Here is a 279,403-nt window from a genome sequence, read left to right on the forward strand (position 1 = left end):
GTCCACCAATGCCCTCTCACTTGCACACACACACACACACACACACACACACAATCACTGCGGGGGTGTTGCAGGCGGTCAAACTTGATCATGAAAGCGCTCATCAAGCACACACAAACACACTTGTGCTAAATGCTCGCGCGTATGAGCACACAACGCTTGCACAAACTGAAAATGATTCACGTTTGTGGTCACCTATCTACACATCGACTTGCACACACGGGCACACATACACACACTAAACACACTGGGTAACCAGTGGTCAGTTTTCCTTTTTCTGATTCCAGTCACATGCACATGTATCCAGGACTGACTTCCCTAGAAACAACCTGAACCTATGTGATCTGTGTGTGTGTATGTGTGTGTGTTTGACTGCGCGTGAGCCTGTCATTTTCTCTCGCTCGTCCCTTCTCCATCCCCACCCGTCTCGTCGCTCCGTTACCATGTAAACAAAGCCAGGTTTAGTCCTTCAAAGGGCAACGCTCATCAGCTGCCCGCTGGAGGTGACCGCGCTGAAAGACAGAGAGGGAAGATAGAAAAAGAGATAAGCGAGAGTTGTGCGGAGGAGCAGAACAAGGGAGGGCTGAACGATTTTTGGGTCAAGGCTAGAAGACTGGAAGAGAGAGAAAGAGATATTCAAAGAAATAGGTCTGAAGGATTTGTCCTTTCACAGCCCACATGCTCATCTTTTGCTCATTGTTCAGTCAGAAACTGAAGTGATTCAGTGTTGTGCCCTAGAACGCCTTTAAAGTGATATATGTAGATGGAGCAGACTTGAATAAAAGCTCGTCCTTCAGAAGAGCGCACAATGCTGGTTTCATGCTGCTGAGTCCGTGTAGCGCTAAACACACTCCAGATTCTTTCTTTCTCTTTCCTGTGTGGGACAAAACGATCAATATGTGGTTCTAAAAGATGCAGCGAGGAAGAAGACAATTCTCCACAAAGACCTTGTCAAAACAATTCATATAGGCAGAGAGGAAATTCCAATGGGTGGCGTTCCCACAAACAGTGAGCTGCCTTCTACCCAGGATGCTAAATGATTGCGAGGAAACATGTAGAATCAATAAGTCACAGAGATAGCTGTTTTACAATGTTAAATACATTGCGATAGATGGAGCAACCATAATCCTAACCCTAATAAGTCTCTCTTATTGTCTTTAGGAACAAGGTGGGCGAAGAGCTGTCTTTGTCAGGTGCCAGTCGTGTTCGAGCTACATAAATAATTTTCAATACATTAAAAGGAATGTTAAATGAGCATTGGATGCTGAACTGTGGGAGACATTTTTGGTCCCAGGATGGCGACGGAACCATCCAATCCTTTCTATCCCAAACCCTAACCCTGAAGACCACCCCTGCCCCTGACCCCAACTTTCTTGGGTTTTGACGTCAAGAACAATTGTTTGCTATGATTTGACGAAGGAATCCGAGGGGGGGGGGGGTTTGCAAACTAGGTAGACGTGGAGACAGTGGGTGCAAATACATCATCAGCGGAGCGGGATATTGTCAGTACAGATTTCTTTGAATATGACCCCATGCAGGATATGTTCCTGAACAAGACAGCATGTGTGAAAGGAGAGTTTGCATGCACATAAATCTGTGTGACAATCCAGCATGCTTTCATACATACATACATACATACATAAATGAGCGTGTGTTTGTGTTGTGTGTCACCTTTACCTTTAAATATACACTCACACTCAGACCCCCCAGGTGTATTCCCCACGTTCACTTGTGTGATTTCTTCATGCTAGATGCATGCTCAAGGTTTCCACATGACTGCGTGGCTCTACCGTTGCCATGGTGACTATAGACCCTGTGGTTTTTTTTCATTGTTGTTGTTGCTTTTATGGCGTAACGGTGTGAAGTTGTCCTTCTCAGAAAGGTCAGTGGGCATCGGTGACCTGTCAGTCAAAGAGGGGCGATAGAAAGATACGTGTCCGCACAGCGTCCAGTCAGGCGCTTTTAATGAATCAAATTTCTCCTAGAGACAGAGAGAGAAGGAGAGAGGATGTCAGTTTTTACAGTATAGAGGGATACGATCGCCTCTGCGTCCTGCTTTCAGAACCGAATAGGAATTCTAAACCTAAACCGCAAAGTAGATAACTGTAGCGGCTGATGTATCCCTCTCTCACTCACAGACAGACATTTGCCTCGCTTTCTCTCTCTCTCTCTGACCTTTATTTATTCTTTCATGCTGAAGCTGCAGCAGTGTGTGTGTGTGTGTCTGTCTGTCTGTCTGTCTGTCTGTGTTTGTGCAATCAAGAGCTCCCTCTCCTCTCCTTCCAGGTTTATGCATTTGAGTAACGTCTGTATGGAGTGTGCGGTCGGTGTGCATGACTCGGTGTGCACACGCAGACATTTGTGTCTGGAGTGTCATCTTCATCAGCGGCGGAATAGACAGCCATGCCTGTGAATGTCGATGAGTCATCCTAAACCCCCGAGATGAGACAGTTGCACCTCGCACACACAGACACGCACACACACACACACACACGCACAGACTCTGCATTAACTGGCCTCGCTCACAGAACCAAAATGGTCTCCCAGATCGACCAAGGTGAGGCTCAGTTTCATCGCTAGAGCTAGAGCTGGATTAAATAGAGGGAAACAGAATAATTGGTAGGAAAATACAGAGACTGGTTAATTTCCATTCTAAGGCTTTTGGCAGTGTTGTTTGTTTTTTAAACTGTGATGCCAGTGTAACACATTGGGTTGGACTGAGGGAGGAAAATAAGCAAACAGATGGAGACGATGGATGGAGGAGAGACACAAGAGTCAAGATGAGGTCCCCATTTCTTACAAATTAATGTTTCTTTCTTGTTACTATTGGCCATTTTCCAATGTTACTTGATGGAAATCATTACATTTATGTCAGACACGAGCAACCTGAACATGCACAGTATGATCAAACTGCTTACATCACGTACACACACTGCTCCCTCACTGACAGCCCTCCAATCTGGTTTATTTGCTGCCCGTCCAGTAGACTCAAAGCGCCATCTGTCCGTCTGTGAGTGTCAACGGCGGGTCTCCGCCCCCTCTATGCCTCTTCCTCTAATCTATGTGACTGGCTGCCAGTGACCCCCCGTGACCTCCAGCTGTGTGTCATGACAACGGGACACTGACAAATGTCAGAGCAGATATTGGCTTCTTCCATCTAAGCCTCTCCCTTGGGTAGAAACCCACCCACCCACACAGCCTGGCCAGACACTGCACAGTAGAGGAGGAGAGAGACGTGTGTCTGTCTGCCTGCCTGCCTTTCCAGTGTGTTGAACCTGCCGCTATCAAGCGAAAGGGCACGCTGTCCACCGAGAGGGGAGGATACAGACAGACAATCAGAAGAGGCAGAGTGATAGTTGGAGGCATCTGAATGCTCTCTGTGTCTTGTTGAAGTGTGTGTAATTAGGAAGGAGGTAGCAGCGTGCTGATTGAGAGCAGCGGCAGGGCGGGTTGCTGTTATTTTGGAGCATGCTGTGTTAAGCAGGGTGTTAAAGGCAGATGTGTTAGACACGAGAGTGTGTGTGTGTGTGTGTGTGTGTGTGTGTGTGTTGAGATGGGGTGGGGGGGCAGGGAGAGTGGCATGTTTGGGTTATTTTTGAGAGCGTTGTCGGGTTGTCGAGGAGCATGTGAGCTGCGGTGTGTGTGTTGCTGTGGTGGTGGTGAAGCGCAAGTGTCTGTGAATATGTGTGATGGGGTGAGGTTGTGTGTGTGTGTGTGTGTGTGTGTGTGTGTGTGTGTGTGTGTGTGTGTGTGTGTGTGTGTGTGTGTGTGTGTGTGTGTGTGTGTGTTTCCTCCCAGGCCGCTCCACCTCCCCAGCAAACTGCCTCTGCATGCATAATTAACCAGGATGACTGGGGAGGTAAACACACAGGGAGACGCTCCATCCTTCCACTCTGTATGCCTCCATTTATGTGTGTGCGTCTGTGTGTGTGTGTGTGTGTGTGTGTGCGTGTGAGCATTTGCATGTGTGTGTTTGTTTGTGTCAGATAGACAGAGAGCAGGAAAAAGACTTGAAGCGAAAGTGCTTCAGAGCCAGAGTTGATGGAACGAGAGAGCTGTCTGTTTCCCTCTCTTTGTGTGTGTGTGCGCATGTGGCTTGTGTGCGAGTGTGTGCGTGCGCATGTGGCTTGTGTGTGTGTGGAGTGAGAGAAGATAAATCCCATCTCAAGCTGCCTCTGAAGATGATGCGATGAAAGAGAGGGAGAGAGGATAAAAAAAGAATGACGGGGGGACTGTAACCAGTCGCAGCTCTGCGCATTATGAACCATCCAGCGGAACAATCAGATTCACCCTCCTCTCTTCCTTCACCCTTCCCTCCCCCCCTTACACTCCCTACCTCCTCCTGTCCTTCCTTCCTGACAATATTTTATTTACAGGCACATTCTAATGCTCGAGGTCTGAAAATAAGGTCCTAAAAGCACACACAAACATTCAAGCTCTGATCATTTTAAGGTTTTCGAATCCACAATAACGATGAAGCTTGTTATGAGGGCAGCTGCCTTGATAAGATTTGAAGTGGGCAGAGCCTGAGATAATCAATCACTTGTCTAGCAGCTCATGTTTGTCTGTCAGGGTGAAGCATTTGGCTAATTATGGACCCCACCGCAGTGTAAGCTGGCGCGCAATCTACCATTTTGCATGCGTCTGTGTTTGTGCGTGTGTGTAAAGTGGGTGCGTGTGTGTGTGGCGATTGCTGCGGCTCATATTTCCCAGGAGCCCAGGTTGTAAAGCCCACTCAGTAAATCATCTATCCTCCTCTGTCCTCTGCAACCGCGTCTCCTCATCCTCCTCCTCTTCAAACTTATCATTCTATCACCCTCCACCCGCCATCTCTCCCCAAGCCTCGACTGGCTCTCTCTCTCTCTCTCTCTCTCTCTCTCTCACTCACACCAGACCCCCAACACCTTGTTGTCTTTCCCCCTCCCGTTGACGTTCTCCTCTCCAGACACATATCTAAGAGTGAAAACGAAAGAGAGAGGAGGTGAGATGAGAGAGTAAGGACGAGAAAGGGACCTTCTTGGCACAGCTGACCAGAGAGAATGAAAGAAAGTGAAAAAGAAAACATTAAAACACAATGTGGGTGTCTTGCTCTCTGTCTGTATATTTGTATGTGTGAAAACAAAAGACCGACAGTGAGCGATGTGTGTGTTTGCTTCTTCTTCATCCTTCCTTCTCTGTGCTCAAGCAGCAGCAAAATCAATCCAAGTGCTACCTAATAAACAGATAGATCAACAGAGAGGATTCGGCAATCTCAGCATGTACCCTTCATCCTCTGTCCTCTCTGACCCCTACCGAGGCAGGGAGCAACGTGACATGACGCTGTGCATCCACAAATACAGCAGTTGGCCCGGCTCCACAATGCCAGGGAGATAGAAGTGGAAGGAGGAGGTGCAGCATGGAGGTGGGGAGGAGACGTGATTGGAATGTAGACGCCACTCACGCGTTTGAGTGCGAGAGAAAAAAGACGAGAAGGAGGAGTGAAGTAAATTGATTGGGGAGAGGGTTTCTTTGGTTTGTTTGCTTTGTTTTTAGTGAGACACACAAACAGTGAAAAATCCAATTAATTATTCTTCATAATAGGCTATTGTGGAGCAGAGCGGATGTGACAGAAACACACACACACACACACACAAATGCAGAGAAACACACATCGCAACACTGGATCCCAAAATGTGTGCCTCAGTCCATCCTCTCTGCTGCGCTCGGCAAGCTTGGTCTGACAGAACCCCACCCCTTGTCCCCCATAAGTGTATTATTTAGGTCATTGTGCAAACAAGTATCCTCACATATATTCTCACACACACATACACACCGTGGGCAAAGCTCTGGTAGGCTGCAGGCAGAGGAGATAGGAAGGTAGGAGGGAGGACAGAGAATCTCCAGGGAAATCTATAGGTGTGCCTGTGTGCGTGTGTGTGTGTGTGTGTGTGTGTGTGTGTGTTTGTCTGTGAATGTGTGTGTTTGTGTTTGTGTGTATATTTAAGGGATTGCCAAAAGCTGTGGACCTGTATATATAAACACAAACAGACCTACACTCACTCACAAACTCACATTCAGGCTTGCACACGCAACAATAAATGCACGCAATATTCACACACTGCTTTGCCTCCACTGGCAGGCACACACAAACACACACAAACACACAAACTGTGTGTTTCAGAGATGAATAATGCTACTGTGCGTCTGGTGGGATGCACCACTGTCCCTGGGGCGGGTTGAATGCCGGGATATTGTGCTGGAACTGGCTGACACACACACACATATACACGCAAACACACACACACAAGCTCAGTGCTCTGTCTCCAGGTGACTCTGTTCCTTTTATAGAGCAGGAACACGCTCCACCCCTCCTCTCTTCTCTCTTTTGTATGAATGCATAAACACACACTCACATCCACAAACACACACACACACACACACACATGCATAGACAGGCAAAAGATCGCAGACAAACATTGCCACGTGCACGCACATACTGGAACAAACACACCAAACAAAGCACCAGCACACCCTGAGACACCCCGACTGGTGTACCAAAAGCATGCACGCCAACACACACAGTTACACTTCCCACTTCTCCTTGGAGGAAACTGGAGTTTGCATCTGTATAGGAAAAGACAGGGAAGAGAGAGGAGAAGAAAAGGAGGACTCCTCAGCTGAACCTTTTATGAAACACTGCATCAAAAGCAAACCGCAAAATATCTTTACTTTATTTGTTTAAGTAACAAATTGTAATATCTCAGAGTGGTTAGAAAAAAGGGGCTCACTCTGGGGATCACGTTTGATCCGAAGGAATTATGAATAATGCATCATACAAAATCAGCTGGAAAGCTAAATAGCCACTAGGGCTCTGTAAGTGAGTTCCAGTACAGACTCAGTCACTGATACTACCCAACATGGATGCTATTCAGATGTCATCATATCGCTGTGGCCTGCAGTCTTACAGCATCTACCTGACCTCAATCAGTCACCCCTACATGCACATTGGTGATGGCTATAATTATTTATTTATATACATATAAGTAATTAAGTTCCCACGCACGACTCTCTCTTTCTCAATTCTCTGCCAGACATGTCGATCACTGTACCAGGGTCTGCATCACATGTCTGCGCCTCCATCTTCAGTGGCAGAAAACAGATCCGGCACCATTGAGGGTCCATTTTATACATACACACACATACAATAATGCACATAAGCACACATATGTACAATGTCTTCAAATCTGAGCAAGAGAAAACAAGTATTAGTGCTGTGATAATATTATTGTTGCAAAATCAAATTATCCCAATATTATATTTGTGTTTGTGGATGAATAATATACATAATACTGTATCAAACTGGGATGTGCACACCTGTGTATGTTGTTTGTGTGGCTGAGTGTGACAAATATCATCTTCTCAGTGGTTCTCAAAGAGGATGAGACTTTTGCTTTGACTCCAGGTGAATGTTAAAACAGCATTAGACACTGAATATGAAGGGAGAAAATGCAGAATGGATAAACCAGGCTCAACTGCTCTAACCGTCATCATTTCTCTCTCTTTTCTCTCACTTCCCCCTCTCTCCCTGCCTTCAGAACCCCTAACCCCCCTTCCCCCCTTTCCCGCCTCACCTCACCTCCCCCTCCCTGCCTTGGCTACAGACGGAGAGAGTGATGCAGTCCTTCCGTGAGCGCAGCGGTGGTTACCACAGCAACCAACCCTGCTACCAGCAGGAGCCCCATGAATTATCCCGCCTGGAGACCTACCGGCAACACCCGCATCATCCCCACCCACAGCACCCGCACCCAGGTCCTGGTCCACATCCAGGTCCAGGCCCAGGCCCAGGGCACGCCAGGTCAGGCTATGAGGCTCATTCACTGGCGAACACCACGAGCATGCCTCCTGCTGGAGGACCAGGAACTGGAGGAGGACCCAAGGACTGTTACAGCCAGCAAGCCTACCCTGGTTACCCAGGCAACGGTGGAGGAAATGGGAGTGGAAACGGGGCCCCAGCACCCTCGCAAGCAAAGAAATCTTACAGAGGAAGCAAAGTTCCCCCATCAAACCCCAGTCAGCACCTACAAGGCTATGGTAACCACATGGGCCCTGGGAATTACTCGGCCCAGTATATGAGCGAAGGCCACCTCCAGCAGAAATGGGAGGACCCAGCCCAGTTAGCACAGTATGACCAGGAAATGGTGGGGCGTATGGAGGCTGGTGGCACCCCTGCACCGGGCTCCTCCCAGTACATGGACCAGAACATGCTGGGCCACTCCCAAACCCAGTGCCACCAGCCCTCAACCCCTGCCTATACCAGCCCCCACCACCAACCCCACCCTCCTAATCCTGCCCCCTCCCCTCTTATGTACCCTCAGAGTCACCTGCACTACCCCCAGCACTCACCCTCTCCTTCGCCATACATGGAAAAGTGCAGCCCCATGCCCCACTGTTATAAAGGTTACAATATGCCCCCCAATTCCCAGTATGGCAGACAAATGACCAGCCACAGCAATCTGAAGCAGGGGGGTTACAGATCAACCCAGAACAGTTACGGCTACCAGCAGCCTCCATCCAGAGGTTATGAGCAGCAGCCGCCATTACAGGCCATGACCAACCCCCAGGAGCCCCACCCTAAATACCAACACTACAGCCAACCCCAACAAAACTACTGTCTCTCAGAGCTGTCTGTCAGATCACCTGAACAGTATTACCAGACTTGTAGCCCCTCATCAAGCCACTCCCCTGCACGCTCTGTAGGGCGCTCCCCCTCATACAGCTCCACCCCTTCACCACTAATGACCAATCCAGAATCATTTCAGTATGGCCAGCCGCCAATGACCCCTGGGGCAGCCTCCTCTTCCTCATCCTCTTCAGCTGGTATGCAGGAGCAAGCCAGCACCAACACTATGTTGATGCCCCCACGCTCACACCCCTCACCCAATGTTCCACATGCAGCCTCTCACAGCTATACCACCACACCGCAGGTCCCCACAATGAAAGAACGTTTCTCAGAGAAGCTGTTGTCAAACCCCAGCTTGTGGAGCCTAAATGCCCTCACCTCTCAGGTAGAGAACATCTCTAATAATGTCCAGCAGCTGCTGCTTTCAGAGGCCCTGGTGGCCAATAAGAAAGGCAGTAAGCGTAACAGTGGAGGGAGCAACAGCAGTGCTGGAAGTGGGGCATCCTCCAAAAAGGGTGAGGAGTACAAAAGTCCTCCATATTTAGATGGTAGTGGTAGTAGTGTTGGTGCTGGCCCCATGCAGGACCCTTACTCTACACCACAGCACCAACCAATGCCCATGGAACTCCATGAGGGAGGCTACTCCAGCAGTAGTGATGAACAACTGGAGAGGGGCTACTATTACTGTGGCCAGGGCAGAAGTCCCGCACAGGCCCCCAATAACACACAACTCAGCCTGGATACAGCGTCTTCATGCTCCATGACATCTCCAGATGATATGTCCACCAGGTCTGGGGACTCAGGTCTGCACAACCTTACCCCTGACCCTACTAGATGCCAGTCAGGGCAGGGAGGAGATGGCATGAGTACTCCAGTGAAGAGCATCAGTGATGAGAGGTCTCCTACAAGCATTACAATCCCCAGTCCCATGAAACAAGAAAGGGACTCCCCTTCGGAAATACAACATATCAATGAGCCTGTCAAAGAAAACTTTGAAGAATCAGCCTGGACAGAGAAATCAGCTGACAAAGAGGAGGTGACAACAGAAATAAACCCTGACCATGAGAGAGATTCAGACACAACAAAATCGACAGAGAATCTGGAGAAATGGTCAGATGAAGAGAAATGCCCAGCTCTCTACAGCAAAGTAAACAAAGAGGTGACAGAAAAAAGCTATTGCTATAAGGAGACAGTGTACCAAGAGGTCCAGAGCAAATATGACCCTGATGCAAGAGACTCAGTTGAACAGTCCCCAGCAGCTCTCTCTGACTCTAGCCACAAGGAACACTTTGGCCAAGAGATGAAATCAGAGGCATTTAAATCAGAGTCTCCAACTGCTTCCGAGAGCTCAGTGAAAACATTGCCTTTCATTTCTAGAGTTGACCTTGAACAGGATCAATATTCTACAGAGAAGGAGGACAGCTCAGAGAACACCTCTCCAACCCCCCAAGTTGAGACCTTAGATGAGAGCAACTCAGAAAAGAGAGAGAGCAGAGATGAGGAAGATGAAGAGGAGGGGGAAGGAGAGGAGGAAGCAGATGAGGAGGAAGAAGATGAAATACAGAAACAAAAGCAACATTCTCTTTCTCCTCTGTCTGCAGATGTTAGGGAAGAACTGGGGGAGGGGGAGAAGGAGAGTCAGACATCGACTGAGGAGCACATGAATAATAGAGATGTGGCAGAGAAGCCTCCTGGAGATCTCTGCAGCAGGACAGAGTGTCAGAGCACTGAGCTCCATGCTGACAATGAGTCTGCAGGGGCGCCTGCCCATCCAAATGCAGCAGCAGCAACAGCAGCAGCAGAAGCTTCTGAGAGGGAATCAGCCATTGGTGACACTGTTCCTCAGCCTCAGTCTGCTATGCCAGTCTTCTCAGCTCTCAATGATAAGGCCACACCTCCAGCTCCGGCCAGGGATCATATTGATCACAGTGATGCTAAAGTGCTGGAGCCGGACTCTCCTCAGCTCCCAGGGAAGTCGATACTTCCCTCAGCCCCCTCCTGGGCAGACACTCCACCCTCTCCAAAGAAAGGTGATGAGGACATGGAGCCGGGCATCAGCTGCGCTAGTGCTGTGACCCCCTTGGCCAAGCCAGAGCCTGTGGCCCCATCTGCTCAGCCAAGGGCATTTGGACGTAAGCATGCCAGGGGCAGAAGGAGAATCATGCATTCAGGTGTGGGAATCAGGCGACAGCTATGCTTGGAGCAGGAGGGGGAAAAGGAGGAGGAAGGAGCGCCCTCGCCTACACAGAAACCATGCATGCCCCCTAGCAAAACTGTGCTATTCTCAGATCAAATGGACCTTGCTCATCAGGAGTCTATTGTGAGTCAGACACCCAAAATGCTAACTGATGGTTTTCGTTCAAGAATGTGCACTCGCTCATTCAATGCACCAGACTTACCACCTAAAGTTGAGCCTCATGTGAAGAGAAAACCAGGCCCAAAACCAGGTTCAAAGCCTGGGCTCAAACCAGGGCCGAAACCTGGACCTAAACCAGGGCCAAAACCAGGAGCAAAGCCAGGTCCAAAACCTGGGCCTAAACCTGGCCTAAAGCCTGGACCAAAGCCCGGGCCAAAACCTGGACCTAAACCAGGACCAAAACCTGTCCTAAATGAACCAGAGCTGCCACCGAAAATTGAGACTCCTCTGAAGCGTAAACCAGGGCCAAAACCAGGTTCAAAACCTGGACCAAAACCTGGGCCAAAACCTGGGTCAAAACCAGGCCCAAAACCAGGCCCAAAACCAGGTTTAAAACCAGGTCCAAAACCAGGACCTAAGCCTGGACCCAAGCCTGCAGATGTTTTGCCCCCCACTGACACAGCACCCATCAAGGCCCCAGTGGGTCGCCCCAAAGGCTCTGTTTCTAAAGCAAAGCTGGTGCAAGAAGAACCCATTCAGCCTTTGACAGGAATGCTGAGTAGGGGCAGGAAAAGCCTAAAAGCTACAATATCACAAGAAAACCAGGATGTAAAACCAGTTAACCAGGAAGAAAAACAAGCAAACCATGAGGCAAAGGCCCCAGAGAAGGAGAGTAAGAACATGGTCCTGAGATCCAGAAAGCCCTCACAAGAAAAACTGTCAAAAGAAAAAGAGAAAATCATTGAGGAAGCTATTCTACCCCAGACAATAACAGAACTCAAAGCCAATGATGTTTCTCCAAAAGTAGAGGAGTCTGTTACTGTGGAACAAACTGTAACTCCCGTTCCTAACGCAGTCAAAAACAAGGATGTTCCAGCAGACCCACCTGCACCACTGGCCTCACCAGTCCCAATTGAACAATCTGAAGAAAAGACATCTCTCCCACTCAAAAGGAAACCTAGCCCAGAACCCTCTACAATGCCAGTGAAGAAAAAGAGGGGTCCAAAGCCAAAACCAAAACCAATACCACCCGAACCTCCCCTGCTGGAACAGGTTGTGTCTACATCGAAAGAGAAGGCTGTCCGGGGGCCCAAAAGAAAGCGAGGGCCACCCAAGAAAGCCTCCGTGGTCACTTCCCCACCCAAAGACACACTACCCAGCATCAATGAAAGTGACATCACCAGTGATGTGCCTGTGGTGCCTCCTCAATGCCCCACTAAAACAAAGGTTCTCCCACCACGCAAAGGCAGAGGACAGAAATATGAAGCCATGGTGCAGAAAATTACATCTCCCAGCTCAAAGAAACACCCTCCAATTCCTCAGATAGAAAGTAATCTAACTGATGATGTGACAACAAAGACTTTGTCTCAACATGTCCTAAAGGAAGGTGAGACATCAACACTTGTTAATAGCACTGAGGTGTTTGAGGGAGAAGTAAAAAGCATAGAGTTGAGACAAGAAGTAGTGAAACAACCGAGGAAAGGGGAGATGACACAAGAGAAAGAAAAGCACAGGGTGAGTCGAGAGGTATCAACACCAGAGGAGGTGAGACAAGAGGTGGAAATGGAGGTTGTAAATAAGGAGGAAATAAGACAAGAGAACATCAAACAAGGTGCACAGCTGGATGTCGGAGCCTCCAAGATGTTGAGCTCAACGGCGGCCCCAGCAGAAGTCAGGCCTCCAGGAAAGTGGACACAACAGGCCTTAGACGATGTATCTTCTGTTGCCACTAAGTCCACCAGAACTAAAAGGAAGAGATGGGCCATGGTGGAGAGCACAGATGCTTCAGTAGTAGCCTTAGAAGCGGGAAGCCTAATAGTTACAACACCAAGGTTAGCCAAGCAGAGGGCCATTAAAAACAACCATGAGATGCACCTAAAGCAGAGGAGAAAGAAGAGAAAAGGCCAAGGCCCCCTCGAAGAAACAGACACAGTCGAAGAGACCAATATTGAAACAGTAGAACAACAGGAGAAGGAGAAGATAGAAGAGACAGAAACCAGCACAGAGTCCACAATACCTCTGCCAATCAGCCCAGATGAGATCACAGAAGCCCCCCAGGTAACCAGCACAGAACTCACCCAGAAACCTAGGAGAGGCAGGAAACCATCAGCAAATCCAGCCAAGAGGAAACATGGCAAAGTCTCCTCTGAGCAGATCCCTGGCAAACCAGTGAAAGTCCACAAAAAGCCTGGGCCAAAACCTGGGATGAAAGATGCCATTGAGGTTATTGAGGCAGTAGTAAGGGCTGCAGGATGTGAAGGGGCCGAAAAAGAGGAAAGAGAAAAAGAAGAAATAGAAAGAAGGGAAAGGGAAAAGACGGAAGAACAGGAGACATGCATTGTGGGTCCTGTCGTGACAGTAACAGAAAAACAGACTGAGACCATTTCTGTGAAAAGAATCAGGCGCAGACCAGTTCATCAAAACTCTAAACTGTCTTTCTGTCCTTATGTACGGATTAACAACTCCAGAGACTTTTCCTCTTGGTGTGCCGTAGTCAACAAGCCTGAGGATGCAGTAATATTTCAGAGACGTAGAAAAAAGGGCATACTCAGAATGAGGAATCCCTTCACAGTTGCAAAGGGAGTGCCACACACTGCTGCCATGCTACAGGGACCCCTGGTAAACAAAAATCTAACTGAGAGGTGTCTTTTGTGTAGCCTGTGTGGAAAGCAAGCGAATTACAGAGACCTTGGTGACCTGTGTGGACCCTACTACACAGAGGATGGCGTTCCACGGAAACTTTTGACGATCAGGCACGCAGAATCCCTCAGGGAAGAGTCCGAGAAGACTGAGGACAACAACGGTAGCAGCACGGATGAACCAGGCCTCTCAGCAAAGAAGGAGGATGAGGGCAGCACAGAAAAGGAGGGCAACGCAGAAGCAGCCGCTCAAGAGGGCAGTAGTAGCAGACACCATCATTGGCGCCACCGAAGGGCGGAAAGAACAGAAAGAATGGGTCAGGAGGGTGGTCCGCGACGGTTAACTCTCCGGGAGAGGTTCAGGAGGATGAAGCAGCTCCAAACCATCGGCTCAGGGGGGTCAAGTGACCAAGAGGGCAGCGACAACATGTTCCAAAGGCTACAAGTGGAGGCAGAGGCTAAGGAGCACTGGGCACATGAAAACTGTGCCATCTGGACCAAGGGGGTAATTATGGTAGCTGGGAGGCTATATGGACTGAAGGAGGCTGCCTGCAAGTCAGCCCAAACGGTACGATAGCAATTATCAACATTGATGCAACATTGAGATACCATGTACAGATAGTTTAAGAGTCTGTGCAGCTTCTTTGAGGAATTGCTGCTAACTTTCACCTATTTTCTTCCTTTTCTTCTCTCTATCCCTGTGTGCCTCTATGGGTCAATTTTGTTTGTTTCTTTATTGGTCTCGGTCCATATGTCCCTCTGTCTGACTAACCCCAGAGCTGCTACAAGTGCCAGATTGTGGGGGCGTCCCTCAGCTGCTGCTGGAGAGGCTGCTCTCATAAATACCACTATGTCTGCGCCAAAGAGATAGGTAAGAGACCACAGCGAGAGAGAGGAAGAGAGCAACAAGGGATGAAAAGGGAAGAAAAAGTCGGGAAAAGGGAGGAGAAATGTGAAGGGAAATTGGGAATGGGAGAATGAACGTGGCTTTAGAGGGCAATAGGGAGGGTAACAAATAAGGCAGGTAGCAAAAAGGAAGAAATATGAAAGGAGAGGGAAGAAAGGGAGTGGAGGGAAAAGTGGATGTGGGTAAAATGAGAGAAGGGAAATGCATCAAGAAGTAACATTATTGAGTGCGAGGAGAGATGTCTGAGAGTGCTAGGGGAGGGAGGGAAAGAGGGAGGGAGCTTTGAATAAAGGGGATGATGAGAGGAAAGTGGGACCCTGGAGTGTGCAAGAGGGAGAGGGGGAAGAGATAGAGGGAGGAGGGTGTGCATGTGTGCATTATTGACCACAACCCCTGTGGCTCCGTCCATCCATTCTCACATATGGGGACTGAATGTGCATGTGTTTTTGTTTGTTACATGCATTTATGTGTGTGTGCCTTCCTGCCTGAATGCTTGCTTAAATGCTTGCACGTCTCATTGCCTATATATGTTCTCTCTTCTGTGCTTGTGTGTGTGTGTGTGTGTGTGTGTGTGTGTGTGTGTGTGTGTTCCTGGTCGTTGTCAATAAAAGTGTGCGTCAGCACATGTGCTGTGTGGCGTTCCCCTTATATTACCTGATGCCAAGGCAGTACAGTGTGAGGATTAGAAGGCCTGCCACGTCTGCCTAGCCAGCACAGGGAGCAGAGCGGGGCCCTTTTTAATCCTGCTGAGTGCACCAGCCATATCTGACTGCCTGCCTGCCTGCCTGCCTGCCTGCACCACAACTCATCCACTCAGTCTCTCTCTTTCCTCTGTTGCTCCCTCTCTCTGCCTCTTTCTTGCTCATTTTTCATTTTAACCCTACCTCTTTGTCATTTATCTGGCTTTTTCGAGGGGGGTTGTTGCGTGTATTCGCCTCTTGCTATTTGTTTCATTTATTGTTACTGTCTACATGCGACTGTTGCTTATTCTCTCCTTTTCTTTGCTTTTCTTTCTCTCTTCTGCGCCCTAGGCTGCACATTCCACGAGGATGATTTCTCCATCAAATGTCCTAAACACGAGGTAAGAAAATTAAAGCCTACCAGTTAATCGCTGCGTATCAGTCCTTCAATGATCCATTTTGAGGGTTTAAAATCTTTTCAGCTGACTTCTACTGATTGACACCCAATTATTACTGCACGCTGCTTTAACAGTGAGTCATGCATAGACGAAGGGAGGGAGGGTTAGACGGAGACTGCCAACCTCTCAGCCATGCGCTTAGTTGTATGGAGTGGTGGAAATCAGTACATTTACCCAAGTACTGTACTTTTGAGGTACTTGTATTTTGAATATTTACTTCTTTATACCTTTTCTCCACTACATTTTGAAGGCAAATATTGTACTTCTTTCTCCACTACATTTTTTTTATAATTTAAGTAACTTGAGATTTAGCAGATTCAGATTATTAGAGATCATCATAGATTATTATAATATCTGAAATCAACTAACAAATGATGATGTGTTACTATAGATTAAAGGGGCACTACGTAGTTCTGGAGGAGAAATTCAAGATCAGAATTTTAATATTTACAATACTTCTGAATTCAGGACTTTTACCTGTAAGTGAGTGTTATGACACTGCGATACTGCTGCCTTTCATTAAGTAAAAGATGTAAGTACACTTAGAACAAGTTTCCTTCAGAACCCTTATAGTCTCTCTGCTCTGAGACCCACTCTTTCCATTTTTTTTCTCCCCGCCCCTCCTCTCCCTCCCTATCCTATTTTATTCTCCCCCATCCTCCCTCTGCTCCACCCTTCATCTCTCTCCCCAGCACAGAAAAAAATTGAGTTCACACTTTGCTGTCACAAGCAGCAGCACCATGGCTAGATAGATGATACAGTGCGGAGCAGAAAACACAATTGTCAGCTCTTGTAAAACAGAGAAAGAATCAAAGGGGAAAACACAAGGGTTCAGGTTGGTGTTCAGCGCACACTGGTATCAAGTACCACATCTACCCCGGCCATGCCAGTAACTCATGAAGGACAGGATCTCATCTTGGACTGACGGATATTTTGTTACCAAATCGATATGTTCCCAATGACCTTGGCAAGCTAAGCCCATATCAACCACCACTAGCTGTGTAAACACTTAGTTATGTGCCCTTTGTGTATTACTGTCACTCAACACCCGCTGTTATGACTGCAGACCACTGCAACTACATCAGGTCACCGTTTTTGTATTAATGTGAAGCGTCTCCACAGTTTCCTGTAAGACAGACGCCATCTGGTGGCGGCGTGTTTGCACTGCAGCACAAAGAGGAAGGTCAAATGCAGAGAGAGGGAAGGAGGGCTGGGGGGGGGGGAGAGAGGGAGAGATGCTGACATTCAGCAGGGAGCAGCGGTGCATTGAGGCAGCAGTGGCCTCCCTTCCTCCCTCCCCTCTCTGCATCTCCCTCCCTCCCTCCCTCCCCTCTCTCCCTTCCTGTTCTCCTCTGTGCAGACTGACGGGGATGAAAAGCTGGCTGTTGATCAAAACACCCCACCCAGCATCACTGCCTGCTATCCTCCCCACATGCTCTCTCCACCTCCACCCATTCTCCCTCTCACTCTCACTCTTTCTCTCGTTAATTCTCCTTCCCTCCGTTTTTTTCCTCCCCGTTCCCCTTATTCTGCCTCTGCGCCCCCCTGCTGCGCCAGCTCCCTCCGTCTCTCACTCTCTTCACCTCTCATCTCCTGCGAGCTCCCTTTTCCATTTTCATCCCTTCCTCCCTCTCTCTCTCTCTGTCTCTCTCTCTCTCTCTCTCCCTCTCTCATCTCCTCTCCTCACCTCAACTCCCACGTCTGAGCGGCAGAAATAGAGTATGAGAGAAACGGAGAGAAAAAGGAGAGCAAGACACAGAGAGATTGTTGTTAGCGGGCTGAGGCAGAGCTGTCATCAGCTGAGGGATCTGAAGGTCTGTGTGTGTGTGGGTCTGCGCTGTGCCAATTTGCGCTGAGCAGCCTAATCAAAGGGTGGAGCAGATACATACACACATGCACACACATGCACACACGGGCACGCAAACCACCCCACCCATGGGTCCCCCCCTCTCTGAATTTCTCCCACTAGCTGTGTTCGCTTGGTTCCAGGGTGATGGAACACACATATCGACGAAATTGTGCGCACACGGCGGACACTCTGGAGCTGAGGGGACACACACTGTGACACACACACGCTCATCAACAAGGTTACCTGTAAGCTCACGCACATACTCATATACGCGTCGTGGAGAGAAGACAGCCGGAGAGGCAGGGCGAAGAGAAACTGCTGTTGTGCTGCGGCTGAGTGGGAACAAAAGACGAATGGGGGCAGTTACATCAGAGAGCGACAGAACGAAAGAGACGGAAAGAGAAAAGAAGGGGCAGCAAAGGGAGAGACAGTCGGTGATGGAGAAACAAGTGAGATTGAAGGTGTGAAAGAATGAGAGGTACTCCGGGGAGAGAGGGAGGGCAACTTCAAAGAGAAAGAAAGAGGGAGATGGAGAGAGGGAGAGATAAGAGACAGAGAAGCTGCAAAGCTGCTGGTCTGAGTCCAGGCCATAAGGATGGGCAACTGGCAGTTCAGACAGAAAGACAGAGAGGGCGAATGGGAGATACTGGGGGGGCTGCAGAGGAGGATAAGGGGAAAGAAAGCGCTCCAGCAGCAGCAGCACCAACCACACCAGCGCAATTAGTGGGCGTTCCTGCTGTGTCTTTCACGGTGGAGCTGGTTCACTGGCCAGCTGCATCCGTCTCCCCACTCCTGCACACTGCAGACAGCTCGCTCTCATGTCTGCAGAAACACTCACAAAGACGCATGTACAGCACATACAGTACGTGCGAGCTCAGCTTATATAACAGTTTAGACACACAGAAAGGTTTATTAAAGGTGCACTGTGTAGTTTTGGGGAAGAAATTTTTATTGTTTTCATGAGTGAATCAACTGAATAAACAAACTGACCTTAAAGGACAACACAGTTTCATACTGATTGACTCATATTTGGTGGACCCTGTCACTTGTCTAGCTTCGAACAGTGTTCTGGGGACCTTATTTTCCTCTGAGAACAGCTTGTTTATTCAGTTATGGAAAAAAAATGTATAACCTCATTAATATTGTAAATGTTAAAATTCTCCCAAACTACATAGTGCCCCTTTAATGACATGAAATGCTTTGTGCGCAGAGAGGAAGACCTCAAAACTTCCGACTCAGCTCATGTGTTTCTTCTTCTCTGTGTTTGTATTTATGTCAGTCTCTCTTCCCGTTTCCTACAGGACCTGTAAGATATTCCAGTAAACCACCTCCACCACCAACACCACCTCTCAGCCAGTCAAGCATCACCTATCCAGCAAGGCAAACAAAAATGCCGTCCCAACAGCCACCTGTACCTAAAAAACACGGTGCTGACTGATGATGGACAGGCACATCAACCAGTGGGGCTGGGGGAGGGTGGGAGGCTGCGCCGCCGAGGTGGAGCTGGGAGCAATACAAACCCTGGAGAATGCCTCCGCTGAGAGTAGCTGCTCCCTGAACCCGGCCTGGAAATGTGTTTTCTCCACTGAGCCCCCTCACTGGAAGGCAGCGGCACTGTTTAACAGGAGGATAGACTGCGCTTTAGAGTCTGTGCGCCTAGGGCCCAGTGCACAGGGGGGGCTGTTTGAAATGCAGAGCGAGGAAGGTGTGTGTGTTCTGCCTTCGGATGGGTTGCTATCACATTCAGACACCTGGCGGACACTGATTGGACAGGAGCATCCCTCTGGCCACCTTGTCTGTGGGCCAAGAGGTGTGTATGCGCGTGCGTGAGCGAGTGAGCGAGTGAGTGTGTGTGATAATCATAGTCATTCTACAGCCACATCATCAGCGTGTTGGTGCATATGTGTCTGTGCGGGAAGAAAGTTCATCTCCGATTCAAGATGTCACGCATCGAAAAAAACAGCAGCCAACCACTGGATGTACTATCTCAATGTGTGCGTTTGTGTTTAAGAAACAAAAAAGGAAACTGTACATGATGATGTGCTTTACAGGTTCTAAATATTCCGATATTGAAGAGTTAAGAAAAAAATGGACGCAGTATTTTAATATAATGCTCTTATCTTCGGAGATGTATTTTGATGTGCATTATGACTATTCGACATCATTGCGTCACCCTTGGTATATGTCAGGCTTTGTGTTATTCCGAAAAAAAGAAAAAAAACAAAAAGAAAAAAAACTGTTACTCCATTTCAACTGTGTGCACATTCGATATGTACAGTAAACGCCGCCATTATCACTCGACAGGTTGCGAGATCAGCTCGGGCTCCAAGGGTCCAGCCGGGGGGTCAGGTCATCTCATGTCATATCTATGTACAGTTCAGAAGTATTACTGTTCAACATTACCATCATGTATGATTATTTCATCTCACACAGCGGTGCAGAAAGATATACATCCAACTCAGATTCCATTACACACCTGTCTGTTCGTGTAACTCAAATGTAGCCTCTCTCACTCTTTCATGCTATGTAACAACGCCCTGTAGCTGCGGGGCGTCAGTCAGAGTACTGGTCATATCAAAAGGAGACATATTTAAGTATTAGAGCATAAAAGAAAGTGCAAAAAAAGACGCCACACCAAACTTTCTCTTTTATGAAGCTCATTATTTAATGGTGTATATAAGTATTTGATGCTGTTTAAATGTAAGATGTGATGTACTAATATAATTGTGTATAGTATTTCCTAGAGATGTTTATTTTCTATAAAATGGAATATGTTATTGCTTATAAAATGTTATTAAAAGAATCCATTGATGAAAAAAAAATAACGACCTTTTTTGGGAATGTCACTTGTCTTGAGTTGGAGCATGCCGTTTTATTGATTTTCATGTCTCTTTGTTTGGAATCGATGACACAGCATCACTTTGTTTGAAATGTTTTTTGTAACGCCAATGTTAAATATACCAGCACCTTTCAATGCTGCTACGACCAACGCCTGCTCTTTTTGTCTTTACTGAACAAACATGCACTGACATCAACACAATGGAGACACCATTCGGATCAGTATTTTATCTCCCTCTCCCACCTAGCTCAGTCGTGCTGCTGTGCAAATTTAAATTTAAGTACGATTTTCAAATTTAAAAAAGGTGCAATATGTAAGAATTGGCATGTTACTGAAAAACAAATACAGGCAGGATTACCAGAATAACCGCTAACTGTAGCTACCATTCGCTAGTAAGCGCAGTTAGCCGTGCAGTCTGGTCTGGGAACTCAGGGCACTGGAGGCGTGTTGGTGGTGTTTACAGCGCTAGCCTTGTACTGGGCCGGGGCAAGTAGGTTAGCATGCCAACTGTATTATATATATCTGCAACACAAACACAGACATCATGATGTCAAAAATGTTATTTCTGTAATTTCAGTGAATGTTTGAATGTTTTCCACTAAAATTCTTACATATTGCCCCTTTAATTTTACAAACTCTGGGTTTACAGTTGTTAACATATATTATTGTTTATCAAATTCAAAAAATTGCATAGGTAACCGTTTCTATTGTCAACTTTTGGTCTTCGGTTACAAAAACAATGCTTCAGAAAATAAGACTTAGCTTCATTTATTTCAGCATTTCTCCCAAAATAGATATCTTCTGTGCATTTCACAAAAGTTTTGTCCCATTTTTATAAGTCAGCACATGACCCACTTGCATAATTTTAGCAGAGGGAGACTTTTAACTACTTTTATTGCCACCAGCATGTGGCATCAAACTCTGTTACCCTATTAAGCACCACAGGAAACATGTCACAGTCTTCTTTACAAAATGCTTTAATATTTACATAACAAAAAAGGTTGAAACCGAAGAACAAGGAAGAGATGAAAAGATGTCAGTTAAACGACACATGAAGAATACCTTTAGACATGGTTGCGTCTCATTCATCTCAATCCCCAACGTCTTTCAGTCTTTCACATTAGTGACACTATAAAAACATACTGGTCATGGGACAAGAAACACATGCCAAAGTTGTTTGCAGTCCTCTAAAAATCAACAAGCGATGGTTCTCTAGGAGCATGAAGCTATAATGACTCAAAAGAGCATTAAGATGATTCAACTACAGGCGCTCTTTGGAAAAATAATGATCAATTATGTTGAAACTGTCTGCATTTTATGTAACTTGTTGCAAAAGTGCCAAAGGTTCATGTTTGAGTTGTCGGTTGGTGGTGCCAGAATTGCATGCCGCCAGTTTCTTCAGATCCCACAGTTGCGTACTAGTGCAACAGGTCACTTGTTCAGTAACTACATTATTTGGGCCTGGTCAAAAGCTACCAAAACACAGCTTTAAGGGAAGAAAATAAGCATTTATCACTCTGCTTATGCAAAATACTGCTTAATCAATGTTCATACAGATTATAAATACATTTTAAAATATGTACACAGCAAAACAAAAAGAACAACCTCTATGAAAATAACCTCATAAAGCCATATTTTTACTCATCTCATTGAAATCAGCCACGCAGGGCTAGTGCAGATAGAAATGCAGAGCTTGTGCAGCAGCTCGCCTCGAATCATCGCCAGTGAAACATAATTCAAATCAACTTTAACACCGTTTGAACAACCTGCGGAGCGGCTTCCCACCGAACGAGCCCGTGATCGTTCTCGAGAGGCGCCTCGCTCCGCAGCCAATCAGAGCGCTCCAACCCGCTGAGCGCTCCTGCCCGAAGAAGTTGTCGGAAAAACAATTGAGGGGCGGGACAGTATTGAATGAATGCAGGGCAAATATCTGTCATGCTTCACACACACACACACACACACACACACACACACACACACACACTCACTCACTCACATGATTCACACTGAACCGTGATGGCGCCTCTCTGTGGACAAACTGTGGACCTGCAATGGATTCTCACGTAGGGGATTGGAAAATGCTTCTCGTATTCTGGTAATGATCCACAGCAACAAGAGCGTGAACTCTACAAGTGTCTCCTGATGTGGGGTTGGGGCGGTGGGAGGGGCAATCCATGAAGAAAATCCTGACAGTTTGATATGAATCTTAGTGTAGAAATCTGTTTCAGAAGTCTGTCAAGAGCTGCGCGCCAAAATGTACAAATTGTTTGGTTGTGTGTTTCTTTTCTGTCTGTGTGTGGTTGTTGTTGTATGTCAGAAATGTTTCTATATACAGTGTCTGTGCAAGTCTCCCCTCCAGTCCTGTCCCTTCTCTCTAGCTGTTGGTGACGGTGGTGCCGCTGCCCAGCTTGATGATCATTTGCTGGCAGTCGTGGAGGGTCCTCTTGTCTCCCAGCTTCTCCAGGGTGCGGGCCGCATCCGCCAGCATGCCCACCCTCTGGCCGGGAGCCGACAGGAAGGAGGGGGGAAGGTAGCGGCACGCCAGCATCACGGCCTCAGCCTGCTCCCGCTGGCCTGGCCTCGTCTCGCACTCCTCTGCACACACACAATAAAAACACACGAGACAGTCGTTAGCGGGGTATTTCAGGGTGAGCTTTCCGATGTCGTCAGCCACAAACAGCCAATCAGACTTCGGCAACTTCTTGTTTACTTATTTAGCGGAGTGAAGAACTGGGTAAAAAGAGGAGCAGCTGCAATTCAGTGTCTCTCAGCTAGTTACAACTTTTATTAAGTTGCAAGAAATCACATCTAGAAATTAAACCTTAAATCTTTTGATTTTAATTTAACTCAATGATCATGTTATCAGAGCCAACACTACTAAATAAAAAACACTAAAGATACTGAAAGCATCTGATCAGTCAGAAATGATGTTACAACATGACAACATTACTACATGATGACCTGGTAGTTCGCTCTGGTTCCCTTGACAAAAAGCCTGTGGGATTTTTCCACTGGATTTTGGATTATTGAATTAAAAAAAGCTGTGGTTTACGATGAACATTTTGTTCACCAACTAATCTTCATAAATTAAAACCACTTTTATATGATGAAATTGCCAGAAGTAAAAAAGCTAATGTTAGTCTATAAACAAACTACACCGCGGTCACCACCGCTAAGCTCCCTACTTAACTATATTATACATACTTTACTTTAACATGATGAATCTTTAATTTGCTAAATTTGACTTGAATAGTTTGTAAGTAAAGTGAGGAGATTAGTCTTCGTGTTCAGCTTTAGGACGTTTAATGTCCCGACAACCTCTGTAGTCTCATTAAGCCATTCTTTTTGCTTTTTAATGCAGCAGTACTCCTTAAGGCCCATGAATACACTTTAAGGTGTAAAATTGGTGAAGTTACCCTTTAAGACCCCAACAAACATTAAGATTGTTCTATGTGGACAAAGACACAATAAAACTGAATGGAATTAAAAATATCATGAACAGAGAAAAGCAAATTAAAAAAACATTTTGTCTGCAGAAGTGGATGAAAAACAAACAAACAAAACAAACAACAGTTCGTCCACACACACCTGTCTTGGCTCCAGGTGTTGCTCTGCGTCGCAGCGAGCGGTCCAGGAGCTGATGTGTGCGGGTGGGACTGGCCCCCGCCATCAACCTGGCTGTAGCTTCATGAAGGAACAACTGGAAAGAGACGGAGGGACGAGAGATGAGAGGGAGGAAGCGGAGGAGGAGGAGGGATGAGAGCAAGTGATGATGACTCATACAGGGTGTTCAGCTCTACCTCAGAGAGACTTTGAATCCTTGTGAACAACGCAGCTAAACACTTGCCTCAGGGGTGTGTGTGTGTGTGTGTGTGCGTGTGTGTGTGCATGTGTGTGCTGCAACACCTCCCTGTTAATTTCCACAGAGATTTGTACCGTCGACTGCCTGCAAATATGTGCACAGGAAGTATTTGCGCGTGTATATGCTATGTGCTTCTCTTCATGTGTTGCCTTTGTGTATTACAATTCTATGCTTGTCATTCCAGGTACGTGGAAGAGTGTTTTGATGCCTGTCAATCTTCTACTGTCTGTTTATAGAAGCTGCATAGGTGTGTTTGTCTTGTTTTAATAGTTCTCAGAGTGTCTGTCAGTCAACCAGTGTTCATGCTGCGTTTGGATGTTTGCTTGTATGGAAATAAGGTAAGAAAACAGTCGAGAAGTTTCACCGGATGTCGGCAAGACAAAGCTAAATGCAAAAAATGTGGTGACTGAAACTGTTATACGTACTCTTCGCATCGCAGGCCTGAAGCTGTGCGCCAACTTTCGAAGGGAGCTGAGGTCTTGCTGGAAGCCTTGGAGCTCAGGCGGGGAGGCCTGGTGGAGCCCCGCGGGGCCGCTTGTACCCGCCGACACCGACCCCGCAGGACCGGCCCCCTGCTGCTGCAGACGCCATGCATTGGTCCTCATCACCAGCAAGAGATCACACAAGAGCAACTGGACGACCTACAGAGAAAAAGGACAAGATAAGGACTGAGATGGGAGACAAGCTGCAGGACAGTATAACCACTGACTAATGACCTGGAGTTGAGTGTCAAACACAGTTTCTTTTCGTAAGTGTGGTCGTTGAAAAGACAGCATGTATCTCCATTTTAGACCAAACTGAGGGGTATACTTATGAAGAAAATGTGTTTCTACGTTTACATGCACAAAAGTTATTTTGCCCTTATTCCAAAAATACTTTATTCCTACTAAACTCTTTACATTAATATTCTGATTTACATGCAGCCGTGCATAGTCCTATTGACTTGCCCTCAACAGGTCGTTTATCACGTTTGTCTGAATAAATGAAAGAGGAGGCTGTGATTGCACAACCACCTTCTTGAAAAGGGTAAATGTTGCGATATTTGGTCAAATAACCTGTTGATATCCAAGTCTTCCATATTATTTAGAAGTAGGTGCTTTCCTCCTTCTGACCAGAAATGTGGGCTTTTATTTTGGGCGTGCATCTCTGCTCCGGTCTTGCAAACTGTCATAAAAACCCAAATTGAGACGCATAATGCCGAAAGCTCTGTTTACATGTCCGAAAAAAAAAAAGGCATATCCCTCATGTCTTAAGCGGAAAATTCTTCATTCAGAAAAAGGCCTTATTCTAAATATCCAAACAAAACATGTTATCTACATGACCCTTATCAGATTCTGACTCGTCTTATTCTGAATAATAGTGGAATATCAGAGTGCATGTATACATAAATTAAGTTACAACAAAGGACATTTTCCACCCTCTCTGTATGTGTGTGTGTTCTGCTGTTCGTGGCCCAGCTCTGTGTTGCACTGCAGGTACATTGCACTCCGCTGAGACACACATGCAATGCAACTACAATGCACCGCAGCTCTGGCCGTAGACGTGCGCATGCTGTGAGCTACCTATCCACCAGCATCACCATCTGCTGAACGCCAGAGGGTAGGACAGCGCCGTATCACAGAGAGGAGCTGCTGCAGGGGATTCTGTGGTAAAGCGTGTGGTTTTCTGTAGTGAAAAGTGTGTGTGTCCAATTTCCTGAGTTTATAATTATACACATACACACACACCCACGTGTGGGCACATCTGTCACTGTATGCATTCCTGTATGTGTATTTTTTAATATTTTAAAACGCGGATGCTGTTGCCCTCACACAATTTGCCTCAGGAATAATAAATATTAACATGACTTCAATGTGCACCCAAGTGCTCGTGCCTTTGTTTGTGTGAGTGTGTGTACCTTGTCTAAACTGGAGCTGTGGCAGTGTGGTCCCAGGTTGAGGCTGTCTCGGAGCAGGGCGCTGGCCTTGTCGCTGTAACTCAGACTCAGCTGGCAGTTTTCTGGCTTGGACAGCAGAGCCCGCACCGCCCTGAATGTGTTCAGACATGCCTTAGGCAGAAGACTCCTGACAGAGCGAGGGGGAGAGGAGACAGAGGACACAGGTTAAAGTAGTGGAAGTGTGTGTGTGTGTGTGTGTCCTCTCCTTGGCATCAGCAGATGAGTGCAACACACTCTTGAGTCTGACGTGGTGCGTGCATGTCTGACTTACTCTGCGTTCTGCAGGCTGCGGGGCAAGTGTTCGACAGTGGGATAAAGTCTCTCTGCTGCGCCATCATCTCCTTGGAGCCAGTTGATGATCACCACGGCAACCGAGGACCACCACTTGGAGTGGGGGTCGCAGCCTGGAAGTTGGGACAAAACAGTCAATGGCAAGACAGCCGTAGACAAACAGACATTCAAATATTTGATTCCCCCACTGCCCACTTTCATATTTAACATGCATGAGAGTGTGCGTGCACACACACGTATGCACACACACGCACAGACAGCTGCTGTCTGTGTTTTTTGACCTCTGAATCAATCTGTTTCTCCCTTCTGGCATAATCACAACATGCTGAGAGGAAGCAGCCATTTTGACGACTCCCTCATGAGGGAAAACTACTCCATTTAACACTGGCCAACACACACACACACACACACACACACACACACACACACACACTTCTAACACTGTGTGAGCAACCTGAGGCTCAGCCAAGAAAAGTCTCTCCATTAAAATCCCCGCACAACCTCCCAAGCCCTTCCTCCTCTCAAGGTGATCACCGACTTGACAGCGCTGAAGATAGATGATGCAATCTAGTGGATGCCTCCCTTTCACCTAGCACCCTTTCGCTCAGATCAGTGATCATTGAGGACAAAGGGAGGGTGGAAGGTGGCCACTCGATCTCAGTAGTGTAAAAACGAACTTCATCTTGCTGCTTCTTGTTTTGCAATCGCATTAAGGAAATGGAACTGTCACGAAAGGTAAGGAGGAAATGGGATTCTTTCAGAGAAGATAAGCAGTAATGTTAATAAGTGTGATGTTGACAGAACTTACCAGTGACGGTAGCCATGTTGGAACCGATAGCAAAGGACTGGGAGGTGGCACCGGCTGCATCCGACGCACTCATCAACAGCTGGAGGTACTCCAGGGCATCAGCATACTCCCTGAAAAGACACACAATGAAGGGTTATTTTGCTGCCAAATGAACATACATGTTGAACTCTATCATTTCCAAACTTTAGAGAATGGTAACAAATGACACTGTTATTTTGGAAGTATGTTTTGTTTCTCACCCTTCACCCTGGCTGGGTCTCGTCTCTCCGCTGGGTTGGGCCACACAGTACAGAGCCTTCTCCAGGAGGTGCTCCCTGAATGCCTGAGTCACCTGGGCCAGAGGATCCACTGTAAGAGAACCAACAAACTATTAACATGACAAGCAATGCGACCTGAATGTGCACGTACAAAACAGACATATTTTGAGGCCTTAAATTAGTTGTTTTTAGAACACAGCTACACAGGGAGTGTGAGATCTGCACTGACCGGTGTTGCCAGCCTGGCTGTAGATGCTTTCTTTGGGAGTGCTGCGGATAGCCCAGTCCCCGTCCACAAAGAAGCGGTGACCCAGCGGGTGACAGAGCCACTGCATAGCCGGAGGCACACTGCCACTGGATGACAAGCACGCCTGGCGGGCGCTGCTCAGGAACACGCGCTATCAGAAGAAAAATACAGTTTAGTCCTGATGTTTTGGTTCAGTGTAGTTTAGTGTTTATCAAGTGGGTGAGTGCGAGGGTCATTAACAACTCTAACAAATACACATGGAAGACAAATGAACCAAACGTCATGTATAAATATATGTGCATGTGCAAACTAATGGGACTTACAGAGGTAAAATGCAGGATCCTTGGCAGGCTTGCTTTGACCCGTAGAGCTGCAGAGACATAGACCTCAGCCAGAGAGGCTACAGGCAGGCAGGAGCCAGCACACTCTGCCAGGTTCACCGCACTCAGAGCCATGTGCACTGCTGACAGGTGGCTACCATTCAGCTTACCTGTATGCACGGACAAAAGACAAGAAATGACTTACATTTTAAAAAAAACATACGATTTCAAAGAGAAGAAAAGTGATGCAATATTCATAAAAACACAAAAAAGAGCCAGAGTGGTCAAATGCATCCAAAGTCTAAAGCTTTTCTGGCACTGAATCAACATAAACTCATTCACACAGCAGAAAAAGTGTTGCCTGACTTGCTCTTCGATCACCTGAGATTTTGTCACTTGCCACCTGACAGTGTTCAGTCTACCGCATTGATTCAAGTTAGAGACAGGGTTTTTTCTCCACCAACCGACCTGTCATGTGCAGCTGGTGCAGGCGGTGGTAAACCAGGGCGGCGTCACGGCTGCTCTTGCAGGCGTCCTCCTGCAGGGGGCGGTCTGATCGCAGCCCTCCGGCCCGAGCTGCCAGCCAGCGGCCCACCCAGAGACGCTGGAGGCAGAATCGTAGGAGAGACCAGAGGGCAGCGCAGGCCAGGTCCAACTGGGAGGTGGGTAAGGGACGGCCGAGAGCTTTCAGACAGGTCCACAGGTTCTGACTGGCCTGGGCAAAATCTCCCTGTGGGGGGTGAAAGAGATGTGATGATGAGGGAGAACAGTTGTTAAAAACAGGTAGACAGAGATCAAACACCTGAGGAAGAATATAAGGACATAGATATTTCTTTTGGAACGTACCCTCGCAAGGTCCAGGTCAGCTTGCTTGCGGTGCCTCCAGAACAAGACAGAGGATCCAGAGTGTGGTCGGGTTACAGGCTCTCCATACACCAACAGCCGGATCAGAACCCCTGACACCAGAACGCCGTTCAGAAGCCACACCAGTATAGTTGGAAGCATCCAGTCCATCCAGCCCCATGAGTCCGCTACAGAAAACACATTGTTTTAAATTTAACTGTAACCACTAAGAATACCTCACAGGAAATTTTCTACATTTCTAAACATTTCTGTACCTGCGATATCCACACCAAGGATGCCCCTCCCTGCATGGTGGGTGGCTGCAGCACCTCCAGCTGAGCTGCTGCCAGATGAGCAGAGCAGCGCTGCCAGAGGGTTGAGGGAGAGGAAGAGGAAGGTGAAGGCACACAACGCCATGCGGGAACGGTCCAACATGCCGCCAGCGCTACCTCCTGCTTCTTGTTTGTCCAACATGACCACACTCGGCTGCCAACAGAAGAGACATCTGAGTTAATTACTGTGACAAAAGTCTTGTATTTTGCTGATGAAGTGCAGTTTTATAGTTCAGTAGTTTAAATGGGGGCTGCGTACCTTGGTGTCCTCCCCCATCGGACTGTCAGGCTCTGAGTCACTCCCACAGTGTGAGAAAGAGGTGGGAGAGCCCACGTCAGAGGCTGGCGGGGTGGGCAGCTCGTTCTTCACATCAGCCGGTCCGTCCACCTCCATGGCAACCAGGTCCTTGAGAGACTCTGAGGAAAGACAAGGAGGGCTGTTAGAGGGCCATTTTCACTTTTCTCATTTCAGGATAACAGTAGCTATCCATAGACCTCATCACAGAAGGTCAACTGGATTACTTACTTTCAAGGAACTGGGAATAAATTGCAAAGAGGCTGTTATGGGTAAAGAAGAGAGAAGAGGTTTGAAGCACGTACTGTTTTTCTGGGCTGCCATTTTAAAAGCCAAGTTCTCCTGTTTCAGTTTCTGGTTGGTCTGCTGCAGGTAGCGGATGTAGTCGATGGCTTTCCTCAGCACTGCAGACTTGTTGAGCTAAACAAAAGTAGAAACATATAGATACAATAAGCTTCTTCTTCCTCCTTTTAATGTCACCAATTGCCTCACAAAAAAACCCACATGATCCACCCTCCTTCCTACCTTAGCCTCAGTACCAGCCACTAGATCTTTGAGCTCGATGATTTTGTCATTGATTGAGGAGCGGTAGCGCTTCTCGATGGCGTTGTGGGCTGTGCGCTTCTCTCCCTTGTGTGGCTGGCCGACCGGCTTCCCGCTGATGGCGATGCGATTGATTGGCAGCTTGTCAGTGTCCACCATGACGGGCACTGTGGTCAGGATGGTGCCGCCGCCCATAAAGGCCTAGAGAGGTCAACAAGGGGGCACGAGAGAGACAGAAAATAAAGGATGAGTCACATAAAGGATGCAGAGTAAAAACATTCCTGACCGCCAATTAACATTAGGTATTGTCCAATTTAAGACACAGGAGTATTTGATTAGGGGTCGTACAACCTTTTAAGAGTAAAATTCAAGCACTTTTCAAGAATTTTCAAGCAGGGCTGCAACTAATGATTGTTTCTATTCTAAATTAGTCTTTCAGGTTTAATTGTTTTGTCTGTAAAATGTCAAAAAATTATGTCTTCAAGTTGCTTATTTTTCAAGGACTATATTCAATTTCGAGCATAAACCTAACCTTAACAACCTAATGGTTAAAAATAAGCATATTCCAAACTTTTTAGACTCTGCTCATGATGTGTCTACCTGAAGTGAAGTGCTCTGCACCGGGGTGGTGGTGGCCAGGGATGAGGAAGAGGCCACAGTGGTGACCATGCAGGGGTCATGCTTCAGAGTGGTCAACAACAGAGATTCAGCCTTGATGAACTGGGGCTGCAGCAACACCTGAGAAGAAACACACAAGTACACACATATTAAGTGAAGATGTGATGTATTTCTTATCCACAAGTCAGGCTAATTCAGGTGCCAGCTGAACACACTTACAGGTACTTGCTGTACGTGGGATGTGATGGTTTGGGCCGGTTGGCTTGCAGTCGTGGTCAGGAGAGGAGACGTGGTGGTCAGCCCTTGGAGCTGAGCCTGAATGGTCACTGGCTGGACACTCGGAGGTGACGACGCCAAGCTGGTGGTGGGTGGGCTCACACTGATGGGACTGACAGCTAGAAAAGAGTCACGAAAAGATTTACTTAGCTTTAATCCAAGCAAGTATAAAATATATAAAATATCAATGGCAACAATCCATCTCATTAACTGAGAATTTTACCAAGCATGAAGTAATGGTCAAATTGCTTTCACCAAATTATTAAAGTAACTTAAAATTACTTTTTTTTTCATGCAAAAATCCTTCTGTATCCTTAATAAACTTCTAATCATTTAAACAGTTCAGATATTTGAGTGACACGAGATGCTAGACACAGAGCGAGTCATTATCTATGGGTTGTAGGTCAACAGGTGAACTGCATACTCATTAGACGTAAGTGAAAGCAACATTCAGTGTGTCACCTTATGTTTCTTATCAGCTTCAACCGGGCTAGCAATTATTATCACCTATCAGTATCAGGGCATGGGAGTTTTCTGTAGGAGTAATAAACATTTATTGCATCTGAGAGAATTCAGAAACAATGTTTTATTTTCTACATTTCTCCTAGTAAAAAACAAAAAAAACAACACCAAAAGCAACAATCAAGCGTCAACCAGAGTTTTCAGTGGACGTGTCACAGGACTGTTGCAGATATATATATGGGGGTTTCCCTGACAAGGCAATTTTTCATTTGGCTCACACAGTCTGTCACACTGCCGAGCAAAGTCTATTAGATTAGGATTTGGATATGAGATTAGCTAAGGTTGAATAACCCTAATGTCCTAACCTGGTGAATTAAATCTAACACACATGACAGCCACCTTTTGGGCACTAGAGTTTGATTTGTGAAAGTTTCCAAACTAGAATAGCATCTGCTTTTGATTACATAATCCAGTTTCACACCTGCCTCTTGCATGGTCGTGATGCTGTCGTGCTGACAAATTCTGACTGCGACCGACAGACACACACACACACACACACACACACACACATATAAACAAATAATTTAAAAAACAAAATTGTCATGTTATTTCTGGTTTAAACCTGCTTAAGGATAACTTCATCTACCGAAGCAGCCAGCATACATTATGGATATTGTATTGACTCGATAACATACATGCGAAGCCAACAAACCTGTCACTTCAAGAAGAAAATAACCATCACTTACAATAAACACTCATCACCATCAATGAGTGCTTACCTGTGTAGGTGGTCGGGCTGCTGAAGTTGGCCCGGGCCTGTTGGGGCTGTGCCGGTGCCTGAAGCTGTGTCTGCTGCTGAGGCGGAGTCTGGGGTGCAGGCGAGGTGAAGAGGGCCTGGGGCGTCGCGGTGAAAGTTGGACTCGGTCCCGGTGAGCCATGCGGTGAAGCAGCCTGGGCCGGGGCAGATGGGCTAAGAATGGATTGGGGCTGCTCCACCTTGGGCTGACTGAGGCTCTGAGCCTGCTGCGGAGAGGCTGGCTGCTGCCTTTGGGTGGTGCTGGGCACCTGAGCCAGGGGGGACTGCTGGAAGGTGGCAGGCTGGAAGGTCTTGTCTGGGGTGGAGGAGCTACGGGTGATGGGAGGGCCCAGGAGTGCATCCAGGTGGGGGCTGCTGCTCAAGATGGATGAGGAAGATGTAGATGGAGGTGTGGTGGTGGTGGTTGGAGGGGCGGCTGGGGTGATGGACTGGGTCAAACAAGGAAGCTCTTGGGTGGGAGGGGGCCCCGTGTATGGAGGGTTATCAAACAGTCCTCCAAACTCCATTTCCTGGTTGCTGATGAGCTGTAGCATGTCTGCAGAGGGAAGGAAACCAGAACCAACATCACTGTTATTGACTATGTAGAGAAATATACAAGAATTATCTATAGAAGTGATCAATGCACCCAACTGAAAACACCTGCTCAGCAGCAAACTGGATCTCCTACATTTCCATCAGTACTACTAGTTACCCAAACATCAACAAACATGTACGGTGTTTATGATGTAACAGATCAGTGAAAACCCTCAAAAGTAAGCTACAGAATACAATAGTAAAACTGTCAATTTCATCATGTTGAGTTTTTTATTTTTTATTTTACAATGTACATTGAACTACTCTTTCTAAGTACCTTTAGAGCATTAGTTAACCACGCCCGATTTCTCCCTAGGGTAGCAAGGTATACGGTGATATGAATGCTTTACCATATTATTGTTGTTAAAATATATACATATATTAAGTTTATGTCAAGTTTCATGTCTGTCGGGACATCATATTTTTTGAAATTACAATAAACCATTTGTTCAACCTAGAGAAACCCCTCTGTTTTAATTCCATTAAGGGTTATTGTAACTGATAATAATTATAATAATTGTGTAATACTGCAGCCCTAGTTGGGGCAACTTAAAACAGCTAAAAAATAAAGGCAGTTGTTGGTTTCAATCAGGATCAATAGCCTACATTTCATCTGAATGGATAAAGTAACAAAAATCATATTCACAGTGCATGCTGAAATTCACAGTATAAACACACAAAGTCTTGCGTACAAGCACGCACTATACTGTATTTTCTACATTTAATGTTTGTAAGCCCATGTGCAGTTAAACTATTTATACTTGCCAATCTACTAGTTTATAGTTTAACTGCCACTGTGTTTTCCTGCAACTGTGGGCCAACGTGCTAGAAAGGATGAGAAAACTGGTCCCATGTGCTGTGACAAATCATATATGAATGTCATGAAACTTGGAAAGAAATGGATTCCTTTAATGAGTTATGAGCAAAAGAAATCTATTTCTCTCATATAAACTGATTTGCTTTAATGGATGATGCTTGATGAAGTAAATATGTGAAAATATAATAATGAGAATAAAGTGTGACACTATTCTTTTGGTTTATTCAAGGCACTGTTATATCCCGCTGTATAAAAGATGCCAAATTATATGATAGTCACCAATTGTAACCTGATGCAGCTCACCAGGAACATACTGCAAAAACATTTTTAAAAATCCCACACTGACTTTGAGTGCATGTTGTGTCTGCAGTGAGACGCAGCAGCACCCTGGGTTTGTAATCCAGTGTTTTGTATGAGGTGATCGCTCCTGACCAATCACAGCGCGCCTCGGAGACTTGCTATGCCGATCAGCCCAAGACGAGAAAGAGAGGGCGCGCTGTCTGTGGCTTCGCGAGAGGTTACCATCGAGCAGCATCACAGAGGGTTACTGTCGGTCACACGGAGGAAGTGGGCGAGCACGATACGTTTTACACAATATATAATGGTGCCATTACACATATTAACTGTTACAGGTCAATCTCTGATGACACACCACATAGGCTTCCATTTATATATATATTATATATGCTGATATGTGAATAATGTGGATTTTTTTTAAAAACTAAACATCCCTAACAATACATCAAACGAGCACATGAGTGTGTCCATAACATGCATGTGAACTTGATTTACTACGCCCGTTTGAAATGTTAAAAGCAACGATTACAACCATACAGGCAGAAATATATACAAAAGATGTCAATGGAGCATATTATTATATTATAGTGTTTTAACTCCATATAAAAACAATAGATGCCAACATTGTGTCAATTCGGTCAACTGAGGCACGGTGAACCCGACAAGGAGGAATGAACGACAGTAACCTCCGTGTGGAGCAGGATGGGGGCGGGGCGCACTCACGACCATCTAACCAGCACGTTAGCTGTTAGCTTAGCTCTAATAATCACTCATTTCCACGTACAGTAACGACTATCGCTGTGGGCTTTGGTAGTGCAAGACATAAACACTGTAAACGCCAACACAAAACCACCTGTTATTACCTCGGCTAACCTCCAAGGAGCGCTAGCATGGCGGCTAGCTAGCTGAGCTAATGATGGCTGACGCTGTGAGCAACCGTTAGCTAAGCAGGTGCTTTAAGTTGTTAAAAATGAGGTTCTAGTCTAAACATTGAATGTAGGACAAAGAAGGCAAGTCACACAGAGGGGTGAAGCACACAGGGCATGCAGGAGGTAATGAGCTTTTAACTTACAGGCAGTGTTATTGGTTTAACGTTAGCTGGCAGTTTAACGCCACTGTTTGATTTCCTTACCATCAATGTCGCTTAAAAGGGCCGTGTCGATATCGCTCGGGTCGTGAAGCGTCAGTGTTGGATCCAGGTTATCCAACGAAGGATCGTCAAAAGACAGGTTGTTCATCTTTACTCTTGTGTCTGGCTTTTCCAATGTAGACTTGAGAGAGGAAAAACTGTGAACTCCTCACGTCCCTACATTTGCCAAAGCGTCGGATCCCAGGTGTAGCTGAAACACGCGCACTGTGAGCTGCAACTTTTTTTTTTATTGATGTGTCAACTAACTACTCACTCCTACCCCCATGATCGTCCGGGGAAACTTGTCAAACCGAGCCAAACACTGAAGCTCATTCAGCACGAACGTGCTTACGAGGGTTGCCGAACAAACCCACCTAGCCGATGGTGAGTGACAGGCGCGCCAGCCAATCACTGCCTTTGAAGCGGATTCCCACGTCCTCCTGTTTCTCAGGGTTGTTTTGATTATTTGACTGAAGCGGTGACAGCATGTGGAGCGTATGCCACACTTTTTAAAAAGACGACATTGTAAAACAAGACATAGTTTATAATGTACACGTCAAACTGATATAGTGGCTCCACAATACGCACACGGATCCATTTGTTAAGAATTATACAATTATCGTCTATTGAATAGCCATGATATATGCTCTATGTATGATAAATTATCGCGTGTAGTTCATTCTATTCATGTGAAGCCGTGTTAATATGAGGCATATATTCCTCCAAACTGTGTACGTTGAGGGATACAGCATGGATGTGTTTACTGTGGGCTTGCCCCCCACAGCCAATCAGAGCTGAGTGGGCGTGTGCTGCCGATAGCCAAGTTTGTTTGACTCGCAGCAGCGGCTCCTCCTGTAGAACCAGTGAAATCGTCCAATGGGAAGCTCAGGAACCGAGTGGGGTGATCTGACGTCACACCTCTTGGTCTAGTGATTACATCATGTGTATCTATCTCAGAATAGTGGAGGCAGCAGGGAGATAACCTGCAGGGATGGAAGAAGCCAAAAATAATTAGGAAAAAAAAATTAATAATAGGAAGATCTCTGAAAATACTTAACATTTCCCCTCACTACAGTTATACTCACTATAATTAGGCTTCTTCAGTGAACACTGAAATTAATGATGTAAACAAAGGCCGAGGCAAACTGTATTTTTAGATCAGCATCAACTATAATGTGAGCACAGTGTGACAGCAACACAAAAGGGGAGCCCCACAAAAGCACTGTGGGGAAATAGGTCAGTGACCTAGAGTGGCACTGCGAAGTTGTTGTTAGTACTCATGGAGCAGTGTACTTTTAAAAGCCTGTCAGCAAGCCTGTTATTGTTGGTGAGGATGGGGTGTGTTTGTCGAGTTTTGGAATCCTGCCAGCAATGCTCCACAGGCGACTGAAGGAAGTTAACTTTTTCAGAGTCTGCGTGAGACCAAGATTTGTTTACATTTTACGTGTGGAGCAGAACGGATGAGGTGTCCGTGAACCAACATGCGGGAGGGGGTGAGAGGGCTCATGTGACGATGAATGGCCAGTAAAGTGCAAGATTGAGGGTGGGTTGCATCAGCATGCGCATAAGGAGGAAGAAGTAGACTGTCACACACAACCCTTAATAGTAAAATAACCACAAACAGTTGTGAGGTAGAGGTCACACATTGCTAGTGTTTTATTGGGCAGTTACAAACGTGCATTAGGTCAAACAAAAAATCTGACCATTAGTAATGGGACACCCACTGACAGACAACAAGCCCCTCTTCCATGTCCACAAAACATCAGCGAAATGTTCTGCTTCATCAGTATTAAAAGACATTCAGTAACCGTTTTGAAATAGCCAGAATTTCCGAGGAATACATGTTGCATTAAGGACGTAAGCCTCATAAAAGCATTAACACAATGCACTCTGTTACGGACCCAGAGATATGTAACACACACAAACAGAAAAAATACTCAAGTTCCCTTTTAAAGGATCTCTGTTACATTTTTAGTTTTCCTCTTTGTGCAGCCTGCAAGGTAAAAGTTTTCAAAGTGAACATGATTGTAAATTGAACGCTATTATCTCAGTTACGTGGCAACCATACTATATAACCATACAGCATTAAAAAAAAACAAGTTAAAGCTCATTAATCATTAATTATCCTCAACTAAATTATATTTAAATATTAAGTCATAATGATTATGTAGACACAATTTTTTAGCATCAGCATTGCATTTACATTAAGAATAATTATATATTCCCCTCTAGCGGTAGGCCTATACTGTAACGGATAATTCAACAAGTAAATTTGATGCGAGATTAGGCTTGATTAGCTCGACTGACAAGGCTTTTGGTCTTAAATGGACTGAAAGGGGAAAAAAACTCTTTCAAGTGCAGAGCAACGTTAAAACAAACCAGAGCCTCAGCAAAAGAGCTGGAATGAAGACAGGATTGCTTTTTGCCTCAAAGTGCAACAACACCAAAGACAAATCGGAGCTGCTTTGCAGAAATCAGTCAATCACAGAAATGCTTGGCAGCGGCTCCATCGAGAGCAGATGAATCATAGCAGAATGAAAATACACCAAGTATGAAAGTACGTCTTTGACTGCACAGATCAAAGAAAGTACAGTTGTGTTTGTTTGCTGCATGCTTCGGTCTTAACCACAAAAAGATCTATGATGATGGGTACAAAGATGTTTTTTTTCTTTTTTACATGAACTATAAAAATACAATCAGGGGATCAAATAATACATAAACCTCTCTGTCGTCTTGATATTACTATGAGCCAATACATTTTTATCCAAATACAGAAACTAAAATCTCTGTATTTTGAGGTATATAGATTACATAGTAGAGAGTAAGTGAAGATCTACCTTCTATATGAATACATCCTTTACAACAGTGCATTACTGTAAGCTATACATTTTGTCTTTTAGTTAATTATGGTGCCAGCGCTAAGTCATGCTGATATTTTGAATGCCATGGTTTGTCTTGCATCTTTATGTAATTCTTTAAGGTTTTTACAATCCTAATTTTAACAGTCCACCAATCCGCTGCTATGTGAACGCGCACTGCAATCACACAGTTAGAGAACTTATGTGCAAAATGCTGTCATTTCCCATCCCCTAGAAAAATAGTATCCATCTTATGAACATAAAAGAAAAATACAGATTTGTTTTTGCTTCAAAGTCCACAGACATTAATATAGCCGGGGAAGGAAAACGTTCATGATCCCTTAACGTTCGTAACACATGAACGTGATTATTCTTAGACAGGTAAGATTCAGTGATAGTTGGTCATTAAAGCCTCAATATTCTTTGGAATGGCTAAAACTTTTCCTTAGCTAATTTGTTGTAGCTTGAATAGACGGATGTGAAATACTCCCTGGACAGGTTCCTTCCCCTTTGCCATTTGAAATACATCACAGAGAATTCTAACTAGTGCTTTTTAGATTTTTTTTGTTTTTTACTCCCTTTGGTTAAAGGAATGCTGGCATACACTCATCAAGATTAGCTATGATTTAGCTATTATATTCTTAGTTAGCAAAGTTAGCCTGCTAACACAAGTCTTAACACTGCTGCAGGCAAATTGGGTAATAAAACCTGTTGCCATTCCACACATATCTTGGTATTAGAAGCACGACTGGAGCTCTAAGTGGAGTATTTGTGAAAACGAAAAAATTGCACAGAGCGACCATAACCACAGCGCTAGTACATAGTACAGAACAAAACAATAAGTGCATAAATTAGCAATTAGCTGAATGTAGTTAAACAACACGATATAATCCTAATTTTATGCTTCCATTCTGACTCAATGCAGTGAAGTTTTTCCATAATCTCGCAGTAATATACCACATTTTGAAACCACGTCAGACAAGTTAAGTTGTCTTCCTTTGGTGATGCGGGGCTGCGAGTAATACATCCAACACTAACAGATTAATACATCCATATATAGTAAAACGCAACACAGGTGTGCGCAGTAAACATGTTGGACCTCTGCATGTTAGAGCAACACGGTGACGAGAGAATGACGACAACGTGGAGATCGCTTGCTACACCACTGCCAGTCAGCGATGAAATGGGACTGGAAGGACTATTTGAGAGGAATCATGTAGGGCGAGGACCTTTAGATGCCCTGGAGAAGAGAGCGAGGTCCTCTGAGAACAGTCTACAAGGCAAAGAGGGCATCCTCCGTCCGTTCAGCTTTCTTTTGGGAGCCACTGGGAGCACGGGCGGGGTGAGCAGGGATAGCTCCAGGGGGAGATGGCAGAGTGTCTGCTGCCTTCGCTCGCTCCTCCAGGAACTTATCAAACTCTGAAGGAAACAAATTGATTTGTCACAGACATGGAGAGCTGAGGGTTTACCGATGTTACAGTTTGAATCAGTACAAATGAACAAAACTTCACAGTGGAACAGAAATTAATTGTGATCCGTCTATACCTTCACTGGTCACCCCTTCCTCTGCGGCATCTCCTTTCTATAAAAGAGGAAAAAAGTCATCAGATAATATACACATTTTGCAGAAATGATCATTAATGGAGTTGTCTTTGTTTCAAAAGACAAAAATAAACCTTAGTGAACAGGTTAAAAAGCATCATAATGCCTGTAAAGTTCACCCCAAACAGAGAAAAACCCATATAAACTCGCTCATAAGTCATGCATCCTTCCACACTCTTCGCAGGTGAAGACAAAAGAGGAACCTTCTTGAGCACAACTCCACAACCTCTGCATGCATATGTTAAGGAAGCTCATATCATCCAACTCTTCATCATTAGCACTGTGTTAGCATTTGTAAGTTAAGCCTCACGAGAAACTCTTATAAGTCAGTCATTGGTGGAAAAATATTAAAGTGGATAAAAGGACGTGACGTGAAAGGAGACTAAAGTCAAATGTGCAGTTATATATGAGATGGATGGGGAAAATGTGCTATCAAAGAAAAACAAAACCGAGGGTAGAAGAGAGAGAGAGAGAAAGAAGAGAAAAAGATTTAAATCAAGGTAAAGAAGTCTCACCACGTCAGCACAGAGCCACTCCTCTATGTCATCCATGACAGAGGACTGCGATACGGGGATCTATGGAGCAAAGCCATGGACAAACCAAGGGGTAGCACCAAAGCCACACAACGAAAAGACACCCAACCCGGACAAAAAAAAAACAAAAATTGGAACACACATACACAAAAATAACAAGAATAGGAATCACCAAAGGCTCAGAGAGGAAGATAATCAAAATAAAACAAATCAAAATGGAACGAAAATTTGCTCAAAAGACACACTCAACCTCTCTCAAGTCTGTGCTCTTATTGTTTTGTCACGTGCGACTCAGCTGTCTCGTACTAGAACAGGAGTTCCCAGGTTGTGTTTTGTTCTCATTAGTTCTGTGGTGCTGACATGGCTTAACAGCTGCCGACTAATGTCACACAGCAGCGTTAATTATTCCACATCATTAGTTAATTAGCAAATCACTTGAACGTGATTAAGAGATTGATTGGATGGGAGAAGCTGAAAGCACGGGGACCGTCGAGAGGCAGGGCAATCCCACGGCACACACACACACTGCACACAAAAAATGCTCCATGGCGTGCAGCAACTGTGATGATGGAAGCCATGTCAGGGTGGACGGTGTGCGTTCGGTGAATTATGGACTGCAATGTGTCGCTCAAAAAGGAAACTTTCTTCTGTGGCTGAAGAAGCTGTGAGTCCATTCATGAGGAGTAACAATTGGGGGAAACTGGAAAAAAGCGTGTTTTTGTTTACAAAAGCAGAAAAGGCATCGAGTTCACACAAAATACTTGTCTTCCACATCTGTTCACTGCCTTTGCAATGAAGTCAAAGTCCACATTAGGTCTTGCTGACCTGATATCAAAGTTGAAAACAAAAACCTTTTCCAATGGCCCTGTTGTAGGCTACGAAAAAAACAGGTGGGGTTTCCTCGTGAGTGAAGGAGCATTTCAAAAATAAAAAAGGTCAAGGCAGTGGAAGTCATTCACAGGAAAAAAACATGCAGCTGTGTGAAGAGGGGGTCAAGTGGTAGAAAAGAAGTCTCTTCCTATCATGACTCACAGCTGATGTAAGTGTAATCCTTCATATTCACATATTCACAGTAATATCATCAACTTCATTGTCACACTGTTACAGATGTTACAACTACGGGTTCATCTGTTAGTTGATCTATTATTTCTGGTTAGTGTGAGACGTGAGGTTGTTACATCTAGTGACATATCTAAGATCCAAAGACAGTTATAGGACAGCTGACAAATACTGTCAACTACACAGCAAACTTATCAGTACTTTAACAATGTTCACCATTGTTGACGTTGCTGTGTAGCAGAAGTACCTGCTGCTTTAGTGTGTGACTGTTAAGAGATGAATTGAGCTGATGGAAGTATCCATAAAGGTGTGGTGTTAAAGCGAGAAGCTTGGCCATGTGGATAGAGTACAATAGAGGTGGGCAATATGGGTAAACTTTTATATCTCTATCTATCTCTAAGTTATTTTATATCACTGCAGCAACACATTGCTTTCTAGAAACTAAAACCTCAAAATAACAGCTTCAAAGTCATTTCGATGGAACGTCAAGTTACAAGTTTTCAACACACAACATCCTTATGATGTAATGAGTTTTGCACCTACATTGCATCTGACAAATTGTTACAGACTCAGAAAGTGTTGGGGGCGCCAAATCACACAAAATGCCAATTTCTACATAATGTTGCTTTAAATAACAAATGAAGATATTTGATCATGGAAAAATCATGTTAAGTTATTACAACAATAAAACAGTCCTGTTTATTGATGTAAGCTATTAAAGACATAACTCAAATGAAACTGTGTTTTTCAAAATAAATGTATATTTTGAAAAATATATAAATATATACTGAAATAAATTAACAAATAACTGTTAAATAAATGAAAATGATCATTATTATTATTATTTTTTTGTTTATTGTCTTTACATTTCCACATTTATTTATTATTTTATTTGTTTCTCTTTATATTTCCTTATTTATTTATGTCTTTTATGGACTTATTCTTTTTATGGCACTCGTATGACCCCATACCTCAGCAGAAACAGTACAGCAAAACGAGTCCTGGTTGACAAATTGTCATATTGCCCAACACTGGAGTACAACATCTGCACATGACATGAAGGTGGATGGTCTTCGGGGGGGGGACTGTATTGGTACTAGGCTTGTTTGATCATTTCTGGACAGAGCGGTGAGATGAGATGAGGCCAAAAAATGAGGATTATGGATGATGCCGCAGGAGTTTGAGAGCAGCGGGTGATGGCAGACATGAGGGAGGGGTAGGAGGACACACTGAGGATGGAGTCCTCACCATTCCTTGGGTAATAAGCCAGCTGTCTATGGGCAGCTCCTGATCTGCTGGGTTATCATCCCCTTTTACCCTCAGCTGAATCAACAACAGAACAACACCTTACACAAGAGAAGAAAGGTAGCAGGCCCCACCACAGCATAGCACACAGTGCAGAGAGAGAGACAGAGGAGAAGTCAAATATGCAAGAGACGACTGCCATTTACAGGGGGAGAGAAGAGGGGAGAACGGAAGAAAATGGTGAGAGGGTTCATTCCTTAAAGATGAAAATGAGGAAAATAAAAGAGGGAAAAGACTCCCTCAAGTAAAAGAACTGTACGAGGCATAGGGCACCTGAGGTAACTAAAAAGAAGAATGGTATGTGCACTCACTTGGAGTGTGCTTGTGTGTGTCTGCATGTGTGTTCAGGTTTCAGAATCATCTGTGTGCATAGTGATAACCATGCAAATATATTGCACTGAGTGCTCCGACTGGGAGAAAGACTGCAAAAATCTTTAAACTAGCATGTGTTTGACTTTCTGTGCAAACTGATTGTTCTGCGGCAGAAAGTCAGAGCAGCCAGAATTAATATTTACCCAGAACAAATGCAAGAAAATGACACATTTTGACTCATTACTTGTACTTATTTATAGGCACGCTTAACACTTGCAAAGTTACCGCACCGAAAGGTATTTATTTTAGCAACAGTCAATACGCAAACCTATGCCTTTCTGTTTGATCAAAGTTCGAGTATCATTCACACAGGACAAATGTCACTGCAGAACACACAGTATTACAGACCATCACATGCAGGGAGTGATCGAGGGCTGAGGACAGACTGGTACGGGAGGTCAGCCATGTAAATAACGCAGCACCCGTACACTCCATACATGGGTGAAAGCTGCATTAAACTACATGCATCAGTGTACTCACCCCTCCTGTGTTCTGTTGTCTCACATCCAGAGCTGAGGCCAGGCCGCCCAGGGCCTGAGGGTCCTCATACTTAACACTGTGTGTGAAAACATAAAGAATATTGTTAAGAAACAGTAGTGAAGCTGTAGAAAACAGTAAAACACGGGCATTTGTCACCCATTTTGATTGTACTGGTTTTTATTTCCACGAATACATGGGAAACGTCAACATTAAAGTAAACATATTTCAATTATTTTGGCCTTAGATGGCACAGAGGAAAAAGACAGATAGCTGAGGAGGCAACAAAAGTCTTGATTTGAACCAGGGATGTCGAGTATTGTGGACTCCCTGAGGCACCAGACTAGGAGGGGAAAAAGGTTCTTCTTTATCGCAGATCGTGTTAAAAAAAACAACCTCAAAATAATTAATTTTCATGGTAATCGCAAATCAAGATAATGGTGAATATCCTCACATGAATGAAGTGAAGAAGCTGTCTAGCTCGCTGACATACAGTCCTGCATTGATTTCCTGATTTATTTTGAATTGCCTTAGCCTGTCACCATGGCAGAGGGCCTGCACATTGTCTTCTCAACAAAAACAAGTTAAATAGGATGTGTGTAAATACTACAGCTTCCAAACTAAAGAATGAGAGGGAGATGAGGTAACCAACTTTATTTATCCTTTATTTGTATGTGATTTATGATGATGATATCATGAATAATGATGTGTGTCCTATCTGTGATGCAATACAAATATTTGTTTGTTCACAAAATGTAAGGTTAAAGTAATTCCAGTATGTTTTCGTGCAAATTTAGTTTTTATTTTGAAGTTTTAAGAATATTTTGATGATTATCAGGATAATATTGTGAATCACAATTATATTGGACATCGCAACATGAAATTTTTGTATTGTCCCATGTCTACACTGGGCACACCAACACATCCACCCTTTTGCAGCTTGCAACATTCATCAAGAACAGGAGACAAATCTATTGTCCTGGAGAAGGGAGAGAAAAGTGCCAATTTCTCTCGCAAAAGTAGCCTCAATAGACAATAACGTGGTGCAGTCAAGGAAAAGAAAAGCTCCTTTTACACATTTTTCTCAGCTAGAAAACTTGTCTCTCCTGCCCTTACTTTATCATTTTCATTCTCCCCACCAACATACAGCTGAAGGCAACAAGTTCTAGGTGGAGGAAATCAGATTAACATCTGTTCCCGGGAGGTATTCAAAAGCCATTTTAGGAAAACCCAGGAGGAAGGTTAAGGGACAGTAGACACATTAGAAGTAAAGTATGAAACTTTATCATAAAAAAAACTTTTATATGCAGTGAACAACACAGAACAAAACTATATAAAAGCGCCTGTGGGTGGGTGGGATTTTATTTAAATATTAAAGGTGGTTATGAATAGCTATTTGATTAAATATAAATGACACCCTGAATAAGAAAATCAGAGGACCCCCAGAAGCAAAAAATTTAGAAATCTGGACCTACTTTTTGCGCTGGTCAGCCAGAGAGCTGCTCCTGGTCTGGGCAAACATGTCAAAGTCATCCTGGTTGCGGCCTGATAGAGAGGACAGGGTGCCGCTCACGCTGTCTGAAGCCACATCTGGAGAGACACGGAAAGGAAAGTCCAACAAAGATTATTTATTTAGCCTCTATGTCAAGATCAACAAGAAAAGTAATATGTCTAAGGTGTACCAGAATACTAGATAGCAGAGACTTTCTATACACCAGCTGGGGAGCAAGAGCTGAGTTATGCTGCTGGTCTTATTATAGTGGGGAGGAAGGATGTTACAGCTCTAGTGAGAGCGAGTGTATGTGTATGATAGAAGAAGTCTTTCTCTTTTTCTCCAAGCTGGAAAACATGACAATATTTTGTTCTTACCGAGACCAGCTAGTGCAGAGGACAGCGAGGCTGGGGCAGGGTTATGGGCTGGGGAGGCAGTGGCCCCGGCGGGGGAGTGGGCTTGGGGGCTGGAGGTGATCCTGGGTGTGACCACGGCAGGGGAACCCGGGCCCAAGTCTATCAGGTTGTCCTCCGTGGCCTCGCTCAACGTCTGAAGGAAAATGGATGTGAGTAAGTATGAAACAACGTCCTTTTGAGGTTTAAGCAAATAGAGAGACAGGAATCTTTTAAGCGTGTAGGGGGAAATTAGGGATTACAAAGTGTTTGCCCTGTATACAGAGAAAATACTTCTAAATCTACAGGATTGACTAGTTACACATTTGAGACAACATTGTAGGCGAGTAGTTGTGGACTGGAGGCTATGCACAGGGACACTACTGAGGGCTGAATAAACAGACTTCAGATGTGTGAGACAGAGGGTAAGAAGGAGGCGAGTAAAAGACACATAGTATCTAGTTTCACACAGTGCTACGGACGCTGCTGACACGTCATATGGGTCTGAAAGCATCAGCTCCATATAGCGGACGTGTTAACAGTTCTTCGCTCTGTTCATCCCAGGACTGAATGTGGTGCTAGCATCATACTTGCCTCCATCAGCTAGCCACAACACAAACAGACAGAACACACAGAAAGATCAACAGCATGCAAAAACAAACAGCAATGTGGGATGTAGTGAGAGATGCCCTGATCCTCTGGCCAATCACTGATACTGGCAAATGTGCTCTCTAAACAGCAGATTGGAACTAGTTCTGCTCTGCTCTTCCAGTTTTAATAAAGCTAAATGCGATCCGCTTGCATTACAAATTATTGCTGCAGTGGATTGTTTATGCTTGTATAATACAGGGTAAATAATAATTAATAATTTAGATGCCAAGATAAAACAACAAATGGCTGAGTTGATGGATTTATATTAGAAACATCTCTCATATCATCCTTAGACAGATTGCCACAGGCGATGCAGTGTGGATTTTTTTTTAAATGTAAAAAGGAAAGACAGGAATTCTTTTTAAAAACATGCATAAAAGCAAAAAGAAACTAAGTGATCCTTAGAGAGAATTTGGTGTGTTTGATGTTGACGGCACTCACCCCATTGTTCTGCGCGGCTCTGCCCGACCTGTACCTCTCGTACCTGCGCGCAGCACAAAGAACCTTTGAATGTTTCACCAAAAGCTTTGTGCGGTTCAAATGCTTACACACCTTTCATCTTCAGAAACCTCATAAAAGAGACATTTTTACAACCGTGAAACCACTGAATGTTCAAAAGCACATAAGCTATCTACAGTTCTTCATACAAGCTCTGCGACTTTGTTGCTTTTGAACTCAAACTGTGTTCAATCCTTGCTGAATCCAATGAAATATTGATCAGCTTGAGTATAGTAATCGCATCTGGAGCCTCACCTTTAAAGTCATGGATTGAGACACAGTTTGTCAAACCAACAACATTATTCAACCATTTAACATATTGGATCAAGCACTGGCCACCCTTTTTGTTTTATCTAACACTTAAAGCTGCTGTAAGCATTGTCATTGTTTAGCTAACTTCCTGTCAGATCACTCCACTCCCAAGCTTGCACAACTCCTTTCTTTTTTCGAGGCAGCTCTCTTTGCCTCTCCTTCTTTTTCATCACTTGGACTGTTTGGTAGTATAAGCCATCAACAGGTGCGCTGAAATTGGTAGCTTTCCCTGTTCTGCCATTGCCGCTGTACCAGAACAGGAGGATCCTGCTCTTTACACGTTTACAAGCAGAAAGGACCATACATTTGTTTAAATGTACATATAACTGTTTATGAAGTAAATTCTGTTTACAAAACTGTAATGGGGTTCTGTTGGAGCAGAAACATGAGGAGGGATACTGTGCTTATCCAACTGTTTCTGTGATTTATTGAATTTTGTATGATTTTAATCACCAATAGAAAAAACCCTGAGCAATAAAACAACAACATATTGGATCAAAAATATCAAGTTCAGCTATTGGACGGGCAAAAACAGTGCTGACAAGTTTACCAACCAAAGTTTTGTTGTGGCAATAAAATACTTAACTTGATGGGTAATTTTCAGACAATCACTGCACCGTGACAAAAACAACCTTTGTTGTGCCACACAAATAAAGTCTGATTGATCGTACCTCTCATATCTGAGGAAAATGTTGTTGAGGTCGTCGTTGACGTGTAGCAGTTCCTCGGTCACTTCCTCGTTCGAGACGCGTGAAATGAGCTCGACCACTCTCTGCTGCATAGCCCTGCATGTTCTGTTCAGCTCCTGGAGGGATTGGCACATAAACAGATTGAACGATAGAGGAATCGAATTTCAATAGATAGAGACTGAAACAAAGGGAGATGTATGGAGGGAAGGGACACACGCAAACAGTCAAATGTATGTCTGCTAATTCTACAGTATTATACAGCTGAACAATGACAGTATGAAAGGAGAGAACTGTCTAAATCTGGCTAAATTAACTGTGCAATACATAAACTGCAAGTATATATTTTATAAGGCATTCATGGCTGAGAAATTCAGAAATATTTGCTCAGCTGTGTAAAGATTCTGTGAATGCTTTTTTCTATAGCAGCTGGAAAAAAAAAAGTCAGGAAAGGCACCACATAACCGTTACAACTGGCACGGGCCCCTCAGCTCAGAGCCAGATCCTTGCAGCTGACACAAATACCTGAGTGGATTTGGCATGAGGAGATTAAACTCTACATGAGTTTCTATACCGCTGGTTAATTGCCAATTCCAGGAATTTTACCACAGCCAACTGGATACTTGTGGGCGAGTTGAGCATTTGCTCTGAAAGCTAAAGACACTACTCCCCCTAGTGGCTGCACATAAACACAACACTTTGCAGCTGACGTGCCGTGATGGAAAGCATTTCTATTAAAGTGTGGGTAATTCATACAGTGAAATATTTGCATGAGCCTATATTCACAGCATTTTGTTTTAGAGAAGGGAACAAAATAAAAAAATGTGTCTGACCTGAAGCAGTTCTAGGTCAGAGGGGTCTTCCTGGCCAGGCACCATCTCTGTTAGCATCTCTGACATCACTTTGGTGTTTCCTCTCACTACATCCAGCTCACTGCGCAGCCGGGCGATCTGAACGCACAGAAGGTCAAAGGTCATTTAAAAACACCCAACACACACAACACACACCAGATGAGTCATCCAACTAAGATATTTTAATTAGTTTAGGTGCTAAACTCTGGAAAAATTACTCCGGTGAAATGGGCTTCACTTTACGAAACGAAAGTGCAGTAAAAAGTTAAATGTCCTGAGTCGAATCTCTCACCTGTTCAGCGGTGGCTGTGATGGGGCTGGGCATCTGGGGGTCCTGTGTGACAGAGGGAGGGCTCGGGGAAGGTTTAGGAGTCCCAGCAGCAGGAGAGGCAGGTGCTAGGTACTTGATCATGGCTGGGTCCACCTCTGGTGTACCCTGGAAGACAAATTACCCCTCTTGATACTGCTATGTATATATACATACATGTTTGTACTGTCTGTGTATCTCTTTCTTCTCACCCTCTGAGGTGTGTGGATGGGAGACAAGGCATCCAGATCTGCCATTGGGAACTCGATGCCTTTCCTCTTCAGCTCCTCATAAATGTGGACCACACCAGTCAGATCAGGGCTACTCCTGAAGGCATCAGCCCAGGCCTGCCACAACACACGCACGCACGCACGCACCCACACACACACACACACACACACACACACACACACACACAGATTGTGATGTAAAATAAACATAAAAAACTCTCTGATGGTGTAAATAGACGAGCAAAAGACAAGAAAGACAGGGTCTAAAAGAGGAGTCTCTGTGGGGTCTCCTTTAACAAATCCCTATAAATAATTAGAGGACAGCGGAAAGGGAGAAGGATAACACCACCTGTTGGCCGAGGTAGGTGACCTCAAGTAACTGGATAGCACCAGAGGCTGCAGTCTGTGGTGCAACACCTGGAAAGTGGAACATACAGTACCTACCCGGCCTCCCAGAGACCACCACTGACCTGCTCGATGCTATTTACAACGCTGACTGTCTATTTTTAACAGGCTTACCTAACTTTAAAAAAACGGCACTAATACCTGCAAATTTTGATGGAAAAATGGTAATAGTCAACAGAAACAGAAACAGAGAGATCACTAAGAAAGATGGAAGCCCCAATACCTGTATGAGCGACAGCACTTTGTCTTGTACGATGGTTGGCGGGTTGTTTTTGGGGGAGATGATTTTGACCAACACACCATCAATGAAATCTCTGTTGGCCACCTGGACATGAAACCTGTGACCGCAGTTCTTTACACATGTTTCTACTACCTGCAGAAAGACAAGGAGAGAGAATATAAAACAGAGGTAGAAGCCTGGAAAGTAAAACATCTGGAGAGCAGAGGCAGCTGAGAGAAGGAAGGATTTTACTCTCTGGTTTAACTACCGGAGCTGTCAAAGACGTGGGCGAGTATGAACACAGCTCAAAAGGCAGGGCTGAAAACAGCCGTGACAGTATGCGGGAGAAGAGACACAGTGGAATAATGTGACCAAGAAAGACCAAAAGAGAGGTCAGGTTTTTATGCAGCGTTGAATCATGAACCCACAACTTGGACCTGGCTGTCTGAGAATAAAATCATCTAAAAAACCCTTACAATAACAGAAAAGAAAGAAGAAGCTCTCACCGTTAGCGCCAGCATCACTTCTCTGTAGTTCTTGTTGCCACTGAGTCTCTTCTTCAGTGCCCGCATGGCGTCTTTTGGCCTGCGGGGAGACGGCAGAGAAGACACAGCTGGATAAAGCACCCCAGCAGAGAGCACGCACAACATCTTTGACTTTGTCGGAATAAATGATTTTTTTCTGTCACAATAACAGATGCCAGTCAGTCTGTCAGTGTAGCAGTCTGACTAAGACAGAGACGGACCGTCACACCATCTGCTTCTCTCTTTTCTTTCTGCGTGACGATCTGTTTCTCCGAGGGCGAGATCAAAGCTGCCCATGCATGAAGAGCTCAGGCCGGCTTTCCACCTCAGTCTTTGCCGCAGATGAGGCGTAATAACTTTTTATGAACTCCTTCAAGACATACAGTACATTTATTGAGTGAGGGAGCTGAAATAGATATAAATGGATGGTGATAGAGCATAAAGTCTGATATATAGCTTCCTCTGACAGTACTCTGTACATGTGTGTCTCAGATTAGTGTTACAGTTTTTGGTTTCAGATGGTGCATCTACTTTGCTATGTGTTGATTCAGTTATCAAACATTTAAAAGCACACATGGGTTCAAGACGTCATATGTTGACAAAAGCTGCATTTTCTGAACCTCAAGTCTAAGTCTGGAGCTAACCAGGCATTGTCTAACTTGCCAAAGACAAGAAGTTCTGTGTTCTGTGAAGCTGAACTCCCCCTGTGTGTGTATGTGTGTGTGTGTGTGTGTGTGTATGTGTGCTTTGGGTGTGACAGAGAGGGCCCCATGTCGCATGCCAAGACAATGAGTGTGTGTAGGCATGAAGAATGTGAAAAAGCAGGGGAAAGTGCTGAGGGAAAAATGGAAAAAGACAGATTCCAGTATTCTTCCTGGCTGGGATCTCTTGACGATTACATTTATTCAGGCTACAAAACTTTCTGAGTCATACGCCTTACTGTGGGTGAACTAACTTGAAGTCAATGGTGTTGAGGAAGAAAGTTGTGCATGTTTTTTTGTACATTAAAAATGTAGATCATATGCCGCAATGCAGTAACATTTACAAATGCTGGAGAAAGCTTTTCGTTTCAATTATTTTGAACATTAGCTGCAGTTACATGGACCCTAATATTCCTGTAATGATTCGAATAATAATCGAATAAAAATGCCTCAAGGAGATCAAGCAGATTTTCAAGCCTTTGGACTGTTAGTTAAACCAGAGAAGCAATTTGAAGACGTCCCTTTTGTGACGAGTATTCATCACAAATCTTTGGCATTTTACAGACGATATAAAAGTCATGAAAATAATTGTCATATTAAATTTATATTTATACATGTATTCATATATGTTTATATGTATTATAAAACACAGTGTGCTGGGAATCTTTAAATATAGGAGGCGGTCATAAGAATTTCATTCATTAATACATTCATTCATTCAGTCACTGACACCTAAAGAAAACAAAAGGCTTTCTGTGGTCTTGCTGAAGCACAGTAGTCAGTGTATTATTTGCTGGAGTCACTCAGTCAGCCAGTGTGTGACAAAACAATGTGGGACTGACAAAATCAGGGACCAGAGTCTTTTTAGGCCAAATGTCCTACCTAAATCTATACAATGTTGATAAAACAGATTTTCACCCAACAATGATTAACTCCTAGCAGGTTCAGCAGCTCACCCCTCCTCCGTCTCGTTTATGATATCGCAGATCTCCATGTTGAGGGTCCAGTCCTCATTCTGCAGCCCTCCATCTGTGGCCCTCTCTGGAGGAAAACACAAAAAGTTCAACAGAATGTTTTATTTATATAATGTTATTTCCAAATAATTTTGCCCTGACTTCACTTCATTATAATCTCTCCACTGTAGTAGAAGAATAACATATCAGGAGAACACGAGTTTTTATCTAATTTACAGAAATATGTGCTGTGAGACAAGAAGCTGGTGGCTTTTAACACATAAAATTGTTTTCAACCCATCAAAATGTCAGTTAAAGTGCAGATTATACCAGGGAGACATCCAGATGTTTTTGTTTTCCGAGTATCAGTGATTTATTAGTCTTGGTTACTCGACAACCCAAACCTGAGGGTAGCTGGCACAGAAGTACATTTTAATTTTGACACCCAATCCTCTGTTCACACCCCGCCAGCTGTCTTGCCAGTAATCATGATGCTGCGTTCTAGTCAGGCTTGTTTGTCGCCTGTGCTTTAGTCAATGCACACTCATTAAAACAACCCATGGTTTACATAACATTGAAAGTAAAACTGTTGTGTAAGCAAGTCAGCATGTGGCAACAGACTTCAGTGCTCTGTGTCTCTCTAATGTCCCTTTTAATTCAGTCAAACATCTTGATGATATAAATGGAAAATTAAATCATACGTCATAAGTGAAAAATCTTGTTCAAGCCCCTGTAAACTTGACTTCAAATGGATTTCTCTATAACATCATATATTCCTCCTAACTGAATAAGCAACAACTAAAGTTTACCAGAAACATCTCTGGGCTGATACAAATTATTAGAAATCAAGAAGATTGATGACCAATACTTGAAAAGATGTGAATTTGCAGTAAAACTGACAATTTTAGCATCAAAATGTAGAATAACCAGTGATGTAATGTGAATGTGGAGTGGAACATTTACAAGTCCTCTACTTTGGTACAATTTTTGAGGTACTTGTACACGAGTCTACTACATTTCTGGAGAAAATATTGCACTTTTTACCCCACTACATTTATCTGATAAGTTTAGTTACAAGTTACTTTGCAGATTCAGATTATTAATTTATTTTATCAGCACCCACACAATAAAATATTACAATAATAAAAAATAATACAGATAATCAGAAAAGTGCTGAATAATCGGTGGATCCCAATTATTTATTTAGAGTTTAACACTCACAAACGTCAGTTTGGGGGGGCACCCCAGTAGCTCAGTTGGTAGAGCGTGCACCCCATTCACAGAGGCTGTGTCCTCACTGCAGCGGCCCAGGGCTCCAATCCGACCTGAGGCCCTTTGCTGCAGGTCACCCCCTCTCTCTTTTATCCCATTTTCAGTCAGATAAAGCCATAGAAGGGGGGAAAAAAACCTATGTATGACTGTGGGGGTGTGGTTTGATTAGATTTGAACCCACCACCTGTCATCAGATTCAAAAGTTGCTGAATACTGATGAGTGCATGAAAGTATGTGATGTCAGCTTGTTCTGACCTTGTTTGAACCAGAGAGAATAGCAGAATAGCCAAGAGAGAAATACAGAAATAACCAGACCTTTTCTATCTTTGGGAGAAAAACTGCTATTGTGTTAATCTAGGATTCCATAACTCACAGTATGGACATTGTCAGGACTTAAATGTCTCGTATTTGTGATATTTTCTTTTGCTATGATTCGTTTTCTCAAGAGTAACAAAATTACAGTGGTGGTGAGAGGCGAATTGTCATAAATATTGCATGACAACAAAATACTGATTCGTTTTATCCCTGTTTTCATGTTTATTTGTTTTTATTTATTCATTTCTATTTCATTTATCTATGTTATTTTAGACATTTGTACTGGAAATAATTTTCCTATTTTCAACTGTATAATTAACGCTGAAAACCCCAATAAAAAGAGTTGTAAAATAATGAGCTGAGCAAAACAGCCTGAACATGATATGACATCCTAAAAAAAACCTGCTCTGTTTGCAATCATGTGAGTTCAGACCATTACAATTCTTCATTTCATTAAGTTTTGACAACACTGTTATCCCCCAGTCTTGTAGGAAGCCCACATGTGCTTTAATCCACCACCTGTTGCTCCGATGCCTCCAACTCAAAGAAGCAAACAGCCAGCTAGAAAGGGGGAACATCTCAAAGGAAAGTGAGGCTGGTTGTGGGTGTGATGTGGCTGTGTACTCAGTCACAGAGACCTGCTTTCCCCTTCACACTCCACCCTACCGTTTAATAGCATTTTGGCTACAGCCAAGAAATAATGCGATCCAGACTGTGAGAAGCTACAGTGATGAACTGGCACTGCAGTCATCATCACTGCCTTCCTCGGTCTGTCTCCTCCCTCCTCCCTCCATCTCCCGAATCCATCCATCATGTCTGCGAGCACTGTTATCTTTCAGGATCGCAGTCATGTGGGGAGAGGTTCACAGGGAAACAGAGGAAAGGGTTTTCTACTGAGGTGAGCTGTGACCGAGTTCCTGTGACTGACAGTCAATAGATTCTCATTAGACGATTCTTGAGCTCGGACAGGGGGAGCTTCCCTCCCTGAAGCCCAGAGGCCCCGAGCAGGCTGTCATGCCCAGGCCAAGAGCCTCACACTGGGCCGTGTTGCCTTCCTGTTGGGAAGCTCAGTGTTGGATGAGCCTGACAGCCATGACTTATTCATGCTCTACCTCCCCCTCTCTAATCAACTTGTCACAGACTGGGCATCCACAGAGAGAACAGCTTTTTTTGAGTCCCACCTACAAAACGCACACAAGTGGATTTCAACATGAGCAGGATTTAAAACAATGTGCTGTGCCTCAGCGTTTGGCAGCACAGTAAATAAAGTATAAGTTTGGAAGAATTAACCAGCTACTCCCACTGAGATATCCCACGTAATCTCCTCAAGTGGATTGTCAGGTCAAAGCCGGACAGAGCGCGAGTGGCAGAGGAGGAAATAAAAGACAAAAAAAAATCTGATCTCTCCATGTGAAACGAGCCCGAACGACACTGAACAATCAGATCCTTGCTAATGAAGTTAAAAGCTGAGTGCATTCATTCATGGTGTTGTGTCAATCCCACCCAGTCCTGGGAATCGACACCGCACCAGTGAAGCCAGTCGATCACATGGCTTTAACGGTGGCAGGCAGTGCCATGCACTGCCAACAAAGCCACAAATCTCTGTCTCTCTCTGGCCCTGTCTCTTCACGTTTTGTCCTTTTAAGACTCTTGCTCTCTCTTCACATTTTTTACTTGTCCTTATCTTTTATCTACATACCTCAGCAATAGTAGAGGTTTGACAGTAGCTGCTAGACAAAAACTGGTTGTAAATTTCTTTCATAAGAACTTTGTATGGCAGAAATGGAATATAATATTCATTATTATGTTGTTATTCATTTATAGTCAACTCAAACTAAAAACATGTTTTTTTATAACCTTAGAATGAGTCCTTTATATGTACAGAGGAAGTGGGTCCTCTTCTATGGGGTCAGCCATGTTGCAACACCATGTTTCTACAGTAGCCCAGAGCAGACAAAAAACAACACTGGCTGATATCAGTGTAAATGTTGGCCAATATGTGCTGAGATGACAACTTTTCTTTTTTTTTATATAGTGGCTATATCAATGAATATCCCTAATATCAGTATCGGCATTGCCCCAAAAATCCAGTATTGGTCGGGCTCTGATTTATATTTTTGTTCATATTCTGCTAAGGACATAGTCAGTAGATAGTAGATTCTAATAGTGTATAAAAAGATGACATGGCAAACTCATCTATCGACCCACTTATAAAGCTCTGCAGACTCTATGGACTATACTAAACATGTTTAGTAAGGTTTATTAAGAACAGAGGAAAAAACACATGGTTCATGGTTGAATGTACTTATTGTAAGTCGCTTTGGATAGAAACTAAATAAATCAAATGTAATTAAATTTTTCTCCATTCAGGTATCACTAGTGCATTACAATTTCTTTTGTTTCAGTGGAGTCAAAATCTGACTGACAGATTGTGTTCCTTTAGCTTGCTGTACTGATAACCTCCCACTGATATGTTTTCTTTTAGGAAAAGTACTGCAGTGGAAAGAAGCAGGCCAAGTGCCTTAACAGTGAAGCTGCAGCACAAGGAAGAGAAAAAAACAACATGAAAGAAAACCTTGGCTTAAACTCCTGCTCATGAAAAGTGAAAACAAAAACATATGCACACATGGCACACATCATTCACCACCTCTAACCCCTCCAGCATCTCCACAGTCACTTTAAGTGATGAAAAAGCTCAATAAAGTTCTTCACAACAACGCATCCCTCATCAGATGTTATCTGTCTCTTCTCTCCCGCTATCGCTCATTGTTTCAGGTAAGTTGATCCTTTGCCCTGCTGCTGTGGTGTTCAGTACCACTGCAGCAGCCAAACAGACAGCTGGCTGTACAGCGCTGCACAGCACAGCAACTCAACCGCAGAGATCAGGCTGGAGATGCAGCCATCTCCGTGAAATGGGGAAATCCAAGATGTGCTGTATCCAGCCCACTGCATGCATGACCTAGAAGGACCTCTGCAGAGTAAAATGTGTGAGACGATGCTCAGAGTTGGCGCCTGAGGGCCGGCTTCGATGACATGATGGCACACAGCAGCTGACCAGTGGGTGGTAGGCAAGACTCACCAAGCAGGCCAGAGGACAATTCAAAGGGCCACAAATTCATACAGATGTCCTTCCTCCAAACCGTTTCCATCAAGTGCACTAAGGAGCACTAGTGAAACACATATCGGATGAGAACATGAGAAAGAAAAACACACACACACCCCTTGTTTATAAAAGAGCAGCTCTACTCTTACTCACAGAAGAAAATATGTAATCAACAGATGCTTCTGGGGTGGCTGCTGCATCTATTTACTGTGAGAAATTAATGTCTGGCCCACATCTGTTTGGCAGGGGCTTAACTAAACCTTGATAAAGCAGAAAAACAAATAAAGAAGGTAAAGGCCATTACAGTCAAGTCAATGTTGGACATTATCTACAGCCAAAGAAGGTGGACTCTATAGAGAGGAAAAACAGAATAATGTATAATAATATTCAGGCTTTACTTTCTTATCACTGAACCTTACTACTTTTTACTATGAGGAAAAGTACACAGTTGAAGCCTGACTATACTTTTACATGATCAGACAAAAGAGAAATATTTTCTGTACATCTCACAGTAAAGCTATTCTAATCACTTGTGCCACTTGTACTTGTTTATCTCTGAGCTGTTTTGCAGACAGGCGAGATGCGAAGATGAATGCGACCACACCAAAGGGATGTGGTAGGTAGGCCACGTCTTCCTGCTCCTCTGTGGGAGGATAAGCACCACAGCACACAGCCTTGAGATTTCTAACTAACAAACCAACGGGGCTGAGCAAACACTGTGGCCAGCTATTGTTCGTGAACTGAGGGAATATTAACTTCAGCTTGGCTAAAGCTCTGCAAGCCCCTTTGAGCCATGTCACCACACTGCCCGTGTCACTGCCGCCTCTCAGTTTCTTTCCCTGAAGGCTACATTGAATTGTCCAAATACATGCACAGTCATTCAGCGTAACGTTAACACACTTGTCATCACAGCGGACTAAGTTAGGCAGGTTAGCTGGCTATCGTTAGCTGAAAGCTCATTCCAAGTAGATGACGTTTGTTGCGAAGATGCTCGCTAGCTGGCGATTTCCTCTAGGCGCAACCTTACGTGCCGTAATTCAAAGTGGAAAACACCAAATGTCTGCCCACGCTCAGCCTATGTAAGGTGGAGGAAGTTACACGTGTCTAATGAATAATTTCGAGGCTAACTTACCTATACATTGGCCCACGGGAGTGCTGTACGGATTTCCAAGTAAGAACTCCATTTTGACAACAAACAATCCGCTCGGGAATGACAGAGGCTGAGGCCCACAGGCGGTACTAATAAGTCCCGCCCACAGAGTAATGCTATTGGTCAACGAAGACAGAACCTTCGATATGTATGGCTGGAATCAATGTCGGTTATATTTAGCATCTGAAGCTATGTTCAAGAAACATTTTTATACATTTAAACATGTATTTACATGATAGGGCGCCTCGATGGTATTTAGATTACCACCATGAGCACTTAAATACACAAGTAACGATAAAAAAGTGAAGTACGTCATTAATTTTCTGAAATATAGAATTATACATAACTTTTGACTGGATATATCCTACACTGTATTTTTTTTAAAAATAATTGTTTAACCAAAAATAAAATTACCATTCGCAAAATCCTATCGCCACCAAAGCTTACCAAAATCTTTTTTGTGTTGTTATTGCATTTATTAATAGGTCGAGCAAGTACATTTTGATGTTTAACGTTTATTTTAACAGAATGATTTGGACGTACCTGAACGCAGCGCAGTGTCAGCTAGTTGCTATGTAACGGTGTCAACAACAGAGAGAGAGGTAAGAACCTGACTTCATCTTGGTATTAAAGCTTGTCTGGTTTTTCAATTACTTTGCATTTGTAAAAGACAATAGCAACATTTTATGGTTGTCGTTGCTGGGTAGTTAACGGTGGCTAATGTCTGATAAGCTCATTAGTTCATTCATTTTAGCAAGATAATGATGATGATAGCCACTATGATCCTACACCATAATTTTTTTCTTTTCTCTGTTTGGTATCATCTTTAAAGGTGCAATATGTAAGAATTTTAGTGTATATACATTTATCTAAATTCACTAAAATTATCAACAGAGAATGAAGAAACAACTGTCCTGATATTATGACGTCTGTGTTGTGTTGTTTTGCAGAGATATCTGCTGAGGTCCCTGACCTCCTAGCCTGAACTGCTAGCTGCACAGCTAACTGAGCTAACTAGCTAACGGCAGCTGCAGTTAGCGGTTACTCTGGTGATCAGCTGCCCCCTATTTGTTTGAAGTGTAAATTCAACAGGTGGCCAATTCTTACATATTGCACCTTTAACTGAACAAACTCCAAATCAAAAAATCCTTACTTTCTTCTTTGAGCAGAGGGGCAAAGTGAAGTCCAACGTGCCTCCACCCTCACTAACAGCAGGATGACTGGGCGTTGGGATAAACCTGAGCCTATTTTGATGGATGAGGAGATTGTGGAGGAGGCAGCATTGGAGCAGCTTTCTCAGGATCAGGCTGGGCGTATTGCAAAGGCAGAGGGAATCGACTTCACTGAAATCCTTAAACTACGTCTTGAATACAGAAGTGAGAAATAAAAAAATTACAAACTATAAATCAGAGTCTGAATGTGTATCGGGTTCAAGTATGTGAGAGGCTGTTTGTTTGCAGACATCCTGAGGATCGACCACTTGTGGGAATTCACGTCCCTGGCCAAACTTGAATTGAACAACAACCTCATAGAGAAGATTGAGGGCCTGGACCGTCTGGTTAATCTGACATGGCTCAGTAAGATGAAGCTTTGTATTTATTGTGTAGGTATTGGCCAAGATGTAGAAAAAGTCTGAAAATATCAGCCTGGTGATTCTGAATGTGTCTTTCAGATCTGTCATTCAACAGCATAGAGAAAATTGAGGGTCTGGGGTCCCTGCGGAAGCTTGAATTGCTGAATTTGACCAACAACCAAATTTCTGTCATTGAAAACATGGACGCACTTGAGAAACTCACTCATTTCTGCTTTGCAAATAACTGCCTTGGACAGTTGGACAACGTAACAAAAGTTTTTTGCCTAAATCTTTCACATAATATATCCGACATACTACTGTAACCTAATACAAATTGAACATATTTCAAAGGTGCTCTATCTCAGGAAGTTTAAGAACCTGTTCACCCTAAACCTTCGTGGAAATCCTGTGTCTAAGGATGAAGATTACAGATTTTTCATCGCAGCCTACTTTCCAAATTTAACATGCCTAGACTACAGACTACTTGACCAGAAGACAGTAAGTATAAAGTTTTCTTCCTCTCCTTTTGTTTCTTTGCCATGTTGACACTGTGTAACTAAATCACACATGTATGTATGTAGAAAACTGAAGCATCTATCAAATACCAATATGTTCTGGAGGAAATGAGACATGAGGAGCTGCAGGCACAACAAGCTGAAGAGGCTGAGCAAAGCCAGAAAGCTGAAGTCGAATTGCACATGGTAATCTGCCGATGCAGTTATTTTCCACATCTGTACGCAAACTGTGTGTAAGTTCAGTTCTTCTTCCCTGCAGGATGCCTTTGTGGAGTACCTTAATGGGACTTATTTGTTTAAGAGCATGTTCAAAGATGATCCCGAGGCAGAGACGCTCCACTGCATCCCAGGAGTGGCTTCTCTGCTTCAAACATATCCTTTGTTGCCTTTGCTTTCTAATCCATGCATGGGTTTTTCCAATGACATATAATATGGAGAAATCAGTGCTTGAACTCCTTAACCCTACACTTACATTTGAGCACCAAATGGTGGAGCTGTGTGTGCAGTTATTTGAAATAGGCTTGGCTGAACATAAGTGGAGAGAGACAGAGGTGAGCTCCTTCTTCAGCAGTCAGACTGGAGCTGTGACAGACTACCAGCAGAAAGCATCGCAGGTATTGGCAAAGTTTGAGCAGCAACACAAAGAGGTGAGATGTATGGACCATAATGTTTTAAACAGACCTGTGCCGAGTTGTGCTCAACACACTTATAAAGACATCTCTGTGTTCATACCATTTTAGAGGATAGTGGAGTTGCAGCAGTTATCAGACCCAGACCAACTGAGGGTCAAGATCAACCACTGCAATGATGAAATCAAGCAGCTCTGTAACAGCCTCATGGCACTGGAGGTTCAGCTGGTCAGCCAGCTGGAGGTAGGTGTGTCCAAATGTGGTTTATTCTTTGAAGATTACAGTGTTAAGACCTGTAAACATACTGTAATATGTAAAAGTAGTGGAGTTACCCTTTAAGACTGAGTGATTGAAAGTGATTTAAATTATGCTGCACAGATAACATATGAAATCATTTATTTTACAACCACATGTTGAAGATAATGTGCCTCTCTACTGTGCCTCACAATGAAGCCTCCTGTTTCTTTCAGGATATCATCAAAAAGTTTGACATCAACATCTCAGACATGGTTGGCAACTTCAGTGAAACTGCTCAGGGGATATATCCTTTTCTTCACTGTCCATGGCTTAAAGGCTTTAAAAAATTTCCAGAAACGCTGGTTCATTACTGTTGTCAGGGTCTTGTCCTCTACTGAGATACTATGTCTCATACTTCCTCATCTGGGGAAGCAACTTTCTCCCAAACCAATTTTAGTTTAATCAAATCTGGGTCCCAGGGCAGTGGCTCGCATTGTGTGGTCAGTAATCCAGTCTTCTTTTCATGTCAGTGTTTGAGTCATACACAGTGGCACACACACACAGGGTTTATGGGCAAAAAAGCAATGAATCTAACGTTGAAAGTCTTTCCATGACTCATTCATACATTTGCGCAATGTCGAGATCTGGAGGATAATTATCATGAGAAAGTGCAGGAGATTGCTTTAGCAACTCTGGAGAGTGTGGCCAAGGATGACCCGGAGGAGGACATGACGGATGATGTTAAAAGGGTGAGTGTTATCTCTTTTAGGCCAAACTGGCTATCCAAAATATAGGATTAAGTTACTGGCACTATTATAGCCCTATGAAAAATGTGAGTGTCAGGGTTCAGTGTTACATTACAGCCACAACTTTTAATGGCCTGAATGTCAGGTGTTCTTTTATAATAGCAGTCTAACACGAATGCTGATGACGCAGATGAACCTGAGTGGACCACATGAGATGAGGTTCATTACCAGTGACAGCGTTCTCATCCCTTCACACCTGTATTTTCTCTGTGCAGCTGTTTACAGACAGAGACAAAGTGATGGACGCAGTGGCTGTCGGCCACGATAACCACCTGCTGGTAATCAATGACCGACAGACTCAGTTGGTTAAACGTGTCGATGCCTGGAAAGTGGCCCTCATTAAAGGGGTAGAGAGCTGAAATTATATGAAAACTAACATCCGGTTTATTTTTATTTATTTTTTATCGCTGACCTTTCACTGTATCTCACTTTCTTGTTCTTTGTTTTTTTTTCTTTATGGATTATTTCAGATTCAAGACAAAGAACTTAAGCAGAACCGCATGCGCATCTCAGACATCCACAGATATGTGGACCATTTGAGGGAGCAGCTGGATGAGTTGCTGTAGCATCATCTGTAAAACATTTCCCCGAAAATGTTATGTACTTCATGTGTTTGGTTAAAAAAAATTGGTACAGGACATTTTCACAACCTGACTGGACAACTGTAACAACTTTCACTGTGCGCAAGTATATCTATTTGTCTTTTATGATTTCTATATTTGATCCATGCACAATAAAGAATTTAAGAAGTAGATCCAGCTGTTCATGACTTTTTAATAATCATGATACTGTTTTGCTGTCTTCTCTTGTTCCTCAGCCAACCAAAGACATCTGTATGGTGTACACCCCTCATCCATGCAGGACTTGAGATAGCAAGATAATCAACCTGTTATGAGAAAAAAGGTTGTTTCCTTGTTAGTTCGAGAAAAACAGCCTTCTGTTTGCTTGAGATGGCTAGATAATTAACCCATTATCATGAGGAAGCAAGCTTTGTTATCTTGAGGAGAACTCCTTAGACAAAAGTTTGATTGTAATATGGGATTGGCTTTAACCCAACAAAATCTCTTCTCTGTCCCCTTTCACCAGAAATGATATGACTTTTTAATCATAGTGGAAGGGAAACCAGATGAACTCTTAAACAAAACAGGCCAAATAGCTTTGTTGAATTATTCACACGGTATTCATGTGTGTTAAGACACAACCCTTATTGTATTTTTTCATGTAGGAACTATCACTAAATTACAAATAAAGTGTATGAAAAAGAAAACAAGGAAAATACGAAACATTATTTATGCCTTAAATGTATTTGATGGGACAACTTTTTTCTATATTTTATTTTGTTTTGTTATTGTTTTTGTATTTTTATACATATTAAGATATAATTTCGTATTGTGAGCCTAAACCATGGATCTATTATTAATAATAATATATATTATATATATATATATATATATTATATTATTATTATATTATTAATAATAATATAATAATATTATAGATCCATGGCCTAAACCTGATGTATTATACACCATATATTATTATAAAAGTTCTGGTGAAGAAATGAACACAACTCCCAGAATGCATTTGTTAACACTATCCAATGAGACTCTTCCTCGAGCCGAGTAGCAGTTCCCAGCCAATGAAATTCCTGGAAGCTGGATTCTGGACTGTGACGTCACAGTATCCCGCCTCCTCGGCAGCTCCATGGACTAGCTTGCTGAATTGGGCAAAGTTTTGGAGCTCGGGGGTTTCGTGCAGCCGGCGGACAGACTCTTCCTCTGTCAGTCACCTTCCTCTCTCCGGCTGTGTTGTGCTCGGTCAGGACGTTCATGACGGTTGCTGACGGAGACACTTTAGCGCTCATCATGCCTGTCCGAGCAGAGTGCTGCAGTACCACCGGCTCGGCCTGCCCATCCTCGGCCTCTCTTGTTCCCCCAGCCCCGATCAACACACACCAGCCCGGGGTGACCACCTCGCTACTGTACAGCGGCTCACAGTTTCGGGGCTACCAGAAGAGCAAAGGCAACTCCTACGACGTTGAGGTTGTTTTGCAGGTAATGTGCTTCTGTCATTGGTTACAGCAGCATATTTAACCGCTGTTGCTAACTTGCTAACTTATCTGACGTTAGCTCGGTTTTTTTTATGCTGGTTGTCATTCACATTGGTCATAACACGCTGACCTAATTTTAGCCAGCCCAGGTGACTCTTTCTACTGTTTTGAATTTGGACTTCATTTCAGCAGTTAACATTTTTGTCAGCTGTTTTGCTGCTCGCATACTACCCAAACATGTTAGCATTGTGGCACCTAGCTACCTAAATAAGTGGAATTAATGTGCTAGCGTTGATTTTGATAGCAACATCAGCAGGCATGCCAACAGTAAATATACTGTCTGCATGTGTGCCCACTTTGTGAGGGTTGTCTTTGTTCACACCAGCTCTCCTGCATGTTTTTTTACTCTATAAGAATAAAGAGAATCATGTTTGCTCCTCTGATTTCAGACATAATTAACTGTTCCCTGAATCTGTTTGTCTTGGGCAGCATGTGACCGTGGAGGACTCATATTTGTGTGGTTACCTGAAGATCAAAGGCCTGACTGAGGTAAGCTTTGAAACTAGGTCAGAAAATAGTGATACTGACCTTTATTCTGCCAGTGACTAGGCTCAAACTGGTCTCCACTTGCCTGATACTGGCTAAAGTGTGACTAAGATAGGAGGTCGACAAATGTGAGGCCAGGTCTAGACTGTAGTCCTTAGCTTAAGTGTGTCAACTGTATACCCGTTTCATTACGCAACATATGGAAGTGAAAAGGTCAGCAGGTTCCCGAAGTGAACCTTGGCTGTGGCAGAGAGGAATGAAAGATGAGCAGCTGGGTTGTGTTTGCATCTCTATAGAAGCAAGAAGTCGTGTTAAAACTTAGAAAGTGTTTATGAGAAAATTAAGCCAAGAAATCCAACCAGAGATGTGGACTAATGTTGAGTCAAGTCACTGTTTTGATGACTTGCAACTTGACTTGATGGAAAACAAATGACTTGAGACATGATGACTTGAGTGACTTGTTTTCAATTTAGTTTTTTGCAGTCAAGCTGTCAGTATTTCACTCTTTAAACATGACGTGGAGGGAATGTTTCTCATTGAGAAGAAATTAAAAAAGCTTTTATTAATTTTTTATTTGGTTGAATTTATTTCACTGAATATCAATAAACAAATTCAATTAATCATCATACTTATTGAACAGGTTGGACAAATTGGTATGGTACCCATATGAATAGTACTTGAGTAAAAGACTTAAAGGATCTGACAATTTCCCGCCAATAATTGTACTTAAATATCAAAAGTAAAAATAAATTATAGATATGTGTAAATGTATGTATATGTGTACTATGGGTCAACCAATTATCAGATCCAATAATCAGCAATTTTGTGATTATCAGAATCAGTGTTTTTTTAAAATTTTTTATCTGATTTCCATTAAAATAAATTAATTTAAAACTGCTGCAGTGCAGCAGGTCAACATGCAAAATAATGGTTGCTTCGACTTTACTGTAATCTCTTCTGCTGTCACATAGTTCATAGACTGCTGCACAGCATTTAAGTCACAGGAAGTTCTTGAAATCTAAATCATGTTGAACTGCTTCTCATGTATCCACTTTTTCTCTCCAGGAGTATCCCACTCTCACTACGTTCTTTGCTGGTGAAATTATCAGTCGAAAAAGGCCCTTTTTAACCAGGAAGTGGGACGCAGATGAAGATGTAGACAGAAAGCACTGGGTAGGTCCTGTTTGATTTGTATTTTTTCTGTTGTAGTAATATGATGCAGCATTATTTGTGCATCCATTGGTTTAGTGTTTAGTATACGGGCGTTTTCAGTGGCTGGGCTTCTTTCAAATTGTTATACAGTTTATGAGGAGCTTTCCATTTGATGGCAAAGAAACACTAGGTATTGCTTACTTTGATGAGACATGTCGGTTTAAGTTTAAGTTCCACCAAACCTCTGTAACCGCTCGTGGCCTGCAGCTCTTTGTCTAACCAGTTCACCGACACTTTGTACGCCTTCCTTAAATCTTTTTAATTTTGATTGACTACCCCTTGATTAACAATAGCTCAAGTGAGCAAGAGCAGCACTTATTGTCTTGTGAGGGAAGCCCATGGCAACTGTTAAACTTAGGTTTATATCAAGGAACAACAGACATATCTTTGTTTCATGATGATTACATGGCATACCTTTAATTAGGCAAATTTGACTTTGCATCCCAGTTGTTTCTTATTCTCTGACCAGTATTTGATGACCTCTTTCCAGGGCAAGTTTAAGCCTTTTTACAAATATGCCAAAAGCTTCAACTCGGACGACTTTGACTATGAAGCGCTGGACAACAGCGATTATGTCTTCATGAGGTGGAAGGTGAGTACATAATCTTTCTCTCATCTCTTTCTCCTCGTGTCAGCTTTAGCCTCTAATGTCTACTCTTTTTTTTTTTCGTGCACTCTCAGGAACAGTTTCTCGTTCCAGACCACACTATCAAAGACATCAGCGGCGCCTCCTTTGCTGGCTTCTATTACATCTGCTTCCAGAAGTCGACAGCCACTATCGAGGGGTACTATTACCACAGGAGCTCAGAATGGTAACCACCAGCATTACAGACCATATTCTGTGATGGTTAAAAAAGTTGTTTCAAAAGGTTCTAATGCTGATTTGTCTTTACACTTGCAGGTACCAGTCTCTAAACCTAAACCACGTTCGAGAGCACAGTATGCCTATTTATGAATTTCGGTGACAAAAGCACGCCCGAGTTGAGTCAAGGAGGGGACAGTCCATACTGCCCTGCGGTTAAATTGGACGAGAACGACAGAGAGCCCTTTAGTGCCAAGACTGGAGCTGACCCGTTTTCCTCGCTGCAGGGAAATCAACATGTGGTCGGACACTCTTCTGGTGGACTGAAAGAAGGAAGGCTCAGAGAGAGAAGAGTTGTAAGGATCAGTGACAGACAGACAGTTCTTACAGTTACTGTAGAGCTGATGTTTTTTTTACATTATATTTTGTCCTTTTTGGTCTGTTTTTATTTAAATTTTTTGCTTCCTGATTACTTGGTGCTCTCATAGGATCTGTTTCCCTATAGTTGGACATCAAAGTACGTTTTTCCAGCAGTGGAGACACTAAACATACTTGCCATTCAGTTAAGATTTGCGAAAGAAAAGTTGTGAAAAGAGTTTTGTTCGGTAACGCTTAATTCTCTTAATTTAAATATAAAATATCTTTGTCACATCACTCTGACGTCCCCGAGTGCTTAAGAGTATGATGGTTATCGCCAAAAGAGAAGCAGTGATGAGTAGTGATGAGTAGTGATCTACTTTGTACGCAGGGCCTTGTAAGTTATGGTCTGTCGCTCAGGGATGGCATGTTTGGGCAATGTGTATTTAATAACTGAAAACCAACAGCTGATTGTGGGAATTGGCTGAGTTTGGATTACAGAGATGTTAATATCTGAACATGTCATTAATAACCTAATTTTCCTCTAAACACGGCTGTCTCAACAAAAAGTCTGAAAATGGCTTCACACCTAATTTTCTCTATGCAAGTGTAACACACTGAATTTTAGACGTCCACTTCAGGTGTTAAGGGGAATTTATTATGTACAAAAGATGTCTGAAAAGACATAAACAGATAAACACACACTTATTAGTACTACGTAATCGGATGTAAACTAGCTACACTGTATCTGCTGCGGCTGGACTTCCTCTGCAGTTGATACAATGGTTACCACGACAACGGTTGCCCGCAGCAACCACCACGCTATCAGTTGCTACCGTCATCTACTGGCGTAAGGTAGTAACTGTTTCAGCCCGGCCGGGATCAGGTGTGTCTACACAAGTAAATTTAATCAGAAAATGAAGGGGGCTGACCCAATTAACAATGCAAACAATATCTTACTAAAATGGGCAGGGTGCCACACAAGCCAAAGCTCACTAATAGGTAGGGTTTCTAACACCACCTGACTTATTTTAGTTTCAGATTATTTCTCTGCCAGAGTGATTTATTTATTTTTTTTAATCAAGACTGACCTTAAGTGGAAATACATAGGAAAAAAGTAGATCTATTTAATAACAATGACCAGCGTTTGAAGCTCAGATATGCGACAGCACATTCCAAACATCAAAAATGTTAAAGGAGACCTATTATGCTATGTTTTTTCCTTTCCTTCAGTGTTTTATATAGGTTGTCAAGCATTTAAAAGATCTTACAAGTTAAAAAGGTCAAAGTTTGCACCAACAGAAGCTCCTCTCTCCCACAGAAAACACTGCTCCTGAACGCCTCGTCAGTAGTCCCGCCTTTAACTTTGTGACATCACACTACGTCACCATGTCACATATGTGCATAACGTATGCCTCAGGGCTAGTTTGGCATGTCAGAATTGATTTAGCACAGCTGCTCTGTTGTTGTTAGCAGTGCTGGCTCAGGCATGTGTGAGCTGACCAATCAGAGCAGACTGGGTATGCAGGAGGGGGCCTTAAAGAGACAGGAGCTAAAATGGAGGGGGAATACAGCGCTGTAACACTGGACAATGAGAGAACTGATGTGTTTTTTTAGCACTAAAGCATGTAAACCTATTGTAGTAGTAACGCAAAATAAAATTAGGAACCTGAAAATAAGCAAAATATGTCTCCTTTTAAGATTTCAGTTTCACATTACATAATAGGCATCGACAAACAGTCAACGAGAAGAATAGAGATTTAATGGCACGTGGAGTTTGACTGACTGGAAAAGTTGCGATGTAACACAGCGAAAGCTGTGCAGTGATTTGAATGTTAATCTTCAATTCAGCCTGTGGATTAAATTTTCCTTTCTGCATAATTTACATCTTTTATAAGCAGTTCAATGTGGCTGAATGTGTCGATTTGACTGCCTTGTTCTCTTAACCTTAAAAACAAAGGCACAAGAGTCGGACGTAACATGAAAAGCGTCACATGACTTGCTTATCTACAATGTGTTACTGTTCTGTCCTCAGTGGAAAATATTGCGTGAAGAAGCACCTTTTGCGGAGACGAGTCTAAAGTAGAAAGAAGAAAACCTCCTTTTGATGCTTTAGGAAAAACCTGCTGCCTTACAATTTTAAATGTTTGTAATGCTTCCTTTTTTTAACAAATGATTAGGTTAGTAAAGTTTTATTTGAACAAAATCATGAAAGTATATTTCTGTGTTTGAGAGAAATTGTGCAAAAAATGTTCAAACTTTTGATCAACCACCTGCGGATTGTGGAAGTTTCTCTGGAAAGGGTTGATATAAAAGAGAGTGCATGTACTCCGCCTGCCTCTTTGTTGCTTATAGACTTTCAGCTGCAGCATGACAGGTGGATGTGGTGGGTTGTGGGAATACTGTATAATGTACAGCATTTTTTATGTTAACCCAAGGACGGAGACTGAAGATGTTAACAGTCCGAATGACTTCAAAATAATTTGCTTTTTTTTTTTTTTTAATAATAATCATGTAAAAGAAAACAAAATGTGCAATGCAAGAATGCATGTGAGAGTGTGTCATTGAAAGTCTTACACCTGATTTAAGAAGTTTAAAGAAGATGATGTATGATAAATCTGTTATGAGTGCAATGTGTGAGGAGAAATAAAGAGTGAACTATTTCATACACAGTTGTGTATTCTTGGATGTTATTTTTTCATAAACCCAGCATGTAATGTTATTATAATGTTAATTTTGGGGGCATGTTTGCCTTTATCTGAAAGACACAGGAACATTAGGGAATACAGTGGCGATTATAGAGTCTGTTGGAGCCCAAGGAAAACCCTCCTAGGGGGCCCCTCCGACCAGCGTTTACCACCATTGTGTTATAATCAATGACACCAATGAAAAACTTATGAAATCCAAACCTTTTTTTTTTATTCCAGTGTTCACATCAGCAGAATTGTATAATATAAATGACATAAAAAAAACAAACAACAAATCTAAAATTAAAATCTAAATGAACACCAAAACAGCTTAAATGTTTATGTCACATTGTAAATAATCGCCTCTATAAGGCCAGTGAACATCAATACATAAAACTTTGATTTTGAGGTGGCAGCGGAGCACAAGATAGTGCCTATATGAGACCTTTTAAAGGGTATTACAGTCTTCATTGCAAAATGTGCTGACATGAGTGGCCTTTTTTTCAAATACAACAGTTCTGCGTGTTTGATGATGTACATACAATTTCAAGAGATCGGTCATCATTCTCTTTTTTTTTTCTCCATAAATGTTGTAAGTACAGCCTCTGTGTGTATGTAAATACATTAAATAATCTAGTGGTCTGATTACATTTAAGGAATGCAGACTTATACATAAGACATCTGTATTTATTCAATTAGTACATATAAAGTTAAGGGGAAGTTCCACACTGACAGGATGTTTTATTCTGTCTCCTGTAACGAATCACACTAGTTCTGAAAAACCTTGCACTTAATATGACCTATGACCCTTTACATTGACTTTATATAACAGAACTGTTGTTTGTTTGTTTGTTTGCTTGTTTTGACTATCAATGTTTAGTCAAGCAGCCTGTGCAGGAGTTCAGACCACAGAGATGAAAGCAGCCAGCACTAGATGTCAGCAGTGGACCACAACAAAGGATCAAGTCCTCTTTCAAAATTATGTCAGAGAGTCTCTACCTGGCTCAAATCTCTGAAGGTCTAATCATAGTATCTGGCCAACTTTTTGATTGTCTCTGACATTGTGGTGCTGATGAGTTTATGTTTTTTCAAGGATCCTCGTTAGAGGCACGTGGATGTGCCTATAGCCTTCCTGGGGTCGGAGCATAAATACAGACATGCAATAAGAAAATACAATCTACTTAAAATATATATAAAAGCTAAACAGATACACAGTTGAGTAAAAAAAACTTGCTGTTGCTGTTTCTGTCGTCGTAAATTAAGTTTAGACATTATTATCAGGTCAAATTCACACAACAGGGTTTTTTGTGTGCTGTGTTAACAGTTTTCTTTAGGTGCTTGAAGACCAAATGTAGTCTTTTGGCCTTTTCCAACACACTAAACTCACAACAAATACTTTGGGAGTTGCTTTTCTTTGCAGCAGGTTAACGATTAACCCATTAAGTGGCTGAGAATATGAAAGAAAAAAGAGCAAACGATCATGTTTGGTGTACGTGCTGCAGCTGACAAAGCCTGGCTGTCGAGAGGAGGAAACGCAGTCCTATAAATCACGTAAGGAAAGAATGTGAAAAACAATAGCTTACCTATCTGGCTTTAACACAATGCTGGCGGCGCTCACCGTCTGATGCTCTTTACTGTAGTGACTGAAATAGAACTTGATTGAAACATGACCCCTAGTGAATCAGACACTCTCACTGATGGAAATATGATTTAATCCACAATGAGCGATCAATAACAACTTTTGTACAATAATCATTATTATAATAGTCATTTGTCGACCTCATTTAATTCTACCACTCTTTATTTTCCCTCTATTAAAGGTGCTATATGTAAGAATTGGCCACCGTCATCATGAAATTCTTACTCCAAAGAAATAGAGGGCAGCATATAACCAGAGGAACCGCTGACTGCTGATCACCGAAGCTGCCGTTAGCTAGTTAGCTCAGTTAGCAGTGCAGCTAGCGATCCTATGAGCTGACTTGAGTCTGGAAACTTGGTGCACCCGGGGTGTGTGAGTGTGTATACCACGATCACAAGAGCTTTGGACCAGTGGAAAGAGGGGGTTATAAAGCCGGGAGCTGGTTACCGTCCTGACTTCAGTTCTTGTTCTTGTTCTTGGACAAAACAACAAACTGTAAAATTTAAATTTAAAAAATGTTTTAAACTAAAATTCCTACATATTGCACCTTTAACTGTTGTTTTAGATTGTATGTAAAGCAAAAAGTATTATCAATTATAGGCTACACAATGTCTATTCTCTCTTAAACTGACATTTTATGATGCGAGTAGGGCTGCAAATAACAGTGTCCTAGCTTTTTTTTAGAATTGGGGTTATAGTTGCTCACTTCTTCCTCCTTTACTTACCTCAGCAGGTGCAGAAGTTTTAATTCATTTAGTTTAAAAGGAGACATATTATGCTCATTTTTCGGTTCATTATTTTATTTTGGGTTACTACAAGAGCAGGTTTGCGTGCTTTAGTGCTCCCCTCCTGAACACCCAATCTCCTCTGATTGGTCAGTTCACACACGCCTGAGCCATCTTGGCATAAATTACGCAAATGTGTGACTCTGTGATGTCGTGTGATGTCACAAAGTCACAAAAATGCTCATCACACTTTGCCCAGAGCCCAAAGCAACATCTTCATATTGCTTCTTTTGGTCAACCAACAGTCCAAAACCAGAGGACGCCTCATTTACTGTCATAAATGACAAAGAACAGCAGCAAATCCTGACATTTAAGAAGCTGGAACCAACAAATGTTTGACATTTTTGGTAGAAAAGTGACTCAAACCATTAATTGATTATCAAAATGGTTGGCGGCTGCAGAAAAAAGGGAAAAGAGTTGAAGTATCTCCCTCAGGTTGCTTGGGGGAGTGGGCTGAGAGGGGATTCAGGTGGACACAATGACCCTGACCCTGCTCCACTCTCACCTCATCAGTTTCACCATGGGGGAAGGGGAGTGCTATTCTGAAGAAAGATGGGAATACGTGCTGCTCCACCACACCCAACATAGAAAACCTGTTTGAGGGCATTAGGAGTTTCATATTTTAAGTCATGGTGCCAAACACGGTCGAGGTTTTTGGAACAACAGCGGACTTTCCTGCGCATGACGAGGATTATTTCCAACTCCGGTGCGTCACACAGCCACACCTGCCACCGCCGGAAGGAGGAGCGGGTACAAATGCACCTGCACAGCATCCCTGCTTCATTCCCAACGCAGGGCAGAGACCGAGAGGCTCACAGCCGGCACATCCAACAACTGATTCTAGTCTCGGTTCCGTCATGGAGGCCCAGCGGTACCCCCTCAGCGTCCGTCTGATCGGAGTGCTGCACAAGATGAAGAGCAAAGTAAGCGCACATGATGATGTGACTCATTAAAAAAGTCTGCTGTTCTGCAGTGTGGTAACATCTGCATGTTCCTCTTCCAGATGTACATGACCTCCGTGCTCTGGTCGGACCAGAATGATATTGTGGTTTACAGAACTTTCCAGGATTTCAAGAACATGCACGTAAGTAAATAAAAATACAATCTGTGTTGCGCCTGTGCAGTTGGTTTGTTGGTTTTGAATCGACCTAAAAGTCCTGTTGCTTCTTTATTACAGAAACAAATGAAGAAAGTTTTCCCACCAGCAAATAAACTGAAAAAATCCGACAGAGTCTTACCCAGATTTCAAGGTATGTGTGCGTGATTTAGACTGTTTTCATTGTCGATTATTTTCTCGATTCATTGATTAGTTGTTTGGTTAATTAAAGGTGCACTATGTGGTTTTGGGGAAACGTTTTAATCAGAAAAGAAAGATCTTTACTGACTGTTTTTAATTCCTAAACAAACTAAATAAACAAACTCTTTGGTTTCATGACTGAATAAACAGAGTAAACAAACCTTAAAAAACAACACAGTTTCATTCTGTTTTACTTTGTTTATATTTGACGGACCCTGCCACCTTTCTAGCTTCAAACAGTGTTCTGGGGACCTTATTTTCCTCTGAGAGCAGCTTGTTTATTCAGTTATGGGAAAAAAAATGTTTGTATTATGTTAATATGAGAATTCTGAAATTTTGACTTCTTTCTTAAAAATTACTCAACCCGATTAATTGATCATCAAAAAATCTTTGGCAATTAATTTAAAAGTCGTCAACTAATCCGTCAATGGATTAATTGTTGCAGCTCTGTGGTTTTATCGTTCCATGCTGATGGGATTCTGACTTCACTTGTCCTGCCTGTGTGCTTTTAGACAAAAAGATGAAGCGCAGCAGCCAGAGGAAGGGCCCCACCAAGTCACTAGTGCGCCTCAAGTTCTTGCAGAAATACTGTAATGAACTCCTGAGCTGCGACCCGCAGGTCACTCAGTCTGCAGAGCTCATCCAGTTCTTCCACCCTAAAGACCAGGACCTGCAGCCGGAGTTTGCCAAGAACGGGTAAGACAGACCCTTGTTGAAGCAGATTATTTTAGTTCTCGGCATTAAAAAAGGAAAAAAACTGGCAAAGAATTGGAAAAATAGAATATTTAATCATGTTAAATGCTGAAGCACCAGGAGCCTTTAAAACACAACTGAGTAGACTGTGAAAAAAAGGGGAATAACAGGCTTTATATGTATATGTACTTTGAGTGTATTTACCTCGCTGCTCTCCTCTTCAGCATCATGATCATGCCGTCAGAAGAAGAGATGGGGACCGGTGCAGGACAGGGCGTCGGCAACGTGACCCAGCCGTTTGTCACGGAGACATACAGATGCGTGGCCGCGTACGAGACCAAAGACACCAAGAACAAACCTTTCAAAGTGGTGATGGACGAGAAAGTGGACGTGCTCATCAAAGACAAAGCAGGTGAGCGAGCTTAGGCGTCGCCTGTCCTGTTAAAATACCTCAAGTATCCTGAGACCTGTTAAATGCATGGTTGTGTTTGCTCAGGGTGGTGGCTGGTGGAGAATGAAGACAAGCGGATGGCCTGGTTCCCTGCCCCCTACCTGGAGAAGGATGATGATTCTGACGATGAAGATGACATAGACGGGACTCCTGACAGAGGTACATGCATAGATACAGTTTTTAATCAACACCTCATTACCTTTGTCGGTTACTGTCAGTCCAGATGTTACGACATCATGTACTGAAGTCATTTCTTTCCCTCTCAGGAATGCTGTACACTGCAGTCAAGAGCTACAAGGCCGCCAAAGATGATGAGATAAGCGTAACCATCGGTGCAGTGGTGGAGCTCCTGCAGAAATCTGAAAACGGCTGGTGGCTCATCAGGTATTTAACACCTTCCACTTTAACGTCATAGCAGAGTCATTTTACCAACTAATTTGTGGAAACAAACTCTTAAACAACGTGACTCTGTGACTGTGAAAAAGCCAGAGAAACAGCATGGCTGATGATGAATAGGACAGAATAGATGATGTAAGCATCAAGAATGATTGTCATACAGTGTTTGTGCTCAGGTTGGCTTTACATTCCTTCAGAGACAAAGCCCTGAAGCGCTGCAGCCTGTAAAGTAGGAGCCCGTATCTTGATGTAAAACAAAACGTGTAACCGCGGATCAGTCTGGAAGGATCCGCTTGATTTCTCTTTCATTCTTGTGCTACGTGTTGGCAGCTGGACTTGCTTTAGTTGCAAGCAAGTCAAGCAAGACCTCAGTTCTGCAGTGAAGTCAAGAAGCCTCTTGGATAAGAAGTGAAAGAAGAAAAATAAAATGGGCACCAGCTGTAGGCGGTTGGGGCACCACCGCATACAGCTGGTGCCACCTCTGTTTTTATCACCCCTGTCCCTCAAATTTATTGAGGCTGCCACTGTATCTGATGTTTATCGCTGTTGGAGCTTTAAAATCAATCCACTTCTCAACACTTCATTATTGTCTGTCTTCAACAGATACAAAGGTAAAGCAGGTTACATCCCCACCATGTACCTGCAGCCCTACAACTACCCTCATATCCGCATGACTGCCAACCATCAAGATCTTCGCGCCCCCTCTCCGAACCTGGAGCAGCAGTCCCAGCAGTTCAGCCACTCACAAGGCAACCTGCTGGTGCTTCCACCTGCCAGGTCTTCCTCACCCCGCCCGCTGCAACCAGACAGCAAGCAGAAATCTCGCTCTCTTAACATCCTGTCTGAACAGCCTCCCGCTCAGCCCGCAGCAAGAACCACAGCCTACGTTGCCAACGTTACCACCTCACCTACGACTGCACAGCAACTCCCTCCGCCCACAATCATGGTGGAGATGGACGGAGACGACGACCAGCGTGACAGGAGCCCGACAGAGGGCAGCGAGGTAACCTATGAGAGCGACAGCAGCGACTTCAGCTTCAGCAGCGACCTCAGTTCCTCCACGGCGAGCTCCACCTTCAACCTGAGCGCCAGCGCCAATGAGGAGCAGCTGCGCCTCAGCCGTACGCCTGAGCCGACGTCGAGCAACCGCCTCAGCCCAACAAGTGGTCAAGAGGGGAAAATGATGCCCAGTGTGTCCGATCCCAACCTCTACAAGGGCCCCAGGACACCTAAAGTGCCACCCAGACCACGCGCCCAGGAGATCCTCACCCGGTGTACCACTGTCACCCGCAAGAACGCAGCCAGAGGCTCTCCGTCACCCACACAGAACATGATACTGAGTCGATGAAGCTTTATTTTTTATAATTATTGAACCTCATCTACTCTGTGGCCCAAAGATCGAGCTCTGCTAACAACAACTGTTTGTGAACTTTAAAGGGTAACTTTACAGGTACTGAGGAGTACTATGTGAAAAAAAGTTGCATTGTGGGTAATGTAGGCGCGACGTTTTGAAAAGGAAGATTTTGATAATTTGTTTTTAAACTGTCCATAATGAGTTCAACGGTGTTATAGGACTGCAATGTTAGACCAGTGGACTGCTTTTTCAACACCTGTTGCCCACAATGCACCTGAGCCTCTGTGTGACATCACTGGAGGCAGTTGAGCCACAAAAGACTTTATACAACTTTTTTTTTTAACCTATGTAGTAGTAATTTTCAAGACCTGTAAATACACTGAAATGCGTAAAGTTGGTGGAGTTACCCTTTAAAGATTGATTGAAAAATAGAGAAACTGTGTTCAGAAATCTAACTGTGTGTAAAGGAAGAATTAAGAGGTATTGAGATTCTTTTTTCCAGAAATGTTACTTGTCAAACAGTCATGTTAGGGTTGTTTGCATTATCTTTGAAGAGAGATTGCCAACAAGTATGCAGAAAATGTGCAATGTACATAAGGCCTTGTTTACGATGTCAGCAAAACCAGTGGATACACATGTAGATGATTAATCAAGTGGGATTCTGTTTCCCTTTTCTATTTTTTTTGGAAAAACTAAGTAAGCTCAAGTAAAGAAACCATAGATGATTAATCAAGATGCACTAAAACATTCATACCCACCTCTTTACTGTCAGTTTTGAAGGATCATTTATTTTCCATACTGGAAACCTCGTGTTGTGCCTTATATGCATTCTGACTGTGCAAACATGGATTTCTGCTTGTGACTGCAGCGAAAGTAAATGTTTGTGTGTGCAGACCGATCTGTTTCCTGCTAAAGCAAGTTTACAGCCGACTTGACTTGAACAAAGAGATGTGTGTGAACGAACACTGGGTTTATTCACATGTTACTGAAGACTTTGAAACAAAATAAAAGCATTTTTGGGAAACTTAAAACTTAATGGTTGTCTTTTTTTTCACTGTTTCACACATAAATCTTAACTTAAAATAAATAACTTAAAATAAAAAAGATAATTTAACAATTTAATATTAGTTATTCTAACTCTTATTCCCTCCTATGGGTCAAGCTTCAAAAACATGGATCCTACATTTCCCATAAAGCAACCAATGGCATCTTTAAGACATTCCTCTCCGGTAAAAGCCTGAAGATCTGAAGATAACCTTGATGACATCATCAGGGTTATTTTCTCAGACTACACAGAGCAGCAAGAGCCAAAACACATTATACAACTGTTAACAGCAGGGTTTTCCATTTAATATCCTACACACTGTGTACGCTCTATTAGCAGCCACATGTCAGGCAGGATGATCTATAAAGTCTTATTTGTGCAGCCATTTACTAAAAAAATAAGTATCTCATTTGTTAGATTAAGAGCCACAGAACATGATGAGCCCCGCCTGAGCTTAAGCGAGCTATGCTCCAAAAAACCCAAACCACAACGCACCCCACAGGGATTTTCACCATGTTTCCACTGAGCAGTTAAGTTTTAATACAGTTGTGTTAGCGTGAGAATGACTGATGGATGACGGGCAAAGACTGCTACTTGGGCAATTTATAGACAATGTGACGCTTATTATTTTATAAATACACAACTCCATTTAAATCATAAAGGACAAATGAATATGATATAATCGCTTGTAGTCAATCTATGCTTATGTAAGTAACCTTTCCTGTCGTGGTCAAGCCGGTAGATCAGGACTATGCAACATTGCAGAACGAGACAATGCATGCTGGTTTCTGCAGAGGGGAAAGATAAAACTGGCTTAGTGCCTGATTGTTAATGCAGCTCCAAATTTTCACCCCTCACAGTTTGAGGAAACCTGGCTGGTTACATTCTCCAAATTCAGTTCTGCTGTGAATGGAAAAACTAATGCACAATGTCATTAAAGGAACACAACAGAATTGTCTGGTCATGCCTGAGCTGCAAAGACTCACACCTGCCAAGTGAAAGCTGTGCAGTGAGGCAGCGCCTCGTTCACTCCTTTTTTCTATGGTAATTATGGTAAATGCTGTGCTAGGGTGTAATATGTAGCATTACCTATTCTGGAATAATGACATAGTACAGTATATACAGACCAGAAACCCACATTATATCCATTTAAAAGTTAAAGCAACATTATGTAGAAATTGGCATTTTGTGCTAATTGGTGCAGTATTTTGGTAAACACAAATCCCAGGTCTGTAACAATTTGTCAGATGTAATGTAGGTGCTAACTACAAACAAAACTCATCACGTCATAACAATGTTATGTGTTGAGAACTGTATGTAACGCTGTGACCCTACCCTCTCACTGAAGTTACATAGAGCAGAAACAAGTGATGGGGTGGCTGAGACAGAGACACCATTCACCCTGTTACAAGACACTGTACTATCAACATGATTTGAAGCTGTTATTTTAAGGTACAAAAAGTTACATAATGTTTAAAAAAAGATGTCTAAGTAAACATTAGGTAAGTACAATGTACAGCTCATAACCCTGATCATGTCGTTTTGCCCATTTCACCATGCCACATGCTAAGGTCTTGTTTACACGTATAATAAAATAAAACTCTGTCCACATGACCATCGTTTTACATAATCTCTGTACACGTGAGAAAGCAATTGGTGGTAACAAAGGAAAATATGTGCGTCAAATCCCAGAGAAGTAGCTAGCTTATTTTCCTTTTGGGTAGTAACTTAAAAACACAAACAATAGTTACTAATTATATAATTATATAGTTACATTTTCACCAGTATCTGTTAGTGAGTTGGTTTGTCGGCAGGATTACTCAAAATACTGGAGCAGGTCAGTGACCTGAGAGCGATCTTTTAACTTATTATTGAAGACATGGTACTGGCCGTAACAACTGGCCACAAGTTCCTGAAGGTCTGGGCTTTGATCCAAGAAGTCCTACTGCACGGGTTTCTGTGAAACTTGGATGGATGATGGGTGTCAACTCAGAATAGGCCCCTGTTACTTGGCGTATTTAGGTGGCTGGTATCTATGAGTGAGTACAGTTTGATATGGACAAAGGAAACTGCTGGGCCTTGGCAGAGGTATGCGCTCTACTGAGTAGATTCTAGTCTAGTTGGTCTAGCAATGCTAACCAAACGTAAACACACCATTGGTTTATATGCATATAAAAAAGCTGTCCACTGGTGTAACATCACACTCACTAATGACAGATAAAAAACAAATCATCAAACATCACTGAAGGCAGTTCATCAAATTGCATGCACCTTCTTCTGGAGCCACAAAAGGCTTTATGCTAGTTTTTAAAAAAATATGCAGTAGTACCCCCCAAGACCTGCCAACACACTTTAATGTGTAAAACACCGGAGTTCCCCTTTAAGTCACCTGACCACTGAGGCTCTCTCTGACATCGGTCATATATTAAAAATGGTATTTTGAGTGATTTTGTCATAACTGAAGGACACAGAGTAGATTTCTGGAGATATAATAGTTTCCACAGTTATAGACTTGCACAACGAAAGCCAATATTTTACTTTTTAGTTCCAGTTATAGTAGCAATAATTACATTTTTAAATGTTTTTATGTTGCAGGTTGAAGTCAGAGGTCGTGCACAGTATCATGTGGAGCTTAAAATAAGTGCAGTCATTTCTTGTAAATGCTGAGGGGAGGGGGAGCTTTGTGCTGCAGCGTCTGCAGTTCAGAGCTGAGATAAGATGAGGACAAACTATCACACTGAGCAATTATAATGACTGTGCAGTTAATTATTAATGTTTTCTCAGCAGTAAAGATTTCTTACCTTGTCATACCTTGTCTTCTAAGAATAACTGAGTAGGTCATTATTCCAATAAAGTGTCTCAAAAATCCAAAACAAGCACATAAAGCTTTAGTTTCACTTTCATTCTTCATTGCAACTTTTTGTAGGTGTGGTTTGGTGTACAAAGACATTTTGAAGGAGCTGCAGCAGACACACTTTGAACTCAGCTGCAACATCTGCTCTGTACTCTTTAGCCTAAACATGGCCGGCAACTCTGGTAAGTCATGATACTGTATCTGTTATAAGGTGGATCCCTGCTGATTGAATTTTTATACGACACACTAATGGACTGCTGTAGCTCCTATAGAGGTTCAGAAGTTAAGCTGTGCTACAAGCTGAATATTTCTCTGATGTGAACAGTCATCTTACCAACCTTGTCAACGTACATTATGTAGATTCTTATTCATTGTCACTCTTTCTTCTACACAGGACAAAGTGGACCAAATAACGAGGAGCTGAGGATAGTGTTGATGGGGAAGACTGGAACTGGGAAGAGCGCCACAGGAAACACCATTCTGGGACGAGAGTGCTTTGACTCAAAGCTCAGTGCCAGGTCTATGACTGTGGACTGTTTTAAGGACAGAGCTGTGGTGGATGGACAGCAGGTTGCTGTAATTGACACCCCTGGCCTGTTTGACACCTGGGATGACATGGGTGAAATAGACAAAGCTGTCCGCCAATGCATCTCTTATTCTTCTCCTGGACCACATATGTTTCTGGTGGTCATCAGGCTGGGGAGATACACTGCAGAGGAAATGCAGACGGTTCAAATAATTCAAGAAAACTTTGGCCAGGCTGCAGACAGACACAGCATGATTCTCTTTACTGGTGGTGACCTTCTGGACGACCTCCCTATCGAGGACTTCTTGGATGAATGCCCAGACCTTCAGGAACTTGTGGCCAGTTGTCACGGCCAGTACCATGTCTTCAATAATAGGTCAAAAGATCGCTCTCAGGTCACTGAGCTGCTCCAGAAGATCAGAAATATAGTTGAGAAGAACGGAGGAAGCCACTACACCAACAAGATGTTCCAAGAGGCCGAGAGGAAAATCGAAGAGGAGAAACAACGCATCCTTAAAGAGACAAAAGAGAAAATAATAAGAGGTCAGAATTGCTCTGATTTACTAACATCAACATAGCTTGCATCATCATACCAAAAATGTAACACTCTGTTTGAGCAACTAAGCACTGATGCTCTCTCTGACATCTACCATATCAACATAATGCTGTGATTGATTTAAACACCATGGAGCCATCAGTGCCACCAGTGTTGTTATTAAAGGGTTTGGTGAGAATGACTACATACAGACCTGCAGTACTTCTATTCATCTCCGTTTCAGTGCCTGTCTCTTTAAGGCCCCCCTCCTGAAAAGCCCAGTCTGCTCTGATTGGTCAGATCTGACGGGCCTGAGCATGCACCACCAACTGTGTTTTTGCATCAGTTCCGCCCACATTTTTGCAACCACAGCTGTGATTGGGGCACGGCCGAAGGCGTTTACTGTGCAGTTGTGACATCACAACCTTACAGAAGTCCTGATGGCTGAAAAATGCTTTATTAATCATTTCAGATTACATCCAGAGGGCGCAGTTTAAAAAACTACACTGAATTGAACAGAATACTGAAGTGATCAAAAATGATTAATTTGTCTCAAAAGGAGAGTCTGCAAGTGAAAAAAAAAACGTACATTTTGAACCTTCAAACTCCTTTTTGGCTCTCTCAAAGCAGCTGAATCATTGTTTCCTCTCGCTCATCTTTGTATAAGTTGCATAAAGTACAATGTATGTTCAACTGCTGTAGATTCTTATTCATTGTCACTCTTTCTTCTACACAGGACAAATCAAAACAAATAATGAGGAGCTGAGGATAGTGTTGGTGGGGAAGAGTGGAACTGGGAAGAGCGCCACGGGAAACACCATTCTGGGACGAGAGTGCTTTGAGTCAAAGTTCAGTGCCAGGTCTATGACTGTGGACTGTTTTAAGGTCAGAGCTGTGGTGGATGGACAGCAGGTTGCTGTGATTGACACCCCAGGCCTGTTTGACACAAGGTTTAGCAGGGATAAAACATCTAAAGATGTAGTCCAGTGCATCTCTTATGCTTCTCCTGGACCCCATGTGTTCCTGGTGGTCATCAGGCTGGGCAGATACACTGAAGAGGAAAAGCAGACGGTGCAAAGGATTCAAGAAATCTTTGGCCAGGCTGCAGACAGATACAGCATGGTTCTCTTTACTTATGGTGATCTTCTGGACGACTATCCTATCGAGGACTTCTTGGATGAAAGGCCAGACCTTCAGGAACTTGTGGCCAGTTATTTTGGCCAGTACCATGTCTTTAATAATAAGTCAAAAGATCGTTCTCAGGTCACTGAGCTGCTCCAGAAGATCAGAAATATAGTTGAAAAGAACAGAGGAAGCCACTACACCAACGAGATGTTCCAAGAGGCCGAGAGGAAGATCGAAGAGGAGAAACAACGCATCCTGAAAGAGAAAGAAGAGGAAATACGAAAAGAGAGAGAGGAACTGGAGAGGAAACTTCAGGAAAAATATGAAAAAGAGATGAAGAAAATTAAGGAAGAACTCCAGGCTGAGAGAGAGGGAAGAGAGAGAGGAATAAAACAATTAGGAATGACATTTGGGAATTTGTTCAAGTGATTAATCCCAAATTAAGGCTGTTATCTGTGTGAATGAAGAAGCTACATTTTTTGGTTGAAGTAAAGCTACATATTGTAGGTTAGTAAGGCTAAGTCACTCGTTCTATCATAGGCTCTATGACATGTATTATTCTTTTAACATGATTTTTTTGGTTGTTTTTTAAACACTTTAAAACAAGTCCCCATCTACTTCAGTTGTTTAGGTGAATGCTGCAAAGCTGTTTTGCCGTGAAGCTCCAGAAATGCTTTTGTAGACGACTGTGTTGATGCCATTCAAGAACAAATGTGTTCATGTGCTTTGCTGAACTAGAAATAAAGATGGGATATAAAGACTAAACCTTTATCAGAGTGATAATTTATAGGTCACAGGTCAGTGCCTTCTGAAAAACTTACATACTTACACTGAACTAGTCGTGGATAGCCTGAAGCAGTCATGTCAAATAGCTGTAGATCAGGGAATGATAACCGAAAACTATGAAATATTTTAAAAGTGCAGGGTTTTTCCTCATGTCAAGATGTCTCCTTTAAATGTATTGTCAATAAAAAGTGATAAGTGCTAAAATAGAAAGACATGACATGACATGAGGCAGCGGTGCTCATACAGCTACTGTCTGCAGGTCAAATTGAAAGTTACTTTTAGCTGCTTGAACCGAGCTACGCGTCAAACACACCCCACAGGGATTTTCACCATGTTTCCACTGAGCAATTAAGCTTCAAGGCATTCATGTTAGCATGAGAGTGACATTTCAAAGAAGTTATTTATAAACAATAGCCTGCATATCTTCTAAAAAAACCAACTCAATTTAAATCACAAAGAACATATTTTTATTTTATAGTCACGTATAGTCATTACATATAAAAGAAATCCATGGTTGCATGAGGAACCTTTTGTGTTGTGGTCGAGCCGGTAGATCAGGACTACAATAACATTGCAGAACTAGACAATGGGAGCTGGTTTCAGTGCCTGAATGTAAATGCGGCTCTTTCTTCCTTCCATATCATATTTTCCTCTCTAATGTCCATTTTGTCTGAGGTATGCTTCTTAAAATTCAGCTCAGACTCTGAAAGGAAGTACTGACACAAGTCTTTACACCTGAGCTGCTCAGATGTGGAATGCACAGAGAGGCCTATTATCTGTATTATCATCATTCCACAGCCGTCTCTCTCTTCCTCCTCCTGCACTGCCACATTCAGCTTGTCACTCCAGCTAATGGTCCGAGATAAGACGACGTCCTGGAGGTTTTGGTTTTTTTTCCTCCAGTAGTGAGTCATCTGTTATCAGCTTTGAAGATCCCTGTCAGCTTGCGAACATCTGGCATTGTGGAGTGGAAGAAACTGGGAGACATTTCACCCCTTTTTCTGTCGTTTCTTCCTTCTCATCTCCCTCCATGTCCTCCTCTTCTGAACTCTCCTCGCTTTCAGAGTGGTGGTTGCCGTTTGTTTTGGTGCTCTCTCCGTTTTCTATCCGCCCATTGTTGGTTGAGGCTTTCTTGGCTGCACTGACCTCATCGTCCTCCCCTTCTTCGTCAGCTGGACAATTTGGATCTTCATCTTGTCCGCTATCGCCGTCATCTCCATCCCGTTTCTCCTCATCGCCGCTGCCCACTCCTTTCTCCTTGTCAATCGCAAAGAACGGCTGTCCAAGAGGAGTGGTATCCATTTCTTCATCCTGGCTCATGCTAGATAGAACAAACCAGCAGGGGTGAAATATTAGTTAACAGCATCTATTCAATAATTACATACTTTTTGTAAGTTTAAATTCTGTTAATGTGAAGTGAAACTAATTAATATGCTCTATATCAACAAGTTACCATTTAACCCCCTTCACACTGGACAAAAAACCCACCAACAGCCTCTAACATCTGGCTTTTGTCTTCAGTGAGAAAGGGCACATTCATTCCTGGGTTAAAATGACTCTGCAGAAGTCAGTGTTTATCGACTCCAGCTCCGATCAGCAGAAACATGACACCCAGGCGGACACGCTAATTTGCACCCCTTTTGCAGCGCAATGCTATAACGCGTGTGGAAGTTAAAGACGCTGGCAAAAAAATGGCTTTCCATCTGTCTCCGTTCAAGCAGCGCTTGAACTTCGTTGAGTCAGTGTTGAATTTGAAAGAGAGGCTGAAGTAGAAGATATATCTGGTGCGTCTGTGACGTAGTCATTCAGGCAGGCAAACTCTTAAATGTGATGAACAATCATTCTCATGTAATTCACTTTAGCCTGAACAAATAAAAAGTCTGCGATCAACTCGTATCAATGACCTGGTTGAAACTAATAACTGCAACGAGTTTGCAGGTTTGTGAATTTTAGTTGTTAGTTTCATCCTTATTGTAAATCATTGTCAGTCAAAGCTTCTTTCAGAAAAGAAAAAATGTGGCAGCGTGCCTTGTTTAACTTTAGCACTGATGAGAATGCTGCTCGGTAGCAAACACCACCACAACACAACACAACACCACCACAACACAACCACAGTCTTTGTGTTGTGCTGGCGACCTCGACTGGATCGATTGCATACTTTTATGTCACGTTTGGCCCACATACAGTCTGTCAGAATGAGAAACGACATCTTGAAACAAAGTAAACACAACGCTGAATGTGCTTTTGGCTTTCCTCTGTGATATTCAGGTCAGGGGAGAAAGACGAGGAAGCAACTGAGCCCTTGTCTGTGACTTGAGAGGTTAAATAAAAATGTGGGAAGTCTGAGACCTGTCTGACCTGCCTGAACAGACAAAAAGGGACTGCAGCAAAAAAAAACTAGCGCAAGTTCCTTGCTGATCATTTGTGTCAAGGACTCTATATTTCTACCATTTACGTCACGATTAAAGATAAAATAATTTCCAGTTTATAACTTTCAAGACTTTATAAACCACTGTACAGTGTTTATAGCATCTGATAAGACACAATGGCTCCCTCACCTGGATGGTGCTCCGGCCACTCTCATCTTCTGCCACATGTAGTTCAAGAACATGGACGCCTGCAGCAGACGGCCAATCCTCTGCATGTGTCTCTCTGTGGGAGAGAGAAGAGTAAAGACTTAGACATGAAACTCAGGCTGCTATTCTTACACCCCACCCCAACCCAGCGTGTATAAAGAGCAAATTACTTGCAACTTACGTTGAGGCTGAAAAGAAAAGAATGCAGCAACTCAACCTCACATCTTCTCTAAAAATATTTGATACTCATTGTACACAGGTATCACAAATCACACCTATCTGTGAGGGCTAAAAGAAGAAGACACCCTCTGCTGACCTGTGTATGGGATGAGTCCCTCCAGGTGGGTTCGGGCTCCCTGGTACTGCAGCAGCTCCTCCGGTGGCACGTGTGTGAGGAGCACCTGCAGTACGGCCTGAGCATCCTGACAGTTTCTGGCGTTGGTGTTCCACACCACGCAGTAGCGCAGGAGCGACTCTGCGTGGAGTTAACAGAGTTGAGTGTGTGGTGGAGGTGCAGAGGGAAGAAAGAGAAGAAAAGAGACTTAATTACTTTCACTGAACAGGCATTCTCTTCATTCATGGTCTGATGAAGTTTTAGTCCTCTGGGATGACTGATATTGTGTTTGAGTCATTCTCTTATTGCGAAGTCTGAATTCAGAATTTGTTTATTTATCCATCAAAACTATTTTAACAATGAAGCCAGAGCCTCAGCTCCATTGTTTACATATAGATAAACTTGTGTACTTCATATAAAGAGGTACATTTTTAAGACATTTCTAGGAATTTGGAGTTTTTTTTTAAGTTCTCCATTTTTAACCGTAAATCATTTTTAGAAGATGTTTTTTCTTTTCATTTCTGTGTTCCATCATTAGAAAGCTTTACGATTGACCCGTTACCTTTCTGATCTAGTCGAAGTTTCAGCAACGTCTTCTCCAGCAGCTCGCGGCTATCCTCCACCTGTCGGATCGCTACAAGCAGCATGAGAAGACAACATGTCAAAGATGGCAGACAGTCGTGATTGAGGTACATTTGGAAGAGTGACTGAGTTTCTTGCCCTCACGTGTGCATTATCAATTACCCAATTAACAGAATTCACAGAAGAAGACATTCTGAACAAAACAGAAGTGTGTGTGGCTACTTTTTGTTCTTTGTAGGCTTGCAACAGTGTGAGATCTATATGGTGCGATAGATTCTGACAACAGAAAGGACGCTCTTTAACAGAACGACATTACCGCCCTACTGCAGGAGAGAAACATTGTATAAGCATGAATTGCACAACTGTGATCGATACCACTTAGCCTTATCATTACAGAACTAAGAATGTTTCTGCCTTTTGTTCAACATGTCTACTGTATGACATGAATGCTGATCCACCCGCTGCATTGTGAATGACGTCCCCACACTTGTAACTTAAGACAGATCATCCACACATCCATTGTTTGAAAGACAAAAAAAGAGACATAAGCACAGAGATATTTAGAAGAACACAACAGTAGTAGGACTTACAGTAACATAAACAACCTGTGATGTGTTTCAGAAACCTCTTTGTCGTGTTCCACCTGCAATTGTGTTCCCAAAGTACTGATGGACATGATAGCCTTTCAGCTTCACTGCATTTTTGTTTTGCTTTTTCACCTCTGTGTCATAGGACAGGACAAAGGAGCATGACACTGCAAAAGTCAGGTGGCTTTTGTGTATACCTTCAAAGTCATCCTGTGACAGAGCGCTGTGTTGTGCATGAATGAACGCTTGAGTGTAACAGGCTGACATGACGACAGCTTGTCATGTTAACCACAGGCGAAACGATGGAGACATCCTGCTAGCGAAACACTGAAACCAGACTTGGGAGTTTTGTTGCATGTCATTTTCCCCATCTGTCAGCTCTCTGGTGTCTACTGGTCAATATACTGTAGGTGTGAATGCCTCCCCTCACTCCCAGAATAAAGAGTTTCAGCACAAATTACCTTTGATCACAGTGAGCACAGTGTGAGGCTGGTCCAGCGAGATGGCAAGACCCAGGGCCTTCAGATACTTCTTCTCATGGAGCAGATTGGACAACTCCTGCTGCCTACACACACACACACAAGAAACACACAAACAGATGTTCATGCACCAGCAGATGCACCTGAATGTATTTAAAAATGTAAAGAGATTCTCAATGTTTACTGCAAATTAGCTCAAAAATATATATATTATTAGTATTCATATAGGACCTTGAATATGGAATCTTTAAATTGTCAACACTAATTGGTCATTTTGTCGTCACAACAAATACCTCCAGCTTTTACGTTGAGCAAGAGTCTGGACCTCAGAACAATTCATCAATGTAATTCACTACAATGACAAGGCGTTACAGCTGCATAAATCTTTTACTCTAGCGAATCTGACAGATTTATTCCAGGACTTCCTTTCATATCAGTCATAATCAGTCTCTTCTGTCTGTGGTGCTGAGTGAGAACACATTTAAGTATGTTTAAGCCATATAATCAATTGTCTGAGGGCCTGTAGTCCCTCAATCTTATCAGACACACTAACGGCCCTGACCTTCGCCAGGCCTGACCTGTGACCCAGTGAGTCCACCTTAGCCTAACACAGTCTGTGTTTGTTCATAAGATAACGGGGCAAACAGACAGGACGATGCAACATGGCGGAAGGTGAACCAAAGTCAGGTTCGAGGCTGATTCCTCCAGGATCTCCGAGCACCAGCAAAAGACTTTGTTTGTCCACCACTTCAGTCTGGGTGATCAGATGGAGGAGGGAAGTTTGCAAAGCTGAATGACATCAGCCTGTGATCAATGTTTCATATCTACAAGATACTGTTGTGTGTAACGTCAGACTTTTGTCTTTCCCCTTTACTGATAAAATGGTCACAGCTATGCCAGCTATTATGGACATAGTGCGTTGGCGATAATGTCTAAGCTAATGGCCTCTAACGCGCACCAACGTCACTACAGCGCGTTCCTGCATTCTTCACAGCAGAGGCGGTCTGAACTGTGAAAAGCTAGTTTCTAGCTAGTAAATTACAATAGCAGGAGTCGTTTGGTGATGCGGTTCAGTAACAATTGCAATCATGTAAATCAGTGGATCGGATGATTGACCGAAGAATGTTTCGTTTTCTTTTGTGAAAACAGTGGCAGAACAACTGCATCCCTTTCTGCAGCTCCGGGAGCACGGCGTCTCTTCACGACATGAAGTCATCAAACATTAACCACTTCCCCCACGCCCCCCACTGTGTAACTTACTTGAGTATCTGATCCTCCTGTTTGGCCTGTTCCTCTGCAAGCTCCACATCAGTCACATCCTAACAGTAGAAAAAACACAACATTTTTAGTGATTATCTGTTGATCCCTGCAGGCGAAGTATCTCTCATTTCCCCCCAGGAGAAGATAGAGATCAGTCCGAATGAAAGGTCACCTAAAAATAACCAGCTAGACGAGATGTGGATTGAAAATAGATAGATACTGAGCAAACAACCACCGAGTGCACTGTCAACTGATTGTTAAACCTTAAGATGCCGTATCATCTTATACTCATCCTGTGATTTCTATTTAACCTTTATTTCATTTTTTAAACTTGTATCTTGTGATTTATTTCACAGAATTGAGAGAAAATGTCAACTCTAATGGCAAAACAAGAAAACCTTGTTGCGTTTCTGATCTTGCAATCAATACCTTCAGCTTTCTACAAATTTGATCAATAACCAATGCAGCTAAATCTTCTCTCCATGTCCTCCGTGTGACAGGTGACCATCAGTCAAGCTACACTTACCAGCCATACGGTGATGTTAGAGTCCGCCGAGCCGGTCACCATCTTGTCATCTTTGCGGCTACCGTGGAGACCCCACACTTTGTCTTGGTGGGCATCCAGCGTCTTCACACACTCATTGGTCTTTATGGTCCACAGCTTTACTAAACCATCGGAGCCACTGAGGACAGAGCACGGTTTGGAGAGATGAGTTACAACTGTGAGTCAACTGTTTTACTCAAATACAGATGAGGAGAGACAGAAAAAGGTGGATCAAGAACAAATGTTGCATAATTTCCTGTTAGTGTAAAACCATAAAATGTGTTGATTTCTTGTGTACCAATTGCTAAAACAGTGTACTATAAAGCAGGAGTGCCCAAACTGAAACTTAATGGTGGACCACGCGCCAAAGTGAACACCTACTGTGTTGTAAAAAGATTTATATTACAATATTTTCTTTTCTTTTTTTCTGATAACATTTTGGCCACTTGAGCCTGCAGCTTCGTTTTGTGTTTCTTTTTTTTATTCTGTCTTATTGGCAAGCAAGTGAGACAAATGGTGCTTAAGAGTCTAAGAAATGAATCATGACTATCAGACATCTGAGATAAGATAACCACACGTGAGGGTTTTTGAGTTCTGATTTCCTGATGCAGAACAATGTGAGGCTGTTTTGTTTCTCTGCAAACCCTGCATGATGTTTTCACAATGAACCTCTGAATGAACCCTTTGACTAACCTGCAATCAAAAATAGTGCACTTTTATGGAGAAATGCTTTGCATGAGAGGCAGGTGGGGGTTACCTGGTGAGCAGCTGAGTGCCTCGGCTCACAAAGATGACCTTCAACACTGACGCATCGTGACCCTCGAATGTCTAAAAGAATTTTAAAAAAACAAAACAATAAAACAATCATGTCATTTCTACTTTCACTGTTACAAAAAAATCAAAATCACAGTCAGCTACGGGAATATAGCTAATCTATAGCTGTGTGTTATCTTGACATTATCAGGTCCAACATATTAGAAAACCACTTGTTGAATTAAAAAGGGAGATATTATGTCACAACATGTCCAGTAAGTGTGTCAGTGAGCCTTTTACTCACTTTCACTGATAAAGGAAGGTAAGTTACTGTACATACACAAAATACGCCCTCACTTATCATATTGTGTGACAAATGACCCCTGGTGAAGTCCCACCTTGAGGCAGCTGAAGTCTTGCAGGCTCCACAGTTTGGTGGTGCCATCAGCGGAGGACGTGGCCAGCACCTGGTCGACGGGAGAGAAGCAGACGGCCCAGACGCCACGCCGGTGACCCCGAAACACCCCCAGCAGGCCCACGTTCCCCTCCCCCGCCAGCGACCACAGCTTGGCTGTGCGGTCCTGGGAGCCCGAGGCCAGCAGCTTGTCATTGGGCGACACCGCCACGCTGTTTACATCCTGGAGGAAGGGCAAGAAAGGGACACCAGGAAATAAGGTGTAGTTTTCACATAGTTGATAAGATTTTAGTAAAAGCCACTCTGAAGGAGGAAACTCTGTTCAAAAAAGGACACGGTGCTGAGAAACTAGATGGGAAAAAAAGGAGGTATAGATTGCTATAAATTACTTCTTTATCCAAGAGAAACAGATCATCTAAATTCCTCTCACACTTCACTTCCTCCAGTGTCACCTCACTCAGTTGTGACTGACATTCTGTGTCACTGTGTTTAGAGCTGATATTTCTGAGGAAATATGACAACAAAAGAAAAATTAAGCAACCAGCCACTGATGATGGACAGGCCATCGATTGTTGTATCTTACATCATGCGTAAGGAGCGTGCAGGTGTGGCTGGAAACTGTGTTTCCAGAAAATTGCCAACGGTAATCAGTTCCACTCGTGAGCAGATGGCCAGCAGGTATTCTGCACTTCCTTATGAGAAGAATCAGCTTGCATAAAACGTGTAAACAAAGAAATAGCTGGAGACTGACTCACCTGTGTGAGTGTTTGTGGGAGAGAAAGAGAGAGAGACTAAACCTGATTTACTGACTGTAACCTGATTTATTAAAAATCTGTTAATTAATAAACCTGCTCCTGTTATGGTGAGGTATCATACAAACTGCAGAGACAGATTAAGTAAAAGTCCTGCAAGTATGCAAATATTATCAGAAAAAATGTACTGAAAAGTATTCAAAGTAAACATACTAATTACAGAGAAATGCAGGCTCCTGTGACTGTATAATAAATCGATTGATTTACTATTAGTAGATATAAATAGATAATCATTACTCATGCATTACTGCAGATTTGTACTCTTATGTGGTGCTTAACTATTCTGTACTGCAACTACACACTATTTTCACTTTGGATTCTGTTTGCGTTGTAAAACGTAAGAAAAGAAGACAAAAATTCTCTGCCACAATCACCCAGAGCTCAGAGTGATACCTTCAAATGTCTCTCGTCAGTCCAACTAACAGTCCAAAACTGCAAAACTATTGACTTTACTGTAACTTTGGACAAAGAAAAGCAGCCAATCCTCACATCTGAGAAGCTGAAAAACATGAAAGTTCTGGCAAATTTGCATGAAATGGAAAGTACTCAAGTACACAACTTGAGTTCATGTTTCAGACCAGGAAAGAAAGTTGGATGCTGTGGCAGGCCTAGCTTCTAGAGGTGCTTCTGGTGAAATTCAGACACGGTTGCACGGTTCCACAGCCTTTACCTGATTACACCCAATTTGGCCTCATTTCTTGTGTAAATGTCAACAAAGACTATAATCCACTATTGTCCAGAAAGGAAGATTATCTGACACCCATTTTTCTTTGGAAAGAGGACAATGTCAGAATGGAGAGGAAACAACACCAAGCCCTTTCTTCAAATTACAGAAAGCTTTAAAAGAGAAGCGACGCATGAATCAGCAAAAGCTCAAATTAAATTGAATCCAGTCGAACAATAGATGATGTGATTCATTGCTGTGTCACCTCTGAATTGTGTTGGATCGCTTGTTTGTTATTCAGTAAAAAGAGAATCACAATGACACATGCTGATCTTAAAGATGTAAAAACACGAGGAAGCACAGAGAGTTGGACACTCGAAGGTTAATCACAGTGCAACATTTTTAGCAAAAGCTCACAAGTTTTTCTTGTCCAAAATATTTATTGTGACTTATGGACACAACTTATTGTTTGCCATCTAAGGAAATGGTTTTATTTTGTTTGGGACTGACTGACTTTATTTTTGTGATATAGTCATGTGACCTTTATGTACAGGGCTCACAGTTGCCACATGGTATACAGCATAAATGCATTGGAAATAATCTTTTCCAGAAAGTAGACATGTTGTTAAGAAAACATCTTGTGTGCACACATGTATACTGCAGCATGTCTTTCTGTTACGCTGACTATCAGCTACAAATAGTTGCCGAAATGTGCTTGTACCTTATCGTGTGTCTTCTCTGTGGTGCGAGGGGTCAGCTGATGTACATCCGCCCCGGTCGTAGACAAGTCTGCCGGCAGATCCCACACCTTCACGGTACAGTCCTGACTGCCAGAAACTATGAAGGATGCTTTCAACCTGGACACAAACATACACAAAGATGGAGGATCATTCTCCAAATTTCCCACTTTTTTTTTTACATTTACCACCTAACTCTTTGTCTGTGTTGGTGCATGTCATATGAAAGACGTGTGTGACTGCAGGGGTTTAAAGTTTTACCTGGAGCAGCTGATGGAGCCCACTGCATTGGCGTGGCTGGAGCCCTGGGCAACACAGTGCACCTGACCACTGTCACTGTCCATCTGCCACACACGCACTGACCTGTCCTAAAGACACAACACACAGATATGAATCTAAATGTGTTGAAACAGAGTCTTTGTAGAGAACCTGATGTGTTGAGATGTATGGAATGCATGCATTAGCATAGTTCATTGTTCTTTGTCTGCCGTGTTGCTGGAAGGTGCAAACACATGTGCTCACCTTCGCACAGCTTGCAAAGAGAAAGCCTTTCTTGAACACGTCCAATGAGAGGACAGTATCTGAGGAAGATAAAGCGATAAAAAATAGAGTCAGTGCAGATAAACATCTATCAAACCTGCTCAGCAGGTCAACAACACGAAGCTGAGATAACCTGATTGTGTCAGATCTGAATTCTTTGGACTCTTTGATTCCTCTAATGACAGCTTTCAATTTCACTAATCCTGCCATAGGTTATGGAGCCTGTAGTTTTATATTTTGCCTTTGGAAGCTGTGTTATTTATGATTTACATAATTAAAATGAAAGAATCCAATGGTTAATATTTATCTTTACATTATTCTTTATGTATTTCAATGTCTTTTGTGTACATGTGCACATTTGCAAGTTTGTTATAGGTGCGTTCTCCATAAATAAAGATTATTATTGTCATTTATTTGATAATAAAAATCAGCTGACACATAAGGGCTGCAACTTACAATTATTTTCATTATCAATTAATCTGCTAATTATTTTCAAGTTTAATCGGTTAATCGTTTTCTATAAAGATGTCCGAAAACTGTGAAACATGATCATCACAATTTCCCAGAGCCCAAACTGACATCTTCAAATTGCTTAGTTCATTTTGTCATAAATAACAAAGAAAAGCAGCAACTTCTTACATTTAAAAAGCCAGAACCAGAAAATGTTTGACATTTTTTACTTGAAAAATGACTAAATCAATTAATCAATTATCAAAATAGTTTGCAACTAATTCTCTTTCTATCAACTAATTGTTGCAGCTCTATAAACGATGAATATAGTAAGATTTTCTCCAGTTTCTCCAAGTAGTGGAAAATCTTCAGCAGTAAATGTTGCACATAGACTGAAGAATGCTTGTTCTTCCTACATTAATACTTGTTAGAGTGTTATTGGTAAATATTGATTTAAATGGGGCAAAGCAGACTCACTGGGGTACTTGTGAAAGCTTTCTGCCCTCTGGTGAACAAACAAATGTACTGTGCTGCTTCAAAACGCATCTATATAAACATACACTTGCTGCCCTCTGCTGGTGACTGACCTGTGTGTCCATACAGGATCTGGCAGCTGTTGGTGAGCAGCTCAAACACCTTCAGCTGGCAGCTGTTGGTGGCCACCACGATGTGGCTGTCGTCTTTACCCACAAACTTCACGTCTAGCACCTCGTCACTGTAACCCACGAACTGTGAGAGGAAGCACAGAGGAAGAGGGTGGTCATTAATTCTGCAAAAATGACAATGAAACCAGGCGTCTGGCCTCTAGTTTGACGTTACAGAAGTTGAAAAGTCAACTCTAATTCAAGTCTAAAACTCAAAGTTCTCACAGGACTTGAAACCCTGACAACTTCTGTCCCTTACAAACAGCAGAGGCATAAAACGACGAGACAGGAATATAATGTACATGTAGGTGTATATAAATGACGTAAGTGTGTTTTTTTTATATTTTGATGTCATCTTTTTACCTGGAATGGACGTCTGATCACAACCTTATAAATTGTCAGTCAAACGTTTTATAAAAAAGCAAAACACATGCATTTGCTTTTTTTCCCATTTCAATAAAATGATCAATATTTCCGGGTTTATAAGAGAGGACTGGACCGCTTTAGGACGTGGAAACAGCGTCACCATGTGGCCTCTGCCTCAAAACCATGATGAAGTTTTGACATTAAATGGGAACCATTTTTGGATAGGGGCATGATGTCACCCTCTGACCAATGTATCGATGTATATCATGTAAAGAAATTACGTAATAATATAGTAGCAGATGTTTTGGTCGGTACAGGATCTACATATCTCCCAAATGTGTGTCCTCAGAGCCCACCTGCTGCTGTGTGGTGAGACCAGGCAGCTGGTAGAGCAGGATGTTGTGTTCTGCTGTGACTGCAGCCAGTCTGGAGGAGGCAGGCATGTGAAGGAGGTACATTAGACTGCGGGGGTCGTCGTCCTTCTCTTCCTCCTCCTCCTCCTCCTCAGAGACAGCTGTGAGGGTCTGGGTGTAGACACAACGCGCCGTGCTGGCGTCCCACACTCTCAGTACGCCTACAAAAGAGGAAGATATGAAGATGTAATAGACAGAAAACACAGAGACGGTTTAGTTGTTTTGGACAATTCAAGAGCTGAACCTTTGCTGCCAGCTGTGATGAAATGTAAGTCTTTGCTATTCACTCCGATCTCAGAGAAGTCTTTATTCTGAGGCAGGACAACAACACTCTCCACAGCCTGGAGACAAAGACAACACACACACAGAGATAAAGTTTTATCCGTATGTTAGTTGAATAAGGCATTAGAAATAACCAACGATTGAATACCTTCCAGTTTCCACAGTCTTACCTCATAGACCGGTACAGTTCTCTTGGCTTTCCGACTCTTCAGGTTCCACACTGTGCAGATCTTGTCTCTGCCAGAGCTACAAACAAGCATCAGCACACAATAACACATGATGAGCACACAGCTTTAAAGTAGGACACAAGACAACAGCCCGTTTGTTGAGCGGCTGAGTGTACTGTACCTGACCATGGTGCCACCGTCGGAGCTGAAACTGAGGGAGGTGACAGCACTGTAGTGGCTCTGCATCACACACAAACACTGACTGGAGCGTAAATCCCAAAGCCGAATGCCACAGTCCAGGGAGGAGGAGAAGAGCTGAAGCCGGCTGATGTCTGGGTGGAACTGGACTAGGCTGCGAAGAGACAGACAAGACATTTATTTTGAAGTTATGGCTCTCCTCTTTCATTTAGATAAGGACCTGAGCTTGTAAGCCTAAAATGACTGCCCAGAGGGTGTTGCCAAGATGGCTGCTGAGTGGCAGGACTTGTCTAAAAAGATTTTGTTATTATTCAAAGAGTTTCTAATTAATAGATATCTGAACTTACTGTACAACCCCAGATGACCCTTTCAGGTTGTGGGTGCAGTACTGCTTCACCACGTCCCAAAGCTTTATCGTGCCATCACACCCACCTGCATTAAAACAAGAAGACAAGCTCTGCAAACTGTACCATGTCTATGTAGCAGAGATCAGACAGAAACACAAAAGACTAAATGAATCCTGTAACTGCTGACCTGTGGCCAGGAGGGTAGAGGTGGAGTCAAAGGTCATGCTGGCTACAGGAACAGTGTGAATGGCCCTCCAGGAGCGAGTACACTGAGCTTGCCTCCAGTCCCACTGCTTGAGCAGCAGAGCTCGGCTGGCTGTTACCAGCAGCTGTGGTGGGACAGAGAAGAGACATACACACATACTAAATAGTCTTATAAAGGCTGATGTAGTGAATTCACACCAAGACGTATGGCTGACATGATAACTAAGGTGGTTGAACTGTTTGCTTTACCTCGTCGTCGCAGCTCAGTGCGAAAGATGTGATGTCCTCTTGATCATCCTGAAATTACAACATGGAAAGACAAGACAGAAAGGTTCTTAGGATAATGAAAGGTGCAAAATACCCTCTGAAGTCATGAGCCTTTTATTTGACATTTTTAGAAGATTATTTTCATTATTGTGCTTGACGTAAAGTGAGCAAAAACACAGGGGTTCAAGTGACAAGGTGACATCGTATTTAGAGCTACAAATAACACTTATTTTCATTATCTTTCTATGATATTTTTTGTGTACTGGTCAAATGTTTTGCCTATAAAATGTAAGAAATTGTGAAAAATGCCCATCGCAAGTTCCTCGAGCCCAAGTGGAGTGGAGTTAATTTGCTTTTTTATCCGCCTGACAGTCCAAAAACATCCAGATATTATATTTATAGAGACACCAAACAAAGCAAAGCAGCCAATACTTTTGAGACATTTAAAAAGATGGAACTAAAAAATGTAATTGAATCTAACCTATGAAATGTTTTGTTCAAAATTGTTGCTGATTATTTAGTCAATCAATCAATTATTTCAGTTCCAATGATATTACCAACAAACCAATACTATAAATACATAAATCATTCAAAGTCACAAAGCAAAAATTACAATGTAAAACTAACACTTCCAAATTGCCATAATTGATTGTCTTTAAAAATGTGCCACGGTTTGTTTTAATGCAATTTTTGGCAATCATGTCGATAAGCAAATGTCAGAAACACCTGATCTATTCTTATGAGCCCCCCTGACACAATTGTGTGTTTTTTGGAAATAGGTGCTCTGTTGTTGGACATATTATAGCTGTTATTTTGGACTCACATGCTCCACACTGTGGACGATCTTCCCTGTGCTGATTTCCAAAACATTGACACGAGATCCGCAGGTGCAGAAGATGAACTTTTCATCTTTGCTGATCTGAAAAACATTAACAGAGATGTTAAAGGAGCTGTCACACTGTTTTACACGTCAAAATCAGTTAACTACAACTCAGCCTGGGAGGTTTTCCCATACTAAGCAGTAGAAGTCAGGGTATCTGGTCGCTTTTCATGCTATTGACCATTCCTGTTTTGAAGTGTCACCCGAAAGTCTCTCACCTTAATAGCAATGCAATATTAAATCATTTGAAGATCATTTCAGGCTGTTACAACATTTCTGACACATAAAACAGAGCACAAAACTCACCTGCACTTTCCCTCCTTTATAAAACGGTTCAATCTTGCTGGAAACAGCATAACTGTAAGAGAATAACAGAAACACGACTGTAAATCATAATAACTTTAAGTGACACGTTAGCCTAGCTTGTGTTAGCCAGCTAGCAATGTTTGCAAGGTGCACGTGCCATGCGCCAAAAACTCACTTTGTTTTGAACTGAAGGTTGGTATTTGCCATCTTGCTCACGAGAAATGCCAAAACCTGAATATTTTGGCAGGTATGTTGATGTAAATCACTTCTTTCTCACTTCACACGTTGGCTGAAGTCAACACATCACTCCCGCATGTTGATGGCCGAGTCGCACGCATTGTGCGTCATCGGCGCGCACTGCGCTCTGATTGGCCAGGCGGCCTTTTGCTCTCAACACAGTGAAATTACCTCCTCTATTGTCAGCACGTAAACAGAGAGAAATTCAATAAAAACGGCACGCAAACGGCTAGTTTTTGTTTTTATTTCGAGCTTAGAAGAAAAAGTGTGAATACAATGTGACCAGTAGAGACTTATAATTAAGTTTGCCTTTTAAATTTGGCCCCCGAGGCTCACAACAATAGCCTCAGCTGGAGCTATTCATGTTTAAAAGTTCCCGTTTGACGTGCGGAGCTTCACTGATGCTGGAACAGCAGGGAAACGACGCGCTCCATAATGAGCACCATTCTCTGCCTTCGTTTTTTATAATTTTCGTTTCCAGTTGTTCGCACGCACACACACACACACACACACACACACACACACACACACACACACACACACACACACACACGGTCCCTCCTTCGTGTTCTGTCAGGAATGTTCATGTGTGTTGTATTGATAACGCGGGTGTGTGTTCCGTGTGTGACATGTGAGAGGACCGATATGGAGTAAAGCAGCGCCGGGAATGGAAACACGGCGAGGAACAGGGGATTGTCATCATGGTGAGTAGACAGCTGCTTCTCTTTGTTTTTCTTCATCTAAACTTTATTTCTAAGCTTAATTAACAAATGCTCACAGAGGATTTTGTGGCTATTACACACGTGTTCTTAATAAGTGAACAGCTACTTTCCTATTACCTGTGTTAAACTCTGAGATTTGATTTTCCTTAAAAATATATAGTCTTCTATGAGGTATTTTCTTTTTTAAAACATTTGAATTGATTAATGAAATAATACCAACCACACAAAGTTTATAATCACTTTGTAATTATCTTGTGTTTTGTGGTGTAAAGAATCAGTTTTGGCAGAAAGATTACACCTGCTTTTTGTTATTATGTAATGAGTCATATGACTTTCCAGAACAATTCTGTTTTGTCACCTCTTGCCTTTCTGTTGAAAACAGAGCGAACCTGTTGTAGGCAGCTGTAGAGCCATGTTTCACAGCTGTTGAGACATTTTACTCACCTGTTGGTACAGTCTGTCCATCTTCTCAGCTGACACAACCCGAATGTCAGAATAATACACAATGATAACTCACAATAACGTTGTATTTATAATGGCCACGTCCAGGCGGACCCAGAGGTGTCAACACAGAGCGGGGGCTATGATGTGGAGCTGTTTGTGGACACTCCAGACTACGATCTGATCTGCACCATATGCCAGGGGGTCCTCAGGTGTCCAGTGAGAGCTGCATGCCACCACATCTTCTGCAAGAAATGCATCTTACAGTGGCTGAAGAGGTACTGAACTTAACACTGGACAAGAGTATTGTAAAACTGTACTGTAATAACGTCATCATGTCTCATCCATAGAGATGAACATGACTAACTTTTATTCATCCCCTCCAGGCAGGAGACCTGCCCCTGCTGCAGGAAGCCGGTGAACCCGAGCTTGATCTTTGTCATGTTCAAGCTGAGCAAATCTATTGGACGCATGAAGATCAAGGTAAGAAATGGAGAAAAGAAGTTCAGTGATGAAAGTCATGTACTGTAATTATGACCTGCTATAACTGAGTAGCTACATGTGTACTTTGAGAGAAGAAGGTGGACCAAACTAAAATGAAAACATGGCCTAGAGATGACCCTGTACTATCTAGTCTCCAGGCTTTGGGGAGGGGGTTGGTAAAGATTTTTGCCTTGGCTGTTTATCAGTTCTTGTGAATTGGTTCGTAGGGCGTATTCATGTGATAATGGTTACAGTCAAAATGTGACTATAGCCCTTTAAATGATGAATATCCGTGTTTTCAATTCATCAATGAATCAATCAGGCTTAAAAATGTAAGAAAAACAGTTTTCAGAGCCTAAATTGACATTGAAGATTGTTTTATTTTTTTCCCCACTTACTCATCACAACTCAAAGATATTCAATTAAAATATAAAACAGAAAAAAAGCACCCAGTCTTCACAATGATAAATAGTTGTTTTCAACACAAGTAATCTCCAGTGGTGGAGTAAAACTCAATATATTTACTCAAGTACTGTATCTGTGTCTGGCTTCAGTGTAAGAATGAGATCCGTGGTTGTGCAGAGACCTTCCCCCTCTCGGAGCAGTACTGCCACAGCATGAGCTGTCTGTACGAGCTCATCCCGTGTCCGTACCAGGGCTGCCGGGCGCAGCTTCTCCGCAGGGACCTGGACACCCACGCACGCCACTGCGAACACTGGCGTCAGCCCTGCCACATGGGCTGCGGGACGATTCTCTCCCACCGCACACAGGCTCAACACAACTGCTACAAGCAGCTGAGGCAGGAGTACGAAGCCAGGCAGAGGAGCCACAGGGCCATCGCCACCGCCCTGCAGAGGAAGATGAGGAGGATGCAGAGCACCATGGCCCACATGAAGAGGCAGATAGGGCTGATCTGCGAGAGCCTGGAGGTGATGGACGACCTGAACGAGGTAGAGGAGGAGGACCTAGGAGAGACCAGTGGCAGCTCAAGTGGGACTCCAAGTAGCAACAACAGCAACTGCTGAGGGACGGGTCACTTACTGCTGCTGCTGTGTGTGTGTGTAATTTCTGCATGTGTTCATTTCTTTGAAGGTGTGTGTTTTTCAATATGTAGACAGTGATTCAACTGAGTGAATTTGTAACAATTTTTGTGCTGTAGTTTCTTCCATTTTGTAAATAAAGCATTTGCCATAACACTGTCATCCCAATTGATCTTCAGTGAAGAGGAGAGTGGAGGAGGCTGAATCTTTGTTGATAAGTGATGAATAGGGATGAACTCAACAAGAATCTGTCCAACAAACGAGTAATCATGGTTTTATTTTGTACACATTCACTAAAAACTGCAAAACATGGGATTATCAGAGAGCATAAGTCGGCATGTGACTGCACATACAATAAAAACATAATAAAAGCTGAATAGCAGTTTTTCTGTTGTAGATATTTATAATTTCAGGGAGCTTCTATGATAATAGAGTAATTATTTTTTTAAATACTAAAATATAAATATGTTCATCAGCAACATGATTAATAATAAATACCAACATTTTACTCCAATCATTGAATAACTGGTGAGGTCATGAAAAAGCTGCCGCTAGGGGCAGAAGTTAGTTAGTTTTCTCTTAGAGGAAATATCGCGATAACACCCGTATTTAAAACCCGGCGAGACTTCTCGCAGGTCTTCTTCCTGTTATACAGATCACGTAAGTTGAAAGGCGACTGACCCGCTCTGATCAAAATCCTCCTTTATCTCACACATCGTCTTGTCAAATATATTAATTATGCCTAAGAATTTATACCTGGACATGTTGTTTCAAAACCCTGCTAATATTTACGAGTCAGATATTACACAGTCGGAGATATTTGTAAATATAGACGGGTAGTCCATGTTGTTAAAAATGGCGGAGGATGGAGGAGTGGGATAAATGAAATTGCTAGACATGCTGGCTAATTTAAGCGCTTTCTTGCGTTAGTGAATTATGGAAACATTAATTATGATTTCTGTTTTGTTCTGTAGCAAATGGCGGACGACGCCGGTGGTAGAGGAGGTTTTCGCGGTGGTTTCGGCGCAGGTGGCCGCGGCAGGGGCCGTGGACGCGGCAGAGGCCGTGGTAGGGGCCGCGGTGCCCGGGGCGGCAAGTCCGAGGACAAGGAAGTAAGTTTCAGTGTTGTAAATAAGCACTTTGTAAACATTTAATTGAAAACCAAGAGCAGTTTTTCACGGACATGTTCTGTTCCGTCAGTGGGTGCCAGTCACCAAGCTGGGCCGCCTGGTTAAGGACATGAAGATCAAGTCCCTGGAGGAGATCTACCTGTACTCTCTGCCCATCAAGGTAAGCTGTGTGAGATGTTGTGTTGCACGCTATCAACTACATAGTGGTCTTAGTGGTTTTAAATTTGTATTACTTAGAAAAGCTCTGAGTTGCAACTTCTTGAATGATGGCTAAATATTATGTTAGTCTTTTTTTGCACAGTATGAGGGAAAGAAATACACTAAAGGAATAACTGGACGTGTAGAAGTAAAATGACCAAGATGGTCAAGGATTTATTTCATTGTAGAGGCTCGATCTGATTACATGCGCAAAATGTGGTAAAAATATTGTAGATGGAGAGCAGGGTCCTGTTTCTAATAAATTGCGTGGTATTGGTGCATAGGCCTGTGTGATCGTCGATTTTTGACTGTATTGAAGCAAATCTAGTATATTGTATATTAGAACTGCTGTAATATGCTTGCAACACCATATAAGTTTGTTTATGGTTTAATGCAACTTTGTGGATTGCTACATCAAAATCTCCTAAAATAAGGAGTCGCTGTTGGGAAAACTGCAGTCTCATAATCTGTCTCAACCATGCAGGGGTAGATATTCTCATTTTACAGCTGCGGTGGTCCATATAATGCTTAAATCTGTTTATTTTTCCTGCAGGAGTCTGAGATCATCGACTTCTTCCTGGGTTCTGGTCTGAAGGACGAGGTGCTCAAGATCATGCCTGTCCAGAAGCAGACCAGGGCTGGTCAGCGCACCAGGTTCAAGGTGAGTTATCACTAATCTCTCCTTCATAAAGGCTTCATATTATCAGTGTTGTCTTCCCATACTGCTGCTGGTCCAGATTGCTCATTATTGCCCTCTGGTTTGGTTTACAGGCCTTTGTTGCCATTGGCGACTACAACGGCCACGTGGGTCTGGGTGTGAAGTGCTCCAAAGAGGTGGCCACCGCCATCCGTGGTGCCATCATCCTGGCCAAGCTGTCCATTGTCCCCGTCAGGAGAGGTTATTGGGGTAACAAGATCGGAAAGCCCCACACCGTGCCCTGCAAGGTGACTGGTCGCTGCGGCTCTGTGCTGGTGCGTCTCATCCCTGCCCCCCGTGGTACTGGCATCGTGTCCGCCCCTGTGCCCAAGAAGCTGCTCATGATGGCCGGTATCGACGATTGCTACACCTCTGCCAGGGGCTGCACAGCCACCCTCGGCAACTTCGGTAAGATGCCCCTGAGGATTGTCTCTGTCAGTTTTCTCCTCGCTCTGCCCAGCTTCACCTCTGCCGTGGTGTCGTTGACGTAATCAGGAGAGAAAGAAACGAGTATTGTAATGCACGGCAGAAAGACGATTTTAGTGGTCTCTTCTGTTCCCCTTTCAATACTCTACATTTTCTCAAAAAATAATCGCAGTAGTACTGAGCTCGGACTGTCATCTTAAACATCTACTCATTGTTTCATTTCCTCATCAGCCAAGGCCACCTTCGATGCCATCTCCAAGACTTACAGCTACCTGACCCCTGATCTGTGGAAGGAGACTGTCTTCACCAAGTCTCCTTACCAGGTACAGTACACAGCTCACACTTGATTTGTCATGGCTTTTTAAACATGAGGTTTGTGTATTAATAGATTTTCTTTTCTCATTCCAGGAGTTCACCGACCATCTGGCCAAGACTCACACCAGGATGTCAGTGCAAAGGGGACAGGCCGTCAATGCAGCCACCACATAAATGTTTTATACAGAGAAACGTTGAATAAACGTTCTGAAAACACCACGTTATGTTTCCGTCTTGTCACTTGTGCTGAGGTCATAACAGAACGGGAATGTGTTAAAAGTTTGGAAAATGCCTAATTTTGTGTTGAAGGTTAGGAATTTGAATGAGAAATGCAGTTTGGTATTTCATCTACACTTATGTTAACAAAAATATTCAAAATGAAACTATTCCACCATGTTTGTCAAAACATACAAAAATGAATCACTGGTAAAATAAAATGACACTTGGTGAAAAGGAGTAACGTAAAAATCTTTTTGCTGTTGCAGTTATAACTTTGTGATAAAGGCTTTGAGAGTTGAGATTATTCTGTCTTGGGTACCTGAAAGCGCTTGAATCTTATTAAAAAGATGTACAAGCCCTTGTATTGAAGCACTGCTTCCATTAGTGTCCATTAATCTATAAAAGTGCAGTGAATGTCAAGCGACTACTGTAGGCAAAACGGTATACATGCCAAGTCCACATTATTGATCTTGAAACAATATTTTAAAAACTTTAAAATCAATAAATAAAATGAACTGTTTTTTTTTAGCTTGTTCAGCAAATGAAATGCACAATTTAAATCTAACACATGCATATAATCACCTTTGTCAGTCCTGTTCATTGATGTACCCAAACCACATCAAAGGACAAGCCAAAATTTTAAGCCAGCTGAATTCGTATCTGTAAAAATAGCCTCATAACGTCTAATCTGATCTCTACATGTTTTTCGGTTGACTGGAAGGTTTTCAGAGGGTTGTTTAGGGTTTAGATTTTGGAAATGAAACGTGTACAAATTACTGATACAGTAAATTAAAGCTCACTCACTACTTGTTTAGTTGTATATTGCAGTAATCCATGGCTGTAACAAAGTCCCACAGTCACTGGTCTAATACATCGAGAGATATCCTCTATGTCTCTCCACATAGACAAACAGTCGCTCTGTACAACTGAGGGTGTATCGACTGAATAAGCTAATGACTTAGAAGTTAACTGTTTACACTCCGTAGTACGCAGTAGTGTGCAAAACTCAATAAGCTTAATATGCAGGAAAATCACTTTGATGTGAAAAATAAAAAGAGACAACTGATCACATACATTTTATTTTACAATTATTACACAGGACAGATAGTTGGAGAACTGTTTCTTAAGCACTCTCAGCCGGAGCTGCCATCATCCGTTCTTTTTGCTTCATTAGACATTTCCTCGCACTGGCGTACGCGCCCAGGTCTCCATCTGGAATGAGTTAAACACATTTAGTGGTAGCCAGGCAGAAGATGAGAGGGATGAGAAAGAGGACATGTCAATGACCATGCAACAAATAATCAAATTTACAAAATGCCCATTACACTTCCCCAAAACATTACGACGTTAGAACAGGTAAAAAACTTTTTTTTTCTCCCTAGGGTAACCTCTCTTATATCCTCAAGAACAGGTGGGAAAAAAAGTTGCCTTGAGAATTTATCTGTTATATTTTAATTGTTATATAATCTATTACCAAGTATAGTTGCTAAATACATTTCTGTCGGTTGGTTCAGCGCTGCCAAAAAACTACATTTTACAATAACAGTAGGTCTTGCATATATCATCTCTTAGCCTGTCAAAGAATTTGCCACGTCAGATTTCTAAATGCTTGTACATTGTTCTTTACATCACATCACACACGACCAAACTCCAAGCAGCATGTTACTTACAGCGAGACTGGAAGTCCTTGGTCACCTCGTTGAACTGCTTTATTTCGTTGGCACAGTTCTGTACGTAGCTGGCTCCCTCTCTCTGATGGCAGGCCCTCATACGCTCCTGGATCACCTTCACGATCTCCTGGTCCACTTTGCTGAGAGGTGAAGACAACAACACAGGGTGACACTTAAAAATGCATTCATTGCTGTTGTATATTGCAATAATAAGTGGAAAATATGGATACGATCTAACTATGGGCCCCTACTGACCCCCCGTTTTCATGTTCTCACTTGCATCATGTTGTCTTTAAGTGTCCATCAGGTCCAGAGCACATCACAGACAACATATGGCTGCTACTATTCATTTTCTCGAATAGGCTACTAACTTTTCCAATGTTTGCTGTGCAAAGACATCACAACAAAACAGATCTAATCCACAAGACAGGGCTTCAGGATTAGTAAAAAATACTGTGATTACTCAAATGACCACTGAAGATTTCTGGAACTTTTGTCAAGCATTTTTATTTCAGTTATTATCACCCACAGAGCATCTTGGCCACACAATAGTCCACTTTGATGAATAACTCTTATCTCGACCAGTTACTTACTAGTCTCTCCTCCACTGCATCTCAGCCTCATAGTAGCACAGATAATCCCCCTCCTGGCACTCGGTCAGGTCACGGACACGGCGAAACTTCTGGTGGTAGTAGACAGCCTTGTTTTTAGACCGAATACTGTCAACAACATCTGGTTGAAAAGAGGAGAGAGAGATCAGGACATGGTTGAACTCAGGCAAGAGCACGACTGCTGTTGTACTGTGATTTGTCCCTGAATGACGCTAGCTAGCATAACACCTTAGCTAAAAGTGCATAGACAGCTAGCTCACTCTGGCTATTATGACCACAAAACAGAGCCTTGTGGTTGATTTAGTGTGATATTTAGCAAGGAAGCTACAGTGACATCATTGTTATAATGTATAAATATACCGACGATATGTCTATACCGCTTCTGATAGCTCTGTTGTTGTGCTAGCCTGTTAGCCCAGTTAGCTCCGTTAGCTTCGGTTACCTCTAAATGTGGTGACAGGCAGGTCCACGGAGTAATAAAAGAGTTTGGACAGGATCAGAGCTGGGTTTGGCAGTGCCGTCTGTTTGTCCACAGCCGGAGTCTGCCGAGGAGGCTCCGGATATGCTCCTTTATCATAGTCTGAAGGCATTTCGCCTCTTTTTTCTAACCAAGAGTCAATTCGACCTCGACAGCGCTCCCTGCGAGTGGCGCATGCGCAGAAGACACAGCGCAATGGCGAAATTAGAGGTCACTAATATAAAACTGTAAAGTTATATACATTAGTATTTATCGTTATTATTATGGCATTATTATTGAGTGCCAATATTATTCCGCATGAGGACTGTAGTATAAGCCCAATTACAGTATGTTAAGAACATAAAGGTCAAAGGGTAAAGGTCACAGGTGGAGCTGTTGTACTGTGGAGATGCAGCAGGTGGTGCTGCTCAGCTGACAACCTTCACTGCACAGTGTGAGCCAGTGACAGTCTGAGGCACTGAAATCTGTAATGTTAGTCATCATCAGCATTTTAAATTTGCCAAAAAATCATTTATTTTAAATGGAATATTTAAAGTTGTTTACAAATAAACAAACATTTATGTCTTTGTTTGTTTATGTATGAGCTGTGTTGGGTCGTGACAAAACAGTGACAATACTCATTTTAATTAGAATTACATGATCAGATTACAAAAAATACATTGATATAATCAACCCAGATTGCTTTTGATAAAATTTGCAACAGGATTATAGTTACAGTTTCAAGGATTACTAGATTACATTTTTGATTACATCTTTAAAATATACACAAATATATATTATACAAATATTTTATATATTTTCAATGTTTCATTTTGAAGTAGTCCAAAACTGTTCATATCAGTTACATTTTTTGTGTGATCCAATGGATTACGTTACACTTTGTTACAACCATCATGAATAAATGGTCAATTTAAAGTCAATTAAACTTTAGTTAATAGTTATTTCACTGTTTACAAACAATTAAGTGATTTATAAACCATTAAAGGTTTATGAATACCACTTACAACTTTATAATGGCCATCCAAATAATGTTTATAAAACCACACAGTATTTATTTAACATTTACAAATGGTTTATAAAGCATTTTATTGTTTGTTGAACTACAAATTTACAGTTTGTTAATTATGGTTACTATAAAGTGTTACCAGATTGCCATGTAATGTGAATTCAGTAACTGGATACATTTCAAAGTAATCTGTCGCCAAAAATGATCTTAAAGACTTAAAATTGGACAATGCAGCTCTGATAAGCAACACTGACAAACACGCGTATATCAGCTTTAAGATATTGAGCAACACAGTAAACACATCTGTCTTGCTTGCCTTCTGAAAGTACTCTGGAGAAAGATACAGATCCCTCCAACGCAAGAAAACCTGCTGTCTGATTTCAAGTGCTAAGATGTGTATAACATGGTGCAACAGCAACCACCTGAAGCCCAACATCAGTTAGGCCAAGGAGGTGGTGGTGGACTGATGGAGGAACGGGAGGCCGCCTGCCCCAGTCATCATCCAGGGGGAGGAGGTGGAGAGGGTGGACTCATTCAAGTTCCTTGGATCTTGCATCATCCCACCCAGGTGCAAAACTGACAGGCGCTCCTTTGTATCCACCGCCATCAGACTCTACAACAGCAGTGGAGGCTACAGTCTGTCAACTCACTGCTCACACACACATACACTCCCCAAACCCCAAAGCAAACACAGACAATCCCCACTGCACCTGTCAAACTCAAGATGTTTACGTAACTTGCTGCTACCAATCACACCGTGTCACTTTATATCATCGCTTGCAACTTTAACTTTCCATTTGTAGTTACGTCCTACTTTATTTTAGTTTATTTTTATGTATATTTATTTATTATCTATTCTATTTCATATCTTATATATTACAAATATGAACACCTCAAACTGCAATGATTTGTTATTTTGGTTATCTTAGCAAATATTTCTATAAAGAAAAAGAAAAGACTGTATCGGTCCCAGAACAGGTGGATGTCGGCCTCACGACAATGAAAACTTTCTTCCTCCTTTCTCTCTCCTTTCTTGGTCATGTGGTTCCTGTCTGCTGGGCCTCGTCACCTCACCAGACCTCTGACTTTACCCTCTTCCCTCCTCCTCTCTATCTTCTCCTGTCAAACCTTGGCAGAGATTGCCTTGTTTGAAAGCGAATACGGCTCCTCAGCTGGGCCAACCACCAAATTAGAGCCCTTACACTGTGTATCATCTTATGTATGACCCTTACAGCAGCGCTGGCCCCTCTCTCTTTCTATCCCTCAACTCGACGGTGAGCAGACATGGTCAGTGCCCCTCGTGTTTTCTGGTTCTTTTCTACCATAAAGGATACTTTCATTTGGATTGTTGTCTGTCTTGTGACTTCTACATGTGTGCATGTGTCACTTTGTTTGGCTATCATAAGAGAAGACGGAGCATACTGAAAGTTATCTTGTAATGGCTACCTCTGAGGTGACCACGTGGAGGACTGAGATGGCGACTTCTTTACATGCGGCACCCCATCGTCTGAGTTCTGTTTATTAGTGCAAACACATGTCCTGGACAGAAAGGCAACACACCTGAAGATTAAGGGAGTCTATGACATGATATTCTGTTAATGTCCTATGTCATTTTATGTTTTATTTCCTAAGGATTTTCACAGGATTTAAATATCTGAAGAACTTTTGGAATGTCGGCCAAAAACATTTCAAAAAACAGGACAAAGGACTACATTTTATTGTTCTGAATACAGGAAAGGATTCATGTGTCTCTCGTGACATTATTGTAAAAATCATTGTTCTACATGCGGGTTACATTTCCATGAGTTTCGTGTTAATAAGTAGCATTTCTGTGTGGCTTATGTCCCTCTCCAGTCTCACCGCAAGTTCCATGCACCCCGCCATGGCCACATGGGGTTCCTGCCCCACAAGCGTAGCAAGAAGCACAGGGGCAGGGTGCGCACATGGCCCAAAGACAACCCTAGCCATCCCGTCCACCTCACCGCCTTTCTGGGATACAAGGCTGGCATGACCCACACCCTGAGGGAGGTGCACCGCACTGGCCTCAGTATGCACGACTGAACTTACTGCAATGTGGATGCATGGGATGACTAAGATTTATGTTTTTGCTGTTTGTTTGACAGGATAATGGGCAGATTTAGTGCAGTTTGACTAGTATGAAACATGTCAAACAGAGACTTAAAATATTTACTTCAGTTTTTTACCCCTCTCTGCTGTTTATTATCTATATAATAACCCTGAAATGCCTCACAAATGTACCACTAAAATGCAATGTTTGATTGAGCTTCACTGAATACTGGCAGTTAAAACATCTCAGCACATCTTTCCATGTTTCTACCACAGAGCAAGCAAAACGAGAGGAAGTAGAGGCGGTCACCATCATTGAGACTCCTCCGGTCATTGTGGTGGGTGTCGTGGGATACATTAAGACCGTCCGTGGCTTGCGTTCCCTCAAAACCATCTTCGCAGAGCATCTCAGTGACGAGTGCAAGCGCAGATTTTACAGAAACTGGTGTGTGATTTCACACGGTTCCCCTGCTTTACTGACACTGCCGTCTCTGATTACTGAATGGAGCTTTTCTGTGTTTCAGGTACAAGAGCAAGAAGAAGGCCTTCACCAAGTACAGCAAGAAGTGGCAGGATGATACGGGGAAGAAACAGCTCAACAAGGATTTTGAAAGGATGAAGAAATACTGTTCAGTGATCAGGGTTATTGTTCACACTCAGGTAGGCCACAATTCAATCCAGGTTTTAAAACACAACAATTGCTGTCTCACGTCTAATGATTGGCAGCCACTCACAGCCAACCTCTTGAGTCCACCTCATCACATGCAATGGAAAGAAGAGCTGCCACACCCCAAGTCTCTGCTGTCAAGATCCAAACAACTCTGGCAACGACACTCTGTCTGTTGGGTGCACTGCAGGTTTGCTGCCGTGTCAAATAGCAACTTAAAAATAGTTTTCTGGGCAGGACCTGGCTGCTCACTCAGGATTTGCAGAGGGAAACCTTTATGCTGGCAGTGAACAATATGAAAGTCAACCAAGTAAATAAAGAGTCTTCAGGTTGTGGATTGTGGGTTGGACAAAAATTAATCATGAAAATAACTGGCAGGATCATCAATAAAGATAGTGTCAACCCTAGTTTGGGATCTTATAAATGTAAAAAGTCCAAAAGCAAGATGCCTTCTAGCTTTTTAGTAATCCTGAAAAGCCTTCCTAGATTTCCAGACTCCTTTCACTTGTTTACGAGCTTCTCCATTTTCCAGATGCGAATGCTGCCCATAATTCAGAAAAAGGCCCACATCATGGAGGTGCAGCTAAATGGAGGAAGCATCTCTGACAAGGTGGACTGGGCAAAGGAGCACCTGGAGCAGGCTGTGCCTGTCTCTGCCGTCTTCTACCAGGATGAGATGATTGACATCATTGGAGTCACCAGGGGCCATGGCTTTAAAGGTTGGAAACACTCTCTGACTAGTTGTAAAATAAACGTACTCTGATATAAATACTTAATGCTGGCTCTTTGTGCTGATAGGTGTGACAAGCCGCTGGCGCACAAAGAAGCTTCCCAGGAAGACCCACAAGGGTTTGAGGAAGGTGGCGTGTATTGGAGCCTGGCATCCGGCCCGTGTTGGGTACACCATAGCTCGTGCTGGTCAGAAGGGCTTTCACCACCGCACTGAGCTCAACAAGAAGGTTAGTGGAGAGTTAATAGTCCAGTTTCATCACCAGGACTTCATCTTCCACTGTTCTGAGTGAAAGTTTACATTGATGTGTCCTCCATGTGTCCTCAGATCTACCGTATCGGTAAGGGTGTGCACATCCAGGATGGAAAGGTGATCCGGAACAATGCCTCCACTAGCTACGACACCAGCCAGAAGACCATCACGCCCATGGTACTCAACTTCTTTTTCTGTGACTAAGATTTTAATACGCACTTAAAGAAATGATCAGCTTATGTAAATACTGGTAACACTTTCTATGAAGCCTATATCTTTAATGTAATGACCACACCTGCAGAACACACTAATATTTCATAGGGCAGAGGTTTTCAAAGTGTAAGGCAGACCTTATGAGGGGGGCTCCAAACAGTTTTCAGGTAAAGAACAATGAATGGAAGTGAAAAAAGGGCCACAGTCTCAAACTTTGGAAAGCCCTGGCATAGGATTATAGCATTATGAGTATTCAGAGTACATATCTTATTATTAAAGGCTTCATAGAAAGTGAAAGTAGATATTTTCCTGAACAGTCTTCTTTTATTTATTTGTATTCCTGCTCCCTGTTGTCCTGTCCCTGTAGGGAGGCTTCCCACACTATGGTGAAGTGAATAATGACTTTGTCATGGTGAAAGGCTGCGTGATCGGGGCAAAGAAACGCATCCTCACCCTCAGAAAGGTACAGTGTGATTTTGAAAGTCTAATTTTACATCTTACCGGAAGCTTGCAGTATCTGACTTCACGTGGAACGGATAAATCATCGAATTTACTGTCAAGTAGAAAATAAGGCTTCTGGTTCATGAGCTGTGTGTACATCTTTGTGTATTCCTCCACACAGTCTTTGCTCGTGCACACATCTCGCAAGTCCAATGAGACCATCGAGCTCAAATTCATCGACACCACCTCCAAATTCGGCCATGGCCGCTTCCAGACTGCTCAGGAGAAGAGGGCGTTCATGGTGAGAAAAGTTTGATGTGCACACAAATAAGATTCATAAAAATCATCCCCGAAACCTTCTTCACTGTTTTCAACTCCGACCTCTGGTTTACCTGCAGGGGCCACTGAAGAAGGACGCCCTGAAAACGCTGCCGGAGCCTCTGATTGAAGAGGTCTGAAGAAGATTCTTATGTGTCTATACTCATACAGTAATAAAGAATTAACACAGATTTTAAGCTTCGAGCAGGTTTTTATTCACTGATAAATCCATGAGCAGATCAACACATGCACCATTGCTTGAACATAATCAGGTCAGCTTATCATCTCCGTGTTTTTCAGTTTCTAGTTTTTTCAAATTCGCAGTCAACAAAAGGATCAGCGGATTAGAAAATGGATGGATGGTCTGTTCAGTCAGCATTTTTTTCACATCTTGTTTTGACGTGCAGTAAAGAAATCCAGTTTTTCAGTCTTGCATCTTTTATCAGTGTAAGCATTAAATAAAAAAAAGCATCCCTTTTGCAAAACCAGTGTTTCACGTTCTCTCACTGGTGTCAGGGTGTTCAGTTATCTTCACAGTAGGGGGCACTATAGCGCCACCCTCTCGGTCCTGAGGTCTCTGCCGTGATCAGCGTCCTTCAGTAGGCATCTCTCCCGCACTGGTTAGGATGCAGGAGAGAACCGAACCCGGCTCCCAGCTGCGGCAGCCTCTGAATCTGTTCGAGATTCACAGCAATAGCAGCACAATGCTTATTCTGCATCAATATGATCCCATCTGCGGCCTCAGAGGGACGCTACTCTGACAGGTAATCCTGGGACTCCATAGAGGACTGATGGGATGAGGAGTGGATTGAGGATTGGTGGGATGCGGGTGGGTTATCCAGGCCAGATGTCATCAGGGGCAGATACAGATCGTCCATGTTGGGCATGACGAACACTTTCTGTTGAGGGGAGAAGGACAACAAATGAATATTTGGTGCAGAATAAAGTTAGATATTATTGTTTTAAGATAAAGAAGATGTTTCACCTGGAACTCGCACTGCAGTTTCTTTTCGATCCACTCAGTGACATGAGTGAAGGTGACCTCCCTCTCCCCAAGAGTGGGGCGCACATTAAGGTCTAATCTGGGTGGCACCCGGAAACTGTACCTGAAGGAAAAGAGTGAGAGAGAAAAGACTGGGTAAGAATGAAACACAGAAGGAAGGAAGGAAGGAAGGAAGGAAGGAAGGAAGGAAGGAAGGAAGGAAGGAAGGAAGGAAGGAAGGAAGGAAGGAAGGAAGAGATGAAAAAGAGAGAAGCTCAGTACCATATCCTGTCGGTCGGGGGAGGTGGGATGTTGATGGCCAGAGTGCCAGAGAGCTCCAGGACCTCGACGCTGAGCATCAGAGGCATGTTGGACACCTCGGCTATCTTCTTCCTGATGTACTCGTTCTCCGTGGCTTTCTGGAAGTACTTGGACTTCGCTATCTTGTCAACAAACCTCAAGATCTTCCTACTTGTGCTGCCACCAGTGTGCCTGGGGGAGGAGAGCGACAAAGGTGCAACGTAGTGGAGAACTATTAATCCAAAGACAAGTTACAAAGTGCTTTACAAAGACATAAAAACATGAGAAATTACAGAAAAGCACAGGTGGGCTGCGTTGCCACCGATAATGTCATCAAGTACACCTGTGCTTTTGCTGCTGCGCCAAGTAAAAATGTCTGCAGTTAACAGTGAGTAACACCTGTGTTTGACAAGTCAGTCTATCTGCTGTGAGAAGCTGCCCCCTTTTCACCTTTTAAACACCTGCTGTTACATGACTGACTAGGATGCGACCTCAAGTGCAACACGTATCAGAAATTACAGTGCGTTGCAGTTTTGTGACCTACGATCCATGTTGTATTTGACTTCTCTGGTAGAAAACAATAAAGCTGTTCATTTACCCTTCAGCTGCTCCTGCTGTGCTCTTGTCTCCTGGAGACCCCTGTGGCTCAGAGGGGGGGGCTTCCTCTTCATCAGATGAGCCTGCGCTGGACGACTCTTCATCACTATCGGCCAGGATACACAGCCTGGGCTTGGAGCTGCAAAACACACCAGTGGTCCCTTTAATGCGAACTACTGAGCTTAGATGACTAATTTCTCCTCAAGCATGTTCTCATCCATTTACGCACTCACCCAACTTGCTGCATCTCTGGAATGCTGTGAGCCTCGTCCTCTACATCTTTACCCAGCTTGCACAGGTTCATCTTAGTCTCCAGGGTCATCTGAAGGCAGCCTGTGTACACCACCTCCAGCTCTAACCACAAGCCTTGGTGATATAGGGAGGAAGGAAAGAAAACAGCTCACAGGTAGCAGGGAATGCTTCTTGATCTTAAGTTTGGTTTGGATCTGGCCCGGCACAGCCTTGTTGCAGGAGGGACATTAGACCAATAGAGTCTAGCTCAGACCTGTTATTGTCAGGTGAGCTTAGTCGGGGCCAAGAGGACGGATAATCCTGTTCGCTTATGCTTAAGGCAGGAGACAATGGTAAGTTTTAAGGGCAGGCATAACAAACTCTGTACTGAAACAAATGAGATTACGGCCTGAGCTGACTGCAGGACTGTCTGCAAGAAGAAATCTGTTGGGAAAACCTTCTTTCGTGACTCCTCCACATACAGAAAAGAAAAACCACAAGTCTACAGCCAAGCTAGCAGCTCACTGGGGCTTTAGTTATTAGGCACAGCAATGCTTTGATCTAAATTCCATCATTAGGATGAAAAAATGTAGCCGCTATATAAAGTTATTACAATTTTTCTGACGGGGGACATAAATGTCTGCATAGATTGCATGGCAATCCTTCAAGTAGTTAGATATTTAACTGAAAAATGCAAATGGGAACCTCAAGAAAAAGTCAGAGGATACCCCAGTGTCAAACTTGTTCAGTGCATCATACCTCTGCGGTCCAGTGTGGGTTTGGAGGTGCTGAGGACTTGAGGCAGACACGTGCCCATGTCCAGATCAGCCAGAGTCAACTCGTTCATGAAGTACGGCAACTATAATGACACAAACAACAACACCTTTAATTAGTCAACGAGCTGCGTTCATGTCCGACATAAAAACGTCCAAAAATAAATCTGTGTAAAACAAATACAAAGGCTCCACAGAGGAAGCTAATTACTTAAGACAAATGAGCGAGCAGGGGAAACCTGCAATGTGTGTGAGTGTGAAGGACACAGGAGTAAGGTAGTGGAGTAAAAAGGATGGTGTGTGTCAGGGAGGAGAGTCGGAAATGAGTAATGAGATGTCATCAGTGCTCCTCTACTCCCCACCTCCTGCCTCTGGAACCAGAGGGTGTGCATTATCAGCAGACTCACAACACACACAAGCAGGAAAGAGAGCTGCAGCATTGACGTGCCTTAATGTCACATCTTTTGACCTTGTGGACAAACCAGCGCTGATGTTCATGTCATAATAACACAGTTTGTATAGAGATCTCTGACATACTATGTTACCTACTCGTGTCATTCGTCAGTATGACACTGATGATGCTGTTGATGATGGTGTGTATGTGGAGATTAATGTGAAAACACAGTTTAGTTTCCTCATTCAGCCTCACCTTGATCTTGCTCAGTTTCTTCTGGATCTTGTGTGCCACCTGATCGGTCCAATACTTCTCTCGGAGAAAATCCCAGAAGATCCTTCCCACCAGGGAGTTCACCCACGTGGGCTGGCCCTCGGGAGAGCATCCCCCTGACCCTGGACTCGCGCTGGGCTCAGCTCCAGCTTGACCTCCAGATCCATGCTCTTCGTTGTGAATCTGCAGGGAATAACAAATGGCTATATGACCTGATAGAACCGGGATGCGAGATACAAATTCTGCTGCATTAGGACAGACTGTGTCTACTTGGCGTGCCAATCCAAAACCATCAGGCACGCTGCAGATGCACCACAGTCAGTTCCTATTAATATCCTTCCAGCCAGGCGACACCTGATACTTCTTCACGTTGACTTTTGGTCTAGTCAGCGAGGATGTGTTTGGCTGAGCCAGCATCCGAGTGCTGGTCTGACCTCAGGGCAGAACAATGGAACAGTAGCTGATATTGACTTGTGCTGATCAATAGGAGTTATGTAAAGTATTAGCACGACATGCAGAGGGTAGAGAGCAGAGTTCTGATATCTGCTCATGTGATACTAAATCTAAAAGCAAAATTAAAGTGTTTATTGACCTTCTTGTTGGTTGTAGGGCTTCCCTTGTCGCTCTGGCAGGGGCTGGGGGCGGGATTGCAACTCTGGGAGACAAGCAGTTGAGTCATGTAGGTGCTGTAGTCCAAAAGCGTTCTTGTTTTCATAGCTCCAGGCAAGTCAGGCAATCCCTCTGTGTTTTCTTTTATAGCCTCTCCAGCACACAATGTTTCTGAGAGTCAGAGAAGAGTCAGAGAAGAAAGAGTCGAATTCTGCACGATTCTATTCTGCATTCAACAACGACTTAATGCATCTTTAAAGGTGTACTTGACAAGAAATGCCCAGAATTTGAAGATCCTGTTGTTGATGTTGGTTCCTTCGTTGAAATTCTGGCCATATCTTTATTGCCCCTTTAAAACAAGGATTTTGTCGTGCTGCATTGCTCCTCATCACAATGAACCAAAACATCTTCTCACCTGTGCTCTCCTCCCCGCTCACGCTGCTCTTGGCTCCAGCCCGCGAGGCAGACAGGAAGTGCTGGAACCACTCCTCCTTCTCTCTTCCTGTGCGGCCAAACAGGTACAGGGTGACAGGAAGCTGGTGGTCCGCAACCATAACGTGTCTCTCTGCCTTTTCTTCCTCCTCCTGCCCTTCAACCACACTCTCCTCCCCAGCCTCCCCCTCGGCCAGAGTCAGGCAGACAGGGTATTTCTTGTTCCAGACCCTCTTGCGAGCCAAACCAGGCGGCAACAGAGACACCTGGGATAAAAATGAACGGAGAGGATTATAAAGGAAAAGTGTCATTGTCTTTTTAGCTATATTTTCTTTCTACAAGAGATGCCGGCAGGCAGAAATTGTGTTGACAGTTTGCCATTGCGACATTGATTAGACTGTTAGCATTATTCTGTTACTCTACTGGAAGCTACTGCCTCAGTATGTCAGTGGGACAGTAGCCGGGTCAAGTTTATTCAGAGCATCATCACTTCAGCCGTAATCCTTCTGGTCTTTCACCTCCGTGTTAGATGACAATCCGGGTGCAGAGAGATGAGAGTGAAGAGTTCAGGCGAGAGGTCACCTTGTCTCTCTCTTCTAACTCCTCTCTGAGGGAAATGCCTGCTACCCAGAAATGACAATATTTTACGAAAGTACTGACCTTACAGTTAGCCAGCTGGTAAGTGCGAGAACGCAAAAACGAGGCCTCGTGGGGCGTCTCCTCGAACCCTGCCCACCGGGGGATGTTGGCACGTGGGTACGCCAGGCGCAGCCGGTTGCCCTCCAGGGTGACATAGACAGAGTGAGTGATGGAGGGGTGGAAAGTCTCAGGGTCGTAGCTGTGTGTCTCATTCATCCAGCCCTGGAGAACATTAGGAGGGTGTTTAGTCGGTCACAAATCACTTCACATTTTCTTTTCCTTTGATACTGAAAGCTGTGTTGAGGTTAGATTCAGGTCCATTTGACTGACTAAGTGTAAAGATATACATCAGAAAATATGCAAACCTGGCAAAGACTCTGCTCAGGCGAATGAAATTCATATAGTGTTGCAAGCTGTGACAATACAGCTCAGCAGGAGGGGAAACACGAGACACAGCACAATGCATCTGTCTCATTTAACACTGTGGACAAGCCCATGAAACTGCACTGCTGTACAGCCTGCTGTTACTGTAATAACTCATCTGTCCTCATGAACTTTACCTTATTTGAACCTGCTAACTCCGCATTTCTAGAGGCAGTCAGCTTCACCCTCTCAGCAGAGCTGTCGAGAAGTGCTCTGAGAAAGCTATTATCAAAATAACCTGCTCTTAAAACGCTGAAACTGCTGCGCTCGAGGGCAGTTTTTTAATGCAGTAATTACCTAAAAACTAATCCATTAATCACCACTGATAGCACTATCTTTAGTAGCATCCAGGGACTCACGTGGCTGCTGTTGTTTGTTGTTTTGAGCTCTCACCCTGAACAAACACGAGAGCTTGAACCTCACGACCATTCAGCCAAACAGAAAAACAAGAAGCACTCAGGAGCAGGTGCAAAAGTTTCTCTGTATACAGAGCAAGACGGCAGCCATGCTAATGGCTCTGTGAGGCTTTATTTAGCAGAGCTGTGCTTTTAGCTAAATGCTAACATCAGCTAGCAGGTAAGACTTAGCATCGTCACCCTTTTTACTTTAGTGTGTTAACATGCTGACATTTTCTAATTAGCACACAGCTGAGGCTTGTTTAGGTAAATCGCAGTTAAGTTTAACAGGACATACGTCAACTGTGATTGGATGCTAGCTGTGAGTGTTGAATGCTGCACCGGTAGTTGGTGTATGGAGAAGAAAAATGTAAGTGACACATTATATTTCTGTTATTCTTTTATTTTTATTTATAAATCAAATTCTACATTTAGACTTTGGCTAATTTAGAGCTGAATATAGGCTGTTATTTACATTTTTACCGGCTTACTTCACAAATTAGTCGCAAGGTTGTTTTCATTTAATGAACTGTGTTGTTTAATTCCCCCAAACCCATCAAACCTGATGAAATTCAACAGTTAAACCCATCAATCGCTCCGTTCTGCAAACCGCATCCAGGTAGAATAAAATTGAGGTCCAGTGTGGAGAATCTGGGGGCCTTTTTGGCAGAAATGGAATATAATATTCATAATTATATTTTCATTCGTGCATGATCGCCTGAAACAAATAAACGTTGTGTTTCATCACCTTAGAATTAAACCTTTCCATTTAGGGAACAGCAGCTTTTCCCATGAATGTATAATAGACCTTGATACAATGCCGCTGCTCAGCCTTGCTTCCATTTTTGCCCCAGTAGCCACTCATCCAGCTAGCAATTACTCTGCAGTCCAAAAAGCATTTCCCTCTTAGACCACCATTATAAAGGAGCTGTCTGCTGACAGCACACCTTGGACTGCCACCAAGGTCAATTATGACTCTTTCTATTGTGAGTTTTTGATCCATGGAGGTTTTAAATTCATACAGCTTTCTGTGAGTCGAGAAAAGCGATTTAAAAATATGTGACATCCTCAAAACAAGGGGCAAGCAGGAACATGCAGGCAGGGTTCCCTCATTCATTACCTCAAGGAGTTCTTGATCCATGAGCTCTCCATCCAGTGGATCCATGTTCAGAGGGCTGAATTTGCTCAAACGAGAGCCCTTGTTGCTTCTTGCAGATGAGCGTCGCGGGGCAAACATGAACACCACCACCAGGCCCAACATGAAGCCACACGCCACCCCCACAGACAGACCTGTCACATAGGAGGGCAGCGGCAACACAAAGAAACCATAAGCTAGAAGACCCACAGGGAAGAGCCAGTGAAGAGGCAGTGATGAGCCGGGCACTGTGACTCGAGACTGGGTGTAAGTTCTATGATGAGTCCCTCCGGATCCATTCTGGAGCTCCACCACCTGGATCACATCTCCATAAGTGCGGATTTCCAACTGGCTGTCTCTGCTGTGGTGTTCTGGGGAGACGGAGGACTTTATTAAGGGGCTCTGTTGGAGTCTTCTCAGTGGACTGTCACACACACCTCTGTGCTCACCATCAGTCCTCCTCCGGCACTTCAGTTCAACATCTTCACCGCCCCCGTCTCTTCCACAGCTGCCTTGGGAGGCCGGTGAGTCTCCAGCACTGGAAGCCCTCCCCTGCTTGGGGCTGCTGGAGCTTTCGTCCCCCATGATCTTACTCAGCATGCTCAGCGGATCCTGCATGGCCTCAGAGAACTTCCTCCGTGTGTCCTCCAGCTCCGCAATTAGCGAGCTGCCCCGGGGTTCAGCAGGAGGCACAGAGGAAGGTGATTCCCAGTCTTCTTTCTCACTCAGTTCCCCTGCTTCAGGCCTGGCCTCTGGGATCCTTGGATGCGTAAGCTGCTTCCAGGGATGCAAATGCAGCTTGGAGTCTGACTTGGAGAGGTTGACTTCTGGCTCAACCCGGCGGGAAATCTCTGTGCTCAGGGACTTGACCAGGCTGAGCAGTGGTTTGCTCCGTAGAGAGCCGCTCTCGCTCGGCTCCAGGTCTGTAGAGGAGGATTTGACCAAGTTGGTGGTGACAGGCAGGCCTGCTGATGACGCTGACAGATCAGCTAAAGAGCCAGGGGATGAGGGGGAGTGAGGCAGGAAGGGGGGCTGGGAGCGGCGGCTCAGGTCCAAGTCTATCCCAAGGGTGAGGTCAGGCTGGCTCTCCCTGCCTTGTGGTTTGTCTTTGGAAAAGGCCACGATGGGGCCTTCATCATGGCGGTCCAGGCTGAAGATGAGCTTGCTCTCCTCCATTGTGGCCGTCAACCAGGAGCTACTTTGAACGTATGGTCAAACAAATGGAGCGGCAGGTCCTGAAGAGATGGAGCATGGTGCTAGTAACATCCACCCTGGGTTGCTTCATGTTGAAACTTCATTCTGTAGCGTGTTGAGAAACAAGAAAAATATATTGAAATGTGGTTCTTTTTAACATCTTAGCAACGTTCTTATATTCAACATGAAGCCACTCTGCTTCTTCTCTGACCTTCTTCCTATTTCTGTCCTCTCTGTTCCCTCCTCTCCATTGCTTTTCTAATTTCCTCTCCCCTTTCACCTCTCAACCTTTCTCTCTAATCTCCTCTGTACTCTCTCTTTTGTCCTTTTTGCTCTTCCTCTACAGGGATACAGGAAACTTTGTGTGTCTCACACTGTGCGTGTGCTGCCAGTTCACATAAAGTCTGAGATAAGGTGTGGGCGGATGAGTGCTTTGTTTTTGGAATCATCATGAGGAGTCGTTAGCACAGAGACTTTAATCCCACAGTCACAGCTAATCCCAAATTAGACGCAGTGATCCAAATCATTAGCCTTGTTTGTGTCTAATTGGCACATTAGTCTCTTTACTGGTCTTCTTCTTGTGTCATTTACTGGTGCAGTTTTCTTCTCTTGTTTTTTCTTTCCTGCAGATGTTGTAACTGTTGGTTGTTTACATCCTGTGAGCAGATTCTCCCAGATGGTTCAGGGATTCAAAACAGCTCTTCAATCCATAACTAAACTCACAGCTAACTGAGATTTGAGTTAAACACAGGGGAAAACAACTTCATCTGTGATAGCATCTGCTTTGGTGGATGATGAGCGACAACACCTAATGCAGAAACAAATGACCAACCACCCATTTACTTTACTAAACCAAGATTTACACCCTGTCTTTTCTTCATTACTTTCTCCCTTTCTACTGAACTCTTTCAAACAACTAGAGATAACCAATAATATCCTGGGTTTATCCATCTCCCTTACCAGTAAACGGTGCGGGGAGAAAAGTCAGTGAGCAGTATTCTCCTCTGGAGAAGAGTCACCTTCGGATTCTGCTCCGATACAGAACCATTTACCTATGGGAGATTACTATTAAACTAGAAAAGTGGATTTATCTTCACTCCTGTTTATCAACCTGACTGCAGCAGCGATCCGAGGAGCTGACCTCTGTTTTCAGGTGTTTTATGTACTGTACTATTGAGTGCCGACTGGAGCTGGAGTAACATGAATAAACACAAATGTCCCTTCTATCAAACTAGCTTCACTGTTGATGTATACACCATTAAACAACCACCACTGCAAAAGAAAGAATGACCAAGCAAGAGGCTGGACAAGGGTTTTGTCATTGACGAGAGAGTCAGTTTCACTCAAAAACTGAATCTAAAAAAATACAAATTCTTGCATAATGTTGCTTTAACTTTGTAATTTAACTTAAACAATCATGTCAATAAATATCCTCTTTTAATTAAAGATACCATCATCAAATGACAAAATAAGCTTCTCATCTCAAGAATACAACTGGGAAAACAAGCTGCTTTTTTCCAACCACACCCTAAGCGCTGTCCATTATGCCTTCGAAAGCATAACTATTAGACAATCCCTTTGGGGAAAGAGCGTATGGATCTGAAACAAGCCACAAGCCCTTCACAGTTTGTTTACATGTGACAGTCACTGGCATGAATCATGTCAGGCAGGCTGCACTGAGAGTCAACAGCTACAGTACGATCCAGACAGGATTAACTGTAATCCTAAAAATTAAAGAGGCTTTTTTTGAGAGGAAATTCAGACACTTTGGACATGAGTCAAATCTGATGACTCTGCAATCAGTGTCTCTTTCAGTCACAGATACATTTGCAAATACACTGTCATCTAGCCGTCAGCCACACAAACATTATGCAGTGTCACATGTAGTCAGTCACAAGTTGGCTTTATGAGAAAGTTTGTAATTATAGAGATGTGCAGGAAAGAAAAGTGAAAAATATTAGACAGACCTACTACACAATATGATACAACACGATATGACACGATGCCATATTATACCATGCCATACCATACCATACCATACCATGCCATACCATGCCATACCATACCATGCCATACCATACAATACAATACCATACCATGCCATGCCATACCATACCATACCATGCCATGCCATGCCATGCCATGCCATGCCATGCCATACCATGCCATGCCATACCATACCATACCATGCCATACCATACTATACCATCCCGTGCCATACCATGCCATGCCATGCCATGCCATGCCATACCATGCCATACCATACCATACCATACCATACCATACCATACCATACCATGCCATACCATACCATGCCATACCATGCCATGCAATATGATACGATACGATTAGATACAACCCAATATGACACAATATGATATGATACGACACAATACAATACTATACAATATGTCATGATACGATACGATAGGATACAACACAATACGACATGATATGACACAATATGCTATGATACGATGATACAATGATACAATAAGATACTATACGACACGACACAATATAATAGGACACAATACCATACCATGTGATACGATACGATATGATACAACACAACATGATAAGACACGATACATTCTTCACACAACAGAAAATTAATTAGAGGGTGATGATGCTGTCACAAACTATTATTCCAGCTGTTTTTTCCCCCCAAAAAATCAGCAACATAAAATGTAACAGCACAGCAAGACATGAGCAACAATCATTTATTGTCCCGTATATAAAAAATTCTCGCCTGGATGATGCCGATTTACAAGGCTGCAGATAGTCATTTGTTACCATGCTGCTCACATAATTTAACGCTCCCACTGGCTCCGGACTTATCTCCTCACATCTCTGCACACTGTTGCACACAAGGAGAGATATTAATTTTAGCACCAACCTGCTGGGCTATTTGTCAAATCTAATTAATAAAAAGTGCTGCTCCACCAGTGCTTAAGCTGCCCCAGACAGCCCCACATTTACCCTAATCAATTTCTACTTTGGACTCAATTTGGAACAGTTCATGCTGACAGGGAGAGGAAAACCTCCGCTGCTCTGTGGAATATGGAGTCAGCAGGGATTTGGCAGCTTTCCAGTCAGGACTGAGGATGAACTTCTGCTGGAGCATGAAAGAAGTAAAACCACCAGAGGAAAAGAAATTTGATTTGTCCCCTGAGAGTAGGAAGTGGAGCAGATTTTGCAATTTTATATTTAGTAACTGAAGAATTTTTTAAATATTAAAACTCTTTGATTATAAACATATCTCTGCCACGGGACAGGGCAAGTGGTGAAACAGCCTTTATAGAAAACAGGAGCTGCAATCTGCTCCAACTGAAATGTATTTAAAGGAAAAGTTCACCAAAAAATGAAAATTCAGTCATTATCTGCACACCCTCATGCTGATGGAGAGTTGGGTGCAATTTTGTCGTCCATAAAACATTTCTGGAGCTTCACAGCAAAACAGTGTTGCAGCATTCTACTAAGAAGTAGATGGGGACTTGTTTTGCTTAAAAAGTGACTGAAACTATTAACTGTCTAAACCTTTCCTCTCTTGGTCACATCTTCTTTGATGCAACTACAGTAGGTCACTTAAATGTGTGTGAGTAGAAGACTTTGACTATTACATGACAAAGTAATCTATGCATTGATACGACGCATGGGGAGACTAATCTTAACGTTGTTTCTGACACTCTGTTTGACTCCAGGTCATTCAGTGAGGAACAAGGACATTTTTAATGACTGGACACATTAGAGGCAAACTACAGGCACACATCAAAAGTGATATCAAACCAAGTGTTTTTGCCTATGATGGGACAGAGAGGTGCATTCAAGAGTCTGTCAGTGAGTGGACAGGAGCAGGTCACTAAAATGGATTAAAAGGGAGAGGAAGAAATGACGTGACCTGCAGAAAATCCCAATTTTATCCCGTCCCTGATGTCTGTATGGGATTAAAATCCTGCCAAAAAACAAAAATCATGTCTCTCAATCCCCGTCCTCCTCGTGGCCTTTCTATCCTGTATGGACAAGGACAATGGGATAAAAAAAAAAAAAAAAACAGGCACAGGACTTCATGAGAGAGGAGACATCACACACACGTCTCTGTGCTTTAATCCTGTCCTCAAACTACCATTTGACCCTGATGTCTGACACATTTGGCTCAGGACTGTGTGTTTGTCTGGGTATCACCTGGACAGTGTGACACTTAATCTCATCAAGTGAAGGTTAATTCACTGTTTATAGACATCACTCAGGCGTTCATATGAGCGCCTTTAAACTTTTCCATCCCCCCAGGAAGTAGAGCCATTTGGAGATGCCAAATGCACCTGTCAGTGCCTCACCTGTAAACATCTGAAGTGTTTCATCTGAAAAAAAAGAAAAAAATGACAGCACGGGATCTGCTACTGTGAGTAAAAACCAGAGCACGTACCCGCTTCTGCTCCTGTGATATCAGAGTCAGAGGTTTTCACTCTGCGGGCTGCAGTGATGGCTGTGGATGCTGCAGAGTGCTGCACACGGGGATGCGCACCATCCGCCGACCGCAGCCAGCCAATATCCATTCAACTTTCCCCAGATTGTCGCGAATCCTCGTTGCGAAATCACCCAAACTCCTTAAAAAGATCTTATCTAAAAAAAGAAATATATATATTTGATTCAAGCGCGTCAGACACGTTACCACCGACACGGTCGCTCACTGCTTCTTCTTCTTTCTTTCCGCTCCAGGAGGCGTCAGACCAACACACAATAATGTGATTATTGGAGTCCTGACTGCGGACCGGACTGGAAACTCTAATCCAGATTAGACCCGGAGAGGCCAACAGTTGACTGAAGCGACTCCTCCTCTCTGCTCCAAACACACACTGAGCTCAACTCTCTCCCTCTCTGACACCGCAGTCCTCAGTACGCAGACTTATGTAATTGCACGACCTGGAAAAAATCATGCCGGAGTTACAGCTCAACACAGTCTTCTTTAAAAGACAGAATCCTCTTCATGCATTGATTTTAAGGACACTGCATTCTCAGTTCTGCTTTTAAACTGCATGCTTTGCATGAATCTCCCTCTAATTAAACATTTTATCTCATTATTGGGAGGCAATTTTGAAATTTAAAGGGGCACTATGTTGTTTTGGGGAAGACATTTTAATCAGGAGAGACCAAATCAACAAACTCTCTTCTTGTCATGACTGAATAAACACACATGCTGTTTACTTTGTTTATATGTGGCGGACCCTGCCACCTTCTCCTCTGAAAACAGCTTGTTTATTCAGTTATGGGAAAAATAATTATTTCTGATTTTGTTTTAAAAACTCAAATAAAAATCTGAGTTTGAATTTCTTCTCCAAAACTACAAGGTGCCCCTTTAATTATGGGAAATATCTGTTATTTGGTCTTTAAATTTGTATATATTTGGTAAAAGAGAGTAAGGAAACAGATAGTTTCTGACTTTTAGGTTGGATCATTGTTGCTTTCTGCTCGTTACAACCATCAGAGCCCAGGACACTGTCAGCGAGGTGACAACCTCACCTTGTGTGACCTGACATTTAACTGCTGCCTGCACCACATTTTATAGACAGGTTTATACACGTGGAGTCCCAGTAACATAAAACATGTTCTTCAAGCATGAGTTGCTGCTAAAAGAGAGCTGCAACTGTGCATAGGTGCTGATATTTGTGATATGCTTCCATTATCAGCTCTCACATGAAGTTTAAAAGCAGATGCACTGTGCTATTTGTTCTCTAGATTATAGATTAGATTACTAGATTGTAATCTTACAATATCTAAATTCTTAGGTTGATACACGCTCAATCCAGTTCCAGCCTGATGATTCACTTAATCTTTTAATGTCTTTGTTGTGAGTCCCCAAACGTCACATTGTCGGTATGAGAGGTGTTAAGGTGTGTGACAGTGTTACCACATACATGATCTTATTGACATGTAGAAGATGACTTCTCAGTATCAGTTACTGACAGCTGTGAGCACCATGTGCCCCTCAGTGCATTAAAAATAACTCTGCTGTATCTGCTGCCACCTGTCGGCCAGACTGGAGAAGAAGAAATGTCCTGGAGGAGCAGGAACTAACTCCTAACGTGCATCCAAATGATAGAAAAAAGGCTTCTAACTGTCCCATTATTACTGCTTATATGTGTCAATGGAAAATATATGCAATGACTTTTAATAACTTTAAAGGCTTTTCTGTCTGTGAAGTAGGTCTAAACAATATGCAAAATACAAAACAGACGGTGGGTATGGTAATTTTTGCATTTCATTTTTACTGAACGATCTATAAAAATGATGATGACGTGATTTTTGCTGGGATCTGTGCTAAAAAATCAAGCTCCCTTACATCTGAGGAATATGCTTTGTAGGCTGGGGCGTCGATAAATTGCGCAGTCATACTGTAAATCATTAAATGCTTCGTTGAGAGGATGAATTCATAAATAACGGTGAACTTGGCAAATGCTGCAAACGCAGACATAAACAATAATCATGAAAAGCAAAATAATTCTGATATATTTCACCAGACTACGTCATTTACAACTGATTTCCCTCGGGCAGCGTTTCTGTCACATCACTGTAGAAACCACATTAGTCCAGACTTTTTATTGTATACCATCTGTGCAAACTCTAGTACGCCTGGATCTGATGGCTTGAACTGGGGCTGTGCAACATGACAAACAAAATCTCACATCCCGATAAAGGTGATTTCACATCCTGATAATGATGCATATCAAAATAAAACACATTTCCTGTAAATTCAATGAATATCATATTTCTTTTACATTTTTAATTACACTGTATACACGACAAATAAAGCTAATAACTCATATTTGATTTGTTTTCTCCTTTTATTTAGAACCTTTGTGCAAAATTTCAATCAAGCATGTAACAAAATAGAAAACAATGATGTTAGGGTTAATAATATTCTCCTGTTCTGTGTCACATTCACTCTTCTCCATGTTTGTCTGTGCTGCCTTCATGTAAATTTCCTGCAGCATGGAACAAAACGCGTTAAATATTGCCATAAAGAGTGTGATTTGCGATATATAATAAAGTAAACGATAGAGCAGATAGCTACATGATTAACCCCAGTTAAAAAAAAAAACTCACTGAAAAGTCACTTTAGTGAGATTAAAGGGGTAATCCCACAGTTATTCATTATACTCCCATCAAGTTGGGGGGTTAAAAAGAGACTGAAGCAGCAGTGGCTGACATAAACTGGCTTTAAGCTGCTAGTTAGGGCTCCAAAAACATCAGATCCTACAATTCCCATAATGCAACTTAATGGCATCAACAAGGTTACTTCTTGCAGAGCTCCCTTTAGAGTTACAGAGGACATTACACAACTGTAATCTTATCTACATGGGTGTGTCCATAGATGTAGATGTCACTCAGTGCTCCCTGCTACGTGCTCTTCCTTATGTTCAACCAACCGTCGCCTCTGGCAAAAGATTTTACCACACATGTCACAGCAGTGGGGTTTTAGTCCTGAGAAACGTATCACGTGTGCTTTGAGATGACCGCGGGTGTAAAACAGCTGCCCGCACTTTTCACAGCTATACGGTCTCTCTCCTGAGTGGGTCCTCCTGTGCACATTCAGGTGCTCCTTTTGGATGAAGGATTTCCCACAGTCTTGACATCTGAAGTCTTTGCTCCCCGTGTGCGTTTTTGAATGTATTTGTAGAGAATTAAGGTTGGTAAACTCCTTGCCACAAATATCACACACAGGGGGTCTGCTGTGAGCTGTTTGCAAACGACTTAGAAGCTCCTTCGTGGACTCACTCGTCTTCTGGTGTTTTTTTACGTGTTTCATGAAGGCGTAGGTGTACTTGAAACTCTTTCCACAAACAGGACAAACACAGCCGTCCTTTTGATTTTTAGCAGAAGCGTCTGCGCGAGGCAACACCTCTTCACCCTTCTGCTTCGTGCTGCTATTTTCTCTTTTTAAAACCCTCCGTCTCTTCGCCTTTGCTCCTTTGCTCTGCCCCCACTCCTCACCGCTACTGCTGCTGCTGCTCTCATTCTGAGCTTCAGAGCCGTCTGAAGAAACTGGCTGCAGTTCAAGAGACGCCTGCGTTTCTGGTTGATCTTGCTCATTTTTCACGACTTCAGTAGAAGAAATGACAACCTCCTGTTCCTCCTGCTCCCCTTTTATCTTCAGGTCGATCAGCACAAAGCAGTAGTTCCCATCGTTGTTCTGAGCATCTGTAGTTGTGTCAGAGGAGCTCGGGACCACAGCGGTGCTGAGGTTAGACTCTTCTTGCGTTGCGGTCTCCTGCAGCACTTCCTCTTCGGTAACACCGCTGTTGGTCAGTGGAGTTTCTGTAGCTAGAAAGGAGAAGGAAGCAAAAGTTACTCAGCTCTTGGGTTTGAGGTGAAACAGTTGATAGGTGGCGTTTGTATGCCCTCTGCTACGAGGGAACAGAGAGGGCCGATGGCAGGTTAACGAGGGGGATGGCCATTCTCGTCACAAGCAAAAATCTGTCAAGTGTGACCAAACATTTGTTATTGACACAACATTTGCACAAGACTGTATATGTACATCTGTTGTGTTTTTGCACATGCTTTTACACCATGTGCTATTGTCTACCTCAGTATGTATGAGTATGTATGTATAATATTTTTCTGTCCTTAGTAAATATTTGTTAAGAGGTAGAGACGTAGTGTACTAAGAATTTCAACCCAGCGGCGTGCCTGAAATGCGGCAATTTATTTTATAACTAACTGAGGCTATCGCAATTTCTGTTGCACCCAAGTTAAATGAAAAAAACTATGTCATCGGCATGTTTTTACTGTTAAGCTGATTTAATAGCCAAGATAAATTAAAGGCGTTTTAACTCAATACCCTCCCGAGTGCCTCAGACTTTGACATCGATTCTGAATGAGCAAGGTCTCTAAACTGAAGAGCACCAGAGGGACACTATTTTCCACACAAGCTGTCCTGTTTACAATCATTTACATGAATAAAATGTGAACATTTAGTCTGGAGCCCTGAGAACTTGTGTGTTTTTCCATTATTTCCAGTTGTTGTGAGGGGGTGTTTATTTTGGTGGGGGTAAACATAAATATGTAGGATCCTTATTACCATTATTTTTTTAATAATCTGAGCCTGGCAGAATGACAATTTGCACAGGAAGTCAGTCAACTAAGGGAATGGTACTGTATCCTCATACCATTTAGCATCTTAACAATACAATACTGTAGACCACCATTCATTTTCAGGTTTGGCCCCCCCCCCAAGGGAAAAAAAGGTCTGTGCACCCCTGGACTTGAGGCTACCTGGTATCTGGTGCAGAGAGTCGAGCTTTTCACTTGGGAGCTCCTCTTTCGGTCGGTGAAGCTGGGCTTCGGACAAAGCTAACGTTATGGTCCTCTCCACCTCCCCGAGGATCTCCTCCGCCGCTGCGCACAGACGCTGCTGAATAAACGACCTCAGCTGGAGCATCGTGGGAGTCCTCGATGGACGGAAGATGGTGGAGAAGAAGGCGAAGGACTGAACTCAACAAAACCATAAACAGGAGCCACGCTGCTGCTGCCTGATGTGGCGGCAAACAGGCGTCATGTGACAACGGGTGGAAAAGATCGTATATTGAAGAAGATGATTCACTCGGAGAGAAAAACAGAAAGTGTTTTTCTCTTTTTTTTTTATTTAGGGTTCTGGGTTGGTAAAATGTCAAAGTTCTATCATAACAAAGTTATTAACAACAAATCCCTTGAGTCTTAACCAAAGAAGCACTTTACAGGACTCATGGGAAATGTAGTTGTTATGCCAGGGAAATAATCTGTTTTCTTTTAGAAAATTTCTTTTAAAAATGTAATTGTTTTTTTGTTTGTTTTAAATGTGTTGGTTTCAGACACATGAGTAGCCAAGCCATAACAGGAGTAATGAAAATCCACATATACCATCCAGAATATCTACACAAAGTTACAACGTTTTGCTAGATACAGCCTTGAAAGAATATCAAGAGGTTCACAAGAGTATTGGTGTGAATGTTTTTAACTGGCGGTCACAGCCAGGAAAAGATAAATAGACCACAGTCATGTGATATGAAACTTTATTGTCGTCCTTGTGGAAACTTGGTTTCTCTATAACAAGACATCATGTAGAACAATAGACGATAATACATGACATGTATTGCACTCTGATGGTCAAAGTGAAATTGGTTTTACCGATAGGATCAGTCAACAGTCATGATAAGTGCCGACTTTCAGCAGTCTGATTCATATAAACAGAAACAGAATCCTTAATGGATTTATGAACATATTTAAACTGTGTGGGGTTTTTAGTGACAGGTAAATGGGCTCTAGAAATAAATCTAATATTCACAGTCACCAATGTGTTTGTGTGTCACATGTAGAACGTTCCTTTCTTATTTTGGTTTCAAATGTCTGCCTGATTCTGTGATTAAACGATTACTGCAACAAAGATTAAATAAATAATAAAATCATTCATGTGACGGTGGAACAATATCAGTATACATGGATGGAATCTGGCTTACTCTAAGCAACTGTAAAATACACTTATTTGTAGATTTGTTATTTTTGCGAGGGTTTATGGTAACATTGCTCCTCATAACCATATTAGTGTCCTTGTGCAAGACACCGTGTCTACATAGAAATAAAAATAATGTAATGTACAAATGTCATTACAGTATTGTCACACATCAAATTGATAACAGGCTGATAAAGAAAGCAATGTTTATAATAACTGAACTCAAATTGTTACTAATATTCAACATGGGACTTTCTCGTGGGAAACATTGGCTCATGAAATCTCTTAACATTGCTAATTTCAAACAGTTAAATGTAGTAAGTGAGATTTCCATGTCTTTTTTAATAATAGAGCCTATAAATACTGTGAAAGTATCAAAAAATTCAGTGACAGAAAAGCACACAGCTTGTATTCAGAAATCTTTTTATTTAAACGTGCCATCAGGACTTCTTTAAGGTTGTGTTGATTAAAGATACAGTCACCACCCTCAATAATGCCTCCAGGACGGTGGTGCTTAAAAAAAACTCCAGCAGAGCTGATGCAGGCACATGATGGGTGGTGTCTGCTCAGGCCTGTGAGAGCTGACCAATCGGAGCAGACTGGGCCTTTCGGTAGCGGGGCCTTAAAGAACAAAAGGTGAACAGAGGTGCTGCAGCGATGGACAGTATGAGAAAAATAATGTGTTTTTGAACATTAAAGCCTGTTAAAGTTTTCTAGTAGGCATCCAAAATAAAAGTATGAACCTATAAATGACCACAGTGTGACAGTTTTCACTCTGCTGCTGCCTTTTCATGAGTTTCCAGGTGCACTTTAAGATTAGGTGCAAACCTGTATCTCATACCACAAATCTGGCAGGCGTACGGCCTCTCTCCTGTGTGTGTGGTCCTATGTCTCGTCATCTGTCCACTCTGGCGAAAACTTTTACCACAGATGTCACATGGGTACGGTTTTTCTCCTGAATGGTATCTCATGTGTGTTTTGAGGTGGCTGCTAGTGTTAAACAGTTTGCCACACAGGCCACAATGATACGGTCTCTCCCCTGAATGACTCCTTTTATGAATCGTAAGGTTCTGGCTCTGACTGAATGCTTTCCCGCAAACATCACAGTGATATGGTTTCTCCCCGGAATGGGTCCTCACGTGCACTATCAGATGCTCCCTTCGGTAAAAAGTTTTGCCACATTCTTGACACATGAAGTCTTTTATGCCTGTGTGTATTCTTTCATGCAGCCGGAGACAACGGTTATTGGCAAAAGTCTTGCCACAGACGTCGCAAAAATATGTTTTGTTGTGGCGACTTTGCAAATGATTGATCAGCTCTTTCGTAGACTGGTATGTCATCCCACAAACATTGCAATCAATCTTGTTCTCATGTGTTTTGATGTGCTTCATCAAAGAGCCGATATACTGGAATCCCTTGCCACACAAATGACAAAAACTGCGTCCCTTTTCATTTTTACATTTGTCATTTGGCAATGCTGCTCGGCCCTTCTTATTATTAACGCTGCCGCTTTGTCCTTGCAATATCTGTCCTGTCTGTTTTATCGGTGTGGTCTGTTCTCCTTTGCTGTTGACCAGCGCCTCGTCATCTTCCATGTCCTCACTCTGGGCTGCAGAGCAGTCCGAAGAAACTGGCTGCATTTCATATGACGTTTCTGTCTCCGGCTGATCTTGCTCGCTTTTCACAATTTCAGGAGAAGGAAAAACTATCTCCTCTGTTTGACTGTCATCACCAAGTTCCTCCTGCTCTTCTTTTATCTGCGGCATCTTAAAGTCCGCCTGAACCAAGCAGTAGCTCCAGTTGTTATTATCCATATCTGTGCTGGTTTGAGAGGGTCCTGCGACCTCAGCGCTCAGACTGAAGTTAGACTCTACTGGTGTTGAGGGTCCTGGTTTTTCCTGGAGCAGCGGAGCATCACATTCACCTCCATGTTCCACATTGCTGCTGGTCAGTGAAGGCTCTTCAGCTACATGAGAGACCGAAGCAAAAGTTACCCAGCAGCCTGTAATGTTTCTTTATACAGATACACACAATATGAAAAACTTAAATTTGAAAGGGCACTCCTACATCTCCTTCTGAGAGTTTCCATTTAAGTGGTTTGTCACTTTAAAAAGGTGCACCATGTAGTTTTGGGATTTTTTTCTGCCTAAATAAACTAAATAAACAGACTCTCTTCGTGTCCCTGACTGAATAAACAAGCTGACCCACAGGGTCAACACAGCTTCATACTGTTTTACTTTGTTTATATGTGGCGGACCCTGCCACCTTTCTAGCTTCAAACAGTGTTCTGGAGACCTTATTTTCCTCTGAAAGCAGCTTGTTTATTCATTTATATAAAATGTATGTCTGAGTTTGTATCATTACCTCATTAATATTGTAAATATTAAAGTTCTGAGTTTGAATTTCTTCTCCAAAAACTACATAGTGCCCCTTTCATGAAGCAGCTGGGTTTTTTTCTGCTGGGTAGCTTGTGAGTATAAAAATGTACCTTAGTACAGTACTTGAGTAAATGTACTTAGTTACTTTCCATTTCCTTTGCTAAAACATTTCTACTGTGTCTGCAGCAGAGTTCACACGGAGGCTCGCGTGCGTGCGCGCATGCGTGGAAAGCAGGACACAAACATCCATAGCCATGTAACTGTTAGCTACTTCTTCTTCAGCTACCATTTTACTGCTAAATAGAGTAGTTTAAAGCGCATTCAACTCGAGCCACACACCTGGTTTCTTTCGCAGGAGGTCCAGCTGGTGTCGCAGACTTTCGACCTCCTCTTTAGAGCGACTAACTTCGGCTTCGTACAGCGCTAACCTTATGGTTTTCTCCACCTCCCCGAGGATCTCCTCCGCTGCTGTGTACAGCCGCTGATGAACAAACGACCTCAGCTGAAACATTTTGGTGTCCATGTCTCAGGAGAGTCTTATCGCACCAAAACATCCGCGACAGGAGATGGATAGCAAAAGATGAAGTCAGCTAACCCAGCTCAAAGCTGTCAACACCGAGAGTTTGTCAGCTGCTGGCAGCCGCAGTATCACTTCCTGTTTGGATCGTTCACAATAAAAGCATCAACGCCACGTAGAGGTGGATCAACAACATGATCTAAACTGAAACTATTACCTTAGACTCTGAAACTCCCACACTCCCACACAGAGTTTAAAAGCCTGCCAACTCCTCTCCAGTTAGTTATAAATGAAGAAGCATATTGGATGAGAGGTGAAACGTCTTCAAGAAACTGAAGTCCAGCTGCCTACTATACAGCACCTAGGTTTGTTTGTTTGTTTGTTTTCTTACAGAACATAATGCAGTATGTCATTTATGATTATTCAGTTCCCCGTGAAGTTTACTGTTTCAGTGTTTCAGAGCACTGGTGTCATTTAGGACAATACAGTTTACTGTTGAACTGTGAAGTTTTTGATAACCACACTGAAAGGGGTTCACTGCAAAAAATGTATATTTATGTACATGTTTGATCGATATATCTTCGAATTGAATTGACTAAATCATGAAATGGAAATTGCAATTCTAACTTCTTTTTAAAGCGCCGAGCATGAATTGTGGGATGGAGTAAGATTGGTTAGTAGACATGAGAGTATATTGAATTGTTGTTGTTTCATAATTAAAAGACGCATGAGGAAATTGATTTATGAATGAAATATTATATTATAATGTATTATATTTACCTTGAGTTTTAATAATCTAAAGAAATATATAATCATTCAGTTGATAATAGCCATACAGAATGTCTAAATGTCTAAATTATGACTGAAGTCTGTGAAAGTCAGTGCTTATGAGGCACATCACATACTGTAAAGTTCTCTGGTTTTATTTTGAAGGGCATACAGTCGAACCGGAAGTGCTGTTCTCAGCAGCGGACCGTTTGTGTGGATCGGAGATCAAAGCTGCTAAAGCCGAAGATAAACACACCGTCCTGAAAACTGAGAGATGTCGTTTTGTAGTTTCCTCGGTGGAGAGGTCTTTAAAAACCACTTTAAACCAGGTACGTTCATGACTTTATGTTATCATTACTTCTGCACAACGGGTGCTGTTTTTTAGAGACTGTTTGGCAAAAGTTGACTTCACGTGAACTATTTAGCTAGCCACTGTTAGCTTACCATTCATTGTACGGCTGAATAAGTTTACAAACCAGCTGTGTGTATCGGACTAGACTGTCCACGTCGTTCCTGGTGGGCTGAATTTACTGACAGAAACTCTTGGGAGGGGTTGGCACTGTACACATGGTCAGATATTTCAACTGATGGGCTTAAATAGTGAACAAACACTGTTAGCTAACTTAGAGAGGTTTTGTAACCCATGCTCAGGTTACACAATAACTCTTATCACAAAACTGGCTGTTTAATAAATGAGAGGTTAAACTTCAACTTAAAATATACAGCCATAAACAAAGACAAACACTACAACATGATGTATTAAAATTATTATTTTGTCAATTGTCATTATTTTGACAATTGCTTAAAAATCATTACAAAAAGCACATATAATGTTATGAAAAACTGATGTTTGATCACAGCTGTAAATGATTAAACTTGGCCAACACAGTACAACAAGCTGATCTATTAAAATAGTGGCTCTGTAACTATCATCTCTCATCCATTACTCCTCAGGGATTTATGTATGTACCAAGTGTGATCACGAGCTGTTCTCCAGCCGGTCAAAGTACGAGCACTCGTCTCCCTGGCCAGCCTTCACAGAGACCATCCATGAGGACAGTGTGTCCAAACATAAGGAGAGACCCGGGGCATATAAGGTACAATTCGCGGGGAAAAGACTTGTATATTCAGTATGAACAGTTGAAAAACAATTGTAATAAACTACTTCCAACCCTTAAAAGACGATTGAAGGACTTGTTAAATGCATTCAACGTTGATGGCCCTGAGGAAATGCTCAATCCTCATTCAGATGTATCATGTTGTTTCAGGTACGATGTGGGAAATGTGGAAATGGACTTGGCCATGAGTTTATTAATGATGGACCAGCCAAAGGCCTTTCTCGCTTCTGAATATTCAGCGACTCACTGAAGTTCGTCCCTAAAGGTACAACAGTGTGATTATATCAAACCACTGGGTATTTTGGCCCTTGTTTTGCACATATGCAAATTTTACAGCAGAGATGACATGTAGACCTAGACTGATACATCTGCAGGGCCAGTATATCAGATGATGTAAAGCTATCGCAGATGTATGAAGGAGTATTTACATATTTATTGGCTAACAAGAAATTGCAGTATATACCTCATCGTCCCCCTCTCTCTCCTCTCCACAGATAAGGTTGATGGACAGTAAAGTGAGCCGTTAGAGGGAAGTGCTGCTGGACTTTTCTCTGTGCTGCTGAAGGTGCGGACAGTGGATGAAGAGTTCTGGGATAAAGCCCAATCTGGGAGCTCCAGGGCTCTGATGAACGATGGCCTCACTGTACAGCGAGAACAGAGGACTGTTCTCAACACCTTTTTTTATTATGCAATCAACGTCAGCATCTGCAGGATAGCATCACTGATTACACGATCACCATCGTATTGGTTTGACATTTATTGAGATTTATTTATAATGCTTGAGATTGTCTCATGGGGAGAATATACCTCTCATAATTATATCTGCTATTTCCTACTGAGAGACTAAAAGTGTTTATTCACCTTCAGTTTGGTCTTTAGTTCTTCCTGCTGTCCCCAAACTGTCAAAGTAAAGAAACAAGTGTAGCAGTCTCTCAGAAGGCTGACGAAACTGTGAGTCTGAGACTAGATGAACCTTCTCTAAAGATTACGCTTGACACTTTGACATTTTATTCATCAACTATGGCCTTTACCTGCAGTGTTTGGTGTGCTAGATACAGTAAATGAGTAGCAATACTTTCTATTTTCACACTTTTGACAGGCTTTATGTGAATGGAACACAATAACTGATATGAAATAAATATATTTTAAATGAAAATGACAGTGCTTTGATGATGAGTTGATGTCTGTGTTCTTGTTTTATATGATGAAGTCGCTCTTTCTTCTGATTGAGTCGTTTTAGTTATTTATATATGATCTAATATCACTACACAGTCTGTAATGAGATGAGAGACATGTTTTGTACAGAACTGGATGAAGCCAGACGGATCTAAAAACTAGTTCTGTCCCTTTACAAGGAAATGTAACATGAAACTCATTTCCTGGTGAGGAGGTGAAACCACTTCCTGGTCATATGTTTTCTAACCTTTATAGTATAATTATTTAAAATCTTTATTATATAATATATTATTGTATTATGTGATGACAAGTGTAATTTTAAAGTTTAAAACCCACACATTTGGAGCTGACTGAGCAGTCGACATCGACACTACGGCTCAGTCACGTTAGTGCTGCCATCAAGTGGAAGCAATGAGAGTATATTCTGAGCCGACAGATGGAGGACAGAGTTGTTGACACTTGATCCGGCCACGCAGGTCTATTCCAGTTTAAGCCGTGTTGCTCTCTTTGTAAACAGCTAAAAATTTCTTTTGGTTTAAGAAAATTAAAATGGACGAAATGTCATATTGCTCTTTCTCTGGTGGAGAAGAGTATAAGAATCACTTCCAACCTGGTGAGTAGTACAGTAGCACTTAGTGAGGCATGAAAGTAAAAGGTCATTTGTCCATTCATTGATACTTTTTGCCCTCTTAGGTATATACGTGTGTTCTGAATGTGGACACGAGCTATTTTCCAGCACGTCGAAGTTCGAGCACTCTACTCCTTGGCCGGCCTTCTCACAGACAATCCATGAGGACAGTGTCTCCAAACACCCTGAAGCATGGGGACCCATAAAGGTAGATTACGTTTTTCTAAGTTGCTAGATGACACGATGTTTGCTTAATTGGTTGACTTGCACTTAATCATGTGATCTAGAAGTACAGATCTTTAATTTGAACCACGTGTATTCAAATATATTAAAAAAGGTTTGTTGTGGGAAGTGTGGCAATGGACTGGGCCATGAGTTCTTGTACGATGGACCAAGAGAAGGGCTGTCACGCTTCTGAATATTCAGCAGCTCGCTGACGTTCATCCCTAAAGGTGAGCGGTGTCTATCTTTCACATAAACATACGTACATGTCATGTGTAGTCACAGTATTTACATTTGCTTTTAACCACACATATTCTTGTTACCTTGCACTGTTTACTTCATGTATTGACCTATGACCTCATGTTTTGTAACTCACTTAAGCCATGTGAGCGATGACCTGATCTAAGCATGAACTGTTTTGGTCACTTCAGTACCTTCGTAGAGTAGGTGTTGAAGATTCACAGCACTTCACAGTTTTGATAGATTGCAACTTTATCATCTGACTTTAACCCACATTTTGTTTTGGCTTCAGAAAAGGCTGATGGACAGAAAGGTGAGCTGTGAAAGAAGAGAAAGCTTTCTGCTGCTGAAGGTGCGGACAGTGGATGAAGTGCTCCAGGACAAAATCCTGATGGAGATCTGGGGCTCTGATGGGCGTTGGCTTCACTGGGCAGCAACAACAGACCGGTCTTACCCACTTTTTTAACCCATGAGCATAAAGCAGGGGTTTTCCAACTTTACGTGCCCAGGACACACCAAGGGGCAAGCCAACATCTCAAAGCACGCCTGTATTTATATCCGTGCAAAAAAGCCTCTGTAACACGTGATATTTAGTCACTCAGAGCCATTGATGTGTTAAACTCTAATACTTTATATATAGAATTTGTTTTGGAAAATGAATGTGCTGATACAGGAAATTAAAAAATCATTCATTACTTGTTGTATAGTTGTATGTTGCACTAATCATCTATGGTTGTAACGAAATCCCACGGCACACCATTTGGGAAGCACTGATTCAGAGACACACACAACAGCAACATATTCACTTACATTTAATTGTACTGCAACTGTACAGAAATACTGTAATAGTTTACACCGCTCCCTGGCAAAGAGTATAAGATGTTTTACAGTTATATTAACCTCCTGCTCTAGATCTATGAAAAGTATGTTGAACAAACAAGACTTCATGTTTTCTCAAAAGTGTAATTGCACTCTTCCATCAGTTGATGGTGCTATGTGCCCTAAAAAAAAATAATCTAAAATGAACTGTAATTATAACTCACCCACTGCATCACTGTGGGCAGACTGGTAGTTTGCTCTCTGTGCAAAAAGGAGAGATATTCATTACTGTAATTTATGAGTACAAACATCTCTCTGAACAAAATGGCTAAAGTGAAGCAGACAGGAATATCCTGTCTGAGCTCCATATATTCAGAGCAAAAGTCTTTTTCTTTTACTGATGATGTAATTCAATTGCTTTTCATTTAAATGTACTTGAGCAACTGTAGAATATTTGTTTGACAAGTATAAATTTGTGTCCACTAGTTGCTAAAGTCCACTGATTAAGAGTACAGTAACTATCTGAACAGCATGTACCCCTGAGCAACAGATCCTGAAGTAATCTGGATAACATAACTGGGTAAAACTCAGACCTCACTTCATGTTCTAGACCTGAGAGGGTTCTGTGTTTCCCTACCGGGCAAACTTTTCCAGACAGCTCGGGTAAACCTGCTCCTTGGCTCGTGGAGCGGTGGAATTATAAACAAACCGAAGATGCGGGAGTACGTTCAACAGCTCTTGTGCTGTTTAAGTGTCTGGGGACGAGCAGGTGTGGAGCTGCTCGTTTCAAAGGCTCCAAGATCAGAGGGGGAGATGAAAGCTGCAGCGTCAGGCGGAGGATTAAGAGCGGAAGTGCAAACATTCGTAGATTGTAATGATGTGATGTGCTAAAGTATTTAAAGCAAAGACTGTTGTGTGCATTGAGTGCGTTGATGGTTTTGACTGTAAGGTATGATCAAAACTCTTGAGTTCACTTCAGAGGGAGCAGCTGCTGCAAATGTGCTTTTACCCCTTGTATTTAAAGAGGAGTATTTGTTTATAATTTTGCCCCAAAGTGATGAAGGCTTAAGATCAAAAATCCCACTGATTTTGAGTTGAAAGGCCAAGCTTGAATCCAAATGTTGCCTCTGACCTCACTCCAAGCTCTTCATTAACTGAGTAATACCTTCCTTCTGACTGATTAGACGCCTTTGTGGATGATCCTCTTGTTGTGTTGCCACACACACAGCTGGCAGACAGACTAAACTGTCCTCGGGGGTGACGTCTGGAAGAGGAAGGGAGAGTTAGAGAGAGAGAGAGCTCCAAACTCCACAACACACAGACAGACGAGACCAAAAATACAAAGATAAACCACATGTGAGAATGAGAGATGGGGAGGAACGAGGAAATTGCCCCAAAACACAGGACTGTAATTAGCATTTGCTATCTGCTAGAACACTCCTTCTGGTTGGCATCTGAGCACAGCTGCATGGCCAAGAGGAAGCAAACAGGAAAGAGGAAGTGGTAATCCTCTGATAGAATCAAGAGATGGACTCGAATCTGCTGACCTCTGGGGCTCGTCCTGCTTGTATAAGCAAACGGGATCCTTAATTACATTAAACTACTCCAAAGCCTTCCCCAGTCCCAAAGGCCGAGCCTCGAGCTGCAGCTGAACATATGTGTGTGTGTGTGTGTGTGCCACTGACTCATTCGCAGGACATCTTGTTTTAATTGAAACGTATATGAGCCTGTTGCTTAGATGTGGATGTTTACGGGCGCTGCACCTGCTTCTGTTTTGAACCACAGAGTAAAGTGTCTCATTCCGGCACCACATGTCACGACATTAAATTCCCTCAAACACGTGACCGACACATCACAGCAATTTATGAAATAGTCACACAATATAATCTACAGGATTCCAGAAAAGCAGGATCGTCACACCGGAATCCAGGTTTACGCAACAAAAGCACTTTCATTAAAGTGGATACAAGGAACCTTTATTTCTCGTAGACTCTGGCGGCCCCTGTGGACAAAAGGGGTATCAGCACCGCCGCTTTCGGTGGCGAAGATTTTAATCTGGCGAATGTGTGCATGAAAAAGAAAGACACAATGTATTTTTAGTACTAGTTTTCTCATGTGAACTCAGGCTGTGAGACCCCTCAGTTCATCCACAGCACTCAGCGTAAAAAAAATGAGTTTAATTTTTATAATTCACCCGGCTCGAATAAATCTGAAACTGACCTGGTGACAGGCATTAAGAATAACTACCATAACTACATAGAAATTGTCTATTAATCTTCTCGCTGGTCTCGTTTGCGTATATCATAAACTGAGACTGTTCCATGCGGTGAAAAGTATGGTGGCCCAGAAGGTCAAAACACAACAATGTTACAGAAAACACAGTATTTGACAAACAGATTTGTATTAACAAATAAGTAACCATGACCAAAGTGAAGCTTATAGATTTAAGTTTGTCACTGTTTCTCGAACTGAACATATACTGTATGTCCCCATCCTTGAATATATCACAGGGAACTTTTCTATGGTGGCCCTGAAGGCCAAAACACAACAACAACATTTCATAAAACACAACAGCATTGCACAAAACAAGACATTTCACAAATTCGTATTCAGGGTTTGTATATGGACACGAATTTGTCACGAAAAAATGTACAATTCACGCCCATCTACACAAACCCTCTGATTAAATTTCATCACTGTTTCACGATCTGCCATGATGCTGCGCTGGCTCCACACACTCCACAAGCTGTGATCACTTTGTGGCAGGAATTTAAAAAAAAAAAAAACCTCCTTAATGCGTGCCCGTAAGAGAAACAGAGAAAACTCCCTTTCATCAGACAGTAATATCTGCAGCATGTGATGTCTTCATCCATACATGGCGGGGCTGCCCTCCACATGTTATAGACGCACATATGCCGGCCAAACATCTCCCCTCTGTGTAATGAATGAAAGGATAAACAAAGCTTTTATACATGACACTGGAATGTGATTTCCGCTCCGGATCAAAAGAAGGCTCTGGAAACTCGAGGCACTCCAGGTTGGGCGCTGTTGTAATTCTGTCAGGACAACATGTGTTGGAAAGAGACGGGGCTTACGAAATCCAAAATGAGAATCGTCCTCTCTGATATTCCCAGCAGTGAACCGCAATGTAAAAATGGGGAGTTTACCGACCATATAAACAGATTTTATACGCATGTGAAATGCATATCTCGACGGGTCGTATCGGTTGTAAACACTGTAAATGTGGACTGGGGAGTAATAAAAATACAGTTACATTGAGGAAGAAACAGTGAAAAACCTCAATTTTTGGTTCGTTCCAACAAAACGTCAACAGCTTAAGCATGCGAGGGATCGTTTTGCAGGACGCAAAAAAGCCAAAGAGCCTCGTGTAAAATCCCAAGTATGAGGGCTCCCAGAGAGAAAATAAACAACATGAGTAATCTTCAATGGCTTCTGCCGCTGTATTGTCACCTTTTATCACTCGATCACATTCCAGTTTCTGAGCTCCACCAGCTTCAATAACACAGGGGGGGTTTTGAACATACATGTATATGCAAACATTTCTCACTATCTGCACTCTAATCTGTTCAGGGAGATAGGACCCCGAGACAGAAGCACAGGTTGGTCTGAAAGCTTCAAAGGGAATACTTGAGGTGTGTGGCACAGGTATTGTTCACGCAGATCAGGGAGAAGGGCTCCTTATATTCAGGGGAGAGAAGCTTTAAAACAGGCTGATTGGGTGCCCACATGTTCACTTTTATCCTCCCTTGATCAGAGACTTTGGGTTTGAAAGGCCCTAAGTGGTGAGTTTCCAGAAAGAAACCGTGGACCAACTGTGCATCTTGTCAGATTCTTATAATTTTGGAGTTTGCTGCACGAGTTCAGAGGCTTTTAAAACCGATCAAATGGAGCCTGAGATAAAAGTGCGCCAGAGGCAAGGAAACATTTATCAACCGCACCGTCTTTTAGAGTATGGAAATATCAGGACGGTTTTGGATTTCGGCTGAATGATTTAAAAGGAGGCCGGGCTCACAGATAGTCAGAGCAGTGATGGACTGTGGAAAATGCCATATTTGTGTCAGCGCGTGTCCAGAAATGTCAACGGCCTTTGACTGTCTGGAGAGTTTTATGGCACGCTAAAAACATCTTGCCGAACGCTACTAAGGAGAAGAAAGTAATTACCTCAGTCTTTCCCCGGGTACAGTGCCACAGACTGTCTCCCTCCCCCCAAACCCCACCAAACCTCCACCCACCCACCCGGCTAACCCCAGCTCCCTGCAATTTGTGGCTGCTCATCCTCTGTCATCTTGGGCTATAATCCCAGTAGGCTCCATATGAGATCCAGATCTTACTGTTAGTGTGTTAAAAAGAAGACATCTGCAAGCATGTTTGTGAATACTCTTTTCCTTATCACTCTTTTCTATGTATGTATGTGTATGTGTGCGACACTTATACGTAGAGCCTGTGTAAAATTTCCGAGACCCTGCGACCCCCCACAGGTCTTAATAGTCAAAATTGCTCCTTTGGTCATGCTGATTGTTAACTTCTGTGGAGAAAATGTTAAGATGTGCCTGAGCTCCTCTGATTACAAGCCAATCGGGAAACCTATAATCTTCATCATTAGACAGTTATGGAGGTGTTCTGACTCAGTAAGTTTCTCAGTAGATATTGTGGAAAATAGACACGATGTCACATTTGCAACTTTTACCAAAAAAAGTGTGGTTAAATAAATAAATGTACATATTCTGGACGGGGGAATACATTGCCTGTACCACTGATATAATTTGCCTTGAAACTGATTGAAAAAAAAGGTCGTGAACCATTATGCTACTGTGGAACTGAAGTGTCATGACTAGAGGATGTACAAGGATCAAGGAGATACTGGAATAAAGACCCTTTTGATTAATGAGCTTTAGACGTGTTAGTAGGGGGATTTTGTTACCTCTGGACAGAGCCAGGCTACCTGTTTCCAGTCTTTATGCAAAGCTACTCTAACAGCTGCTGACTCAAACTACATATTTACTGTAAAGACATGAGAACGGTATCAATCTTCTCATCCAACTCGAAGCGAATATGTGTATTTAAAGCACATATAGCCTCTGTAGTACTGTATTTTATACCAAAGAATAATAATTACCGGATTTAAAAGAAAGCATTTAACATGTGTGTTTATTTGTGTGATCACATCTGGATCCCCCCCTTGTTGTATGAATGAGGGGAATTCCACATACCTTATGCAGCTTTGTGCCCCTCAGCACCTATTGTGCAACACACACACACACAGAGACACACACAGATTTTACCTTTTAAAGGCAACTCCTTAGAGTGTTCGTCGTGAGAGCCAACTATCCTTCTGGTGTTATGATTCATCACCTGCTTTTATATATCAAAATTAATCCTGGAGTACATAATTAATGTATCATCAGCGTTGGCATTTGGCACAGACAAACTTTAATTCTCCACATTTGCACTTTATTCTTTTACTTTTGTGCCAGGAAAGCAAATACCCTCTAATCTCACCTGTCAGTCAGCCTGCAGTAATTGTTTCTCTCTCAGCCCCTCCCTATTGGCTTGTCGGTGTGCTGGATTTGTGCAGAGGACACCATGTTATGCCAATACAGACAGTGTAGACAGAGAGTGTACTTTATGTTTTCCTTCATCTGCAACAATAATTTCCGGGAGTGAATGATCGCTTCAGAATCCAGATTAATTTTAAATGTATTTTTTGGAAGTCCGCAGAAAAGCCGTCCTGCTGTCATTTGGACCGGCAGCTCTGTTGTGTCCCTGAAAACACAGACCTCAAAACCCAAAGTGAGACCAGATGAGTGCTCCGGGAAGGAGAGGAAGATTTGTGTGTGAGTGTGCGTGACTGTGTGTGTGTTGGTTAAAAAAGATGAGGTCAAAGACTCAGAATACATTCCCACAGGAATGAGGCTCACAGACAACCCAATGTGATTATCAGCTTTATGACAAAGTGAGGGTGTGGTGGTGGTGGTGTTTTAAAGGAAGAGGACAAATATCCAGCTTCACCATGACCACAACTCTTTTGAAGCTGCGCTGATTTGTAAAAAGATTCACATAATCTCATTACATCACAAGTGAGATAGTTTTGGGAGATTTGCTTTCTTTCTGAGAGTGAAGCTTGGTAAATAGGCTACTGAGCGGCAGCCAGTTATCTTATCTTAGCATAAAGACTAGAAACAAGGGGAAACTGCTGGTCCTGGCTCTGTATGAAGATTACACAATTTGCCTCCCAGCACCTCTAAAGCTCACTAATTAACAAATATATCTTGTTTGTTTTATCTGTATAAAAATGTGTAATTCACCATTTTGCGACCAAGAAATAGTAAGTAACTCGCCACATATAACCCCATAAAATAGCAATTAACCCAATTTAAAGTTTTTCCACTTCACTTTTTATACTAACGAGACACTGTATTTCAATTAGTGAGCTTCAGAGGTGCTGGTAGGCAGCTTTACCTACCTTTTGACATAGCCACGCTACCTGTTTCCCCGTGACTTAGCTTAGCTGTCATTGAGTTATGCTAACCGGCTGCTGCTGGCTGTAGCTATTTAGCATACAGACATGTGAGAGTATCTATCTACTCCTCTAACTATTGGCAACAAAATAAATAAGCATATTGTCTATTTTCTATTTTCCTCCATCCCAAACAATTCTTCCTGTATTTGGCTTAAATGCACAGTATGTCATTTCTGCCCTTTAGTCTCTCAACCAAAAGAATGAAAACTAGGCTACAGACGTAGTTTAAAGTTGTGAAGTAGGGCGTGGTCATGGTCACCATTACCAATTAAAATCTATCTGACGTGACAATCTGTAATAAAGTTTTATGTTATGTTAAAGGTGCTACATGTAAGAACTGGCCTACTCCAAACAAATATCACCAGAGTAACCGCTAACTGTAGTTGCCATTAGCTAGTTAGCTCAGTTAGCTGTGCAGTTAGCGTCTGGACTGGAAAAAACAGATTTGACCAGATTTGAGTATTGTTGGAAACTTTTGGGATGATACAAGTAAACAAAATATAAAACAATAGTCGTTTGAGGCATTTTAATGCGTAAATGTATTTCTTTAACGTAGTTATATCTTTAAATACAGCTTTGGGAACGCGGGACAAGATCATTTATTCATCATCATACAACACAGGGTTGCATAATGAAATGGAAGTTCATAAACTCATTCATGCTACATAAATTACAGAATATACACACAGTTATTTATATACAAATATACATAAACACGTAGTCAATCTTTTGAATTTGCGTCGGGGTGAATGTAAACACCAGCAAAATGATGGTAATGATAATGTAGTCGGCATCTTCACATCAAAAGTTTGAAATCTGGGAAACACGTCCATCCACTTTGACTGTGTGTGAGCAGCAAGCATCAATGTGATAAACACAGAGTCCATGTGACTTAAATGGTTCAAACTGTGAAACATCCAATATTTAAAGTTCATTTATCTCCCACCGGCCTGTTTTTTTCCTGGGAGGTCACATATTTGGTACACTCCTGTCCCCTTTGGCCAAAACAACCATCAGCACCTTCGCTGCTTGTTTGAGTCGCACATGATTTTGCATTCCTGTGAAATGCAGACAGGCCCCACAGGGTAGAAGCACATCTCCTGTTTCTGTTACACACACACACACACACACACACACACACACACACACACACACACACACACACACACACTGCCCCTCTGGCCTTCACAGGACAGGTGATACTATTTTAGCAGACCTGACTCAACAGTGAAGCAACGGATGGAGCAGTTTTTCCTCCCTCTTTCGGGATGACAGCTCTCTTTTTCTCACAGTCGCTGTGACAGGTTGGAATTCGAAAAACATGGGAAACTCCAGAGCGTGGAGAGACAAACTGCTGTGGTTTTACACCAGTAATTACACTCAGTTAACACCCATCTGATGACTGTTTTTGTTTTTATTTACAGAGATCGCCCAGGTTTGAGTTGTTTACATAAATGAGCGCATGGCCACTGGTTAAATAACGAGACAGTCACCCCGCTGCTTGTTTCACATGCATCTTCGTCCCACCCAATTGCTTTCGATAAGCTGAGTGAGCGCGAAAATTAACGAGCACATCCTTCTGGGTGGCGGTTCTGGCCCAGTAACAGTAGCGCAGTGTTCGATCTAACTGTCCATGTCAGTGAATTGCGAAGATGGAAATAAAGTCTTTTTTCACACACTGGGCGGAAATAGATGGTGACAGTGACACATAAAAGGCAGTGCTGCGGTTTGGAGCTGACGTCATGGCAATCAACATTTAAGTCGACGAGGCCTTTCAATGAAGGAAAGCCACACAGAGCAGCCCACAAGCATTTCAGTAAGTAACAGTCTGGGATCGGGTACCACAAGTGGTACATGTGCACGCAGACTGGAACAATAGTCGTCCACAGGCACACGGATTCATGCAAAAGACCCTGAAGGCATGAAGTCTCTGCACGCATATCCACACACTTCACATAAACAGACACATGCTGCAGTTCAAGATGGTTCACCTTCACGGCTCCGTCAGATTTGCAGCCACACGTCTGAGTGAATCCCCCAAAGTGAGCTGGGAGGCATGAAACTGTATCCAGAGCTAATCACAGTTGTCTCTTTTTTAACCTCTTTATCACTCCATACTCTTCTTCTTTTTCTGTGAGGAAGACACAAACACAGAGAGGCACACACAAGCGCTCCCTCACTCTCCCCCTGCGCCTCCACCCTTCCCAACACACCCAATATCACTTAGGAGCCAACCACCAGATCCCACTTTTCACCGCAGAGCTGTGGATTAGAAAAGAAGGCATTTCCCAAATGGTCTGCGGCTTGTGTGATGACATGATTGTCATCCAGTTTAATTCCCTCTGTACTCTTTAGATTCCCGCTCGCCTGATTGTACCGCTACAATAAAGCACCCGGAGAAGGTAAATAACAGTTTAAAAAAACAGAAAAAGCGACTCCTGTACAGACTCGCTCCCTGGAAAGGCATCTTAGTTTTTATTGCCAAGATGAAAGACACGTTGAAAATAGCTCTGTGCAGCTGGTTTCCAGCGTTCGAGGAAGCATACATTTTTGTTTTTATGAAAAATATCTGTGGGCTCATATCGCTATACATGTTTATCAGTTATCAGTTAACGCTCTTCCTCCCATTTAAATTACTCCCATGTAGAACCCGGGGCATCATGCAGGTCTAACACTGCTTAATTCTTTCAAGGCCACTGAGGCTGTTGCACAAGCTCCGAACATCTCTCCTCTCAGACCTTTAGCACGTTCATCCTCTCAGTGATGTCTTTGTAAAGCTGCAAGGCAAGTCTGGTAGTCGGCGGGTTCTCCTGGAGGGGAAAAAAGATCGATGCACCTGCATGACGGTGGTGGGATGGAGGGTGGGAGGAGAAGAGGAAGATGTGGCTGGAGAGATCAGAGTGATTTCGTCTCCCCCGTCCATCCATCATTCTTATTAGCTTTGCGTATGTCTGCAGATGAAAGTTGGGAAGGCTCCAGGATAAGGGTGGGGCTTCACAGGCACTTTGTTGTCGGCTTTTGTATTCAGTGATCTTCTCCACCTGAGGGCTCGGCCATTGAGCATCTAACATGTAGCAGAGAGTGTGTGTGTGTGTGTGTGTGACGTCTTTTATTTCTTCAAAGGAGCTGCACTTCAGACACCAACAATATGATCATTAAAGGGACACTATGTAGTTTTGGGGAATATTTACAATATTAATGAGGTAATAATACACAAGCTGTTCTCAGAGGAAAATAAGGTCCCCAGAACACTGTTTGAAGCTAGTAGGTGGCAGGGTCCGCCAAATATAAACAAAGTAAAACGGTATGAAATTATGTTGTCCTTTAAGGTCAGTTTGTTTATTCAGTCATGACAACAAACGTTTGTTTAGGCATAAAAAAATCAGTCAATAAAGATCTTTCTCTTTTGATTAAAATGTCTTCCCAAAAACTACATAGTGCACCTTTAAACTATGTTGTTTTGGGAGAAGAGCAGATATAAAGTGAATTTCTTTATAGGTTATACATGCTACAATGTATCCAAATCAAAAGCAAAATTCTCTGACATACATCTTCAATTTTATATTTATTCCAGACGCAATAAAAAGCACCAGGTTCCCTTTGTAGGAAACTACGGCCATGAGTTTCTCCGGGGCGATGCTTTCAAAGATCTGTCAAGACGGCTTTAAGGATTCCGCCCGGTGTCTCGCGGCTATCGCAAATGGCCGACAGCTTCTTCCTCATCCTGGAAATTACAAAATGGGAGCGGAAAATTCTGCTTTTGCTGAGGAGGATTCGTAATTTGCTGTAATGGCTGACACATGTAGACGCCATCAGCCGGCCTCCAGCTATGGAAATCTCTATCAGTGGTCCAAACAGGGATGCAGCAGCAGCAGCAGCACACCTGCAGGCACCAGGGTTTGGAAATGTAGTCTGGACTGCACACATACATGCATAAATGCCTGCACATGAATGTGAATGTACACAAAGATATATCAACAGAGAGACATATGATCCGACCTCAATCCTATACACACAGACACAGTTCACAACTTGCATGTAGTATTTGTTTCCTCGACACTGCTGCTGCCTGTTTGTTTCTTTAATCTCTCTGTTTATATTTCTGGGTCCAAACCTGTCAGAGGAACTCCGACTAGAGCAATTAGCACGAGGGAAAAGCAAATAAAATGTCTGATGAAAGCAAACCCTGGATCCTGACCTCATTCTGACTGAATCTAGCCAACAGACAGTCATTTCCAAAGCTGTGAATTCCTCAGTGCCAGACTGGCCTCTCTTTGGACGGATTTACAATGGCTGTTTGTGCTTCAAAACATGTCATTATTCTATATTTTGCCTGGGTCATGTCAGTATCCGCAGACCTTTGTTTGAGAGCTCTTTTTTTTTTCAAACTGGTTTTACATCTCAGACGAAGAGCATTGCAATCACAGGCTTTGCGCTGCTTGACGTCGAAAAGTTCATTTATACCTTAAAGGAAAAGTTCGACATTTTGGGACGTAGTACTGATTTGCTTTCTTGTCCAGAGTCAGATAGAAAGATTGATAGAACTCTCATGTAAGCTAAATATGAAGCTACAGTCAGCAGCTGGCTAACACAGCATTACGTAGCGCAAAGACATAGCTAAAAACACAGGGAAACAGCTAGCATGGCTGTGTCTAAACCAATCGTTGGTTTGAGGACTACCATTGAAAGCCTCTAGTTTGGCATTGCAGTTGTCGCTATCTTGTTTTTTTGACCATTTTATTGTTGGTTGGTTTGCGAGCAGGATTACACAAAATTATTTGAATGGGTTTCCACAAAACTTGGATGGAGGATGGGTCTCAGCCCAGAATAAACCCATTTAACTTTTGGTGTGGATCCAGATAAGGTGGTGGGTCCATGCATTTTTTTTTACGTTTTTCTCAGGGAGCACTCTACTGAGCGCCATTCTAGTTTGTTTAACTGGTACAAAAGCCAAATAGCCTTTGTGCTATGCTGAGCTAACCAGCTGCTGTGTTTTCATTATGTTTAACAGACAGCTTTGAGAATGATATCAATATTTTCATCTAGCTCTCGACAAGAAAGTGACAAAGTGTACTGTGTATAGCAATAACATATTGCCAGACTACTTCTTGGTCGGGACCGGTAACTTCCTGGAGTCTCTGCTGGCTGGCAAGAAAAAGTCTAGCACATAAAATGGCACTCGATATTAAACTTTGTTTTTTGTGCAGACTACACATACGAGATACAACGTGTTGAACTAAATTAAGTTAGCCAACAGCTGGCAGTGGCTTCATGTTTACCTTACAGACAGGAGAGTGGTATCAATCTTCTTATCTAACAAAGCAACCCTGAGGATATCAGACAGATAAAATGTAAAATCCTCAATTAGCTAATAGTCACTTTGCCAAATTCATTTATTATCTCTGTCTGAAACGTACCGTGCCCCCGGGCTGAGCGTGTACTGAGTGTGTGTGCACCTCTTTCTCAGACAGATTATCTACCTCAGTTCCCCGTCACCTCTCCTCACTCCTTTTCCATCCCTTCATCCATTCAGACAGCCGCTTGGTGTGCTAGTCAGGTTCAAAGCCTGAACTCCATCTCTTTGCCAGAAGAAACTCTACACCTGCTCCAGCTTCACAGAGTCAGGGAGGGGGGAATATCCCGGCGCTGATCCTTCCTGTACAGCCCTAAAGGTGACACGCTCAGCCTTCAGATACTGTATTTATGGGGCAGAGCCAGTCGCAGGGGCCCCTCCTTGCTCCGGGCCTGTTGTTTCGGAGGCTTGTGTCGGCAGACTTGTCACCGCTTCGGCTATGTGTTGCCTCAGTGTTGAGTCTCAGGGTGCAGGGAGAGTACAAGAGGTTTTGGATAGACATCCTCGGGGCTTTCCTTATTCACAGGGCTGACTGAGACATCTATCACACGGGTTCAAAGGGGCAAGGAGGATTTTCCTCTGCCGGGTCAGCTTACATTTTGTAAAACACTGATGTGTGTCTGTAGCTCTTAATAAAGTGAAGCTCATAACAAGCTCTCGGCATGTTTTCCCAAGTGGCTTCTTATAGATGATGTATGTTAATAATGCATCATTTATGATACAGCCTAAATAGAAAATGTATATAGAAATAAACACAGGCCACAGCCCCAGCCTCTATATGTAGGCATGTTTATGTATAGCTTGAGGAGGGAGGGGTGGAGACTGGTAGAAAAGAGGCGTAGGGAAAGCAGAGGAGAAACCTTGAATGGGAGATTAGTAGACTTGAGAGCGCACAGATACAGCAGGCTGCACATAAACCAGTCATGATATATGACAAAAGTTTCACTCTTATTTTAGTCTTTTTGTGAAATAAAAAAGGGGACAAAGATTATGAGGATTATATCTGACATGCCCACCGTGTCAGAAGCTCTCCATGTGATGCTTCACTTTTGCGCAACAGGTTCTGCGAGATAAATTAAAACAGCATCACCTCCGATCGATGTTGGAAGAAGCAGCATGCTGGTGTCCCCGTTTTGGCACTTTGGCATCGCGCAGGAGATCAACTCATGGGATGTAGTGGATGCAGAGTCAGGTTCAACTTTGGCAAGGTGCTGTCCAAAGTCTCGGTGTTTTTTACCATGCTCCTGATCTTCACCTACTTCTTCTACTGCCTCAGCGGACTTTGCGATTCGGCTCCGAGAGCTTTATACAGCCAAGAGACATTAGACTATGACATTTTGGACGATCATCGCCGCCTTTTCGACGACCTGCGACCATCGCCGCGTCTCCTCCCCGACCGGAACCGCACAGCCTCCGCGGACGCAGAGCAGGTGGACGCGCCGGGAGAGCTGGACGGCGCAAAGGAGAGCGCACAGGACGGTGGCATCCCCGTGTCCAACACGTTCGGGACCAAAAGGTTTCCGCAGGCGATTATAATCGGCGTGAAGAAGGGAGGGACCCGCGCCCTGCTGGAGTTTCTCCGCATCCATCCGGACGTGAGAGCGGTCGGCGCGGAGCCTCATTTCTTCGACAGGTTTTATGATAAAGGACTGGAGTGGTACAGGTAGGTGACAAACACACAACGGGCATTTAGCTCCAAAAACTCTTGTTACAGGTCCAAAACAGAGAACATAAGGCATAATTATGCGCTTGAATCTGATTAAATACTGTGAAAGTCACTTTAAAGGAACAAGTCACCCCAAAATGAAAATTCAGTCATTATCTAACCCTTAACCCCCATGCTGATGGAAAGTCTGGTGAAGTTTCGTGGTCCACAAAACATTTCTGGAGCTTCACAGCAAAAAAAGTGTTGCAGCGTTCTCCTAAACAACTGAAGTAGATGGGGACTTGTTATAAAAGGAATAAAATGTCTCCAGACTGCTTCTCTGCCGTAATCAAAGTCTACTGAAGCCTTGAGATCTAAAATTGATTTGACAAGATGTTATTTGAGCTTGTGCGCCCACTTCAGATGGGGTGCCAATAGTTATTTTAGCTTAGCATCTACACTGAAGATTTAAGCTTTAAGAAGGGTGTAGATAACGTCTTTTCAAATCAATGTGTGATCTCAGGGCTTCCAGAGGATTGGATCACCATAGATGAGCTGTTTGGAGCCATTTTATGTTCTTGTTTCGGTCGTTCTTCTACATTTTAAAACAAGTCCCCATCTACTTCGGCTGTTGCAGCGCTGTTTTGCTGTGAAGCTCCAGAAATGTATAGTGGACTACAACACTTCACCTTTACTTTTAACTTTACATCTGTATGTGGTCAAGCAGATAATGAGTGAGTTTTATTTTTTGGATGAACTTTTCCTTTCAGTCCGACTAGAAATATGACAACTTTGGATGCCGTCTCAGACAGTGCAGGATGACGTACAGCAGTGACTGTCCCCGCTGACACCTGGGCAGAAGTGCTGATGTCTCCTGTCAATACTCTGGACAGCCAAACACTGTCTGGCTGATATATTCAGATCACCAGAAGCCAATATTCTCTCTGCATGCTGCACTTTGGATCAAAAGGCTAGTGGGGTCCCTGAGGAGCACTTCATCATCCTGACAGTCATCCAAACACCATTTATACACTTCAGCATGACATTAACATCCCCACCTTGTTCTGAGTGGGAGTCATACAGACAGACATCAGTGATGACACGTATAAACCTCACTGATGCAATTAATTCCTACCAGATCTTGGCTGCACGTCACAAAGATGTGCTTTTACAGTTCTGTACGTGGAGGCACATACATTAGCTACTGTCTTTGGTGACAGCGGCTGATTTAGGGCAGACCAGAGCTATCATTTGGGTCTAGTTTAAGGCCCTAAAGAAGAGGGATTTAGGACTGGATGAAGCTGAATCCTGATCATCTCCAGATGTTCCCCAGCTTAGCTCCTGGAGAAGGTCCCAACTTAGAGCTTAAACTTCTCGCCAGAGTCAGGAGGCTATTTCTGACCTGTGAGCTTTAAAGGTGCCATAAGGAGAGGGCGAGGTCTGACAGGATGAAGAGCACTGATAAACAAATGCTTTGGTGTAATTTAATCTTCTCTTGGCGTTTTTTCTTTTTCAACCCCCCTTAGCTGCGTTTTAACTGAGAGCATGAGGACACATGGAAACACTTTCACCACTGATAATTTTAGCATGCTGCTAAGCTTCCTCTCTTTTTTTCCTCATAAACACACACATGCGTTTTGGCACTTTGCTCGCTTATCTTCCACTCGTCTTTTACACTTCTCACATTTGTCCTTCTTGCCACATCAGTCTCAACCTCCACACCACTTTCGTTGAGCTCCGCTTCTCCGTCCCCTTCTTTTTAGTGTGTAGGATGCCTTTATGTGGAAATACCTGTGGCAGACCTGGTCGTGACCAGGCCGTGTTTTATGTGTGTTTCTGTGTGTTTTAATTAGCCTGACTGGTGCTGTAAAGCTGTTATGCTTTAATGCTGCTGTTTTGTTCGTGCTTTAACACAGCGGCGACACTGACATGGTCTGTGAACGTTAGATCAGTCACAATAAGGGCTACAGCTAATGATCGTTTTATGGATCAATCTGTTGATTATTTTCTTGTTTTTATCATAAAATGCTCGTTTAAATGTGAGCGCACTGTGATGTAAAATGCTTGTTTAGTTCTCTTGACAGCATAAACCCCCCAAATATTCAGTTTTCTAACATACATGGCAAAGAAAAGCAACTCGTCCTTGGATCTTAGAAACTCGGATCAGCGAATATTTGGTGGTTCTGGTTTTAAAAAATGACTGAAAGATTTGCTGGTTTTCAGAATGGATAATGTCCTATTATTTGACTAATCTAAATATTAAAGGGGCTATGTAGTTCTGGAGAAGAAATTAAAACTCAGAATTATAATATTTACAATATAAATGAGGTAATAATACCAACTCAGAAATATTCATCTTTTCCATAACTGAATAAACAAGCTGTTCTCAGAGGAAAAGAAGGTTCCCAGAACACTGTTTGAAGCTAGAAAGGTGGCAGGGTCCGCCAAATATGTACAAAAACAATATGAAATTGTGTTGTCCTTTAAGGTCAGTTTGTTTAGTCAGATTATTCAGTCATGAAAACAAAGAGAGTTTGTTTATTTAGTTTGTTTAAGGCATAAAAAATCAATTAAGATTTTTCTCTTCTGATTAAAATGTCTTCGCCAAACCTACATAGTGCACCTTTAATCAAGTAATCGTTTCAGTTCTTATCATAGTATCCACCAAAGCAAAACGAAGAAGAAGAAAAAAATAAAATGCTGCCATTTTTCAAAGTCACGATGAAAAAATATCTCTCTATCTTTGTAAGTGTTGATTTTTCAGGCTTTTATATGGATTTGACAAATTGCTGCAGGACAGATGGACGAGTTCAACCAGTTCTCATGGGTGTGATCCACAAGAAATACTGCTATACTGCTATTTTGTTGATTCTTTTAGTAAAATTGGCTATTTTCTTCTCTGGGTGTAAACTTGGCTGTAACTCGAGGGGGGAAAGAGTTGGAAGGATTAACAGCTACAATAGAGACGGCAGCAACGTGATCCTGGGTGAAATCACTGAAAGAGGATTCCCCCTGTTGTCACCGAATCTCAGAAATTGGGGAAAAAATCTGTTTGCTGTCATCCGCAGTGACCCACAGAGAGGCCGCTGGAAGTCACAGAGCTCAGCAGTGTGTGTGTGTGTGTGTGTGTGTGGGTGGATGACAGTTAAAAGTCATCCATGTGGAAAAAGCAAGTCCTCCTCACCTTACTGTCAGTGAACGGAGAGTCAACTCACACATCTGGAAGCTGACAAACACTCGCACACTTTCTCGAGCTCCCCGCTTCATCTGCGGCTCTCGGGTCAACACCATCGTATTTCCAGAATACAAATGGATCTGAATATTTCACTGGATCATTAATTTAATCCTATACAGAACCAGTTAGCCTACATTGTCTTGTTCATTATTGTATCGACTCTCCCTTCCAGGCATTTATGACCTTTGCGTGCTTGGATTTCAGCCATAACAGATAAAGAAAACGTGCTTGAATGCCTCCAGATAATTCTGTCTGATTCTCATAATGAGTAATAAAAGCATAGCCTTTGCCAAAGACACATTTCAGATTAAATTATCTGACAACAGTTTGTGCGTTGTGATCCTCCGCCTGCTTCCACATGTCTTGGACGGGGAAATAAGCACAAACTGAAGGCCGTTTCGGCAGATGGATGAGAGTCGTGTGTCAGACGCTGGCGATCTGTACACTGGAGACACTTCACAGGCGCAGCAGTCCTGTTCCTACAGCATTGTCCTCTGTGAGACAAACTCAGACCTCATTCAATGCGTGTTTTCCATCACTTTTATCTCGAGCGATCCAGTCCGTCTTCTCCTCTCCACCCAGTCTGTCCCTCCATCCAAACCCTTCTCTCGTTTGCATGTGTGCATACGAGCCCATTACGGGAATGGAAAAGCCACAAATAGTGCATTCAAAATGAGGCAAAGATTTAATGAATTTTCTGTGTTGTTTTATGGCTTTAAGGGGACTTCATGGAGTGATGGGTTTCATATGGGACTTGAGAGCCACCGCAGAAAACTGAAAAACCTCAGCTTTCCATGGCACAATGGTCCTGATTGTCATGGCTTTGTCACCGTGATGCGGGCTGGAATGAGTAACCCATAAGACTTTTATTTTCATTTTTTTGTATCTTCAGTCCCTTGATGATGTTAAAATTAGAACACTGATTGCAACTGTCTTGTAGCCGAACAAGCAGTTGTTATATTAAAAGAGATGAATTCTTTGAATCCAAAATAACATCCTAGAGTATAAATACATAATAGAAATCCTTCTTTCTATTTGAGGAAAAACACCAGTCCACGAATTTCATCAATATTTTGAAAGCTTGTCAATCAGCTGACCTACAGTCTTGACACCAAAGGCCATGCCACGATCGGATTGCTATTAAAATATAGTATAAATCCTTTAAGGGCGGCAGCACAAGGGCAAGGAGAAATGAGATTGGTCCTTAAAAAGACATAGATTTTTGTGAATTAGGATATGAAGTGATGACAACAGGTGAAAATGATAATAAAAAATCCAGGGTCCGCAGGATAATGTATGGGCCATTTTTCATATTGCATTTTCAATCTAATATACACTTACTTGGATTAATTTCGTTGGACCAGAAAATAAAGTAATAAGACCTTCCTCACCCCTTTTACTTCTATTAATCCAGATCTGCTTAATTCAGGACTTTTGATTTTGTTATATTTTTAAAAACTCTACTCCTGACCCAGTCGCCTTATTGTTTTCTGCATTACAAAAAGAAATGCATATTTTAATGGTAGGTTTCTGCAGTAAATTGTGTAAAATATACCTACTGTCCTTCACAGTTTATAAACTAGAGTAGATACCAGTTCAGTGCAGTTAGATGACTTCAGTTTGTTGTCATGTATGTAATTCATCAGATCTTTGCTGTATTGACATTAAATTACAGGCATATTGAGAGGCATTGATCAGACATGACAGAGTACCACACAATATTTAATCTCCCTGTAGGCCTATATTGGATTGGTTGATTGGTTGACTGATACATAAATGAATCATGATTGATTTTTAATATCGTAAATATGACATTTCATTTTTGTAGTTTTACGTTACGATGAAACAAAATAATTTGTTTTACTTCCTTTACGAGCTGTCAAGATTTGCTTCTTTACTGTATCTGGTGGGTGAGACTGTGTATGGTATTCTGTCAGGGGCCAGGTTCAAACACTTAGCATGTCAGTCAGGATTTTTGACAGCTGAAATGGCGAAAGTGGACTCTAATGCGCATGGGGCGATGTTTTCCAGAGTGAGGGTGATTTTCCCAACACCTCATTCTGTGTCCAGCCCCGAGGCCATTAGCGATAGAGGCTGAACACGACTGATTGGTCTAGCAGACCAGGAAGTGGTCTCTGTAAGTTCTGAGTTGTATTGTGTTTTAATGGTGGTGGGGTTTGGCTGGAGTCGGGTCTAGGTGATGTTATAAGGTTTGAAACGGCCCACACTCACACCCCATATGGTGGAAATTATTATAATTTGAGGTGCATTGTGGTGCATTTTGGGGCGCCTGTAAAATCTTATGGAGGTTTCAGTCATGTCAGACTGCAGTTAGCTAGTGAGGAAAATACTGTGTGAAGGAATAATGGTTTTGTTTCAGTTGGCCAAAATGAAATGTTTCAGATACTTGTTAGTCATGCTCAGTTATGCTGCTATTTCCAGAAAAGAATAACACAAGGTTGCAAATTGATGGGCGTATCCAGTGGAAATACATTTTAAAGCCAGTTAAAATATAAATAACCCTAAAAACTGTGCATAATTGTAACTAACAACCAAGAGAACCACCATCTGTTAGCATCAAGCTAATATCAGTACAGTATTTGGAAACCGATCGTTTTCCTAGCATCACGTATCAAAAACTGTCAGTACTGAAAGTCTTGCTGACTTCTTCTTTGATTAGATATTTCACAATTGTTTTGAACATTTTCTTTAAAGTTAAGTTTGTGTACTGCTATTATCCAGCCATGCTAGCAGCCCTGTGAGGTTGTACTTACGTAGGCGCAGCAGCGTTTTGAGCTACATGCTAACAGTGACAGTACCAACATGCCCATGTTAAGCAGGTATAATGTTTACTACAATGTTTGCTATCTTAATAAAGATACTGAAGTTATTACAGTTCCTCTTAAGGACGACATGAATAGTTGTTGAGATAGTCTCGACCAAAATGGTGGATCCATTTTGTTTTATAGAAAAAAGATTTTGTCGAACAAAATACTTGATATTTTTCAATGTGAGATGTCATAGAAATAATCGTTTTGGCATTAGCACAGATATAGAACATTTTCTATCAATACCCATCATCAGTCAGCACTTCCACCCTGCTAAGTGTTTCTGCTACCTCCATGTGCGAAATGCCAACATCCTGTTCAGACTCCTAATTATGACTGGACGCTCATATGCCATGCAGTCACTAATTACCCACTGACCAACAAAAGTATTTGATTTCTTTATAGAAAAGCCCACACAGGCACACACATGTGTATGATTTTACCCCCCCAGCCACCCACTCTTTTACACACACACACACACACACACACACACACACACACACACACACACACACATACTCATATCCAAAGTCATTGCACTGGTATCCTGCTGTAAACCACCAAAGATGAAAATATAAAACACTGTAGTCTCTGTGGAAGTATAGCACTTCAACTCACCTCCTGTCGAGAAAACCCTCCATTACTGCACCATTATTCATAAGAAAAAAATAATCTGATAACAATGAATTTAAAACCTGTGGGTGGCAACGGTCTTTCTGCCGGTCGTGTGGTTTCCCCGAGGGATCTAACCATCCACTTCCTCTCTCTGCCCATGGAGAGAGATGACGGGTGTCGGCAAAATTCACCTCCAGGCTGACACTGGCATCGAGTGTTTAGTGTGTTTGTGTGTGGGACGAATATTACTTTAGCTCCAATACACACTGCAGCATTGTTTATAATGTTCTTGCTCAGTCTCAAGCTCATCCTCAGGCGACCTTTGGTTTTATACACGTTGATTTGTCTCTTTCAAACTTTGGCGTCCATGACACTTTGAAGCCTGGTCGCCTGCTCAGGTTTCTGTATGAACAAAGAACATAGAGACAGTATGGCGACATTTGCTCTTTGTAACCCCCAGACAATGATGACTCCTCTTGTGTGTGTGTGTCGGTGGCCTGTTGATGTGCCGTCATGGTGAACCTTAATGCTTTGTTAGTGTGGTGCAGTCAGGTAAGTTTGACATTTTGCGAAAAACACACAAAGAAAACGCTTTTTTGTGGACAGTTGGATGAAAAATATTGGTACTACTCTCATTTCTGTTCATTAAACATGAAGTTACCTTCAGAATCTGGCTAGCATAGCTCAGCATAAAGAATTGAAAGTAGTAACTATGTCATTTTTGTTGAAAACATTCAAAAGTTAACAAAAATGATCAACAGAATGTGAAGAAATAACAACTTTGACGTTATGACGTCTATGTAGGCTCCTTGTACTGTGTTGAAGAGATACCTACTCAACTTAGCATGCTAACCAGCTAGCCCTGACCTGGTTCAGAGTGCCTGTACTAGCGGTGCAAACACCAACACTGCCCTGGTGCTCCAAGCTCCTAGTCCGGACCGCTAGCTGCACGGCTAACTGAGCTAATGGCTACAGTTAGCAGTAGATAGCACTTACTCTGGTGATGTGCTTCCCCCAATTTGTCTTGAGTAGATAGCAAGTAAATCTCCTCACCAAAATGTTGAACTATTCCTGTAATTTATCCTCGTGCATATTCTTGCAGAGCCACAGAGAGCAGCTCAACTCCAGGCAAGAAAACAAACAAGCATATTTCCTGATCTGTCAAACAAATTTCTTTAACTGCTCTATTTGCTGCCTGTTGAACTTAAGGGATTTATTTTATTTGTTTTTCTGTTGTTTTCTGGTCAGAGGAAACTGGCAACACATGCTTCACCCAGGCATGAAGGCGTAAATCGAGGTTCCCACACTCATCCTGTCAGCCTGTCCGTGGCCCTCGGGCTCCTTCTGTCACCCTCTGAGCATAGCAGCACTGCTGGGAAATGTTTTCACTCAGTTTGTTGTTTGCTCTCCGGCTCGTTTTTTTACGGCCTTGATTTTCCACTGACTCATTAATTGGGTCTCGGCTATGAAAGCGTTTGGACGTGGAAACGCCTGCCAGAGCAGAAGCCTCTCCTTCAGCGAGTCGGTGTTTGGCGTAGATGGTCCAGCAAATGAGTATAATAACCCGCGGAATGTGAGATCTGTTTTTGTTTTTCGAAAATGACATGATAATTGGATTTTTAGGATCTTTTTGGGTACACTCAGTTCTACACTCTGTGCAGAATGCCTTTCGTTAGGGCGCTAGAGGGGATGTAGCTGCAGCACTTCAGCGGGAGAACCCATAATCTCGGGGGCAGGAAGTCTCTGGGCCACATCCTTGTTGCCAGAGTTAGTATTTAATCTTCTGATCCAGACATATCAGTGGTGTAATCAGCGCTGTAGCACTTCAGGGTAGAAAAGCGCTACATCCTTTAAGCAGCAGGGAGTTCCAGACTAATGTGGCTAGTCAGCAAGGCTTTCCAATACTGAGCTAAATAGAAAACATCTTCGTGCCCTGAGTTACTCTCCCTGCACATTCATATGGAGTTGACTGAGAGGTTTATTTCCCTAAGTTGAATGTGAGAGCTGCATTTGTTAGAACATATAGCACAACAATAGATTTACATGCATGAGGAAATTGAAAAGAAATTAATCATCCCTGATCTGTTTACAGTTTCTCCTGACACCACATACAGGAACAGATTTATGATAGAAAATGGCTGTTATTGATTCTCCGATAATGAGGCAGATTGAGATGAGGGAGATAGGGACCGGAGGGGAGGAGGGGGGGAGCCACAATTCATTAACTATTCATGAGTATGGAAAGACAACTTATGGTCAATTATTGAAGTGACACTTATGTCAAGGAGTGAAGGACAAATCCAAGAGTATATGGATGAGTAGAGGACAGAGAGGGAGACGAGCGCTCAGTTTCTCATCAGTAAACACTGACACCTCTGTGCTTGCATGTGCGTCACACTCACACTCACACACACACACACACACGCAAGTGCACACACACACAGTGAACAATCCGTCATATAGAGACAGACGTATTGATTAGACACAGATAAACAGGGGACAGACAGGCAGCGATAGGCCATTTGCAGCTCTTGTAGTTGGATAATAATCAATTAATGGTCTTTTATTATGGGGATCATTTAATGGGGGTGGGTTGAAACGGCTTAACTTTAAGTAAAGAGGGGAAACTGGAAACTTACACGAGAACAACTGCAGAGAAGTCTTTTTCCTCCTTCACATTCATGGTCACGTTGAGAACAAATACTTTTTCAGTCGTTACAGAACTACAGAAGGATCTTCATACACCGCAGTTCCCTAAATATAAACCCTTTAGCAGAGAGTTTTACCCTTTGTTTCCCGGAAACAGCTAGTTTGGCTCTGTCCAAGATAACTGCACCAGTCCAAGAAATAGTCCAGCATGTAGCTAACCATCTCTTAAACCACATTGTCTTGCTTTTATACTTTCGCATTTGCACATACTAAACAAACCAGATATACTGTTGAGTACATCAGTGAGCTTTAGAGGTACTGGAGGTGGACTTTGTTACCTTCAAACAGAGACAGGCTAGCTCTTTCCCCTTCCTAAACTAAGCTAAACTTAGCTGAGATAAGCTAAACTAAGCTAACCAGCTTACAGACATGAGAGTAGCATTAATGTTCTCACCTAACTCTTTTGCTAAGAAATTAAATATGTGTGTTTTTTGGGGGGATTTAGGCGCAGAAATGGAGTATGTATACAATCTGCCTTGTTGCACCACCAAATCAAACTGTGGCTCTAGAGGGGTGTGCAGTTGGCTGCAACCTGCAAACACACCGTTAGATGCCAACACATCTTCCACACTAGACCTCCGCTTAACCTTCGTTCTCTCAGCTGGAATATAAGAATCTAAATAATGTTGGCGAATGAACTCAAGGCTCAAGTGAAGTTAATCTTTCTACGTGGAAGACGAGTGTATTTGTTAGTGTTTTTTAATGATCGGCTCAAAATGATTCATGCCTTTTGCTTTTACTACAAGTTTGCTTTCCAATTACAGTTGAATCAGCGCTCGCCCACAGATGATCTCACTAGAATAACCGGCTAAATTAAAATAAATTTTCCTTGGATGTCCATCTGTGATTTACATTTCTGAGTGGCCTCTTGTCAGTGACATTTGGACTCTGTGCAGACTTTCAATCTGAAACAAATAAAGCAAACAGGCTGCATGACTTGCTCAGCCACATGAAAGCTCTCCGTTTCCAGTAACACAGTATAAGTTGTGTGGAGTAAATGAACTACAGACTATTTATTTGCTGTTTCAAACATTGCTCATCCTCCATGTCATGCAAAACAATTTGTCTCTTGAAATCCAAATCCACCACAGTTTCGCCTCACTCCGTATGTCAATGTCGAATGTAGACACAAGAAGAAACGCTGGGTCTGGCGAGTACCCACAATGCCAGCTTGCCAGAAATAAAAGCAGTCTGTGTAACAGGCGGGACAGCTACTTTGAACTGTGATGAGCCGCTGTTGAACAAACTTTCTCAGAGTTTATAGGACAGCAGGTGCACACAATATGTAGAGATAAAAGAAACATATATCAACATCGGGAGATAAAGCATTCGTTTAGCTTATTAAACATCATCGCTGCACTATAGTAACACATAATTCAGCACATGCCTTTTTACTGGCATATTTCTACACAGCATCCCTCCTCATTGCAGCCATATGTTTAACACACTAGCTGAGCTCAGCAGCTTGCCATCCTGGTTGCACTTCCTGCACACGTTGGTCTGTTTGGGTCCTTGCAGGAACCCGGAGGGGAGGTGAGGGTGGTGGTGATGAGGGGGCGGGGGTGGGGGGACACTTTGCTCTTGCAGGAAGAAGGGGGGGTGGGGGTGGGGGGTGTAGGAAATTGCTGTTAAGTGGTTCTTGAGGCTTTGTGGTTTTGACTCATCAGGCCTGTAGCGAGTGGATGGTCCTTTTGTGCAGGACTTACAGTGAGATTCAGATGGGCTGTCTGGGGCCCCGGCACATAAACACACTACGGCGTATGGAGCTTTAATCACACAGATTTTGGGGTACTTTAAGGTTTAGTGTATGTAATGTGTTTACGTTATCTCTTAATGTTCTTTTCACTGAAGTCAGTAGATTTGAATTTGTACCCCAAAGGAAAAAGATTTATTTAGGTGTCTGGTCTCTATGAGTTGTTACAATTTCATGCAGATGCAAATAAAAATCCAGATCTAGCGGATTTATTTTATTTGATATTGAATTAGACTTTACTGAGTTAAAGGGGACTATTGTGCCTTGGCGGAGGTATACGCTCTACTGAGGGCTATTCTAGTAACGTTGAGAATATGCGTTACTTCTATGTTTGATGTAAAGGAGTTGCTCATAGGGATCCACAAAGAAGTATCCCCCAACTTAGAAAGTTTTTGTGTCTTTTAGCTACAGTATTGTTTCTGGTTACTGTTTTCGTTCACTCTCATTAGGCAGCTGCTTTCTGTGAAAAAGCTCTGATAAACCAACTGTATGCTACCCGTGCATCACCAAACAGGCAGACAGATTAAATTAAGAACTAGCTGGTGAACATAGAGGAGTGTTTAGCAGCAAAAGAGCCAGATATTTCCTTCAGGAGTTGGTGGAGACCAAAAATGGAGCTAAAAGAGATTTAATATTGGATTTACATTCATCAGCTGGACAGAAAGACGACTCCAAATAAAAGCTAATTTTGCTCTGTGTCTGCTGGATGTGTGTAATCACTGTTTTTTAACTTTATATGATTGAGGTTATAAGTCAATGTCTTCTTTTCATTTAGGAACCTGATGCCTCGGACGCTGGACGGCCAGATCACCATGGAGAAGACACCCAGCTACTTTGTCACAAAGGAGGCTCCTGGCCGCGTCTGCACTATGAACTGCCAAACCAAGCTCATTGTGGTGGTGAGGGATCCCGTGACACGGGCTGTCTCCGACTACACCCAAACACTGTCCAAGAACCCAGGCCTTCCATCCTTCCAGAGCCTGGCTTTGAAAAACTTCTCAACAGGTCTGATTGACACCTCATGGAGCGCTGTGCGCATCGGCCTCTACGCCAAACATCTGGAGAACTGGCTCCAGCACTTCCCCTTGTCTCATTTTCTGTTTGTTAGCGGCGAGCGGCTGGTGTCTGATCCGGCTGGGGAGATGGGCCGTGTTCAGGACTTCCTGGGTCTGAAAAGGGTCGTTTCAGACAAACACTTCTACTTCAACCAGACTAAAGGTTTTCCCTGCTTGAAGAAGCCAGAGGGGAGCAGCAGACCACGCTGCCTTGGAAAGTCTAAGGGCAGACCCCATCCACAGATCCCCTCCGAGGTCCTGCAGAGGCTCAGAGACTTCTACAGGCCCTTTAACCACAGATTTTACCAGATGAGTGGACAAGACTTTGGCTGGGACTAACAGCAGATTCTTGTCATATATCCCAGATAAAAGCCAGTCTTCTACTTTCTCATGAGATTGACTGTGTAATGCTCCACGGGGCTAACGTTCTCAGGGACGGGGTAGAGGAACACGGAGTCCACAGACTGAATTCTGCCTCAGTGGAATCAACATGACATGCAGCACATGAACTCACTGTTTCGCTGTAGACAGAAGCCGACATGGACACAGTGCTGCCAATATATATATAGTTAATGGCTTAGTTATTAAACCATTAAAACATTTTCTTGCTTGTATGTAAATGTCATTGTCATGTCTTGTATGTAAATGTTTGAAGCAAACTATGTACCAAAGGGAAAGCAGACGTTGCCTTTGAATATAATTTTTGACTTTCTTTGTTTTGTTTATGAAATAAGCTGATATTTATATTTTCTGTTGATTTGAAACAGATTTCTTTTATAAAAGAAAAGTATTTATTACATGATAAGGAAAGACATAAAAATGAGTATGCGCTCATTGACAGGACATTGGAAAAAATGTCATACTTCATGATAAACCACTATTTCTTCTTACTGCATTTATATTTTTCATTAGATTTTCTGTTTCCAAATGCTACATATATTAGTTTGCAGTTTTTTCTCAGTTCTTAGCAGTTGATATACCAATGATACCTCATCTGTAAATATGAAATGTTAACAACAGAAACCACACATACGCACATTCCACTTGTAGGTATTTGTAGATACTTCTTGCTTCAAAGCTACATTGCTATTCTAATTGCCTTTGACAGTAGCAAATATATCCACTGTTACCCCGTTAAAATAATTACTGTCTTGATCTGTGATTATTTTGAACCTTTTTAAACTCCATGTGTAAAGTACACAAAGCACAGTGGCATGTATTAAACCTTAACTCTGACTGATTCTTTGTGTCGTGAAGTAAAGTTTTATCTGACATCCAGAGTATGATGTTTTATCCTTTTTCTTTGACATTCATTTGTGGGGTTTGTGGGTCACGATAGAAAAAGTAAAAAACTCCATAGGCTGACCATTACACGTTACCACGACGATGAAGGTCACTCACTTCGTCCAAATACACTAATATATTAATGGCAATAACAGGCTGTCGGCCAAATGGGCAGTCCAGCTAATTGGGTCAACACTTCAATACAAGATCAGTGCTTTTGCCTTATTTCGGTGTTTTCTACGCAGATAATCAACTGGTGTGTATGAGACGGTATTCCTGGGAGTATTTTAACTTAATATCATGTATGTAGTCACTGTGTATGCTCGAGACCTCTTTTGGAAGCCTCTAATTGTAGTATGAGTCAGCTGGAAACATTAAAACTTACGCCAGAGACAGCAGTTTCAACGGAGCTAATCTTAGCTTAGTTTGCTAGCAACGGCTGTCACTGGTGAATTTGGGACAGTTCAGCTGACAAAATTGTCGGTCGTCATCTAGAACGTACGTCTGTCCCATTGTTTGCCTACTGTTTGAAAAATGATGACGACTTTGGACAGCGTAGTGGCGTTGTTAATGATAACTAAGAGGGGCGGGCTCAGTGAAGGATCAGTTCTTCCATGATAAGATGTTTGCGCTGCCGCAACCCAAACTGTCACTCTCTCTGCGTCCTCGTCTGATCCTCTCCTTTATTTATGCCTTCAAACTTTTGCTCCCTCACTAACTTTATTTTCTCACCAGAGAGAGCTCTCCCTCCGTCCCCTCCCTCGCTTCTTCAGCTCCTCTCACACTGCTTTTCCCCTCTCGCCACTTCCACACAGTGAGACCACATGTACAGTCTGAGGCCTGCGTGCGCTGTGGCCTTTAATTATGAAAGATGTCAGCTCACTTAGAGAACCCCCTCCTTCCTCTCAGGGCTCAGAATTAGCAGCAGAGCTCTTCTCTTTCATGGTACACTATCCTATACGGGGAAGGAAAGAAAAAACAAAAAAACATCTGCTCTGGTGGAACAAGCAAAAAGGGAACCAACTTAAGATCTGAAACATACACTGCAGATGTGTTTTTAAACAATGCATGGAAATATGCCTGACAAGGATTTGCATTCGATGATTAAACCAAAAAATGTTCAGTCAAATTGATTAACATTGAGCTTTGTTTGTGGAAACGTCAGCGGTTTGCGAGTGAAGAAAATCAGTGGCTCCGTGCATTAGCATGCTAGTGTGGGTATTCGTGCAAACTTGTATGCACACACACCCACTGCTTTGGCTCTCCACATACATCTTGCCTTCTCTAATTCCTGTCAGTATTTCTGTCACATTCCCTCTCTGTTTTATATGTCTGGCATTAGCTTTTAGTGGGCCTCGCTAAAATTTAAATGCGCTTGGCTCACTTCATCTGTGCCAACTTTTATTACTCTGTATTACCAGTCATAGTGATTGCTGCCTTTTTGCTGTGCCAGCCCAGCAGCAGGCATTAAAGATAACTGATTTCCCATTCTGCCATCTGGGGAAGACGTTAGCGTCGGTGCTCGCAGGACAAGCCCAGTCGTTAAGTTCCATTAAATCAGCAGGAGATTCTGTATAATCTACAGTTGTCACTAAACACTGGCAGTGATGTGAGAAATTCAATTGAGGTGAAGGAAGAAATATGGAGGAATGATTGAGAAGGCATTCAGATTTATATTTGTGTTTGTGAAAACGATTGACTGCATATTTAATAAACCGTAAGCAAACAAGTCTTGTGTTTTGACATATCGCTGCGTATGAGCTCATGGACAGCCCGCCTCTACATGTGGCCGCCACAAGAATCTGCAGAAACCACCAGCATTTAGTCATGTTTTACGACTCTGTCATCAATATTTTAGGTGTACGGCAATTCACAAAATTCACGATCTGATTCGATTCGGTAGAATAAAGGGTTTCACAGACATCCTCAGTACAGCTGTCTGAATGTCTTCTACATTTACAGTACAAATGTATTTGATTTGAGACTTCAGAATAATATATCTTAACCATTTTGAGTGGTTTGTCAGAACTAATTTACAGTAATAAATATCAAAAAGACCACAAAAAACAATCAGAAAATGCTGTATCATCTTGGCTTTATATCCTTACAGCAGTGCCTTGCTCATCTGATTTTGAACACACTTCTTTGCTCTTCATACTACAGTACATCACCTGTTGGTGTGGACTTTGACCTTTTTAACTTTCAAGATCCTTTACATGCACAAGACCCTTTATGAAACACTGAGGGAAAGGAAAACATAGTAGGTGTCCTTTTAAAAATGAACGTCATCTTTGTGCGTGGTGTGAGCGTCACAGTTTGGACGTCTGATCAAAACCATTTTACAACCAAATGAATTGTCAAACAATGTTGTACTAAGAAAAGAGACACTTGCAATTGCTTTTTAATGGTAATAATATGATACATTTTTACTGGTTTTGCAAGAGAGGGTCTGACTGGAGCTTTTTTGGACGTGGAAACAACCTCACCATCTGACCCTCTGCCTCATAACCATGTTGAAAATCTTGGCGTCGAACTGCGACCATTTTTTGTGGGCATGTTAGGCTTCATTAACTGAGTCAGTACTTGTAGCATCAATTCATTGTTGGTTTTGGTCTTCCTCTGGGGTTGCTGCTGATCAAGCTGGATATATCATGAATAAAAGTAAAACCTTAAAGGATTTGTATTTTTCACGTTGAGCCAAAGCCTGGATGAAACCATTTAAAGAGAGATGTCAGAACAAATCCAGATGATAAAGAGACAATATATTATTATTTGAATTTGTTTGAAATACAAGATATTCTGGATTACAAGTGCTGAAAACAACTAAAAGACAAAGACAATAAATTACATGTCTATAAAGCTGCAAATCTTCCTCTTTCTCATGGAGACGGTAATTTGTTTAGCTTCAGCTGGCACTCAGCTTCCAAGGATTTGAGCCCACACGTTAATGCATGCCATCAATTCCTCCCATAGTGGATTTGTTCGCATGAGTGAAAAACGCCCGACGTGGATTGAGTTACAGGCCGATGTGACCGTTTGAGATTAGGCGTGATGAGGGATGTATATTTTGTGCGGTGCCTCTTATTTAGGAATAATGGACACATGGCAGACTAATCAGAAACACTCCGAGGGAGGGATGAACCACTCGGAAGGCTGCGCTGTAGGAAGAGGGAGCTGATTCCTACGCAACAGATAAAAAGCAGGATTAGAGTGTAAAAGCGGTTTCACACTGAGAGACCACAAATGAAGACGGTTCATACTGAGGACTCCACACATTTTCCACCCGTACCGCAGTCGCCACCGATTCAGGGAAGAAATGCTCGGGGATTTTCTCTCTTCTCTGTGGTTGAGGCCTCACAGCATCTTGTTAAATTGTGACTCCAGCTTTAATTGATGAGAGAGTAATTTGGGCTAGAGGGATTTTCAAATGGTCATGGCAGCCCAACGCAAATTGGGGGAACTTTTTTAGGGATACGGGATTAAGAACTTTTACAATAGGATTTTATAACATTGTTTTTCTGGACACGTTTCCGTGCATGCTTCTGTTGCCATTTCAGCTTACAAAAATACCAGCTCCAGTCTGCTTAACTGGGCCTTGATTGGAAAAGTTAAGTTTATAGAGAGGCTGCACGTGGTTGATGAGGTACTAACTGAGACAGTGCTGCCAAATGGATGGAAACGTTTCCCACTGAGAAATAAAAACTGCATTCTTAAAATAAAAAAAAACAAAACTCTTCTGGAAACATCCTTAATCTTTTGGAGATTTACACACATGTGTACGGTTGAAACGTGCTTAAATCAAATGCCGCGTTTAGTTGTTAAACCTACAGTGCGCTCCACGGTACACTGCCCACTTTGCCTTCCACCTGCATCTTCAAACGAAATGCTAACACACTACGTACAGTCAATCACTCTGAATGAAAGAGGCTCGCACCTGGCCTTCACGCATGGTTTCATTTCATTTGCCAAGGACCCCATTCATTATTCCACCAGAATGAATTACAGGCCTTAAGTTTGGCCTATTAAAAATCGCAAATTGGTTCTTGATTTGCTCCATGGTGTTATTAATCCCCAACCGCCCACTTGTTCGTTCAGTATGAGGCTGGTTAATTGAAAGCTCTGAAACAGAACGTATTCACACGGCAGCCATTTTCCTCTGACTCGGGGTGGGGAGCTCAAACACTGAAATATTGTTAATGCTGCTGTGCTTCGGGTTTCAAGCTGTATATAGTGCTTGAATGCTAACGTTAGCTGATAGCTGACGGAAACTTATCTGTCATCATGTTATATCATGTTTTACCTTGAAATATGGCCCATCATGACTTTCACTTTTTCAGCTGCTGATCAATCAGGAAGCTGTGAAATGATTTTTCAGATTCTCTACGATTATACGACCTGCAACCTGGACTCCGGCAGTATGACATCATCCCATCATTTGAACTTCCCACTCAGAGCGTGATGTTGGAGGAAAATGGCCGCCGTGTGACTACAGTTTCTTGTTTAGAGAGCAGAACTAATCGAAACTCATCAACGATTTTGGAAATATGGGAAGAAGGGACAAGGTGTACTTCACTATAAAAACAGACTTGACGTCCAAGTTTGTAACATTTAACACATGTACAGTACAGACACACACGGTAGACCTTCTGCCTGTCCAGAAACAAATTAAAAATCAACCCCAGGCCATGTGAGTGTGTGTCTTTCTGATGAGATATGTCATATGCATCCTGCCTGACTCAGTCCTTCCAGTGCTTGTGTGTGTGTTGGTGGTTTTTTTTTTTCTACGAATGGCCACACCACAGCGCTGTCTGGTGACATACAGTGCAGCACGCAAAGCCAGTTAGCACGAATGGTCATTTTCTGAACACACATTGCCAAGTTGTAAAACATTTTCACATGTTGGACCTTGCAATAAATTTCATGTCAGGGGCTGGTACTGTAATGAGCCAAAAAAAAAGGTCAGTGCAAAATCATTTCACAGTTTCAGACGCCTTTCAGTCATCCAGGGAAGGTATATCGTAGCATTTGTGCCTTTTATAGTAAAAAAGAAGGTGTTGTCTGTTTCTTTGTGATGATTTCAACTGAAATTACATGTTTCTTTATGAAAAGAACGTTTTTTTCTCCTCAGGATCCATATGAACCGTTGGTACATGTAGAAGCTCGTATCCATGTTCAAGTTGTTTTCCGTGTGAACCTGAGAGATTTGACCCGGTAACCTCCAGCAAGATAGATGCCTCTGCACTAAACCTACTGATGAACTGACGGCAATCAACAGATGTTTGAACATGTCTGTGGCGATGTGTCATACATGGCATGTTACAGTAGGTGTAAGACAAGACTCATATTCAACCATATCCCGTCCATATCCTCAGCGTATCCTGTCTTGTCATTGCACAGTCCCATCTCTGCTTTCACACAAAAACTTTGCATCGTGTCAATCAAAAGATGCCTCTGGGCGGTGATCGTCTCAAATACGCCGCTCTTAATTCAAAACAACAAAAACCCTTTTCCGACGCTGACGAATACATTTATGTCATGGGTAATAAGCGTTTCAGCAGTAAAGCCGAAAAAATAACAGATAAAAATTTTTTTTTGTGAAGTTTGAAGTAGCTACCAGCTGCTGCATGCCCCGCCGTTTCCATGTCATGTGAGGTTGTGGTTAGGAACGCTGGTTCTCTGAGCTAAATGCAGGTAGCAACCCCACGGTGGCGCCAGAGGAAAAGTCAGTGGATCACCAGAGTTGGTAGAATCAATCATGTGGGGACCATGAATTCAGTCAGTCTATCAGGGCTCTGCAATAAAATTGATAACATTTTTATGTAGACAAATCATCTTTTAAAAATTTTGCATCTACAAAGCTTTTAGAAATGTGCAGAATAAAATTTATAAAATTCTCTTTTCCTTAAAAACATTATTATGAATTTTTGCTAGCGTTAGCAACTTATAAGAAAATATAAGAAAATGTGTCAGATGAGGATGGAAATATGAAATCGATTTGACATGTTTTTTGTCATTATTTTCTGCATAGACTTCTGCATGTTGTGTGCATGCACATTTCTATAAGTCATCTCATCCCATGTTACTTCATAGTTTCATTATTTTCTATTTGTTTCACTGTTTCACTACTATTTAGGTGATATACCACATGTCACATGTCACTTTTTGATGATTTAGTAACTATTGATACTTTCATAAAATATTAACGCATTGAGATATTTGATAGATCACGATAACAATACAATATCGATATATTTCCGAGCTCTACAGTCTGTCTAATAGTTATTGAGATATCTCAGTCTGGGCCGAAGTGGTGGACCAGCCGACAAAGACGCTAAAAAGGCATCTTTTTGCTCAGCATTAGATGGTATTTGTTTACAAGACAATTCTCTAAAATCTCTGCTGTTTCGCTCAGTTACCACTTGGCTTGGTTTCACACAATAGGTGACATCACTGTTAGTGTGCGTTAGATGGGAAGACTGTGGTCTCCCCTCTCCCTGAAAAGCGTCAGATACACCCTCTCGGACTCCCGCTCGATGACAACACACCGCTTCATGTGGTGAATGCTAAACCAGAGCTGAGCCCGAGCTTTGAAGCCATTGTTAAACCCTGTGAGGGTGTAATACCTTCAGTCACACGGGGACAATGAATAGTATGATTCATATCTCATAAAAGACGACACCTGGGCGCACATGCAGTACTGTGCACTGCTGTTCTAACAGTGGGGGAAAAACAGGCCCCGACTACGTTTCCTAGATCCCAAATCTAATTGAATCTGTCATAACTGCTCTAATGATGGACGTGTATAACCCCGGAGTCCCTTGAGGGCCTGGGCTCGGGTCCTGTGAGTCTTGGAGATAACATGCCCCACAGGTGTGTGGAGATGATGTACGCAGACTCAGGTTTCAGCAGACTGGCCTGGGACAGGTTGATGGAGGCTCTGATTGATCCTGAAAACAGAGAAGCCTGTGGGAGAATTGTAATTGAACCTGGAACAGATGTTAAACAGTCCAGGAAGAATGTGGTTGTGATGAAGGTACACAGCCTGAAAGTCGAAATTACCCTTCATGAGAAGAAATACCACAGTTTTATTAACCGGTATTGGCAAGAGGAGTGTTTTTGCTGCATTTGAATGTTAACTAACCAGATGACACACACCGAAAGGGCAGCAGGGTTCACTGTGCAGTTACAAAAATGTATCCATCTGGGAGTTCGCAGCAGAAACGTGGTCCATCAAACGCTCTGAAGAAAACACGTCTCCGCTAATCCAACAAGCAGCAAAATGTTCCAGATTTAAGAGTAACCACAGGTAGCCGCTTGCCAAACCCTCAGTCCTCTAAACTCCCTCACTAACATGAATATTTTCTCAACTTGAACTCATCTGGGATAAACTCTATTTCACATTTCAGCTTCTGAAGGGAACACCACATTAATTCATACTAGGCTGCTTCATGTGACGGTGGGAAATATCCTCTGATGTGAGTCGTCTTTTATCATCAGCACACCAGCTCGCAGGAAGACACTAATACATACAGAAAAGTTCAAAATGCTCTATATGTCTTTTATATTGTTATTGTTAGACTATCATTATAGTCATGATAATTTTTATTACTTCTATGCCATTATCATCATGACAAGTACTAGAACTATAATTTTGGGTAGTTGTACTTATGTATTTCCATTTAAGACTATTTCAAACATCATCTCCTCTCTATTACACTTCCGTGTGCATTTAATCTGTAAATATTCACCAAATACTGTACTTTGTTTTCCCTCTATCTGTAGTGCTTTTTATCCTTTTGTGTTGGTCTCGAGTTGCCAAGTTTTGGAGATATCAGCTGCAGAGATGTCTGCTTATTCTCAAATATAACAGAACTAGATGGCACTCGTTGGTAGTATTTGGCCTGCTCCTCCACTGACAGTGATTTCCACTGTGGACACACGGACAACACACTGTTCAAGACATGCGTAAAATGTAACCTTGCCTGTGCTGCACTGTACTTTTTAACCCATTAAAAGACACTGATTATCAGAAATGTACAGATAAATAACAGACTGGTACCACTGGTACATTGTTATGCTGGAGACACAAACACACACAGAACAGGTGGTCAGACGAGCTGCGATGATGTCATGTGTCCACTAGGCGTCAGGATTTTTCCTCTCACAATAAATTATAATAACTAGCTGAATTAAATAATTCTAAAATATGCCATTTGTCTAAAGGACCTTTGAGCTGGGACTGCAGGACAAAGTCAGATTTAACATGTTAGTCCAGTAAAGCTGTGACTGTTCCAGCACTGATATCCTTCTCCTCAACACTAAACCTGCTGTCTGCTGCAACCAAACAGTGGAGATGTTCAGAGTGTGTGTGGTGTGTGGTAATAATTATCATGTGACTGATTTTTGAATATAACTATAGCTTCACCTCTGGAATAAAAACATTAGATTAAACAATTAAAAACATTAATTAAACATTTAGAGGCAGGTAGAGGCAAACTTATTTCCAAGCATATAGGGCAGCCTATATGGCACTGCATCACTTTTTCCTGCATAGTAAGCCTCGAGAGGGCAATTAATCATGTTTTATACAACTTTGGGGAATCCAAGAGGAGACTTTTTTGCATGTGGGGCAAATGCTGACGTTTGGAGATTCCCATCATTTATTCCCACTGATAGCAAAAACAGGCAAATCGTGTATAAATGCAAAGCGAGTCTTGGCTGTCTTGTGCTGAGAACTGCTTTCTTTTGTCTTCCACTGCAGCTATAAAATGTTAGAAAATGTTGGACTATTTACATCCATTAAAACCCCATGTTTTAATCAACATGGGTTGCTTCATAAATAAAAGTTCACACGGAGGTTTACAACCAGTTTCAAATGTTGTTTAATGGGCTACTTATCCTGAGATTCTGCAAAAGTCAAAATCCTGATATTGTGATATTTGTACAAAATAACAATGTTTACAGTAATTAAAGTACATTTTTTCCTTTGCCTTCAGGAAATAGTGAAACAAATGTACAAATGTAATGGGTATTAACGCTGTGATATGACAAAATGAAATGTATATTACATAATTACACAATATAATAGATGTGTTTTGTAACAACTGTTCCCAAGTAGTGATAAAAATCATCAGAAATATGGTCTTGAAGGCACAGCACTGCCACCTGCTGGTCCACACAGATATCAAAAATGTATTGAAAATAATCAGAAACTTTTTTTTCATGAGTCAGACTATTTATTCATACTACTGGTCTTGTCTGTCTACTCTGAAGTTCATGGTGACAACGTCCTCGATCCCAGCCTGCAGCTCGTCGTGCTCCTGCACGGCGGACACTCCTTTCGGGGTCCCGGTCAGGATGAGGTCCCCCTCCTCCAGGGTGATGAACTCGCTGATGTAGCTGATGAGATAGGGGATGGAGAAGATCATCTGGGAGGTGCAGCCGCTCTGCTTCAGCTGGTCGTTCACCTTCAGCCACAGCTTCACGCTGCCCGGGTCGGGGATGCGCTCTTTGGGGATGAACTCACTGACGGGGCAGGAGGTGTTGAAGGCTTTGGCCAGGGTCCAGGGCAGACCTTTGGACTTGCATTCATCCTGGACGTCCCGGGCTGTCATGTCCAAGCACAGAGCATAGCCTGCAACATGCTCCATGGCGTCGGACTGAGGGATGGCCGTGCCCCCTTTCCCGATGACAACCCCTAACTCCACTTCATGGTGCAGGTTGCTGGAGTACAGCGGCACCAGGATGGGTGACCCCTCTCGTACATATGCTGAAGGTGGCTTCAGGAACAGGACCGGCTCCGTCGGAATCGCGTTCTTCAGCTCTTTGGCGTGGTCTGCATAGTTCCTCCCAACGCAAATAATCTTCCTCCCCCATTCCCAAAACCGAGAAATATTTCGAGCGGTCATTGTGGAGGAAAGTGGAGGTGTGAGCCGCTCTGAAGCAGTCAGCACCAGCCGGTGGACTGGACTTTGACCGACGCTCCAGTTCCTGACGCGAGATTATTAACCTACGGCAAGACTGAAGGGACATACACAGAACTCAAAATATCAAAACAAAGCCATTATATCGCTGTATTTGACCTGTTTTACAGGTCCAATAGGGAAAATAAAGCCCATACATATACACTGAATTGTCTTTATGAATTCGGCGTTGAAAGATGCGCAAATATTCATTTAATTCACGTGTTTGACTGATTATTCACGATCCACTCCCCTTGACTTGATTGGTGGAGCCTGGCAGGTTAAAGTTGAAGCGGAACTGAATGCCAAACCAAACTTTCCTGGTTTCTACGAATGTGATAAGGATATAGCTGCTGCTGTTATGTTATTCAAGTCACTCGTAGGGAGTGCCTGCACTCTACTTGGAGCTGCAACCGCCTTCAAATTCGGTACGTCCATACGGTGTTTTTTAGCTAACATGCGAGCATTCTAGCTAGCATGTTAGCTCGTGTACGTGGATTTTAACTAGTTACGGATGGCTTACAATTTGACTTTGTGTCTTGCGATGAGTCGGATGAGGACAGCTGGCCTGTCTAGAGTAAACATCTGCACCTTCATACGGAATGTCCTCCATGACAGTCCAGTTCGAGTAATGATGTGGCAGCAAGCTAGGTGAAAGACACGTAGTGCATTTTTAAAGGTAGCATCGAAGCTAACGTTGTTTACTTTTAGTGGTGTCGTGTTAGCTTGCAGGTTGATTACTTATCCAGCCCATGGCTAGCTCCTGTACGATGTAAATCATTTCCTGGTGTGTGTGGCCGCATACAATAGACATGTTTATAAAAGGGGAACTTTATAATTACTTATTTATGATTAACAGAAAGTGTCATCTTGTCAGTGTGACATTTCTATGTGTCAAATATTGACTTGTGTTCTCTCATGAAGCACCTGTAGAAGTCAAGGCCCAGGCAGCCGCCCTCCTTCACACCGCAGTGAGGAAATCATCCCTGGTGGAACAAGCAAACATGAAGATTGAACTTGTCCCAGCACTCAGTGACAACTACATGTACCTCCTGATTGATGTGGACTCCAAAGAAGCAGCTGTTGTTGACCCTGCGGAGCCAGTAAAGGTCTGTGCATTGCATTGTCATATGTGATATTGCATTCAGTGATGGAAAGTAACTAAGTACATTTACTCAAGTACATTTGATACATTTCTGCATGAGCATTTCCATACTATGTTACCCTTTACTTTAATCTATTAAATGTAAGATCTGTTCTATTTACTCCACTGTGTATTTAAAGTTAGTGATCAATAGTTACTTTACAGATTATTATTTTACACACATAACTTGATCAATTTATAGGACTTGATGCATTAGGGATAAGCACTATTGATAAAATCCTCGCTTATGTATATATATTTTTACTATAACTGGGGCTGCAATCAACAATTATTTTCGTTGTCGATTAATCGTTAGTTTATAAAATCTGTAAAGGATGCTAATCACAATTTTCCAAATCCCAAAGTGACGTCTTCAAATCGTCTCCTTCTGTCCAACCAACAGTCCAGTACAGTAAGAAGTTGGCTCCAGCAAATGTTTGACATGTTTGCATGAAAAATGATTGAAACCATTAATAGATTTTAAAAAATGGTCTGCAATTAATTTTATCCTGATTGGACTAGTTATTGCAGCTCTAACTATACAATAAATGTAGTTTCTGGAATATCCATTGACAAATGTCAGCAAATGAAATGCCTGAGCAGTCGTTGTACTTCATCACGTCTATTAAAAAATAATATGAAAATTTGCCTGTTACCTTATATCAGTCCTTTTTATTTATTTGCAACAATGTCCTAATACACCCAGAGGTGTTACTGTATATGGATTGTTATCACAGTATAAATAAATAATAAGGCAAAATCTTTGATGGTTAACAAATGTATCTTGTCTCTCAGTATATATTGTCCCACGCTTCGATGCATTGTTATAAATTAATCTAACCAATATTATATAAAGCAATTAATATTAGCTTCACTTTGACCAGAAGTTGTATATAACATAGCATCAACAATTTTATAACTCTTCTGCCCAAGATGTACTTTTACTTTTGATGGGATGAGTGTATTTTTCTGGTGATATATCTGTACTTTAACAGAAGTAAAAAATGCAGGATTGCAAATAAAAGTCCTGCATTGAGCATTTTTTGTGTCACTGCTACTAAAATCATGCAAAGGATTTCAGTGCTTCTTCTTATATGTTATGCTATATTGTGTTTATTATTAATTAATTGTTTAGTGTGTAAAGTCTGCCAAAATGTTACAGATATTTGATTTGTAATCCTTGAAAACAGAAAAAACAACAGAAAATCATCACATATGATGAACTAGAATCAACAAATATTCAGCACTTTTCCTTGATAAATGACTTAATAATTATTATATTTTAAGCTCAACTTCAGTTTGACCCTTTTTGTGCTTTCGACAGGTTCTGGAAGCCGTCAGAAAGCACGGCGTAAGACTCACAACAGTTCTGACCACTCATCACCACTGGTAAGCTCCATCGTCAACACACTAAAGCTAACCAGTCAAAAAAGAAAGAAACCATTATATGCGCATGTACCTGTTTGCTGAATCAAAGAGTGGCAACAATACAGCGATCATCCTCTCTCTTTAGGGATCATGCTGGTGGAAATGAGAAGATGTTAAGGCTAATGCCAGGACTGAAAGTCTATGGAGGAGATGACAGAGTTGATTGTATCACAAAGAAAGTTTCTCATTCCAGCACCTTCAAAGTGAGATCATCAAACTTTGTGTTCTACAATCCAAATACAACCCACAAATGTCTCGTGTTTGCTCACTGGTGTCACTCTTTTACAGCTCGGATCACTGAATGTCAAATGTCTGTTTACTCCGTGCCACACGACTGGTCACATCTGCTACTTTGTGACAAAAGAAAACAGCACTGAGCCACCAGCTGTTTTCACAGGTAATCACAAATACAGGAGACAATGACGTCTCTGACAAAACCCTTAAATCTGTCAAGCTTGATCAGTACTGATGAGCCTCTGTCATGTGTGATCTTTAATGACCTATGGACGGTTTTCTTTGTCATGAAGGGGACACGCTGTTTGTTGCCGGTTGTGGTAAATTCTTCGAGGGAACAGCAGAGCAGATGTACAAAGCACTGATAGAAATTCTGGGACGCCTTCCTCCTGAAACGGTAAATATGTGTACTCCATTTTTAACGTCAGTGTAAAAGGTATTAACAGAAATACTAAACGCAACACTGAAGATTTAAGACTAAATCTAATTGAGATGAGAGGAAAAGTTCCCTCATCATCAACATGACCCTGTTGTGTTTGTCTTCAAGCGTGTTTACTGCGGTCATGAGTACACCGTCAGCAATCTGAAGTTTGCGCGTCATGTGGAACCAGACAACGAAGTCATTCAGAAGAAGCTCGCATGGGCAAAGGTATGTTTGATTGACGTGTCACATGCAGTCAGATGATTTACCGTGGAAAAAAAAATAAAAATAACTTTGCGTCTGTGTGTTTGTATTTCTGCAGGAGAAATGCAGCAAAGGAGAACCGACCATCCCGTCCACGTTGGCAGACGAATTCACATTTAACCCCTTTATGAGAGTAAAGTATGTCAACCATGATTTATTACTACCTCATATTCAGAAGATTGTTCAGAGCTAATTACTGTTCGCTCTGCTCATATTTCTTTCATGTTTATTTTAGAGAGAAGTCCGTGCAAGACCATGTGAAGGAGTCCAACCCGATCGAAACCATGAGAAGTCTCCGGAAAGCAAAAGATGGCTTCCGGGTGCCCAAGGAGTGATGTCCAGTGCACTCATGTTGACTGAACAACTGCTTAGAAGACTGCAAGCTGCCATTAGCATACTACAGAAACAAATCAGCAAATCATCTTTGAAGTCACTTGAAATGCCAGTAGATCTACTACATTCACTTTCAGTCCAGTCACACATTCAGGTGCAGCCCTGACGTGGCCGTACACGTATCCGTCATTATTTTAGCTGTATAGGGTTCGTTTGGATGATGTATGCGTGATATTTTTAAGGAATATATGGCCATTAATTGAACGCTTTAAATGAAAAATGAGTTTGTTAATCTGTACATGGGAGTTTTAGAGTCTATTTAGTTTTAAGTTGTAATATATTGCTGTACAAACTACCATTTACACGAAGGTTCAAATTCTAACAACACAGGAAACTGCATGAATAACAAATGTTGGAAAATGTGTAAAAATTCTGTGAATTGATAAAATAATTTCTGTAAAGATTCGTATCAATGGAATGTTTCTTCGCGACTATTATTCATATTTGCTAGTTTGGTTGTTTCACATGTAAAATTCAGCACAAGTGATTTGTATTGCTTCCTTTATTTAAAAGCACTATGTGAGCAAAGCATTGTGTACTTATTAATGTGTCCGCATTAGATATTAGATATCCTGAATGCTCTTTTGCACGTAAAGTACAAGTTTACAAAGCATGTTGCATGATGTTCTTTGGAAAAAGAAATAAAACTTGCATCTTAAAGTCAGTAGAAATAAAAGCCTTGCATTCAAAATGTACTTGAGATATCAAGAGTAAACATACACATTATACAAAATGCTCCCAGTGAAAGTTTTATGTATAATTTATGTTCTATTATAGCAGCACAGTTTATGTGTTATAATAATCATTGTCTGAAAATTAACTAACAACCACAGGTGTCAAAAATAAAGTGGAGTTAAAAGTAATTTTTTTCTGAAACGTGAAGTAGACGTTTATAGAAAAAGGCACCTCAAAACTGTACTTATGTAGTACTTCGAGTAAACAGTACATCACTAAATAATTATATTCACATCCCGATGTCATGTATTTCTATTTAAAATACTGTATTCTCAACCAAGTGTAGAGTTTGGCATACAAAATACTGAGCAGAATTTGATAAATTATACAAAAAAATGTCAAGCTTTAATGTGACACATCCATGAAGAATAAATATTTAATAAAACAACAAAGTAAGGCATGAATTAAGACAAGTTTTCCTTTACAACAATCAGTAATCATGGAAAACATCACACTAAGACAGTGTTGAATGTTTCTGGGCTCGATTAAAACGTCTTGGATTTGACCTGCAGGCTCGATGATGTCGCGATAACTTCCCGGTCTGAACGCAGAAATGAAGAATAAATATTTTCAGAGCATCAGAGCCGCACAAAGATAAAACAAGCTGATAGGAACCATTTATTCTGAGGTAACCGTGTGTTTCATAACGTGTGTGCATCGATTACTATGCCTGTGATGTTTAAGCAGTGGTGGTGGTTTAAGTGTGCCGACCAGCTGCATGATTTTACCAGCTAAGTTAGCACATCTGTCCAGTGGTTGATAGGAGCAGTGATAAGTTAACAGCTGGTGCAGATGTTGATGTGAGTAATGGTGACTAATTAAACTCTTCCTGTAGTGTGGCGCACCGTGCTGCGCATGCGTCGGAGGGTGCCATGAAGGTAAAGGTGATCTCCATCCTGGAGGACAACTACATGTACCTGGTGATAGAGGAGCAGAGCAAACAGGCCATAGCTGTGGACCCTGCTGTACCACACCGGGTGAGACACACACATGCTCTTATTACAGTATTATATATATTAAGTAACAAAATATAAAACATATTAATCACAAAGGAGTGAGATTTTGTCACTGAAGATAAAAAAACTGATAAACTAACTGTAAAAAATACAAAACAAACAAGAATTATATGGACTGACAATACAATGAATGCAAAAAACAAAACGGTACAGTAACTTTACAGATACACCAGAGATAAAATACCAAGGCACAGGCAAAGAAAAACAGGGTTAATGTATAGAACTTAATAAATACATATATAAAAAAATAATTCAACAAGGATAAAAGTATGTAATATGTATAATTACAATAACATCCTGCAGTTATTGAGATTTAAATTGGTACAATAACTGAATGTTTCAGGGGACATCTGTTAATTTTGACACACATGTTTATGTGTGATGTGTAAAACAAAACACATTATTCCTGATTCCGAATGTATTATCAACTATATATTTGTACCAGTGAAGTATATTGTTATATATTATCAATATAAATGAATGTTTTTTCATAATCTATTACACTGACTTTTCTTGACTCATTTTTGGGTATAATTTAAAATTGTCAAATTATATACTTCTAATAATAATAGTGTATCAGTATATAATAGCCCAAAATGATGTAATGGGATTGCTTGTTTTGTCCGATCGATAATCCAAAACCTGAAGATATTCAGTTTACTCACATAGACAAAGAAAAGCAGCAAAATCCTCTAAATCTAGAGGCTGAAACCATGAATGTTTGACCTTTTTGCTTAACAATAACTGTAACGATTAATAAATTATCAAAATAATTGCTGATTATTCTTCTGCTGTACTTGAATTGCTGCTAACAGTTAGACATCTGTTGTTTTTCTGTTTTTTACAGCTGCTAGAAATAGTGAAGAGAGAGGGCGTGTCTCTGACGGCTGTCCTCACCACACACCATCACTGGTGAGACTGTCGGGCAGTCGTGACTTACATCAGTAATACCAGAACTCCAACGCATAACCCCTGAACTAACCTGTCTTCACTGATCAGGGACCATGCTCGGGGGAACGAGGCTCTGCTGAAGGAGGTTCCCGGGCTGAAGGTGTACGGGGGAGACGATCGGATCGGGGGTCTGACGGATAAAGTCACCAACAGCCAGGAACTCAAGGTGCCCACTACCAGTTATGATTACAACGTGTCAATGATAAGTACAGCTTTCTTCTCTGTCTCTTGATAGCGTGTTTTCTCCATTTTGCAGTTTAACTCCATCAATGTGAGGTGCCTGTTCACTCCCTGCCATACCTCTGGTCACATGTGCTACTTTGTGTGGGAGGATGAGTGCACTGACGCCCCTGCTGTGTTCACAGGTCTTTGTCTGTAAACATGAAGAGCTGGTGAACCAGTTGTAAAGTACAATCTTGCATACAGCTCATACCTGTGCAGTACACTCACCGTCACGTCATGTGGCACCAATTATATACATAATAACTTCATTCTGAGTGGCTAGAGATATGAATCCATGTTGACCAGCACATTGTGCATTGTTCTCGTTGTGTGGGATGACGAAGACTGACCACTGCCTCCGCTTGTCCTCGATTTTGGTTTTCAGGGGATACGTTGTTCATTGGTGGATGCGGGCGGTTTCTGGAGGGCACAGCAGAACAGATGTACCACAATCTCACCCAGGTGCTGGGCTCCCTACCTCAAGACACGGTGAGTGGAAATAAGAGACATTTGTCGTAGCTCTCACGGGGTTAACGGCAGCTGACATGACCTCAGATACGAGCTGGTGTAAGACTGAGTCACTGCGATGAGTAAACACACATACAATGAAGGGATTGAGTGCAGCCTGGCTCTCTTTTCTCTCTTTATTGTACAAACATTGCAAAAATGGCACGAAGCCCAGACTGACCAAGACACTCAAACTCTACTGCTGTGTCTTTGTGCGAGCTAACGAGTTAAACCATGCTCTGTTCGTCTGTAGAAGGTGTTCTGTGGACATGAGTACACCATTAAGAACCTGAAGTTTGCCATGTTGGTGGAGCCCGAGAATGAAAAGGTTAAAGAGATGCTGAGCTGGGCCAGGGTGAGCAACACAAGGAAAACTGCTTCAAGAAAAAAGCTGGAAATGTTTTCTGTTATTGTCAACTAATGACATTATGAATAAAGTTTCGAAACAGTCCAAATTAGTAGCATATATTAATTGTTGGTTTTGGTGTTTTTCTTGGGATTTGTTGACAAAAACAAACATAGAAAATTGACAGACTTATCCTTTAAATACTTAAAAGAAATATTTATTTTTGCTGAATTGACTGACAGTCTTTGTGTCTGCAGGCCAGAGATGATGACGATAAACCCACAGTGCCATCAACCTTAATAGAGGAGTTTGAATACAACCCTTTTCTTCGCCTCTCGTGAGTTTGGATATTTACACACAGTACATTTGAATGTGTATAACGTTTCCTGTCTTGTTTCGATCATCTATCTTTCTTTCTAATCCTCCTTCTCTACTGCAGGGAGGAAGGGGTACAAAAGTTCACGGGGAAGACGGACCCTATAGAGGTGCTGAGGGCCCTGCGGAAGGAGAAGGACAAATTTAAGAAGCCCAAGGAGAGGCTTCCTCCTCACGCCATGCTGGCTCTGGAGTGGGGGCTTCTCAGACCCTGACACCCAGATTCAGAGCTCTGAACATGTGACACACTCAACCATCAGGGAGGAATCATTGAATGCAGCAAAACACAAGACTGTAGAGTGTTTGTTGCTTTAACATTACATTTAATCAACTTATGCCGCTGTTGTTGGACTCACTGTATATATTTTACGATTGCTTTCTTGCTCCCTTTAATGCTTCACAATTGATTTACTCTAACATGTAATTAAGTAAATGTTTCTTTACTTTAAACTGCACCTTATGCAAAGTACTTCAGAACAGGAGTCTGATGTGTTGCACTTAAATGTACAACAAGGGTGGAAGAAACATGCAGTGTATGTAACTATGATGGTAAACTGCTGCTTTTCATCTCAAAGTTTACATCCTCACTTTGTAAGCGCTTATAACTGTACACCAGAGTCAAGATGCTCAATAAAACATATCAGTATGAATCAGTAATCTGTCGGACATATTCTTTACAACTTATAAAAGGAACTTACAAAACAAATGGTTATAATTTAATAATGTCTTTATTTTTATCTCTTTATATATAATCACAAGGTTAAATAAACAAGGAATGATTACATATTGCTTTGTGCTATTTCAGCTCACATTTTCAAACTGTAACAGGTCCCATACACATGATTTGTTTGCTGTTCATACATGTGACAGGACGATCAACAGTGGAAGGGGAAGTTGTCTGACCATATAGTTTGGTTTGACTTAAGCATTGTGTCTTTTATCTACACCTTGCCAGGCACACAACTTTAAATTAAAAAGTGGTTTAAAAGGTTGTTGGCACTCATCAAACTTGCTTATATTCAACTTTGCCCATAACTCTTCTGTCTGAAGAGAGACAGAAATAGTCACATACTGTATATTTGGACGGTTCAGTCATCAACGTCTGAAAAACACTTGTGCAAAAGGTAAAATTATGCAAAAACATCCTGTCTGCTGATCGTGGATTGCAGCAGAGGCATTATTCACCACTTCATAGCCAGTCCGTTTGTCATCTTCTCCACAGTGTGGTACTGCGTGTGCAGCAGCGCTTTGGCTCTCTCCTCCCCGACGCTGTGAAGCCAGGACTGGTACAGCTCGGCTACACGAGCGTCGTCCTCTGGCGATAGGGGGCGCTCTGCTTTGTAGAGCTTCTCAACCTTCTGGAGAAGCTCCTTTGGGTCCTGACCAGGTAAAGGCTTCAGCTGTCCACCACCATTTAGACAGCCTAAACATTAACAAAGAGGTGTGTAAAGATGTGATTTAATACTGTTTTTTTGTAACAAGCATGTCATTTATGCATAGCACATTGCGAAGCTAGTATACATGAAAACAAATAGTTCCATAGCATTACATTTCTCTATTTCGGGTGTGGCAAACATGCTGCATCAATGGGGCAAAAGTGCTATGGCACAAACAAAGAAACACATTTTGAACATTTTTACATCCACATATTTAACTTTACCTGACGGACAGGCCATAACTTCCACAAAGTGGTATGGAGACTTTCCCCTCTTGAGCTTCTGCACTAGGTTCTGGATGTTGCGGAAGCCGTATGTGGACGCAAAGCACAGCACAACTACTCCATTTTTCTCTAGAGTCACTTCCTGGAAGTCATTATTCCTGTTGCGGAGGAATTGAGGCAGACATTTACATAAGGTTTAAGACAAGTAAGCTGGCACTATTAAGTCTTTTCAAAAAGCATTTTGGTCCTGCACACTTAAAGCAACAGTAATGAGCTGGGATCCAGGTTGAGTGACATTATAATTTAACACGAGCTTCAAGGAGAGCTATTCTGAGATCATTCGACTTAATTAAATGAACAGGAACTGTTCTTCAGGTCTGACTGTTCCAGAAGGCATAATGAGCCCAAAGCAGTTTAGCTTCTCAAAGGAGCAGTTCACCCTCAAATCAAAAATACACATTTTTCCTCTTATCTGTAGTGCTATTTATCCGTCTAGGTTGTTTTGAAGATTCCAGCCTTAAAGATGTCTGCCTTCTCTCTGTTATAACAGAACTAGATGGCATTTGGCTTGTGGCGTTCAGTTAGTTAGCTTAGTTAGCTAGCCTGTTGATGAGTAGATGTTGCTTCCTTCTGCGTGGTGACAGGGAAAGAAAATAGTTACCACATGAAACTGCTCAAAACAAGGTCTGCAGATTATCTTGAAAAACCAGGTCATCATTTCTGGAAAGGGACATGTAGAGTCTGCTGTGGAGTTTTTAATATGTATTTTTTTGGCGCTTTGAGCATCACAGCTGAGTGCCATCTAGTTCAGTTATACTCGATAGAAGACAAACATCCCCACAGCCGATACCTTTAAAACCTGGCAACTCACACCAACACTCTGGATGGATACATAGCATTACTGGTAAGGGGAAAAATACACATTTTTGATTTTGGAGTGAACTGTCCCTTTAAAGATGCCAGACACACTCACCTGAGGGTCCTGTAGGTGAGCTCCTTTAGGTCTTCTCCAAACAGCTTCTTGGCAGCATGGGTGAACACATGATGGAGGTAACCCCCTGACCCGCTCCCAGCATGGCTCAGGAACTCACCCCCACTCACGCTGCTGAACCTGGGTCAAGAATAATAAACAGTCTCTGAGCCCATTCTGGAAATTTATGCTAGGGCCTATTTTTAAGGAGTTAACAAAGACAAAATGTCACAGAGCTTACATTTCATCAAGGGGTGCAGGTTCCACATCGCTTAGAGAAACATTTTTCTCCTCCAGCATTTTCTGAACCTCTCCTGTATGAAACAGTGAGAAGTATAAATGAGAATATACTCCACATTCATAAACACAAATTACTGCATAGGAGTAGTTACTGTACCTGAGGTGATGACGCAGTCCACTTCTCGAGTCTCAGCTTTGTCCAGGTAGAAGTCTAACCTTGAGGCTTCGAGTTTCTTGTCAAAGCAGGGCATTACTGCCACATGATAGATCTGATGCGGACTGAGCCCCTGACAATTCACAACACACAGCTCAATGGCAACTCACCATTCTTTCTGTTTTGATGACTATACATCAACGCACATTCATAGCAGTCGACGTCAGGAAAGGGTATATTTTATATCTTTTAAATTATAATTACAGTTGAAGACAAGCCACGATGCTGCTATTACAATGTGAATTCTAGGAGGAAATAACTTTAACCCCTGAGGTGGATCACACTGTTTGACTGCAATATCTGACATGCAGGTGTTCCTGTACCTCTTTTTCAGCAAAGTATCCTTTAACCAGAGAACCCATCATCGCCTGGGGGGAGCGAGTGGTACTTATGTATGGAAGAATGAACTCCCCGTGGGTCTTCTCTGCATAGCAAATCCAACCTGAACAAAACACAAACACATACACACAATTTAGATTAATGATATTCTACATTTACATTATATTAATCCATGGACTTTCACATTATGAGAATCAAAATGTTTGTCTGCAATTAAAACACTGAAGGCTTGTAATTTATGAAAACTGACATAATTAATTAATATTTAGCATAATAAGTGGTCATTTTCTTATTCTTTAGTAGTTAAATTGTTCATTTGAGCATTTTTGCTTTAATTAGACAGTGGACAGTAAAGAGCCGACAGGATAAGGACTACCTGGACAGGCCGATGTCATCATGGGCAGACAATTGCTGTCCTGCTCCTTCCTCTGGAAACGTTCCACAAACTCTCTCTGGCTCTCCAGCAGGCTGAAGGTCCGACTAAAGCTGGTCTCAAACACATGATGAACCCCTGTGACAATGAAAAAAAACCTTCAGATTCAGAAGTGACTGTGTCTGCCTCAATAAACCTCTCCTTTCCACTTCCTGTTTTACTTGTATAGAGCAGAAAAGTCATATTTACACTCACCAAGGCCTTTGAAGAAAGACGTAAGCTTCCTGCCTGCCTCAGTGCTGCTGAGGTCATACCGTGCTGCGAGGGAGGCTCTGGACTGCGGTGACACCGACACCACCACCACCTTCTGCTCTGTCGCACCAGCCTGTAGAGTCCAAATAATGCACAGGTGAATACACAAGGTCTGCTAAGGCAATCGTGACCGGATACTGTTATTCATGTCTACCTTGTTGTTCAGCAGCACTTTAAAGAGCTCCTCGTGGCTCTGCTGCGTGATGAGGACGCTCTCAGCCGAAGTGACACAGCCACTGCAGGCCAGACAGTCATTCAGCGTGATCTTTGCTTTCTGCAGCTTCTGCTTCCCACCATCCTGCAAACACATGGCGAATTAAATCAAGGCAGAGCAATACTTTGATTTTACTCTACACCCAGGTCTCGGTCAAGCCTTTATACCCACCAGGTTGACTTGGACGTAACTGCCATCATCTTCTATTTGAATTTTGGCCAGAGATTTGCCTGGTTTCTTCTCTAATTTGACAGGTTTGACACATTCCTACAAACAGAGAACACACGTGAAAAAAACAAACTAGAAGATAAACACAGCGATTCATGACAACATCCAAAGGCAGCTGACAGAACTAAGTAAGAGCAACAAAGCAACATAAAAGCAGAGTCATTGTTAGAGGTCAACACAAGGGTCATAGACAGACCAATGTCTTTAGCCAGCCTCGACAGTTATACAAGAACTGGGACGCAAATTAACATCATTCAGCACATAGTGAAAAAATAAAGTAAATAAAGTGGCTAAATGGACATTAAACTTGGTCAATATAGACAATAATTCAAGCTGCAATATCTTAATGTCTATTGAGATACAGTACAGCTTAATTACATCCACTAAAACCAAGTTATTACCGAACATAACGTTGCCTCTATTTCACCACAGTTACATCATTGCTAACATTAGCAGCAAGCTAACTGCTAAGCACGCATTTAATATTTTGAAACTTAAGCGGGTTTTACCATTAATACCACTTTAACCAATTAGTAAGCAGAGCATTGTGTTAAGCTTTAGTAAAGATACGTTCATGGTTTCGGTTGTTTTTGTGTTGTTCGCTCTCACAACAACACTCATAAGGACAGATAACAGTCAGTGAGCATGTTAGCTTTCAGTACGTTTTCGCCATTCGTTGATTTTATGTGTGAAGTGAATAATTAGCGCTAACTACGTCGTTTTGAAGTAAATCGGATGCTAGAAAGTGTTATAAAAGCTTCACTACCTGTGAGGGGGTGATAAAATCATCGAGGTCTGTCAACTGCAGCACACCGCTGAACACAGAAGCCATATCTACTGCCGTAAAGTGTTTGTTGTTTAGTCTTGTGTCGTGAGTAGCTCCTCCTGACTCCGGCAGAGACAAACCTCAGTGGCCGGAGGGGTGTCAATTGCTGCTCAGCGGCGTATACCGATCCCTGGACTGGTACACCGATCCTTGCACAAGAGGTCCTGGCTGCAGACATCCACCGTGAGGTCGTTACCGCCGTAGGCTCAGGCAACCTCCACCGTCAGGACAGGAAATGCACGGGATACATTTCAAAATAAAATCGCGAATGCACTTCCGGTTGAATCGTTTTTCTCACAAATGCGTTAATTAGTAAAAAATATGTAAAATCTATCAATTCCTTGTCTATAGTATATATCGTTTTTATTTATATGGTAAACTTTTGTTTTGTTTGTCGTTTTTGTTCTGTGTTTTCCTTTTATGTTGCGCATGAGCCCCAACGTGGGCATTTTGATTTATTCTGTCCAAATCTAGGACAAAAAGCCATCCATAACCTGAATTAATTCAAAGAAAAAATGGATGGGTACCGTTGACTAATCGATAGCAGAAACTTTGAGCCAACCAACCAAACAATACTTACTGACAGGTTTTCTTTATTAGGAGAACACAATGATGCATTACTTCAAATAAAATCTACGTCACGGAACATTAACCATTGTGGCATATTCTGTATCATGTTCACTGTACTTTGAATGACAGGTGTAGTGCCGAGAAGAGACTGCTTGCCGAAAAACGACTGCCCCCGACGGGAACGCGCATCAGTTCAGAGGAAGTGGGCGCAGGTCTACTACGGGTCAGCTGGCAGACGCAGCACCGAGAGAAATGTTTTTTTTACTGTGCAGTCCTGTAGCCCAAGTGAAGAGGCAACGGAAAAAGAACGGCGCAGATAAAAAAAAGTAACCTGATGTTTCCATAATGTAGGCTAGTTGTCAACAATTGATGGGGGTAGTCGTAGATGCTTTACCTTGCCACTTTTATTGTTGTTGTTGTTGTTTTCGTTGTTGCAATGTGATCAATGCAGGAAAGAATGCAGGAGTGTTTCCACGTCACATTAGATAGCAATCATATAACACATACTGAGAAATTAGTAAGTGCTATCAGAGGTGGGTAATAACGATTTACATTTACTTCATTACATTTACTTAAGTAACTTTTTGGATAACTTGTACTTTTAAGAGCATAATTATGAATACAATAATGCAGTATATATAGAACTGTAGGCTAACTGTAACTGATTGCCTTTACATTCTGCATAACAGTCTCTGTGTTTGCCAGGTGCATGTACAGTGAATTTGGTCAATATCACTGTGTCACTGTGACTCTGGATTGCAAGGAGTGATATTGACCAAATTCACTGTACGTGCACCTGGTTTCCTCTACTATTAATGCTGAAAAGACAGAGAATGTAACCCCTCCCAATCCAGAGTTACAGGGTGCAGTCACTTTTCGGCAGGGCCTGCCGAAAAGTGACTGCACCCTGTAACTCTGGATTGCAAGGAGTGATACTGACCAAATTCACTGTACATGCACCTGGTTTCCTCTACTATTAATGCTGAAAAGACAGAGAATGTAACCCCTCCCAATCCAGAGTTACAGGGTGCAGTCATTTTTCGGCAGGGCCTGCCGAAAAGTGACTGCACCCTGTAACTCTGGATTGCAAGGAGTGATACTGACCAAATTCACTGTACGTGCACCTGGTTTCCTCTACTATTAATGCTGAAAAGACAGAGAATGTAACCCCTCCCAATCCAGAGTTACAGGGTGCAGTCACTTTTTGGCAGGCCCTGCCGAAAAGTGACTGCACCCTGTAACTCTGGATTGCAAGGAGTGATATTGACCAAATTCACTGTACATGCACCTGGTTTCCTCTACTATTAATGCTGAAAAGACAGAGAATGTAACCCCTCCCAATCCAGAGTTACAGGGTGCAGTCATTTTTCGGCAGGGCCTGCCGAAAAGTGACTGCACCCTGTAACTCTGGATTGCAAGGAGTGATATTGACCAAATTCACTGTCCATGCACCTGGTTTCCTCTACTATTAATGCTGAAAAGACAGAGAATGTGACCCCTCCCAATCCAGAGTTACAGGGTGCAGTCACTTTTTGGCAGGCCCTGCCGAAAAGTGACTGCACCCTGTAACTCTGGATTGCAAGGAATGATACTGACCAAATTCACTGTACATGCACCTGGTTTCCTCTACTATTAATGCTGAAAAGACAGAGAATGTAACCCCTCCCAATCCAGAGTTACAGGGTGCAGTCATTTTTTGGCAGGGCCTGCCGAAAAGTGACTGCACCCTGTAACTCTGGATTGCAAGGAGTGATACTGACCAAATTCACTGTACATGCACCTGGTTTCCTCTACTATTAATGCTGAAAAGACAGAGAATGTAACCCCTCCCAATCCAGAGTTACAGGGTGCAGTCATTTTTTGGCAGGGCCTGCCGAAAAGTGACTGCACCCTGTAACTCTGGATTGCAAGGAGTGATACTGACCAAATTCACTGTACATGCACCTGGCAAACACAGAGAATGTTATGCAGAATGTAAAGGCAATCAGTTACAGTTAGCCTACAGTTCTATATATACTGCATTATTGTATTCATAATTATGCTCTTAAAAGTACAAGTTATCCAAAAAGTTACTTAAGTAAATGTAATGAAGTAAATGTAAATCGTTATTACCCACCTCTGATAGCAGCACTTACTAATTTCTCAGTACGTGTTATATGATTGCTATCTAATGTGACGTGGAAACACTCCTGCATTATTTTCTGCATTGATTTCCTAATCCTCGTTATAAAATCACTGAAACAGGGATATTGAATTATGACTTTATTTATAGATCAAAGCGGTGTAAAATCACATTGCAACAACGATAACAACAACAACAACAACAATAAAAGTGGCAAGGTAAAGCATCTACCCCCATCAATTGTTGACAACTAGCCTACATTATGGAAACATCAGGTTACTTTTTTTTATCTGCGCCGTTCTTTTTCCGTAGCCTCTTCACTTGGGCTAGTATGTCATAGTTATTTTAAATTGCAGCAAGAAATCAATGAAGAATAAGAATTTAATCGTACCATTTGTACAGTACAGCCTCTTGTTTCTCAGTGCGAGTGACCTTGCAAGACAAAATACAGTGTCAACATTAAATAGATTTTTGTAACTGTTTGATATGTGATGATGTTGCCCGGACTGACCTTTTGATGAAGTTCTGTGTTTTGATAAATCATGTGTCCTTGTCATTGAATACATGGCCATTTGGGAGCCTTTTGAGTAGGAAAATGGACTATGGGCCCCTATTCTCCTCAAGATATGTCACTGCATGCCACCAAGTTTGCTACGTCTGTCCTCTACTGATAACAACTTATCTTTTTATGTGTGTGTGTTTGTTTTTTGGCCTTTTCATGTCTTTATTGAAAGGACTGCATTCAGAGATGAGAGAGCGGGGATGACTGCAGTAAGGACAAATGCCCCTGACAACAATTTATCAACTGTAAATGATGCGTCCATTTTAAATAACTATACTATTGTCCAAACATAACACAATACAATAAAATACCACAAAGAATTTCTCATGGAGCAACAGGTAGGAAGCATTGTCAATCCTTCTCCTTAATAGGTAAAGTAACACAATTGAGAAGCTCACATTGATTATATCATAATGAAGACCCTTGATTTAGCAGAAATGACCATAAAGTTGGACCCTAAAACAAAATGTTGCCAGATAAGAAGAAGCTGTGATGGCTTGAAATTTGTGATGCTTGATTTGAGTTAGAAAGACTGTAGGAATTCTTCTTTATGCTCTGTGGCTTTCAGGGCCCTTGAATATGAAATAAATCCCACTTTCTCCATGGATAATCAAGTTATGGATTACCTGGATTGAATAGATTGATCGATTTCTCTGAAGTTGTTCTGTGACTATTATACAACTTCATTTTAACTACTGCATACTTCTCCACATACAGATAATGTATTATTAATAGATTAACATTAATAATAATCATATTTGGCCGTGAGAGCAAAATATATATGAAAAAACTGTGAATTTATTATTTCTAATAACAAATAAATGGATGAATGGAGGTCATCTATATGATTCATATCTATACATTTATTTTTTTCAACATTTCAGTAATAGATTTGACAGAGGATTCAGCATTTTTTTTTTATTTTCTCCTCTTCATCAATGAAAACACATACGCACGCGCCCTTTTGTTGTTATGACTACGGGGTCGTAAATCCGCCATGTTTGCTCTCCTTGTAGCAGCGTTGCGACAGAGACGGAGAATTCGAACGACATGAATGTAGAAAATAATCATACGGCAGAAACAGAGAGGGAGCAAACGAAGAACGGCACCGAGACAATCACCATTCAGACCACGTTAGGAGACGAAGGTGAGTCCTCTTCCGAGCTGAAACAAGAATGAAACATTTATCTAACATTGTGTTTGGGCCTAGCTAACTTCCTCCATCGTGAAATGTTGCTAGCAGCTAGCTGCCGTTAGCAACAACATTAGCTAGTTTGCCTCCTCGCCGCAGCTTTGCTCAGATTAGAAGTCCAGCCCCGGTCAGCAGTTTTTTACACAAGTTGACACACGCTAGGTGGTACCCGAGCAGCGCTGTTGCTGCATGAAGTTGTCTCATGCTGATATGTGTTGTTCAGATGAAGATGTGCACAAGTGTGGACGCTGTCAGACCGAGTTTTCAACGCTGGAGGCTTTCATCCAGCACAAGTTGCACCAGAGCTGCAGACGCGTGGAGGCACGGGAGGCGAGCAGCCAGGACGCCAGCCAAGAGGTCCGAACTGGGATGATGTGTGGGTTTATATCCAGTAACTACACTAAACAGCAGAGGTAGAAGAATTAAATGGTGATTTCTACGTTTTGACAGGTTACCTCAGCCAATGAGAGTTCTCCAGAGGTGAAAACAGCTGCAGGAGCAGCCTCAGATGAGCCAGTGAAGAACTCTAATGGTGGGTCAACATCAGGACTGTAACTAACTACTTATTATCAATTAAGGTGACCATCAATCCTAACCCCAAACATTTCAGATTACTGTCATATATGTCAAAGAAGGGAATAAAACCCACGCATCTCAGAAGCTGAGATCAGAAAATGTTCAGTATTCTTTGCTTGATAAAGGATTAAAGCAAATCATCTGCATGAGCTCAACGTAATTTCAACCTGTGAATTAGATCTTAAATCTGCAGGGGGCTTGAATTGTAATGTTTGTTTTTCACACAGACCAAAGCAGTACTCCGTTGGGTCGAGGTCGCAGGAAGAAAATCGTTTCACTTAAAATCACTAATCAGTCAGATGGGACTGCTGAACGATCCATATCTAAAAGTGCTGTCGGTGACAGGCATGTTTACGAAGTCAACCAGGAGGGGCGCTACATTTGCCAACTTTGTGAAAAGACATTTAAAACAGTGAGTGTCATATTTCATTTGTGTGTGCCTCTTGTATCGAGAAATTAATTTATATTGTCCTCCATGGGTACCTGAGATGATTGGCTGAGTGTTTATCCAAATAATATGCAGAGTTTTGTCTTTCTAATATGTTTTTTTTTCACCGAACAGACCAACATCTTAAGAACTCACATGAAAACTCACAGTGACCAGAAGAACTTCTCATGTGACCTCTGTGGGACCTCCTTTCGCACAAAAGGCTCCCTGATTCGTCACAATCGTCGTCACACTGGTACAGACAGTAAAGTAGGACTGTTTTTGTCTGAAATTGATGTCCTCTCTTAAATTGTATCCAATAATAACAACTGCTGTCTTCCTGTTCTCTTACAGATGAGCGGCCATATCGCTGTAACCTATGTGGCCAGTCCTTCAGAGAGTCTGGTGCTCTCACCAGACACCTTAAGGCCCTCACACCCTGCACAGAAAAGATCCGTTTTGTTCAGTACAAGGAGATCTTGGTCAGCAAAGATGGAGTACAAAAAGGTCAGATTTACTGCAAGAACCAAGTGTGTTATTGTTGAAGAGTGTACAATCTATTCTATCAAAGCAAAGCAGTTATTGATTGAATACTTAAGGATTTTAAAACGTTGACAATGCAGTACTGGATCTGAAAATAGATTTAGAATAGCTAAGGAAGTGAGAGTCGGTTGAGGAACTGACAGGTCTGTATGAATTGTCCAGGGGTTGAAGATGAACGCGCTGCAGTGGCCGGACATCAAGAGGTGGTGGTTGTGGAGCAACAGCCAGAGGAGGAGGAGGAGGAGGAGGAGGAGGAGATGGTCGAGGCACAGACTGCTGTTGTCAGTGTGGTTGAAGCTGGTTCTCAAGAGGTCCTCCATCAGGTCCACTTCACCATGGAGGTGGATGGAACAACGCAGGAGCAACAGGTGAGTGGAGGAAGAGTGCACATTTGGCTAAAAGTCCTACAAAACACACACTCTTTCTTTTAAGTGCTTTTTGGTAAATTTTTTGCAATGATAAAGAAAAAGGTGAGACATAAAGATTTAGTTCTCTCTTCCAATCTGTTAGCTTGACTTGTTGCTCTGCCTCTGGCCAGGTGGTGGTAGAGCAGTCTCAGGCAGAGGCCTTGGCTGCTGCTGCAGCAGCAGGCGACAGCCTCATCTGCCAAGCCATCATCAACTCTGGCATCGCGCTGGGGACGGAGGAAGCTGTGGTTGAGGAGACCTCACAGGCAACCGAGGAGATAAATAAAATGGATTCTGACTCTCCTGATGCCGATGAGGGTGTCACTGAGATCCAGGTTAAAGAAGAATTTGTGGAGATGGAGATGGAGGCAGAGGTAAGGAGGAGACTGGATCTAGGATCTGACTTCAGCGATAACAGTCTTTTTTACTGTCCTTTGTCTCCAATAATAGAGAAACTAAAAGTGTTTCATTATTGAATTGATCACAGAAACTTTCAATTTGTTTTTTCCCAGTAACTCCTGACAGTCTTTGCAGTGTTCTCAGCAAAACTGGGTGTAGGTTTGGTTTTGCAGTTATTATTTTTCCGTGTTTTATGTCTGCTTTTGTTTCTCTTGCAGGAAGAAGGTGATGGAGAGAATCAGACAACCTCAAAACTGCACACGTGTCCACACTGTAATCGCTCCTTCAAGGGACTGAATTATTTCCGCTTTCACGTCAAGGGCCATTTGGGTGAGTCCGTAACTATTAATGATGATTCACAGCATCATTGTACGCTGCCCCCTTAAGATCATTTCAATCAGCGGTTGTCAAAACGTGAAATCAATCCAACATATATTGGAATTTTAGCAATTTAATGAGCCTTTTGTTTGACAAATATTTCATTTTCTCTGTGTATCCTTTCTCTTGATGCAGGTTACAAGCCCTTTAAGTGCACACTGTGCCATAAAGAGTTTCTGACTGGTTACCTGCTAAAGAAACACATGGAGGTCCATGTCAGTGAGAGGAGGTACAAGTGCGGTGAGTGTGGCAAGCTGTACAAAACCATCGGGCATGTACGTGAGCACATGAGGGCCCACTCGGATGAAAGACCCTACCACTGTGCGAGGTGCAACAAGGGGTACAAAACCAAGGTGATTTTGTAGATATTAATCCTTGTGCTGTATTGAACTGGGTCATAAAAAGACATTCTGTCTCTAACTTATCTCTTTGTCTTGCTCAGAATGCCTTGCAGGTGCATCAGCGGACACATGGTGATGAGAAGCCTTATGTGTGTGAGTTCTGCTTGAGGGGGTTCAGGGAGAAAGGTTCTCTGGTGCGACATATCCGCCATCACACCGGAGAGAAGCCCTTCAAGTGCCCGAAGTGCAAGCGAGGGTTTGCCGAGCACGGGACTCTCAATCGGCACATGCGCGCTAAAGGTCAGTGTGATCAGTGGACGACAAAACTTAGAGAAGTGTTAGCAGACAGAACTAATAACTCAACCTTTCATCTGCACCAGGAGGCTGCCATAAGGACGATTCTGGTGAGCAACAGGGTGCGGTAACAGAGGAACAGGCATCGGTGGACAGCCTTGCTACAGCAGCCATCATCTCAGAGGATCCTCACGCTGTCCTGGTGGAGTTCTCCTCAGTGGTGGCAGACACACAGGAGTACATCATCAAGGTGAGCCATGTGGAAGTGGTGTTAAGGATTGACACAGACAGTTTTGATTTTGAGGTCCCTCTATGGGTAAATCATAAGTAGACATTTATGGGATCCAACTTGTTCAAGCACCTCTGTGCCTATCAATGTCACAGCAGTTGTTTTCCATCAGCAGTGATTAGCAGAAGACATCACTGAAGTGTTACCTGAAGAGCAAATCAATTTCACTCAAATTATCTCAGATGCAGGGAATTCATTAGGTCACTGATTAGAAGAACCAATTACTCTTAATAGCTTTAAAAACACAATTCAAAGGTTAAAAAGTTTCTTAAGTTGCAACTTTTCATTTGTTTACGGGGGAAGAGTAGCAGTGACTGACTTGACGGGAATGGAAATACGAACTGCATTTTGTATCCTACAGTATTTTGTATTGGAGTGGCTGCATGCACTGCTGTTATTATGAAATGACTAAATAATTTGTTTTCATGGTACACAGTGTACAGAACAGGAGCTAGTAGCTGCTTACATAATGTGTAACAATTTTTTTTTTTTTTTAAATATCTGAATTTAATGTTTTCAAATTATCAGAGAATCACAACACTGTGACTTTTTCTTTCTTTTACTGAAGACACGTTCAAGCAGTTGTGGTCCTAAAAAAGACAAGACTGCTTCTAAACCCCTGGATTAATGTTTAGATTAAATAAGTCTCTCTAGAAACTACTGTAGGACTTTAGAGCAGTAACTGAATTTGCAGGCATTTCTTGCTCTTGCATTTGTTTTAGTTCAGTTACAAAAAACACTGAACAAGAGCAGTGACTAAAGAAAAACACCTCTCCCTGCAAAGATAAATGGTACAAATACATCTGATCAGTGTGTAGGTCTGATCCATGGCTGCAGGAAACAATAGTGTTGGAGTTATCGATCGTTAAGTGGCTCAACTCCAAAGCTTCACATCATACTGTGTGCTATTGACGACTAATTGACTGAAAACGAGACTAGACTTTATGCCTTTGGGCACCTTATGGTCTTCTGTTTTGAAGGACTTTAGGACTAATGATTTGTGTTGGAGACAGCACACGTCTTAAGCACAACAAGTTACACTTCTACATAAACGATGTCTTCGCCACATATTATAGACAAATGCTTATATTCTCCTTTATTGTTGCCTGTTTTATTACTGGTTATTGTAAGGAAGATAATTACATATGCTGTGTTAATGTGCTGCTTCTCTCATATCCTCTAGACTCAAATGGAGGAGGACGTGCAGGAAGAACAGGTTACACTCATTCAAGACAGCCAAAATGAGGTCAGTACACACCTGAGAACATCCGTATAATCTACAGCAGTTGCAGAGTGTGAGAATCTCTGGGCTGATAATGTTTCACCAAAGCATCTTAATAAGCGTTGTCAATTTGATTTACATAATCTTCTAATTCTACCTCTATCTTTTTAAATCAAACCTCTCTCTGGCAGATGGGAAACCACATCATGAAAGTCGTGCAGCGAATCGTCAGCCAGTCACACGGCGCCGGCGGAAGCGGCAGCCGGCAGATCATTGTGCGCAACGTGGCCATGAACGAAGAGGGCGCCTCCATCTCTGACTGCGGCGACACCATCACCATCGCTACGCCCGAGAGCCTGACGGAGCAGGTGGCCATGACACTGGCCTCTGCCATCAGCGACGGCACGCTGCTGGCCACGGCGGGGACCGTGGAGACGGCGGAAGGGACTGTCACTATTACCACAGAGGAGGCAGTAGATGAGGGAATACAGGTGGTGCAGCAACAGGAGGAGTATGTCATCACCTCCCCAGAGGAGGTGGAGATTCAGACTGTTATCGTATGATGAAAGAGAACACTATGGACTGTGGCTCGACTTAACCTGTGTAGCCAACTATTGTAGAGTTTGTACGAGCTTCATGTGGACATTTGAGTACAAAACAAAGGCCAAAGTGTTTATAAGGTTTATAGTTACAGAAACGGAACAAACCTACAAAGAAATGTGTGTGTGAAGCATAAAAGAATGAGTGTGTACGAGGACTAAGCCCTATCAAGTGTTTAATTTTTGTGGATTGATTTACTAAAATTAAGCTCTGCTAGCTAATTTCTGAACTTTTTGGTGCATTCAACTTAAAGTTGCAATATGTAAGATATGGCCAGAATTTTAGTTTAAAATGTTCAACAAGTGAACAAAAATTATCAACGGAGTGTGAAGAAATAAGTTGTATGGTTTTTTTAGCGATGTCTACTGAAGTTAGCATGCTAGCCAGCTATCCAGCTTGCTTTTTTAGTCCAATAAATGAACAAAATACACTCTGAAATGATTTAAACAGAAAAATAGAACTGCACTCCGGTGGATACTCAAGTCAGGTAAGGGCCACTAGCTGCACGGCTAACTGAGCTAACTAGCTAATGGCAGCTAGTAGCTCCAGCCATACCGTGGAAAATAGCAGGTTGTGGTTCTGGTGATATGCTGACTCCTATCTGTTTGGACTGACCTTCGACAGTTGACCAATTCTTACACATTGCACCTTTTTAAGATAATGAACTAGATTAATTTTTCAATTTTAAGGTTTTCGTTTTAAAGGCCTAAACAGATGCTTATTTCTTTTTATCTTGTACAAACTGAACTTGTCTTTGCCTTTTTATCAGTCGTAGCCTGGTCTGTTCTTCTTTACTGCTGTCAAAAAGTTCCTGCTTTTCTTTTACTACCTAAAATGACGTCAGTTAATTGCAGTACCCACTTCTGCTGTCTGATGTCGTCTCCCCTCTGAAATGTGATGCCATTTAAAGACTGACCCGTCGCGTGTGTGTGTGTGTGTTTGTGCGTGCGTGCGTGCGTGCGTGCGTGCGTGTGTGTATGAGTGCGTGGCACAGTGTTGCTCTCCTGAGCTGGTCAGTCAGAATGCATCTTTAAGCATGACGGTTTCACCAGATGTTAAAAATGTGTTCAGTTTACAGAAGCAGAGTTTGCATCAAATAAATGATATATTCTTATACAGGTGGCTCCCACTTACCTTTGTTGGTGTTCTGTTTTTATAATTGAGCAGGGTGACCTTCAGTGTGTGATTACGATATGCATTCGTTGATAGTGAGAGGAAGCAACCATGTAAGAACTGTCATGGTCGACCCCCAACTGAGAGCATGTTTTAATCTAGCAAATTATAACATGAACCTTCTTTTTCTAAAACAGTATCTGCTTAGAGAGAAACTTTGGGATATTTTCAATCTCTCTCACTATTACAGAAATATGTAACTAAGGCCTTGTGATATCAGATAAGTTTAAAATGTCCTTATTTTACAACTTTATATTTATTTAGGGTGAATTTTCTTATTTCTCCCCTGTCGCAAAGCTATGCTTATGCTCTGCTTAGGTTTCGGCACAAAAACCACTCGGTCAGGGTTGGGAAGACATCATGGTTTGGTTTAAAATACCTGTTTTGGTCACCACGATCACAGATGGAGGAGATCCAACTGCCCTTGAAAAGCACCTGGTTTTGGCACCATTAAAAACGGCTAGAAATGTCCGCAGGAGTCCTTCAAAGTTTCCACTGGTGTGACTCGAACTGCAGTTGGCTGTTTAGCAGCCATGTTGTCTTCACCATCACCATCCGTTCCTCCTCCTGATGTGAAAGGTATCTGTGGCACACACAACATTACAACATGTACAACATATCCCGGCGACTGAGCTAAGTGGTTTCCACATTCATAGTTGTGTTACATCATGTCATGCCTTTGTTGCTATACTGTATTCATGTATTAATGATTTTTTTCATTGATTCGATCGATCTGTCAGTTATTTTCTCGAACAATCGAGAAGCTGTTTGCTCTATAGTGTCAGAAAATGGTGAAAAATGTTGATCAGTGTTTCCCAAAGTCTAAGATTACATCTTCAAATGTCTTTTTTTGTCCTCAGCCCAAAGATATTCAGTTTAATGTCAAGTAAAGAAATCTGAAAATACTCGCTTTAAGAAGCTGGAATCAAATAATTTTTCTCAAACTGGTTATCAAAATAGTTGACAACTGATTTAATAGTTGACAAATGATCGATTAATTATTGCAGCTCTCATTATTATTCCAGTGTTGCGGTCCTCTTTCATTTCTTTTCCTTGTTTTTCTAAGTATGTGGCAGTAGCGTGAATGTCATCCACCATCCCGTCATGGGAATACTGCAGCTGCTTTGAAAGCACACACACCTGCCAGGTAAAACACAGCATCCACTGCTCCAGCTCCCTCTGGGACACGAGCACACCACAAGGCTTGTTCTGACCGACACGCTGAGGAACCGAGCCATGCTGTTTATCTTGTGTTACTCTGGTATTTGCAATCCTCTGCTAAATCTGCCATATCTGGTTGGCTTAGCTGAAATACAGCTGCATTTGATGTAACCTTGAGCATATCTGCAGGCTCCATCTCTGTAACTGGTGCTCCAGTACTGAGGTTAACACAGCCGCTATAATCAGAGAAGTGTCCCTGGCTGGTACATCACATAGTTTCTGGGTCAGTCCCCAGCCCTCTGAGAGGGGCCCCATCCACATGAGCAACCGAGGAAGACAGAGAGTGAGGGTGGGAGAGAGAGAGGGAGTGGGAAAGGTATTTATAGAAAAATGGGGCTTCGCAGTACCTTTTCTTGCAAAGAACCATTTCAGGACCAAGTGAGCGTGTCCCAGTTTTCTGGTAGTCGCTCAGCCATAGGGTTTGGACAGAGGCTGAGGCTGGACCGCCTCACCCAGGATGGAGAGCCTGACATTCAGACGCTCTCCCCTTTCCTCCGGCCTTCCTCTCCTTGGCTCCAGATCGCTGGTTCTCTGATTAAGAAAAGGAGGCGGCGTCGGCCCAGAAAGCCCACAAATGTGACCTTTTAGGCGCACTTGATTTGACTAGCTGGGTAGAGGCTTTTGGAGGCAGTGAGCTCAGGTGAGGAGCAGCGCGAGGGTGTCAGAGGACACTCCGTGGCTGCGTCGACCTCCAGATCGGGGGTGAAGGGAGGCTGGCTGGAACGTGCCCTGCCGCAAGCCGGGCAAGGATGAGGCGTTTCCTGAGCAGAAAGGGCCGCTTCTCCCTGCGCCAGAGCAAGTCTGGGACCCGGAGTGCCTCCAAAGATTTCTGTAAGTCTCTGAATCATAGTTTTTACATTAAATGTTTCTTCTGCTGGAGGTGAGATGAAGAGGAGAGCGAAAAGGAGCTGAGATGGTGTATCTGGGGCGCAGGCTGGAGAGAATGGGTCTTGACAGTCCTTCTGAGCGCTGCTTGTGTTGTGCTGGGGAGAAAAGATTATGATCCCGACTCTGTGTCAGTGATTTCCCAATCTATTTTAGATCAAAAATCAGCTGCAGTTTGATGTTTCTGTTCAGCAAGCTGACACCAAGTTCTGTGGCTCTTTTGAGTCGTTTGTTTTGATATATGTTTTATTCACTCAGCCACATCTCACCCTGAATATGAAGCCCCGCGCTCCAGTCACATCTGATTCCTCTTCGGGAGCAGATCTGACATCCCTACATTTCTTTGTCTTGCACTTATTTTCTCACTTCTCGTGCACTTTTTTGTTACTTTTCTTACTTCCCGTCTCTAATTTAGTCTTTTCCCGTCTGTCTGACTTTTCCTCTGTCTCCGTCTTTGTGAGCCTCTGATCTACTACAAAAGGAAAGAGCAGTTTGGTGCTGCTGATTTGAAGGATGACTGTATGCAATTTGTGTATCTACAGTTATAACATGTGCTCTGTTATATTTCGCAATGTGAAAATTAGAAGTCCTGTCTTGTTTTGCACTTGGGAGCATTTTCATTATATTGTAAGATTAAAATTGAAGCTGGGAGTGGCAGTGCTGCGTTGACTCGAGGCAAAAATGTTTGATCAGATAAGTTGCGTTCAGGTATTTTCTGCTTTTACACAGAAATCTGACATAAATACAGACAGTAAGTTCAGTTAAGTTTCCAATTCTGCCATAGTGACCGTAATACTGATCTAAAAATTGCAAAAGACAAGAGGGTAGGGCAGGAAGATTGAAAATGATAAATAAACTAAATGAAGTGTTGTTGGTTTTCATTGACTATGGGCTCTTTTGGTGAGAAATCAACATGAAACATCACGAGGTGGACTGACCATTCCCTACAATGTCCTACATATATCTTTGATGTATCAAGTTGGCTGTAGATGACAGGAGATGGAGTCAAGCGAGCCTGTCGGGACACTTTCTGCTGCTGTAGAATGAGGCCAGTGACCAGGGGAAGGGCCGCAGTTCAACGTGTGGTCCAGAAATAACCACCTTTTATTTCCTGTTTCTTTCCTTTTTGCTGTCATTCAGTTTAAAGAAAACCCAAATCTATCAATCTGAAAGTGCTTTTTGAGGTAACGTCTGTGTCTTTATATGTGTGGCTTCTTTAATAGACCAGTGTACCTGCTGCTACAGGAAGTCGGCCCCATCCCTGAGCTGCCCTATTTAAACCAGCAACCGTTTGACCTCCATTTTACAGCTCACAACATGCTCGTCCGTATGAGCAGCTTGCACCAGATTAACAACGTCCCTGCATCCTAATGACATACTTATCCAACAAGTGAAACATTAAACTCCAAATTAGAAAGTGTTTAATCTTCTGTCCATCTTCCAGACCTCGGCCTCCCAGCCACCAATCAGAACTGGCCTGAGGCTTTTGGCTTCCGACTAGGTGGCACTGGGCCCAGCTACATCCTGTCCGTGGTGGAGGGAAGTAGTGCCTACCTCGCTGGCCTGCAGCCTGGAGACCAGGTGGTGGACATAGAGGGCCAGGACGTGACAAACCTCAGCACACCGGCGCTGATCGCTCTGGCTCAGACACTCAAGACTGTGCCACCAAGCATTGGAGTGGTGTCACGGATAGAACAGGTCAGCTAACACGCAATAATCCACATTTTGTGTATTTAAATGGTGGAAAAAACACTAAAAACACTCCATGCTTCTATTCATTCCTCAGATTGACATCACTCCTGGCCCAGATGGCCGCTTTGGCTTCACCATCGTTGGAGACAGCCCTCTGATGGTGGAGGATTGCATGCCCAGCGGTCCAGCAGGTCGCAGCGGCCTCAAGGCCAGCGACTACGTCATGGAGGTCAACGGGATCCCAGTGAAGCACCATGAAACGGCAGCGGCCATGATCAAAGCAGCCCAGGGCCGGCCTCTGCGTCTGGGCGTGCTCAGTATGGCTCGACGGCCCAAGCGGCTGAGCAGCAGCATGAGGGTGTTGTCACAGAGCGGGGACAGCGTCCGGGAGAGTCGCGCCCACAAGGCCATGGAGTTCAACAAGAAAGTGGGTGTCAAGTAGATGCTGGTTCCAAAGTATATTTACCTGTTTCATTAATTATTTTTTTTTACACATCTGTGCATTTATTTATCCTTCAGGTGGAGGAAGTCCTCGGGGAGGATCCAGATATAAAGGAACAGCTGTTTGAGGTGCTCAAACAGTACGCCGCTGAGAGGGACGTGGAGACACTGGCTGAGGCTCTGCCCGACATCTTGATCACGGAGGAGCATCAACAGCTGATTGACAGCGTCAGGTAGCCAATCAGTTGTTCATGCACAGGGTTGGATCAGATTACTTTTGATTACTTTGTAGTCAGTTACTGAATAAAAATGACACGTTCATTTTTGTAATTAGTAACGTAATCCATTTGATTACTAGAAAAAAATGTAATCTGAATACTTTGGATTACTTCAAAATCATGCAAATAAAATGTATTATACACATTTAGCATTTACAGTTGGTCAAATCAAATAACTCTTCCAGAAACAGTACAGGCACAAACTACATGTGTACTTTGTGTACATGTACATGTGGGATGCTGGTTCTTTTGTGGAAGTTTTTGTTGCTGCTGTTTTTCCATCAACATCCACATGAGGGACTTGTAACACAGAGTTGAACACTTGTGAAACCCTGCTCTACATGAGTTAATAGGGCTTGTTTATCATAAAAAATGTTTCATTATTTTAAAAGTGCCATATTTTAAAGGGGCACTATGTAGTTTTGGGGAAGAAATTTTAATCAGAAGAGAAAGATCTTCATTGACAATTTGTTTTAATGCCTAAACAAACTGAATAAACAAACTGACCTTAAAGGAACAATTTCATACTGTTTTGCTTTGTTTATATTTGGTGGACCCTGCCACCTTTCTAGCTTCAAACAGTGTTCTGGGTACCTTATTTTCCCCTGAGAACAGCTTGTTTATTCAGTTGTGGAAAAAACAAATATTTCTGAGTTTGTATTATTACCTCATTAATATTGTAAATATTAAAATGCTAAAAAGAGTTTGAATCTCTTCTCCAACACTACATAGTGTCCCTTTAAAGACATAATCAAAAATATAGTCACGTAATCATGATTACATAATTCCAATTAAATGTTACTACCTAACCCAGCTCAGAGATGCGAGGCAGACCTATAAGTCTAACATGTCTGCATGCATATTGTGTGTTTCTTGTTTAGATTCTGCGTCACTAACAAATATTTGAGTTCTTCTCTTGCATTGATTAAAGGGGCCTTGTCAGATATAAGGGAATGTATTAAGACTGTTATTACTGTTACTGTTATTATTCCCTCTTACATCTGGTTTCATATCTGTCATCGCCACTGATGCAACCAGGACAATTCATTAATGTTTCAGCCAGCAGTGCTGTTTCCAGTCGAAACTCTCAGAGGGTGTAGTGTGTTCTCATTAAGAGCTGTATTTTAGTGCCTTCATTCATCGGGAACTAATTGAGATGTTTATTTGTGTGGGACGTTTCTGTCTAATGACCAAACAAACAAAACTATTCTTGCATTGGTTTAGTTTGGATTGATCACTGTTAATTAGATGGTGCTATAAAGTCTGTAAATTCCTGGATATGAGCTTCACTTTAACTGTAACACATTAACAAAGCACGAGAGCCCAGTTTTATCAACCTAGCAACATATTCCAACTAATCCAAATTCTCTATAAATGATTCACCTTATACAGAAAACCAGCTTCAAATAGTGATCTCTTAGTCATTGTTTTTGGAGTACGAGGGAGACTTATTGTCCGTTGTGCCTTCAGCTATTAGTTCAGTCATGCACAGCATTAGGGGCACAGTGAGGAAAGCAAAACCCCCTTAACTATCCCATTAAATCAATATTTTTAATCTCCCCCCTCTCAGCATTTCAAATTAAGAGCACATATGAGTAACTATGGCCTGATGTTGAGCACTGCCTGCTGCCTTTGGGCGCTTGAAAGTCACTTTGTTCATGTTTCCCCCCCCTCTCAGGTACGGTACACAAGGGTATTCTTAGTAATTCACCGCTGAATATTGCATTTCTTCCTCCTCAGCACTGATCAGAAAATCAAAACCCAAAACACAATACGACTGCACACACTTGCAAATTGTTTTGTCAGTCCCCTCCCTCCTTCTATCTTTGACTTTCTCTCTGTTGGTCTCTTTCTTTCCCGTTTCTCCCTGTCAGCTGTGATGCACTCTTTGATACCAGCACCAGATTCTCTGGATGCTCTTTATTCCCTCCTCTGCATGCAGCTCTGAGCTGCTATAGCCAGTTTGCTGCTGGTGCCTGAGACATGCACGCATACAGTGCAAAAACAGAACAACATGCAGATGCTTAGGCTGCATGCGCACATCACCGTTTCTCACATGCACATGGTCCTCGCTTTGAAGTTCAATGCTGGGGGAAATTATGAACTGCTGCCTCAGGTGAGTACCGAAAAACTATTTGGTACTGTGCATTTTGTAAGAGTTGTGGCATGTAACTGGTCATTGACTTTGGGTGTCAAAGCGCTTTCCAGTGTCACCTTATGTGGCCATTTATAATTGGTCATGAAGTGAGCTGTGATGCAGTTAGATCATGATATAGTAGCAGTCTCAGCGACTCATTTTTTGGGGAACAGTCCATTCTCCTTCCAGCCAGAAAACAAAGCTGTCGCCCAGCCATCTCGGTTTCCTCTGACACAGCTGTCTTTATCCCAGCGTTTCCTTCCTTAGAAAGCTGCCTGTAAAAATGCTTTGTAATGTTTGATTTTGCTCACAGTCCCATTAATTATGCATCAGCTTGATCCATTGAGGACTGAGAACTGTTTTCCTCACCTTTAGGCTGTGAGAAAAGTACAGTAGCTCTCCCTAACAAGAGTCCAAATGTCTCTTTAAATAAAATTCACTTCAGAAAGCTGTAGATACCACTAATTCCTCCCATGCATTGTCACTGTGATGTTGTCATTATCAGCTCAGTTTGCTCGGTAATTGTGTTCCTTAATGCCCATTAAGCTGCACAAATCTTACAGGGTATTGTTAGAATTTGCATTCTCTGGAAAGGTTTCGAATGGCTCTTGGTGTTTACAGCAGAATCTGGTGCTGTTTCTGTGGCAGGAGCCTAGGGGAGTTTTGATTCCAGATTGTCCATGTGCCATGCCTCGGGGTGGTGTTGCTGGATGGCTGCTGCTGGCACTGAGTTGCTCAGGTGTCTGGGGAAAAGATGCACTGTGCAGGTTCTCTTTTCTTGGGGAGATGTGCTGCTGATGATATTTTTTTAATAGGCGTGTTTCAGGGCTGCCTATCATAGTTTTTGTCATGCAAGCGGCAAAGCTGTAGGGATGGCAGTCAGTCTGGTCGCCACACTGATCCAGACTGAATATCTCAGCAATTATTGGATGGAATACCACGAGATTTGATACAGATATTCATGGTCCTCAGAGGATGAATCCAGTGACTTTTGTTGTAGATCCACCAGCATGTCAATGGCTTTTACCTATCCTAGAAATATCTCAACAACTATGGGATGGATTTCCATGAAATTTAGTACATATATTCATGGTTCCTAGATGATAAATCCCAATGACTTTGGGGGTCCCCTGACTTTTCCAGGTTGACATTTGTGGTATTGAGCAAAATGTTTTGGAAACTATTAGATAGAAAGAGGAGTTAGGAGACATTGTAATGCCTCCCTGAAGATGAATTGTAATAGGAATGGTGACCCATTTACGGCATCATCAGGTCAAAGTTTTAATTTGTCCAATGCAACCAAATACCTAACCTGGTGTGCCAGATGGTTTGTCACACAGAACCATCTGTGAAGTCGTCCTTGTAAACTGTTATGAAATCTGTTATGCAAAAGAATTGACTCAAACACAAGCCAAACAAAAGCCACGCACACAAGCTGGCCGGTAAAGGAACAAAAAAAAACAAGCTTAAATAATGATAATCAAAGTCCAAAAGCCAAGTAACAAACAAAAAGGCAGTCAAAGGAAAATACCAGAGTAATATAAAAACTAAGAAAACCACGAGGAACAAATCAGGAACATAGGGAACACAAGAGGACCGCAGAATAGGAACAGGAGCACAAGGGACGCAGGGATGTGGGGGGAAAATTAGGATGGGGAGGAGCACAGGAGACCGACTGTCTAAGAGACTAAGATGTGTCGATGTAGCTGAAGCTGAAGCTCTCTCTTTTATTCACTCGCTGTCTCCGCCCCCCATCTGTCTCTCTCTCTCTTCCTCAATCACTGTCACTTCCTGTAACAGTCACACACTCATATGAAAACTCTCCACCCCGCCCCGCTTGGTCCGATAATTGCGAGGTATCAGAGGATGTGAGGTGTGCTTAACAGGCTTATGAGGTCATTTTATCTGCATGTCTTGTAGAACTTGACCAGCTGGGCCACGCTCTGCTCAGTCTGCCTCTGTCCCCTCTCAGATTTGCCTCGCCCTCCCAAAGGACGTGTTCTATTTTTAAGCAGCCTATTTCTTTTAATAAATTCTCTCTTAGGTTTCTGATGCATTCGCCGATGTCGATTCTTAAATGGCTCTGAAACCCAGGGGTTAGGGAGTGCTCCAACACGTGAAAGTTGCGCAAAAGATTGTGCATCAGGAGTGTCATTAGAGGCAATCTTGGAACATCTATTAGCTCTTTTGTTCTTGCAGTTCTGTAGTGATATGGTAATTGAATGTAATTACAGTGAACTGTAGGCCTTTGTCTGATGTTGTATCTGTATATAGACTTCAAAGATGTGAATTAATTAGACTGATGTTTTCTAAACCCAGGGTTAAGGATGCAGTGCAGCTTTCCCTTGTCTTTTGCAAATGTTTCATAGATCTGTAAAAAGTTGTTTTGGGCTGGAAATGCTTGGAGACAGTTGGATAGTCTTCATCATACATGTAGAAATCAGAGTTATGGACACTGCAGGTGAGCACGTTTCACGCAGACATGACTGTCAAAGCTCCTGTACGTTCACTCCTTCACATTGTTGCACACTCACACAGTCGTTGTGCTGACCTGCCTATGAAATTCCACCGGGGCTCTCCTCACTTCTCCACTTCTCTCCTCTCTCCCTCCTCACTTACTCCTCTGTTCATCTCATTCTTTCCTTCCTCCTCCACTGAGGGAAGAGAAGATTTGTCACTCACTTACCTCTTACCGCCAAATGACGGACGATGACAAGGATTATCCGTTGACGGTGACGGAGAAGAACACCCCGTGTTGACCTTGACCCTGGCTTCTTTGGTACAAAAAGATGGGAGCAAAGAAGGAGCGCTGCCCCAAACGTGAAGTTGGAGAACAGCTGATGATGCTGCCTGAGGATGTTTTGGAGGTGTGGAGGGATGTGAACCGCAGCCACTCTTCCAGCTTGCTCCCTCCCTCTCTCTCATTCTCTCTCTTCTTCCACCTGGCTGCTTTCCGAGCCTACAGCAAGCGCTTCTGAGATCCAGGACACCTTCCCTTTTTCTCGTCTTCTTCCCGGCTTCGTCCGGGAGAGTTTGTTTGTTCAGACTAGATGGGGACTCACCAAGATAGAGGAGAAGCATTTGCATTGCTTAACTGAGCTCAGGCACTTCCTCAAAGCCCCAAAATAACCATGGAAAGGGAGAGGAGCCTTTCCAGACACTTTCGGTATGGCACTTTTCCTTTGATCTCGGCAGTGTTGGCTGCGCTTTGTGTTGTTTCTGCTGAAGTTGCTTAAGTATTCTTGTGCAACTGCTCTGTGTGTGTTTGTTATCAAAGTTTGTATTGATGATTTTCTTTCTAGAGTTTTTTGTCAGAATGTAAATCTGTGCCGGCCCTATATATGTCTCCTGAGTGGAAAACTTGAGTTAGATTTTAGAAAAACTCAGCTCTACTACTACTTGTATTAATAATGACTTCTTGTTATATTCTTGCTCCCGAGGCTTTTCTAATTCCTCTCTCTGTTGCGAGCCACGCTCTGTGTTTGCAAATTCATAACTGGCTCAGCTGTCAAACTGGCTGATCAGAAGTGGGTCTGATAATAATGGTTCTTGCGATGAGTTTCCCAGCTGATTGCAATTGTCATTCATCCCTCTGTGAGCTGCGTCCTTGATCCACCCCTCCTTCAGACCTAATTATAGACTCCTCTCGCCCTCCTTATAATTGAGGGCATCCCAAGGCCTACATCCAACTTCAATGGAGGAAATCTGTGAAGTTTCTTGCTCACGTGTTTTGGCCAGGTTGCAAGATTAAACAAGCGAAATGTTCGTAACATGATGGAAGTGTTCGAGGTAATAGCGGTGATAGACCAGGGCCCTTTGACTATCTTAAATACTCAATTAATGGCCCCATTCTGTTTAGTTTTCCCTATCCACCGTTTGTCTGAGCAACCGTGGTGATGTATGAGTGTTGTTTGGAAAAGTTCTGTGCCCTACATAGCCTGTGAGCGTATTCTAGCTTGCCTCATTCCCTATAGTTACATGACCCTGGCCTAGAAAGAGCTCTAGTTCTCCACTTACTCTCTTTTCTGTCATATTAACTGCTCGTGTCTTCCAATCTATCTCTGGGACTTTTTCTGCTATTCCTTATATTGCTTCATCGCTCCTGACAGCTCGTCTCCTCGTCAGTCTATCTTTGATCATCTTCCATCTCTTTCTTTCTCTGTCACTCACTCCGCCTTTCTATGGGCTAAGTTTACCGAGTGTAGATTTTTTACCGCGTAACATTGTCTTATTATGTCTGTAACTGGAGTTGTCACAGTTCTCCTATTGCTATGCAAAACTTCCCCTCAAGATTTAACATTTCAGAGCAGCCTGGTGCCGCAGATGAACACATCCCTCGTGGGAGGTGTTGACTTTTTGCTGCATTAACATACCCTGCACTAAATCACTCTCACCTACATGCACCACCTCCCTTGGCTTTTATTTAAGTGGATGCCTCCATTGTAAGCAGATGTAACAGTATCGATAGAAGTGATGCCCATGCTGAGTGACCAGGGTTGTACTAAATTTTTTAATGCAAAAATAAGCTTGCAGATGACCAATAACTGCCCCTCTTAGTTGGAAAATGCAATGGTTCCACATCATGTAGTCTTACAAAGAGCAAAATGCATAAAACTACATAAACTTGCATGATTCCCAAGTTTAGGGCTTTAAAAACTGATATAAACTATATTGCTGGATTTGAAATCTCATTGGCTACATGATGCATTAATCATCTGGAGGCTCAGTGGATCAGTGGTCTACACGATCACTCACTGGCTGCTGTAGGCTCTAGGGCAGGCATAGCAGCTCCTATCCGCTCAAATGAGCTGTCAATCAAATGGCTGCCATTTCCGGTGTAGAGGTATAGTGGCGTCTGGTGTGAAATGAGTCTTTTTTTTTTACAGATTAAAGCATGAAAAAGCATCCAACATCCATTTTTGCCATTTTGTCACCATTTAATCATGGCATACCGTTTTGGACTAAGTATGTTACTGAAATGGATCTAGTGGACATTTGAGAATAAGAGAAGATAGTTTTTGATGCACTCCTGAAACACCCAGACACTTCATTGGTGAGTTGGCAAAACTTCATACATCCTAGTTTGTTAGCTTGTTTGTCTGTTTGTTGATTGTACCTCACTGATGTGGTTTTATCCTGAAATGGTTTGCATGACTAGAATCACAAGACTCTAAGCTGTCTAACGATGTATGGCATGAGTTTACACTTAAATTGAGGCGTTAGCTTATTTGCTTAGCTGTGTTTGTATTGTTTGGCTAGGCGGCAGGCCACAGAGCCTAACAGAGATTAAATAAAAAGGGGATTCATGATTAATCCCTGTGGTACACCATAATAGATTAACAGTTTTTCCAGATATTGAAAGGTGTTGAAACAATTTCCTCCCATTTGTTGAGAGTGAAATCAACAGGTGGCCGGTTCTTACATAAAGCACCTTTTAATTATAACAATAAAGATAATGTTGCAGGGAGAAGTAATAATAGCAACATAACAATGATACCAATAAAACAAAGTAGGTAAAAAATCTCAATCAATCCCTGCCCTTCCAGTGGAGAAAACATAATAAAGTGCCCTCTAGGCTGCCCTTCCAGTACCCTTTCTGAGTGCTGGTGCCCTTTTTATTTTTCGGACCCTGCCCCTAAAACATCCTGAGTCCACCACTGATTCAAGCAATGTATTCAGGGATGGGTTTCCCAGAGAAAACATTACATACGTGGCACACACACACACACACACACACACATAATTATTCGGCTGGTAACTCAAGACTCCCATTATGTGACTGTAAAGTGTGTGTTTGACTCCACAGGGTGGCGACCAGGATAAAATATGGAAGGAACAAACTGTACTGTGGCTGCGTGCTATTGACTTAATACTGGTTAGGGACAATAGCTCTTGCAATATACTCCCATAAATGAGATGCAACTGTGTCACACTATAATGGGACACGAGGATTGCAAAGCAGAATATCTGCCTTGGGATATTTATACTCTTTGTATGATCAAATGCTGCTGATAATTAGATTAAGAAATCAGTTAATGCTGAAGGGAAATGCCATTGTTCTCCTTTGAGTCTTAAATGGTTAATAGCATAACTTAAATATATATTTATGTTACGCAATGTTATTTATATACACAGCTTGGACTTGGATATGGTCTCAGGTTTTATTGGATGTGAGGGTGTCCTGGATTGCTGTAATTACAGGCATGTTTTTTTGGTGTGTGTGTGTGTGTGTGTGTGTGTGTGTGTGTGTGTGTGTGTGCTCGCTTGCAAAAGCTTATCAACTTTAGTGAGTCAGAATTGTGTCTCCCTAGGGGGAATTATCTGTTCGCTACAACTTTGGATTGCAAAATATTGGTATGGAGGCAGCTCAGCTTATGCGTCACTCTTAATTCAAACCCAGTGCTCGCTATATGCTTTCATGAAAGTATGGAATCATCTAATCCTTGCCTCCGAAACAATGTTCCCAAACGTACCTGCAAAAGGGACTGTGACAGCTTTGAAAACCAAACTGCACCGCCGAGCCTTATCCTCAGCAGTGGAGTTGTTCTGTGTATCCGGATGCAAAAAAACCACAAAGCGCTCTTTTCTCCTCTGCACAGTGGAAGTACTCAGGAGATTCATTTTGAAGACAGATAGACAGAGGCTTGCGTTTAGGATGGGGGCAGCATGGTTTTGTAGGCGGGATGGGGAGGAAGATAAGCAAAAGAGAAAAGGGACAAATGAGGTGCGTGCACACGGGTGTGAGATGGAGGTTTGCTTGAGTTTGTGTGTGCAGAAGCACGGATAAAAGAGAAAGAAAAGAGGGAGAGGCGTCCTACATTTAAAGGAAAAACACACCCTTAAACACTTTACGAGACACAGTTATTGGCAATGATTCTTACATTTCTGGGTCATTTCTGTTGTTTTGTTACATAATTTCTTCTTGTTCTCGCAGATAATTGGCCAAATATAAACAACAAGCAGCAGACAGCAGAGCTGCAAGAGAGCTTAATGGGAGTAGACAGTTCAAGCAGACAGAAACATCAGTAATGAATGTCAAGACTGCTTTTATTACAATTTGGCGCTGGTGTTAAACAACCTTACAGGGATAAATCTGTCATAAAGAGGCAGCAGAAGCAGCCAGTGCATCTGAAATAGAAGCCTTCTTTGATGAGTTTGATGCAGACACAGTTTTAGCCAACACTATTTGTTCTCCCTCCAATCTGCATTTTAGTGACAGGACAGCTTCTTTTCATCTACATGTATGCAGCATACGAAACAGGCTGGAGGGAAAGTGGGCACACCGCGCCCACAAAACCACACACTAACACACAAACTGATATCTATGAGTGGCTGAGGGTGGGTTTTTTCCTTTAAGAAGAAAGAAAAAAGGCATGGGGAGTTGATTATGGGAGGGGAAGATAACACTAGCAGGGCGAGTGGAAGAGCGCTTCCTCCCAGAGGTGGCTCTGAGCTTCCTCCTGTTCGCATCTGAGCTGTTAGCTGTCAGTGATAGTGAGCACTCTTACCTGCAGCTGCTACTGTGACAGGACCACACAAACACAGCTCATCTCTTATCTCTTTCATGCTCTCACACACTAATGGTGGACCGGCGCCTCCTACCTGCCTCGGCCCTCCCATGAGACGATATGGACTGAACTATTTTTGAACCAATTAAGTGGATCCTGCAGCTGGAACAATATACGTAATCAGAGCAAGGATCCCTCTGTTTTTTTTTGGACGATGGATGCTTTGAGAGATCAGGATGAAGACTTTGGGATATTGTGGGGATTTTGGCTGTAATACTGCTGTTATGTGATTTTGTTGTTTTTTCCTGTAAACCCTCTTTGTGATATTCTTCTTATGTAGACAAGTAGGAATGGTCTTTTCAGTGACAGCTGGACATTTCGCCTCCTCTGCTTTCCTTGAGTTTTTCTTCTCAATCTGAGCTTTTCTCTGAACCCACAATGTTTGCCAGGATCTTCATTCCCAAGAAGCACCGGGAGCGTTTTGACGAGGTGGTTTCCCAGAGCCTGATGAGCCGGCTCAAAGGGCGGAGCTTCAGTGACCCCAGCCGTAACCATCTTCGCCGCAGCCGGAGCGAGGATCACCCTGAACGCCTCCTGGTCTCCACCCGCGCCAGTTCAGTGCCACGCACCCACGCAGAGGAAGGCGTGGCCCTCCCAACCCGTGGCATGCGCAAGACCACCTCACTCATAGCTGGGCACTCCGGCGGCACCACCACCAACTGCAGGTCTGTGTTAAGTGTCATCACAGATGTGTATTTGACATGATTTTCCTCTCTCTACCTGTCTTTTTAGTTCCTTTAGCTTTTATTTCCCATCAGCTCATCATTTTTAGCTTTGAAAGAAAACCCTTTACCTGAAAAAAACAATTTCTTTATCCTAATGTCAGATCAAATTTATAACCCCCCACACTAGAACTGCTGTGACAGGTCTGCCTGTGTTAGCATGGGATTGACTGTATGTAATTTAAGATGAGTAGGAGTTAAGTGAGAAATAGATCCCTCTGTGGGTACACCAATGGAGCATAAACCTATTTAGAAAGTCATGGCTGTCCTGTGGCTCTTTTCATATGCAATGATGTTGCTTCCTGTCGTGTTTTTATGAGTTGATGACAGGCAAAATGGATTAAAAGATATAAAAACAACATGTCAACAACATGATTACAAACATCAAATCACCATCTCTTCAAACTGTAGGAAAAAAAGGCCCCCAAGAAACTATTAATCTCCTCTGTGGTGCTGGTTTATGAGGATGTCTTATGGCTCCCTTGGGATTTACTGTCCATATTTAAGTAGGGTTGTTAATGCAGGATGCGAATTTAAAGTAGTCTGCTGAATATGGAAGTGGAAATCTGCAGGAAGTCACAGTTGGGCTCAGTTTCTTTCAGGGCGGGAAGAGAGACCTATCAATTTGAAATTATTTTTATTTGTCTCATTGCAGAAACCTTTTAAACAGATTTTTGAGCACCATGTGCAGTGAGCTATCGAGATGAATGCATTTAACTATCCTTACTTACACTTACTTTGTGTCCACTATGTTATATTTTTAAAGTTTAAAGTGTGTTTATTTTGGCAGCTATTTTAGATTAAGTTTTAGTATTTAGATGACAGTTCGTATTAGTTTGAGTCACATTTGCGTCCACATTTTTATCCTTCTTAGATTTTGTTGAAAAGTCATTACATTTTAGTCAACCTTTTGTCAAAATGTTTTCTCTTCTTTAAAGCCACATTACGTAACTTTTTTACCTTAAACTAACAGCTTCAAATGCATGTTGATGGTACGGTGTCTTGTAATAGGGTGACTGGTGTCTCTGTCTCAGCCACTCTGCCCCCTCATCACTTGTTTCTGCTCTATACACATAACATTATTATGACGTAATGAGTTTTGTTTGTCATTAGCACCTACATTACATCTGACAAATTGTTACAGACCTGGGATTTGTGTTTACGACAGTGATGTTGCACTCAGAAACTGTGGGGGGCGCCAAGTTGCACAAAATGCCAATTTCTACATAATCTTGCTTTAATATACAACCTAGTATAGTTCTAACTTTCAAAGATGTATTTTTAGTTTGTCAGCGTCTCGCATTAATCCATTTTCGTCATAGTTTTTCTTAACAAAATGATGGTATCCCTGGTAAGCTCTATGGTAACTCAAGCCTTATTTAATTGTAGGAAATCATAAACATTGCCGTAATCATGTATTAACCACCCATATGCAGCAATTACTTGAGATAGGGCTGAGTGTTTTTATGTCTTGTCATTAATAAAAGCTCATATTTGTCTCTTCAGGACGGTCAGAGTGTGTAAGGGCAACATGAGTTTTGGGTTCACTCTTAGAGGCCATGCTCCGGTGTGGATTGACTCTGTCATCCCCGGTAAGTTAAAAGTGTGTTTATATGTGTGTAAATAATCGAGCCGTTGTCATATATGAGTTGTTGTAGTTATTACATTGTTATAACACTGTTATAACATTTAACAGAGCAATAACACTTTAAAATATCTCTACAAAGCTTCCAAACTTCCACTGTGCCGTTATTTTGAAGTCCTCCTCTAGTTAAAAATATGATTTTCTTCTTGTTCCTACAGTTGAGTATTTAAGCTTCACTGTGTAGAATGACGTACATGGAGAGTGTGGCAATAGTAGGCTGTTTTCATATTCATTGCTGAAAGTGTACATTTTCTCTGTACTCACTGAAAATAATTTTAAGGATTTTAATGTGGTAATTATTTTTTTCTACAAAATCCATGAAATACATTCAGTACATCAAAGAATTTGTCAAATCAGACATTTGCTCTGTCTGCAGGAAGCCCAGCAGACAAGGCAGGTCTGAAGCCAGGAGACCGTATCCTGTTTCTTAACGGACTGGACATGAGGTGGAGCTCTCACCCGCATTAACTTTACAAATTCTTTGCAAATTTTGTGGCCAAACTCTGCATTAAAACATGCTTTTTATGAACCGCATTCAATACAAAAGGATTGAGTTTTCAAGTAAATATAAATATTGTAATACATTTCCCCTGCTGAAGATGTTTTGTTGTTTGTAGAGCTCACAGAGTTGTTGCTGGGATTGAGAATCTCATTTCAGATGGATTTGATAGAAAAACAGCAGTTTGTAGGAAAAAGATAAAAGAAAAAAAAAGATAAGAAAGCTCCTCAGAGAATGCAAAATGTTTTTAAACTACAGTGTATGTAATGTCCCCTGCGGAGTACAGAAAGCTCTTCATAAGTTGTTTGCTGACACATCAATAACGGAAAATGACTGGTTACTACATAGTAGAACTATGTACATAGTTCTTACATAGTGGAACTATGTAGTAACATAGTTTTTTTCTAAAACATAAGTGGTGCATGCAGTTAAAAGTCTATCACAGTCTATCTGTGTGTGTGTGTGTGTGTGTGTGTGTGTGTGTGTGTGTGTGTGTGTGTGTGTGTGCACATGTGTGTGCGTGTGTGTGCATGTGTAACCATGTGTCCACCTGTAGGACCTCCTCCCATGAGAAGGTGGTGTCCATGCTCCAGGGCAGTGGTGCCATGCCCACTCTGGTGGTAGAAGATGGTCCACCGACTTTATCTCTAACAGAGCAGGAGCTTGCAGGGGGCGGCGTTCCCACAGAACGTGCACGCTCACCTGTGCTCAGCTCCCTGCAGTGGGTGGCAGAAATTCTGCCCCCCAGCATCCGGGTTCACGGCCGGACTTTCGGACAGCAGCTGGAGCACCTGCTGACTATCCAGGAGAGGTACACCATCTGCAAGGCTCTGGAGAATTTCTTCCAGCACAGGTGAGCAAAGGAAAAAGGGGGAGTCGGGTAAGATAGAGAACCTGGATGTGAAGTGATATGCGAACAAGACAAAAAAAATATTATATTTTGCACTTTTCACACAACACGCAACACAACACAGTACGATATGATACGATACAGTACGATATGATACAATACAGTACGATATGATACAGTACGATACGATATGATATGATATGATATGATACAGTACTATATGATGCGATACAGGACGATATGATATGATACAGTACAATACGATAGGATACAATACGATAGGATACAGTGTGATACGATATGATATGATACAGTGTGATATGATACAATACGATACGATATGACACAGTACTATATGATACGATACAGTGGGATACGATACAGTACTATATGATACGATACAGTGCAATATGATACAGTACTATATGATACGATACACTGTGATAAGATACGATACGACACGGTAGTTCCGTTTACACGTTAAGTTAAACATAGTTACACAAATGGTACTATTGAATGATGTACCTCCATTACAATTATCATTATATCCTCTGAATTCAGATTCAGCGAGATCGTTTCACACTGATTGTGGTTTACCAACAGCATATACTGAAGTATAATTCTTTATCCTGTTGTGTTTAAACGGTGGAGGGCAGAAGTTGGTATTCCGCAATTAGATAATGCAGTATTTTTATTTTGCGTTCTCCTCATAATGAGTAAACGTACCTCCGTCTCCAGTAATTTGTGTCTCAACTTTGACGTGTGATTGGACAGCCAGGCGATCTCTCTAACCTTGCCTTTTTCTCCATGGCTACAGGAATGTTGACACTCTGATCGTGGATGTGTTCCCGGTGCTGGATACTCCAGCCAAACAGGTGATCTGGCAGTTTGTTTACCAGCTGCTGACGTATGAGGAGCAGGAACACTGCCAGAGCAAGATCTCGCGCTTCCTCGGATACAAAGCGCCGGGTATGTGCACACACTTGTCCTTTTTCAATTCTTTTGATTTCTGTCCCTTTTTAAGGTCTTTCTGTGCGTATGAATGAAAATGGGAATGTGTGTGAAATGAACGCTATCATTCATGGGGGAATAAATTCACCGGCTCAGATCGACTCAGGTGCTGAAGCCCCTCATACACCTTTGCCTCTTCCTCTGCATTGCCGATATGTGTGTGTGTTCCAGTTCCACCACCACCACCTCCTCCTCCCCCTCCTCCGGAGCCCGAGGTTGCCCCCGAGCCCCACCGGCGTAGCAGCTCCATGAGGGTGACAGGGACCACGTACAGGAGCAGTGTGAGGGGACGTAGCTCTGATGACCTGGTCATTGGCACACACTTGGGCATGGGTACAGAACTTATTATCTTCATTATCATCATCAGTAGCTGCAGTAACACTATGACCACCATGATTCTTATCACCACCACCATCACTATTCTCAGCATTCACATTATCCTCCCATTATCCTTTTATAGCACTGTTTGCTTTTGTTTACAGCTGTAATTCATGCTAGTTTTGTTAATTCTGTACATAAGATTTCATATACTGAGTAATAGAATAACATGTAGACAAAATCACTTGGTTCACTCCTCCATTATTGTCCCAAAGATAGCCTGATCGCTGCTAAGTGGAGCTCGGTCCAAATCAGCCCAAGCCCTCATCCTAAAAACCAGGCCAGAGCTGGCTCCTTTTTAGCCCTCTGGTGTCAGACCACAGCCAAATGTGCTCATCTACAGTCAGCTAACTTGGCTACCTGGGTTGTATTCACTCATACTAATGGGTGTATTGACCTAGGCCTCCGGGCAGAGCCAATGCTGGAGACAGGGATGAGGTTGGCTCCAGGAGAGAGACAGTCAGGAGATGGTACTTCCCTTCCCGAGACTCCGAACAACCTCACCAACGTATGTACCAAAGTCCATCCTCACGGGAATCAGCTTAGAACTCATCATCATTAGGGCAAGAGGTCTTACTCTGGTTTCTTTTTCACCATACAAGCTGTCAGCAGTGTACGCTGAGCTGGAGAACATGTATTCATCCAAGAGGTCCAAGTCTCTGAAGAGTCGTCCTCCTCCTGCCCCCGAGAGTTTGCTGGATTTGGAGCCTCCCTCGCGCACAGCCTCCCCTACAATACATGCTAACACAGGTAGCTGAAAGAATAAATTTACACTAAACTCATAGCAGCTGGAATCAGCTGATGTACTGTATAGAATGACTAACTTGCTAATCTACTGTGTGCATGAGTGAGTGTGAATGTGTGTGTGCACGTGTGCGTGAGAGAGAGAGAGAGAGAGAGAGAGAGAGAGAGAGCGAGAGGGGGGATAACAAAATGTTAGAAACGTACTGCAGTGCAAAAATGATAAATCCCAAGGCAGCCAACCCATTTCTGACTCAACCAAATATCCTTGAATTTTAGTTTGACACAATTCTTGAGATTTCGTGCTGTACATAAATACATGGCATACATGGAGTTTCAAAACAACCCACTGCTCTCAGTCTGTGATCACTTTGAGTTTTATTAAATCTGGACCTGAGTAGGAAGGGTCAGAGCTGGCACCACACATGGGGGGAGGAATCCACTGACACCTTGATATAGAGCAATTTCTTAATGTGTTGCCATCTTTAACTTAATTGGGTCTGTCCATGGTTTGTCTCTCTGCAAGACTGACCTGTCCCCAGGAACATCTTCACGTTAAATCTACATCAAGCAAGGCCAGCTTAATGGCAGTGTTGGGGAGTACTTAACCACATGCAGTTAAACTAGCAGTTTTTATTGAACTAAACCAGATTTTCCCCAACACTGGGTTACAGTCAGGTAGAAGGTAGTCAAATATAGTCCAGAAACACTGAAGCTCCTATGGAGGATATGGAGATGGTGGAAGTGGAACTAGAAAACACACAGTTAAAAACCCCTTGCAAGCAAAAATGTGTTTTCTGCAATGGTTCCTCTGGGAGACATGTCCGGTTTACCTTTGTGCACAACCAAATTCTCCGAATGGGTAACTTTTCTCATTTTTCCATTGTGGAAGAAAAGCCTCTTCTCCCTTACGTGCAACAGTTTGATATAGTTGGGTGTACTTTGTGAAATCTCCAGATTCTTTTGAGGGGAATGTGTGTAGATAATCAAAAAACTATATTGATTGGTTCATGAAAGACAAAGTACTTCTGTACTTCTTTCTGTCTGTACAAATACAGGGTGAGAAAACTTGACCACACCTTACTGAATATATCAACTTGTCCATGATTTGCATTGATAGACTTTTTATTTTTTATTTTTTGTTTTATTCAAACTGAAAGTCAGCAGAGAGATATTTCTAAGATTCATTGCATCTAAATGATGCTTCAGAGATTAAGCTGTGTTTATATAGCTGGACACTGTATGTCTCTTCCTTATCCCAGGTAACCGTAAAGGCCCCCCACCGCCTACATCCTGGCCGGAGCCTCTCCCCAGTCCCCCTCAGTCTCAGTTCTATCCATCAGGGCTGACAAGCCAGACGAGCGCGGAGTCCAACCCCTACATCAGCCTGGACAGTCCCCCTCCTTCACCTCCAGAGCCCCCTGATTATCCCTCTAGTCCCCCCGCCCACCGCAGCAACAAGCGGCGTTACACCTTCTCCAAACCACCCCGGTCAGAAGACACAGATCGCTTTCTGGATGCACTGAGCGAGCAGCTGGGACAGAGGGTGGCCATCGTTGATGACTTCCTGACCCCTGAGAACGACTATGAAGAGGTAGGTTCACAGGAATGCATGTGTTAGTTATGTGAAATAGCTCTGAAGTCTCATTTAAAAAGAATTATCTGATAAGCTGAGTTCTGCTGATTATGTGTTCAGTTATCATGTGCCTATAATAAGATGTTATCAGCTCTCATGTTATGAGTTAACAATCTGAATCATTAACTTTTTATGTCCGCATGCTGCACCTGACCGATTATTTTATTACTTGAAATGGCAGGTTAACTAACATCACCAGAAACAAAATGTAATATCCAGAAGGTTATCTAAAAAACTAGTTTCCAACATACAGCCAATTCTTTGTATCCTTTCATGTGGTTCAACAGTTTCTGGTGCTAGCGGAGTAATTCCCCATGGTACAGCACACTGATCCCCAGTGGTACTCTAATGTAAGCCCTGCGTAAAATAGGACAGACCTTTAAACACACAGAATGGGTACAGAACATACAGAACAAAATTAATAAAACTAGGTTAAGAGAGGAGTCTTTTGTGTAAAATACAAACCTCACTTAAGAGATACAACATTTATTTCTCTGTTTATTCTACTGTATATGGTTTGTGTCCCTTTGTGAAGATGGTGGTTGTGTTGCGGTCCACCACTTTTAATTCAATCATTAAAATCACTATCTGTGATCTAAATGTAAACAAACAAGCATTAACATTCAAAACATACAATTAAATCCTGCATTCAGTCCCAAATTGATTGGTAGATCAAGACGAATACAACAAGTTAAATGGAAATTTTATACATGATATGCCACAAGACAGTTTGCTCACTACTTTACTGTGAAGAACAAGAAAACCAGGTTGTGTTACTCATGCAAGGATCATTTGTGTTTAGTTTTGAAAGTGTTTATTTTGCCCCAAATAGCCAGAATACATCAGCTCTAAGCTACAGTACGCTCCCAGTGTGTGTGTATATCTGTGTGTTTGATTTCAGATCAATCACTAAACTCAGCACTCACCAGGGACTCCGGTTCTCTCTTGTCTTTTCCGCCAGTCTTCTCCTTATTTTTACATTCATGAAGTAAAGTACATTTACCCCTCATCTCTAGTCAGCAGTCAAAATACAGTTCATAAACAGAACTGACAATGCAGGTAATCTCTGCAGATTGCTGCTGTAGTCAGGTTGATAAACAGGAGTGAAGATAAATCCACTTTTTATTTTCAAAAGTTTAAAAGTAATCTCAGAGCTCTCCTCCCATCAGTAATTGGCCCCTGATCAAAGCAGAATCTGGTGTGACTGTGGATGTTTGTACCAGAAGGTCTGGTTCTGAACAGCAAAGCAGCAGCTCTGTAAATTTGCTTCGTTTCACATCTTTTCACTGACTTTGTGTGTTAACTTGATGTGTGAAAAATTGGCTCGCTTCCTGTGGGAACACACCATTAAAGTTGTTATCGAAACCTGCACAGAAAGTGTTTTAAATCTATGTAAAGGATTTCATGTTTTAACCATTTTTATACAGCTTTTGTAAAGAAATATATTCAGGAGATCCTGTAGAACCTGCCCAGTTTTAATAGAAACCTATATGTATTTTAGGATTTAGCATTTGTATTCATAAACAGAATAAAAAGAATCAACACATTTTTGATCAGCTCATTTAACCTGACAAGTAAAGAATTTGACAAGTTCCACTTTGGCATTAATGGGCTAATGAAGTGTAACTGGTGTTAATGCCAGGATATTGTGCAGATGGGCTTCCCAGATGAGGAGGATGAGGACAATGAAGAGGATTTGGGGGTGGATGAAGACGAGAATGGTGGATTTGTTGCACCAGAGCTCAGCAGCCCGAGCGATGTGCAGAGCAGCAGTGGAGAAGAGAATGCCTCCTCCCTCACCTACTCTTCCTCCTCTGACCACATCCCTCCGCCCCCAATGACACCTCCGCCACCCCCGCCTGTACAGTTCAATGACCCGCCTCCTCCCCCTCCACCACCTGCACAGACTCACTCTCAGCACCAACAGCAGCAGCAACAGATCAGCTACACCCCTGAACATTCTCCAAGATATGTGCCCATTCGGAGGAAATCTGGCCCCCCTCCTCCACCTCCACCCCGCAGTAATCCACCACCTAAACGCCACTCCTTACATAAAGTTATGCCCTCAAGAGAGGACCTGCAGGTCCATGCTACCATACAAGAGCTAAAAGCCTTCCAAGAACAACAAGCCTACCAGGAAAGACAAGCCTATGAAGAGCAACAAGCATATAAGGAGAGGCAGGTGTTTGAGGAGCAGAAAGCCTATGAAGAACAACAACTGTTCCAAGAGCAGCAGGCTTATCAGGAACAACAGGCCTATCAGGAGAAACGTTTCAAAGAGAGACAAGCTTATGAAGAGCAGAAAGCATATGAGGAGCAAAAAGCTTTTGAAGAGCAACAATTGTACCAGGAGCAACAAGCCTACCAAGAAAGACAAGCATATGAACAGCGCCAAGCTTACCAAGAACAAAAAGCATATGAGCAGCGTCAAGCCTACAAGGAGCAAAAAGCATTTGAGGAGCTTCAAGCCTACCAGGAGCAAAAAGCTTATGAGGAGCGTAAAGCTTATGAGGACCAAAAGGCTTTTGAGGAGCGTCAAGCCTACGAGGAGCAACAAGCGTACCAAGAGCAACAGATGCACCAGATCTACCAGAGCCACCACTCAATGCCTAACCAGCCAACGCAGCAGAAAGCCCACTCACCACTGCCTCTCCAACAACTCCACCAGTCCTTACCCCCACTCCCCTCACCAGACTCCACCCATCACCACGCAAACCATCCTCTGTATATGATGCGCCAGGCACAACAGCAACAACAGGCCCACCAGAGTCATCTTCACCGACGACAGTCCCGTTCTGCCCCACCTCCACACCAGCCATCACCCCAACCAACAGCCCACCCCAGCCAACAAGCTCAGTACTCTGAGGGCATCTACCAAAGCCATCAGGGCATGAGACCCCAGCCCCACCATTCTTCTGCGGAGATGCTCCACCAGATGCACCAAGCCCCAGCCCATCACTCCTCCACAGAGGTGCTCCATCAGTTGCAACAAACCCAGGCTCACCACGCATCTGCAGATATGATCCAGCAGATGCAACAAGTCCACGCACACTACTCATCATCGGAAATGCTCCACCAAGTGCACAAAACCAAGGCCCATCATTCTTCAACAGAGGTTCTGCAACAAGCTCACCAGATGCAGCAAATGCAGCCCCACCACTCTTCAACCGAACTTCTCCATCAAGCTCACCAGATGCATCGGGGACAAGCGCACCATTCTTCGACTGAGCTGCTCCATCAAATTCACAAACCCCAGGCCCACCACTCCTCCACAGAACTGCTCCATCAAGCCCACCAGATGCATCAAACTAAGCCCCATCACTCCTCCACAGAGCTTCTGCATCAGGCCCAGCAAGAGCCTGCCTCCCTCCCAGTTCAGCTAAACCGAGACAGCCACCCCCATCAGAGCCGGAGAAGTCTTAAAGGTCATAGTCAGAGCCAAGTGTCATCACAAGGCAGACACCAGGAGCAGCAGACCCACCAAACCCATCACCCCCAGCCAACCAAACCCTCTCCCCAAAGACCCCACTCTATACAGCAGACCCACCACCACTCCAGCACACCTCAGATCCACCACATCCACCATATGACCCCACAGCCCCCTCCACAGGACTACCAACACCAGATTCATGTCATCCACCCTCCCCAGCAGCCTCACAGGCCTCAGCCTCTCCTCTCCACCTTTCAGCCTCTCCAGCCACACCAGCCCACCCTCTCCACTTTCCAGCCTGTGCCCCAACACCATCAATCCCAGCACCAAGTCCAGACCTCCACCCAAGCTACCCGTCCGCAGTCCCAGCCCTCACACCACCTGCTGCAGTCGCCACTCCAGCCACAAACTCAGTCCCACCATAAACAGTCCCACCCCCAGCCCCAGTCCCTCCCCCATTCGCTGTCTGACCCCTCAGAGCACCTGGAGCCCCCTCCGCCTCCACCTCTGCCCCCACCCTGCTCCCCTCCACCCTTGCCCAGGGCTAAGCTCTCTAGGATGGACTCCAACCACATGAGTGTGAAGAGGCTGCGCTGGGAGCAAGTGGAAAACTCAGAGGGGACTATCTGGGGACAGGTGAGCTGTGTGGGGCATGGGGAGCTAGGCCTCTTAAAGGTGCAATGTGTACTTTATGGCCAGAATTTTAGTTTAAAACGTTAAAAAATTAACTAATATTATCAACAGAATGTGAAGGAGTATCAGTTTTAACATAATATCCAAGATGTCTATATGTTGTGTTGCAGAAATATCTACTACACGACTGACCCTGTTTCATAGTAATGCTTTCTACCTGAACGGAAGATAGTTGTATAGTTTTCATAGTCTGATAAATAAACAAAATAAGATTCAACAGAAATAAATGTATTCTTGTCTTGGTAGTTAGACTCCTGATTGGAGCCGCTGTAAATCACCTCTTTACTGTATCCCATGTCGTCAAACTGACCTCTGTCAGTCTGTGTTCGCTCCTAGTCTGGTGTCTAGACGTGTTCAATGGGAGGGTGCTGAGCCCCTTTGCCCGTGGTGACTCCCCTGTGATCCAGGCAAACTCTAGTCAGCTAATAGGGCCACTAGCTGCCCGGCTAACTGTGCTAACTGGCTAACTGCAACTAATGTAGCGCCAGCCAAAGATAGCTACTGAAAAGAGTATAGTGAGCAGCAGTTGGTGGTTACTCTGGTTATATGCTGCCCCCTAAATCTTTGGAGTGACAGGTGGCCTTATCTTACACGTTGCACATTTAAAGTGTAACACAATCCAAACTGATAATAATATAACAGTCATGAATTTGTAATTGACGTAGCACCAATTTTTTCCTTGATAGTTGGGAGCAAATTCTGACTATGACAAACTGCATGACATGGTGAAGTATCTGGATCTGGAGCTGCACTTTGGGACACAGAAGAGCTCCTGTGAGTACAAGTGGCTGTACGCATGACTGCAGTGCTTTAAATGGAAACACAACTAAAGATCATAAGCTAACATGTAAATAATTCAGGATTAATGTGCAAGTCCCATTCATGTGTGCAGTATATGGCAAATATATTGATCTTAAGCAGTTGGACAGAATGACACATACAGTTCAGTTCAGATGTATTAGTCATATGTAGGTTAACACAGAGCCAATGATAGAATGAAATGTGTTGGACAAGAAAACAGGTCAGCTCAGCAGTAAGAGCAGCAGTCGCAATAACAGCACTAGTCATATAAAGTTAAAATAACACAAGATCAAAAAAGAACACTTTAAATAAAAATGCAATGAGATTAATAAAATATAGCACTATATAAATATATGAAAACTAGAATAAGAATTGCATGAAGCTTTGCATCATTATTTCTCAGCTCATCATTATCCGGGTTCTTGAGTTGGATTATTTAGTTCCTGGTCTTTTCCTCAAATTTCTCTTTTGCTAATTGTGGGATCTAACTAAGTTTATTCCACAGCTGTACTCCTTGTAATTTGCTAACTTTATCCACCTTTATCCCTCTTCTGTTTACTATGTACCTTCATAACATCTGAGCATTTTTACTAACAATTGTCCCATTTTTAGTGCCTGCTCCAGAGCCAACCCTCCAACTAGAAACCTTCAAGAAGAAAGATGTGATTGAAATTCTGTCTCATAAGAAGGCCTACAATGCCTGTAAGTATAAAAAGGCACATGGCAAATGTTGTTTTAAAAACTTTGTGATTCATCTTTGTCTTTTTTCTTATTAGCTCAGATATAGAGGCTCATTTATGCTTCATAATCAGGAATTAAAATCCCTCTTTATCTCCCTTTTAACCTTTAGCCATCCTGATAGCCCACCTGAAGCTGTCTCCTGGGGAGCTGCGTCAGGTGCTGATGAACATGGCTACTGACCGCCTGGAGCCATCCCACATCAAACAGCTGCTGCTGTATGCGCCCGATGCAGAGGAGGTGAAAAAGTACGAAGAGTACAGGCAGGACCCCAGCAAACTCAGTGAGCCAGACCAGTTTGTGTTGCAGGTACAGTCCGTTGGTTGGCATGTTTTTACAAGTATTTTTGTGAATTACCTGAGTGTGTGTCATTGCCCATGTGCTGTATTTGTGTGTACCATCATGTGCATTCTCCTTTAGATGTTATCTGTGCCAGAGTACAAAACCCGCCTGGAGAGTCTCCTCTTTAAGTGCTCTCTGCAGGAGAAGACGGAGGAGCTGAGAGGATCGTACGACTGCCTCTACAAGGCTTCGATGGAGCTGAAGACGAGCAAGAAGCTGGCAAAGATACTTGAGGTAGCCTACCCTGCTGTTTTAATGATGATGTGAAAGTGCTGCTTTGAGACACCGCCACTGTGGGAGATGGTGTTTATCCCTCAGCTAGAACAAGACATACAGTTAAAAGAGCTGCAATGTTTAGTCGATTAATCAATTAGTGGATCAAAAGACATGTACTGACATCTAGTCTGAAAATTGATTGTTCCAGTCATTTTCCAGACAAAAATGTCAAACAGTTACTGGATCCAGCTTCTTAAATGTGAGGATTTGCAGTTTTTCTTTGGCATGTATGATAATAAATGAAGAATCTTTGCGTTTTGGACTGCTGGTTGGACAAAAGAAGCTATTTGAAGATGTCACTATCAGGCTCTGAGAAACTGTGATGATGAACATTTTTCCAATTTTTTTGATAAATGAGTTGTTTGACACAATTACAGTTTTGCTTGCTGCGTCCTGTCTTCCTTTAGTTTGTGTTGGCGATGGGGAACTACTTGAATAACAGCCAGCCTAAAACCAACAAGACGACAGGCTTCAAGATCAACTTCCTTACAGAGGTTCATCATACAGTACACTAACCAAGATGTGACCAAAATGTGTTTTCAACATATTATGCCTGTACTGTTAATAACTTCCTTGTGTCCTCTGCAGTTGAGCACAACTAAAACAGTGGATGGGAAGTCGACATTTCTTCATATTCTGGTTAAATCGTTATGTCAACACTTTCCTGAGGTGTTAGATTTCTCCAAAGATTTAACCATGGTTCCTCTTGCAGCCAAAGGTAGATACTTTTCCCTTGATGTCTGATCTATATCTTAAAATCATGTGTCTGAAATGTCTGATCATCTTAAAAAACACAGAGCTGTTATTCAAGATTTAGTTGTTATTGTTTAGTTTTATTCATGTTTTTCCCTTCCATCTACTTTCCTGCTACACACACACACACACACACACACACACACACACACACACACACCTGTGTATAGTAAACCAGAGGACTATCACGTCAGATCTCAATGACCTGCATACAACCATCCAGGACATTCGCTCAGCCTGTCAGAAGATGCCTGCGACTGCTGAGGACCGTTTTGCTGTTGTCATGAGTGTATCCTTCACAAAACGGCCAAAGAGTGGCGTGGACCATTAACGTGTAGACTAATCGAAAGACTAACCCAATGTATTCGAACAGATGATGAAACTTATTGTCCCTTGACTCCAGCATGTGCAGAACTTCTTGGAAAACAGCCACCCAGCTGTTCAGTCTCTGGAGTCCCTGCAGCAGAGATCAATGGAAGAATTCAGCAAAACTGCCTCTTATTTTGGAGAAGACGGCAAAGCCACCAACACTGAGGCCTTCTTTGGTATCTTTTCTGAGTTCATGGCCAAGTTTGAGGTGAGCAAGAAAGATTCAGGCATTAACTTGTTTAAAAAAACTCCTGTCTTCACCTCCACAGCAACTTTATCCTCTGTGGTTCCTTCTCAGCCTGCCCCCAAACTATTAAAATAATGGTTTAAAAACGCCTTCATTTTTTCTTGATGCACAACTTTAATGGTCGCAGATAAACACTTGCACTGTGTCTGATGATTATCTCATTACCTCCTAGAGTATACTCTGCCAATGTTTTGTTTTTTAGAAAGGCCCATGCAGTGTGTTTAGTAATGAGCACAGGCTGCATTTCATCAAAGATGTAGAGAAAAAGTCTGCAAGGCTGCGGAGTTAGTAATGAGCTACATACAGCAGCAGGATCAGTATGTTGACACTGAGTATTCAGCACTGTGTTGCACCCTGGCAGGCCTTCATGTCTGAAAGGGCTTTTTTCCCCTACGTAACCAGATCTGAATAAAGATAAAGGAAACAAATTTGAAACAACTTCTTACGAAAAATAAAAATCAGCTGCTCCATACAAGCACATTTATTTAGTATTCACATTTCATATTCAGAGCTCTTATCTTTATTATACAACACTGATTTTAAAAAAAATGTTACCACTTTCAATGGTTAATTAATAGTTAATTAAACTTTACTTAATAGTTATTACACTGTTAACATACAATGAAAAGCTATATAAACTATTTATTAAGCAATTATTTATTGTAAAGTTGCAACTGATGTTTGTAATACATTGTAAATGGTTAATTAATATTGTTTAATTTCTTTAGTTGGCCTTTATCAAGTTTTAATTTATGTTAATAAACCTTTACAATTGTTCATAAATGATTTATAAAGCATTTCATCATTTGTTAACAGTGAAATAACTATTAACTATAGTTTAACTATAAATTTACCATTTATCAATGATGGTTATTATAAAGCGCTACTAAATGTACACGCAACAAAACCGTACCTTCCACCAAAGCTATTATTATATATATTAGCTTACAAACCCTGTTGTTTCTTCACCACAGAGAGCTCTCAGTGAGTGGCAAGCAGCAGAAAGCCTGAAGAGCCCCAGAAGTCCACGAATGCCCTCCCCACTGGCCTGGTAACACATACACACACACGGAGATGACTATTATATACATGCACACACATGCACAATCACACACGTACACATGAATGCACAATTCTGAGCAAAAAACCAAGATTTTATGTATTAATGTGTTGTTGGTGAAATTAAGGACGGGAGAAACTTTTACATCAAAGATGGACGATTTAGCTTTATACCAGTGGTATTGTATCTACTGTATGTCTTTCGAAATGTAACAGAGTTTTCCTAAGTCTAAAACCTAAATTGCTTAGACGTCTTTACCTATTTGGATAATAGTTACTCAGTAACTTCTCATAGTTTAAGTTTTCTTTCTTTAAGCCTGAGTTCAGGTCTCCTCTGTAAGTGTGTTATCACAGTTCTACAGTCAAAACTTTGTTATATATCTATGAATAAGACATAGATTTACAAGAATACATTTTATCCTGAAATAGATATTTAATTAAAACACATTCACATTCACATTGTGGTTTGGAAGAAACCCCTGAAGCAGTTTTCCTGTTAGTTTACATGTTGTGTATTTTTGTAAGTCGCCCACCACACTGAATGTAACATAAGTTCTTTACTGACCAAGTGTAGCTTATTTTCTGTAGTGAATACTCATTTAAATCAGCTATCCTGGTGATGGATTGTTTAATTTACTGCATTGTATCTGTTGCCTCACTGTCAGCTTTTCTTCCCAAATTCCTGCCATAGCATTTACAGCCATATATTTGCTTTTTTCTAAATGGTATTGCTCTTGTATGATACTTAACATCTAATGCTACTAATTTGTATATACGAGACAATGTCAGTGGGAAGTTGGCACTTAATACTTGTTTTTATAAAAGACAATTTTAACTGCTCCGAGGATCATTTTTAACTCGTCTGTGGTCATTAGCGCACTAATTACACGAAGTAGAAGTGGGATTATGTGGAGCCAACAGCGGGCAGTGTGCAATATGTGAAGAGTGTTTAGCTGTGTGCCACTGTTGCATATTATACTCTTCAAACTGTAACAGAGATATCATGTGTTTGTACTGTACAGAGAGTGGATGTAAAGAACACTGGTACAATATGTATGAAGCACTTTGTTATGTTCATGTATCACCCAAATATTTCTTTTATTGATTGTGTCAAAGAGACTGATGACCATCACAGCAAAGTCATTAAAGGGGCAGTTCCCCCCAAAATCAAAAATATGTATTTTTCTTCTCACCTGTAGTTTTTTTTTACATCAATATTGATTGTTTTAGTGTGAGTTACTGAATTTTTATCAGCCGAAGAGATATCTGCCTTATCTCAAACATAATGGAACTTGTGGACGGCCCACAGCTTGTAGTGCTCAGAGCAAAAAAAAAAAAAAATACATTTGAAAAACTCGACAGCAATGTCTCTCTCCAGAAAACAAGATAATCCAAAGACCTTGTTGTGAGCAGTTTCATGTAGGAACTATTTTACTTCTCTGTGCTGTAAAAGCATGGAATGAGCTTTTTAAATATGTATATTATGGTATTTTCTCTTTTGTTGTATAGTTTGTTTGATTTGAGTCGTGGAGTCTGGTGTGGAGGAATTATATCCCGGACCAGAAAATTTTAAATAAATAAACCTTTCGTCCATTCGTAGATGCACACGCCTTCTGTGTAGTGGTATGATTGGTATGGTTGGGTGGAGTTCAGTAGAAAGAAAGTAGTTCCTACATGAAACTGTTCACAACAAGGTCTGTGGATTATCTTGAGTGATCAGGTCATGATTTCTGGAAAAAGACATTGCTGTTGAGTCCTGCCTACTTCAAATATATTCATGAGAAAGCAGACAGCTCTACGATGAGCCCTTTCCTACTCCCAACACATCAAATACTGCAGCCTGATCAGTTGCCCTAAGATTCAAATTTTTACGCTGTAGTTAACCCTCCAGCATCATTTCTTGCCGTTCTCCTTTAGCGTAGTAGAATAAAGAGCAAGAAAAGTCTGAGTCGGGTGGAGGTCGGGGTTGTTGAGTTGGTCATACGCAGGAGTTTCATGTCCCGTGTTGTTTGTGCCCAAACAAATCATTGTTTTGTTTTTATTTTCACATAAAGCAGGATGTTTCCCTAAACCTAACCAAGTAGTTTTGTTGCCTAAACCTAACAAAACGTCTAACTCTCAATGCTAATAACTGTCGCCATTAGTATTTGTGCCAAACTTAAATGCGGAGTCCTTCGTGTGCAAAAGTGACACTAGAGGAGTAAGTAGAGCGATACTGTGGCCAATATCTCCAGAACTCACATCAAAACAATCTAGACGGATAAAAAGCACTACAGGTAAGAGGAAAAATATGTATTTTTAATTCTGGGGGTGAACTGTCCCTTTAAGTTTAGTGTAGCTGATGCAGCATTTTACATCATTTTCAAACAATTAATAATGCAGCAAACCAGCTTCTCAGACGTGCCAGTGCTGTGTAAAACATAAAGCTTAGTCTTCAAGTGATGTTTTTAAACGATAAGGCAAATTATTACCCTAAGAAATAACGTGTGCAGCTCTTAAAGAGTTAAAGCTGTTTTTTTCCTGATGATTTAAGTTGCTTTTTATTGCTTAAATGACCATTATAAGGCCTATAAAGTGTTAAGTCTGTATTTTGTATTGTATCCTGACAATGCTGACGACTATAAAGAGTGTTATGAAATCTCCTTCTGCCTGGATGTCTGTGATTTATGATAAACAATATGTAATGATTGCTGATGCGCTCAAGGAGATGAGTTGTCTTACAGAGAGATAAAACTCTATCTACTAGTTTATTATTGACAGTACAAAGGAAATCACATCAGATGCCTCACATTTACATGTTTCCACAGCTGTGTCTTTACAACTGCTGCTGACACGCTGATATCACTGCGACCAGTTTACCCTTCCTGGTGTGTCTTTTCAGGACACAAAAACACCTTCACACATTTCTTATGTCTTTAAATGTAAGAGTATGTCACGTTTCTGTGTAATTGGACTGCATTTAAAACTCATTCAGCAATCATTTAACTGGTTGTGTAAACACCGCTCTGTCGGCAGTAATAAATTCCTTACATGTTAACTAAACCCTTGTAGAACCTCAGGGGAAAGTGGAGTTTGATCTTTGTGCGGGAAGCGAAGAGAAAATCAGTTGTTGTCCTTGTGTTATTTGCGACACGCTGTGTTGTTTGGAAAACGCAGCTCAAGGTGGTGCGGCTGGAACGATCCACAGCCTGACAACTTACTGAAAGGTAAGTTCATTTACCAGATAATAAGCTCAGGTAAGCAGCCTGAAGAGGGGAAGAGTTGGAACTTTTACAGATACATTTGTCATTTAAGATAGACGTAAGAAAGTGTTACTTTATGCAACATTTGTAGTGTCAGAAATGCTTCTCAAATGTGTTAAAGAGCAAAATCTGTATGTCTTCATCTGCTGATAGAAGTGTAGTATATGAGTTGAGATTTAAATATTAACTTGCTAACATTTACCTGCTTGTAACAACAGCACAGCAGGTCCAGTAAACACATCCACAGCTATGTAATATTACGTTAATTTAAAAGAGAAAAATAAGGAATATTAGAACATTTTGGCTTTAAGGTCAGAATGTGATACAGAAAAAACATTCAGTATTTTATTTCAGTGAGTGTAAAGAAGTATTATCAGCTAAATGTTCTTAAAGAAAAGGTTCACTGTTACATTAAAACACTACTCAGGTGCCACTCTGTGCAAAAAATACCTTAAAAGTTTATCTGAAGTTGATGGTTCAGCAGTCTGACGTGGACAAATCAAGTGAGTTTCTTCTAAAGTCTTTTTAATACAAAATTCCCTCTTGACTGACACACTTGAAACAACGTGAGCCTTTGTTGATGAAGGTCCTCAGTCATCCAGGTAATTCTAAGTGCTGTATCGTAGGCAGCTGGACGTGTTTCTGTTTCTTGAAGACGTTTCACTTCTCATCCAAGAGGCTTCTTCAGTTCTAACTAACTGGAGGGGAGCTGCAGACTTTTAACCTCTGTGTGGGAGTGTCCTTACAGAGTCGTTAGGGCCACTTGTGGGTTGTTGACTGAAATATCTAAAAGTAAAAGTTCTGAGTATGCAGAATGGCTCCTTATAGACTTGTGGTCTTGTACTGTTGGGTTATTATTAACAAATGCATTAATATGTAAGCAGCATGTTAATGTTATGAACAGAGGTGGAAGGAAACTGCATTTACTCAAGTATTAGTACAGTTTTGAGATATTTCCATTTAATACTACTTCATACAGTACCTTTACTCCACTACATGTTTTGTGACACATTGTACTTTTTACTGATCGACATTTTTTAGACGAATATAGTTAAATTGTATACATTAAAAAATAAAAAAATAAAAAATACATCAGCTGATCAGCTGAGTATTGTTCAGAATAAACCGATTCTTTACAAAAAGACAAATTAAATCAATGTGTAGTTGAAGCCTCTTGTCATGTTTCAGATGTGTATGACTTGTGGAAAAGAGATTTTCCCTCCAAACTTTAGAGAGATTATAAAAAGTCTGCAAAATGAATATCAGTCACAGGGAACATTTTACCATTTTTTTTACTATCACAGCAGAGGACAGAATGGAAATAACAGAAGGCCCCCAAGGGACCAGCATGCCCCCTTCTCCAACACCCCCTACAGGGGGCAGAGCTACCCTGGTTGCTGTGGATATAGTGGTGCTGGTCATCTACTTTATACTGGTTCTGGCTGTTGGCTTCTGGGTAAGTAAACCAGGCATTTTAAGCTACCTTATTTCTTGCCAGACATACTGAAGACTGTGGTGTACGGTACATTGTACCAGGTTGCTATGAATATAGAGATAATGGCTTGAAATCAAAATGTACACACAAGTCTCTTTGTCCTGTTGCCTCTTTGCTATGAAGCAAATGCTATTAATGATAACAGAATCAGTCTGTATCATTCACAAACGTTTCACTTTCTAGTCCTGCTGCCTTTAAAAGCCTCTTGTCGCTCCTTAGTGTGTTTGTGAACCTGCATTTTTCTGTCTGTAATGCATTTTCTCCCCACACTGCATGAATATGCTGAACTTTTAATGAAAATTGTTGACTCGCTTAAATGCAGGTGGAATTTAACTATTGTAAATCATGAGAAAACAAAAATACTGTCTTCTGCTTGTGATTTAGCATCACTGTCTGACCATTTACCTGCAAAAAGGCTGTGATCCTTGATTACAAACACAGGAAACACCTTTTTTTTTTGTTTGTTTGTGGTCTGAACAACCGTAGACTTCTTGGCTTTCTGCTCTACATTTCCAGAACATCTGTTACTGTATGTAACACACACATACAAATGCAGAGCAGGAAATATGTTGTTCTTCAGTGGCAGATCACGATGAAAATGAGCAAATCCAACAGTTGTCAGACACATCCTGGTCGTTTACATGAAGCAGGGGTCATGAATAAGTCACACAACTCACACATGAAGCAGTTTCTAAGTGCTTTACAAACACTTTGAAAGGAGGAAGAGCTGCTTCAAGTAGTTTTTTCTATTTGAAGTTGTCTTCTTCATCTACATTCAGTGAGGTTTGACAGCAGAGCAACAGCAGAACCACTCAGCAGCAGGAAGTGCTGGTTGGGGATCTTATGAATCAATATTATATATTATCTTTACAAGGTTTCTTATTTTTCTGTCAGTCCATGTTGAGAACGAAGCGCAGCACGGTGGACGGATACTTCCTAGCTGGGAAGAACATGACCTGGTGGCCGGTGAGTCAAACACAGAGACTATTGTCAAGGAAAATATGTGATGGTAGTCATATATTTAATGGTATGGAAGCACTGAGAGTTTTGTCAGTCAAAAGTTTTTTATTTATTTATGTTTTATCACCATATACTAACTGTAGCACGATCAGACTTCAGATGGAGGCAAAATGTTCTTTAGTTCAAAGTCAAACACGGAGCTGGTCCTGATTTGGACTCTTTCATCTATATTTAGGTGGGCGCCTCGCTGTTTGCCAGTAACATTGGCAGCGGACATTTCATCGGCCTTGCAGGGTCAGGAGCTGCAGCAGGAATCGGGGCCATTGCATACGAGTGGAATGTAAGAGATTTTAACATAAAAAAGAGTTTGATATGTTGAACACAGCTGCTGTTTTTCAAGTCTGAAGTGTTGAATGTCTGGTCTCTGACAGGGTATGCTGATGGTGCTGCTGCTGGGATGGATCTTCCTGCCCATTTATATCTCCTCAGGGGTGAGGCACATGAAATATCACACATTGTGCACATGCGTGATTTTGTTCATTTGTTCTATCTCTGAACTCTTTCATCTTCAGGTGACGACCATGCCAGAGTACTTGCAGAGGCGGTTTGGGGGCAGAAGAACACAGTTGTTTATAGCTGTCCTGTACTTATTTATTTACATCTTCACAAAGATATCGGTAAGATCCAAATCCACAGAAATGTTCCACCTGCATGTGTCAAAAACATTCTTTCTACCTTATAGCCACACCGTGTGTGTCTCATTGTGTGTGTTTCTGGCCCAGGTGGACATGTATGCAGGTGCAGTGTTCATTCAGCTCGCCCTACAGTGGAACATCTACCTGGCTGTGGTGCTGCTGCTGTCCATCACTGCTCTCTACACTATAGCAGGTCACCTCTCTCCTTCCTTTGCCATTTTAATTACGCAGAAATAGACACAGTGTGCTTGTTCTGTATGTCACTGACTGTCGTGTGTCTCTTCCAGGCGGTCTGGCTGCAGTCATCTACACTGATGCCGCTCAGACTGCAATCATGCTGATCGGATCTCTTATCCTCATGGGCTTCAGTAAGTCCAACTGATGTGCTCACATCACCAGAACTTTACATCCCGGTTTGTCTGACCCTGCTGTCTCTCTTCCAGGCTTTGCCGAGGTCGGAGGCTGGAACGCTCTGATGGAGGGATACGCCAACGCCATCCCTTCGGTCCGCGTGCCAAACTCAACCTGCGGCATCCCTCGAGATGATGCCTTCCACATATTCAGACACCCGGTGACCTCTGACCTGCCGTGGCCCGGCGTCATCATCGGCATGTCCATCCCCTCCATGTGGTACTGGTGTTCTGACCAGGTACCGTAATGACATAGCACATTTCCTAACAAATAAGAGTTGAGAAAAGAGGATCCAGCATCACCAAATTTATTAAAGGACGAGTTCACCCAAAGTGAATATTCAGTGATTATACTCTCACCCTCAAGCTGATGGAAAGTCGGGGGAAGTTTCGTGGTCCACAAAACATTTCTGGAGCTTCACAGCAAAAAGTAAACAACTCAAAAAGATGGGGACTTTTAAAACAAAAAATCACCCCCCCGAAGAAGTTTAAAATGGCTCCGTACAGCTCATCTGACTTAATCCAAGTCTCTGGAATAAAATAAAATCAGATAGTACGCTTTAATCTTTGTATTTAAACTACATCATGCTCTGTCAAGCCTGATCTCTACAGGGAGGGCAGGTTAAGAGCATATAAGGACCCCAAAGTTGCCATCATGAATATAAAGTTTTTATTTTTCATTTATTTCACTTGTAAACTGTCAAGGAGTCTTTCATCTATAAAAGATGAAAGTATAATTTAGTGTTTTTTGATCTTGTTTATGCTGCTCTAACAAATTCCTCTGAAGTTAAATATGAAAGAGTCCTCATCTGAAAACCCCATTTTTGAGAATCTGGCATGTTTTTTGGCTCTTCGGGGAGGTTAAAAATTCCTTTTATACACTATCAGAGTGACACTTTGCCCACCAGCCAAACCTGAGACAACAGAAGGCACGAGAAGTTTTAATGAGTGTTTCCTGTCTTCTCAGTTCAGCCCTTGTAGCTAATTTGTGCACGTAAACATTTACCCACTTACCTGCCAGCTAAGTGCTTTCCTCATCCATTCTCCTATTAAACTTTACTTACAAACAGCTGCAGATCATTATAACTCATTAACCAGTGGCCCCTGGGAGTTAACTGAGGGTCTGTGACTCTCTGCAGGTGATTGTGCAGCGATCCTTGGCTGCGAAGACCCTGTCCCATGCAAAAGGCGGCTCGCTGCTGGCTGCTTATCTGAAGATTCTGCCTTTCTTTGCCATCATGCTGCCTGGCATGATCAGCAGGATACTTTTCACAGGTACAGTATGACATTTAGGTTTGAATGAATAAAGGTGCTTAGTTCACATTCAGGTTGCATTGCTGCGTTGAGAGCTTTAATATCTAAAAAACTTCTAAATAAGATGTTTTAATGATATTGTCTAGATGATGTGGCGTGTGCAGACCCTGAGTTGTGCAAACAGATTTGTGGAAACCCGGTGGGCTGTACAGACACCGCCTATGCCAGACTGGTGATGGAGCTGCTGCCTGTAGGTGAGACAGTTTCCTGCCCCTGCCTCCTGCTTTATTTACACATGCCTGTCTGCATCCCTTTTATACCAGTGTCGGTGTGTTTTCTCTTCCAGGCCTGCGAGGTCTGATGATGGCGGTAATGATCGCCGCCCTGATGTCCTCACTGACCTCCATCTTTAACAGCTCCAGCACCATTTTCACCATGGATCTGTGGAAGAGTTTCAGGACCAATGCATCCGAGTGGGAGCTTATGTTAGTGGGCAGGTATGTGACCTGACATTACTCAAGATATGGTCCAGCATGTATGCTCTGTACTGCAGGACTGGTTTAAAGGTGCAATATGCGAGAATCGGCCTCTTCTCAAATTTATACTCCAAACAAATAGTAAGCAAAATATCACCAGGGTAAACGCTGCCGTTAGCTATTTAGCTCAATTGGCCATGCAGCCAGTGGTCCAGACTGGAAGCTCAGAGTGGTATTATAACAAAGTACGGGCCAGGGCTAGCTGGTTAGCATGCTAACTTCAGTAGATATCTCTGAAACACAATAGATCAGTGTCTTCGATAGAATATCAGACTCTTATTAGTTAATTTTTGTGTGCTTTAAACAAAAATTCTTACGTATTGCACCTTTAATCCTGCATCAGTAACGATATAGGCATTTTTAAACATGTCAAGAATGTTCAATATCTTCTGAGGAAGACGCACAGTATGTCATTTCTGCCACTAGAGTATCCCGATCAGAACAATCACAACAGAAAACATAGCTTGATGATGTCGTGAAGTAGCATGGGATCATGGGAGTTGTTGTCTTCAATGTTAAACGAGTGCCTAATGTAACTGTTGAAATAAAACTTTTAAACTCAAGTTTCTCTGGCTTTGAACACTGTTGAAAACATTTAGGATAATGTAAGTACAAAACTCAACACAATATATAACTTATTAGAAATTTTAATGCTGCAAATGTAACATTTTTACAATTTTGCCTTCAAAAGGAACCAGCGTTGCTACAGAGAGCAGCCTGCTGTCTGCTTTTTCCACGGAGCCCTTATGTTACAGGTTAAAGGCTTATAAACCATGTCGAATATTTTATCCCCACTCGGGCCGTCTGCATTTACAAAGTAACCACATATGTCATTATAATGCACTTTGGATGAAACCCTCCACCAAATTGCATGTTAAATTGTTACATTTTCTGTCATGCTCACCCGAACCATAACCTCTCAGTCCACACATTCCTAAATAATGACTTTACCAGATTTACTTTTCAAACCAACACACACACAACCTCAGCTTTCCATTCCCTTCATGTCTCTGCAGAACTGAATTAGATTATTATCTGGCATTAACAACACAGATCTCATGCTTCACATGCAGGATGTTTGTGCTCGTGCTGGTGGTGGTGTCAGTGCTGTGGATTCCTGTCGTCCAGGCCAGTCAGGGTGGGCAGCTTTTTATCTACATCCAGTCCATCAGCACCTACCTCCAGCCCCCGGTCTCCATCATCTTCATCATGGGCTGCTTCTGGAAGAGGACAAATGAGAAGGTGAGTCTGTGTGGCCTCTGGATGTTTCTGTGACTGATGGAACTGTCAGGTTGAAGGAAATAAATGTTTTTTCATTCATTGAGACACAGAAGAAAGAGACTCTCGTCATTTTTATGTAGTTTTTTGAGATCTGAACGTAAGAATTTTGTTATATGACGCCATATCCATACATTTATGCCATTATTTGTGTGTGTGCACTGGTGTGATAGCAACAACACTGCGAAGAATTCAGATCCTGGAGTGAACCTAATGTCATAGAAATGTGAGACATCTCGGTTTCCAGTCCTGCTGTGACTGGAAGATGAAGTATGTGATTGTGCTCATCGTATACGCTCCTTTCCCTCCCCTCAGGGTGCGTTCTGGGGCCTAACTCTCGGCCTGCTGGTGGGCTGCATTCGCATGCTGTTGGACTTCATTTACCCGGCGCCTCTGTGCTACGAGGAGGACGACAGGCCTGAGGTGGTGAAATACGTCCATTACCTGTACTTCTCCGTCCTGTTGTCCTTCATCACCCTGGTTGTGGTGGTTGTGGTCAGTCTGGCTACAGAGGAGCCCAAACCAGAGCAAGTGAGGCCATTTCATCAGATGTACAGAAAGATCTCTTTTTGAGCCACTGATTCAGATGAAGAAATCAAACTTAACTTTCCAGTTTTTAAAAAAACATGCAAGAAACTCCTTTTTAAAAATGTTTTTAAATTACTGTAATGTATTTTTTATATATATAATTTTGAGATTTGAACTGTTGGTTGAAAAAAAAACAAGCATTGTGGAAGTGTCACTCTGGGTAATTGTGAAGGCATTTCTCACCATTTTGCGGGGTCAATAACACCTCAGGGTTCCTTTGAGGCAAACTGGTCACAGTTTGCAGCACTTTCAAACTGTGACCAGATTTATCGTCATTGTCTCATTCAGAAATTACATCTTGATTTATTTTTGCTGCACAACAGGAAATAAATCAGATTTTCTTAGATGTTTGGAAGTTTTTATTCATTCTTTTTTTATTTTTAAACAGATTAGTCGCCTCACCTGGTTCACCAGGTTTGACCCTGTGGAGCCCAAAGAGCAGGTCTCCCCAGTGGAGCAGAGCACTAAGACCTTAGAGGAGATTACTATACAGACGAATGAGATGGACGTCACAGGGAGAGAGCCAGAGGACAGCAACAGGAAGGCATGTCATCACAGGAAAGGTGGGTCTCTGTCCTGTTTGCTGTTACACTTTTCCATTCGACCATGTGTCAGTCTTGCCCCTGAACTCACCCTCTCTCTCTCCAGACTCTTCAGCCTCCCTGACCAGCGTCAGGAGCCAGTCCCGGCTGATTTCTGCCCTCTACTGGCTGTGTGGGATGGAGAGAAGGACGGAGGGAAATAATAATCCTGTGACGCCTCCTGCTCCTGAACAGACCACCTGTTCCCTGGAGGAAAAACCATGTCTGCGTACCGTTGTTAACGTCAACCTCATCATTTGCCTCTCTGTAACTGCCTTTATCATCGGCTACTGGGCTTGACAGGCCAGTTATGACACTCTCAATGGACACATGGTGAAGGGGGGAAATTAGTGTACAGTCTTACATTTTTCTTTAGCTGCTCCTAAAACTGAGTGAGATTTGTAAAGTGTGATTGGTCCATACAGCTACGCTATTTTCTTTAAAACACACAGCTTAAATCAATAATACGCCAAATTCCAGTCATTTGTAGCACGATTCCATTTGTAATCTTTCATGGAAGGAATGCTTCTGTCAAACGTTTTGATAAAATCTCCATTTACACTGTGAACTGAAAAACAAACTAGTCTATTTAATGCTTTTTATCCAACTTAGTTTAAAGAATTATTAAAAACAATTAACTTTTTTTGACAAAATGACAAACAACTGATGAGAAAAACTGACAACACTGTAAAATGTTGAACCATCTTTAATTATCAAGAGTAATGATGCATTGTATGATGCATTATGTGCAGAAAAGCCAACATAAAAATGCTGAAAAAACAGAGGAAATAAAAAGAAATTATAAATCAAAGAGCTGGAAAACACCCCAATAAGGTAAAGATTGTTCAGTTCAGTTCAATAATACACAAAGAGGAATTTAATTATCATTTGGCTGCATTTGGTCGTAGCTTTGAGCTCGAGTGGGAGTGATCAGGTACAAGTTATCACAATCAGTTTGTAAGAAAAATCCCTTTTAATGATAAAAGCATCCAAGAAAAAAAATTCAGCTGAAATCAAAAACAATTCAGATGGAAAACAAAATAAAAATTCTACTGCACTGGATCATGAAAACTACCTGGAATACCAAAAATTACAGCATACAGGTATGTGCTGTGGAGAGGACACCACTCGAGGACAACTGCATTTTTATATTGCACTCTTGCCAAAATATTTGGTCATTAGCAACCATCATATAAGCCGAGCAGCCCTAAATTTAGTCAATTTCCTTTGGCCCATTTCTTTGGTCCTTTACACAAGTATGTTGAAGTGTTTGGCACGTGTTGAAAAGTCAGCTGAAACTGACAAACTGGAAAATGATTATGAGAATGCCAGAATGTGATTGTGTTTCATGATAAATAAATCATCAGCTATCTCCACACGACTGTGTTGCTGAATAATAAAAATACTGGTCATCAGGACTGACCTTGTGCTAAAACCAGATTTCTGTCTCCAAAAACATTCATGGCATTGAACCTGTAGCATCGATAGCAAAAAGGAAGCAGGAGACTCACTGAGTTCAGCTGCTGTCCCATGAGCCTCGAGTCTAGCAAGGCTCTGCAGTCCAATCTTAAAATACCCAGCAGTATACAGAACAAAGGATGTTTGATATGAAGTCTAATAGCTGGACAGGAGTTGTGTGGTTTATAGCACCACTGCAAGATGAGGTTTCTGGTTTGAGTCTCAGGGAAACAGAAGAAAAGGTAGCCGAGTCTGGCATCGTGTGCGTGGAGCGTTCGTTGGAGCAAAACTGATGAGTTACCTGTCTGATATTTGAACAATCTGTTCGAAGGAGGATTTCGGATGATCCCTCACAGAATAGTGCTCTCTGTCTGGATCTGAGGGTCTAGGGGTGGGGTTGAGGAGGTGGTGGCGGCGGCAGCAGTGGGCTCTTGTCCAGCAGAGCTTTCCCCTTGTTGGACCTCAACCACCTCGGGGATGAGGGCTCGTCCAATCCCCTTTAGGACCAGGCCTCCATCTGTGCAGGACAGTTAAGAGTCAGAGTCATCTGAGTCATCGGTGTTGGACTTGAGCTCAAGCAAAACCAGGGGCACACACACCAGCTTTACACACTCAGTAAGACACCAAGGATTGATCTTTCTGTCAAATTAGTCAATATACCACATTTTTAGAGGTGTAGTGGTTGTTGAAGAGTATCCTTGGTGTGTTAATATTTTAATGCAACACATTTCGCCATGTTCAACAAGTGCACGTACAGAATAACAGCACACGGTCAGTTTAAAGTCGGTTTAGTGTGTTTGAATGCATGTTAGTTATCACAAAAAACAGGAGGGATGGCGTTGGGAATTAAAGCATGTTAGTTTTGTTGCACAGCAGGGTTCAAGGCACATTTGTATACATGAATATATGTATACAGGATGTGCACAGCCGACGATCGCACACAAAAAAGGAGCAAATGCCACGGACACACACACATGCAGTGCACACAGAAGCAAGGCATCAGCCAATCAGATCCTTACCGTTACCTGCCTTGCAAAGCTCATCTTACAGGCAGGCCAGCAGCTCAGACATCTGCAATATTTACACATTTTCTGTCATGCATTAGATCACCACAGTTACATTTAGTGTGTGAGGCACTATGACACCAAAAGCCAGGAAACTACACAGAGTAACGCCCTGAGAGGAGGCTGAAATCACTCGATACTGAACACAGTATCAGCAGGCGAGCAGCAAGTGATTTCAGTCGTGGCCAACATCTACAGAAAGAGATCACGTTCAACAATGTTAAACTGCACTAAAGAATACAAGAGTTGCTCACCACATCAACAGGAAACCCCTTTTTTTCTCTGACTTACTGCAATCTTGGAATAACTTTACTCAAGTATAATTTTAAGGTACTCACATTTCAGTATTTCCATTTTATGCTACTCTATACTTCTACTCCACTAAGATTCAGAGGCAAATATTGTTCTTTATACACTTCACTCAATTTATTTGCTAACTTAAGCTGCAGATTCAGATTATTAATAGAAAATATGATCAACAAATAAATTCTAATGTATCATTATAGGTAAAGATAAAGATTATTGATCCCTGTGGAGAAATTCACACGTTAGAGCAGTATGTAGAGTAAAATAAAGTGAAGAAGATCATTATGCATCAATAATTCTAATATAATAATATGTTGTATAGGATTCTGAAATGGGCCAAACACACTGAATGTGTCTAAGGTTCGCGTTTTAAATGGCCGCATCAAAAGCATCATGAGGCGCGCCAAACTGCCTTGACGCCCCGTACTCCGACCTTGTTTCCGTATTGAAGCATCAAATGAGGATCCAGCGACCATAGCTGCTTTTTTGCAGCTGCAGTACCCGTTTGGAGAGAGATAGAAGGAAAGAAATCATAAGGAGAGATATATATCAGAGCTGAGGTGCTGCACACCACTGCGCGCTGTGAGGACACACTGTTCTGAAATCTCTCATCAGTAATGACCAGATTGACCTGTTGTGAATACTTGACCTAGTTCTGTCATTCTGAGGCAAATATTGTATTTTTTTTCTGCGCTATCTGTATTTGTAAAACTGAATTTTGTGATCACAGGAAGCAGTTTACCTGTTATGATCTTGGAGGCGGAGCTGCAGATGCCATTACCATCGTCATTCGCAGCAGGTTGCGGGGGCGGCGGCATGCTGGGTCTGGGCCGCGGTCTGGGAGCCGGTCTGGAGGGGCGAGGGAGAGACCCGTAGTGGTGGGAAGACAGCGTGCTGGAGTGCGATCCATCATGAGGCGGAGTGTCGGGAGGGGTGGGACTGCTGGGAGGGGAGTGCTCCGACTCCCCCTGTGCTTGGTGGGCTTGTGGAGGCTGTGGGGGCGGGTGGCTCGGGGCGTGGATGAGGCTGTCTTTGCTGGGGTTGCGTCGTGGCGTGATGGGCGGGTGGGTGTTCCCAGGCTGGGAAGCGAAGGGGCTGGCCTGTTTGGGCGGGGCTGGGGCCTGCTTCTTGGTGCCTTCAGAGGTAAACATAATTATCACATGATATTAACGCTACTAAATGATGGGAATTAGAGCTGCAACGATTAATTGATTAGTTGTCAACCACTAAATTATTATTATTATTATTTTTTTTTTTTAAAAAAAGGTGCAATATGTAAGAATCGGCCACGAAAATGTATTCTGCAAACATATCACCAGGGTAACCGCTAACTGCTGCTACCTGTAGCTGCCTTTAGCTAATTAGCTTAGTTAGCCATGCAGCTGGCTGTCCGGACCTGGCAACTTGGAGTAGCATTATGACAAAGGACAGGCCAGGGCTAGCTGGTTAGCATGCTAACAGTAGATATCTCTGCTACACAATACATTGACGTCTTTGACAAAACATCAAAACTCTTATTTCTTCACATTTTTAAAATAATTTTAGTTAATTTTTGAATGTTTTAAACAAAAACTCTTACATATTGCACCTTTAATCAAGAAAATAATTGACAGATGAATCAACGGTGAAATCAATCATTGGTTGCAGCCCTAATGGGAATACGAATGTACGTTCTCTCACCTCTGCGAACCATGTGTGGACTGGGCCCCCTGGATCCACCCTGTGAGTGGGGGGTTCCTACTGTAAGGTGGAGCGAACCATTCCTCTGGGGAGGGGGTGTGGACATGAGCTCACGGGCTGGGCTGTGGAAATACAACGAATCTAGATGTTACTCCACCGACATGTTGTCTATGCTTTACATTTAACAAGGAAGTGCTGCATCGGTGCAAGAATTCATGCATAATGTATAAAAACAAATATATTTCCAGTCAAACGAGGGTTATCACATTAAGAATAACTTTATAACAAAACAATGAATTTTAAAAAGAGGATGCAAAAATCAGAAGTCTGTTCAGTCATGTGTTACATGCAAAATCAGACATTGCCACAAAGTAGTCACTCAGACAGACACGCTGACAGGCAGGCAGGAAGGAAGGGGGTATATTTATAAAAATGGACTGAGTTTGGTCAATCATCACAACAAGCAGGATAAAAGTCGTCTGTAAACAAAGCATCACATGATTTTTGTTGCATTACATTCTTATTTTGTTAAAAATGAAGGCAAATTAAAAGCTGTGGACGTAAAGACATTGTTATTCTTGTAATTTTCTGTTTCATGACATCTGATTGGGGAACTCAAAGACGAATCAAACACATAAAGGTTGACTCCGGGTGATTGGCTGCGAGCAGGCGGTGGAGTATTGTTGCTACCTCAGCTCGCTCCTCCTTACCTGCTCTCCTCTGCGCTGAGCTGGGTTACAACCTGAGGTTTCACTGTCGCTACCTGGACCCCACCACCCAGACCACCTCCAACACCACCACCACCACTCAGGAGAGGCTGCTCAGCCTCTGTAGCCGGGGACGGAACCTGGGGCTGGGGCTCAGGCTGGGCGGGAACCCCGGCTTCCAGAGGGGGCAGTGGGGGTTGGAAGGTGGGTGAGGTTGGGTGCTTTCTATTTACAGCGCTGGCTCTACGTGGAGCGGGCTCCGGCTGTTTGTTAACAGTGCTAGGGAAGGGGGGGAGAGGGGAGAGAGTTCAGGAGGGCAAACCATACGCCATCAGACAGAATGAAAGGGCAGGAGACCGAGAGAGACAAGAGACAGACAGAGAGAGATGGTGCGAGAGACAGAGAGAGACTCCACTTCCTGAGTTCAAAGAAACCAGCTCAGAAACAAGAACCCAAAGAGGACATAAAACCACATGACAGTGACCTTTAAAATAGAACAACTTTGAGCTGCGACGTCTCTGCAGGGACAGAGGAGACAGATGCCAACACCATACAAACAAAATGCAACAGAGGAAGCCCACACAGAACATAAAACCAGCAACCTACAGTGTGACCTAAGCTTTAATTGGAAACAAAGGAGATAACACAAGAGTACACAAGAGTAACACACGAGAATTGCAGCTATAGACAAAATGGTATCCAGTTGACACTGAAAACATTAAAAAAGGCTGAAAGAGAACTGCTTTTTCATTATGCTCAGTATGAACCTTGAGGAAAACAACACTGATTAGCTTGTGCTAAAATAAGCTAAACATAACAGAAATGGGGTGCAAAAATCATACATGACATCATTCCCTTCTTTGGCTTGTCAGTAAATTAAATTCATGGGAGCTACGTTGAACTACGGCACAGCTTTGAAGTCTGGACTGGGCAGATCTTCAGTGGGTGTTTCAGTGACTGTGATGGACTCGTTGGCCACTACATAGAGGGCCGACACGGCCGGGCCCCGTGACTCCTGCCTGCTCAGTGTCTTGGGACGAGACGGGAGGGTGAGGGGCAGGCTGAGGCTGAGGTTGGGGCGAGACAGGTACCTGTCTTTACGGGGGGTGTGACTGTCCCCGTCCTGCCCCACCAGGCTGCCGGGGCGTTTCCTATCCAGGCTGGGTTCAGGATCTGGGGTGGGCGGGTGGGAGGGCAAGGCAAACATGCCCGAAACATTGAAGTCCACATCTGGAGGGAAGACGGTTAGAGGCAAACAGAGAAGAGATGGTTAAAGTTATGATGGTAAAAATGATTTTCTAATGAGTGTGGGATGATCAGTAGATTTATTGTTAGTCGTTTGTTAGCCATGCTAACTGATATACACACACACCTCAGACTGAATAGTATTACAGTAGTAGTAGTAGTTGTAGTAGTAGAGGTATTAATCCTCTGACTTGTCATCTAGCGCCATCATCGGGTCAAAATATGAATTTGTACAAAACTTTTGTTGGTTTGTTATTGCTAATTCTCAAATGTTAGAATGCTAACAGAAAAACTTCAGTGGTGATCATGGTTACCATTATACCACCTGCTAAAAATCAGCATGAACCTCCAAAACTTGAAGCTTTTTTTAAAAAAAACAAACTTTGCAAATAAAACAAACAGATGTTTTACCTTCAGGGAAGAACCAATCAGCGTGCTGGATAATGGGCTCAATGATGGCGACCACATGGACAGATGTAGCTGCTGCCATCTCTGCCAGCGTCCTGTACACGACCACACACAGACAGAATGATTTATCAACCTCAGCTTCACTTTGTGCTCAGAAAGTTAACATCAATGAGGAAACAGATCAGAGTTATTACCCCTCAGTTTTAGCCCAGAGCAGGTTGGGCCCCAGGACGATGGCGATGTTGCTGGGAGTCATCTTATTGACCTCGCTGTCCTGAGCCAGTTTGGCCAGAAACTTCACCAGATACCTGCAACAGAGTCCACTTGCTTTAAAAACCTCAAAACTCTGGCAGCCATTTTTCATTACATGGTTTTTTAGCTAACTGATATGCTAAGCTAATGGTTCCCAAGCTTAGCCTTTGGATTGGCAGCAGGGCCAATGACATAAAATGACATAAAAGCATTAATCAGAGAGAACAGAACAGCACTCAGTAGAGCGCATACCTCCACCAAGGCCCAACAGTCCCCTTTAATTCTATCAAGCCTAGTCCAATATAAAACTCAATGTCAACCCCGTATTTATCTAAATTTTAAACCACCCATAACTTCTTAACCATAATCTAAGCTCACCAGCTCTTGAATCTGCATCACATCATACTCACTCATAAATACAAGCCACCTAAATACACCTTTCAGCAATTATTCTACCATTTATTATGCCATACAAATGGTAGCTTTATAGTTCATTTTACTTGTGTTACTATTTATTTCACTTGTAATAATCAATGAATTGTTTAAGAAACCACTAATTAAGCAACTGCTTGCAGCTGATGTTTATAAACCTTTACAGTTGCTTCATCTGTATCTTTTCATTTTCTTGTTTTATTTTTGATCTCTTTTAAATGCATTTTTAACATTTTCTTAGCATCTTATTTTAATGCATTGCTTTGTCTCTGTAAAGCACTTTGAGTTGCCTTGCATCTGAACGGTGCTATAAATAAACCCTCCTCGCGTTGCCTCGCCTCAGACTTCTTGTGAGGTTATGACCGCATGCAGGTTGAGAAGCAACATTCTAAGTAGAAGTGAGCGCACAAGAGAGACGTCTAATTAGGCGCCTTGCGACTGACACCGAACTAGTAAGACAGGTTTCTATTGTACGACTCGTTAAACTCTGCTGTGTCAAAAGCAGAACAGAAATTAACTCTATACATTCAGCTCAGTGCTGATATGCTTTCAGAAACAACAACACAGTGTACTGCATCATCATCATCGCTCAAGCTGAAGATGCTCTTACCTGAGGTTTGCCTTGTGACTCTTTGGCAAACCGTCACATGTCACCCACAACGCCTGAAGCCTCTTGTCGGGGTCGGACACACTGAAACCACACACACACACAAAATATATCACCTTCATGCATAAGTACTAAAATATCTAAAGCAACCAGAGAGCACACACGGCTTCAGGTGCGTGTTTCCTGCTTATTAGCACAGAGCGAGTGTGTGTTACAGGACATTAAAAGAGTCACGTCTGTCTCTGTGTGTGTGTCTTCTCACTTGGAGGCCTGTAACCACTCGTCGTACATGCCAAAAGTCATTAGAGGTTCAGGAAGTTCCCTGAGGTAGGACTTCAGGGCTCCTGTGTGTGAAGAGACAAGCTATGAGAAAATGATCTGGACCAGATGGTTTTACTCTTTGTGGATTTGTAGAAGAGGTCGTACCGGCGACGGCGTGGGGATCAGAGTAGAACTCCTCGAGCTGCGAGGTGGAGCAGTCCAGCGCTGCTTTTAACTTCTTCAGCTTTGAAGCTCCGGCAGCTATTCTGAAGAGACCCTGCGAGGAAAAAAAGAGGAAAATGACTGGACAGCACTTTGTTTTGATAGGTACAGGTGACTGGTTTCAATCCTGAAATTAGAGAAGTGAGTACAGGTTGGTATAAGAAAAGGAGAAGTTTATAATGAGTCCGCTGAATGACCGAGAAAGTCGAGGGAGATGTGGCTCTTTCGGGATGAGTATCCGACAGAAATACAGCAGGACTTTTGTTTCCGTTAATAAAAATATCTTAAATAGTCCTTCTTGGGGAGTCTAGAGATATAGTTAAATTTGTGTAATAGTGAGCGCGCTAATGGATAACAGATGCCTGCACACACACACATAACGCAGCCTCAAGGCTAACTGACCACAAGTTGGCTGCAGATGTTTCCAGACTGTACGAGCAGTCCACATGACCCACATCTCCTGCCAGCTCTGACAGAGCAGAGCAGAGCAGAGCGGCTAAGTTTTACGGGGACAAATTTATGTCAAAAAAACATTTCTGGTTAATTAAACGTTCAACTTTGCCCTACTTAACCAAACGTTCTCCTTTCTCTTCTGACATGACTCGTTCCATACCTCCTCTTTCATGCCGGTCTCCAGCAGCATCATGACGCAGGCCTCGATGGGCAGAGCGATCTCGCGGTTACTCCTCTTCAGGTGCTCCTCCAGAGCCGTGCCGAACGCCGGCTTCTCCATCCAGGAGTCTAGAAGAGAAGAGTATCTTCAGTGACGACATTTCTGTTCTGTGTCCATCTATAGTTCTTGGATAGTTGACGGTGAATAAGCAAGGGTTTATCTTCCCCTTAGTCAACTTCTTAGACTACGTGGAGGCTACATGGTTTTAGTTTAAGTTGGACTTGGATAAACCGATTATTTCGAACAAAAATGAACCACTCTGTGTAATCTCTCCTTTGCCGTCACACCTTTCTGTAGTCTCTATCATGCACACGCACACATGTAAAAAGCAGATTAGAAACCAAACTCTGTGGCCAAGAAACCGGCTTTCTCCAGAAGAAATCTAGCCAGAGCAATCCAGTTTGTTTAATCTCCAACACCAATTACAGAATTTCTTGTTAAAATATCAGGTTACTGCAGAAAGCTGATTGTAACCTGGTTGCTTAAGTGCATGACAACCTGGGATAGAAACTGATGTGATGACGTGATTTAAATCATGTTGTTTTCTTGGAAAATTTAACTGATTTTGCTCCGCTTCATCACCATCACCTGCAGCACCAATTTCAAAAACATGTGTGTCTTTCTACTGCTGAGACAGCCCAGTTTTATGCATGGGCCATCGTTCCCGCAGTGAAGTACTTCTTTTAGAGTTTGAGGCCAAAATATGCAATTTCCATTCCAACTGCAGCGGCGATAAAGATACAAAACTGACTTATTCAATTGTTTGTGCTTGATTTTGATAAAAAAAAAAAAAAAAATGCTGTGCTTCCACTGAGCCGGCCATGTTTTGACTGATTTTACTTGCACTTCTGACCCAACAAGCCACGACAAGTCTGCATTTCTCAGCAGCGACTGTGGCTGCCATCTCCACAGCTACATTGGGTTTAAATGAGGAACTAAAAGCAGACATGCAAAGGTTGACTTTTGTGTATTGTTGGCAGATTCACTGAATGTCTGTCTTATCTTGTGCTGTTCACCTTGCTGTATTTGGATAGTCGGTATAGCTGCCTCCAGAGCTGCCAGAGACCTCCTGTGGTAGTCTGCCTGGGCCTCTAATAACTGATACAAAAACATAAACACAGGTCATTGTATATACTCAAGCAGGCATCACCAAACAATACGGTTATAGTGGAATGGACCATATTTGCATCACATTTCCATTTTCTTTCAGGGTCATTAATGCTAAACTGAGGAGCACCCACCGTGACGTAATAGCGTGCATAGTCTCCCTCTTTGGAAGCAAAGTTGTACATGTCTGCAGAGAGCTGGTCCTGTGGAGGGAAAATATATATATTCCATACATGGCAAAACAATATAGCAACCTTAAACCTTCTGCTTTACTTTACACAGAAACTTTTCATTAAGAGCAGATGAACTCCAGATGACAAAGCGATGACCTTTAATGACATGCTCCTAATAATGTGCGTAGCATGTTTGTACCTGATCCGCTCCCGTTACAGGGCCTCCTTTGTTCAGGCGGTTCATAAGATGTGATCCTAACCTGATGAAGAGGCCCTGGCTGGAATGTAGAAATCCAAAATAATATGTACCTTGCATATTTCTACTTTGTTGAGAGCCTCGTCCATCTCGTCTTTGAGGGAGTCGGCCTTAGCTGCCATGGCCTGGTTGTTGGACTTGGCTGCCTGGTAATACCTGCACACGGAAGAATTATTGAGACTTATGCATGTCTACAGTAAGCATGAGTGTATTTGATTAAAGAAAAATCGTTTTCTTAATATGCAAGCTCTTTTTCATATCCATTGATGACAGAACTGACTGCTCTTTTACAACAATTCATTTGGGTAACATTAGCTCAATTATTAGCGCAAGACAAATACCTGACTAGATACATATTGTTGCTGCTGTTCAAGTGATGGAGAGAACAACTTTTTCTCATAATTTATGGGCTGTTAAATTCCTGCAAATATATGAATTGATGTATACATATTTATTATACAATATATACACTCCAGTCAGTCAGCAGACATACAGTTGCTACTGCTGTAGCAGCGTTATTTTGGATCACACTACCTTGCTCGGCATGACCTGTCCTACTCTGCCTCTGATTGGCTACATCCTGCCCTTTAAGCAATGCACATGTACAACTCTCACCAAAGCTTAAACAGAGGCGAGATGTCTCACTCTTTAGCTAAAACAGAGCGTTCAAAATGAACGTGAAAAGGGATGCTGCAGAGAAAAATAATGTGGTTTTTGAAAATGTAAGTATTACTGCTAGGACCCCAAATAAAACCTGAAAAGTAGCATAATATGAATCCCCCACACAGGCAAGAAGATCGACAGAGAGCAGGAGAAAGTGTGAAAAAAGGGAAGTAGGCTTGTCATGTTGCAAGCACTGTACAGGTTTACAAAATCACAACAGTTCATGTGTGTCCACCACCCATTACTTTAATCTCAGAGAATATAAACATTTTTTCTCCTAAATGTGTGAGTCTTTCTAGTAAATTTACCACTTTAATCTCAGATATTATGAGTTTTGTTTTGTTTTTTTTGGAATATTACCCACCTCTCCAGCTCCATAATTATTTTTTTTCCAACAACAGACTCAATATGCCATTGCGAGGTTAACATTTAAAACTAACGTGGCTAAATAAATTCAAACTGTAAGCCGGTGTACCTTGTCTTGGCCGAGTCGTAGTCCAGAACCAACTTGGCAAGTTGTTTTCTCTGTTTCAGAATGTTTGGAATCTCTATCTGTGAAAGAAACAGTGAAGCTCATGATTAAATACATGTTTACATTCAACTCTGAGGATAAAACAACAATGACAACATTTTGTCAATATATGACACAAAAAGATGCAAAATTCCAGGTTGAATTTGACATCATGACACTTTAAAACACACACACAGACACACAGATACACAGTTTGTTTGGATCCTCTGCAGGCTCACTGAACGTTTTGGTGAAGTCATTTGCTTAAAGCTACAAATATGCAAATGTACAGCTTAAATAGAGACACATGCAGGTGTGAAGTGATCACTACAGTGTAAATAGAGCTGCTGCTGTGTTTTTTGTTGTTGTTTTTTGTTTGTTTTTTTACCTCTGCCAGCTGGTTGAGAGGATCCATGATGTCTCTCTCAATCTGGACTTCATGCTGCATCAGTTCGGTCGCCAGCCTGCTCTCTGCCTCCCCACACACGTCCATCATCTTGCTGCTCACACAAGGAAACAGGGATGTATACAAAAATGACTGTTATCACTTCCTTTAGTATTTTTTGCTAATTAGGATCAATGCAGGCACTCATAAATGCTTCTCAAACTTGTCTTGCCCGCAACAAAAATCTTGTATTTAAAGTTTCACAACTCACCCAATCAGACTCTCGTCTCCCAGCTGACCGCCACCCTCCTGCATGGCCTGGGACAGCGTTGTCAAGGGCAACTTTTTCTGCAGCAAGTCAAGTTAAAAGTGTGAAGGCAGGCATGTAAAAGACACATAAAAAGTAAGACAAAGCAACATATAACATGATTCCTTGTCAGTTTTGTCAGTTTTATTGTGCACGTCTGTGGCTGAGGTGGGTCTCTGTCTGTGCAGTGATAGTGGAAGCTGGCAGCAGGCCAGTGCTGAATATTTCTCTCCTGAGTCTCTCACATATCAGCATGTTACATAAGAGGAGACGCTATGAGTCCATAGCACAAGATAGCAGGTCCTTGCTAACAGTGACAACATCGTCTCTGTGATCCACCCTTGTTAAATGTCTGTATGAGCTTAAGGGGCTGCAGGTTTTTTCACAGAGATCCTGACTTTGCAGCATGTCGAGATTAAAAAGATAAAATCATGACTCAGCTGAGTGCTTCTTACATGTCTCTTCTCCGTGTCTGTGCCCAGCTGACCCTGCAGACAGGTCACCAGCCTCTTGTGCGTGTTGTGCAACACCAGGCGCACCAGCTCCATCCGCCTCTCGATCTGCACATAAGACACAAAGTGTTAGAAACACAGACACAGATGAACCAAATCAGAACTACTGTGAGCAGAGTTCACACATTTCCTGTCGAATAGAAGCAACAGAGGTGAAAGCAACAGATCAAAACATAGAGGCTGCACCAGCGTACATCCATCTCTAAACTTTCCATCCCGCTCTTGTTACAGAAAGATGATGGAGGATGTCGGTGCTGTTTGTGTAGCTCTGTTCTGTTACAACAGGCAGCGCTGACAGACAGATGGAAAGACTCACGGCTGATAAGCAACACGGGCAGATGGATTGTGGTCTTTACCGAGAACAGGGAAAGCTTTCTTTGTCCCAACATATGAAGACTGCACGCAGAGATATGATGAAGGACAACAGATGAAACATCACAACTGCAGACCTGAGGTGGCCGGATCTACTGGTTATACTTCATGAGCAGTTATTTCACATTTCTCAGGTCATGACATACGTTTATTCAGAATGATTTTCTCTGTAGTTTTGGGTGAACCTTAATTACGTGCTGGTGCACCTAAATGAAAAAGTGAGAAAACATAGACAATCCCAAAAAATACTCAAGTTGAAAAGAGAAAAATCGCAGAATAAAGGGAGAGACACCCAAAACAACACTTTAATTAAGTGATTTATTTCCAAAACACAAACTAAATTGCAAAAAGACGTGGGCGACAGTAAAGTCAGCGCTGTAAGTGAGTGGATGTTTGGGAAATATGGTGTGCAAAACGCATGGAGAGAATCTCCCTGAGAGGACGAGAGAAGAGCAAGCATCCAGCTCTGTGATCTCAGATTGTCCTTGAACGCACCACCAATGAGAGCGTTTATAGCTTGTGCTCACAAAATTCACGACCATGTGACAAACGACAACTGATGCTGGTGGCTGAACAGGAGGTTTAAAGGTCTGATAACTAGTAAGCAGGGTCTTTAAAGGCAGTGAAGCAAATTAAAAGGTGCAATATGTAAGAACTGGCCACCTGTCAAAGTCATACTTCAAACAAATACCAGAGTAACTGCTAACTGCTGCTAATTGTAGCTGCTGTTAAGTAGTTAGCTCAGCTAGCCAGGCAGCTAGCGGTCCAGATTGGGAGCTCAACCAGGGCGTTTTGGAGGCTACGGCTAGCTGCTCTTGTTTTTTTTTTATTTTTGAATGCTTTCAACTAAAATTTCTACATTTTCTCCCTTTAAACTTGCAGTTCAATATCTTTTACTAGGAATATTGTCTTCAGTAATTCATACAACAGTGAGGTTTTGTATGAGGTGAAACATTTACAACAAACCAAACAAACTGTCTGTGATTTAAGTATCAACTTCCTCTTCCTGTTTCGGTGTAAACATCCCGCTGCGTCACGATTCGCCCCTCATTTGCTGTCTGATCCCCATCTCGCTCTCAGTCGTCTTCCTTTACTTTCATCCTCACTCATTCGCTGTCTCCCTCTCTTTTCCTCCTCCCTCTCCCTTCGCTCTCTCCTCCTCTCTTTCCTGCAGCTGTATGCTCCATGCCAGACCACAGCTGGACTTGGCTTCCTCGCCTGGATCCAATTGATTCGCTCGCCATTCAGCTGATCCCCGGCTCTGATTAATGCATGGCAGTCTAGCTCTATCTGGTGACTCCTCGATTGGATCCAGACCTCCAAGAAATCGTCGCCAAGGATGAAAAAACGGGGGGACGAGTGACTGCAGTGACGGGATAAGGATTATCTCTGCTGATGGAAAAGTGTTTTCCATGAGTGTTAATCAAAAGTGCAAAATATCATGTCTCTGATCCTGAATTACAGTCTGTTTTGCTTAAAGTTTTGCTCTTCTTCTCTATGTAGCTTATCTGCTTCTTTTGACCTACACTGTAGATGCTGTCATGACATATTGGCAAAGTTTCAGTAATTAAAAATACTCTTTAACCTCAATTTAATAAACTCAATAACTCATTAAAAAAGAATGTCAAAAGATCTTAACCTTCAATTAGCCAGTCCCATATCTCATGCAGCAGACATCACTGTGCTCACAAGAAGAGATCTGGCCTGGGGGGGGGGGGAACTCAATTATGGAAACAGACTCTCTCTCATACACAGAAAACACCCTGACAAACTGAAGTCATAGAGTTTGAAAAGAGGGGGTAAAAAAACACAGGAAAACTCCCTGATCATAGTAACAGACAAGCACACACTTCACTCTACGATCCCTTCCGCCTGCCTCTCCAGTTATGGAGCTGTCCAAAGGTTTACAAGCCACTCACTGCCATCTTTTTTTTTTTTTTCCAGACGGCAGTGAAAACAGAGCGAGCTGACGACCTCTGACCTGCCACAGCAGAAAATGTGGAACGTTGAGTGAGTCACAGAGGAACAGGGCGGGTGGACGCAGTTTTGTTTTCTGGCTCGGAGCTGCTCTGGCTCACTGGCTGACCTTGTTGGCAGGATGGTCGACTAATTGTCTGGCTAGCTGATGACAGAGCAGAAACATGATTCAAATGCAACAATAGTCATGTTTGCTTCAGGAAATAGTTTGACATTTTGGGGGAAAAAACTTCTCCTCTGTGTAGTCTAGAGTTAGATGAGAAGATCGCTAACAATCTCATGTCTGTGTGTAAAATATGAAGCTACAGCCAGCAGCTAATTAGCTTAGCATGACTACCCAAAACAGGGGGAAACAGCCAGCCTTCTTTCTCCACTGATTTCTGGGTAATTGCGAATGAGAAGCTTGTGTGTAATCATTTCCACAATAATTGAGGTTTATAAAACAGAATCATGCGTACACAACGTACGCTTTATAAATCTGACTTAAAGAATGCATATTTCTGTCTTTGTGCGTGCATCTGGTCCACGCACAAAGTTACTGTGGCCATAGTCCAGCACATTCAACCCCTATAAAACCGCAACATTAACAAGGTCACACACCTGCCTATGATACAGTCTCAGGTAATAAGTATGGTCCAATGTCCCCAACAGTAACAGCTCATTGTGTATTATTACTGTAGCTGCACCCGGGGGTGGAAGTAACTAATCACAGCTACTCAAATAGCTGAGTTACTCATAATTGAGTACAATTCAAATCAATATCTGAACCATCCATCTGCTCTCCGATCACAAACAGGCCCATGAAAACCGTGACATACGGACAACACTGGTGCTTGAGCACAGATTTCCAGTCCTCCCTCCACCACTGGTTGTATTCAAATACCGAGATGTGGGACCAATTCTAGCCTGACTCTCTCTGCTCCGTATGAGGCCAGGCCGGTCTGAGAGCCTCCTCCACTTTCCCACTGAGGCAGGACGTGTCCAAACAAGATGAGCGCCTCAGCCAATGCAAAGGACTAATGGAAAAATGGAAAAAGAAAAGACTACTACAACACCATGGAAATCATAGTGTCAAATTTCAGGTTGGACGGTTCAGAGAGCGGGGACGTGTGGGGAGGGGGGAAAGGAAAAACTATTCTTTCTCTGCTCATGTTTGGAAAGAAGGGGAAAACCTTTCCAGCTAGTCTGATTAAATCAAAATGTTAAAAACTGATTCACTGGTTTGTGAGTCAGTGAACTGTGAGTTGCACATTTTATAGAGGTGACTGTAATCAGGTTGCATATCTGGAAACTGGCTGTGAGCAGCCTCCTGCCTCCTGATTGACTGCTAAACCACAGATTCTGACATTTCGGAGCTCAAGTTGTTGTTAAGCTGAAAGACGTGAAGCAACTTCCACCATGCCGACCGCCTGACAATCACATTCCTCGCTGAGAGCTGGCGCTAAAGGAATGTCTAACGCAGCACAAAAGCTCCTGTCGTTCAGGACGAGGACCAAAGACGAGAGAAAGCGTTCTCTGGAAGGGCTGGGTCAGTTTGTGCTGTATTATTATCACGATCAGCGAAGCGAAACACAAGCCTCCGATGATTGTCTTGATTAAAGCAAAACAACTGCCTCATGTATTTCTGCTTCTTCAACAAGAAATAATCCTTTTCACCGGCACCGACTGTTTGTGTTGTTCGTTACTGTGTGCGCACACCACATGAAGTCCATAGTTCACTGCTGCATGTCATAAAACTGCAGAGGGTTTAGCCTTCACCTTTACTTTTCCTTTCACAAAAGTCTCTTTCTTCTGGTCTTTTTAAGTCTTCTTCTTCACACTCTTCTCCTAGCAGTGATCTCACAGTTTCACTAGCCAGAGTGTGAGTGCTCCCATCCCCCAAACACACACACACACATACACACACACACACACACACACACACACAAACACTCGATGCACATCCAGTATGATTTCAAGATAACAGAACATTGCCAGCGTTCGCCTCGAGTGGAAAACCATGAGGCCCTTTTTCCCTGCCATACCCATGAGCCGGCTAGGCATTACTGAATGAAAGACTCCCCCAGTAATAATGTTTCAATGCCAGCAGTTGCAGAGAGACTTGGCATCAACAAGCTGCTAAGGCATGATAGCTTTAACAGAGCCTTTGAGCACAACTTGTAAGTCCTTTGATAACTTCCGTATTTTACTCTTCCAGAAAACGACTTCTGAAGGAGCAGCGTTTATGGGTGACAGACGCTGAATCACAGTTACAATCAACTGTAAAAAAAAAACTGTGATAGTGAGTCTGCTGCAGGTGAGGAGCGAGACGTGGCTACAACCAAAGGCCCCTGCGCCACGTGTGATTAAGGGGGCAGGATGTAGACATTACACTGGTGGAAATGTTTTATTCTATTTTAATTGAGTCTGTCCTTTCTTTTTCTATGATTTCCTGGTTTGGCACTCTTAAGTCTGAAAAACAAGAGCAAATTGCCACAAATGTCGTGGCTGTGCTCTGAGGATTAACAGTTCACACACTTCTTTGTATTTGTGTAATATTATTTCTATAAATATTTGTTCAAATTTCAAATAGACATAAAAAAAAGTGCTTCTTTTTTCAAATAATCTTTTCTTTCTTGATTGAAAATCTGGCCTACCTTACGTCCAAAATTGTTTAACTTGCCTGTCACAAAGGTATTCAGACTGCCTACTTTGTTCAATTTAACAGTCTGAAACCCAAATACGTCCGATTTACCATCACACACATGGCAAAGAAAGGCCTCACAGCATCATATTGAAACTGAAAAATGACTAAGACGATGAATCAATTATGAAACTAGCTGCCGATTAATATTCTCTAACTAAATGTCGACAGTTAATGGTCACACCAGCTCCACTTAACATACCTGGGGGCTACTTCATGAGGTTCATGAGTCACTCAATAATGCAAGTGTGAAATATTGTGTTATGGTGCATCTTTACACTCCAGGTGTTGGATGACCATTAACCACTGTCAACACTGTGATACCAGTTTACAGTTACACTCCACTAAAATCTGATGTATATGTGTAGTGATCAATGTCATATTCACCTGTAGGAGGTCATCACTCAGCACCTCAGTTTTCTCAGCCCTGTTGAAGAAAAACACAAACATGAAGGCAAAGATCAGATACTGACAACAAACAGAGAAATACTGTATAATGTAATATGAGGGTATGAGGTGACACAGCGTATAAATAAATGGAATATTTTGACATGTCTCTTTTGTATTTTAGAAGAAAAATGCAGCAATCAGACGTACTGTGATGCACTCTGTTGTATTTCAGCTAAACAAGACCAAACTCGCTGTGAAAACACAGCAAACGAGACCATTAGACTATCCAGCCCGACCTGTCTGCAGTCGGTGCCTGCAGCAAAGTTACACAGAGCAGAATCTGCTTCAATGCACGTTATGCTGCTGTCACATGATAGGCCTGTTAACAATGTGAAATGTATCAGGAAGAATACAGGAACTACTGGGTACCATCTGTACACACATACTCCACATTCATGCACAAATGCTCCACTCGTTCCTTGTGGCCGTTTTCCACGATGGACCTGTCGGATTCCTCCACTCTCCCCGAACAAACATTTCCTGCGGTGTCATCTCCACAGTGTTTGTTGTGGCAACAGGAGCAAGGTGTGTGTATTTATGTGGAGGAGGATTGTTGACCAGAAACACACTGAACAAACTGCGAATTGTAGCAGTGTGTGCGGAAAATAGGGCAATGACATCACTCCAAAACATCTAGGAAATCACCTCCCCAACATCTGAAATAAGAGAAGGCCTCATGGCAGATTTCCACCAAGACTAATCATTGTTCTCTGTTTCTCGGGTTTAAATCTTGCTGAGCTAGTGAGACCCAGCCAGCGAGCTCATCACTTACCGACTCGATATCCGACAAATACACCAACGCGCACACGTAATACGTCTGCACACACAAATCCCTGAAGACCTTCCCTCCACCAGAGCAGGCCCACACTATAGATTCAAATCTCACAGGGATCAATTAACCCTCACCCACGCAAGAGTTATTACCTAATGCTCTTGTAAGTTACACCCTTTACCTCACAAATGCCTGAAATAACCCTCAGTGTTAATCGAAAACACCTCGGGCTGCACTCTGCTGCCTCCAGTTCGAACCATGATTAGATATTTAAAAGATGACGAAGCTGCAAATCAGTGATAAGCCGAGATGTTCTTCGTTATGCAATCAATGATTTGCAACTATTTAATTTATGTAAGTTTTAAAGGGCCGAATGGCAGCAATGTACAGGTTTAAGTTTCTCAAATGTGAATGCTGTCTGGTTTTCTGGGTCTTTTGGGTTTTGTACTATCGGTTCGACAAAATAAGACATTTTTAAGACATCACCTTGAGTTTGGGGCATTTTATGCTTTACTCTGACATACTATGGACCAAATTATCAAACGAGAAAACAATCGAAAGACTAATGAAAATATGACAAATAACCGCCTGTTGCAGCTCTAGTTGGCGTCAAATATCTCATCAGATTCATAATCTTCTTCACTTATTCTTTAATCAGAGGACAGCTATTATGCTGTTTTGCTTTTTCTTTTCCTTCAGTGTTTTATAAAGGTTCTTGTGTATGTAAAAAGGTCTTGAAAGTTAAAAAGCCCAAAGTCTACTCTGCGCCAATGGAAGCTCCTCTCTCCCACAGAAAACACTGCTCCTGAAACGCCCCATCGGTAGTCCCACCTTTAATTCTGTGACTTCTTGACATCGCACTACATCACCATGTCAGTGATTTACATAGTTTATGTCTATGATCACGCTAGAAGTGAAGTTAAATGGAAGCTAACGAAACACTTTAGAGTCGACCGGAGGACACAGTGAGCGATACTGACTCAGGCGTGTGTGAGCTGACCAATCACAGCAGACTGGGTATTCAGGAGGGGGGCCTTAAAGAGACAGGAGCTAAAAACAGAGCGTTTCAGACAGAGGGGGGAAACAGAGGTGCAGCACTGGACAGGATGAGACAACTGATGTGTTTTTTGAGCATTAAAGCATGAAAACCTATTCTAGTAGTAATCCAAAATAAGATTATGAAACAGCGTCTATCACGGGCTAACTTTTACCAACCAGATCAACAGTAGTAGAGACATCTTTCCATCAAGAAGAATCTTCACTGCTGTTCTTTGCTCTTCTTTCAGTGAAAAAATACTCTCCAGCCGCCATTGTTGTTTCCAAACAACAGGCGAAATGAGAAAGTCACAGCTTGTTACTTAAACTGGCTGAGATTTATGACATATATATTGGATGGCATGAGATATGATCTGCAGCTAGAATACCTCCACACTGATCCACATGATCACATTACACATTAGGGCTTCACTGGCTCGCCTCAGAAGGAGAAAGCTACACGCGCGATCTTTAGATTCCTATCAATATTGAATTAGCATTGATTTGAATGGAGTGCAGCTTGACTCTGGACAGCAGCTATTGTTCTAAGAATAGGCTCACAATGCTGGAGCCCAGACTCTCAGAAAACTTGGAGCAAAACAACACAGAAAGGGAGAAAGAGCAAACCAGTGACTGAGTGTGTTGTGTAAAGGGACTTTTGATCACTAAGCCTCCAAAATCAAAGTTGTTTAATAATGATTCTTTGTGAGCGTATCTCCCCACAGGTATGCAAAAGACTCATAAACACTGCAGCAAACTGTATGTAAATCATAACTGCTTCCTCCCTATTAAAAACATGCAAGTGAAACTGGCTTCCTCTTTTATAAAAAAGAAAAAACACAACCCTCTGTGACTGCGTGATGTCCGCAGCCCTTCACTGTGTCCCCGACAACAAGCGTAGAAATGCTTACTCCACAAAAACCCTCCGTGCCTGCCTGGCCCTTCCTGTGCCAAACAGAGAACCACATCATCACAAACATGAGGGAGACATATTCACAGCTTTGTGAGATAAACAGTCATCACGGTGCGACGGTGGCAATCACTTTACAGTTAATGATCATTAACATCTAAATTGGCTTTTTAGTGTTAATAATGTCAGCTTGTTTTTTTGATTAAGTCTCCATCCTGTGTCAAATAGCCTTGTTAGTTTTTAATCATATTTAGTGAACCTCATTGTGTTTATTTGTCCAGTCAAGTTTCAGCAATTTGGTGTCATCTTAGTCAAAGAAAAGCGTAACTTTCAGTTTATTAGTCCTTTAGTCAAACTAGTCTAGCCAATACCACTAAATCATTTTGTTATTATTGGAAAGACACAGGCTGAGGGATTGAGAATACATCCGTGCAGACAGTGTCCGGTCTACTGGTGTGATGGTGATAATTTAAGGAATCAGCCAGACATGATAAAATACTTGATGTAAGTTCTTCCGAGTCACGACTGAGCTCACGGTCGGTGTCGTCCTGACACGTCATGGACAACGCAAGAAAAGGAACTGCTGCACTGAAATAAAAACAGTGTATAATATTTCATTTCCTTTTCATTGTCGATACAAATAAAGAGATTTTGGTAAAGTTTTTTTTTTTTTAAAACTACATTTTAGTCTCGTCTCTTTTCATTAACAGTACCACATGTTGGTGTCTGTCCCGTGTCGTCATCCTCGCGTCTTAGTCATGGAATTAAATGTTGCTGGCAGACATTTTTACTCATAGTGGTGTTGTTTATGGAAATAAAACTAGTGTGGAAGGACGGTGTTAGGGCCTGACTGATATATCTGTGGCCTATCACAGACATATCTGTGTCAGCGTGTGCACTGATATAAAAAGATTTATTTCTCAGAGATTATAATGCAGAAATAAAGATGTTTGCAATTCTATAATTAAAAATGTGTCATATTTAAGAATTTCAGTTTATAACATTCTACAATTAACCAAAATTAATCAGCAGAATGTGAAGACATGACGTCAAAAACGTCTGTGTATTGTGTTACAGAGATATCTACCGAAGTTAGCATGCTAACCAGCTAGCCATGTGCCTGAAAACCTGGTCCAAAGCTTCTGCACAAGCATTGTAAACACCAACTCTCCCCCGGTAGTCCAGCTAGCTGCACTGCTAACTTAGCTAACTAGCTAACAGTATTCAAGCAGTTACTCCAGTGATACGCTGCCCCTCTTTGTTGGCAGTATGAATCCTACGGGTAGCTGATTCTTACATAATGCACCTTTCCCAGTGAAGTTTACTGTTTCAGTGCACTGGTGTCATCTTGGATAATAACGATTATCGTTACACTGTAAAATATCCTGCCTCTGTTACAAATCTTTGTCACAAGTGTTTGAGGACAACATCTGAAAAACAAACCAACAAACAAACAAAGTGTGTACATCCACCTATATATAGATATCTGGATTTTTCATTTCCTCATATCGGTATCAGCAGTCAGCTCTAGATGTCACCTCTCTGAACCAGTTCAAGCAAAATAATCAATCACAAAAATCAGATGTAACTTTAGGCATTTTCTTGAAATCTGTGTCACCAAACTGATGAAGAGCTACAACAATTAGTCGACAAATCGATTGGTTAATTCACGGGAAAATTATCTGTAACTGTTTTGATAGTTTGTGAGACAAAAACAAGAATGTTGGGGGCTATTTTTGCACATTTCATAAACCAAACACTTAATCGTTTAACCTAAAGCTTGAACAATTAATCGATTAGTTGTCAACTATTAAATTAACTGCCATCTATTTTGATCTGTTAAACATTTTGAGCATTTTTTAAAGGGAAAAAGTAAACATTCTCTGATTCCAGCTTCTTAAATGTGAATATTTTATGGTTTCTTTACTCCTCTATGACAGTAAACTGAATATCTTTGGGTTGTGGACACATTTGAGTTCGTCATCTTGGGCTTTGGGAAACACTAATCGAGGATTTTCAACATTGTTTTACATTTTATTCACCAAACGAAAGAAAATAATTGATGGATTAGCCCTTATCTGTTCAGATTAAACAAAAATCGGAGAAAATGATAAAACTTGACATTAACGCACTGCTTTGACCTTTAAGTGCTCACTGACTGCATCGGCTTCCCTTTAACCATGATGCTGCTATTCTCAGCCCTTCATTTATATAACATCATAACTCCCACTTTGTTTTAATCATGCTGTGCTTTAAATGGCACCAGAGGACTATCTTCAACTCTATCCAGCAGCAGTAATCCACAGTGGGTGTGTGCCTCTAAACACTACTGCCTCTCAAGTTGTCACTGTGCTCAGTGGAGTTTTACTGCTGTTGCACAACATAAGAAGGAATGTATGTGAGGAATCCAGCGGCTACAGGCTATTGGTTGGAAAGTCATTGTGAAGAAACATCATCTGCAGACACCATTAACGCAGTAATAACTGGAGACATCATCTCAGTGGGAGCTGCTGAGAGAGAACAAGGCTGGAAACCCCTGAGGGGATGGAGGAGGTACAGATATTGTGTGTGTGCGTGTGTGTGTGTGTGTGTGTGTGTGTGTGTGTGCGCTAACTAACAGACAGCATTACCACCCATCAGTAAATATGTGTTTGTGTGCAGAAGTAGCAGTAACTCCAGAATCTGATCTCATACCGTAAAGACGAAGCACAAAGGTCAAACTATTAACGTGAAAGTGGGTTCTGTGTACCCAGAGATCCTGCCTTCAGGCATAATGAGCAATATAAAGCTTAATTATTCTAATTAGAGCACAAAAATGAGTCAATTAATCAAATAGTCAACTGACGGAGAATTACTTGGCAACAGTTTTAATAATCAATTAATCATTTTAGTTACTCCATTAAGCAAAAATGTCAAATATTGGGCTGGTTCCAGCATCTAAAGTGAGAGAATGTACTACTTGTCTCACTTTAATATGATTTTTAAATGAATATATTTGGGTTTTTGACGGTTCGTCAGACAAAACAAGACATTTGACGAGATCGTCTTGTGCTCGCAGAACCTGCGATTGGCATTTTTGTTCTTTTTTTGCCTCAACGTTTCATAGAGGTAACAGTTAATCAGTTAATTAAAAAAACAACTGACAACTTAATCGTAGCCCTGAATCTAATGAAGCCACTGACTTATTGGACCACAGACACATCATAAGTCCACACATAGATGGTAGAAGGATTTTATGGGCGTAGCTTCAGGGGGGAAGAAGAGGACAGGTGCCCCTCAGAGAAGGAGCCTTACTCCTTATATTTTTAGCTGCTTTCAACCCGATTTAGATGTTTTTCTTTGTTTTATTAATCCAGATTTTACTTATTGTATTCCCTGTTTTACACCTTCTGCTGTTTATATTCATATTTGCGATTACCACCACAATAACTTGCTTTTTTGTGATTTTCTGATTCTTCATTGATGTGCTGCATGTAAAGCACTCTGTACCTCTGTTTTTAAAAGGTGCTATATACATAAAGGTATTATCATTATTGTTACTATATTCCTTTATATTTTGAATTGTCACCTGGCGCCTGAATGTTGGCATTTCCTTTACGTTAATAAAGACATTTCCACTATGAAATGGACAAATTGGTGCATAAAATCAACCAGAATGCAGGAAATGAAGAGTGTGATGTCATAAAACTTCCTTGGGGAGGACCCCAGCTTACCCCCACCCACACAAACCCCACCTCCTACGCCTGTGGACAATAATAAAGTGATTTTTCAAGAGGAAGAGCCTCAAACTTACATCTGGAAGAGTTATTTAACCATTGAAACTCTTTTTATTGTTCTAAAACTCAATGAAAACCAAGTTGCATGTGATATTAGGCAGGTTTAGTGTCTTTGTTTTTACATAACCTAACTCCTAACTTAAAACTTCAGGTATTTATAACCCAAAAAGGTAGCCCAGTCCTACAGATGACAACCCTGACAGACAGGCAGCAGCAGCAGTGTTGTCCTCCTCTCTGCCACAATATAACAACATGCCACCAACTCGCATCAGCATGTTGGTAAAATAAACACCCACCTTCCCACAGTCTGGTTGGCGAGCTGCTTCATGCGGTTAAACTGCTTCTTCATGTTGCTCTCCTTCCTCCTCTCGAGTCTCCACCAGTCAGTAAAAACTTATCGGCACCCTCACTTCGTTCATCCAAAAAAAAAAAAAAAAAAAAAGTTGCGTTACGTCGCAGCCATTGTGACAGAAACAGCTTGAACACACTACAGCTCGGCGGTGCTCCTGGTCAAAGTCATCAGTCACAAAGACAAGAGAGAGAAAACAGTCAGATGAGACAGTTTCCAACGAGCCTCCGGATCCCCATCGCCTCGAATATCACACTTCCTATTAAATGTGGCTGGTTCGAGTGCAGCCAGTGTGGTAGGAAGAAGGAAGTGCCTTAACTTCCCTACTGTAGCTGCACGGCCCAGCGGTGACATGTGATACCTTAGCAAGAAAAAAAAAAAAAAAAAAGAAAGAAAAGAAAAAGCATTGACTCAGCTATTGGTCTGTCATGGTCACAGCAAAGTCACACACACGTTTGTTTCAGAGGGCTTTAGAAAGTTGTTTTTTATAGTAGATAGAAGAGATGATGTTACATGTAGGTTATTATTATTATCAAAAACAGCTTTAGTAGTTTCACATGTAAGGGATTTGTATGACAAAGACAAAACAATGAAGAGAAAAGGATTGCATAAGTCAAGATAATTGATGAATTAATGACACAAATTTGAGAAACATGACACAACTAAAATTAGCACCCAGGCTGATAAGATTTTTGAGACTTTTTTAAAAAGGGCCAACCAGAGCCAATAAAAGTCAATCAACAGCTGCAAAAACTGACATGAAGTCATTTAATTAAAGTTCCTGCACTGATCCAGGGTCAGCCCTGCCCACTTCAGGTAACGTGTTCACCTCAGGACATTAAACTGCCCCAGTCATTAAACACCGGAGCAGCACTGTGGTGTTCACAGTGATCTGCTGCCACCTTGTGGCTGCTCTGAAAATCTAAATGTATACATAAATAACTCTATAATGATTTTATTTTCAGAATAAAATACACCAAAAATGTGTGTAGTAGTCTTATAATGTTATGGTTTTAGTCTTTTTACTTTACTAATGGATTTATTTGTTTTTTAATCATAATTATTTATTCTGTTTTATCAACATTTTACTCTTTGTCATCATCATTACTATATGTATTCTATTTTTATCAACATTTTTAATCAGTTTTAAGTGTAGTATTTTATTTTTTATTTTTAAATATTGTTATGTTCTATAATTTATTGCTGTCTCGGTGTGCATTAGTCTCTAAATAGTTTTTTTTTTCTTCATTTTTATTGATCACTTTGATTTGTTAGAAAGGTGCCATATGAATAAAGTTTGATTCATTGATTGATAGTTTTAAGTCGCTATATGTAAGATTTTAGTTTAAAACATTCAAAACGTGACTTAAATTATCAACAGAATGTGACAGCATAAGTTTGACTTGACTATTCCCAGCGGTGTAAACACCAACAACACTCCCCCTGGTGGTCAGAGCTCAGAGCTGCAGCTACAGTTAGCAGCAGTTCAACTGTGGTGATATGCTGCCCCCCATTTTTTAGGAATATGCATATGACAGGTAACTAAGTCCTACATACTGCGCCTTTAATTGATTGATTATTTGATTTAATTTTTGACATGTCCACTTAAGACATTTATACAATGGAGGTGAAATTATACCACAGAGCTCAAATCAGGTGTCCTGTTTTACATTGATAGTGAATGTCATCAGTCGACCTTCATGATGTTCAGGCTCATAGTAGTTGAAAACAATCCTCCACACCTCTCTCAGACAGAAGGCACACCTCTGCCTTATCAACCTAGTGTAGTCTAGTATATAATGAGGGTCAATAATGTATAGATTGCCTTCCTATCTGAGCGCAGTTGTGAGACCTATGAACCTTGTTTGCCATGGGGACTAAATGAGGCCAATAAATGGAGGAAAAACATAAGGTTTCTGTTCATCACAGTGGAGAACTGAAACTTTTCTCAAGGTCCTGGTGTGTTGACGTTAAAGAACAACTAGTGGCACAGTTTCACACCTGTGATTTGCTTTGAACAGCTTTGAAAGAGCATACACTCTCTTCTGTGGTGATAAAATTAGACTTATTTTGTCCGTATTTTCCTGGGTATCTGCTCCTATCAAACACTTCTGCCTTTGCAGAGCTGCTTCAAAGTCTTGTCACTAAATGCAAGTGTTGAAACCAAACGCCCTTGACCAAATCCTACAGTTTTTGTCGCATATTTTCACACTGTGTCACCCTTGCACATCGAAGAGATCAAGATCTCTTTTACGAGAGAGACCTAGCCAAGGTAGCAGCCATACAAAGTCACAACATAGTAAAGTACAACAAATAAAACATGATACAAAAATTCAGAATAAACAGAAGAACAGGTATTAAAGACAGTCACACTCACATGAAGACAACCACATTGCAAGAGATCTTTGCAATATCTTTATAAAGTAATACTGAGTAAACTTCCAATTTCCAACTGTACCCTTCCCTGTCTGAGCTCTCCGGGTGGTTGCTTTTTAAATTAAAGTTGCATAATGTAGTTTTGGGAAAGAAATTTTAATCAGAAAAGAAAGATCTTCATTGAGTGATTTTCTATGTCCAAACAAACAAAATAAACAAACTCTCTTTGTTGTCATGACTGAATAAACTGATTAAACAAACTGACCTTAAACGACAACACAGTCACATGCTGTTTTACTTTGTTATATGTGGCGGACCCTGCCACCTTTCTAGCTTCAAACAGTGTTCTGGGGACCTTATTTTCCTCTGAGAACAGCTTGTTTATTCACTTATGGAAAATATTTCTGGGCCTGAATTTCTTCTCCAAAACTACATAATGCCCCTTTGATCTACTCTGGGTTTTGATACATGTGGGGGAAACTAAATTTTCCTACCGTGCTCCCTGGTCATGGAATAACTTGCACAGCTGTATAGTTTATCAACCACCACATGCTGTGTATGTGAAGTAATCAAAAGCTCTGATAATTCAACGTGACTGTTTAATTTGCTGCTTGTCTCCGTAACATTTGGAAGTTGCCCTAAAATCTCATTCTCAGGCCGCAGCTCATCAACCATTGGTTTGATATTTCCACCTACTGATCCATCTCAACTTCTTCACTCAACCACTGTGCAAAATGATCCTTGTTTGACCATCATAAGCACTTCTTCACTTATCTTGATTATCATACATCCAATAAACAAAGTATCTTATAAGAACAGCAAAAGATTCAAAGTTTTCTTTTCTACTATCTTCCACATAAAGATGTCTGCGTCACCATGTATGTGCTCTTTTTTTTTTTTCATTTAATGTGTGATCGTCTTGTGGGAAATAATTAATGAGTCAGTGAAATCTGCCTCAGAATGAAACGATGTAAATCAACTCACAGTTAGTCATCTTTTTCCTACTTAAAAACAAGGCACAGACTTTGCTCTCGGGTAAACATGTAGCAAGAGTTGTGACTTGCATTCTCGATGTTTTTGTTAGAGTTTTATCAACAGTAGAATTTAAGAAACATGACTACTGAGGAAACATATTAACCTACAGCTTATATGTTTTAAGTAAGAAGTCTTTGGCAGAGACTCTGCTCTGTCCTGCTTTAACCCTGCCATGGAAGACATGAGAACAATCATTGACATAATCTAGCTGATTTTTAAACAGTGCTGGCACAGTTCACCAACTTGTCAGCAAACGCATGAAATATTTACCTTCGCAGGTGCACTTTCGTCATGAGAAGGCATGTGATGAACAAACCGTCTTGGATTATTAAGAAAAAGGGGTCAGTGGGTCTATGACAGGTCAGTGGGGCAACACCAGACTCTATCTCTACACACCAAAGTCCGTGTGATTAGCAGGCATAAAGATATTTGCTTGCACCCTTCAAGGCTGCACACTCAGTGTCACATCCTCAGCTCGCACAACCACACCTCAGCGGAGACAGAATGACGGACGAGAAGATGGAGATGGAGATGGGTGAAATTGGGACGTCTCTCATGTCCTCAGAGGTGAAGACGCCTCCGGCCAGACCTCCTAACAAGTTTGAGAGGGTGTTTCAGCCGTGTCTGGCCGAGCTGGTGGGGACGACTTTCTTTGTGTTCATCGGTTGTGTGTCGGTCATTGAGAATGTGGAGAATGTAGGGAGGCTGCAGCCGGCTCTGGTGCACGGTCTGGCTGTGGCTGTCATCGTGGCTTGTATGGCTGAGATCAGGTGAGGCTCATCTTGAGTGTTTGATGCATATTATGCAGAGTTTATTGAATGAACAACATTTTATTTGATCTAAAACTTTCATTCTTAGGATTTTACAACATTTTTCATAGTTAATTGTTTTTAAAAAATGTGAAAATAGGACAGAATAAGGCTCATTTTTCAAGGTTGCATAAGACATTTGTGCTACTTTAAGTTCATTTTTCTTTTACATGCTTCTGTGCACACAACATAACACAATTCTTGATAGTTAGAGAGTTATATTTAGAGGAGGAGCCATCTGAATAAATCAGTCCTGGCCACCCATATACCCCATATACCCTTATTCATTTAGTCTGAGTTAATCTGTTTCATGTAATATGAATATTTGTATATATTTTTTATTCAATAATATTGTTTTTGTTTCTTTCAATAAAAGAAAAATGTTCAAATTCAAAGAAAAAAGAAAAAAGAAACGTACTATATCAGTACGATACTATATAACACTATGATTGCTATATGATATTGTATAGATCTGTATTCTATGTTCGCTGCTTTTTTGTTTCACACTTACTTTGGTATTGTAAATGTCTGTTTTCCAATAAAACCACTGATTGAATTGATTTGAATGGAACTGAATCATACTGAACTGAATTAAATTGAATAATTCCCCCAAACTCTTAACTTTCTATCACTTTTAAAGTTTGTAACATTGCCTTAAACTTTTTCTCTCTGTTTTTGCCTCTTCAGTGGTGGCCACTTCAACCCTCCATTCACCCTGGCCATCTTTCTATGTGGAGGGTTGGACACATACATGGTGATCCCATACCTCGCTTGTCAGCTGGTTGGAGGGGTGCTTGGAGCCGCTATGGCAAAGGTGAACCTGTCTCATTTTTGTACCATTAAAGCATGCATCATATACTCATACTTCTATGTACATAGAGCTAGAGGGTTAGGGCTAGAGGGTTAGGGCTAGATGGTTAGGGCTAGAGGGTTCGGGCTAGATGGTTTGGGCTAGATGGTTAGGGCTAGAGGGTTAGGGCTAGAGGGTTAGGGTTAGGGTTAGTTCTTATACTCTTGTCTATGTACATAGGGTTGGGGTTAGGGATAGGGATTAGCTCTTATACTTTCTTCTATGTACATAGTGCTGAATTAAAGCTGGATTGATGTCAACAGGCGATGACCTCGATGGAGAACTACACCAAAGCCCAAGGAGCTGCATTTGCTCTGCTGCAGTCAAACGGTGAAATAGGACGCGCTCTATTTGGAGAGGTGGCCATGACCTGCCTGATCACCATGGTGTTGCTGCTGGGGGCTGTCAACGCCAAGACCAGGAACCCTATGGTGCCCTTCATGGTGGGCTGTACTGTCATCTTCAACATCTTGGCTGGGTGAGCATCTGTTTAGACTGACTACAAGGCATCATTTGCTGTAAAGTACTCTGTGTATATGATTTCATACATTCATGGTGTTTGAGAGGTTTGTCCAAGTGAAACACTTAAAAAAAATCACACCTAATTAGCATTTTTAGCAATATCTCACATTGACTGTGTGATATTTCTGCAGTGATTCATTTAGGACAGATAAATATCGTCATTCTCTAAATAAATAAGGTAAAACTCACCTGAATAGCTCCTACCTGTCTGTTTTATCAGTGGAGATGTATCTGGCACCTGTATGAACCCAGCCAGAGCCTTCGGTCCAGCTTTAGTGAGCAACTACTGGACTTATCACTGGGTCTACTGGGTGGGACCCATCGGAGGAGGCCTGATAGCAGCTCTGCTAGTTCGGTAGGTGCAACAAAACATATATACTTATCCTTTTGATTGACGTTGATGATAAAGATTACAAATGATGGAGTGTTTTTACTGTTTTTGCAGACTCCTGCTTGGAGACAGGAAGCTGCGACTCATTCTGAAATGAGGTCCCCTGTACTTGACCTTAAAGGGGACAAATCATGAGTGAATTTGAATATAACTGCGTTGTTTGTACATGATTATACTTTCTTTCTACACAATAAAAATAACTTTTTTTACATACTTATGTTTGTTTTTTTGGCCCTGTTATGTGTGTGACTTGACCCTTGTTTCTGAGTTTGGTGGTTATGAAACAAACGTGGGAGCGTGAACAGGATACAGTGTTGTTCTCAGCTTACAGATTATGTTAATGTGATACTGGTCCTGTCACTCTTCTATAGGTTAAGTTAAAGTTAAACAGAGTCGTAGATGTTTTGCAAAACTGAGTTAACTCTTCACTCCAGATCGAAGAGATTTAATTCTGGTTTTGTCATTCTGACGTCTTGACTCTGTGTTTCATTTAAGGACGTCAGGAAAATCTAGTTTTCAACCAGGTGCAGGAGACCTTTAGAAAAGCTCTCTCACTCATTACCTTTTGAATTGAGAAGAACATTTATAAAAAAGCTTGAACCAAAATTCAATTATCAGATTTTCAAATGCTGCTCACTGTTAAAAGGAGACCAAATGGCAATCTTTTCAAAGCCAAGAGACATCTCTGCTTCAGCTTTGTCTTCCTGCTACCCTGTGCCTGCTCTCTATAGCCGGAGTGCTGAATGCCTCCTCAGCACTGGAGGGTATCATGCTGTTTCCATATTGTACCCCTGGGCCTCCACGCAGCAGTGGCCCACATGGGAAAGCAGGCCAGGCGGTGGGATAAACCAATTACCCCCCAGTCTGGGTGGACTCCTGCCGGCGCACCACGCAGCAGCTCCGGGCCGAGCCCTCCTGGGCTCGCGCCCTGTGAGAGCCGGCTGGAATTCCCAGAGATGAGAATTGTGTGGTTTGAAAAGCCTGCAGAGAGGCTATATTTCTGCTTGGAAATTTGACATGGTGCCCCCCTCAGGACAATACTGAGGGAGGAGACTTCAAACTGGGCTTCTGTAGGATGAAAAAGGTTTGTGGGAAGCTTGATTTTTGGCCAACATAAAAAAAAATAAGCTCTTTTTGCAACCTTCAACCATGTCAACACCAAAAAGACCTCTCCAGATATTCACAGGAAATGTTTTTCATTTTACTGTTGATTGTTAGAATTGATCGAAAGCTTTTTGTGCCAGAAATGTGATTGGAATAATTATAGTAAAAGATGCACTATGTCACTGTTAAAGTAATAATACAAAATACAGGCCTGTTTTCCCCAAATGTTTAAATGTATGGGTTTAAAATACATCTAAAATTCATGTCTGCTCGGCCTGCTAAGCCTGTAAAAAAAGTTGCATAGTGTACCTTTAAAGATTAGGAAAAATGTATTGTCCACTAACTGAAGATTTTCCTTCAGTTTCACCAAAGGACAAGCCATAAAAACATTCATGTGACACTGCATATATATAAAAGAGACACCTCATCAATACACATCAATAAAATTAACACTCACAATACCTAAATAATATACAGAAGGTACAAATGTTAAAAAGAAATTAACCTGAAAAATTATCCAGTCACTGGAGCACCATCCTTTATATAAAGTCTTCTTCATAAAATAAAGTGTAAACTGCACAAAACTATATATAGAAAAGCCTTGAAGTATGTTTTTTATTAGCTGAGATATCTGAAAGATAAGAGATGCCATAAAAGAGAAGCAATAGAGAGAAAATAACAAGAACATAGAGCAGAAACACACGAAAAGACTGAGAGTAAAGGCAGCGGTCGCCCCTCCTCTGGCTTCATGAGCCCTGATGGTTTCTAGATGAGAGCAGCCGTGACAATGGTCATTATGTCTGCCTGAGGCCTTGTCACTGCAGGGCCTTTGTGCAGGCCCCATTCACCACACAGTCATTTACACTTTCATTGGCAGCTATTTAGTCCTCATAAAAAGTTCAACACACCAATTTGTGAGCCCTGCTCAGCCAAGGAGAAGTGGGGAATAGGCTAAGAAAGCAGTTGCTTTAAAAGTCAATTAATTGTTCCCGTCTTCTGGGCGGGGCTGAGGGGGAGGATCCCCAGGCTTTGGGGCCCCACATCTGTCCATTTGTCTTCTCAGGCAGTGATGCAGGGGCCAAACCGCTCAAAAGAAAAGTCCAATTCAGTGTGCTCAGAGAGTTTGCTCTAAGGAGATTTTGTATTTCATTTTCTGGTAGGGCTATCCTATTATCATAAGAATCTGATTACAGGGGGAAAGATGGGACGCAGAAGGAAAAGGGACAAACTAAGCTTGTCGGACACTTCAGCTCTAAATCCCATCCTCCTGAAAAAGCAGAGATTATACGGCATATGATGGGAAATGGGGGTGTAAGTTCATTTAAGCCTTTAACGAAGCAGCTATCAAAAAGAGCACCGAGTCTTGAGGGGCCAGAGCATTCTTATTAACCCAAGGACCTCATGAAATTTAGATTTTTATGCAGTGTTCATGAGCTCTGTTCACTTGTAAAGACTTCATCACACACAGATATATGGGCTGGCCATATTCTCTTTGGAAATGTAAAAGAAATCTCCAAAATTGTAATGTTAAGAATTTTATTTTGTATTTATTTTGTTGCTAAAAGTTCTGATTCGTATCTGACAGTAAAAATCAAATCAAAATGAACTGATCACCGTGTCGCATGCTGCATATCCACAAATCACATTTTTGGAGAGTTTGTTTGAACAACCTACAGTCAAGATAAATGGCAAATTAACTTTCTCTTGCAAGCCAGGGTGAGTTAAAATATTAAAATTCAGTCTTACTGACGAAAAACAGACCATATCTGATTAATCATGTCCTGTCAAAGTAAGCCAAATTAAGCTTTTTACCAAGTTTCTCCATTACTTAAAGGTTTCATGGAGTCTCTGATTTAAAATTGTCAAAGAAAATATCATTTTCAGCCATTTTGAAAACAAAGAGTGTGTATTTCATACTTGAAAATGAGCAGACTGTGATCACTACTACAGTGGAGTCTTCAGAGGATTTATTTTGCATTGTAAGTACAATAACCTTGATGCACAAACATTTAGATTAATGATCATGTGTAGAGTACAACATTTATAAATAGACAACATGAGACATAATCAGAATAAAAATAACTTCTGTACAAGCCTTTCTACTAAGACAAATTACAAATGGCCGTGCTTCAGTCTCCCCTCCCGCCTCAGTTCAGAGGGTCACACAGAGCCAGCAAAGTGAACGACGGCTGATGCTGGGAGAAGCACAAAGAGAGCGCAGCAACCCAACCCCTTCTCAGTCTCCCAGGACCGAGGGCAGTGATGGGATGGAGACAAAGGCCGGCTCTCTCTGAGCCACAGTGCAGGAGGCCCTGCTGTTTGCTCCTGTTCTGCTCCTCCAAATGTGTCTTTTAACCAGCAGTTCAACAGCTTCGTCCCTGCTGGTGATGCTGGATGCCACCTTGCTGGCACATGACAGCATCACAGGGATCCCACAGTGCCAGCACAGGGGTGAGGACCCTGTAGGGCTCAGTGGTGCTAAAACAACGCACTTCCTCAGTCTAAAGGGAAGTCACAGGAATTCCGGCGTGCCGCCCAGGCGGTCTGGTAGACAGACAGGAAGTCTTTGTATCGTGGGGCACACCCTAACCAAGCTTCCCCAAAGTGTTCTGACCCCGTGAACAGAAACTCTCCGTCCCCAGGCTGCACGTGGCACTGCAGGAGTGTGTGGATGCAGCCGTGCCAAGACGACCCAGAGGTGGATGCTTGTTGCTCAAACACCCCGCTGCGCTGCCAGTACACCCTCGCTGCCGCCACCGCCACCAATGAGGTCTGACGTGCAGAGTCGTGGGAGACGTTCTTGATGGAGCCTCGAACCACTGACAGAACAAAGAAAATCACATGAAAAATCAGGAAAAAAAACAAATTTTCTGTGGAAATTCCCTCCAAATCTAAGTTATCTCCTTTAGGTTATGTTTTCCTTTTCTCTCTTCTTTGTCTTTCTTTTTCTCCTTTGGGCCATTAATCCCACTGGATTTATTGTTGCCCCCCCAAATCTGTTTGACCTCCTCTGCACCACCAGCAGAGCTGCTGCTTTCTCCACATTTACCAGGCCATAAGAAGAGTTTTTAAGATCGTAGAGGATTTCAACGTTATGCAAAAACTTAAATAAAATACATGTGCGTACATTGTTCAATACATGAATCAGTGAATGTACAAAATTATTTTCAAAAACTGAGATTTATTGTCCATTAATGTCCTTTTGATGCAACTATTACTTCACTCTTCACTCTCGCTTGGAAGCAGTTACGTCAGGACCTTTTAAGCTTATTTTCATCCGATACTTATCTCACAGTGTTTGCTCAGACCAAATCTCATTCATGCTCTCCTTCAGCTTCTCACACTTTAGCCTCCACAGTGAATTACATTGCTTTAAAGGTGCGATATGCATGTAAAAATTCAAAAATTAACGCTGATTATTAACAGAATGTGAAGACATAAGGGTTTTGAAGTTACGTCAAAGACATCTATTTATTGTTGAGCAGAGATACTTACTCTCACTAGGTTAGCATGCTGTGCAGCTAGCCCCGGCCTGTCCTTTCTCATTAAACCACTCCGAGCTCCCAGTCTGGACCGCTTACTGCATGGCTAACTCAGCTAACTAGCTAACTTTTATTTTCTCATGTGTTACACATGTGTTATCAAATTGGTGATGATGTGTTCATGGTTGGCTTTTATTATGTCTATAACATGTTTCCTCAAGTTCCAGTGCATTGAGCTCTCGGGGCCACTGTACCCATAAATCTGAGTAGGAACTTAATGGTGCTCTGTCAGTGTGTTTAAAAAGAACAGTAAGAAACAAATCTTGTTGTTTGTAAAGACAAATTATTATGTACCCACCGAAGTCACTGTTGCAGACGGCCATGAGGAGTTCTGTGTCGTTGCAGGGTCGGCATGAAGCTGTGGGAGCAGAAAATCGGTTCAGAAAATGAGGAAGGAAGTTATGATTAAGATGATGAAAACCTGCAGCAAATCATTTTGTCAGGTTCCTATTTTTCCCACTGTTTTCTGTCAAGCATAATCACCCTCTCCTACACCATATGACCCAAGGCTCTATCACTGACACTGACTGATAGATGGGTGTCACATCTCCTCCCTCCCACTTCACTGACCTAAAAATCTGACACACATACCGACTCCTCTCATCAAAGAGTGGAGAAACCAGGGGTTAGATGAAGGAATGCTGCTCATTTAAGTGTCTGCCTACGGATAAAAAAAAACCCTCACTCGTCTTGACCCTGTGTTTGACTCCTATTGTATCGACCTAATTGAATGACCCAGTGCCAACGCAGGAGGCTGCAGGAGTCAAACACTTCTACCGGACTGCCAATGCAGAAAAGATAAACCAGCAGCTGTCTATTATGGACACAGAATGACATCACCACGCAGGGACAGGGCCGCACACATGGATAAATGCTAATAAACAGACACACACAATGAAAAGGCATGCAAGGAATCTGCAAAGTATTTGCCGTCTCAATTCAGGCTCCTTGGCCCGTTGCCCTTCAGCCGCCCTGTGGTCTGCTCTGTCCCTGCTGCTTTGTCCCCTGATAGAAACCAGACAGCCAGACAAAACACAGGAATGACCAGCAGCTGCATGCTCCAGTCAGCATGATCGGGCTCTGTAATTACACAACCACTTATTTTTTAGCTGTGACCAGCAGCTCTGTAGCCTGCTCTGTTGGTTGGTAAATCGATTGGTCAGTCCGCGAAGATTTCCCAGCCCTTTTGGCAGCCACACTTTTTCGCCTAAGGAGGCTGAAATTTGGTGTGGTGGTTGATGTTTGTGAGGTTGTGTGTCAGTGGATGCAAGATCACACGGATGCATGCGTGTACATGGTTGCAGCTATTGCAAATTTGCTTCTTTTCAAGGATTTAGGACTGGTTGACTTGCAAATGGTTTAAAAATTGTATTACAAATTTGATGCCACTCTCAATTAAGGCTCACTTTATAAAGGGTTTGTATGTAGTAAATAATGGTTTATTAGCATGCATTATACTTTAGCGATCAGTTATAAATCATTCATAACAGATGTTTATTATTCCTAATTGGTAATAAAGCAGTTAAGCCTGTCATCATCATCATTTATAAATGCTTATTAAGCTGATAATGAATGGATTTTGGCCATAATCCTCTGCAGCTCCTCTAGATCACACAGGTCACCCCATCACTTAAAATTGGTCTTATTAATGACTTATAACTGATCTATAAGGCTTTAGTTAATGATTTATTAACCATTAATAACGACATTGATACAACTCATAATGGGGGAGAGGTACCATACGTACATATGCATCTATTTAGGACTGATCTTTACGAACCAAAATAAGAGGCACTTTCTAATAAGGCAGCCTTTATTAAGTGTCTATAAGTAGTAACTAATATCTTAATAGCATGCACTGATGCTTTATCAAGCAGTTTTTAATCATTAATAACAGAAGAATCCATCAATAAACTCTTAATGAGTTGTTAAGAAATGGATTTTGGTCCTGATCCTCTGCAGCCCCACTGAGTTAAGTTGTTATACAATCCCATCACTAAAGGGATTTAACTGTTGGTCCTTAATGGCCTATAACTGATCTATGAAGCTTTGGTTAATTATTCATTAACCATTAATTATGCTATTTGTTACTGCATCTACTTAGTACT

At 42.4% G+C, this 279,403-nt stretch overlaps 27 protein-coding genes and 1 pseudogene across 35 annotated transcripts in view; 17 read left to right on the plus strand and 11 right to left on the minus strand.

The window, feature by feature from the left end:
- Positions 1–7,652: 7,652 nt before the first annotated feature.
- rai1 (retinoic acid induced 1) lies at positions 7,653–18,988 on the plus strand. Of its 2 annotated transcripts, none has more exons than XM_073494834.1 (4): positions 7,653–14,222; positions 14,432–14,525; positions 15,593–15,642; positions 18,828–18,988. In XM_073494834.1, the coding sequence occupies exons 1-4, from the start codon at positions 7,653–7,655 to the stop codon at positions 18,984–18,986; spliced, it is 6,873 nt and encodes a 2,290-aa protein (XP_073350935.1). In that variant the 3' UTR covers positions 18,987–18,988. The 2 variants fall into 2 exon arrangements, with proteins under 2 accessions (XP_073350935.1, XP_073350936.1); XM_073494835.1 differs by having other exon boundaries at positions 18,850–18,930.
- A 2,352-nt stretch (positions 18,989–21,340) lies between these two features.
- On the minus strand, positions 21,341–35,609 carry srebf1 (sterol regulatory element binding transcription factor 1). Its single transcript, XM_073493904.1, has 19 exons — positions 35,114–35,609; positions 32,257–32,829; positions 30,959–31,134; positions 30,722–30,859; positions 30,104–30,322; positions 29,884–29,998; positions 29,543–29,700; positions 29,227–29,437; positions 28,955–29,139; positions 28,577–28,838; positions 28,112–28,278; positions 27,771–27,939; positions 27,524–27,632; positions 27,285–27,394; positions 26,457–26,589; positions 26,147–26,312; positions 24,675–24,890; positions 23,976–24,087; positions 21,341–22,982 (listed from the first exon to the last, which is right to left on the minus strand). The coding sequence occupies exons 1-19, from the start codon at positions 35,217–35,219 to the stop codon at positions 22,762–22,764; spliced, it is 3,546 nt and encodes a 1,181-aa protein (XP_073350005.1). The 5' UTR covers positions 35,220–35,609; the 3' UTR covers positions 21,341–22,761.
- A 1,133-nt stretch (positions 35,610–36,742) lies between these two features.
- On the minus strand, positions 36,743–57,412 carry tom1l2a (target of myb1 like 2 membrane trafficking protein a). Of its 3 annotated transcripts, XM_073494812.1 has the most exons (16): positions 57,361–57,412; positions 51,542–51,626; positions 49,867–49,945; positions 49,364–49,513; positions 48,718–48,852; positions 48,491–48,634; positions 48,181–48,297; positions 47,333–47,466; positions 46,293–46,335; positions 45,186–45,357; positions 44,792–44,906; positions 43,320–43,395; positions 42,411–42,485; positions 40,086–40,145; positions 39,514–39,550; positions 36,743–39,387 (listed from the first exon to the last, which is right to left on the minus strand). In XM_073494812.1, the coding sequence occupies exons 1-16, from the start codon at positions 57,410–57,412 to the stop codon at positions 39,242–39,244; spliced, it is 1,620 nt and encodes a 539-aa protein (XP_073350913.1). In that variant the 3' UTR covers positions 36,743–39,241. The 3 variants fall into 3 exon arrangements, with proteins under 3 accessions (XP_073350913.1, XP_073350911.1, XP_073350912.1); XM_073494810.1 differs by lacking the exon at positions 42,411–42,485; XM_073494811.1 differs by lacking the exons at positions 40,086–40,145; positions 42,411–42,485.
- A 1,182-nt stretch (positions 57,413–58,594) lies between these two features.
- Positions 58,595–61,704, plus strand: drc3 (dynein regulatory complex subunit 3). The gene is made up of 12 exons (XM_073494993.1): positions 58,595–58,754; positions 58,839–58,955; positions 59,051–59,217; positions 59,303–59,449; positions 59,533–59,652; positions 59,726–59,838; positions 59,939–60,113; positions 60,207–60,338; positions 60,566–60,636; positions 60,958–61,081; positions 61,354–61,485; positions 61,609–61,704. The coding sequence occupies exons 1-12, from the start codon at positions 58,595–58,597 to the stop codon at positions 61,702–61,704; spliced, it is 1,554 nt and encodes a 517-aa protein (XP_073351094.1).
- A 1,156-nt stretch (positions 61,705–62,860) lies between these two features.
- On the plus strand, positions 62,861–68,775 carry gid4 (GID complex subunit 4 homolog). The gene is made up of 6 exons (XM_073494457.1): positions 62,861–63,192; positions 63,678–63,737; positions 64,800–64,907; positions 65,437–65,538; positions 65,628–65,758; positions 65,848–68,775. The coding sequence occupies exons 1-6, from the start codon at positions 62,968–62,970 to the stop codon at positions 65,909–65,911; spliced, it is 690 nt and encodes a 229-aa protein (XP_073350558.1). The 5' UTR covers positions 62,861–62,967; the 3' UTR covers positions 65,912–68,775.
- A 3,275-nt stretch (positions 68,776–72,050) lies between these two features.
- Positions 72,051–76,443, plus strand: noxo1a (NADPH oxidase organizer 1a). The gene is made up of 8 exons (XM_073494456.1): positions 72,051–72,139; positions 72,220–72,300; positions 72,394–72,466; positions 73,026–73,209; positions 73,431–73,618; positions 73,703–73,816; positions 73,924–74,041; positions 74,657–76,443. Exons 1-8 carry the CDS (start codon positions 72,074–72,076, stop codon positions 75,399–75,401), a joined length of 1,569 nt encoding a protein of 522 aa, XP_073350557.1. The 5' UTR covers positions 72,051–72,073; the 3' UTR covers positions 75,402–76,443.
- A 3,003-nt stretch (positions 76,444–79,446) lies between these two features.
- Positions 79,447–82,008, plus strand: LOC141019725 (GTPase IMAP family member 8-like). The gene is made up of 3 exons (XM_073494718.1): positions 79,447–79,488; positions 79,701–80,375; positions 81,104–82,008. Exons 1-3 carry the CDS (start codon positions 79,473–79,475, stop codon positions 81,919–81,921), a joined length of 1,509 nt encoding a protein of 502 aa, XP_073350819.1. The 5' UTR covers positions 79,447–79,472; the 3' UTR covers positions 81,922–82,008.
- Positions 82,009–82,722: 714 nt separating this feature from the next.
- On the minus strand, positions 82,723–97,421 carry tbl3 (transducin beta like 3). Its single transcript, XM_073494717.1, has 23 exons — positions 97,261–97,421; positions 97,086–97,137; positions 96,723–96,818; positions 95,882–95,929; positions 95,616–95,757; positions 95,429–95,513; positions 95,065–95,235; positions 94,887–94,962; positions 94,679–94,775; positions 94,378–94,595; positions 93,599–93,740; positions 92,544–92,602; positions 92,283–92,389; positions 92,006–92,141; positions 89,792–90,031; positions 89,398–89,468; positions 88,623–88,779; positions 88,097–88,155; positions 86,819–86,922; positions 85,751–85,822; positions 85,171–85,329; positions 84,837–84,930; positions 82,723–83,599 (listed from the first exon to the last, which is right to left on the minus strand). The coding sequence occupies exons 1-23, from the start codon at positions 97,290–97,292 to the stop codon at positions 83,218–83,220; spliced, it is 2,799 nt and encodes a 932-aa protein (XP_073350818.1). The 5' UTR covers positions 97,293–97,421; the 3' UTR covers positions 82,723–83,217.
- A 547-nt stretch (positions 97,422–97,968) lies between these two features.
- On the plus strand, positions 97,969–100,156 carry rnf151 (ring finger protein 151). Its single transcript, XM_073493813.1, has 4 exons — positions 97,969–98,026; positions 98,594–98,763; positions 98,872–98,968; positions 99,523–100,156. The coding sequence occupies exons 1-4, from the start codon at positions 98,024–98,026 to the stop codon at positions 99,991–99,993; spliced, it is 741 nt and encodes a 246-aa protein (XP_073349914.1). The 5' UTR covers positions 97,969–98,023; the 3' UTR covers positions 99,994–100,156.
- An 814-nt stretch (positions 100,157–100,970) lies between these two features.
- On the plus strand, positions 100,971–102,993 carry rps2 (ribosomal protein S2). Its single transcript, XM_073493814.1, has 6 exons — positions 100,971–101,120; positions 101,209–101,298; positions 101,890–101,997; positions 102,108–102,441; positions 102,691–102,782; positions 102,868–102,993. Exons 1-6 carry the CDS (start codon positions 100,986–100,988, stop codon positions 102,946–102,948), a joined length of 840 nt encoding a protein of 279 aa, XP_073349915.1. The 5' UTR covers positions 100,971–100,985; the 3' UTR covers positions 102,949–102,993.
- A 1,063-nt stretch (positions 102,994–104,056) lies between these two features.
- ndufb10 (NADH:ubiquinone oxidoreductase subunit B10) lies at positions 104,057–105,936 on the minus strand. Its single transcript, XM_073494302.1, has 4 exons — positions 105,717–105,936; positions 105,257–105,395; positions 104,664–104,803; positions 104,057–104,205 (listed from the first exon to the last, which is right to left on the minus strand). The coding sequence occupies exons 1-4, from the start codon at positions 105,862–105,864 to the stop codon at positions 104,117–104,119; spliced, it is 516 nt and encodes a 171-aa protein (XP_073350403.1). The 5' UTR covers positions 105,865–105,936; the 3' UTR covers positions 104,057–104,116.
- A 2,682-nt stretch (positions 105,937–108,618) lies between these two features.
- LOC141020128 (large ribosomal subunit protein uL3-like) lies at positions 108,619–111,635 on the plus strand. Its single transcript, XM_073495187.1, has 9 exons — positions 108,619–108,805; positions 109,102–109,270; positions 109,350–109,485; positions 110,025–110,211; positions 110,291–110,451; positions 110,550–110,651; positions 111,055–111,150; positions 111,310–111,429; positions 111,527–111,635. Exons 1-9 carry the CDS (start codon positions 108,649–108,651, stop codon positions 111,584–111,586), a joined length of 1,188 nt encoding a protein of 395 aa, XP_073351288.1. The 5' UTR covers positions 108,619–108,648; the 3' UTR covers positions 111,587–111,635.
- Positions 111,636–111,656: 21 nt separating this feature from the next.
- LOC141020127 (testis-expressed protein 2-like) lies at positions 111,657–119,805 on the minus strand. The gene is made up of 11 exons (XM_073495186.1): positions 118,615–119,805; positions 116,698–116,898; positions 116,021–116,303; positions 115,589–115,776; positions 114,979–115,179; positions 114,316–114,415; positions 113,559–113,691; positions 113,327–113,464; positions 112,711–112,920; positions 112,432–112,552; positions 111,657–112,345 (listed from the first exon to the last, which is right to left on the minus strand). Exons 1-11 carry the CDS (start codon positions 119,803–119,805, stop codon positions 112,199–112,201), a joined length of 2,913 nt encoding a protein of 970 aa, XP_073351287.1. The 3' UTR covers positions 111,657–112,198.
- A 6,841-nt stretch (positions 119,806–126,646) lies between these two features.
- LOC141019136 (uncharacterized) lies at positions 126,647–129,322 on the minus strand. The gene is made up of 2 exons (XM_073493964.1): positions 129,097–129,322; positions 126,647–128,145 (listed from the first exon to the last, which is right to left on the minus strand). Exons 1-2 carry the CDS (start codon positions 129,260–129,262, stop codon positions 127,205–127,207), a joined length of 1,107 nt encoding a protein of 368 aa, XP_073350065.1. The 5' UTR covers positions 129,263–129,322; the 3' UTR covers positions 126,647–127,204.
- A 533-nt stretch (positions 129,323–129,855) lies between these two features.
- LOC141019135 (uncharacterized) lies at positions 129,856–133,289 on the minus strand. Its single transcript, XM_073493963.1, has 2 exons — positions 133,027–133,289; positions 129,856–132,275 (listed from the first exon to the last, which is right to left on the minus strand). The coding sequence occupies exons 1-2, from the start codon at positions 133,208–133,210 to the stop codon at positions 131,080–131,082; spliced, it is 1,380 nt and encodes a 459-aa protein (XP_073350064.1). The 5' UTR covers positions 133,211–133,289; the 3' UTR covers positions 129,856–131,079.
- On the plus strand, positions 133,242–136,249 carry LOC141019137 (methionine-R-sulfoxide reductase B1-A-like). The gene is made up of 5 exons (XM_073493965.1): positions 133,242–133,569; positions 134,138–134,301; positions 134,927–135,069; positions 135,241–135,355; positions 135,585–136,249. Exons 2-5 carry the CDS (start codon positions 134,247–134,249, stop codon positions 135,602–135,604), a joined length of 333 nt encoding a protein of 110 aa, XP_073350066.1. The 5' UTR covers positions 133,242–133,569; positions 134,138–134,246; the 3' UTR covers positions 135,605–136,249.
- A 503-nt stretch (positions 136,250–136,752) lies between these two features.
- Positions 136,753–138,051, plus strand: LOC141019711 (methionine-R-sulfoxide reductase B1-A-like; annotated as a pseudogene).
- Positions 138,052–151,235: 13,184 nt separating this feature from the next.
- LOC141019838 (heparan sulfate glucosamine 3-O-sulfotransferase 6-like) lies at positions 151,236–164,248 on the plus strand. Its single transcript, XM_073494859.1, has 2 exons — positions 151,236–151,732; positions 163,630–164,248. Exons 1-2 carry the CDS (start codon positions 151,236–151,238, stop codon positions 164,246–164,248), a joined length of 1,116 nt encoding a protein of 371 aa, XP_073350960.1.
- Positions 164,249–174,057: 9,809 nt separating this feature from the next.
- fahd1 (fumarylacetoacetate hydrolase domain containing 1) lies at positions 174,058–175,161 on the minus strand. Its single transcript, XM_073493738.1, has one exon. It carries the CDS (start codon positions 175,099–175,101, stop codon positions 174,439–174,441), a length of 663 nt encoding a protein of 220 aa, XP_073349839.1. The 5' UTR covers positions 175,102–175,161; the 3' UTR covers positions 174,058–174,438.
- A 257-nt stretch (positions 175,162–175,418) lies between these two features.
- LOC141018984 (hydroxyacylglutathione hydrolase, mitochondrial-like) lies at positions 175,419–179,440 on the plus strand. The gene is made up of 9 exons (XM_073493739.1): positions 175,419–175,583; positions 176,080–176,264; positions 177,624–177,688; positions 177,813–177,930; positions 178,016–178,124; positions 178,255–178,358; positions 178,509–178,610; positions 178,705–178,784; positions 178,882–179,440. Exons 1-9 carry the CDS (start codon positions 175,517–175,519, stop codon positions 178,979–178,981), a joined length of 930 nt encoding a protein of 309 aa, XP_073349840.1. The 5' UTR covers positions 175,419–175,516; the 3' UTR covers positions 178,982–179,440.
- An 834-nt stretch (positions 179,441–180,274) lies between these two features.
- On the plus strand, positions 180,275–183,848 carry LOC141018982 (hydroxyacylglutathione hydrolase-like protein). The gene is made up of 9 exons (XM_073493737.1): positions 180,275–180,402; positions 180,610–180,751; positions 181,638–181,702; positions 181,790–181,907; positions 181,998–182,106; positions 182,349–182,452; positions 182,724–182,825; positions 183,074–183,153; positions 183,256–183,848. The coding sequence occupies exons 2-9, from the start codon at positions 180,647–180,649 to the stop codon at positions 183,404–183,406; spliced, it is 834 nt and encodes a 277-aa protein (XP_073349838.1). The 5' UTR covers positions 180,275–180,402; positions 180,610–180,646; the 3' UTR covers positions 183,407–183,848.
- A 52-nt stretch (positions 183,849–183,900) lies between these two features.
- Positions 183,901–188,791, minus strand: narfl (nuclear prelamin A recognition factor-like). Its single transcript, XM_073494967.1, has 11 exons — positions 188,508–188,791; positions 187,685–187,780; positions 187,454–187,597; positions 187,243–187,372; positions 186,991–187,125; positions 186,599–186,717; positions 186,219–186,348; positions 186,063–186,135; positions 185,825–185,962; positions 184,852–185,009; positions 183,901–184,614 (listed from the first exon to the last, which is right to left on the minus strand). Exons 1-11 carry the CDS (start codon positions 188,571–188,573, stop codon positions 184,373–184,375), a joined length of 1,431 nt encoding a protein of 476 aa, XP_073351068.1. The 5' UTR covers positions 188,574–188,791; the 3' UTR covers positions 183,901–184,372.
- Positions 188,792–192,826: 4,035 nt separating this feature from the next.
- Positions 192,827–199,605, plus strand: e4f1 (E4F transcription factor 1). Its single transcript, XM_073495375.1, has 14 exons — positions 192,827–192,968; positions 193,237–193,370; positions 193,464–193,545; positions 193,817–194,001; positions 194,152–194,272; positions 194,371–194,523; positions 194,722–194,927; positions 195,098–195,340; positions 195,584–195,695; positions 195,879–196,096; positions 196,186–196,384; positions 196,465–196,628; positions 197,851–197,913; positions 198,081–199,605. The coding sequence occupies exons 1-14, from the start codon at positions 192,872–192,874 to the stop codon at positions 198,450–198,452; spliced, it is 2,349 nt and encodes a 782-aa protein (XP_073351476.1). The 5' UTR covers positions 192,827–192,871; the 3' UTR covers positions 198,453–199,605.
- Positions 199,606–201,632: 2,027 nt separating this feature from the next.
- Positions 201,633–230,122, plus strand: grid2ipa (glutamate receptor, ionotropic, delta 2 (Grid2) interacting protein, a). Its single transcript, XM_073494899.1, has 24 exons — positions 201,633–201,714; positions 203,213–203,466; positions 203,555–203,887; positions 203,980–204,134; positions 214,274–214,549; positions 216,113–216,198; positions 216,628–216,697; positions 217,307–217,603; positions 218,418–218,569; positions 218,801–218,944; positions 219,391–219,497; positions 219,592–219,742; positions 220,993–221,324; positions 223,009–224,248; positions 224,561–225,432; positions 226,176–226,263; positions 226,903–226,992; positions 227,141–227,337; positions 227,449–227,604; positions 228,054–228,140; positions 228,235–228,364; positions 228,570–228,688; positions 228,812–228,976; positions 229,990–230,122. The coding sequence occupies exons 1-24, from the start codon at positions 201,633–201,635 to the stop codon at positions 230,068–230,070; spliced, it is 5,664 nt and encodes a 1,887-aa protein (XP_073351000.1). The 3' UTR covers positions 230,071–230,122.
- A 5,625-nt stretch (positions 230,123–235,747) lies between these two features.
- slc5a11 (solute carrier family 5 member 11) lies at positions 235,748–241,657 on the plus strand. 4 transcript variants are annotated; one of them, XM_073494035.1, is made up of 14 exons: positions 235,748–235,777; positions 236,007–236,111; positions 236,203–236,262; positions 236,344–236,448; positions 236,554–236,659; positions 236,754–236,834; positions 236,910–237,115; positions 238,016–238,151; positions 238,277–238,384; positions 238,477–238,627; positions 239,740–239,908; positions 240,260–240,475; positions 240,921–241,095; positions 241,190–241,657. In XM_073494035.1, exons 1-14 carry the CDS (start codon positions 235,763–235,765, stop codon positions 241,411–241,413), a joined length of 1,857 nt encoding a protein of 618 aa, XP_073350136.1. In that variant the 5' UTR covers positions 235,748–235,762; the 3' UTR covers positions 241,414–241,657. The 4 variants fall into 4 exon arrangements, with proteins under 4 accessions (XP_073350136.1, XP_073350137.1, XP_073350138.1 ...); XM_073494036.1 differs by having other exon boundaries at positions 240,921–241,065; positions 241,181–241,657; XM_073494037.1 differs by having other exon boundaries at positions 240,921–241,034; positions 241,162–241,657.
- A 144-nt stretch (positions 241,658–241,801) lies between these two features.
- Positions 241,802–266,970, minus strand: arhgap17b (Rho GTPase activating protein 17b). Of its 3 annotated transcripts, none has more exons than XM_073494033.1 (20): positions 266,614–266,970; positions 259,762–259,801; positions 254,286–254,390; positions 253,795–253,871; positions 253,527–253,638; positions 253,103–253,179; positions 252,018–252,120; positions 251,670–251,738; positions 251,445–251,526; positions 250,369–250,496; positions 249,699–249,810; positions 249,535–249,616; positions 249,276–249,356; positions 248,176–248,289; positions 247,985–248,076; positions 247,420–247,558; positions 245,622–245,743; positions 244,684–245,076; positions 243,591–243,642; positions 241,802–243,088 (listed from the first exon to the last, which is right to left on the minus strand). In XM_073494033.1, exons 1-19 carry the CDS (start codon positions 266,664–266,666, stop codon positions 243,635–243,637), a joined length of 1,989 nt encoding a protein of 662 aa, XP_073350134.1. In that variant the 5' UTR covers positions 266,667–266,970; the 3' UTR covers positions 241,802–243,088; positions 243,591–243,634. The 3 variants fall into 3 exon arrangements, with proteins under 3 accessions (XP_073350134.1, XP_073350132.1, XP_073350133.1); XM_073494031.1 differs by lacking the exon at positions 243,591–243,642 and adding an exon at positions 246,332–246,607; XM_073494032.1 differs by lacking the exon at positions 243,591–243,642.
- Positions 266,971–270,581: 3,611 nt separating this feature from the next.
- On the plus strand, positions 270,582–272,746 carry aqp8b (aquaporin 8b). Its single transcript, XM_073494838.1, has 5 exons — positions 270,582–270,847; positions 271,574–271,700; positions 272,000–272,214; positions 272,479–272,613; positions 272,704–272,746. Exons 1-5 carry the CDS (start codon positions 270,582–270,584, stop codon positions 272,744–272,746), a joined length of 786 nt encoding a protein of 261 aa, XP_073350939.1.
- A 3,503-nt stretch (positions 272,747–276,249) lies between these two features.
- Positions 276,250–279,403, minus strand: part of LOC141018881 (meteorin-like protein) — a 4,496-nt gene continuing 1,342 nt past the window's right edge. The window contains exons 4-5 of the mRNA XM_073493613.1: positions 277,594–277,653; positions 276,250–276,572 (exon numbers count right to left, since the gene is read on the minus strand). Coding sequence (XP_073349714.1) covers positions 276,250–276,572; positions 277,594–277,653 — 383 coding nt within the window. The remainder of the gene's footprint in view (positions 276,573–277,593; positions 277,654–279,403) is intronic.

This window comes from Pagrus major, chromosome 23, assembly GCF_040436345.1.
Source record: "Pagrus major chromosome 23, Pma_NU_1.0".
In the NCBI taxonomy this organism is placed as follows: Eukaryota; Metazoa; Chordata; class Actinopteri; order Spariformes; family Sparidae; genus Pagrus; species Pagrus major.

Coding starts and splice junctions, on each gene's coding strand:
- tbl3 (XM_073494717.1), bottom strand. CDS start 97,292: ATGGCAAATACCAACCTTCAGTTCAAAACAAA. Junction 95,236..95,428: donor GGGTCATCTGGGGTTGTACA/GTAAGTTCAGAT, acceptor GTCTCTTCGCAG/CCTAGTCCAGTTCCACCCAG. Junction 83,600..84,836: donor GTGGCCGGAGCACCATCCAG/GTGAGGGAGCCA, acceptor TGTTCTATCTAG/CATGAGCCAGGATGAAGAAA.
- slc5a11 (XM_073494034.1), top strand. Junction 238,628..239,739: donor GAGCTTATGTTAGTGGGCAG/GTATGTGACCTG, acceptor CTTCACATGCAG/GATGTTTGTGCTCGTGCTGG. Junction 239,909..240,259: donor GGAAGAGGACAAATGAGAAG/GTGAGTCTGTGT, acceptor CCCTCCCCTCAG/GGTGCGTTCTGGGGCCTAAC.
- fahd1 (XM_073493738.1), bottom strand. CDS start 175,101: ATGACCGCTCGAAATATTTCTCGGTTTTGGGAATGGGGGAGGAAGATT.
- aqp8b (XM_073494838.1), top strand. CDS start 270,582: ATGACGGACGAGAAGATGGAGATGGAGATGGGTGAAATTGGGACGTCT. Junction 270,848..271,573: donor GCTTGTATGGCTGAGATCAG/GTGAGGCTCATC, acceptor TTGCCTCTTCAG/TGGTGGCCACTTCAACCCTC. Junction 272,614..272,703: donor ATAGCAGCTCTGCTAGTTCG/GTAGGTGCAACA, acceptor CTGTTTTTGCAG/ACTCCTGCTTGGAGACAGGA.
- LOC141019725 (XM_073494718.1), top strand. Junction 80,376..81,103: donor AAAAGAGAAAATAATAAGAG/GTCAGAATTGCT, acceptor TCTTCTACACAG/GACAAATCAAAACAAATAAT.
- e4f1 (XM_073495375.1), top strand. CDS start 192,872: ATGAATGTAGAAAATAATCATACGGCAGAAACAGAGAGGGAGCAAACG. Junction 194,273..194,370: donor TCACAATCGTCGTCACACTG/GTACAGACAGTA, acceptor GTTCTCTTACAG/ATGAGCGGCCATATCGCTGT. Junction 196,097..196,185: donor ACAAGGGGTACAAAACCAAG/GTGATTTTGTAG, acceptor TGTCTTGCTCAG/AATGCCTTGCAGGTGCATCA.
- grid2ipa (XM_073494899.1), top strand. CDS start 201,633: ATGAGGCGTTTCCTGAGCAGAAAGGGCCGCTTCTCCCTGCGCCAGAGC. Junction 219,743..220,992: donor AATACATGCTAACACAGGTA/GCTGAAAGAATA, acceptor TCCTTATCCCAG/GTAACCGTAAAGGCCCCCCA. Junction 224,249..224,560: donor TGAGGGCATCTACCAAAGCC/ATCAGGGCATGA, acceptor AAGCTCACCAGA/TGCATCGGGGACAAGCGCAC.
- LOC141019135 (XM_073493963.1), bottom strand. CDS start 133,210: ATGGACACCAAAATGTTTCAGCTGAGGTCGTTTGTTCATCAGCGGCTG. Junction 132,276..133,026: donor CCTCCTGCGAAAGAAACCAG/GTGTGTGGCTCG, acceptor TCTCTCATGTAG/CTGAAGAGCCTTCACTGACC.
- LOC141020128 (XM_073495187.1), top strand. CDS start 108,649: ATGGGGTTCCTGCCCCACAAGCGTAGCAAGAAGCACAGGGGCAGGGTG. Junction 109,486..110,024: donor GGGTTATTGTTCACACTCAG/GTAGGCCACAAT, acceptor TCCATTTTCCAG/ATGCGAATGCTGCCCATAAT. Junction 111,430..111,526: donor AGGAGAAGAGGGCGTTCATG/GTGAGAAAAGTT, acceptor GTTTACCTGCAG/GGGCCACTGAAGAAGGACGC.
- arhgap17b (XM_073494031.1), bottom strand. CDS start 266,666: ATGAAGAAGCAGTTTAACCGCATGAAGCAGCTCGCCAACCAGACTGTG. Junction 248,077..248,175: donor CTCTGGGCTAAAACTGAGGG/GTAATAACTCTG, acceptor GGTCGTGTACAG/GACGCTGGCAGAGATGGCAG. Junction 246,608..247,419: donor CACACCCCCCGTAAAGACAG/GTACCTGTCTCG, acceptor CCCCTTCCCTAG/CACTGTTAACAAACAGCCGG.
- drc3 (XM_073494993.1), top strand. CDS start 58,595: ATGACTGGGCGTTGGGATAAACCTGAGCCTATTTTGATGGATGAGGAG. Junction 58,956..59,050: donor GGTTAATCTGACATGGCTCA/GTAAGATGAAGC, acceptor TGTGTCTTTCAG/ATCTGTCATTCAACAGCATA. Junction 59,839..59,938: donor GTGGCTTCTCTGCTTCAAAC/ATATCCTTTGTT, acceptor CCCTACACTTAC/ATTTGAGCACCAAATGGTGG.
- rps2 (XM_073493814.1), top strand. CDS start 100,986: ATGGCGGACGACGCCGGTGGTAGAGGAGGTTTTCGCGGTGGTTTCGGC. Junction 101,998..102,107: donor GTCAGCGCACCAGGTTCAAG/GTGAGTTATCAC, acceptor TTTGGTTTACAG/GCCTTTGTTGCCATTGGCGA. Junction 102,442..102,690: donor AGCCACCCTCGGCAACTTCG/GTAAGATGCCCC, acceptor TTTCCTCATCAG/CCAAGGCCACCTTCGATGCC.
- tom1l2a (XM_073494812.1), bottom strand. CDS start 57,412: ATGGAGTTCTTACTTGGAAATCCGTACAGCACTCCCGTGGGCCAATGT. Junction 51,627..57,360: donor TCCCGTGGGCCAATGTATAG/GTAAGTTAGCCT, acceptor GTTTTCCTCCAG/AGAGGGCCACAGATGGAGGG. Junction 48,635..48,717: donor CCATCCACACACCTCAGAGG/GTGAGAAGAAAG, acceptor TTTGTCTTCCAG/GGTACACCAGAGGTGGACCC.
- ndufb10 (XM_073494302.1), bottom strand. CDS start 105,864: ATGCCTTCAGACTATGATAAAGGAGCATATCCGGAGCCTCCTCGGCAG. Junction 105,396..105,716: donor GCCTGTCACCACATTTAGAG/GTAACCGAAGCT, acceptor CTTTTCAACCAG/ATGTTGTTGACAGTATTCGG. Junction 104,206..104,663: donor CAAGGACTTCCAGTCTCGCT/GTAAGTAACATG, acceptor AACTCATTCCAG/ATGGAGACCTGGGCGCGTAC.
- rnf151 (XM_073493813.1), top strand. Junction 98,764..98,871: donor ATCTTACAGTGGCTGAAGAG/GTACTGAACTTA, acceptor CATCCCCTCCAG/GCAGGAGACCTGCCCCTGCT. Junction 98,969..99,522: donor TTGGACGCATGAAGATCAAG/GTAAGAAATGGA, acceptor GTCTGGCTTCAG/TGTAAGAATGAGATCCGTGG.
- narfl (XM_073494967.1), bottom strand. CDS start 188,573: ATGGCTTCTGTGTTCAGCGGTGTGCTGCAGTTGACAGACCTCGATGAT. Junction 187,598..187,684: donor GTTACGTCCAAGTCAACCTG/GTGGGTATAAAG, acceptor ATGTGTTTGCAG/GATGGTGGGAAGCAGAAGCT. Junction 186,718..186,990: donor GATGACATCGGCCTGTCCAG/GTAGTCCTTATC, acceptor TGTTTTGTTCAG/GTTGGATTTGCTATGCAGAG.
- LOC141018984 (XM_073493739.1), top strand. CDS start 175,517: ATGTTATTCAAGTCACTCGTAGGGAGTGCCTGCACTCTACTTGGAGCT. Junction 178,359..178,508: donor GACGCCTTCCTCCTGAAACG/GTAAATATGTGT, acceptor TTTGTCTTCAAG/CGTGTTTACTGCGGTCATGA. Junction 178,611..178,704: donor AGAAGCTCGCATGGGCAAAG/GTATGTTTGATT, acceptor GTATTTCTGCAG/GAGAAATGCAGCAAAGGAGA.
- srebf1 (XM_073493904.1), bottom strand. CDS start 35,219: ATGAACAACCTGTCTTTTGACGATCCTTCGTTGGATAACCTGGATCCA. Junction 32,830..35,113: donor CCTTTTAAGCGACATTGATG/GTAAGGAAATCA, acceptor TTCCCTCTGCAG/ACATGCTACAGCTCATCAGC. Junction 30,323..30,721: donor TGCAGAGCACTTCACTTCAG/GTAGACACATCA, acceptor TGACCTCTCTAG/GCCTTTATGGGCGGCGGCAC.
- LOC141018982 (XM_073493737.1), top strand. CDS start 180,647: ATGAAGGTAAAGGTGATCTCCATCCTGGAGGACAACTACATGTACCTG. Junction 182,107..182,348: donor CGCCCCTGCTGTGTTCACAG/GTCTTTGTCTGT, acceptor TTTGGTTTTCAG/GGGATACGTTGTTCATTGGT. Junction 182,453..182,723: donor GCTCCCTACCTCAAGACACG/GTGAGTGGAAAT, acceptor GTTCGTCTGTAG/AAGGTGTTCTGTGGACATGA.
- noxo1a (XM_073494456.1), top strand. CDS start 72,074: ATGGAGGCCCAGCGGTACCCCCTCAGCGTCCGTCTGATCGGAGTGCTG. Junction 73,619..73,702: donor GCTCATCAAAGACAAAGCAG/GTGAGCGAGCTT, acceptor GTGTTTGCTCAG/GGTGGTGGCTGGTGGAGAAT. Junction 74,042..74,656: donor AACGGCTGGTGGCTCATCAG/GTATTTAACACC, acceptor TGTCTTCAACAG/ATACAAAGGTAAAGCAGGTT.
- LOC141020127 (XM_073495186.1), bottom strand. CDS start 119,805: ATGGAGGAGAGCAAGCTCATCTTCAGCCTGGACCGCCATGATGAAGGC. Junction 114,416..114,978: donor AGAAACTGAGCAAGATCAAG/GTGAGGCTGAAT, acceptor GTGTCATTATAG/TTGCCGTACTTCATGAACGA. Junction 113,692..114,315: donor ACCCACACTGGACCGCAGAG/GTATGATGCACT, acceptor TATATCACCAAG/GCTTGTGGTTAGAGCTGGAG.
- LOC141019838 (XM_073494859.1), top strand. CDS start 151,236: ATGGGATGTAGTGGATGCAGAGTCAGGTTCAACTTTGGCAAGGTGCTG. Junction 151,733..163,629: donor AAAGGACTGGAGTGGTACAG/GTAGGTGACAAA, acceptor CTTTTCATTTAG/GAACCTGATGCCTCGGACGC.
- rai1 (XM_073494834.1), top strand. CDS start 7,653: ATGCAGTCCTTCCGTGAGCGCAGCGGTGGTTACCACAGCAACCAACCC. Junction 14,526..15,592: donor TGTCTGCGCCAAAGAGATAG/GTAAGAGACCAC, acceptor TCTGCGCCCTAG/GCTGCACATTCCACGAGGAT. Junction 15,643..18,827: donor TCAAATGTCCTAAACACGAG/GTAAGAAAATTA, acceptor TATTTATGTCAG/TCTCTCTTCCCGTTTCCTAC.
- gid4 (XM_073494457.1), top strand. CDS start 62,968: ATGACGGTTGCTGACGGAGACACTTTAGCGCTCATCATGCCTGTCCGA. Junction 63,193..63,677: donor ACGTTGAGGTTGTTTTGCAG/GTAATGTGCTTC, acceptor TGTCTTGGGCAG/CATGTGACCGTGGAGGACTC. Junction 65,539..65,627: donor ATGTCTTCATGAGGTGGAAG/GTGAGTACATAA, acceptor GTGCACTCTCAG/GAACAGTTTCTCGTTCCAGA.
- LOC141019136 (XM_073493964.1), bottom strand. CDS start 129,262: ATGCTCCAGCTGAGGTCGTTTATTCAGCAGCGTCTGTGCGCAGCGGCG. Junction 128,146..129,096: donor CTCTCTGCACCAGATACCAG/GTAGCCTCAAGT, acceptor TCTCCTTTCTAG/CTACAGAAACTCCACTGACC.